At 50.2% G+C, this 286,816-nt stretch overlaps 2 protein-coding genes, 2 long non-coding RNA genes and 1 pseudogene across 10 annotated transcripts; 2 read left to right on the forward strand and 3 right to left on the reverse strand.

Annotated features, from left to right (window-relative positions):
• Positions 1–1,801: 1,801 nt before the first annotated feature.
• Positions 1,802–141,858, reverse strand: Col13a1 (collagen type XIII alpha 1 chain). 2 transcript variants are annotated; one of them, NM_001109172.1, is made up of 41 exons: positions 141,103–141,858; positions 122,383–122,452; positions 82,933–82,940; positions 74,865–74,891; positions 71,911–71,946; positions 68,333–68,359; positions 66,358–66,408; positions 59,526–59,561; positions 58,739–58,765; positions 57,728–57,754; positions 56,447–56,473; positions 56,327–56,353; positions 55,338–55,364; positions 53,556–53,612; positions 52,450–52,515; positions 49,622–49,729; positions 48,418–48,444; positions 47,430–47,465; positions 39,055–39,099; positions 37,372–37,404; positions 36,609–36,635; positions 33,926–33,970; positions 32,845–32,931; positions 32,251–32,304; positions 30,529–30,573; positions 30,163–30,231; positions 28,952–28,975; positions 26,722–26,784; positions 25,818–25,862; positions 25,413–25,556; positions 24,794–24,892; positions 22,660–22,704; positions 19,923–19,964; positions 19,118–19,144; positions 18,671–18,751; positions 13,662–13,715; positions 12,660–12,713; positions 11,714–11,749; positions 6,996–7,082; positions 3,622–3,660; positions 1,802–2,262 (listed from the first exon to the last, which is right to left on the reverse strand). In NM_001109172.1, exons 1-41 carry the CDS (start codon positions 141,388–141,390, stop codon positions 2,260–2,262), a joined length of 2,220 nt encoding a protein of 739 aa, NP_001102642.1. In that variant the 5' UTR covers positions 141,391–141,858; the 3' UTR covers positions 1,802–2,259. The 2 variants fall into 2 exon arrangements, with proteins under 2 accessions (NP_001102642.1, XP_063135539.1); XM_063279469.1 differs by lacking the exons at positions 122,383–122,452; positions 141,103–141,858 and adding an exon at positions 15,830–15,865 and having other exon boundaries at positions 82,933–82,937.
• Positions 141,859–239,305: 97,447 nt separating this feature from the next.
• Positions 239,306–240,556, forward strand: LOC134483939 (uncharacterized). 2 transcript variants are annotated; one of them, XR_010061149.1, is made up of 2 exons: positions 239,306–239,486; positions 240,082–240,556. It is a non-coding gene; the product is annotated as an uncharacterized LOC134483939 (long non-coding RNA). The 2 variants fall into 2 exon arrangements; XR_010061151.1 differs by having other exon boundaries at positions 240,372–240,556.
• Positions 240,557–241,441: 885 nt separating this feature from the next.
• Pin4-ps1 (peptidylprolyl cis/trans isomerase, NIMA-interacting 4, pseudogene 1) lies at positions 241,442–241,684 on the reverse strand (annotated as a pseudogene).
• A 22,662-nt stretch (positions 241,685–264,346) lies between these two features.
• Positions 264,347–266,836, forward strand: LOC134483806 (uncharacterized). Of its 3 annotated transcripts, none has more exons than XR_010060847.1 (3): positions 264,347–264,391; positions 264,625–264,753; positions 264,854–266,836. It is a non-coding gene; the product is annotated as an uncharacterized LOC134483806 (long non-coding RNA). The 3 variants fall into 3 exon arrangements; XR_010060846.1 differs by lacking the exon at positions 264,347–264,391 and adding an exon at positions 264,394–264,519; XR_010060845.1 differs by having other exon boundaries at positions 264,386–264,753.
• Positions 266,837–270,139: 3,303 nt separating this feature from the next.
• Fam241b (family with sequence similarity 241 member B) lies at positions 270,140–273,065 on the reverse strand. 3 transcript variants are annotated; one of them, XM_039098607.2, is made up of 3 exons: positions 272,915–273,065; positions 271,826–271,954; positions 270,140–271,029 (listed from the first exon to the last, which is right to left on the reverse strand). In XM_039098607.2, the coding sequence occupies exons 2-3, from the start codon at positions 271,916–271,918 to the stop codon at positions 270,760–270,762; spliced, it is 363 nt and encodes a 120-aa protein (XP_038954535.1). In that variant the 5' UTR covers positions 271,919–271,954; positions 272,915–273,065; the 3' UTR covers positions 270,140–270,759. The 3 variants fall into 3 exon arrangements, with proteins under 3 accessions (XP_038954535.1, XP_038954537.1, NP_001120924.1); XM_039098609.2 differs by having other exon boundaries at positions 272,725–272,932; NM_001127452.1 differs by lacking the exon at positions 272,915–273,065 and adding an exon at positions 272,667–272,902.
• Positions 273,066–286,816: the final 13,751 nt, after the last annotated feature.

A 286,816-nucleotide genomic window follows, 5' to 3' on the forward strand; every position in this document is an offset into this window, starting at 1 on the left:
TATTTATGTATATATGTCTGTATACATATGTGTGTGTATTTATATATATGTACATGTATATGTTGTATATGTGTATGTATATGTATTTATGTATATCATACATATGTGTATGTCTGTATTTATATTATGTGCACATATATATGTTGTGTATATCTGTGTGTTTGTGTATATGTGTGTACATGTACATATGTATTTATATATGTGTATTTAGGTGTATGTGTGTTTACATCTGTGTATGTATGTTATTTGTGTATATGTCTGTATACATATACATATGTGTATTTATGTACATGTATATGTTGTATGTATGTGTATTTGTGTATATGTTTGCATACATGTGTGTATGTATATATGTATGTATATACATATATGTGTATGTGTGTGTGTTTGGACACATGTGTTGCACTAGCAGACAACCTCAGGCACTGACCCTCAGGACCCATCCACCTTGTGTTTTGAGTCAGGGTCTCTCACCAGCCTAAGGCTTTCTGATTAGGCTAAGCTAGTTGGCTGGCTAGCAAGGCTGGGGGATGTACATCTGAGCATTGGGCATCCAAGCCTGTAGCCCAACACTTAGCTTTTTATTATATTATTATATTTATGTTATTGTTTATTATAGCTGTCTTCAGACCAGAAGAGGGCATCAGATCCCATTACAGACAGTTGTGAGCCACCATGTGGTTGTGGGATTTGAACTCAGGACCTTTGGAAGAGCAGTCAATGCTCTTAACCCCTGAGCCATCTCTCCAGGCTCAACACTTAGCTTTTTAACATGGGTCCTGAGGGCCGAACTCAGGCACGCACTCAGGCTCGTGCAGAAGGCACAGTACCGACGGATCCATCCTTAAGCCCAGCATCGCCACTTCTTTTTAAAAGAAATTTAAAAGCACTCATTTACTTTATGTGTACTAATGTTTTGCCTGCATGTATGCATGGGGACTACATACATGCTCGGCTCCCACAGTGGTCAGAGGAGGCATCAGATCCCTTGGAACGCGAGTTACAGATGGTTGTGCTCCATAGGGGTGCTCTAAGCCACTGAGTCATCTTTCTACCTCTCCACCCCCCATTTCCTACAAAATAAAACAACTCGAGGTTTGTCGAATGTGGCTGAGATCTAGCGTGTGTTTTTTGGGGGGGGGATCGGGGGGGGGGTGATTTTTCCGTAGCTGGAATTGAATGTCAGGCGAGGCAAAGCCCTCTCTGTCAGCTAGCTGTACTTGGATCTGCAGACATCATGGCCAGAAACCTCCAGTTGGTGGCGCCGTTGGAGAGGTTATGGAACCTTTAAGAGGTAGAGCTGACGGAGGGAAGTCCCTCACTGGAGTGGGCTCTGAGGTTTTTATGGCCTGGACCCTTCCTTCCTGTTCTCCTATTTCCTGTGTACAGATGAAATGTGAACAGCTTCCTGCTCCTGCCACTCCCTGACATAATGGACTCTCTCGCCCAAATCAACCCCTTTGCTGCTCTAGGCCACTTTGGGTTACGGTATTTTATCACAGCAACAGAAATAGGACAGAGGGTACCACCAGAAGCCCTACCCAAACCTGAAGCAATGCGTAAGTCCGCTTTGCAGCCGTCCCCCACCCCCCACCTCCCGGGTCCTCGGTAGGGCTGAACTCTCAGTACTCAAGTGAGTTTGGGCTACGACATAAGGAAAATGTCCTAATCAAGTCTCCACTGTCCTTTTGTTGAAGCTAAAATTTCCCAATATTGCTCCATACTTCTGAAAGTTCCCGCTTTTGAGATTTCCTGCTTGCACAAGACCGAATGGATTTAATTTAGAGATTAACCAGGATCGTGAAATTGCCACGTTTTATTTTTTTTATAATAATGAAAGTCAGTTAAAGTTTAAAATATTGTCAGACACATGTCGTCTGGCAAACACCGTGGACCTCCACATTTTTTGGGAATTCACACGTAAGCTCGCAGCACCCCTATGCAGACAAGGCCCCTTTGGCACCATCACACAATAATTTATTAAGCTGTGATATTTAATAAGTGTGCACAAATATCATGCAACATTAGGAGCAGACACACAGACAGAAAGTGTATTAGAAACAGATTTATACAAAAAAAAATGTCTTGTAAACAAAAGGGAAAGGGGTTATTTCCTGTACAAAATATGCAGGCTTTTCTTCTTTCTCTTTTAATGATCTGTAAGATGTATCATAGTTTGGGCATTTTCCAAAGGTGAAACTGTATAAAAATAAATATCCTATATACAAACACACACAGGCCAGTCCGAGGTTAGAGGCATCACTGCAAAACAAAACCGGAACAACGAATAGTTAGTTTCAAAGAGCCCTGAATGCTGACTCCCCTGGAGGAGAGGAGGCGGGCTTGTCTTCAGTTCCCCAGAACCTCTGATAGGAAAGCGTAGAACGCTATTAAACTCACTAGAGGGAAGACCCTTGCCTGGAATGTAAGACACGCCCACCCCCAGGAGGAAACCCCCCCCTTTCACCTTGAAGCTACTCCCTCCTGCGGCCACTAGAGGGCAGTCTTTCTATGCTGTCTTGGAAACCATGCTATTCACTCCATATGCCTAGAAGTTATTTCTGGTGTTAACCAGCAGACCTAGGCTTCTTTAGATGCTCCTCCAACATGCTGTAGCTCTGGACAGCAGCTGTGGCTCCCTTGCTAAGCGCCGCATGTTCCGCTCCCTGCCTACCAGGAGTATCTTTGGGGATAGGGGAGGGTCTTATTTAATGGATTCATGGATGAAGTACTGAGTGAGTGCAGATTCTTGGGGAGGCATCGCCCCTGCAAAGCTGAACTTTTCCTTTCCTTGGCTTGTGAATGCTTTCAGTAGCCAGGTGTTCAGCCTACATCTGACGGCTTGTTTCCCTACTCGCCCCAGTCTTGGACATCAACAAGATTTCAAGTGTTGGGGCACGGGGTGCAAGCCATCTCCTTGGGCAATTCTGAGTTACAGGCGCAGGGCTGGGCTTGCTAAGTACGAAGTCTTGTGAGTGTCGGGTCTTGAACCCTACAGTGAAGACATACTGATAACTTTAGTCGATGGTGGTGGGGGCTGAGAAGACGCTGAGGGAGTGGGGAGGTGCAGGGAGATGGCACAGATGTTCGGCTGCTCTCTGTGTGGTTGCAGACCATGCTGAGGACTAAGGTAGGCTTCTGCCCTTAGGCTGGGGAGTCCTGTGACTTGGGAGCTGTGGCCGAGAGGGATGGCCCTACAGTATTAGGCTGTCTGCTTTAACGAGGACAAATGCCAACAGCATTTTAAACCTGGCTCAGGGATACATCCACCACCTAGGTGAGTGGGTGCTGAGATTGCATACTTGTTACCGACATGCGGGATTTATGCAGCGATGCGGATCAGACCCAAGGCTTTGTGCATGCTAAGCAAACACTCTACCAACTGATCTGCACACCTAGTCCCTTAAAATGTCTGTTCAGCAGGTGGGTGCCTAGAGAAGATGTTTAATGCCCCGCCCCTGTCCACTCGCCAACCGCTGGTGAGGTAGCACCTTTTTTGACCCACCCACATTTTCCTGTCTCATCTGCGGAAAAGCAGGTGGGAAACTGCCAACTTTACGGCACTGCTGGAAAAGAGTTGCACCTTTGACCTGGAGCCGCATGGCCTTCTGGGAATCTTACCTTGTTCCAGCAGCCTTGGACTGGTAAGCCATCTTCTCCCTGCAAGGAGGCAGAGAATGCTTAGGCTCTTGAGATGGTTGGCTGAACAGACAGGTGACAAGGACATAAACATTTCCTTAGCCTCAGTGGGACATGGCCTATCCACTGTTGTCTGTTTCTATTCTTGGCTCTGGGTCAGAATCTTGGACGAGGGAACATTCAGATGCTACTGTTTATCCCCTTTGGCTAAATGCCCAGTGTAGCATTACTAAGGGCAAGGCTGAGAGGGACTACTGTGGCCCGTGGGGTTGGCCAGCACAGATGCCCACGGCTCTGACTCAGTGGAGCGCTAAGAACTCAGCACATGGGCCTCCTGGCCTTCCTCTGCAAGGGGGATGGGACAGTTTCTCCATGCTCCGCAGCCTGCTTGAGCTTGTTTCTCTTCCTGAGCAATGGGAGGTGTCATCCAAACAGCCCCAGATAATGGCCAATAATGGGTGGGAATGGGGTAGTAAGGGACAGACAGCCACAGGGAGATTTTCCAGGGGGAAATGGAGTGTCAGGATGGGAAGCAACTGTGTGCTTTCTGAGGCAAGGCAGCAGCAGCCTTGGGGTACTGCCTGTGTAAGGGAACTTTCACAAGGCTTCTTAGGCCTGACATTCTGGTCTCTCTAGCACATCAGAGGCCAGGCTGGAGGGGAGGGCCAAGCTGGACCAGAAGTAGAGGTCTAGGTATCAGTCCCATCCTATAATTACAGTCTCTAGGGTTTCCTCCCCCACCCAGCAGGACCTCCCAATCACCCAGCATGCCACAGGTATTGCCCCAGCCCAAACCTAGCATGCGTTAAAGTTTTGTCAGTAGCTCCTGCACCCCACTTCCGCCAGTCCAAGACAAAGAACACATCATTATTGGAAAAGATATCATTTTGAAGAGTCAAATGATATATATTCCCTCTGGGCTCGGGAAGGACTTCCTGTAGGGGGCATGCATTTCAGTTTCATGGTGACCTTCTGTCTCCTTCACAGTCCACCAGGCCATGCCAAGTCATCCCATTGCCGCGGTATAGCACACTTCACACTAACTCTGAGGAGAGGGGGCTTTGAGGGCATTTCCCTCGGGACATGGATGGTGGCACAGTGCAGCGGAAAAGTAGGCAGAGGGCAGAGAAAGGCTAGGTGCCTTTGCAGAGCTGAGAGTGCACAGACGGCAGGGGTGTGGAGGAGTGAAAGTTGGGGTGGGGGCAGGGCACAACTAAGGTCCTGGAAAGACCCAGTTTTAATGAGTGGAAGTGCTTTGGAGTCATATGGAGAAAGGCATCCACCATGCATGCTGCACACTAGGAGTGAGAGGGCAGGCCACAGTGTCAGCAGGCTTGCTACCCGGAGCGCGTGACCTGTGCTGGCTCTGTTGTGCTTGTGGCCTAAGACATCCTTTCAAGGGACTGTATCATCCAAAGAGAATTCCAGAATGACAGGGTGGAGATTTGAGGCTGGGAAACTGGGTGGTGACAGCTGCCTCCGGATCCCCTGGGGAAATGGAAAGCAAGGAGGAACGGCTAGACCCGTGCCTGCAGGGTCAGCATTGCCTTTTGTCTCTTGTACAGTTAGCTGAGAGGATCCTGTAGATACTTAGGAAGTCAGTCACCATCCAGAGCAAGACCAGGTGTGGGGGAAACCAGCTCCTGAGTTTCAGCTCCAGACATCTCAGGGGTACTTGGCCACCACTGCCTCTTCCTAACTACACGGGAGGCCTTTCCACTTCTCTCTTCAGAGTAAGCTATCTTAAGATGAAGGACAAGACACTAAACAGGGCCTTCTGGGCCTTTAGCATCTGATACTATAATCCAGTTCTGATGGTGACGCCTGGGCCATGATGCGGGGATCTAGTCAGGAAGAATAGACAGGGCGGCCTCTACTGCTACCTTATAGAACTTCTCTGTCCAGAAGCGCACCCCATGTCCCCTGCCAAACCGTGGGGGAGTCTGGGCAGGGGAGGAAGGGTGACCGTCAGCTCACTTCTGTGTTTTGTTTTGTGTGCGTATTCGAGGCTAAGTGCACCGTGTGGAGACAAAAACCTAAACGGTTCTAAAAACCTGCCCAACTCCTTCACTCCCCTAGCTTCCAGAGGGGTCTAGAAGCAATCCTCAGGCAATGAGGACGAAATGCAGCCAGGATTGGCTTTGGGGTGGGCAGGATGATGGGGTGGTGCTTCAGAAGCAGTTGCAGGAGGATGCCAAGAGAATGCTATTGGGCACATCGCATGCAAAGCACAACACGGCTGGGAGCCACTAATGCTCTAGGCAGGGTGACTCCTGGCCAGGAAGCAGCAGTAAGGAGGAGCCCGGAGAGCAGAACAAGGGAAGCAGGAGGCACACAGGTACACACCACACACGTGGGGTAGCCCAAACTGGCCACACAAGGAGGAAAATGCCATACCAGAGGGCATGGGGCATCCAGTCCGTCCAGCCCTGGCAGCCCCGGTTCCCCTTTCTCTCCTTTAAAACCTCGGTGGCCCTGTTCATAAAACCAACCACGGTGATTACTGAGGTCAGAGTCAGCCACCTCCAGCTGCGGAGTGGGACAGGTCCAGTCCTACCCTGGCCAGGACGCAGACCCCGAGGCTATGACACACGAAAGGGAAGGTGCATCGATGACACACAGCCAGCTTCTCCTGCACTGCAATCCCTTCCAGGCGCAACCACAGACAACCGCAGCTTGACAGCGGCCCGCTCTCCTTTCAGAGCTTCTAGTGCTTTGAGAGGTCTCTGGAGAAGCCAGGCTGATGCGCCACGATCATCAGTTGCTGGCTTGTTGGGAGGCTGCTTGGGGCTATCTGCTGATCTTTGGTCTGCAGCTCCCTGGGTCTTAGCTGGTTGACTGGGCATAAGAGCATGGATATAGTAGTCCATGCTTAGCTGGGCAGTACACGAAAAGCCCCCTGTCTAACCTTATTCTACACAGTATAGAACTCAGGAGACTAACCTGGGGTCTTGCATCCTGACCTAAGTGAGGACATTGAGAGCTGCAGGCCAAAAGAGGTGGCCATGCCACAAAGGTTGCAAATCTGCATGCCATAAACACTATGGTGGGTTTGCAAAGCACGCTGGGGACAGAGCCTGAGACCTTCTACCCAAACCCTGCGGGTTCCCTTCCTTTCCACCCATCCATTGTTCTGAATCTTCAAAGGATGGGGACTCAAAGACCAGGGATTTAGCAGAATGGCTTGCAGCTGTGGCTCTGAGGCCCACCCTCTGCAGGCAGGACTGCCAAGGCACAGACAGGCTTGGTGGCATCTGTGGAGCTCAGCTCCTCAATGCTTTTGGCTTCTTCTGTTTCCAACCTGCAACCCTGTGGAAAAAACTCAGAACAATTCGAGGGAGAAACAGAAGACATACCAGTGGGCAGGGGGCGTCTAGTCCAGGTGCTCCTTGGTCCCCCTTGTCCCCTTTAGGCCCTCTAGAGCCCTTCTTCCCCCTCTCCCCCTGTGAGCAATGGTTTAGTCCGAGGTAAGAGGGGGGGAGAAACAATAACACATCATCAAAATTTTAGAATCGTTCACATGTTAACATCAGAGAGAGAGAAAACATGATACATAGAAGGTCAGACAGGAAAGTAGACTTAAGTAAGTTAGCATTCCGGTAGGATTATGGGGTACATCCACCTCCCAGCTCCAAGGACCTAGGATTTTAGCAGAGGAGGAGGGAGGCAGGAGCAGGGGCATCTCTGAGCCGAAGTGGAAGAGGTCACCCAGGATTGGGGTGGCCAATTTTGCTGATCTTTTTTTTTTTTTTAAAGATTTATTTATTTTATGTATATGAGTACACTGTCGCCTTCTTCAGACACAACAGAAGAGGGCATCAGATATCATTGCAGGTGGTTGTGAGCCACCATGTGGTTGCTGGGATTTGAACTTGGGACCTCTGGAAGAGCAGTCAGTGCTCCTAACCACTGAGCCATCTCTCCAGCCCAATTTTGCTGATCTTAAGCCCAGCAAAGGATGATGATGATGATGGTGTGTGTGTGTGTGTGTGTGTGTGTGTGTGTGTGTGTGTGTACCTGCTACCTTTTCGAGCATTTAATCTTGAACTCTGGGTTGAGAACTCCTGGTGGGGTACCATATTACTCAGTAATGGAGGCTGGTTTTAGCCAACTGTGGTGATGACGGTCTCCTAGTAACTAATATGGGAACAAATGCTCCCCAAGAGGGTCTTGTCCTGTCTGTGGTGTTCCTGCATTTAGAGGTGACTGCAGTTCTGATGTTTCCCCCAGATCTTTGAATATGAACCCAGGTGGGTTTTTTTTTTTTTTGTTGTTGTTGTTGTTGTTGTTGTTGTTGTTGTTTTTTATTCCAGCGGATGGCTATAGTTTGTCCACACATTATTACTTTGAATGGTTTTTCAGAATGATGAGTGCTGACCAGTGTGTGCCCAGGCAGTGAAATCCCCCACCAATGAAAAGGCCTGGGCATGATATTCCCTTAGTGTGGGCAAGCTGGGGCACTAGCTCTTTGGAATGGGAAGACCTAGGTCTGTGTCCTTAGAGGTAGGTGTCCTTAGGAATGTAGTCCCCATCTCTGAGTCGTGTGTAGTTTCCCAATGAAGAATATGGGCAGGATTGCTGAAGGGTTGGTTCTAGGCCTTAGAAGATTTGCCTGAAGGTCAGAAGGTCATCATGTGTTCTGGAAGATTCCAGAGCTACTGCTTTACTTACGTGTCCCCTCCTGCCCATCCCAGAGTAGAACGTACAAGAGATGCCCCCACCCCCAGATCCAGCTGGTAAGAGCGGGGCAGAGAAGACAGTGACCCACATTCCTGATGAATGTGGAGGACTGACTTCAGGAGACATAAGCCAGAAGGTGGAGGAAGGATGAGGGCTGTGGGGTTTTAGTGGGTGCACATGTTGAGGGAAAGGAGGAAGAAATAGAAGAGAGAGACAGGTCGAGGCTAGAGAGGCTGGAGAGGGAGAGAAAGAAGGGGCAGAGGATCCAAGAAGCAAGACATGCACACCCCACACATCCCCCCATCCCCAGACACAGCAGAGGTAGAAGCGGGTTCAGCATGCTCGGACTTTTTCTGCTGGCTTGCAGGCAGCTCGGTGGTAGCACGCAAACAACCCACGTCCTGGTAGTTACATTGCCAGAGTGACAGTACCTTACGCTTTGACCCCTCCCCCCTCACTGTTGTTTCAACTGAGTCTTCTCCTATAACCAGACTAGCCTCTCACTTGATATTTAGTTGGGGACCGTGAATGCCTGATCCTTCTGCCTCTACCTCCCAAATGCTCAGATCGTGGGCCTGAGGTGCCCTGTCTAGCGCTGACCAGAGTTTTTGTTGTAAGTATGACTCCTGGGCCGAGTTCACTGAGCCACTTAGAGACACGGTAGAGCATGTGTGGGAGAAGGGTCCCCCTAGAGATGAGGGCAGAGCCCCCATTCCATGGTCTTGTGTGTCCTTAGTAAGCTTCTGGTTTTGGATTCTGCCTTTGGCCATCGTAACAAAGACTTTCCTCCCTCATTTCATGAACAGGAAAGAGGTGTAGGACCAGTTTGGGGCATGACATGCAGTAGTATAATATGTGTGTGTGTGTGTGTGTGTGTGTGTGTGTGTGTGTGTGTGTGTGTGTGTGTAGCTAATGGGAGTCAGTTCTTTCTATCATGTGGGAATTGAAGTGGTGGCAAGCCTCTCTGTGAGGCCATGTTGGCAACCCAACAGTAAAATCATGAGGTTGTGTCTTGGTTCAGGTGAGGTGGAACAGATTTCTAATGGATTTCCCAGGCCTGACAAAGGCAGAGTTCATTGAGGGCAAATTTTGAGGGCTGCCTATGGCAGCCACTCTCCTAAACTCAGGTGAACGGGGACGGGGTACTGGCTATCTTCAGCGTCACCTCCCAGGTGGTAACAGTGACACTTTGAACCTTGCCTCAGCCTCTGCCTCGTCTCCTGGATCAAAGTGCATCCTATACCTCCCTCTGGGCTGTTAGGGCTGGTGGCTCAGAGCCCGGATGAGGTACCAGTACATCTGGTATCCTGAGAACTGACTGCTGGGTGGGAAAAATCAGTTGGTCCTTGATTTGAAGCCTGCTGTTCGGGGCAGATCATCTGGCCCTTCTCACTGTGCCTCATTGCTTTTCTGAACTTGACCCTCTGTTTTTTGGATCTCTGAGGTAGGGTCGCAGGCTGGCCTCAGATAATACATAGCCAGAGATGAGCGTGACTCCTGCTCCTCCTGCCTCACACCCCACCTGGGGTCCGAGATTGCAGGTGTCTGCCACCTGCCGAGCCTTGTGCAGGATTAAACCGGAACCTGGGGCTCAAAGCAAACAATTCTACCAACTGAGCTACACCCTCAGCTCCTGAATTCGACTCTGGTGGAGACACATAGCTAGGATGCAGGGAAGCGATAAAAGAGCAGGAAGGGGAAGTGGAAAAGGAAGACTTTCCCACAATCCCTGGGGCCTCTAGGGATGGTGGTTTGGCATCGGAAAGAGCAGCCTGGTCCATTTTTTTTCTCATCCTCCCCCTTCTGTAACAAGGGTCCCTCGCTGACCCTGCCTCCTCTCTTCGGACCTTCATTTCAAGTGACCAAGTGCCTCCAGCCAACAGAGAAAGTCTTAAGAAACAGGTTTGAAAAGTGCAAACTGAGTGTAATAGAGTTAGAACTCATTAGGAGTTAGGTGGTTAGGAGTTAGGAAGGTCCGTAGACCGATGAAGAAACGGAACGATCAGGTTTGGTAGACTCCGAGACCAGCCACACAGCTGAAAGTTCATTGTAGTGGATTCTACGCAGGCTCACCATCGACAGTTTGTAGGGGTGGCCCTGCTTCCTCTTACTTCTTCGGAGGTTTTAGGGAACAAGTTGAGACTTGCTTTTGTGTGGCTTTAAGGGTTTAGAAGTGCCCAGTCAATACTTCTTAAATCAAGGAGGATGGATTTAATTGGTGCCAGATAGACACATACAGACTTCTGTTCCTGGAACATGTTCTGACCACTATCAATGGGCAAAGATCAGCCAGGTTCTAAAATCCATGCACTCTGCCTGGGTCTCACGGGGAGACTCCATTCGCCACATCCCATTGTTTCGGACAGTGGCCCTTTGCCTGTTCCTTCTGTTCCCCGACGTGTAAGGCACCCCCCTGAACTTTACTGCCTGTTGGAGGATGCTCTTGGTCCTCTAGGGGAGCGGTTTCTAACCTTCCTAATGCTATGTTCCTTTAATACAGTTCTTCATATTGTGGTGACCCCCCCCAACCATAAAGTTATTTTCGTTGCTACTCCCTTTCATTTGCTACTGTTATGAATTGTGATGTAAATATCTGTGTTTTCTGTTGGGCCTAGGCGACCCCTCTGAAAAGGTCATCTGACCTCCAAATGGTCGAGGCCCACAGGTTGAGAACTATTATGGAGGGTGTGTGCACTGCTCACAGATGGGCCCTGGAGCAGGTGATGGAAAGGGCTATTTCTTGGCCAGATGTAGTTAAGATTATTGCTGCTGCACCCAAATGGCCATGATCATTATATACCTATGGTACTGGGGACACTTAACACATCCTTCTGAGGCTTCTGGGGAATGCAGGAGCCAAGGGGAGGAGGGAGGATTTGGAGGGTGCAGTCCGTTCTCTTCTCTGCCAAGGCTCCAAGAGAAACAGCAGCTGGGGTACTCTTTTGGGGGGTGGGGTTGGGCTGGGCTGTCTGTTCTCAGAGCTGGAATTTATTTTCTCAGTCGCCAGTGGCCTGGAATGCCTGACAAATCTCAGTTTCAGGAGGCAAAGATGAGGTGACGATGGGTCTAAAAATATCACTAAGAGGCCGGTTATCAGGGCAACACAGAGCAGGCTGGCGGGAGGCTCCTGTTACTGGATGCTAATCTGATGGCTGCTGTGGGATCCATTCGGCCCTCTCTGGAAATGAGGAGAAATACTGGCTTCAACCGCAGTACTGGGCCTCAGGCCCACTGCATGTATGGCATGGAGCCCCTCGCTAGAAAGCCTTTCAATTGAGAATGATTTATAGGGGAAGACTATTTGTCCTGTTAGGTCAGGAGTCTCCAACTGATCATCCCATCCCGTCATGAAGACATTAGTAACCAGATCCAGAGTGCGAGGGCTCAGACTTACCCGGTTTCCTTTGTCCCCGGGTGGTCCGTGTAAACCCTGCGTTAAATCAGAGAAAACGAGGACATGTTAATGGGAAAACATGAAAACGGCCATAAGGTCCTTCCTTCGGGCTCAGAAAATGTCGCTTGATGAGTTTCAGTTCAGTGGAGATGGGTTTCATGATTCCCATCGTACAGAAGGGCATGTGTCAAGGAATTGGACCAAGAGGCACATGGATTTATAAGTAAACCCATGGACAAGGTTCTTGGCTTTCTTTCACTGCATGTAGCCCTTGTCCTGCCTGTACTTGTGCTCTTCTGGGAACTATTCATGGGACGAGGGGTGAGGTTTATGCTGCGTTCAGGGATGGGTGTGGACTACTCTGGGCTGAATATCCCCATGGCTCTCTCGCCAGGTCCTTGCTTCCCAGCTTCTTCGAGCATCTTTTAAGGTGCAGAATGCCGTAGAGGAATAAGTGTCAAGTGGTGACCAGCACAGACACACTTGTCTAGTCACATGAACCACGGGTGGACGGGAAACAAAATCCAGGCTCCGTGAGACAGCCACTTGGCTTTTGTAACAAAGCTACAGGCAAATGCATTGCAGATGGAGAGGCAAGCTCAGACTTCAAGGCCAGAACCTCCTTTCTGTGCTGTGGGGAATCTGGATCTGAGGCTGTCCGTCCTGGACGGCAGAAATGGAGCCATAGCCACTCGGGACCCTACTGCACAGCGCAGGGGCTACAGTGGAAGGTTCCAGACATGCTGTCACACGTGTGATGGTCCCTGTGGTGAGCACCTGTCCCCTGCAATGCCCCTCAGGGACTTCTAGCTCATCCCGGTTAATTCTGGGCAGCTTCTCCTTCAGCCACACGTATGGGTTCCAGAATCTGGGATGTGCACTTCGATCCTGCTTCTAGTTGGGAGAAGAGAGGGGAAATGGGGTGCTCTAGTCCCTGTAGACTCACAGGCAGCCCAGCTGCTCCTGTTGGTCCCGTCATCCCTGGGTCTCCCTTGCTGCCCTGAAAGAGAGAAAGATGCCCTGTGAGTCCTCCCCGCCACGCTGACTCACTTCCATGATGACTTTCTATTCCCTGAGGGGAAAATCTCCATGGACTCTTGCAAGAGCCCTAGGGAACTGAAGTGGTGAGAGGCACGGTGTGGTCTAAGAGCCCTTCTTTTGGCTCTCCTGTCCAGCCTGCTCCCTGACAGAACTAGGCAGCACAATGAGGAGACCAGACAGTGGGCCCAGAGATACCGGGAAGAGCTTTGATTTCTTCTCCAAAGCCCGTGTCATCATCCTGGAGCGGCTCTCCTGGTTTTCCCCAGTGATCTCAGAGAGGCTCTTGATCTCTGTAGAATCCACTGCTTCCCCACCACAAGCCTCTCTTGGGACAGCAGAGGGCAGAGGGAGGTGTGGACAGAGAACTGTCACAGATGCTCCATGGGGGCGGCTCGGCACGGAGCCTGCCCACTAGGAAGGACCGATCCTGCTGGGTATGTGCGAACCTGGCTGGCTGAGGGGAATAGAGTCGTCCCACGCTGAGCTGATTCTTGTTACCTCTGTCCTCTTACTCACCCATTCTGTGAGACTGTGCAACTTGGCCGTGGCTACACAACACTAATGGTGAGAACCTTGCCCAGCACCCTGGTTTTCTGACTTATGGGTGTCCTCTGGGGACGTTCTAAATCCCCTTCTGTTCCACACCATTTCTCTAGATGAGTGTGCCAGACCTGCATTCCTGAGTAACAAGGGATCCTGCATCCCTGAGTGACACTGTGGCAGGGCACCAGAGAAGGAGCTTTTCCATCTCGCCCAAGTTTCTGTCTCCTCCTCCAGGCTGCTATGAGGACAACCATGAGTGAAGGAGAAGGGGACCCTGGGGCTGGGTCCCAGGAGCAAGGGATAAAGGAGCTTGGTATAATTCTCCTTCCTGGCTTCCCAAGCTCCCAGGTCACAGAGCACTCACCCTTTCGCCCTTTGGTCCGGCTGGGCCTGGAACCCCGATTGGTCCTGGAGTACCCTGGGGAGGTGAAACAAAAGCTGAGGTAAAGCTTGGGGAAGCCCCGAGAATCCCACCCCAGGACCTGAAGATGTGCAAAGCCTGAGCCCCGGTTTTCAGGCTTGGCAAAGCCAGGCTTGTTCAAGGAGGCCATTTGACTGGACCACTATCTGTTTTGGATTTAGGGGCCTTGAAGGAGAGTTCCTTCCCCCTCCTCAGAGCCAGATTTGTGAAGGAAAACCTCTTACATCACAGCCAAGCTTGCCAAGGCTGAACCAGAAGAACAGTTGCTTTGGTTTGCCACCAATGAGCACTGGAGAGAGAGGTGACCCCAAACCAGGAGTGGGGGGGTTAGGGCTGGCACCCCCTTGCTGTCACAGCTCCACATGCAGCGGGAGAGTCTTCATGCCACAGAGACCGATGCGGAGACACACTTAGAGGCAGGTGTGAGAGGGCCATCCAGCACCCCTCCCCCAACCCACTGCAGACCCCAGATTCCCAGGCCTGAGGGACAGGGTCATGAGTTAGTATCCGCCAGTGTCAGAACCACGCTGGCCTTCAGGGAGTAGGAACAGGCTCTCTCCTAACTGAGGGTCCCAGGGAGCTGGGAGGCAGTGTAGTGCACTGGCATTTACTTAGAGTCAGAGTCGAGCTTGCTACAGAATCAGCAAGGATTTTTCCCAGGCTTCTATCTGCACATCCAAACTAGTCCAAATCTCTATTTCTGTGTCCCTACTCAGTCAGACTGTGGGCTGGGCCTAGGAGGATGCTGTCCGGTACTCTGAGCGTGGTTGGGGAAGGCAGGGGGCAAGCATATGAGAGAATGCAGATTATTGTCTCAGAAAACAGAGTTCTTGGTGTCCTCTGTGCAGTGGAGAGGAAGAGAGAATTCAGACCACAGTGGCGGCTTACTCAGAGCATGACTCAGGGTCCGTGTTCCAGACTCCTCAGCACTGAAAGGCTTCCACAGAGTGACCCAGGCTTCAGTTCCCCTTTGTAAATCTAGATCAACTAAGGAACCTGTCTCAAGGCCTCCACGGATAAACGGGCAAACGCTGGCTCTGACCTCCGGCTGCTGAAGGACAGACAGGGTGCTCCGTGGCTCGCTCTTACAAGGAGACAGAATTGGCACTTGGTAGGATGGTGTTCTGCCGGGTCACGTGGGTGTTCTTCCTACTTCTGAGAGCTCTAGGCTCTGCCCCACAACCTGCCTGAATATCTTCTCCTCCATAAAGGGAACCAACTAGGATTCTTCTCTCCCTGTGGCGCTCCAGCCAGCTAACACTAGCTCTGCCCACTCAGTGATGGGCCCTAGAAACAGTCATCAAGGTGTAGCTGGTTGGCTACAAGTGGCCAGGCATACAACCCTGACATGGCTTTTAACTGCGAAGTAGGAGCAGAACCAATGCTAGCAACTCCACAGGGCAGGCAAAGTGGAAGGGCATTTCCTGCGGCCCTTCAGAGCTTTGTGTCTGCTGATGAAAAGCAAGAACTCTTGTCTGGAATCAGGAGGGATGGGGTAATAGAGAGTCCGGGGTCTTTCACTTGCTCTGTTACAGATCCCTTGTGCTTGCAGGGTGGCTTGGGTGCCACCCACTGTGTGGTTAAATCATACCCGTAGGACACTGAGCTGATACGGGCCCCCAAGCTCCTCCATACTCCTCCCATAAGGCCTCCTCTATGCTCCCATGCAAAACTCTAGGATGGGTGACTACATGTGACCAGGAGGCTCACAGGCAGACAGGAGATGGACAGACGTCACAGTATGACAACAGTACAGTGTAAGGTCACACACAGACACTTGTGTTTGCCAGGGACATATCTTGGCTCAATCCCCAGGGTAGGGTTCCCAGGCTGGTCTCAGCATCACGGTCACTGGTGCTAGAGTAACTTTTACTGCCCATGCTTGGCATGTCCTAGGGTCCCTGAGTGCTCATTCACTGTGACCAAGATGGCTGAAAGGGCATTTCTAATGTGGACATGGGGGGGTACTTTCTGGTGTCTATGGCAGGACAAAACACAATCCCTGTCACTGCAGGGGTTGGGGGTGGGGGGAGCGAACAAGGCCACAGCAGGACAGACAAGAGGGATCACAGGATGGGGCGGGGGTGGGGCGATGGAGTAATGACACTCACCGGTGGCCCAGGCCTGCCGTCCAAACCTGAAGCTCCCTGGACGAAGGGCACAGTGTGACCAAAAGAAAGGGAAGGGGGGTGAGGGGAGGAGAAAAAGGAGACAATGGGGGAGGGGAGGTGAGTAAAGCCATGACTCCAGACAGACACAAATGCTGTAAACAACGAGAGGACAGTGGGTGTGTTTACACGGAGACGGACAGGAACACGCAACACCAAGGGCTGTGGCTGGCTGCTGAGTTGGCGTGAACCATGAGGACAGATACTCTGACTTTCCACAGCTCTCCTTTCACCCCACAGGAACCTCTCTTCCCAGGGTGCTTTAGTGCTCTAGGAAGGGGGCGCAGGAAGGAATTCGTATGTCTGGACTCCTAGAGGTACGTGTGGACCCAGAGCTATGTTCTCTCCCCAGGGCAGACTGCACGAAGGGTATTCCAGAGGGATGCTAGCCCAGTGTCCTTGATACCCCTATAGAGATAGGCCATTCTGCACCTCATAACCCTTAGGAGCAGTTAGAATTGTTTTCCTATTTTTTTAGTGTGCGTGCTTATAATTTACGGGAGTTGGTTCTCTCCTACCATGGGGGTTCCAGAAACTGAACTCAGGTTTGTAGGCTCAGCAGCAACTGGTTTTTACCCACTTAACCCTCTCGCTGGCCCCAGCACTGGCTTTTAAACCCGAGTAGAAGCAGATTAGCTCTGCTCCATGTGGGCAAGCGGAGCTAGCCCTTGAATGGACTGTGCTTGCCGTTTCTCTGACACAAGCTTGCTTGTAAACACTCGCATGCTTGTAAACAGGTGTCCTGCTACAGGCCGAGGCTTAGGAGCTAACAGGATCAGAGTCTACGGCTGCCAATCTGTGGACACACTCAGGGTGGGAACGGGGCCTTTTTCCTAGTGCGGGGGTCTAAAGTGGCCTTGGGGGTTGGGCTTCTTGAAAACTGCTTCCAACTGAGACTCTGAAACAAGCCTTAGGGGTCAGGTAGGTGAGGGGAAGAGACTGGACGACGGAGTGCATCATCCTGGGAAAGGGCATTATTGGGTAGGATGCGACCACACGGCTTTGTACTCAGCACTGAGCCCTCCTATTTGGGGACCGACTTTGACCCCAAGCTAGAGCTGAGGGGCTGAACTCTGGCTGTACCCGTGCTGCCTCCCCTGGGGTTCTGTTCGAAATACATATATACAGGCATATATGCCGGCTCAGTTGCATAACTCTCCAAGAGTGAGGGCTTCAGGCCAAGGCATGTTTGGAAAGCTCCCAGCAGACCGCACAGTGTACTGACTAAGTGAGTCGGGGGAGAGGGACGTCAGCAGGACAGGCCTGGAGATGAAGACACTGCTACCTGCTACCACGCAGGTGCTGACATCCAGGTGCAGCCTGGAGCAGCCACTGTGCAGATACAATGTTGCTCCCAAGTATACTTGGGGGGTTTGAGTCAGGGGGCATGGACCAAAGCACCCTGGCCCTTGGTGAGCCCTGGCATCAATACTCACTCAGGAGATGGGACAGCTACCTATAAAATGCCAGGCATCCAGCTGAAAGATTCAAACATGCTGGGCTCTTCTCCCTCTAAGGCCAAGGTCACCTGAGCTAAGCGACCGCTGCCCGTGGAAAGGACTATTTAATCTCCAGGGCACCACAATCACTGCCGATCCCAACTGCCTCCGGCAAAGTCCTCGTGAACTGCCTTCTAGGAACAAGCTTATGGTTTTTTTGTTTGTTTTGTAGGTTTTGCTGGGTTACTGGCCTGGGTACCCCTAACTGAAGCCTCTCCCGTTTCTTGGGGTTGTTGGGGCCCTGAAGGTCACAACAGGTGACCTGTGGTTGAAGGGGTCGGGAAGGTGCTTCCAGACACGGCTTCTGATGTGGGAAAACATCTGCTAAAGCCTTCACTTTTCCGTGGTCTGTCAAGCGAGTCAGCTCCTCAGACCTTCCTATGCTCGCCTCGCCAGTGAGAGAGAAACTGTCCCTTTGGCCTCAGCTGTGTGTTTGCGGTGACCGTATTAGTTTCCCCTGGTTCCTCTGCTGTTTACAGCTGCCTGGGGTTAGGGACTGGCCTGGAGCTGGAGACAAAGGAAGCCCCCTGTTGCTTCAGTAGGTGAGCAACTTTCAGGCTGTCTGGCCACTAACCATCTGTGACCCCAAGTGACTGCCAGAAAATAACAAGACGGTTTGTTTGCTGACACCTTTTGAGCCAGTGACATGTGAAGAGTCACCAGGCCACTGGGAGAATGGGACAGAGATTCTGTCAGCCCGGGCTATACCTCTAGACAGGCAGAAGCATTGAAGCAGCCCTCAGACGCTGATGAGGGGGCCTCTGGCTCTGGAAGGCTCAGAGCTCAGGGCTGTGGGAACAGCTTCAGCCTGCGGGGACCATAGTGATGACACTGTCCATGCCTGGGTGCTGTGACTAACTAGCATATAAGAGAACAGAGCTAAGGTCTCCTTTGGGGCTATTTGGGGAAGATAGGGGAAAAAGACTAGCCGTTGCCCACCTTCACGGCACCAACAACCTCAAGTGTTCTCTGCTTACCCTCTCAGAGCACACCTTTATGGCTTCCAGTCAGGCCCAGCGGGCCTTGTGGCTGGCCTCAGGCCTTTCTGGTTCTCCAGATTGTTCCTCAGATGCGGACTCTACCTCAGTTAGCACTAAGATGAGACTTGGTGAAGACGCTGAGGGCCTGAACTCCTTCCCACTAGAACAACCCAGCACACTGGAATGGAACGCTCAGAACTTTAGGCACAGAGCAGCGTCCTCCCTGTCTCTGCTCAGCAGCAAAGCCTGGGGAGGGATACCCAGTTCAGCTCCTCCCAGAAGACTCGTGGCTCCAAGGTACTTACAGGCAATCCCAGAGGCCCCCGGTCTCCTTTTTCTCCCTGGGAGCCCTTCTCTCCTTTACTGCCATCTAGGCCTGCTTCTCCCTGCAGGAAAAGGAGTTCAGAGCAGTCAATGAAGGGGTCCGCTGCTGACAGATCAGCTTTTTCCTTGGGGTCTTGGAGGCTGGGGGTGCCAGTCTTGCCGTCCTTAAGGGTGAGGGAAGGTTCTGGAGAGATGGGGCAAGAGTTTGATCATCTGCTAAGCAAGCCACTCCATGGAGTTCAAGAGGCGGGTGGGGAACTTCACGTTCCAAAGCAGGTTGGGTGTCAGCAGTGGATGTCAGAGGGACTACTGGACTTCATTCTGCCCTGAAGGCCTGGCCTATTGGGTGGTGCCATTTAGGGAGACAGATCAGTTAGGTCTCAGAAGTGTATCCCACCCACAGTATCTGTCGCATGACCGTCCCTTACCTTTGGTCCTGGAATACCTTGGAGGCCCTGTGTTTGGGATCAGAACAAGGAACATTAGAACGACTCGTGTAAATGACCATAGATGGGCAAGGGTGGGGGATGCGTAGTCTCAGCTCTTGAGGGGTAGAAGGGAATGTGGACGTGGGTTAAGCTTGGGCTTCCTGGGATGGAGTCAGAACCATCTGCCCAGCCAGGGGCTGGTACAAAATCTCTCTGTGGCTAACTCCAAGTCTCATGAGAGGAAGAGGAGGTATCATCAGTGAAAATGGAAGTGTGCAAAGCACTTAGTATATGGGACACAGAACGTTCATTAAACCGTGTCCACTATCAGTATTGCGTTAGTACAATGGATGACCCAGAGTGTAAGAGCGTCATGGACCAGGAAGAGGGGCAGACCAACACCTGCTCATTTGAGCTGTCCCAGACCTTCTGTTTGCCTCCAATTGGAAAAGTTTAATGGGCCACTTTCTTTAAAAAGAAAAAACAAAACTTCTAGGTAACTGGGAGGAGGAAGGGGCAATGACAGACATCTGATAGAAAGGGTTAAATAAATGTTAGGCAGGGCACCTGACAGAGCAAGCCTGTGGTTTCCTTGCCAGTCAACCAGGCAGTGCCCGGGATCCCTGGTATGTGCCACCTCCCAGCAGACATGTTTATGATGAGAGGGATGAGGAGGAGTTCTAGAAGTGAAAATCTCTCTGGGGAGGGATTATGGGGAGGGGAGGATGTGAGCTCAGTGACTACCACAGGAGGGGACACTGTAGGTCTAACCATAATGGCTGAAAAGCTAGTTCTTGACACTTACCGGCGGTCCTGGAGGACCCTCTGGCCCTGGCGGCCCAGGCACCTAGAAACCAAAGGGAAGCTGTGTTATGCTCTGTTATGGTCCTGGTCCAGCTAAGGCCACGGGATGACAGGATTGCCACTGAAGATCAGGCCAGTACACACCCTAAAAGAGACTTAGCACAGGGACTCAGGGCAAACTGTTGGTCTCCCACAGTGTCAATCCAGAAACATTTTCAGGAAACGTTTTCAGAACACCTACTCCTCCAGGCCAGGCCACCATGGGACACCATTTAGCTAGCACTGGATTTGTGCCATGCTACCTATGGCAAGCACTGCCCAGACTGCCCAGGAAAGGAGTAAGAGCCCCGCTCATCAAGTAAGCCATGATCTCCAGTCTGCCCGGACTCCACCCCCTGCTGTCATCAACTCTGGCCTCTTGGCATTCATCTGTGGCCTGGATCTGGTAGACATGGGAGTTTGAGATTCTTGGCCTAAGGGAGCTGAGACTGGTTATCTGAAGCCAGAGGAGGCTGAGAAGTCCTTGAAGAATATTCTTCAAGACTAGCTCGGCCCCAGGTTTGTAACGGATAGGCCAGTGATGGTTGTATTTCCTTCAAGGGCAGGTGCAGCAAGAGGGATTTAGGCAGGATAAGAAAACACCAATGTCCCTCAGACTGTGGTGGTTCTGCTCATGTGATCTTGGAGAGAACACAGCCTTTGTTCTCAGTGAGGGATTATTCCCTTGGGTTGGCCTGTGATAGGTTAATAGGTTAATTGATGTGGGAAGAGCCAGCTCACTGTGGGCAGCACCATCCCCTAAGCTGGGTACAATACCTGAACTGCCTGGGTGGAGAAATGAAGCTAAGTGAGCGAGCTTGCAAGCATTCATTGCTCTCTGTTCTTGACTGTGGATGTGACGTGACTAGCTGATTCCAGTTTCCTTGACCCTGACTTCCCTGCATCAATGGACAAAGAGCCTGGAATTGGGAGCTAAATGGAACCCTCTTTTTTTTTTTTTAATTGGTCACAGCAACAGAAATAAAACTAGAGTACTAGAGTACTTGGACTGGGGCTGTAGCTTAGTGGTAGAGCACTGGGCTAGCATGCATAAAAGCTCTAGATCTTATCTCCAGCAACACACGCATGCATGCACGCATGCACACACATACACATAAACACACACACATGCACGCGCGCACAGAGGCAGGCATGCATGCACACTGCACACTTTTTATTATAAATAATGTATAGATCTGATCGTAATAGTGCATATAGAAATCCACACGCCACCAAGCGTGGTGATGCCCTCAGGAGGCAGTGGATCTCTGTGAGTTCAAGGCCAGCCTGAGCCACTTAGTGAGACTGTGCCTCGAAACAAAACAAAAACAAAAACAACATAAGTACTTTTGTTTGTTGTTGTTGTCTTTTCTTTTCTTTTCTTTTCTTTTTTTTTTTTTTTTTTGAGACAGGGTTTCTCTGTGTAACAGCCCTGCCTGTCCTGAAACTGGCTTTGTAGACCAGGCTGGCCTCAAAATAACAGAGATCCCCCAGCGTGTGCCATGTCTAGCTTATGAGAACTACTCTTGTTTAATATGTTTTAGACACCTATGTACTCTCCCGTAATCCATTTTACCTGCATGGCAACTTTTAAATGTTTAAGAGCAACACACACTTATTAAATGGTTTATAAGTGAAAGAGAATTAAAGGAGGAAAACCAATATATTTGTTATATTTAATGGAGAGGACTGCTTGTATTTTTTGCCTGGCTTCCTCCCTAGCTTTTGGAACATCTCAGCTACTGCTGAATACATTAACGTACTTCCAAGGATGCGTAAATACAACTTGATTTTCTAGTCTTTTCTAGTTGATGCAAAACTGATTTTTCTATTTTTGGGTTTGTTCTTCTATGAGCCATCTTCCTCGAGGAAACACTGGCCGCTGTGCTGGAGAGCAGCCGTCTGCTTGGATTGGGCTGGAAGCCACTCTTGGCATGAGAAAGGCCCTCAGCCATGGACAAAGCTATTACTAAGAGCTTATTAGCCTAAGGACTTTTATCCCTTCCTTCTTTTTAGGGACACTGTCTGTTTTCAATTTTGACTTGAAATACTTCTGGGGGGGGGACATTTGTGTGTATAATGCTTTTCCAGAATCTAGGATCAGTTCTTCAGGGTGCAACCCATTCTTAATAAGGAACAGTGGTAGCGTACAATTAGGTCCGTTTTGCTTGATTCAGACGGGGCCAGTGACATTAAAGGGTGACGGGCCAGGAGAGCTCGTGGGGGACTATGAAGCTTGGTGGTCTCTTGCTTTGCTGTCGGGTGGCTACTGGACTGCTCAGGCCTTCTTGCCAAACATCTTCTCCCTCCCATCTCCAAGATCTCTGTTGCTTCCTCTGTGCAAATGTACACAACACGACCCATTTTTCTGCACAGCCCATGTCCATAGCAACTGCCTGTTCCTCAATCTTCTTCTCCCCTTCTGAGACGTCTCCTAAGGAACCCTGCCTCTCTAGAAAGCATTCCTCTGAAAGTTCATGACAAAGTCTGTGGCCGGGGCCAGGCAGGTGTATTTATCTTCCTGTGTCTACTGGGGCCCCAGGATGTTCTCTGAATCCTGCAGAAACTGCATGATGGAGGGCAGCTCTGGGGCTCAGACCCTTCCCCAGTCAGATGCTAAGCAACTTGGAGAAACATTGGTATTTCTAGTGATGCCCTTGTTAGACAAACACATAGAAAGAAGAGCCGGGTTGACCTACCTCTGCTCCTGGGTCACCTTTCTCCCCAGCCTCTCCTTTCTCTCCCTATTGGAACAAAACCACTGTGAGAGCAGGTAGCCAGGAGGTTGACCACAGGTCCACCCCTCACATCTGTGACAAGCTACAAGGACTGGGCTTCTCCTGGAGCGGCTACATAGGTAGCCAGCCTGCAGGACAGCAGAGCAAGATGGCCTTGTGACAACCATTTTCACAGATCTCAGGCTGTGGTGTTGGGAGGTGGGGGCTAGCACTGTAGGTCCTGTGCCAGACAGGCTGCAGGATGGTATTGTGACTTGTTTCTCAGTCTCAAAAGAGACTTGTGGCATCATGATGCCTGCCACTCCTGTGACCATGTTACACACCACACATATATGTGTTATATACATACATGTGTATATAACGTGTGTTATACATATAACACATGCTAAGACTTGTAGATATATACACACATAGACAGATGCATGCACATGGCTCTGTCTTGCTAGATCTAGACTCTAGAAAGGCCCTTTAAGAAGGAAGCTAATATGAGGTGAATTGTCCATTACAGGGAGGGCCATGTGTCAGAGAATTATAGGTGGCATGTAGGTGCTGGGGAACTTAGTCCTACTATGACAAGTGGTTTGGGAGAGGATCAGAGGCTCTAGTAAGAACAGAGGTGACCACTAATTTGACTGAGGCCTTAGGAGACTCTGGTTGGGGAACCCGCCTATGCAGGCCTCAACTCCTGAGTCACAGGATATATAGTGATCAAGTTGAGGCATTTAAGCTGCTGTTTGTGATGGTTTGTGGTACACTGCTAGAGAGTGAATATAGCTCAGATCCCAGAGCCTGGGGGTCGGGACAGGGGTGAAGGTTTCTGGACGAGACCACACCAAACCCAGAGGCCCAGCTTTCATTTTGAAAGTGGGCACATTGGAAGGTTATGAGCCACGAGCCACCAACCGGCCTGAGCCAGCTGGGTACATAGTCACTTTCGGGGTCTATTGAGTCACGCATCTGAACTATGAGGTTCTTTCTACTTCTTTTGTGTTTGTGTGTGGGTGTGTTGGTGTGGGGGTGGCTGGTACATTAGCGAGAGGGTATGTTTGTGTGGGTCGGTGGTTGGTATGTTGGTGTATGGGTGTGTTTGTGTGGGGGTATGTTTTTGTGGGTGTATGTTGGTTTAAGGATGTTTGTGTAGGTAGCTAGTATATTGTGAAGGCGTGTTTTATGTGTGTGTGCTTGTGTGGGGGTGTGTTGGTGTATAGGAATGTTGGCATGTGGGAGGTTGGTGTTTCTATGGGGGTGTGCTTGTGTGTGGGTGTGGCTGGTATGTTGATGTGAGGGTGTTTGTGTGTGTGTGTGGGTGTTTGTTGGTGTGTGGGTGTGTTGGTGTGTTTCTGTGTGGGTGTGTTGGTGTGTTTCTGTGTGGGTGTGTTGGTGTGTTTCTGTGTGGGTGTGTTGGTGTGTGCGTGGCTGGTATGTTGGTGTGTAGATGGCTGGTATGTTGATATGAGGGTGTGTTTTGGATGTGGGTGTGTTGGTGTGTAGGCATGTTGGAGTGCGGGAGGTTGGTGTGTTTCTGGGGGTGTGTGTTGGTGTGTTTTTGTGGGGGTGTGTTTGTGTGTGTGGGTGGTTGGTATGTTGGTGTGTAGATGGCTGGTATGTTGATGTGAGGGTGTGTTTGTGTGTTTCTCTGTGGGTGTTTGTGTGGGTATGTGTGGTTAGAGGCAGGGTGTCAACCTCAAGTGTTCCCCAGTGCCTGCCTTGTTTGCTCACTTTCTCCCCCTACCCCTGTTTTTGGGACCCAGGGCTTACTGATGCTGCTAGGCTGGCTGAACTGCGTACCCCCTGAGGAACTGTGTCCCTCTATGGCATGCATACATGCCTGTCTCGTTCTAGTTCTAAGGGGGGATTCCATGTCCAAGTCCAGCACTCCAGCTAAGTAGCCCCTGGAGATAGAAGCCACCACATTGTGTACTGAAGAGGCTAGAGCCCTGGACCCAATCAGGAGCCCAGGGCAGCTGAGAGACCTAGGTTAGTGTAAGCCTGGCATAGTGGTGGGCACTCTTAGGGTGTTGGTCCCAGTGAGGAGCCTGTGTTCTCCTCTGCAGCTGCCCGTGGACACCCTTGACACCCGGTCCTCTCGCCTTACTGTGAATCCCGGGAGCCCGATGGGCCCAGGCAATCCTGTCGCTCCAGGCCTCCCTTCATCACCTGGTTCTCCTTTCTCCCCAGTTGGGCCGTCTAGACCCTATAGATCGACAAAGAGCTCTGTCAGTGAAGCTCCTAGTCATCACACTGAGAAAACGTGCCATCTATGGCATGCACGCATGCGTGACTCCCTTCCTCCAAGGGTGGGTGTCCAAGGGTGGTGCCACTTCACAGATGATACTACTGAGGCTCAGAGGAAGCTCCTCGGCTAAGTCAGCAGCCTAGATGGAATGGGCAAGGGGTTCTTTGCATTCATGCAAACTCTACTGAGGTAGGGCTTCCACATGCTCCTGGAGAGGCAGGCTCATAGCCCCGCCTGTGTCTTTTTCACAGGGCACAAGAAACAGAGGCTCTGCAGGGCTCAGTGACTTTCCCCAGGGCACAGACTCAGGTCTTCTGAGTGGGGACACTATAGGATACCGGCCCTCATAAGGGGAGCGGCATGGCAAGTCGCCACAAGTGACTCTTGGTTCTCTGAACTCTGGAGCAGCTGGCGGCATGCAGAAGCTGTGTCAGGATGACAGCGGCACATGCAAGATGCCAGTTGTCCAGACACTTACCGGGGGGCCTGCTTGTCCTGTCTCCCCTTTCTCCCCTGGATTTCCTGGAGGTCCAACCTCTCCCTTCATTCCTGGAGGCCCGTCCTTTCCTGGGGGTCCTTGAGGACCAGCAGGCCCCATATCTCCTGGTTTTCCTCGAGGCCCCTATAGAAATGTCAATGGTACTTCTTAGGGACATTAATTGGAAAAAGGAGGAGGGAGGGAGATCAGAAAAGGCTTGGTAGTCAAAGGACTGGGCTTGCTGGCCCTGGATAAAAGCTGATAAATTTCCCCACAGGCTGGCTCTGCCAGGGTACAGCTGGACCCCTCTTCCTGGCCCTGCCAGGCCTGCTCCTGAGCCCTCCTGCCCATACTCCCAGGGTGAGAACCACTAATAGAATCCTTGCTGCAGACACTGTTGCTTACCTTGTCCCCATCGTGTCCTGGAGGGCCTGGCAATCCAATCTCCCCCTGCAGCAGTGGCAACAGAAATGTTTAGAGCAGAGACACAATGCCCACTTCCTTGGTAGCCTGCCCACACGGCCTCTGGAAGGCACACCATTGGTTGCCTTGGTCACAGTGAGGATCCCAAAGGGAAATGGTGAGGGGAGCCAAACATCCTGTGATCCATGTTTTAGTCATGGTCTCAACATGGTATCTCTGAGAGCATTACACATCCCATGGCTCCCGGTCACCTTAGCCCAACCATCCTGTCCTCACTGCCTATGCAGGGCTCCTATCCACTTTACAGCATTCTTAGACTTGAGGGTAGGGTGGGCAAGGGTGTAGAAACAGAGGCTTCCAGTTCTGCTGGATGGGTCTGGAATGCTTTTCTAGAGAAGGAAACCTGGAGGAGGGCAAGCTCTCAGAGGCAGAGGACAGAGGGGAAAACACAAGGTTTCTTCTAAGAAAAGCAGATGAAAGGGTGGGTGGAGGATTAGGATAATGGCAAAGGCACAGAGTGAGGCGGTTCAGAGTTGGAAAGGGGTAACCTGGTCTAATGGCTGTGACCAGAGGTCTGTTTCAGATCCCACTGTATCTGAGGGATTTGCTGGAGCGCAAGTCCAAGTCTAACTACTGGGGAAGAATGGGAGAGCTCGAGGCTAGGAGTAAGGGGACTGGAATCAGAGGAAGGGCCTAAGGTACAGAGATTAATGACTGACGGTCCTGGGAAGGGGAGAGCTTCATAGAATATAGGGAGCCCTGGAGTTATGTAATCAGAATGCATCATTCTGTTAGCATCTTAAACACCTTACCCTGTCCATGCCCCCACCCAACAACTCCCTGCACATACTGTCCCACTTCCCACCTTCCCTGGGTCAAGTTTTACCCTTTGGCCTGGAGTCCCTGGAGGTCCGGGTGGGCCTGTTTGTCCAGGAAGACCAGGAGGCCCCTAAAAAAGGAAATAAAGAACTTTCTAGCAAGAGGGGTGTCTGTCATCAAAGGGCTGTATGTGGCGCTGGTTTACAGGGGTCAATCGCTTTTTTTTTTTCGGAGCTGGGGACCAAACTAGGCAAGCGCTCTACCACTGAGCTAAATCCCCAACCCGTCAATCGCTTTCAAACAGAATTTCCTCAGTTGTGATTGTGTGTGTGTGTGTGTGTGTGTGTGTGTGTCTGTGTGTCTGTGTGTCTGTGTGTCTGTGTGTCTGAATGATAGGGTCTCATACAGTCCACACTGGCCTTGAACTCATTATATAGTTGAGGCTGGTTTTGAACTTCTGATTCTACTGCCTATACCTCCTGAGTGCTGGGGTTCCATATGTGCACCAACATGCCTGCTTTTATGTGGTACTGGAAACTAAACCTAGGGCTCTGTGCATAGTAGGTGAGATTTTAACCAACTGAACTACATCCTATAAGCCTCTGGGGTTTTGACAAAGCAAATAACATGGGGAATCCCAAAATGCAGACAAATGAGCACTGGGCTGTGGGGTTGTACCTGGGGGTGCAGAGAGCTATGCCAAACAGTTCTATGTGATTCCATTTGGGAAAATTATAAAAACACAAGTCTGCTCTACACTGACAGAAAGCCATTTATGGTGGTCTAGGGTTGGGGTGGGTTTTAAGATGGCTCTCACGGATCCCAGGGGATTTTCTGTGGCTCCTGCCTGGCATCTGCACATTGAACTTGGTACATTTTCCTATAAGCTATCTCATAAAAATGCTACTCTAGGTAACTTTTCTTTCTAACAGCTGTTGTGTCCATGGTGGTGGGTGTGGGAGTGTCCGGGTGGGTGCATGTGTGTATGGAGGCATAGGGTAAACCTGGGTGTCTTTGTTATCCAGACTGTGGGTTTTGTTGTTGTTTTTGAGTCAGGGTCTCTCACTGGCCTGGAGTTCATCAAGTAGACTAGGTTGGCTGGCCAGGGTTCCACCTGTCTCCTTCTCCCCAGAGCTTGGAGTATGAGGTCATTCATAAATTTATGCCACCATGTTTGGCTTCAAAAACCATTGCGTGTGTGTGTGTGTGTGTGTGTGTGTGTGTGTGTGTGTGTGTGTGTGTATGTGCATGCGTGCGTGCGTTTGTGTGTGTGTGTTTGTGTGTGTATGTGTGTGTGTCTATTTGTGCATGCACACTTAAGTCACAGCTTGAGCACAACTTTATGGAATTGGTTATCTCGCCCCCAGGCCCCCATAATTCCACGATGAAATTCAGGTCTCTGGGATTGAACAGTAAACACCTTTACCTGCTGAGCCATCTCCCTGGCCCAACACTTACTTGGGTTCTGGTGATCAAACTTGGGTCCTCATGTTCACAAGTCCAGCAAGCACATTACTGACAGAGCTGGATGGGCCTCACCCCTGATGGCCCTTTAAAAGTGTTCCTAAATGATGCTTATTGGTTCCAGAACCCCTGGAAATAGACTGTTTTTTGAGACAAGGTTCTATTGAACTCACTACATAGACCAGGCTGGCCTTGAACTTGGGGTGACCCTCCTGCCTCTGCCTTCTGAGTGCTGGGACTATAGACATGGGCCACCTGTATGTCATCCTGCTGTGTACAGGTTCCCAATATTAGATGAAGTGAGACTCCTTCAGAACCAGAACTTTAGAACCTCTTTGCCCTTCGCTGTGGAGGTGAAGTTAGAAACAGTTGTCATAACTACTTTTCCTTCGAGCCTGTCACTGGTCAGCACATGTGCAAAACCCAGCATGGAATTCTAGGGTTTTTCCAGGAAAAGATACTGAGATTGCATAGACAGCTGGTACCAATTTTTTTCAGAAGGAGGGGGAGGGAGGGAGGGAGGAAGAGAGAGGGAGAGAGAGAGAGAGAGAGAGAGAGAGAGAGAGAGAGAGAGAGGCTGAAACTGTGCCACTGGAGATTCTGTAAACACAACCCAGAGTTCACGCTGTGCTTGAGCGAGCCTTGGTGGCTGAGGGGCTGTCACCATGGACAGCCCTGATACAGGGACATGCAGCTCTTGCCCCTGCTCAGGCTTGGAGCCTCCTCTGCCTGGCATGGCCCAGGAGCTCAGCACAGACCTTCCAGAGGTCAGAAGTCTAGAGTGTGTCTCCATGACCAGTGCCTGAGGGAAACAAGGGAGGAGGGTGACTTACCATCAAGGCCAGCGTCCTGATCTCCTGAAAACAACAATACAGTACAATTAGCTGGAGAGGGACAATCTCCAGCTGCCAGGTCCCCTCTGCTGTGATGTCCCTCAGGAGGGGCGGAGTGGAGGAAGATCCTCACAGATGCACTCTGTGGCTTTCAGCTCCGTCACTCCCACAGCACCACCCAAAGGTTTGTTAACTAGATGGGGAACGCCTGGATGAGGCCTCTCCAGAGCCTGATGCTGTTCTAGATTATTCCTGTTGGCCTAGACCTGCTTACTATGGGGTGCAACCTCTTAGCCACAGGCGAAAAGGACACAGCGCCCCTTCCCTTCCTAGTCACTGAGGGGGCTTCACCCTTTTTTCTTCTTCTCCCACATCCTGGAGAAGGCAGCTGGCAAAGCGCTTCCTTTAAGCCCAGCAGGCAGGCGACCCCTTGGCTCTAGCAAAGACTTCCACACCACCACACAGCTTCACACACTTGGATGGTTTGCAGGAACAACTCTCCATTTTTGCCTTCAAAGGGAACTCTGGGACTGCCTGGTCCTCGCTAAGAATGGGGGTGCTGCCAGTCTAGAGGTTTGGGATGTGCTAGGAAAATCCTTCAGAACATGGGGCGGCCTCTCCACGTACCACCACCATGATCCAGCAATGAATTGTGCCCACAATCGAGGCACCTATTTAAAGGTGGGGGCTCCTGGTCTTGAAACAGGAGAAAGTGACAGAAAGTTGACACCTTTCAGGGATCCAGCTCCTACAAGGTGGAGAGAGGTGCCCAGGTATGGTATGTCCTCAGAGCCTTGATGGAAACCAGGGTATTCCAAATGGCTAGAGCCCATGTATTAACCAGATGAGACAAGACATCAAGCCACATGATGCCAAATAGGACCCTTTGCCTGGAGGCTGCACAGAGGCTAACAGAAAGCAAGGGAAGGACTCTTTTTTAAAAATAACAATATTATATATTTATATGAGTACACTGTACACTATAGCTGTCTTCAGATCCCATTACAGATGATTGTGAGACACCACGTGGTTCCTGAGAATTGAACTCAGGATCTCTGGAAGAGCAGTCAATGCTCTTAATCCCTAAGCCATCTCCCCAGCCCAGGGAAGGACTCTTTATCTGGAAGTTTAGTTAGAGACAGCATTGGCAAAGGTTAAGGCTGAGGTCCAGCGGAACCTGCAGATCTCGCCCCCAGAGTAACGCCACTCACCTGAAGAGCCTCGTTGATGCTGCTGTTGTAGTCCACCATCTCTCCCTTGCCGGGTTCACCCTTGGAACCCTAGAAAGCAGAGAAGGTCTCAGGCAGAGTCTGGGACAGGAGGAGCCTGAGAGTCTGCAGCCCATGATGGCGGTACCAGTACCTGCCGGGACACAGAGTGCATAGAGCATCCAGGGCTGTTTGTCAAGATGCCCAAGGCTTTGCAGGACAAACGGGACTAGCCAGATGGCGGAGTTCAATCACCCTGGCTGTGCAGACAGCCCTCCTAGGGCCCAGCTCCCCCTTCCCTTCCCAACCCTCTAAGAGCTCAGGCTCAAGCCCATTCATGCTACAACTCTGGGTGAGAGATGAACATACCTTGGGGCCAGTTGGTCCCGGTTCGCCAGCTGCTCCTGGCTGCCCCTGTTGCATGGTAACAGGGAAATGGGTTGGTAAGGCTGGCTTCAAGAACACCCAATGTCCTTGGGGAGCTACACTGTGAGGGCCACGGAGGGGCCAAGGAGCTCATTTGTCTTGGCACAAGCCACCAGAACACAAGCTTTCCTGTTTATTTCAGCACTGGTCCCTTTCCCTTCCAAAAACATCCCTAACACCTGCCCCACTCTCGTTCCTCTGACTTCAAGAACCTTGCAGTTCTCCTTTTACACTTAATGATGTCCCTTCTTTTCTGTTGTGTTAGTTGTTGGTGACTCCTGTCTGTCCCCTTGGCCACTTTCCCCCAGTTCCCCAGTCCAGTCTCGTCCTTGGTAGCAGGGATCTAGCCCCTGCTTCTTCTGATTTCCCTTCTGTACTGGCAGCAGGGCCCGCTGCCCACTGTTGAGTGATGGCCACAGGGAACCCATACGGTCCTTTCAGGGACCATTCTCCCTGGGGTAGAAGGGAGCACAGGGTGAAACCCAGAGGCCAGGGGTGTCAGGACGGAGCAGCTAGAAGGGATACTGATGTCTTAGAGTGGGCCAGGGCTGGAGGTGGTTCCTATTGGAAACAGGACCAGGTAATATGGAGTAAGTGGGGTAGTAGTATCAAGCGAAGTACAAACCACACACCTTGGTTTTTTTGGGGGGGAGGGGATAATGTGAGCTCTAAAGACAGAACACCCAGTGTGATGGTTAGTCTCAGTACCTCCTTGACTGCATCCGGAATGAACTACAATCCAGAAATGGAGGGCATACCCGTGATCTAGACCTTGACACATAGTGGCCATGAAAAGCTTAGGTCCCAGCAAGGTGGTGTATGTCTTTAATCCCAGGAGACTGAGGCAAACAGACTTCTGAGTTCAAGGCCAGCCTGGGACAGATCAGGTTCCAAGTAAAGAACAGCTTAAGTCCAAGCGTGCAGACCTTTAATCTGGGCCACACCTTCTGCTGGAGGCCTACAGAAGGACATTGGAAGAAGGAAGACTTCCTTCTTCTCTGCCTGCTTGCACTCCCTTGCCAGCACATCTATTGGAGCCTACTTCGTCAGGATTCCAGCTTACGCAGAAGACCAGCTGAAACATCTACCCTCATGGGCCTGAGAAACTACTAGATTCTTGGACTTCCCATTCACAGCTGCCCACTGTTAGTTGGGACTGCAGACTGTCATGTCAATAATTTCCTTTCATATACAGAGACATTCCTTAAGTCCTGGGACTCTAGAGAACCCTGACTCCTATACCAAGTCAAAGATGAAGGGAAACCGAATGCTCTCAACTCGACTCAGATGACCCTGCCACTGTCCCTCTGAGGATCTGCCCCCTGTCCCTCCCACCTCAGGAGTTCATTTATCGTGTGCCTGTGAAGGAGGCAGGGGCAGAAGGGGGTTCTCTGCCTAGATCTGTGGTGCGGGAAGCTACTAGAAGCCAGAGTTCAGACTCCTTCCTCAGCTAACGCGTCCCGGTCTCCAAGCAGCTTTTCAGGATCACTGTCTCGGCGGATGCTTCTCTGAAAAGATGGGACGCAGGCACTGTAGCTAGCTAGCTCGGGGTCAGCACTGTGGCCCAGTCAGGCTAGGGATGACTGGCTCTCCGAGCTGTGTTAGACCCCCAAGATCACCCTCGTCCTGCAGCTCCTGACTGGGTGGGTGGATGGGGGGCCCTACCTTGTCTCCTTGCTGTCCTGGGGGACCAGCCTGTCCATCGACACCAGCTTCTCCCTGGGAGGAAGAAAAGATGAGGTGAGGACACAGCAGCTGACTCAGCAGCTAGAGGGCCAGGAGTTGGTCAGCTAGACAGCTATACCAGCCTGCCCGGCTGGGCAACAGAGGGGGACACAGGCCCTGCGGATTGGGGGACGAGAGTCCTCAGGAGTCTAGGATAGGATGTCTGAGAAGAATGAAGGTTAAGGCCAACCTGACACTTCCTTTTGCAGTCCTGGAAGGCGGACCAGAGTTTGTGAACACAGCCTTCTAACTCTCCTTCCCATGGTGGCCAGGCATCCCCAAGTCTCCCATGAGACCCAAGCTGTGGCAACCTCATGACTTATGACCCAGGCCCAGAAGGGAGCATGGGGTGGTGGTGGTACTGCTGCTGTGGTTGTCTCTGGCAAAGCTACAGGCCCTGCTGGGTTTAGGCTGAAGCTGTTTCTCTAAGATGTTGGGAAGGCAGACACCATACTTAGCCCCTTGTACTCCTGGTGCTGTCTGTGCCTCTCTGGGGTTTTATATCTCTTGATGCAGATGCCAGGAAAAACTCACCTTTGGCCCAGGGGGCCCAGGGAGCCCCGGGGGGCCAGGCTCTCCCCTGCCTCCTCCAATGGCGTTGCCAGCATCTCCCTTTTCTCCCTGGGGATGGAAAGGAGAGTTCTATCACTGGCTGCCCAAACTTGGGGAGCTGGGTGACTGAGCTCATTCCAAGGAAGAAGAACGCAGTCCTGAAGCCAGGCTGACCACAGAGTGGCCACTAAGAGGCTTGGGGTTTCTGGGTCAACCCTGCTATGGGACCAACATAATGGTGTTTGAGACAGGGGTGCGGGGCACAAGTTACACTGGGCTCTCAAGCAGTGAGCACTCCTGGAATGCCCTGTGGCAGCGAGCTTTGCCTGTCCCCTCAGTCCTGAATGCTCACAGCCTCTGGCCTTGGCTGTCCCCAGATATAATTGGATCACAAGCCTTTTTAAAAATGACTTAACTTTTAAAGATAACTCTAAGGAACCTCATCAGATATAACTTAGTTGGTAAGTGATCCCCATAGGCTCAAAGATGAGTGTTTGGACTCCCAGTACCCGATGCCCATCCCCCACTGGGGTTAAAATGCCAGGTGTGGTACCACGAGTTTATAATCCCAGTGCTGGGGAGGCAGAGGCAGGCAGATCCCTGAGGCTCGCTAGCCAATCAGCCTAACTTGTCAACAGGTAGAGGAAACACTGTCTCAAAACAAGGTAAGCATCCCTTGAGAAATGGCAACCAAGGTCATCCTCCAGCCTCCACTTTCATGCACACATGGGTACCAGGCACAGGAGTCCATATTAGTAACACATACACACACTTACAAATGCACAAATTAAGGGGGGAAAAAAGAATTTAAATGGCTTTAAAGGAGGTGACTTTCAGAGCTCCAGATGGCAGGCTTTCAGAACCTGCGTGAAGAAATCCAAGCCAGGTCTTAGCTACTGAATTCTACAAATCAGTGCATTCCTGGGCCCGTCTTGTGGGAAGTACACCTCAATCTTGCTTTACTTCAGCCACTTTCCCCTAGTCTGGGAATGTGCAGGTCTGGGAGGACACCAAGGCTTGCAGAGAGCCCACCGTCCACCACTGAAAATGTGTATCCACCTACCTTCTGCCCCAGGAGGCCAGGGGAGCCTGTAGCACCCTTCTCACCCTGCAAGGAGGGGGAGAACAGGGTTAAGAACAACCTTGTCAGGATGTCTGGGAGGCAGCACCCCTACCCTCTTAGCACATTGCTCCCCTGGATGGAGAGAGAACACACACTAGTCAAAGTCTACTGCTGAGTCCTGGGAGTGGGAGTGGGCTGGAAGCAGGTATGGAAAGAGCACTTAGGAACTCCCCCTTGACCCACTCTTCTTGTCTGCCTCCCCTCCCCCCGCAATGAGCCTGTCTCCTTTGTCCATGTCTTCCTGCCTTTAGACAGAACCCATCCACCAGAACGCCCTTTCTGAGAAGTTCGTGTCATGAGCCAAACTGTGTTCCAGCAAAGTTTGGTGTTGGAGTCCTAACCTCTAGTACATCAGAAAATGACCTCCACCCCTTTTTTGGAAGAGGGTCATTGAAGATCAATTAAGATCAAATCTGAAAGCGATCGTGCTGGAGTAGATAAGACCCAGTGTTTCTAGGACAAGAAGTCTGCCCATCCGTCTCTCAGGAGACTGGCAGCAGACAGACAGAGGCTATGTGAGGCAGATGAGGTGAAGGAGTGTGATGATGGTCATAAACCACTCGAGAAGCAAAAGCCCTCAGACCGCATTCCCCTCCTCCCCCTCCCTTTGGGCTTCTGGCCTTGTGGGCCAAGAGAGAATGCAAGTTTTACTGTTTAATACACTTGGTCTGTGGATCGCTGGTGCAGTGCTCCCTGCCCCAGCCCTGTCCAATATCGAGGAACTCGGCTATTGGACCCCAGGGCTTGAATCACTAAGTTCTGGAAGGGTTAGAGGAACCCAAGCTTCCTTTCACAGGTGGAGCAGGTCGACCCCATGATCTAGCTGGCTGTAGACGGGCGCTTACTCAGCTAATGGCAGAGCCAGTCTCCCATAGTCCTCCAAGTAGGGTACAGTCCTCTCTTGGCCTCCACAGTGTCTGTGTGAGTTGGCACGTGTGTCATAGGGTAGCCGAGAGAGCAGTCTGCCATCTGGGTGCCCGATTGAGCAAGGAGGAAGGGAAGGGCTCTCTCGGTTTATAGATGGCTGCCTTTGTCAGGGCTCACACTTGTCAAAGAGGAGAACTATCTCTCTTCTGCTAATGAAGCCACCAACACCGTCAGATTAGGGTCTCACTGGTGCGACCTCATTTAACCTTTGTTGTCCCCTAAAAGCCCTACTCTCTAATTCTGACCCCTCGGGGCTCAGGGCTTCAGCCTATGAATTTGGGAGGGCACAGTTCAGTCCACAGCAGTGCTCAGTGGCCAGTGCTCCCCACCAGCAGGGAGTCGGATTCGGGCTGCCATTAGAACCCTCGCCTTCCTAGTGCTGAGCATGGGAATGCCATTCCTACATCCAAGAAAATGATCTGGGAGTTCTGGGGGCTACGACGTCAATGATCTTTCCATCTGGAGCCATGAATAATACCATGGTGGCTCTCGGTGTCATGTCCCTGCCGCTTACTCTTGGGTATAGGCTGTCTGGTAACATGGCCATGGATGCAGTAAGGAGGCAGAGAGAGCCAGGCAGGAGCCTGGTAAATAGAGTCAGTGACTGCACTGGAGTGGGCTTTAGCCTGACATCCCCAAGAGCAGCAGCAAAAGATGCAGGTCCTATCTGCAAGGATGCTTGGTAAGGTACCAAAGATGCTGAGATCCCTTTGCCTTTCACTGCGAGCTGAAGACTTCTGAAGGGGTATGTGTCCCCAGGTCTGCTGCTCCAGACCACATTCCTTTCTTCCACAACATTCCTGTCCAGCACAGTAGCTACATGGTAGAGCCCCGAGGCCAGTGTCCCCTGAGGCGTCCTGCCCTCTCCTCTGTCCTTCTTTCCCAGTGCCCCGGTAGCCCCAGCTTCCCTGACTCTCTCTTAGAGAGAAGAGGACAAAGTCACCAATAGGCAGACAGGGCAGGGAAGGGAGGATGAGGTGCAATCAGAGGCCAGGGTTCCCAGACAACTGTTCTCAGGCTCCTTTTAAACAGAGGTGTTCAGGTGAACACACAGATGTTACTTATAGGGTCCTAAGGATTTCCCAGTGCACATGCAGCATATCCCCCTCCCCACCCTCCAAGGCTCGCATCAAAGATACCGATGTACCAGGGATTGAAGTTAAGGCTTCCTGTGTGTCAGGCAAATACACTACCACTGAGCTATATCCTCAGCCCTCTTACATCATTCCCTTGGAGAAAAAGTCTTGCTAAGTCCAACAGGCTTGACTTGATTCGCCACTTTCTTGCCTTGGCCATCTAAAGAAGGCAAGATGCTAGGCCTGTGCCCACCTGGCCTGGCTCCAAATTTTCTCAAGTTTGTCTGACATTTCTGTCACGCTAAATCCTTTGTTGTTGTAGAGAAGAGACACTTGTAAGTGCAGGGGAGGGACTGTGTCATGCCCGCTCCCTCTCACCCCCCGCCCCACAGCTGCCCTGCCTGTGTACAGGCAGCACCAGGGACAAGGCAAGTCTTTGCAGTGTGCTCCTGGTGAAAGGACTTAGCCAGCTCCCCCAACATATACAGATGTATGCACGTGTGCAAGCTCATACGGCTGGCCCCAAGGGGAACAGAAGGAAAATGGTGATCCCTGTCGGCCTCACCCCCAGCCAATCTCATTTCTCTATGCCCCCCACAGGGTTCCCCTTCCACCAGTACCTTGGCTCCTGGCGTCCCTGGCTCACCCTGTGTGGGAAAGAAGATGGCAGAGAAGAAACAGACAAAGCAGGAACAAGAGCCCTCTGCTTTCCAGGAGGGGCACTTCCTCTGCCGAGGGGAAACACCAGGACGGAGGCTCCTGAGCGTCTCATTTCCCCGCTAGACCAGTGGTTCTCAACTTTCCTCATGCCGCAGCCCTTCAGTACAGTTCTGCACGTTGAGTGGCTCCCCAACCGTAAAATTAGTTTTGCTGCTACTTCATACTGTGATTTTGCTAGTGTTATGAATCGTAATGTAAATATCTGTGATTTCTGGGGGGGTTCTCAGGTGACCCCTGTGAAAGGGCTGTTTTACCCCCTCCCCGGCAATGGGGTTACGACTCAGGTTGAGAAACACTGCCCTAGAAGGATGGGAAGGTTTGAAGCATCTCAGGGGTGGTGCTTCAGGTGAGTAGAGCTGCTGTAAAGATCAACATCGGGCATCTGTCCCGCTAGGGTAGCCCTTGTCTAGGTTAGGGGTTCAGGGAAAAGATGTTGGTTCTCCTCTCAGAGTCTTTGGAAGCCCACAACAGCTAGCTCTGGAGTACAGGAAAGGGCAGGCTTCTCTCAGGGGCAGACTGAGAGACCCTGAGTGGAGTCTGGAGACTGAAACATCTGTCCTCCCCTCGATCCAGCTCTGACACTACTAAGCCCGAGCCCCTGTTTTGTGGTCTCCTGACACCATCTGATCCTGCCTCTGACACAGTGACAGGGTTTTTACCTACCTTCATCCCAGCCACGGCAATCCCAGGAGCACCCTGATAGAGAAAAACAGAAAGGCATGAAGGTCTCTGAGGTCAGAGTTAGCTCTGCCTGGCCTTAAGGTCCGCTCACTTCTGCTGACTGATAGATGGTATCTCCCCAGAGTGTGGGAGAATGTGACATGCTGAGGGGCAGTATTAGGAGGTGTGGCCTTATTGGAGGAGTGGCCTTACTGGAGGAAGTGCGTCACTGTGAAGGCGGGGCTTTTGAGATCGTGTGTGTGTGTGTGTGTGTGTGTGTGTGTGTGTGTGTGTGTGTGTGTGTGTGTGTATGTGCTCAGGTTTAGCATGTATGTGCTCAGGTTTAGCCAGTGTGATGCATGTAGAAGACAATCTCCTCCTGGCTGGCTTCAGATCAAGATGTAGGACTTTCAGTTCCTCCTCCAACACCGTCTGCCTGCATGCCACCATGCTTCCCGCCATGATGAAAATAATGAACTGAACCTCTCTCTAAACCTCTGAGCCAGTCCCAATTAAATGTTGTCCTTTATAAGAGCTACCTTGGTCATGTGTCTCTTCATAGCAATAAAACTCTAATTAAGACAATCCCTGAGGTCAAAGGATGAGGACCATCAGGCAACACAGTAGGAGGGGGTTGGTTTCACCAAAGCATAATGCACCCTTGTGTATGGGTGGGGTTACACCCACCACGGCTCTCTAGACCTGCCCATGAACTACCCCTTCCTTTCTTTTTTTTTTTCTTTCTTTTTTCTATTTTTCGGAGCTGGGGACCGAACCCAGGGCCTTGCGCTTGCTAGGCAAGCGCTCTACCACTGAGCTAAATCCCCAGCCCCCCCTTCCTTTCTTGTATGCAGTACTTGTGTTCATGCACACGTGTTGGTAGGAGTATATCCCATGTATACACATGGGGGAAAGGGGGGAGCTGAGGTCAAGGTCAGGCTCAACCTCTGTTGCTTTCTACCTTATTTTTTGAGTCAGGGTCTCTCACTGATTGTCTAGTCTGGCTCGATGGCTAGCCCACAGGAGCTTCCTGTTTCTTCTTCCCAGTGCTGGGATTATAAGCATGAACCATCTCATTTATGTGGATGCTGGGGATTTGAACTCAGGTCCTCATTCTTGTACTGTTGCACAGTAAGCTCTTTGCTGAGCCACCCCTCCCTTTTTTTTAGATGAGATCTTATGTAGCACAGGCTGGCCTTGAACTGATATACATTCCAGGATGGCCCTGAACTCCTGATCCTTCTACCTCCACCTCCCAAGTTCTGGGATTACATGTGTGTACCCTTATATCTGGTGTATGAAGTTCATTTTCACATACCCCCAGCACCACCAAGACCGCATACTTCGAGGTAAAAATGGAGCTCAAAGCTTCACTTAGAAAGTCCCTAAGTCCCTAGTGGGGGCTGTTAGGGTTCTTGCATTTTCTTTGGGTTTCAGGACCACACTAGAGCTGATATGGGCTATTTATGAACCAGAAAGATCCGGAAAGGCCAGGATGTGATGGGGGCCATATCACACTACCCCACCTGCTCATGTCAGGAAGGATGGACAGACACGGGAAGGGAGGGTTGAAGGAGGGAATGTGTGCTCCATGTTCCCATCAGCATTCGAGAAGGAAGGGATTCAGGAAGGAACTAAGATTCCCAGGGTTTGGGAAAGGATCCGGTACGAGGGAGACATGGGTACCTTGGCTCCATGCTTGCCTGGCATTCCTGGCAAGCCCCGCTCTCCCTGAAAAATGAAACGAGAGAAACCATGAGAAAAGGGCCAGACTCAAGAGTTATGGCCTGAGCTTGAGCATCAATCCCCTATGAGTTCTGAGGACCCTGTCACGGCAGTGGCGACATGGGCCACTCCCCTCAGTTCTGTGACACCATCTTGCAGAAAGTCCTAGGTCACAGGTGTAGAGCAGAAAGGGAGAGACAGAGAGAGAGGAGGTTGGGGAGGTTAAAATAACAAGTGTGTGTGTGTGTGTGTGTGTGTGTGTGTGTGTGTGTGCGCGCACGTGTACACACACACACACACACACACACATACACACACACACACACACACGTACGCACACACCAGTGGAGTTAGAACCTAGTGAAGGAGATGGCCCTGAACTATATATGCAGCTAAGGATGACCTTGAACTAACCCTCCTGCCTCCATGCTGGCCAGGCCTTGAGTCAGGCTGTGGCAAGAACAGCCATGCGACTCCCTACCTACTACTACAGACCTCCCCTCCCATCTGTGCCCATTTTTACCCCCACCAGGTTTGCTAGCATGGCACCTAGTGGCTGGGCCAGACAGGAGCTTCTCTCTGCTTTTGTCCAGGAGTCTTTTCCCCCCAAGCTTCCTGGGCCTGTGAGCTGTTCAGTTTTCTTTCTCATCCTGCCTGGCCAGACACAGCGGCACACTGGCTTTTCTGTGGATTTGTGGGCAGGGCTGTGCCCCTCAGCTCTGTCCCTCATAACTTCCAATGTCTCTCTTCCCACCATCCTGGATCTACAGGAGGAAGGGGCACCGGGAAGGCAGTCATACCCTCGTCACAGGGGACAAAGGGGGCAAAGGTAAGTCAAGGCTAGACTCCAATTGTCTCCCCTCATGCACTGAACCCCACATGGCACTCCAGTATGAAGACAAAGCAGTGTCCTGCCAGCCTGCAGTCGCTCGCCCCAGCAATGCTGAAGCTGTCACTGTGGATGGTAAATCCAGGGCCCAGCCACACCGACTCCCACCTGACCTGTATGCTCTGTCTGCCCAGATTCTTCCCTGCTATCTCAGAGGACCACTCTGCCCTCCCTTCTCCAGACAAAGGCTGGAGCGACTCCCACCCTCCTCCTCCATGCTCGGCCCTCCTCACTGGAGTCTCCATGTCTCGTCTCCAGGCACATTGGCTAGATAATGAGGCTCCCAACTTCACAGTCTCCACTGCTCAGAGATAAAAGACACTCGAATCCTGGGCTCTGACGTCTGCCTCCGTCCTAGTTCCTGGTGCAGATAAACCACTGTGTTCTTAAACATGCCAGCCACTTCCATGGTTGCATGCTTCTCTGCTACTTCCTCAGTGCAAAGCCATGATTATACCCCCATGAGATGCTTTACTGTCCCCATGTCCCAGTGCTGGGTCCCCCTCCCAGCAGGGACCACGTCGTATCCCAAACTCCTAGTGATCAAACCCAAGGCTTCATGCATGCTAGGCAAGCGTTTTACTCTTGAGCTCTAGCCTCACGAGATATCTTTACCTTTAATTCTGAGATGGTCTCACCAAGCCATACAGGCTCACTCTGTAGCCCAGAACAGGATTGTGATCCTCCTGCCTCAGCCACTTTGCACTTGGCATCTGTACACACGTTCATCATGCCTATCTGTGACAGACATTACATCACACCCACCCTCCTAGAGCCAAGTGCCTGAGTTCTAGAAAAGGCCCCAGTCATTATGTCCAGATACCAAGTAAAGCCTCTTCTACCCTGGCCTGCTCAGGGTGCCAGAGGGGTCCAGCCAGCACTGGCAGGTCTGCTCTGTGGCCAGCAGAGGGTGCAGGAGGACCTACTCTGAACTTCGACATCTTGGCCACAATGGTCTTAAAGTCCCCTCAGGGTCCTAGGTGGCATTCATCTCTAGAGGAGAAGGTCACCTGATAACAGTGCACTAGACTCCACCACACTGACCCAGCTTGAAGTCCCCACACAGAGTCCCCTGGTGTGTGTAGGGATATCAGAAGGAAGTTACCTTGGGGGGTCCTGGCTTCACTTGTCTCTCTTCCCTTCTGGTTTTTGTTGTTGGTTCCTTAGCTTCTGCAAGGTCTCTGAACTCCCTCCTATCTCCCCTGTGTGGAGCTGAGCTAGGTGTCATTGTGACCGTTTTCCTCTCTGAGTCCATGCTGCACAGTGAGCTCAGCCTAGATCTTGTCTCTTTCATGCCCTCCCCCTCCCCACTCCCATCCCCAGCCTGGCCCTGGCTGCCTGCATGGCTCTTGGGAGGCCGATCAGCCAGAACTGAGGAGACACTCACAGTTTCGAAGAAGGGACCTCTGTAGGGAGTCTTAGCTTTAAAGGGAACACATAAGCCTAGGAGGACTCCTCTGTAGGGTGGCTGATCTCCCCTATTCTTGCCCCCATCCCCCTCGGTTAATCTTGCCCTGGGGGCCTCAGGACTTGCCTTCCTCCTGCCCTTTCCATGGGCAGGAAGCAGGGGCGCCTGGCTGACCCCACACCAGGGCTCTCTCCACTCTCATTAGCCTCACTATTCAGTTCCAGCCTCGGGGCTTGCCCTGTCTTGACCTCTGGATAGGCCAGAGAGCATTGCTTCCTGGTTGGGGGTGAGGCACCCTTCAGGACCCAAGACACTATCTCAGAAGGTGGAGCAGGGGCTGGCATGGCCACGGGTGGAAGAGAACAGCACAGTGAGGCTGTGGCAAGCCTCTGTGAGATCCGGGGCCCCTCTTCTACTGCCCTCTAGGTTTTCCGCTCCTAAGGCACATGCAGGTAGAACTGTGCTCAGCTTGGCCCACTGGCTGGGTACCATTCTTGGCTTTGTGGCTTGGATTTCACAGCTATCTAAGCCTATCAGAATGGTTCTGATTCCTGTCTGCCTCTGCCTCCCCAGTGGGGATCCTAGAGGCTCGGGTGGTGGAGGGGCTCTCCACAACTACTCTGGACCACCTTGTCGCTGGGTAAGTAGGTGCTCCAAATGTTCCAAAGGGTCACAGCCCCTCTGCCCAGCATATGATAGCACAGGATGTGACTCCCAGGCAGTCAGCCACCCTTGGCGGGAGGGGTGGATGCTGGCTCTTTAAGTGACAAGAAACAATGAACAGAAGCCACAGGTGGGGGGGGCACAGGTGGAGGGGGGACATTGCTGTCACTGTGGCTCAGGAGACAAATGGGTAGAAGGGGCTGTACTAAATGACCTTGAAGGAACTGTCCCAGCTCCTAGAGCCCCTTCATGTGTCCCTAACCCCAGTATCAACAGGTCCTGCGTCCTTTGAAGTTTCTTAGTGGGAGGACCCATCCTTCCTAGAAATGACAGGATGGTGCAAGCTTGGCTGGTGGGTGTGGCCTCCTAATTGGTGATTTACTGTTTGTTGAACGAGCTACACAGGGACTTGGCAAGAGGTCTGTCTGGAAGGAGTAGGGGTGGGGCTTCAGTGTCAGCTCCGCAGCCAAGTAAAGGGCCTGACAGGCTGTGGAAATGAATGGGTTTCCCTAACTTGAGGCTGGGCTCTACTACAAGGGAGCAGAAAAACCATCTTTGTTCTCTCTGGGGCATGGGGGACTGCCCGGCTGAGTGGCTGAGAGGGCTGGGAGTTCTAACCCTGGGTTGGGAAAGCTAGAGGGATGAGGGTAAGAGACACAACATTTTGTCCCAGGCAAGAGTTCTTGGTCTGTCCTTCCTGGAAAAAGGTGACTGAGTTCCTGCTTCCCTGCCCGGAAACAAGGACCGGAACCCTGGAAATCCTAGATCCTCCGGTAATTAGGGCCGGCAGGAAGCGATCCAGGGAATTCCTGGGTCGGGTGCCCCATTGAAGGCTTTGGAAGGACGGCTGGCTTGTAATCGAAATTTGAGATCTGTTGATATGTACTCGGTCCCAAAGGAGAAGTCAGTTCTCATTAGTCTGTGGTCTCTGGAGGGCAGAGCAGAGCCCAGAAGTCATCGAGTGGGGGCTGGGGCTGGCTAGTCCCCTAGGCTACAGATCCGGGGCTCATGCCTCCCTGTTCTCATCTGCATCCTTTTTAGGAGTCTGAATGTCCTCACTGGGACTTCCCAACGTTGACAGAAAATGCTGTGTACTCTCTGCTGCTTGGAAATGCCACAGCGAACTGGATCACCTAGACCCTTTGTGAGCCAGGGGGCCACAGGGATCTGACAGTAGTCGTTGAGGTCCAAGATGGGCTGTTCTAGAAGCAAGCACCAGCTCAGCTATCTAGGGCCACCCCACTGGGCAAGGCACGTTCTCAGTTCATCTAAATGAGGTACCCGTGCGCCTACACCCTCCGACCTGCAAGGTCTGAATCTAGCCGAGATCTTTGTTTCCACAAAGAGAACATCTCAACAGCCACCTCATTTCCTTCCGGGGAAGAAGAAAGAGGAAGCCTTTCAGAACACTAAATTTACTTGGAGACACTAACACACAGATAGCAAAGTCATTGAGACTAAGGCTTTGGAGGCAGACAGAGTAGATATCACCACCTCCCAGCTCTAGGCTAGCGGGGGAGGCAAACTTGAGATACGCACTTTAGTAAAGGGGGACTTGAACTGGAGACACTACAATGCTGTACGGGGCAGAGGGTAAGGCTCAGTCGGAAGAATGCTTGCCTGGTATACTCAAAACCCTAGGTTCAACCCCTAGCACTACATGGCCTGGGCGTGAGGGTGCACCGCTATAATCCCAGCGCTCGGGAAGTCGGAAGAAGATGTTCAAAGTCATGCTCAGTAACCAATGGATTAAAGGTAAGCCTGGGCTAAGAAAAGGGGGCGGGGCACAAGGCGATACCTGTGGAGTGTCTGGTACCCTGTCCCAGCATGAGAGGTTTGTAACAATGTTGCTGCTCATTCTACAGAACTCTGCCTCCTTCAGAACCTGTGTCCTAGGTTATGGTCCTTTACAGAGACACCTCAGACACAGTACTAACTCCGTTGCACAAGGAGACACATGCCCCACAGTGGTCTGAAGGTGACCCGAGATTGTGATGCATGGTGTTTGCGACAAGCTCACCACAAATCTGGGTCAAGCTGGTACCTGCCACACACGTGTACACATACATGCAAAGTCTAGGCAGGAGGGTTGGCCCCTGGGCCAGTGTTTGGGATACACAAGGGTGCTAACCACCCCCAGGCTTTGATCTCAAGGGGCCAATAGAGAAGCCAGCCTGGCTGTCCTGGCTAAGTGGGTGCCAGATGCAGCTTAGTGGGGGTGATGGAGGAACTGTCTCCTTCTTGTTAAACTCCATCTCCTGTGCCACACCTGGGAAACAGAGCAAGAGGAGCTCATGTGGCAAGTCCTCCTGCTACACCAAGGATGCCACTCCCCACTTTTGCTGTGACCATGATGGGGTGGCTGCATAGCTGTCTCAGCTCATTGTGACCACTGCTGGTTGTCTCCCCTGCAGGGGAGAAGCATCTTTTTGGTACCCATGTCCGTCCCTCCTCCAAATTAATACAGGCTCCCCTCCGATTCTAGTCTGGGCAACTCTAGGCAAAGTGCTAACACCCGGACAATAACCATCTCTCTGTCCTGGCTGTGGTAAGGACGGAGTGAGATGGGTACCATTGCACGTTGGCTAAGCTAAGACGTGAAACATGTCTGCGTTTGACTTTGGACAAAGCATCTGACGTCAGGACTGTGTAGAAAGCATGTATCTGCATGTGGATGGCTGGGGTCATTGCAGCTGACCCCTCTGCTAGTGAACTAGGGCGCACCGAGGTGTGGTGATAGGACGAGGTCACCAGAAGAAGGGGAGAGACAGAGATGTGGGGTACTGAGGCTACCGGGGAGGTGGCTGGGAGGGGTGAAGGCTCAGAGAGGTAGAAGAGGCAGCTATGGCCGTAGCTATTAGAACTGTGAGAAGAAGGGGTTGGGGATTTGGCTCAGTGGTAGAGCGCTTACCTAGGAAGCGCAAGGTCCTGGGTTTGGTCCCCAGCTGGGGGGGGGGGCGGGGAAGAACTGTGAGAAGAGACTTCTAGAGAGGAACAGAAAGGCGTGGCCTAGCAAAGAGAGGAGGGGTAAGGAGCTCAGCTCGGCAGGGACGGGCTGAGTGGGCTGCCCCTGACTGAGTCCTTCAGTTGAGGAAGCTGTGACTATCTTAGACGGAGGATGAAAAGATAGGGCCCGAGGTGCCAAGGCACCTAAAAGGCTTCCAAGGGATGTGTATGGTCAGGAAGCCATGGCTTCCCTGAGCAAGAAGGGATTGTAACCTCAACTCCGGTACACGTGGCCAGTAGCTCCAGGCCTCTGGCTTTCTCGTACCCTGGCCTTAGGAAGTCGCTGATGGAGCTAGAACTACTCTTTCTGGAGGGCCACCATGGAGAGCAGCACAGTTCTCCTCTGCGCCTGCTGAGTCCACCTCCCTCTTTCTCCCCAGGAGCTGCCCCTCCCTCCGTGATAAGGCACTGGTCCTCTGTAAATGCAGGGTTGCCTGGACTGAATGAACCTTGCTACCCATCACTTGCTCACATGAAGGATAAGCATGCACAGGGATCCAGTATCAGGACACCCTCCCTAGTCCACAGCCGGGCCCTCCTCCAGCCTCAAGACAACAGTTCCCTGGACCGTTTCTGAGGTACTAAGACTTCTGGTTTGCAGCAGAGGCAGACGCCACTTGTCCCAACACAGTCCCAGCCAAGGGCATCACCATGACCCTGGGGACTCCTCTACCAGGGCCTCTGCCCCTTCACGGCATGAAAGCCAATCTGACTACTAATGGGAAAACCGACCCGTGCTGCATCAGGAGGCAATAAATTTTGTGAGTCTGGGTGAGAGAATGGAAGCAACCTCGGGGGCTATAATTCCCACTTCCTGACACAGAGCAAGCTTCTCAGTTTATGCAGAACTAATTAAAGATCTCTCATGCCTCGCCGTTTCCCCCACCAGGCACCCATAAAACACCACAGCAGTGTCAGTCGCCAGAACCCAGAGAGAGTAAGGTGTGCACTCCTGACCCAGTGAGTCTCTTTCCAAGACCCCCGCCCCCGCCTCCGCCCATACCTTTCCTTCCTGCTGAAATTCCCATTCGGGAAGGTTATGGAAGATTCTAGAGGTTCCCAGCCATTGGCTGGGATCCTTGAAACACTAGTACCATGAGAAGGACCCAGGCCTGACTTGAATTCTTGTTCTGACTTCTCCTAGCTGAGACTTGGGTGAGCCTCAGTTTCCCCATCTGCTAAATGAAAGCAAGTTACAGCAGCCCCAGGGGTTATAGGATTGGAAACTGTTCAGGTTGTGTTGCAAGACAATGCTTGGCCCACGGCTGGCATCAAAAGTTCTATACTCTTATGGCTATTGTAGTGACTGCTTCCCAGCCTTGGCTCTAATGGTTTTCTTGTCTAAAATACTATTTCCTCCCGGATTTGCTGAAGGACCACAGAGACTGACTGAAAATGTCCACAAAGCTTTTCTACCCCTTCAATCAAGCAGTCAAAACTAGGTCTCTCCCCATGCAGGTAACTTGGCTGTGTGACCCATGTGAGCAGAAGGTTTGCAGGGATTGCTGTATGCAATGGCACTAGAAGAGTGCTCTTGTATTTGAACCTGCCGGCCTCTAAGGCTGTCCTGGGCCTACCTTGCTGTAGGGAAGTCCATCTAGCCTCCTGGAAGATGAAAGGCACCTAGAGAGCGGAAGCCACCAGCCAGCACCAGCCAGCACCAGCCAGCACCAGCCACAGGACTGAATAGGCTATCTCTGACCTCCTAGCTATCATATGATAAGCCTCTACTCCTGTGACCCCAGGTGGAACTGCAGAACCCCAGGTTACCAATCCACAAGAACATAAAAAGTAAGATTCTAAGCCAGTCACTTTGGGACACACTGTTACACTGTTACACAGCACTAGCTAGCTGATACACATGCCTACTCATGAGCTCTTGGCTGTTTTTTCCCAGGAAGCTCCCGCAACTCTTCTCACTTGGGGTCTTTCTACCCTGTTTTTGGCATGCTTTGTAATGGTAGCACTTAGCAGTTTTCTGCCAGTAAAGCGATCTATACAGGAATGCTTGTCTGTCTGGCCTGAGAACTATCCAAGAGCCAGGCTGGGTCTGTCTATATCCCCTTTCAGGGTTAGCATGGAGTGCAGTAGTGTGGCTCACCTAGTCCAGATACCAGACACAGCCATCCAGATCAATAAGAGAGACACTTTCTTACTTGATGTTGGGTTGGGCCACCAGCTCTGTCCCATCAATTTCTACCCATTCCTGGGCTTTCAGACAGCTTTATAAATACTGAGGCTCACATGGCTGGCACCCGAGTGAATATACACTGTCTCCACTCAGCCCTGGCCTGTGTGCACCCCTGCAGTGAGGCCCCTCTTGGGTTCTCCAAGGAAGAGGTAGTGTCCTCCCTTACCCCTCCTGCTTACCTTGCGGCCATGATAGCCCTGGATCCCTGGGTCTCCCTGGGGAAAAAAAGAAAAGTCAAATGGTTTTCCACGCCAGACCGGCTGGTGCTCTTTGCTGTACAATATCACCTTCTGCCTCCCCATGACACCCTTGTTCTCTGGAGGTCCCCTAGACCCAGCTATTTCTGCAGCAACAGCCTCAGTGCGATCCAAGGTCCCCAGATACTGCTCTGATGGCTGAAGGGTGCGGGGAGGGGTCAGCATGTTAGAGCTCAGGGCATCCAGTTAGGGTTTTGGCAAACAGTCTTCTCTGTGGCCCCTCCCCAGCTCTCTGCCTCCAAGTCTATAAAGTGGTGGCCATCAATGCTTTGAGGCCTTCAGTCCCCAGGGTTTCCAACTTCAAAGCGAGGGCGTCTTTGTCATCATGGGCTTCCGGGGCCAAATTTCACAAGACATCAGATTACGTTGGAGTTTTTTTTTTTTTTTCTTTCTGTATTTGACAGCTTTGGGACACTGTGACCATGTTACAGCATCTGTCTGCCTTGTGTTTTCAGCCAGAACACAAACTCCCAGGCAGGCAAGATTGCGTTTTCTTTCTTTTTCTTTCTTAGGTTTTTTTTTTTTCCCCTCTAAAGACTGTCTTGTGTAGCCCAGGCTGGCCTCTAGCTTGTTATGTGGCTACAAGTAACCTTGAACTTCTCTTCCTCTTGCCTCTACTTTCTGGGTATAGGGTATAAGCCTAAGGTGAAGCCCTGGGGATTCAAACCCAGGGCCTCATACATCCTAGGAAGAACTCGACCACTACATCTCCAACCTGTGAGTGTCCCTCCTGTGCCAACCACAGCGCTTGCCTACCCAGCCTGAACACCTAACGGAACCAAGAAAGAGGTTCCATAGGACCAAAACAGTTTAACCAGTTGCTTTCTTTCAGTCCCTCTGAATTCCCCCCTCAGCTGACACACCGGGAACGCTTCTCCTAAAGCTTCCATCACCTCAGGGGAGCACTTACCTTTGGTCCAGGAGGCCCGGGTAAACCCTGTGGAAGTGAACGGTTGAGGTTAGCCATGTTCACAGTGGAGAAGAGAACCCCAGATAGCTCCAGGATGTCCTGAAGAGGGCACATGGGGACAACGGGCTAACATTCTGACTGGAGCCATGTGGGTACTGTGGGCAACTCTGCTGTGCTCGCCCACTGGAAAGTAGGTCAGTGGCCTAGGGATAAATTGGCAACGTGGCTTTACCCATGCATCTCCTAATTCTCCTAATTGAAGACGCTTGCTGGAAAGCTGACCTTGCCCAGCAAGGCCCTGAACCCCTGAAGAAGAGCCCGCTGGCCCCCTCTCCCTGGGGGTAACCACAGCAGCTGGTCATGGTACGCTGGTGTGGGTACTGGGGCCTGTGGGTGCCAAGGGAGAGGTCAGGGATAGTTGGATACTGTGGTCTTGGGTGGAGGTCTGGGCTATAAATGTGGAGGAAACCATGAAGCTTAAGGTTAGCCTGTTTTAACTGGTGTAAAAGACACTCTGGGTCCATTCTTTTATAAACAGATGGAGAAACAAATGAACATCCGAACGGAAACCATGCAGACAGGAAGAGCCCAGTACCAGGCCTGAGGGTAGTTGTTGGCAAAATGGTAAACTTGGGGCACATTGAAAGCTCGGTATGGCTCGGTTTTCTACACTGGTTTCCTTTCAGCTTTTCTACTTTGTGCACAACTATTTCTGTGTTGTTGTGGCCCGAGTTTGCAAATGAATGGTTTGGGGGTTGCTCTGTCACTGGAAAGGGGTATCTATGGCACCCGTCCCTAGCTGTGACTGTCAATCCTCAAGTCCCAGGATGCAGGATCCCACTGACTTGGGGAAGTGGCCCAGTCGCTTGCCTGGAAGATGGCCCAGTAGCATGGATCCTGCATTTACCTTGATAGACAGTCATCAGAGGCCACACCACCTTGAACCTTTCCAGAATCCACTGCCCTGACTCCAGTTTTCCTAAACCAGGACCAGGGCCAGGGCCAGTTGCCAAAGGCCCTTGAGACTTCTCCCAATTGCAGTGACATAAGGTGGTAGCTTATTAGACTGCCCCCTGGAGGCCGTGACTGAAACAGCCCTGCAGGTGTGCTGGTAGAGTTGGGAGGGCCAACCGTGTGGAGAGTCTCAGGCTTAGAGGGTTCTGGAACTTTCTAAGGAGCAAATCTTAAAGGGAGAGATACTTACAGGTGGCCCTATAGGCCCTGGCAGTCCTGGGTGTCCCAGAGGGCCAATTGGTCCTGGGGGGCCCGGTGGCCCTGGAGGGCCTTGGATGCCAGCCTGGCTTTGTTCCCCCTGAAGTTAGAGAAAACATGTGTTAGAGAGATGATCTGGGAGCAGCGGTCACACTGCCCCCCTGTGCCATGCATCTGCTGAGGCCTCTGTGGAACCTGCTTGGAAGGCGGTGGGGCGGTGATCGGATGCCGATGCTGTGGGGACAGTGATGGTGAATGCATGCAGGGGCCAATGGCAGCAGGAAGAGGACCCAGGCACGGAGTTACTAAGCTGTGGGGGCTTCTAGGGAACATGGTCGCCAGGGCAGGGAGCCTGGCAGCAGTGGCAGAGACAGACAGTGAAAAAGAGACAACCCCTGGCCTGCACATGAGCCCCACGCCTGGCCAGGCCCAATGCCAGAGCTCAGCCCAGGTGGTCCTCAGTCCTCCTCTCCTCTGCTCTGCTCTCCTCTCTCTCTCTCTCTCTCTCTCTCTCTCTCTCTCTCTCTCTCTCTCTCTCTCTCTCAATGTAGCGGGTCCATCATCCACCTCAGCCCCGCGCCTCCCAGCCGCAGGGTGGAAGCACAGGGTCCCTGTTTCCTGTCTCAGCATTTGCTGGTTTTGATTATCTGTTTCAGGGGATCAAATGAGGCCCTAGGTCAGAGGCCATTGAGTTTCATCTGGCTCACTGCTCTCTGGAGCAGGGCTCGCCAGCCACTTCCTTGCACATTGGAAGTGGTCTCCAGCACCATCTGCTAAGCGCATCAGCTCTCACACAAGCTTCCCCTTTCTGCTAACCTGAGATCTTGCATAGCATGTACAATCAATACAGATTTATCAATGGGACATGGCTAAGCCATCTCATCTCCCATGATGGCTGGTGGTATAAAACCATTACTCCCCCAGAGAATCTGCAGCAGCCACGAGGTCAACTCCTGCTGACTCTGCTTTGGGGACCAGGTCAGAGCAGTACAGAATACAGCAACAGGTGCTGGCCAGGTCCACTTCTGGACCCTCTAGGGCAATGGTTTTTCAACCTGTGGGTCATGATCCCTTTGGGGACAAATGACCCTACATAAAGGAAGTCACCTAAGACTATCTGCACATCAGATATTTACATTATGATTCCTAACAGTAGCAAAATTAGTTATGAAATAGTAATGAAAATTTTTTTATGGTTGGGGGTCAGCACTGTGTTATTAAAGTCATTGGAGCACTAGGAACCTTGAGAACCACTGCTCTAAGGTCTTTCTCTACCAACTGAATGAAAGCTATGATCCACAAGGAGCTGGTATGCAGCTTACGTGATTAATCATGCATGGCTTTTATGTGTATGTATGTATGTGCGTGCGTGTGTGCATGTGTGCGTACGTGTGAGACAGACATCAATTTTAAGTGTCCTTCCTCAGGGCTGTTGTCATTTGAGATATGGTCTCTTTCTGGGACCTGGAGATCACCAGTTAGGCCAAGGTGGTGTGGCCGGGATCCCCCGGGGATCTCCTCATCTTCCTAGCCTACCTAGGGCTGCGATTACCAGTGTGCACCTAGGGATCCAAACCTGGGTCTTCCTGCTTGCCCAATAAGCAATTTACCAACTGAGCTACCCCTTACAATCCATCAGGCAGAGTTCTCACAAGCAAGGTCTCACCAGTAAATGTCCAACAAACAGTGGCTAGTGCCAGCAGGGCTATACAGTAGCTGTGCTCGGAGTGTGGGGTGGGCGTGTTTAGAAGCACGCTCTAAAAGCAGGCCCCGTCTGCAGCAGGATGAGCGGCAGTCAGCAGGCCCGGCCAGCTAGCAACCTCCTGAGCAGCCCTCGGAGCCCTTGGAGGCTCTCGAGGATTCTGTGGGTAATGCGATCGGTAGCCCACAGGAATGGGCCAAATACTTAACAGGCTGCACGTGTGCTGTGGGACTCTGTATTTTTAGCTGATTGTTGGCATGAGTTTCAGTCTCATTCAGTCAGGTACTTCACTACCCATGACCCCGAGCTATGGGACTCACCAGGCAAGTAGTTCAACACCCTGCTACTCCCCGCTCCCTGGGCCCTGGGGACCCCTGGGCCGTAGAAGGCAGATGAAAAGTAAGACAGGCAGCCCCTTTTCTCAGGTGACCTTAGACTGTAGGGACAAAGCTGGGTTACCCCAGGGGACCTACTCCTGGTCAACCCTTCTTGGAGGTTGTGGGTTAGGCTGCTCTGCAAACGCCCTCCTTGCACACACCCAGGTTCTGTGTGGGCAGTCAGCAGCAGGCTGTGTGTCTAAGCTCCCACGGGGAGTGTGAGCGCGGGCACCAGAGACCTGGCTCTCAAGTCTACAGCTCTTCTTGCTACTCCTGTAACTTCGGGGGAGTCTGTCTCTGAGCCTCAGTTTTATCCCAGTCACTGTGCCTGTCCTTATTTTGCAGAGCCGAGGCACAGTGGGAACAGACAGAGGACCTGGGTGTAAATCGTTACTCTTCTGTTTATGGGCTGTGACCTCAGGCCACTTGCTGAAACCTTCTGAGACTTTAATTTCTACATCTGTGCAAGAAAGATGGTGGCCCTTGACTCATGACCCACTGAGAGACTTAAAGTCAGCCTGCAAAATTGGATGTCAGAACGCCTGGTGCCTGTCAGGTGCCATGTTGTGATGGGGGCCTGTGTGCTGTGTATTCCCTCATTTATGGCATCACCCGGGCAATGGCTGTCTAATTTGCTGTAACCGTTAGAAGCAGCAGGTTCTGGCATAATGGATAGCCCAGCTGGCCTGTCGGGACCCCCATTCGTGCCAAGCCCCTGGGGAAGCCCCATACGGTATCTACCTGAAAGGTCCGCCTTTTAATGACTGGGGGTGGAGCCAGCCGCACTGAATTGAGGAGAGGCAGCAGCTGAGGAGAGATATGAGTTGGAAGGCCAGAGGGCAAAGGCCAGAGGTCGCAGGTATTCAGAACGATGCAGGAAGTCACCAAGAAGGCCAAGTGGAAAGAAAAGAAGAGGAGAGATCAGTGTAAACACTGCAGTAGGATAGATTGGGGGTAGGGTACCCCTGAGGCTCAGCTCAAGGGACAGACACCACAATGCTAACCTTGGACTCTCCTATAAGCAACCTTCCTCAGCTCTGGATACTGGCTCTCAGCCCCTGTGAGTTCCAGAAGAGGGGCTTCTGCCTGGCTAAGCCCACCTCTGAAGCTGTGCCAGGCTACTCAGGCCAGGTGATAATACCACCCGACACTACACTGCCCCACCCGGGTCTGCTGGGTGGACAGCGGCTACTGGGCTGAGCATCGAGAGCCACAGGATGAGCTAAATTGGTGCGTGGAGCCCGGCTGGCGTGTGGTCCCCTGTGGGTTCCTTTTTGGTGGGACACAAAAAGGCTGATGTCAGCGAATCTGAGGCCCATGGTTAAGGGAGGCTAAGCCTGGCTCCCGGGGCTGAGTTGGCTGAGGGTGTGGCTTGTGTGGCAACACAGTAAGTGCCTTTGAGGCTTCGCTCTGGGGCTGGCACACTCAGTAAAGATGCCTTGGGAATGGTCAGCCACTTCTAGGAGAACAGGCAGCTTGGGGTCCCATTATTTAATATCGTTTTCATTTGGGGTAATTTCTGCCGCTCCTTGTCTCCTTGCTCGGATAGGCGGAACTTGAGGAAATGGCTTCGAGGTTAGAACCCATATGAAGACTAAGACCTTGGGCTCCACCACATGTGTTTAAGGACCCTCGGTTCACCAGAGGCCTCAGAGGCTGGGTGTTAAGAACGACCATCCATCTCCACTGAGAACACACTCAGCCCGTCTGGGGGCCCTCTGCCACACACTGAGCCACGCAGAGCCCCATCCTTCCATGCTGGGGCCCAGAGATAAGCCACGTTGAGCCTCTGCGCCCAGGAAGCATCTCGGCCAAGAGGGCCTGGAGTCCACAGAGAACCGACAAACCTTCAGGGAAATTATCGGGTTGGAGCGCAGAGCTGCTAGCGTGCCGCTCGGATACTCCTGGTTTGGGAGGCAAAGGAAGGCAGCAAAGACGGAGTCACACGGAGCAAGAGGAAGCCTGTAGACCCTCCTAGTAATCTCGCCTGATACCAGGGGACTTCCCACTCATTGCCTAGCCCTTTCCTTTCCTGCTAGACAAGAGGTAGGGACTAGCCCGGCTCTTTGGAGACTGGTCAATGCTCCCCGCCTTGGCCTGACTCTCCCCCCTCTCTACCCCTCCCTCCTGTGCCTACCCCTTGGAAAAGCAAGTAACCTGCTAGGGTCCCTACTCATAGTTTCTTCCAAGTCAACTTGCCTGCCAGTTGGGCATTTAAATCTTCTATCCCTGCCTGAATGCAGTCCTCAGACTATGCTTCTGGAAGCATCTATCACTGTCTCCTCCTCTGTTCTTGTGCAGGGTTCAGGGACAGAGAACCCACTTGCCCTGACCTGAGCATTCCTACAGGCTCACTGGCACACCACAGAAGCTCTAGCAGTGGTATTGTCTCTGTACTGGGTGGGTGGGGGTGGGGGATGCCGTATTTCTTTTGGATAATAAAACCATCTTGCAAGACTATCATTTCAAATAAACACAGCTGGCCTTCTTCTATTGCTGTATCAGGATCTGGCTGGTCCAAACAGCAGGGGCCTGCAGCCCTAAAGCACTCCCCACTGACAAACCAGCTCTGCCAGGGAGGCTGCTGGCCTGAGCCTCTTACACACCAAACCTAGCACAGCCTTCTCTCTGATCCAATGACCCAGATGTCAGGGACTGGCATGGTTTTCTGTGTTCTGAAAGGCTGGGCAGAGGCTTGCCATAGTAGCCACACCTTCCCCGAGACCCTGAAGACTCAAATACATTGTGAGCTTGGTTTGTTTTGGGGTAGGGGCAGAGTGATGGGCTTTCCATGGGCTCCATCCCTAAGTTCTACTTTGCCCAGCTGTAGTAGCAGCCAGGACATCCGATTGTGTTTCTGGTACACTGAGGTCCCTATAGATGGAAGGTCACCTAAGGTGTTCTTCTTCATACTTGCTGCCCAGACCTGAGCATGATACATGTGGTCCATGGGCTTTTTCACCAGGTTCCACTGAGGTTTCAGGGAGCAATCAGGGAAGGGCTCTGTCCCCCTCTGCCCCCAGCAAGAGCTCTGCTGTCAAGTGCACAAATGAACCTTGGGTTCCCTTTGCTTAGATGAAGCCAGAAAAAGTCAGGGTCAGAAGGGGGTCGGGGAGGAGCTGTCTTAGTCCAGAAACCCCCACCCCCACCATGACATTCCTGCTGAGACAGGCTTCCTGTGTTCTTAACAGGCAAGATGCAGGCTGCCCCAAAGGATACAGTGGCCAGATAATCTCCCCTCCTGGAGATGTGGGGCATCTGAAACCAAGACTTACTCAGAAGTCCCTCATATTTGTTTAGTGCCCCCTCCCACACATACACACCACACAGGGCAGAGGCCACACACAGATCCATGTACCCCTCCCAGTGAACAGAGGGCAAAGGGACACACACATTCAAGAGACTCTTGGACACTTGCTCAGCAGACAAGGCCATGGGAGGCCGGCTCCTTGCAAATGGACCTCCAGTCACAGTACTGAAACTAAGTCATGGTTAGCTGTAGGACAGAGAGACTGCACCTTACACACAGGGTTTCAGGTTCCTCCCCCAACTCTCCCACCCTCCAACTCTGGTAGTGGCTGGGCTTCAGGATGGACCATAGAGCACCCTTGGCTTGAAGTATCGCTTACCCGGTGTGGGTATTCTCCACACTGACCCTAGGGAGGAAAGAGAAGAAGAGAGGTGTTAGGAGTTTATTAGGGGGATCTGTAACACACCTTGTATCTCCTCACCAGATGGTATCACTGCTCTGCCTTGGGCTCTCTGAGGCAGATGAAGTGGTCCCCCTTCCCTTGCCCCTAGTAGGCAAAAGGAGGAACCTCTTAGGGCCTGCCCAGAGGAGGTGCCACGGGGTGCAGGATAGGACCCCTACCACTCGCCATGATGGTAGGATTAGGAATTATATCCAGCTCTGTTGTCAGCTCAATCCCTGGTTAGTACCCAACAGCCCTACAGAGGAGCCCTGATGGGGTCAACAGACTCTATCTATGATGGCTTGTGGCTAGCAGGGCTCTGGGAATACTTCCCCTGTGCCAACAGTCCCAGGCTCCTGCACCACTGCCCAGGTGTAAAGCCAATCTTGGCCAGAAAGTGAATGAGAGAACAGGGAGATGGTAGGAAAGAGTCAGGCCAATGGGGTTATAAGTCCAGATCGCAGAGTGAAGGGCCCCTGTGGGACAGCAGGTAGAGAGGTCCAAACTGCATGAGGTTCTTCAGACTCAAGACCGACAGGTGAGGGGTATCATCGTTTTTCTCTTACATACTGGGAACCTCTGGGGTTTCTGTAAAACTCAGGTCTGGGGGTTGGAGAGATGGCTCAGTGGTTAAGAACACTGGCTGCTCTTCCAGAGGTCCTGAGTTCAATTCCCAGCAACCACATAGTGCCTCACAACCATCTATAATGGGATCTGTTGCCCTCTTTTAGCACCCAGGCACCCATGTGCACAGAGAGAGCATTCAAATACATAAAATGAATAAGTACATCTTTTGGAAAAAAAAAAACCTCAGGTCTGCAAGTGACCACTAAGACCCCTTTCTGGCTACTGTGACTCTTTTCTGCCTGACAGAAGAAGGCTTAGTTGGCCCGGGGCGCAGGTCTAGAAGCCTCAACAGCACTTACCTTTTCTCCCTTTTGTCCCTGAGGTCCCTACAAAGAGAAGGAAATCACTGTCAGGGTTCAAATCCCAGGCCACACGGTCCCCAACCTCCCTGCTGGGGACAAGGAAGAGGAGCTACAAACCGGTTGTCCTCGAGGACCCACCAGGCCCTATGGAAGAAAAGAGAGCAGGTGTCAGTGAGTGGGTACATGGTAGACACATGCCTGGTTGGGTTGGGAACAGATTCTGGGCTTCTAGGACCTTCTCAGACTGTCCCAAAGTCCTACAAGTCACGACGGCCTATGTCCAACTCATGAAAGATGGGGCAACCTTCTATGCCAGGCGCTCCCTGTCCCCCTCAATTTTTCCTCCAGTCGTTGACATCCCAAAGACCCTTCTACATGGGAGGCTTGGGTGTTGAGATATTCTGTTCTGAAGGACCTTACACCCTTCACCTGGGGTCCCAGGAAACCCCAGCACAGCCTGCTTCCTGTTCTCCTGGCCACTGAACCAGAAAGACTTGGGGGTGTGGGTGGGGTAGGCCAGTGCTGCAGACACACTGTGTGAGGCCTGTGGTGTGGACAGGAAGCTAGGATGGATACCCTAATCCATGTTTTGAGCTCCCTGGAAGGCACAATAGGACATGGCATTTCTGTCAAGGTTGTCTGAGCCTTTGGCTCTAGGAAGGAGTAGGGTTTGGTGTTTGGTAAGCTTTCAGGAGACTGCACCGAAGCCCTGGTTAAGGAGGCCCATGCTGATGTGTGTGACCTGGCCCCTGTAGGGCAGGCTCTGCAAACCTTGGCTAGGCCGGAGGAGAGAAGGGGCTGGCATCACTTCTGCCTCCCAGTGCCGAGAGAACAGCAGTGTTCACACATAGCTCAGGGTGAAGCCATGGAAGGCTAGTTATTTTCAGTCTAGCACACTGTAAATTTGAATCTTTGCCTGAGCCTCTGAAGTAGCTGTTAGGTCTATGCTGGCCCATGGGGAACCACTTGAGTGCCGGTCTCTGGGTCTCTGGGCATCTGGGTGTGTGGTCTCAATATGGCAAGATGTAGAGAAGGGTCCTTCTCCTGCTTCCAACGCATAAGTGGATCTACCTTGAAACTAGAAAACTCTGAGAGGGCTCACAGAGGCAGGGTTTGAGAGTCCTAGAAGAGCTCAGGGAAGCCACTGTGGGAAGTAAAAAGCCACTGTCTCCTAGGAAACATCTCCCCATCCCCAACCTAGAGAGTGTTGATGTGGGAAAAGGCTTGCCTGGTACCCTGGATGTCTCCTGTGCAGGAAACAAAAGGCTTGCCACTTCTCCCTGTATGACATAAGGATCTAGGACCTGGTGACTGTGACAGGCTGGCTCTGTCCCTTTGTAGGAGTCAGACAAAGCTGGTTCCCTACCTATGGTGTGAAGGAAAGAAAGTAAGGCTTACCGTCTCCCCTTTAGGTCCGGGATGGCCCTGGAAGGCAAAAGGTCTCATGTACATTGTTTAATTGTTTAGGTCCCTCACCCTGCCTGCTCCAGCATGCTCCTGCCTCATCCTTGAGGTTCGCTTCTCTCTTCTCTCATGTGGCCACGCAGTCACTTCTCGCTCAGACCTTAACCTGCAGGTTAGTTGAGCCAGGGGTGGGACCATTTCCCCTTTCATTTTCCCAGCCATACCAGTTGTCACCTGCTCTTCAAAGGCGAGCAGAGGTGACAGTGTCTCCCTGGACTCCAGCTACATCCACTCCATATACCCAGGACAGCTCATGTGTATGTGTGTGGGGTGCAGGTGGGGGGTAGGTACCTGGCCTTGAGGTGAGTAGACATTACCACTGTAGTGTCTGGGCTACATGTGGCTTGCTGGGCAGGTGGCCATGTCCTCACCTCAGATGACATCCCCCTATCTGAGGAAGAGTTGAGAGATGTACATCTCCAGCGCCTCCAAGAGCTTTGAAGAGGCAGCCATCTTTCCAGTGCTATGAATACTTGGTCCAGGACACCAAGGCCAAAGGGTTATAGTGACCAGAGGGGGACCCAGGTATGCATGTGGAGCCTTGGCTGTGGAGGGGACCCAACTCTGAGGAGAATAGGAGATACCTTGGCACTTTGGTGGCCCTGGGACAGCCTGTCCACCTTACTGCTATTCCTGCTGCCTCCTTGTCCTTCCGGACCCCTGACCTCACAGAGCCACTCAGAGCCACCAAAGTCTATGGATGACTTTTGCTCTGGACACTGAGTACCCAGCTTGACCACAGTGATTGCCCACTTGGGGTCAGGGGTGACTTATTCAAATAGCCCTTCCTCCTCTTCCTATTAGAAATGCCATTCTGGACAGTTTTCTATGGGAAATCTTTCAGTAATCTGGGGTGGAGGAAACCAGAAGCTCCATGTGAGTGAGCTGGTCAGAGGCAGGACAGCGTCCATCTCACGTGTTTACTTACCCTAAGAGTCCACTTACCGGTCTGCCGTCAAGACCAATGGGACCCTGAAAATAGAGAGACTAGATGCAAAACCCAAGTTTCCTAGGACCCCCGCCCAGGAGGCAGCCTAGGCACACAATTAATCTGTCCGCCCATCCATCCATCCATCCATCCATCCATCCATCCATCCATCCATCCTTTTGGTGTTGTTGGTTTTGAAAGACAGTTTCTCTGTGTAGCCCTGGCTGTCCTGGAATTTCCTCCGTAGACCAGGCTGGCCTCAAACTCAGAGCTTTACCTGCCTCTGCCTCCCAAGTACTGGGATTAAAGGCACGGGCCACCACCTCCTGGTTCCATAGTGTTTCTTGAATGCTAATGTTGGTCAGCACCGAGGCAGCTGCTCCCCCTGGTCCTACCCCTAAGAACCAGTCTAGGCTCCATTGGTGAGGGTTAAAGGATACTCCAATGGCCACAGTGGCCACTGCCCTACTGCTTCCATGATAGGCTCTCTTCAGAGCCTGACCAGAGGTCAATCAGTTCACTTTCTGGGACTACGATGTCCGCATCCTGGTATCGAATGGTGTGTAACAACTCACTCGCTCAGTTCCTGCCTGGCCCCATTATCTATCTGTATGGATGTCTCTATCCTTCCTGTAGCAGGAACCCAGCCCTGAGCCACTGACCCAGGAAAGGTTATAGAGTGGAGCCTTAGTGGCTAGGAATCAGGAGGGAAGATGTGGCCTTAGATAGCATCTTGGTGATCCACTTTAACCCAACCAGGCTCGGGACCTGCCTACCTCTGCTAACCTAACCATCCGCACTTACCGGGAATCCAGGGAAGCCTCGGGTACCTGGCTGGCCCTGGGGGGGAAAAAAAGAGCACTGAGGGTGAGGGAGGAAGGGCGGAGCCAAGCCCATCCCTGACTCTGTTATCACCTATAAGTTGGCTAGGATGGGGAAGGGAGGAAGGGAGCTCGTAGAAGAGCTTCTGCAGGCACCAGGCTGCAGAGGGGGATGGAAATAACCTGCATCCTTCAAGCCTACTTCTAGAAGTGGTCTTGGGATGCTCCTTAGCGCCTGGGCATGCTGAGCCATGACAACAGACCAATGGGACTGCCAGGAAAACGAACGGCTTACTCTGAACTGCACAGAAGTCCTGGAACAAAACCGGGTCATGGCCACTATTCTAAGTATGGCTTCAAAGTCTGCAGAACTCGACCTTCAACGTGTATGTCTTCACACTAGAATGGGTCAGGTTGCTCCTGCTCCTCGGGCTTCTCCCGGCAGCTGAGCTTTCCCTGGATCCCCTGTCTCTTGGGGGCTGGAGGGAGAGACATTCATGTTTGTTTCCTTAGACTGCAGACTGGAGACAGCTGGAGACCAGAAGTGTGTTTCCTGGTCACGGCCCAGAGGCTAACGGTTAGGATTTCCAAGCAACACTAAACCGTGGCTGCAGGTCTGCGAGGCTAACACAAAGGTCAAGGGTAACAGAGTGAAGAAACCTAATGCCCGGTCACTCCCCTCTCCTCAGGATCCAGCCAGAGTTCCCTGCCACTCATAGCCATTCAAGGCTCCAGTGAGAGGGCTCAGCAGGTGAAAACACCTGCAATCAAGCTGGATGGCCTCAGTTTGATCCCTGAGATCCATACAGTGGGACAGTGGGAGGAGAAAACGGACCCCTGCAAATTGTCATCTGACTTGCATGCAAACACACACACACACACACACACACACACACACACACGGCATGTAATAAAATTTTGTTTCTGATTTTTTTTCCAGACAGGGTCACACTATGTAACTCTGATTGTCCTGGAACTCACTATGTAGTAGACCAGGCTAGCCCCAGACTCCCAGAAATCCACCTGCCTCAGCCTCCTAAGTGCTGGAATTAAAGGTGTGCCCTACTATACACCTTCATAAGATTTTTTAAAAAGACAAAGCTGTACAGACCTGGTTACTTCTCTTCCTGTCTCCTCTGTGTCTGCCATCTGCCCAGGAACAGTGGCTCCCCCGCCTTCCCTGAAAGCCATGCCAGCTCTCAGCTTGAGATAGCCTCGGTTTACATGGCAGAGCCTCTTTGCAAGTACGGGCTGCTAGGTCTGGCAGGCTGAGTTCTAATCCTGCCTTCATCAACAACTTCGTGACAGCAAGCCATACTCCCCACGCCTCAGCTTCCCCATCTCTAGAATGGGAATAACTATGTAACCTTATCAGGTCCTGGAACTGCCATCAAGTACGCCTCTGGAAACAGACGCTCCACCATTGGGAGTGCGTTGAATTAAAACGACCAGAGCGGGTACCAGAAACCAGCCAGATCACTTGTATTTACTGTATGCACATGTGTACATGTTCGTGTGTGTGTGTGTGTGTGTGTGTGTGTGTGTGTGTGTGTGTGTGTGCCCATGTATATGCAGGTATGAGCCTAGGGGCCAGAGGCCAGAGTCCAATTCCAAATGCCTACTCTACTGTTCTTGTAAGTTTAAAGGACAGAGTGTCTCTTTGCTGAGCCCAGACTCACAGGTTTGGCTGGGTTAGTCAGTGAGTTCCAAGGATCTTCCCGGCTCCAACTCTGGTGCTGTGGCCACAGGCACGCGCCACAGGGCCTGGCTTTTCATGTGGGTGCAGGAGACCTGAACTCAGGCACTCACTGTTTGCTTTTTCTCACCAAGCCATTTCCCCAGGGTGTCCTGGGATCTGTGGGTGTCTTAAGTAAGGTCCAGAACAAGGTCCCTGTGCAGGGGACAATTTCTCTTGACTCACATGCTGTGACCCTGAAATATTTCCAGGCTCTATGCATCCCTTCTGGGTCTGTGCACGGAAGTATCCAGAGGCCTCGGCACAGAAACCGTGACACCCTTCTGGAGACATAGACCTTTTGCCATGTCAGGGTAGAGTGCTGGTCCACAGGGAAACTCGCTAAAGTCAGCTGCAGGCACAGGATGGACTTGTGGCGAGTGTCCAAAGGCAAGAGAACGGAGACACCACTCATATGTCAGAGGGCTCTGGCCTCTCTCCTCTCAAGGATAAGTGGTGCTAAGAATAGGCCTAAGAAGAAACCCGGAAACCATTGCAATGTAATCTCCGAAACCTCCCAATGTAAACTTTCTGTAACTGCTCTGGACACGGAGAGGCCCGAGGAAGAGGTCAAGAGAGAGGGATTCCAAGAAGCATCTTCATAACCATCTCAGCTGATATTTACGTGGCTAAGATAATCACATGGTCCACTAATTACAGTGCCTGCTCCGGTAAGCAGGGTGCATGCTTCCAAGCCAGGGCCAGGTCCGGGACTAACCAGGGCTTTTTCAAGACTGGGGGGGATCGGGGAGGGATGCTGTCATTGACCACAAGGAAATGGGATTCTGCTTCCTGGAGAGGTTGGGGAGAAGGCAGTTGGGGAGTCTTGCAACTAGATTGTAATTTACATCTCAATTTATGCTGAGTTTATGGTCTCTCCCAGTGCTCACTGGTCAAGCTGATTCCAGGTTAGGGAGCTGGCTGTTTGAGGCAGCATATTATTATGGTGTATATTCAATACACTATGCTAGTGTTAGGTATTATTTATGTAACAGCACATTATGTAAAGAGTGTAAACAGGCAAATATATTTGAGGCAGGATCTATGTTGTTCAGGCCGGCCTGGAGTTCCTGAGCTCAAATGATCCTCCTGCCTCAGCCTCCTGAGTAGTTAGGATGACTGTCTGGCTTTTCCTAGTCTCTGTTAGGTTATCTTTTCTGATCCGGTCTGGCTAATGCTATCTGCTAAGAACAGCTCCTTGCAGAGGCTGTCCAACTTTCTAACTCATCTTTTGTCTTTGAAGCTGAGTGTATTTTCACTCAGCTAGGATGGTCATGTTTATATAGACAAACATTCCCCATGGCCTTTGGGTTTTTTGCCATGTTCAAAGGGGCCTGCTCCCTGGGAGTCATAAAACCGTTGCTCATATTCTGCTTCTATTGCTTGTGGCTCTGTGTCTGACGTCTTAGTCTTCTGTTGCTATTCTTTGTTTTGTTTTGGTTTTTGGAGACAGGGTCTTGTGTGGCTCAAGTTGCCTGGAACCAACCATATAGGTGGGGCTGTCCTTGAACTCCTGACCCTCCTGCGTCCATCTCCCAAATGCACACCACCACTCCCAGATTACACCTAGTATCTTATTCACTGACAATCTGTCTTGATAGAATGGTTGGATAGATTCACGATCAAGAAAGAATTGAGGGCTGGGGAGGTGGCTCAGCCAGTAAAACTGTCACTGTGTGCAACTGATGGCCAAAATTTGATCCCTGGAACCCTGGTAAAGGTAGAAGGGGGGAGTGGATTCCATGAAGTTGTCCTCTGATCTCCATGTGATATGCATCATGGCAGGTATGCGAGTGCAAACTCGAGAGCTCACACAATCTACTTTCTCTTTCTACTATTTTCTCTTTGTTTTTGTCTTTCCAGACAGGGTTTCTTCATATAGCCTTGGCTATCATAAAACTGGCTATGGAGACCAGGCTGGCCTCAAACCCAAAGATCTGACTGCTTCTGCCTCTTGAGTGCTGGGATTGAAGGCACGCACCACCGCCACCGCCACCGCCACCGCCACCTGGCTTTCTTTCTACTATTATCAAATGAAGCTTTTCTCTCAAACCGTCTTCCCACCAACGTTTGGCTTTATTGCTGGCCCTTCTCTTCTGATCTAGCTGCTTGTCTCAGTTGCCCTGTCTTTTTCTTCCCTAACATAGTCATGAACTTATGTCCTTCCTGAGTGAAACTGAGCAATCCACGAGCACCCATCAGGATGAGACACACATTGCATTTATGGATAAAGGATCTATATATGAAAGGGGAAAACAAACTTCCTCCGCTCATTTCTGAAATTCATCTTGCTCCATATCTAAGGCACCTCCCTCTCCCCGCCAGCAGCGTCTGCTGAGCAGGGCACTGCTATGCACTGTGTGACCCAGAAGTGTGGAGTGTCCAAGACTCCTTCTCTTTTCTAAAACTCATTTTAGAACTCACCTGTGGCCACCCCCAAAGGGCATGCAGGCACAAGAACACACACACACACACACACACACACACACACACACACACACACCCATGCACACTTGCATACTTGCACAGGTACACACGTGTACACGCACAAACACATGTTTGCGTGCATGTGCAGACACGAACACAATAATATATATTTCTTGGCCCTGGGCATTTAAACAGCACTCACCAGCCACTTCCCCTCAATGCGCTCCCACTGAACACAGGGAGCAGCCTCTCTCTAAGCTGCATACAAGTAGCTCCTCATCCACCCAACACAACCCCAGGGCCAGAATGCCTTGGGATACAGTTCTGAATATTGTGTCGAGTCCTTCACGCAAAGCCCTTGCTTTCCGGTCCGATCTTCTCCAGGTGCTTCCCCTGATTAAGGCACCCCTCCTGACCCTCCTTTCTTGGGTGAACTCTGACCTTGAAAGTAGGCCAGTTATCCCTTCCTCCTGCAGCCTCTCTGTCCGGACATGGTCTGAGCCCAGTGGTTCCCTTCCTCCATGTCCTCACTACTCCTCAGCACGACGCCCACTATCTGTACTGTCATGGCCAATGGGATTGCCAGCATGGGCCTGGAGAGCAAGCAGTCAGGCTACTTTCATCTCTCTTGTGCCTGGTAGGCTCTAGGTTTCTGACATACTCAGCAGGCATAGCTACCCATTGTAGGTAAGGGTCAGGTCCCTCCTGACCAGCAGCTACAGGGGAGGGCCCCCTGACATGCAGGTCTCTTAGCTTAGCCATGACCTGCCTAGTGACCCTTGGGGTCTAGCTCTCCACTCTGTTTTATGGGGCTCTCATGAGGACTCCTAGACACTGGGTCCCAAGCCCTTGTGCCACTGGAATGGGAGTCATCCTTCTCCAAGGACCTGCCTGGTCCTTGTTGCTTGGACTATTGATCGGGCTCCAGAAGAGTGGGCAGGTGGCTCTTACCTTCTGGTGAGCCATATTTATTCTCAGCCAGGCCGCACATTCCCATGTGTCCAGCTGCCACAGAGGGCTTGCCTACTTGACCTCAGCTCTTAATGTCAAGCAGACCTTTTGTCTGTCTATCTCCCATTTCCACCAGGCTGGGGCAGCAGGGACAACTGAGGGGTTCCTTGGTGTCACTCGGCTAGGGTGGTTTGACCATCCGGTTGATGATCGGTGGCCAATATCAATGGACTCTGGGCACAGGACACCAAGTGTCATGAGTCATTGGAGATACCAAACAAGGACTATCATCTTTCCCTGAAGAGATAATATATATATATATACATGTATATATGTATATATATTGTATCTATATGTATTTATATATTATACACACACACACACACACACACACACACACACACACATATATATATATATATATATATATATATATATCCTTTATATACAATGATACTTCAGTTGGAAGGGGCTATTAGGGAAAAAATTGCACTTATCACTTAGGAGCCTGGTAATCAAAACGGGCACGAGTTCTTAGGTTCCTCTTGTGATGTGCTGGGAAGCTGGGGGGGTGGGGGGGAGGGGTGTGGGTGGGGAGGCCACTCCCCAGCCTGTGTGGGAGGCCTAGCATATAATTAGTGCTTGTCTCTGTGACTCCCTGGTTCTCTACTCCAACCATTCTCAACCTGTGGATTGTGAACCCCTGGGGTCACATATAGGTATCTTGCGTGTCATGTATGTACATTACAATTCATAACAGCATCAAGATTACAGTTATGAAGTAGCAACAAAAACAATTTTATGGTTGGGGGATAAGCGCACCATGAGGAACTGTATTAAAGGGTTGCAACATTAGGAGGGTTGAGAACCACTGGTGGAGATGATACCTTACTGCACTTTCCCAGCATCCCACTCTCTCACTGTGCTCCCTGCTCCCCTCTCATCACAAGGCAGGTTCCTCAGAGTCCTCATCAGGGAAAGGGAGGTTCACGGCCACACAGGACCCTCTCCAAATCCCTTCTCTGTGGAGAGAGGCCATGTGAGCTAGGCTCTGCTGAATTCCAGCTCCCTCCCTCGCTGACACTGGTTTCATTGAAGTTGTGTGAGCAGGTAGGTACCTTGGGACCCCCACTTCTCCTCCTACACAGAGCTGTACTATCTTGCTGGATCCATCACCCACAGCCCAGGCAGTCCCTAAGGAAGCATGTCAGAGGGAAGTCAGGGGGTGCTAGGGAAGTCAGAGGGCCTGGTACTGACAGTGAGCTCGGGGGCTTGGAGGGCAGGTTAGGGCTTCACCAGAACCAAGAATGGGTGCTGGAGTCAATGAACCTGGACTTTGTCATCTGCTCCTGGTTTCAGGAGGTCAAGATTAGTTCCAAAGAAGGCTGGGGCACTTACTCAAGGCAGGCGGCACTTTTCCCTCATGTAAACAACACCAACCACCTTCCTGCCTCCCAGCTGCTGGAGTTTTGTGGCTAAAGGCTAGGCTCTGGAGCCCTCCGGGGAGGCAGTAATTTAGGTATATTTAGTCAGCCCACTTTCTTTAACATCAACAGCAATGCTGAGAACCGACAGGAATAACCACAGGACATGGGATGGCCACACCCAGAGGCCCTTGCCAAGGCTCACCCTTATGCCCCCAAAGCTCTTTTCATTAACTCTCCCAACCTCTATCCCCTACCCCATAATGGCAGCAACTTACAGGGGGGCCTCGTGGCCCGATGATGGATATCCCCGCATCTCCAGGGGCACCCTGTGGGGAGACAAAGGGTGTGTGGAAGGGTAGGGGAGGGTTGGTGGAGGAAAGGATGCAAAAGGGGGTGGGGCAGCTGGCAGTCAGGAAGGGGGATGCCAACATCCATAGACCAGAGTGGACTGTCACAGGGGAGCTGAGAAGGCTAGCGGGAGCAGCAGACATGAAGAGATGTAGATGGGGTATGTGCTGGGGAAGCAGGAGAGCAGCGGCTATGACTCTGAGGGCAGGAGGGAAAGGCAGGCTTTGGCAGGGACATTCCACCTGATTCACCTGACAGTAAGCTTTACGAAATGAATGGTCAGGACATACAATATCCCGGCTCTACGGGCCCAGCATCCTTGAGGCCAAAAACTCTTGGGTGTCCCAGGGAATGCCCCAGAAGGATGAAGGCTGAGCCCATGCTGAGCCCACATAGCTTGTCCTGGAGCTAGTTGGCTGAAGCCCTGGGGGCTATGACAGGTGGCCGAGCCAGCTAGATAAATGAAGGGCGTGGCTGGGTAGGAATCTGTAGTAGAGGCAGGCAGAAGGGGAATGAAAAAGCCAAGGGCCCCGAGTTAAAGTCATGGCAGTTTTCTGAGCTCATACAACCTGCCTGAGGGTTGGAGCTTGGACTGTTTTGCAGTCCTTGGGGGCAAGGAATTGAAAGGTATTTTGCAAAATGTCCTACCTCATATACAGGTAGCAGTGACCTGGAACTGGTAACTGTAGCACTGTGAGGTAGGCAGGACTTAAGGCAAAATGGATACTTTGAAGGGAAACCCTGCTCCTTAGCGGCTGCGTGAGTTGGGACAAGCTTACTAATTTCTCAGTTCATTTCCTAAACTATGGCTGGGAAAACCTCCTTATCAGATGGGAATTTCATGGGATAAGACTAGAAGGTGCTTAAAATCACAGTGTGGTCTGGGGAAGGAGATAAGTCTCACCCTATAGAATGGGACCAATATCCACTGGGAAGACTGCCCTGTCATATGATCAGTAGCTTCAGCCTGGGTGACCAAGGGCATGCGACTTTCCTTCTCTGGGCCTAATGCACAGAGGAATAGTAAAGCTTCCAGGAAGGGCTGTCAGCCTTACCTGAGCCAATAGAAAAGAGAGCTCACAGCCTGCCCACCTCTGGGAAGCGGCCACAATGGTTAGCATTTGTTACTTTAGAGATGGGATACTCTGATGCAGTATCGGTGCAGTAACTGGGGGTGCATGCCTGCGTGCCTGCATGTGTGTGTGCTGGGCCAGTGTGTGTGTGTGTGTGTGTGTGTGTGTGTGTGTGTGTGTTTTGGGGGGGGAGTCTCCTGCCTGCAATTCTAGCTCTCAGCAGGTAGAGGTGGGAATATCATTGTAAATCTAATCTCAGCGTGGGCTATACAATGACTTGTAGACTAGCCTAGGCTATAAACCAAAACCCTTTCTCACAGAAAAAAAAAAAAGGGCAAAAGAAAAAAATCCACAATATGCCCAGTGTCTATAAGGAGGGAAGAAACGCTGAGGACCAGGAACTTGCTCACGTTACTGCTGGGGACTCCGGACAAACCCTGTACTTTCTCCTCTGATTGGACAAGTTCTGCTCTAAAATCTCTGAAGACCTCACCAGGTTGCTCTTTCAGGATGTCTCCCACTGCCAACCTGGCTTCTGGCTTCCCAGGCAGGGTGGAGAGTCCCCTCTCTGGGGTCCCGCTAGATAATCCCAGCTACATAGCAGTGATAAGCCAGTCTCTTTTTCATGGGGGTGGGTGACAGGAATCAGAGTGATGGGGCCTTTTGCACGTGGTTAAGGTAAGACAGGACAGACTTACTGAGCTGGGACAGTTTGGGCCTTGCCTAGGAATCCCCTGGCTCCACACCAGGGCTCATAGAATGTTAGCTCATAAGTCTCCCAGTGAGAGAGAAGGCTGAGTTAAAGGTGGAGGGGGCAGCAAAGACTCACCTTCTCGCCTGGTTGACCTTTGACACCCTGGGCGGGCGACCCCACGAAACACACAGGGCATAGGAAAAAGAAAGATGGGGAGAGAAAAAAGAGGATGAGAGACAGACACGGACACAAGGCTCCATGTTAATGGCACAGCAACTGAACAAAAGGAACCACTTTGAAGTAAGAAACACGGCACAAGACACAGATGCAGACACACGATAGCCGTCTCAGCCAGCAAGCATGACCAGCTGTTCTACATCACTAGGAGAGAAACAAGGGACCCTGTCCAAGTGGAGCTTGTGCAAGGCTGGGGAGGGGGAGAGAGAGAGAGAGAGAGAGAGCAAGAGAGAGAGAGAGAGAGAGACAGAGAGACAGAGAGAGACAGAGAGAGGGAGAGAGGGAGACAGAGAGACAGAGACAGAGAGACAGGGAGAGAGAGACAGAGAGAGAGAGAGAGACAGAGAAAGAGACAGAGAAAGAGAGAGAGAGAGAGAGAGAGAGAGACAGAGAGAGACAGAGAGACAGAGACAGAGAGAATGAATATGAATCCCTAACCTAGTCAGAAAATCTCCCTGAGTAGCCAAATCTAAACGGGGCATGGGTTGGCTGGGAAGAAGTTAAAGGTCTATGGTCCTGAACCCCAGGAACTTTGAAGTACAGAGCCTTGTGAAATGAGTAAGACTGGAACCATTAGGGACATCCATTCCTGATAGAGAGAAAGCTTGAGGTATGCAAAGGAGCAGGCAGACAAGGGAGGGGACATGGGATGACACAAGACAACCAGAAGGGGGTTACTGGGCATGGGCGGCTCAGGCATGTAATCCCAGCTGCTTGGGAGACTAAAGCAGGAAGAATACAAGTTCAAGGCCAGTCTGAGCTAGAGGCCGAGTTCAAGGGCAGCTAGGGATAACTCAGTGAGATCCTGTCTCAAAGACAAAGTCTAAAGAGGGCTGAGGATGGAAGTCGGGGGTAAGATACTTGCCTCCTATGCTCAAACCCTTAACATCGAGTCACCAGTACTACAAAAAAAGGGCAGAGGTGGTAGGAGGTGGGAGACACAAACTCAGCACGGATGCTGGATGAGTCAGAGTGGGAAGAAAGCAGGATACCCAGCCAGCAGTTCCTTTATCACTGGTGGCCAGTGGAAGGCAGCCTCACTCTCTCCAGCTCCCGACAGGCCAGTGGCGCCACCTCTGGTGACGTATGGGAATGACCCAGGAATTTCACACCTGGTCTTTGGATACCACAATCCTTATCAAGTGGCTATGCCAGGCCCCCTAGTGAGCAGCCAAATGGGCCATCCCACATTTAAAATAGCACCAGCAGTGAGTTCCAAAGTGGCTGGAAAGGAGCTGTGCACAGGAGGTGGGAGGCTTCCGGTGCTGCCCGCCCCCACCACCACCTCTCTCTATTGCCACCACACAGGAAGCTCTGTTGGGGAGTGCAGGAAGGAGGAGCCGGAAGTACATTTTGCACTCAGCAGAACCTCCTGCAGGCCAGCTGCTGCACCCAGCAGGAAAACATTCCTTACGCTTACCTAACAGGAGCAAGGTCGGTAGGTGAGTTGGCTTGGGTACAAAATCAACTCCGCCCACTTCCCCTGGGTAGATTTTTGCCCATTCAATGGGACCATTAAGGTGATAGCAGAGACTTAGGTGCACACAAAATGATCCCTCCAGGAAGGATGGCAGGATAACCTCTGGGAGGGACCCAGTGACAACATATACAGACCCAGTGTCTGATGGGTAGATTGATGGGACAGATACAGAAGGCAAGGTGCCCATTGTATGCAATCAGTGTGAAGACTCCGTGGAGGGGATCAGGACTCCCACCCTGTCAGGTCTGACAACACCAAAGACTGGCACACAACTGTCTGTACACACTGATTGGTTTCCCACTCTCCCTGGGTACCGAGCCTTGCTGAGGTGTGTGCAGGGAGGGGCAGGTGAGGGAGCATTGGGCAAAAGCTTTGAGGTTGCTGAGGTCCCTGTGAGATACCACTTAGAGAAAGCCTAAGGCAAGAATCTGGTAAATGTTGGGCAAAATGACAACAACTAATGTGAATCTCCCACCACACACACACAGTCCAACACCACAGAGGTGGCCTCACAGTTCACAGGTTGCATGAAGCTCTTGGACCATGTTCTAGAATGTTCTGGGCCTCTGAGGGAGCATCCACTTAAGGTCAGCTCCTCCTTTCGGCTCTGATGCTGTGGGTGGATTGTTGGGGTCAAGGACACGAGGTTGTAGCCTGTGCTCAAGTGTCTACTCACTCACTTCCTAGTGCACAGCCCTTGAGAAAGACATTTACCTTCCAAGCCTTGGCTTTCTCGCCTGGAATGCTGGGAGGTGGGATGGAGATTGTACCTCTGCCCATGCAGTTCACTGGAGTGAAGGCTCTTTGGTTCACTGCCAGCAGGGTGCTGGTACTAGAAAGTGTTGGGTACCCAAACTCCATGCTTGTTCCAGCCATGCAAATTCATACACAAATGTCACAGTCGTGCTCAAGGCCAATGCCAGCACAGCAGTGAGGGCCACAGGCAAGGCAAACCAAGATGGCAGTGGCGGAAGCATGCTGGAAGAGGGAAGTTAGGGGTAAGGGGAGGAGGGCGGCCCTATGTCCATGTCCATCCTAATTAAGGAGGCTCTTTACTAACTTGGCTTCTGTCTGTCTAGACCAGTGGTTCTCAACCTTCCTAAGGCTTTGAACTTTTAACACAGTTCATGTTGTGGTGATCCCAACCAAATAATCACTTTCATTGCTACTTCCTAACTCTAATTTTGCTACTGGTATGTAAATATTTGATATGCAGGGTCTTAGGTGACCCCAGTGAAATGGGTCATTCAACCCTTAAGGGGTCGCAACCCACAGGTTGAAAACCACTGGTCCAGACCCTGGAGACCTTCAACCTGAGGCTGACGGGACAACCCGGGTGCCAGGGACTCAAAGCCTGGGGCTAGCCTTCTCATGTCTTCCAACTAACTACTTCAACTCTCTTCACAAAAAGAAACAGTAACTGCATTCGCCCTATGAGGACCTGGAGGAACTTCCAGGAGCCAAGCCTCGCCTTCACGACTTCTGAGTGTAGTGTCCGTCCATAGAAGACAGCCACAGAAGACAGTGGGTGCTCTGCAGACGGTTGCAAGAGTTATTTTTAATTTAATTTTTTTATTTTATTAGGCACAGTAAGAAAATTTTAAAAAGGATAACTTGTAATAAAACAGAACGAGTTTGGAGTTGGGGATTTAGCTCAGCGGTAGAGCGCTTGCCTTGCGAGCGCAAGGCCCTGGGTTCGGTCCCCAGCTCCAGAAAAAAAAGAAAAAAAAAAAAAAACAGAACGAGTTTAACAGTGTTTCCTAAGATGGGGTTGGTCTCTTTTGAAATATCTGACCACTGTAACTGAAGCTGTGTGTGCAGATGAACTGCAAGATGCTGTTCTGTTCACTCTGGAGACTGGAATAAAATGTCTTCCCTTCCCCTTCCTTGGCTCTCCTGAGGTAGCTCTGTGAAGCACTTCACCGTGCATGGAGGGCAAGCCAGCTTGGAGAAGCAAGTGATGGCGCCCCAAGCAGGGACACGTGCGCTAACTCACCACGCGTCCAGGCATCCCGATGGCACCCTTGTCCCCCTGAGGAAGGAGGTGGAAACAGTCAGTATGGCTGCCACCTGTCAAAATGTTCCAGGAGCTTGTGCACACCTAACTTGAGGACATGGCCAGCCAGCTTTGTTGGAGCAGCTAGAGTGGTGCCACATTTAGAATGGCACCAAGTGTCACGTTGTCATCGATGGACCTCCTGGGAGACTTCACTAACTAGGGCCAGGACCTCAATGCTTAGATGGAATCAGACTTTCATCTCTCATCTCTGGTTTCCTGCACTCAAGCATGGGGCTGTGGAGTAAGCATTACAGTAGGTGAAGGTTGCCATTCTGGACCTCAATCTCCTAAGTTGTCTCTGAGGCCATTTCTCCCTTAGGCTTGTGTTGTTGCAGCCCATCAGTGATAGCCAGAATGGGCCTAGGAGTCATTACCCTTCCTTTAAGGCACAGAGCAAGACAGAAGGGTGAATGACTGCCCAAGGTCTATCTGCCAGAGTCAGGGAAGCAATGCCCGTGCTCCCCGGCTCCTCCCTCTCCTGCTCTGGTGTCCCACCCTGCCCCCTCTCTTCCCAGGCTGCTCAAGCATGTGGACTTAGATGCTTTGTTTTGTAGCCAGGGTTACATCCTCTAGCTCTGGAAATCTGCTTACGAAGTTTCACTCATTCCCCCATTCAGTAGAAAATATTTTTTTGTAATCATAGGCATGCAGACATCATAAAAAGCTGGGGGCGGAGCCTCAATGGATGGGGAGCAACAGGGTGTAGAAGGTAAGATGATGCCTCGTCTGCCAAGCAGGAGAAGACTGTACTGAAATCCCCCTGGGATGTGTACAGGGGTCGGGGGGGAGTCCTGGGGTGACTCTGGATCTGCTGATCCCGAAGAGGCAAAAAGCATCCAGGAACAAATGGCATCCCAAGACATATGTGGGACGCATGAAGAATGCTGTCAGTTCCTGTTAGGCTTACACTGTCAAGATGCGGGGCATCTTCGAGCAGAGCACTGTGCCTTTGCTAAGTTAAGAATGGCGCAGTGCTGGTTGTAAGCACCGACGATTTCCCTATCCTCTCTGAGCACCAGACTATTAGAAGATGCAGGAAGAGAGCTTTGGGGCTGCCGACTTCCCTATGGGATGGTACTGTCTCATGGCAAGAACGTGGCATTTGGTAAATGTTAAGCAAAATGGCATTGACTAGAGCTGGAACCCACAACACTGTGGTCTACGTGCATACACTTCTTGTCCTTTAACAAAGGGCCAACACTCGTGCACCTGCTGGTGGCTCACCTCACAACCCTTCACATGGCAGCTCGGACCCTCAGCCAGTGGATCAGCCCCTCCCATCAAGGGTGTGGCAGACCCATGCCTGTTGTCAGCTCGGGCTCCAGCGACCTCACAGTCCTCACTCTGAGTTTCTGAATGATATTCCAGGGTGTGTGTGTGTGTGTGTGTGTGTGTGTGTGTGTGTTGGATTATTTTTCCTTTCCTTTGGAAAGTAATGTTCTTTGCAGCCCTGGCCATAAAATGCTCAGGTTAGGGACAAGCATGGGAAGGCCAGCAGCTGGAAACTCAGTAGCGTCCCCCGCTCTGTGAATTGCACCTAAATGCCTTTTAAAGGTGGATGCTATAAGAAAGAAAAAATAAAACCTGCCCACATTCCTCTCAGTCATCTGACTGTTGCCCTGCTTATGTTTCGCGGACCGAGTCACTGTCCTCCTGAGCACTGGGGAAATCTCTGCTTTCGGCGCTGAGCCTTCTTCCATGTGTATTTTACTAAAAAAAAAGTCACTGGCCATTCGTTCTAGAAACTGTTGGATTGGTCAAAAGGTTACAGTATAATTCATACCCAGACGGTTCTAGAATCCAGTGGAAGTGGCCTTTAGCCAAGGGAAGACAGGTATCAACAGGTGTCCCCATGAAAGCCTTCCCTCAACCCCTGTATCCTTTCCATACTCTACCTAGATGTCTCCTCTGTGCCCTACCTCAAAACCCTATCTGTGACCTTCCTTAACCCCCTGCTTGGCTACAGCATCTTTCCTGAGCCACACCCTGCTCCAAAGCCCACAGGGTTTATAATCAATCCTCACCTCATTGATTGAAGCTGGATCCCGCAGAACAATGTCTTAGAAGGCTTTAAAGATGGCACTCAAATGCCAGGTATGGGCCACAAGAAACTGCTGTGCTCAGTGGTGTGCAGTCTAACGATCCACTACTGGACTCAGATCGGTTGGACGATGCATTTTATCCTTCGGAGGCTGAGCCCTTTTTTCCCCCCTTCACTAAACGAAGCTGAGAATTCTCTCTCATCTGAGCTATTTCTATTTTCCTCTGAGTTATCGAGCAATCAAGGCTGGGGATACCCAGAATGCCTGGCACCTGTGAAAGCTTCAAGTGGCTAGTCATCAGGTAACAAGATGGCTAGTCACACGATCTCTACCCACTTTTGCCCACAGTCCCTACGGTTCCTCAGCACAGCCTTCTTATGGTAACTGAGGAGAAACAAAGTTTTTTGAGTCCACCATTCCCTAGAAGGCATAGGAAGACTAGAACAATGCAATCTGCTATTAAGAAGGCTGGGAATGACCCAAGGACTGGCCAGTTGCTCCAGTCCCCCATTCCAGAACTATCTATCTGGACAAGAGCTCCTATGTTTAGAGGGTCTGCTGCTGGGTCTGCATGCATAAGAACAATACCAAGGAAGAATACCAAGAGCTAGAGCTACAGACCCCAGATACCCTCCAGTGTTCTGATGTGGAGGGTGGGAGTGGCTTCACCCTCAACCATGGATTAGAGACTCCAGAGAATTGTGTGAACTAGCCACCCAACTTAGATCTGAGAAAGTAGGTAATGGGAACTGGGGTATGGTCGACAGGAGAGCACTTGAAATGCCCATGGGTCCTGAGCTCAACACCCACACGAAAAGGAGGCAGAGAGACAAGAAATGAGTTACTTACTGGGAGTCCAGGTCTTCCAGTGGGGCCCTGAAACAAAGAGATGGGAGTGAAGTTAACAGAGGTCAGAGTTATAAAAAGTTAATGGCATAACATTCCCCTGTTAGCTGTGACCTCAGGGAAGTCCCCGGCACTGTGGGAGCTTGTTATTTTAATAACTAAGCAGGGATGGGGGCTTCCTCTCTGTCAGCCATCTAGCTGTAAAACCAGGGAAGCAGGACCTCCTATATGCCAGGCTCTGGAATAGGAAAAGGAGACAGAAAGATGATATGTCCCCTCCCATGACTCAAGGGTCATTAGGGCTTGGGCTCTCATTAGCTCAGCTCCCTCCTCCACCCCACTCCATTTCTGAGCCCTTCAGAACATCTCTTCGGCTGACTGTACCGGACTGAGAGAGGGCAGGGATGAGAGACAGCCAGCCCCTGTGTAACCTGTTCCATCCTAGAAGAGAAGCCAGGGACAGGGCAGAGCCCGCCATTGACTAGGATGCTCTGGATGCACAGACCCTGTCTATACTGATGGCATGGGAACAGCGAAGGGGAAAACCCACAGAGGATTGGGAGGGAGACAGTGGGACTTACTTTGGTGCAGGAAATAGAAGAATCACCCAGTCTGTGATAGGTCAGCACCGGGGTGAGGGGTGGGGGATGGGGGCAGGGGGTGGGGGTGGGAGTGGAGGGTGCGCCAGCCTGGAGTCATCCTGGCACTTGGGAGGCTGAGGCATGAGGTTAATGAAGTCTAGGCTAACATGGGCTGCAGAGTGAGACTATCTCAAAATAAGTAAATGCATCAATAAATAGAAATTACCCAGTGACTATCCTATCAATTACGTTTTCCATCATAGCAATACATCCTGGAAATCCCTGAGGAACCTGCAAAATCCTGAGAGAGTGGTGTCTTTCTTGAGCTGGACCCTGGCCTCAGACAGGTCTGACCCAAGAGGGATGCTGAGCTTCTGCTCTGACAGCTGCCAAGAGGGGAGAGACTCTTGGGATCCTCTTAGGAGCGGAAACTGCAGGGATCAGTAGGACTAATATTGTAAAAATGGCCATTCGACTAAAAGCAATCTATAGATTTAATGCAATCCATAGCAGAGTACCAATATAATACAGACATTGAAAAAAACATCCACTTCACACGAAACATATATACATGTGGGTGCAAGCATGTGCTCACACACGTGGGTGCACACACACATACCACCACCACCATCACCACCAATTACTACCACCAAAAACCCCGGTCAGCTAAAACAATTCCAAATGATAAAAGAATTGCTGGCGGTATCATCATCCTAGACTTCAAGCTATGTCACAGAGCTATATAAATAAAACCAGCATGGTACTGGCATAAAAACAGGAATTGAGTTGACCAATGGAACTGAACTGAATATCCAGACACAATTTCACATACCCGTGGACACCTGATTTTTCACCAAAAACTCAAAAATAGACATTGAAGAAGATGCTATCCTCAACAAGTAAGTGGTGCTGGCCAACCTGGATGTGTGTGGGTAGAAGAATACAACAGTTCCACGACTATCGCCCTGCACAAAACTCAACTCCAAATGCATCTAGGACCTTAATATATGACCAGACACCCCGAGTCTGCGAGAGGAGGAAGACCAGCAGTTAATGAACAGGACCTTATAAGGCCGATACATTTTTATATGGCAAAGGGCACTGTCATTTGAGCAAAGCGGCAGCTTAAAACAGGAAAAAGGCCATTATCAACTGTACATCTAACTGAGGGCTAGTATCTAAAATATATAAATAACTAAAACCAAACAAACAAAACAATCCAAACATCAGGAAGCAAATAAGCCAATTTAAAAAAATGATCTAAAAGATGAAACACAGATGTCTAAGAAAATTTAAATGTCCAATACCCCTAGTCATCAGGGAAACGTAAGTTAAAATTACTTTGAGATTTCTACCCCAGTCAAAACGGCTAAGATCCATAAAAAGAATGACAGCTCATGTGGGGTGAGGCAAAGGGAACATTCACCCATCGTGAGTAGGACTACAAACCTGTCCAGTCACCACGGAAATCAGCATGGCAGTTCCTGGGGAAGCTGGGAACTGATCTACTCTAAGATCTAGCTGGACCACTCCTGGGCATCCACCCGAAGGGCTCTGCACCCTACTACAGAGACGCTTGCTCATACAGATTCACTGGTGCTCTACTCACAATAGCCAGAGACTGGGTCAGCCTAGAGCTAATGGATGCTAATGAAGCTATGGTGCATTCACACACGCACACACACACACACACACACACACACACACACAAGGTATATTTATACAATGGACTATTTCTCAGCTGTTAAGAAAAATAAAATTATCAACTTCACAGATAAATGGATAAAGCAGTCATCCTGAGTGAGGTAACCCAGACGCCCAGAGACAAATGTTGTATGTTAGGTACCTTGTAAGGAACCAGCAGGGAGGAGAGGATTTCTCAAGAGAGGGGAAATAGAATATAGTGACACAGGGGTGGGGGGGGCTAGAATAGGAGGATTAAATGGGGGAGGGAATGGGGGATCCTAAAGGCCATTTGAAAAATGACATGGAAGCCTGCTAGTATGTGACAGGTTATTTCTCTGCTGGTGAATGAGCCAATTCAAACCAGATTGGATTATATTATAGGCAGGTTTATTGGGGACTTGCTCTCAGTGAGTTCACTGGTCCCAAGGACTGAGGCTGGGGAGTCACCTTGCTGAGAGAGGGGAGGAGGAAGAGAAAGAGACAAGGGGTGCACACACAGAGAGAGTGAGCAAAATGTCTGGATTATATAAGGAAGAGCCACTGGGGGAGGGACAGCCCAGCCCCTGGGTTGGAAGGTTCAGGTTGGGGGCAGGGTGTGCCAGGTAGGGACTGAGGGATGCTGGGAGGATCTGGAGGCCAGGCCTGCTTTGAGATGTAAAAATATGCACGTAGGTCCCTTGTCCGAAACCAAACACAGTATGCAGAAGCATCTTAAAATATAAACATCTAGGAAAGGAATCTAATGGAGTCACCCAAGAGGGGAGAGAATGCTTCCACTAGACATCTTATGCCACCAAATAAAACCTCCAGCACCAGGAATAAGTTATACATTATTGAGTTGTGGCCCGAGGAACACCCAAACATCTCAGGCTATCGCCAAGACTACCAGTTGCTCTCCACAGCAACAGCAAGGACCTGTTGATGGAGGCAACACTCATGACATTAGAAACAGAGAAGTCAAGCTGGTCCCTAACTAGAATCCTCACCCTACTGACAAGTGTTCATGGTACAGGAAGGCACCCTGCACATTGCTAGAGGAGAAAGGTAAACAGCAACCCGGCTGTAAACCCTGAGGCCCACAACAACAACCTGCCCGCAAGATATACTTGGGCAATAACGGCATAAATGCTGTAGGTGTAACCAACCACGTTTTTACTGGATTTAAGATCCACTCCACCAGATGGGACACCTCACCCTGCTCAGGTGACCCAGAACCTGAGCATAGATCATAGGCCTAAGACCAAAACCTACTATTATTCTGACAAAGGGATATAGCAACAAAACAACATATGCTATAGCCACAGATCAGCTCAACCCATGTTAGAAGAGCTTCCGCTTGTAGTAGTGGGTAGCTAACACAGAGACCCACAACTGGACAATATGCGTAGATTGAGAGACTCTGGAACATCCTTCAAACACTTCCCCTCAAGGCTTGGGAATCTATACAGAAAGACTCTTAAGAGCCAAGGTTGACTCCAAGGAAGCAATGTCTCCTAGACAAAACAGGACCAATGTATATGAACTTACAGAGACTGCGGCAACATTCACAAAATCTGTGTAGGCTCAAGCCAATGAGACGGGGTCTTAGAACTGGGAGGGGAAGTAGACACAGTGTCCCACACCCTAACCCAGGAGCTGTCTGCAACTGACACCCAATTGCAGCGGCTTGGCTTAGTGCTGCTTGTCCTCTAATGCTAATTTGGGTCCTCCAGAAACTGCACACAGGTCAGACAGCGAGGGACCCCGCCCCCAGCTAATTGTGGTTGGTAAATAAAGATGCCAACAGCTTATAGCTCCACATAGGTGGAGTTTAGATTTCTCAGGTTTGGAGAGCCAGGAGGATGAGGAGCTGGGAAGAGGAAGAAGCCCCATGAAGAACATGCAGGAGGGAGGAGGAGATCAACCATGGGCTAAGGGCCAAGAGAATGCTGCCCAGTTGGAGTTACGAGCAGCCCAGACGGAACCTAGTCAATAGTGATAACTGGGGGTTACCGATGGGAAAGCAGAGTCTAACAGCATGGAGGGTAGGCAGCTGCCCGGCTACTGGGCTGCTTAAGGCTTATTAACATAGAAAGGCCGTGTGTCTTTCATCTGGGAGCATAAATGGTGTAAGGCAGGGAAGCCCTGAAACGTTTGCTACACCCAGTGGCACAGGGGAAAGCAGTGTTTCTCCAATGGAGCATCGTTGGTTGTATTAAGCACACTTCCGCACAGGTCTCATGCCCAGGAGTAGTTGGCCCACACGAAACAAACTCAGTGGCGTTTCTTGTGGATCTTTTGTTTCGTTTTGCTTTTTTTTTTGTGGCTTTTTTTTTTTTTTTTTTTTTGTCTCGTGGGTCTTCTGCTTGTTTGTTTTGATTTTCATTTTTGTGGGGCTTTTGTGTGTGTTGTTTCTCGATTGTTTTTATTTTTGTTTCTTGTTTGTTTTTGAAAGCAAGCGAGAGAGAAAGAACATAAAGTTAGATGGTGGTGGTAGTGGGGTGGATCTGGGAGGAATTATGGGAAACACGATCAAGATATAGTCTAAGAAAACAATTTTTTTTTTAAATTACAAAAAAGAAGCCGAGCCTGAGCTGTGGCACTTGGGGAGGCGTTTCAGTAGCAGAGAGAGAATCTTCTGGATTAGGACCAAGCACTGTGCAGCCAGCCTATCTGTGCACAATCTTGACTCTGCACCTACTATGTGAGTAGTGAGGGTGACCGTAAGTGGCTTGGTGCCCTTGTGCCTCTGTTTCCTCATCTTGAAAATGGGAGAACAGTAACTGAGTAACGCCTGTCTTTTATGATGAAATAAACTAGCGTATCACAAGCACCCAGCTCAGGGACCCCTGTACAGCAAGTGCCAAGCACATGCCAGCATGAGCCGTTATTAGGAGGGTACATTTGCCCCTGGGGTGGGAGGTACAGAGCCAGGAAGAGCCAGGCTTCACTGAGTGGCCAATGCTTGCCTACCTAACTGTAGGCCGAGTTTTGCAAAGGCAGCTTTCTTTACTGCTCTGACCAATAGGGCGCTTGAATCTTTTTCTACCTCTTTTGTTCCACTCCTCACTCCTATGTCTTTCCCTGGCTTGTGGAGTTTGCTTTCGGTTGCTGTAGTAAATACCACGACCAAGTGAGGAGGGTTTATTTGGCTTATACATTGAGATCTCAGTCCGCCATGAAGTCAGGGCAGGAACTCGGGGCAGGAGCTGAGGCAGAGGCCACAGGAGGGCACTGCCGACTGGCCTGCTTCCTATGGCTTACTCGCTTTGTTTTCTTGTATAGCCCAGGACCACCTATCCACGCTTTGCTCACAGTGGGCGGGTTCTCTCCCATGCCAATCACTAACCAAGGCGATAACTTGCCTACAGGTCAAGCTGATGAAGCTATTTTTTTATTTCAACAGGGAAGTTTCTTCCCATAGGACCTAGCTTGTGCCAAATTGACAAAAACTTAACTAGGACATAGTTTTAAATTCCTTTCCTCCAAAATGAGGTAGGGTAGACATAAATGAATAAATTAATCAATGGGAATTACAGAGTTAAAAAAAAACAAACCAGAGGGTGCTGTGTGGTCCTATAATTCAAGTGCTGGGAGTGGGTGGGAGCTGGGGGCTTCTGTCCTGGACACTAGGGTGGGGACAGTGAGAAAGGACAATTTGCTCCTCTTTGCTAATTGCTGCTACAATATCAATGTATCCTCCACGGTGAGTGCCAACCTTGTGCCCACAGGAACCTGGATCTCTTCACTGGAGTACAGAGCCAGCCCCTGAGAGACTGCCCACAGGGTGGCAGATGGCCATCTGTCCAACCCTCACCTCTGGCCACCAACATCCTTACTTTGCAGAAAGCAAAGAGAACAAGGGCTAAGGACGCTTCAAGCCTGGGAGTTCAAGGGAGGACACAGCTTAGGCAGGTAGAGAGTGTAAGAGCAGGGACTTGTACCCCACTTCTCTTGCCAGTCCCCAGAATCCAGGAGTGACAACACCCACTCTGACTGGGAACAATCTGCCAGACAAACTGGTCCAACTCTCAGGATGCTGCTCTGGCTGGAGTCATTAGAGAGGGAGAAGCCTCAGGTGCTGAAATGCCTTCATGAGACCCAGCTATAAGGCATCTTCTCAATTAGTGATCAAAGTGGGAGGGTCCAGGACATTGTGGGTGGAGCCATCCCTGGGCTGGTGGTCCTGGGTTCTATAAGAAAGCAAGCTGAGCAAGCCACGGGGAGCAAACCAGTGAGCAGCACTGCTCCACGGTCTCTGCATCAGCTCCTGCCTCCAGGTTCCTGCTCTGTTTGTGTCCCTGTCCTGGCTTCCTCCATTGATGGGCTGTGATCTGTAAGCCCTTTCCTCCCTTGCTGCTTTCTGGCCGCAGCAATAAAATCCTGACAAAGATAGATGCTGAAGTTCTGTTGAGGGACACAGGGTTAATGCCACCTATGGAGGGTCCTCAGGATGGGGCAGGTATGAACTGTTGCCTTCAAAAACGGGGGAGGATACATGGCCCCATTCCAGCAGGTGGCCTTTCATAGTTCCTTAAAGAAAAAAAAGACCAAGTCTTAGGTAGCTCAGGCTGGCCTTGAACTCCCTATGTTGAATTTTGGATCTTCCTGTCTCCACCTCCCAAGTGTGGGGATTTACTCAGGGATTGAACCCAGAGCTCCACGCATGCTAGGCAAGCATGCTACCAACTCAGCCACGTCCCCAGGCAACGCCACTTATCTTGAAAGATGGGTGACAGAAATGGCCATTTGATGTCCCCAAACCAACCCTAATAAGGATCTTCCTCCCTGGCCGCCCTGCTATCCAAGCCCTACCAGAGGAGGTGGTAGCAGGATTCTTGGGGTAGGGGTGGTGGCAGGGGCTGGGACTTCAGCGTAACCACAGAGTATTAAGCGACTGTCTCTTTGAAGAGTCAGGTGCACTGCTTTGACAAGCAGGGGACTCTCTTCCTCTGGCCTCCACTGGGTCCTCACAGGCCCAAAGCCACCTCCCAGCCACTCAGGAGGGAGGGTCAAAAGGGGGAGGTGGGTAGATTTCAGTAACCTTGAGAAAGATCTGATGTGAAGAGGCTGGCTCTTTCAGAGCCAGTCCCCGGGTGTCCCCCTACCCCACCCCACCCCGTTACCCTTGGGTCTTTTGTAGAACTATCCAATGCTGTTCCTCAAAGAGCATGTGATTCTGGGTTTGGGTCCTTTATCTTAGGGAGGTGTTTCCTTGGGTTCTTCTCCAGGATTGGACGAGCTCCAGCTCCCTGCCCACCCCGGGACTAAGACCCAGAAACAAGGGACATGTCGCCTCTAATGCCTTTGCCACCAGTAGCCTCAGCTGCCCCCTCGGGGCCTGGTTAGAATGGAGCTGCCCACGCAGGGGTGTGGATGGCACTGCTGGGTCTCCCCAGCTTGGAGCTGTGCCCTGCCCTGCTTTCTGTATGGGACAAAGACACTGGGGGAGGAAGGTAGAACCTAGCAGGGTAATCTTTCCTCTCTGATCTCTGCCATGTCTTTGTTGTTGTGATGGTGGTGATGGTGATGGTGCTGGGGTGTGTGTGTGTGTGTGTGTGTGTGTGTGTGTGTGTGTGTGTGTGTGTATGTATGTATGTGTGTTTGGCGGGGGTGGGGGGAGACAAAATAGCTAGGCCAATACGGGGTAAGCCAGGCTTCTAGAATGAAATGACAGACAGGCAGACATCCCTCGGGGATCGTTGATTGGGCACAGAGGTACTCTCCTGGAGGACGTCAGCTCTCCACCCAGGGCCCTGTTACCAGAGACGACACAGGCCTTTGAGGCACAGCACACACGGGGAGCAGCTGAGGTCTGTACTTACAGGCGGTCCTGAAAGAGAGAAAAAAGGGCTGGTCAGTGTCACTGCTGCCAGAGGGAGGGAGTGGGGAGGTCACCTTAGAAACAACATCCAAGAAATTTTTTTTATTTTGGCAAAGAGGTTTCCATCTGGTCTTCAAAGTTTGTCTTTTCCTGGCTCGCTCTTGCCGGCGTAATTCATTTCCTCTTTATTTTTCTCTCCATATTTTTATTATTGGATGAGAAACGCAGGGGTCTGGACCCCAGGCCCCGCCCTGAGAGGGGTCTACTGGTCTCCACCCCGTACCTTCCTGCCTGTCAAATTGCATTCTTGGGGACCTGCCAGCATTTCAGAGAGGCCAGAGGAGGTGCTGGAGAGACAGACTGACAGACAGTGTTGCCCGCTCACTGCTCCTGCAGGCTTTCCTAGGACACGCAGTGGAAAACTGGCAAAAGGAGCAAACAGGGTGGGGGGCAGGGTGTGCACACTCCGTCCCTCCCAGCCTGATGTCTATCAGCCTGGCCTGGTTTCTGTTAGACATTGAGTCAGATGTCTTCTTACCCTCCTGGGTCGGCCGCCCACTGGTGCTTTCCTGACCCCCACTTCTCAGTCTTGCCCAGTCCCTCTCTCTCCACCAGATTCCCCTCCCTTCCCTGTCCACTTTCCCTCCTCCTGCACTGGACTTCAACAGCCCTGTCTGATTACTAACAAGTTCAGGCATTGTGAGGGTGGGAGCCAAGAGGGCAAGAAAGGAAGGCAGCTGAAAGGACATTTCAGTAGAAGGGAGCTATGGAACCCCATGGCCCCTAGGGGAGGGGTCCCACCTGTGTGTTCCCTCAGCCCCTGCTGATCTGACCATATCAGCTTAGAAGCTACTTCTGTTGTCTTTCATGCTCTGTCAGCATGATTGTCTGATGTCCCCCACCCCCACCCCCTGGCTCCTTACGACCCCAAAGTCCATGTTCTTTTCTCTCCTCTGCCAGTATCATTTTGTGTTCTGGTCCCCATCCAGGAAGAAACAGATTGTCTCATGCTGGCCTCTGGCTGGGTAGTCCTGTGCTAGACCAGGCTAGGGGCAGCATGGGTCAGGGAGGGAGAGCATCTGGGACCTATCAGGCTGAGGGACAGGAGAATGCCATCCAGAACCTGCCACTATCTCAAATAACATAGGCTGCCTGTGTGTGTAGTCTGCATCTCCTGGTTGGTTCAACAATGACAAAATTGACTCTGGGAATTTTCGGATGTTTTGGCCATAGGAAGGGCAGATAGGCCCAGCCTAGATCTGACAGGACCCTGACTCCCAGTTCGAAAGTTTGGGGGATGATCCTCGTGATACAGAGTGAAGCTCTGGTGGGGGACCTGCCTGGTATTAGTAAACCAGGAATGTGTCTGACCCATGTCTACAATGTGCCCCTCACTCAGAATGTGCTCCCAGGGAACTCTGCTTTACCAAGCTCTCACTACCCCCAACATGTCACTCACAGGGACCTGAGTGAGGGGGACGCCCCTCTGGTACGATGATGGGAGGGCGTGGGGAGTGGTTAGTACTGACAGAATCTAGAATCACCTAGGAGACCAACCTCTCTGGGCTTGTCTAGGAGGAAGTTTCAGGATTCATCCTCTGCTTCCTTGACCTAAGCACAGACACTGTGTTACCACTGACAGGAAGCTCTTGCTATTATGCCCCCTCCGCCCCCCATGAATGATGACCGCAAACTGCGAATCAAAATCAAGTTTCCTTCCTGAGGTTGCTAGCTCAGGGATCTTGTCACAGCACCAAGCAAAGCCCACGAGACCGTGGGAGGATGGGGTGGCTCAGTGAGTGGCTAGTGGGTAAATTCCGATAACCTGAGTTTGATTTCCAGGATGCATACAGTGACTGGAGAGAATTGGTGTGAAATAGATTCAGAAAGTTGACAGATGAGGCTTTGTCCTCGACAAACACTTTTCTATCAGTGGGGGAGACTGCCATCATTCTGATGGATCCTTCTGGAAGGTCAAGAGAGAATCCAACATGGTTGCCCTCCTACCTCCTACCACTGCACAGACCTGCAGTGGGGGACCCCTGGATTTCACAGCAGAGCCCCTGCCCAGTGCTGTGTTCAGCAAACAGTGGATGGGCAGCTGACCCTTTTGCAAAGTGTGCTAGGGCTATCATGTCACATGTCTGTGCTCAGTCAGTCACGTGACTCACGAGTGTGGTCACGTGACCCGTGACTGGCTCATCTCTCTGTCAGGACACTCAGAGGACAGCCACTTCAAAGCATCATCAACTCCACTTTAGACAGACTAGGGACAGAGGGGCCTAGGAGGTTGGGCAAGGACGCGAACAGCCTTTGGACTCCTCATCTGGGACCCTCCTAACAGATACACCGACGCTCATGACATGGGGACTCTGAGTGACTGTCCACATCACCCCATCTGAAGAAGGAAGAAGGCAGCCATGTCTGCTTCAGGCCATGGGGACAGTAGATTGATGGGAGAGCGATGTAGATTGTTCCAGGTCACCCAGGAAGGATGGAGTAGGCTGTAACAGGATGTCCAGGGATGGTCCACAATAGACGTCCAGAGTAGAAACCTGTCTAAGACTGTGCTCCTCATACCTGTCACCTGTCACCTTGGCCTCTGAACAAGGCAGTCTTACCTCTTCTAAACAGACAAGCAGAACCAGACCCTGTGAAGAAACCTGGGGCAGCCAGAATTCTGAGTGGCCTTTCTTCAATAGCTTCTTACCAGGTTATGGCTATATGAAGATGAAGAACACACAGGCAGGCCCTTTGAGGAAGGAAAAACTGCAATAAACAGAAACAGCAACAAGACCCAAACCTATGTGTTATCTAGAAGCCTGATGCCGATCTCTGGTGACTTAGAGAGGAATAGCTCATTTCCTCCTGCTGAGAAGTTAGAGCCTCCTCTGTGACAGAGCTGGGGAAGATCCAAAGAGCCTTAGTGGATCATGAGGACCCTGGGAAAACGCCTATCGTTCATTCATTTACTCGATCAACATCTGCCAAGTGCTCAACGTCTTTCATTCATTCACCAAATCCCTAATTATCAACATTACACCACGTACACAAAGCACAATGCTAATTAGGTTTCTGGGATATCACATCAGCTCTTGGGACTAGCCTGGGGTGGGAGTGGCAGACTCAGCCCTATTCATTGAGGTGGAGTCTGAGCTTTCAAACCTTTTGTTTACTCTCCTGACAATGTATCACAATGTTGCTGTCTTCAGAGGGGAGCGCCTGGCAATCAAGTTACAAACAAATGAAGCTGAAATAAAGAGGTCGTGAGGTTTGAAGAAAAGTTGGCTGCACTCATAACTATCCACTGTAGGCAATGGTGACTTGTCACCTTAGACACTTTAGACAGCACCTGGGCTCTTTTTGTTTCTATCCTTGTTTTAAGACAGGATCTTTCCATGTAGTCCTGGCTGGCCTGGAGCTCTCTCTGTAGAGCAGGCTAGCCTCTAACTTGGAGATCTACCTGTCTCTGTCTCCAGAGTGCTGGGTATAAAGCCATACCCTGGCCTGGCTTGCAAGTCTTAGCCAGCCTTCCCTTTTAAGCTTTAAACTCTACACTGCTTAGCCTGGCTTTGAACCTGGCTTCTATGAATCTTGTGTTTTCCATGCTGGAATCAGGAGGTCGTTAAGGGTGGAAGGTTCTGCTCTCTCCAGATCTGGTCCTGGTCCTAGGCAGAGCTAGTACAGAGTCCCAGTGTGCTCTGAGTTCAAGGTCACTCAAGCCATTTTCTGAGCCTGTTTGATTCATTTTCTGAATCCGGTTTCCTTCTCCCACTGCCTGCCCATCTCTACCAGAACAGACACTGGGTACCCGAGACTCTCCAAAGACTTTGAGTTCTTTATAATACATCCTACTTTGTCTGCAGAGCTGAACCATCTCAACTGGGGGTGTCTTTACTTTCCAGGGACAGTTGGCCATGTCTAGAGATGGCATGGGGACCTCGAAAGGAAGGACTGAGGCCAATTTCTGGTTAAAGCATCTGGATCAGTTGTCCCAGGAACACACTGGGCAAACCAGGCTTTGTATCTGACATAGTAAACCTATGGATGAAGAAACCTCTGGCCATAGCCAGATGTTCACAGATGGTAAAAGAGCCTGAATCCCAGTTTGGAAGAGCTCAGAACAGGTCGAGCTCTAGGCGAGTGGCAGAAGGCTGTAGAAAATCCAACAACTGTTCAAAATCAGCACGTCACATCTCCTGTGAGCCTGCACGCACAGTTCTCCTGAGCTTGGTTGGCGCTTTGTAACCACATGCGTTGACAGCTGAAAACTGGGCTCAAAACGAGTTTACACTATAGAAACCAGTAAACACAACAAAGTGTCTTTCTATCCTACAAACCAGTTGTGAAACTTCTTAGGGCACTGCAGCTCACATCTGTTGTGCTCTCTTCAGTCACAAACATTTCCAGGCATTTCAAAGGGAACACCAGGGGCCGGGGGGGGGGGGGATAAGGGCAGCAGGAGCAGTGTCTGTCTGTCTGTCTGTCTGTCTCTCCTGGCCTCCCTCTCCCTTCTATTGCAGAACAGGAATGAAGTCCCCTGAGCAAAATGGTCAGCCACCATCTTCCTCAGATTGGCTATGGCTAAAGCTCCTCACAGCCCGTGCCCTGACTGCCAATGTCCCCTCCTAGGAAGGGATGAGGATGTCAGTCACTGCTTGTCACCTCAGCTGCTAGATGCTCCAGTTAGTCATTGGTATGCAGTTCTGCCCTAATTGCCCACAGCCTTGGGTGCTGATATACAGGCTGGAGAAAGTTAAGGGAAGGGACCTCCCATCTATGTGGCCAGGAGAAAGCTGCCATTCATGCTGGGTAAAAGACTTTTCCATGTGGCCGTTTTGGCCATCATTTCAAGTTCCTGCCAGTAACCCCTTACCATGCTCTGTATGTAAGACCAATAAACACCCTAGGATCAGAAAGCTCGTTCATGGAATCATACTTGTCTCTGGGACCTTATGGGGACATATTGCTTATGTCTCCCCAGGGGAGGATTTCTTGAAACACACATTCTTGTACTCACAGTAGGCATTTCTAATCAGCTGTGCTGGGATGAATAAGAATGGCCCCCACAGGTTCATCTATTTGAATGCTTGGTCACCAGTGGCACTATTGAGAAGGATTAGGAGGTGTGGCCTTTGGGGGTGGGTGTGGCCTTGTTGGAGGAGATGTATCACTTGGGGTTGGGCTTTGAGATTTCAAGGGCTTAAGCCAGGCCCCAATACTCTCTCTCCCTGCTGCCAGAGATGGAAATGAACTCTCAGCTACCTTGTCTGCCTGCGTGCCGCCATGCTCCCTGCCATGAAGATAACGGACTAAACCTCTGAAACTGTGAGCCAGCCCCTATTAAGTGCATTTCCTTCATAAGAGTTGCTGTGGGGGCTGGGGATTTAGCTCAGTGGTAGAGCGCTTGCCTAGGAAGCACAAGGCCCTGGGTTCGGTCCCCAGCTCCAAAAAAAAGAACCAAAAAAAAAAAAAAGAGTTGCTGTGGTCACGGTGTTTCTTCACAGCAATAGAACACAGACTAAGACATCGGTCGTTGTGACTTTCTGCTGATGAGCCTAAATGAGGCTCTTTCTACTGCCAGTCATCAGGGACTGGCATGGGAGACAAGAACTAGCACTTGAGTCACCTGGGGGTTAGAGAGAGGGATGGCGGCTCTTTCTTGACTTCCCAAGGAGGCCTGGCTCTAGCTTTGTTAGACAGCAGAAAGGCTCCCCAGCATGCCTTGCACCAGATGCAGGGTAATTTTGTATTAGCTTTTTCTCCTTTCCCTGCCCACCTGTGCAGATCGGCAGAGAGATGGCTGGGGATAAATCTCAGTTGGTGCACAGCTTGCCCTGCATGCAGAAGGCCCTAGGTTTTATCCTTTACATTGCAGGAACTGATCACCGTGCTCCCAGACCTGTGCTCTCAGAACCAGGCGTGTCAAAAACCTCAAGGTCCTTTTCAGCTACACAGGAAGTTGGAAACCAACTTGGAATGGATGAGATCCCATCTGTGTCGGTTTGCATATGCTTGGCCTAGGGAGTGGCACTATTAGAAGGTGTGGCCTTGTTGGAGGACCTGTGTCACTGTGGGGGTGGGGCTTGGAAACCCTCCTCCTAGCTGCCTGAGGATGCTCAGTCTGTTCCTGGCTTCCTTTGGGTAAAGATGTAGAACTCTCAGTTCCTCCTGCACCAGGCCTGCCTGGATGCTGCCATGCTCCTGCCTTGATGATAATGGACCGAACCTCTGAACCTGTAAGCCAGCCCCAATTAAATGTTGTCCTTTATAAAACTTGCATTGGCCATAGTGTCTGTTCACAGCAATAAAACTCTAACTAAGACACCATCTTTAAAAGAAAAAAACCAACCAACCAACCAACCAAACAAACAAACAAACAAACAAAAAAAGGCAGACTGGGCATATGAGCGGTGAAAGTATGAGGGCCAGAGAGAAGCCTGTAAAGCCCATGGAGGTGAACTCCCTGTCTGGCAGGATGCTGACTGCTTAGCAATGGGCCACCCTGCCCTTCGGTGCAGAAACTGCCCCATCTCTGTCCACAGCTGCTCCCCGGCTTATGCTTGGAGGTGGGCTGGGGTAGGTAGCTGGGAGCAAAAATAAGGTGTGCAGGACTCCCACCTGTGCCTCCCCTACCTCCCCTGCATCTACCCCCCATCAGCTCCGTCCCAGCCAGCTGTTCCTCCACTGCCCACACAGCTCTGCATCCCCTAGGGACAACTCCAGAGCCAGCTAGAAAACAGCTAGGGTGATCGCCTGGGGCCACAGACCCTTGTCAAGACAGCGCTGGAGGGAGATCTGCTTGAGCCCACAGCAGAAGTAGGGGACCTTACTGCCACCTGTGCAGGTTTTTCTACCCCAGGAAAAGCAGGCTCTGGGGAGTCTATTGCCCCGTTTGCTGATGGGTCTTTTTCAGGACAGAGAAGTAATTCGTTCAAAGTCACGCAGCTGGCAAGTGGCAGAGCCAACATCTGTTATCCTCTGTGAAGTCTGCCCTCCTGACCCCTATATGTGTTTCTTCAGCTGTCAAAGCAAACGAAGAACCAGTCTGAGATGGCAAGGAGAGTTTGAGATGGCTACAGGGGGAACCCGCAGTACATTTCCTTCAATTCCCTTTGAGGACCCCAAGGCATCATTTCTGGGCCGTCTTCTAGTCACTGCCATCTTTGTCCTAACACTGGCTCCCCCACTGAGGTGGGGATGCTAACCCCACCCAAATTAGGCCCACAGGAAGAGCGGCAGCCACCCCAAGAGCACGTGGGGTCTCCCATTGTTCTGCTGGCAGAGAGAGGTCTAGACAGTTCCACCTGCCACCCTCAGAGGCGGGAGGAGTTTCCAAAATTTTCTCAAGAGGTCAGGGGCCAGACCAGAGTTCCTGGCTTTGTTGCTGAAAAGACTTTCAGGACTAACCCATATATTAAAGGACAGTTGGGGATTTGCCCCCCCCCCCCCCCAGCTGAGGACTGAACCCAGGGCCTTGCGCTTGCTAGGCAAGCGCTCTACCACTGAGCTAAATCTCCAACCCTGGGGATTTGCTTTTTTAACTTATCACGATTGTGGGTGTCCATGTGAGTATGTGGCAGTCAGAGCATCCTCTCTGTAATGAGTTCTCACACCCTTCTGTGGGCTCTGGGGGGGGGGTCAAACTGAGGTCTCTGGTCCTTGGCGGCAAACACCTTTACCACTGGAAATTCTGTTGGAGAGGTTTTAATATAGGTTTGGAACATAGAGAAAAGGATATCGAGGTTCTAAGGAAGACACGCTGAGATCATGAGTGTCAGTTACTCACAAGGAGTCACAAGCAAAAGTGTTCAGAATAAATGAAAATTCTGACCTTGTTACTGTGTGACCTCGGGCAAATGTCTTAACCTCTCTGAGTTTGAGTGTTGGATTTGGAGGAGCATATGAGAGAGAGTCTGTAAGCAAAGTGCCTTCACGGGTGTCAGGTTTACAGTGAAGTAAGTGGTAAATGGGTTCACAGCAGCTGCGAGCGATGGTTCTAGGAGGCATGACAAAGTGACATCCAATTTCAGAAGCAAGTGGCACACTTAGAAGGCTCTTCTCACATACAGGTCACCGTATGTGGTGTTTTTACAAACGTTGTCATAGGCAGATCAGCGGTACACACAGATCGTTTTACACACAGGGGCTCTGCAGCACAGAGACGTTTCCTGCTGGGGCCCCAAGCTAGGGAGGGGCAGGCTGGTCGGGCTGCTGACCACCCTGTGAACTGCCTCTCTGAGGAGATGCTCAAGCCCTGATCTGCAGACACAGCAGGCAGGGAGATCAGCAGGCAGGATGGGCCAGGCTGGGTGAGCCCGGTTAAAACAGAAAGGACTGATGGGTGTCTCCAGCTCCAGACAGAGGGACACGCTGTGTATGGTCTTGCTTCCTTGGGCCCCAGGACACTTCCAGGCTGGGGTCAAGAGCGCAAAATCCCAAGTGACTGAATCTCACGGAGGTCTCTCGGGTTGTAGAGATTAGGGCTTGATTCTGCAGACTCAGTCCAAGGGCAGGCATTGTTCTCAGGCTGAACAGTTTCCGGGCATAACCCCACCCTACCCCACCCCACAGGGCAGAAGAGCTGATGGCCACACACAGATGGGGACATCATGTTGGACAGGGGGATGGGCTGCGGGACGAAGATGAAAATTAATCAGGACGGGCTTTGCAGGGTGGACACAGTCAGCTCAACCCAGCTTTATTTTGATAAGAATCTGGAATTCCAGGGTCTCTGAACTTGAACCAGTCACTCTTCACTGAATCTCCCAGGAGCGGTGGTATCCTCCCATCTGACCTACAGAGGTCTTCCCAAGGAGAGTGGCTTCCTGCCCCATCCCCCACCTCACCTCGGGTCCTTCCCAGGAAGTCAGCAGTTATGCAAGCCAGGGTCCCCTTCCCGTGACCCACAGGGACAGCCGGTTCTCTGGCAAACACGGCAGACCACACCTCCTCCTCCTCACAGTGGATTCCTATCTACCGCAATCCCATGATATTAAAAAAAATAATAAAAAAACTTTTTTTTGTTATTCTCTTATCTCCGTGCAGATGTTGAGTCCATTTTTAATTTTTTTTTCTATATAAAACTCTCACAGGCTGTGAGATCTGTGGTGGCCAAAGGCTTTGCTCATCACTCCAGGAAGAGTTGAAGATTAAAGATTGAAGGCTTTGGAGCTGTGAGGAAATGCAAAGGACTTGGGCTGTTGAGCAGAGAAGCCTAGGGCAAAGTGACAGGGGGCTTCTCTGCATGCCCAAGATAGACTGGGCCTGACAACCCCTTAGCAGTGGCTGTTAGCCCCTGATCTTGAAAACACCCAAGACAGTGAGAAGTTAGATCTTAACGTACAAAGTTCTGGTTTCTAGATTTTGGCACTGAGTCAGCAAATCTGAAAACCTTTCTGCAAGCCCAGTGGAGCCTGGAGACCCATGAGGCCTGTGGGGTGCTAATTCCTCACACGTTCTCTGGCCCTCTCACAGCCACTAGCTTTAATTGCATGGACCAGAGCTGCTGGCCTGGAGTGCATTCGGCCAGTGCTACACTGAGTATGTGAATGGCTATCTGAGGGAAGGGTAGATGCAGGGTTCTCAGCTCCCACCTCAACTCCGCCTCTGTGAAGAATGGTATGTTGGTGTGTATGCATGAGCAGGAGCGTGTGCATGTGTGTGAGTTACATGCACCTGAAAGCAATGGTTGGTGATTTCCTTGGGTGCCATAGCACCAGGGTAACTTCCTTCCACCTTGTGCAGAGGTCCACAGCAGAAGAGGACACTGTTAAGCAAGGCTCTGGCTTGAAGGACAGCAGGACCGTGCAGAGCGGTGACAGGGAGCAGTGAGAAATCAGTTCTTAGTGAGGACTTTAGCTACCTGTGGGCTGTACCTTGTTCCCAAGCTCAGGATTGGGACTTGCACTCATGCTGGGCAAGTGCTCTACCCCTGAGCTCTACCCCTCGTTCCCTCCTCTCCTGCCTTTTCTTTTCTTTCTACTTTTTTAGGTTGGAATAGGGTCTCACTAAGTCGCCCAAGCTGGCTTTGAACTTGGGCTGGCCTTGAACTTGTAGATTTTCTTAATATTTTACTTCATTTCTTTTCTTTCCTCTTCTTCCTTGACCTCGCTCATGTCCTACACTGGCTTTGAACTCTCGATGTAGCTGAGGATGACCTCGAACTTCTGACCCTCTTGTCTCCACCTCCTGAATGCTGAATCACAGGTATGCGCCACCTTGCCCGTTATTTGTGGTGCTGAGGTTCAAACCCAGGGCTTTGCTCATGGTAGGCGAGCATCTACCAACTGAGCTACTACTCAAGAGAAAATAGTCTTGACTTTGTCTCTCAGTTAACTACAGTTCAAGCAGCTGTGTGATGTGCCCACAAGGCCCTAGTTAAGGTATGTACATAGAGAGTGGTGCTATTTGGAAGTGTGGCCTTGTTGGAGTAGATGTGGCCTTGTTGGAGGAAGTATGTCACTGTGGGGCAGGCTTTGAGGTCTCCTATGCGCAGGCTCAGCCCAGTATTAAATCTTGTCTTCTGGTAGCCTGCGGAAGAGAGTCTGCTGCTGCCTTCAGATCAAGATGGAGAACCCTTAGCTCCTCCACTACCATGTCTGCCTGCATGCTGCCATGCTTCCTGCCATGATGATAACAGACTAAGCCTCTGAAACAGTAAGCCAGCCTCAATTAAATGTTGTCTTTTATAACAGTCGCTGTGGTCATTATGTCTCTTCTCAGCAATAAAACCCTAACTAGGACAAAAACTGCAGCCCCACTTCACCCCCACCCCACACGCCACCACTGCAATGGCCCCAGCAAACCTTCTGAGCCTCACGGGTAGCTAGGATGCTAGTTTTGTGTACCACAGGTGGCAAGACTCTTTCCATTATCCATTTCTGATCTTAGGGGATACAACTTAGCAAGTATTTTCACCTACAAATGAAACATTGAGACGCCATAAGAGAAATAGCTCATCCAGAGTCAAAGAAGAAATGGACCATGGGGCTGAGATTTATGCCTGAGCCCAGGTAACCACAAAGATCATCCTTATCCTGTGCCAGCACATTGCTCAGAAAAACAGAAGCCTTTCCTTTCTCACAGCCAGGACAGGGTGCAGTAGCCACTGAGAGGCATGAGCCACTTTTCATGCCAGACTATTTGGGAATAGCAAATCCTAAGTGCAATTCACTAGAACCTAAGATAGGTCCCATGCAGACATAATTAATTGACTGCACTTTGGGTAGTCATAACTAATCAACCAGAGCTGCCATACTTGACTAAAGCCATCACAAATGTTCACATCTGAAGATGCAAAAGTCCTGCCCAGGGTCTAGTGGCCAGTACAAATGATTGTCTTTGAACTGTGAGGGGCTTATGCCAGAGAAGAGACAGGGAAATGAATGGATGAGGCAGCAGGCCAAGCAAGGTGGGCAAGGGTTGAACTTCGGTGGCCTGGCTAGCTCTGTGACCTCTCCATAGCATGTTTCTGAGCTTCATAGCGGATTTCTGGAGTGAACGAAGAGCCAAGTAACTGGGTCCATCCAAGCTGAAAAGAGCAGAAACTACATCTTCCATTGGAGCCTGCCAGTCTGCCTGTCTGCTGTCCAGTTGTTTGTTTTCTGACATTTATTCATTGTTAAAATGACTCTTTAAAGACATTAAAGGCATTCGGTGAAATAGTATCACTCCTAGTCCCACACTCAGCTGCCACTATGTTTCTGATTTTTCCTGACCCTTGGATGTTCAGGGATATTGTGGAATCGGTTCACTTTTCCTTTTTCCAAGGCAAACACATCTTCCCGAGCGACCCTCTCTCATGACTACCTAGGAGGCCTGGATGACAAAGACCTGGATTATACACAAGATATGAGGAACATGGCATCATAACATCCAGGAGAACAAAGCCACTCTGGTGGCTTCTCCTCCTGTCACACTAACTATGATTACGGGAAGATGTTGCTCAGAGGGAATGGGTACCAGAGGATAGGGTGTGGTATGTGTTAATTTCCATGAAGGGGCTTCCACACCTGACCCTCTGCTCTGCTCAGGCACCCCGACCTTTGCAGCTGGACAGCTCTGGAGCACGGAAGTATGAGAGCTGTGTGCACAGGAAGAGGCTGGGTGGTCTCTGTGAGCTGTCTGCCCTGGGGGCTGGGAAACCACAATAAACAGGGGAAACCACACCAGATCTAACATAGTCCCAGCCCTGACACAGCACCAGGTTGGCAATGGTGACAGCTGTCCATATTCCCCTTGGGCCGAGCAGCTCTCATTGACCAGGAGCTAAGTCTGACAGGTTTGGGCAGCCAGTTCAGTTTCCCTCCCTATCCTGATGTTTCTAAAATGGGGTAGATCAGAGGAGGCTACAGTCTAAGTCAGAGCAGTCTGGGCCAGCTACTGTGTTAACAGTTTCCTCTGAGATTGAAACATTCTATTCTACAGGGTAGTCCTTAGCAAGAAGATAAACAACTCAAATGTGCTTCAGGAAGTCCCTGAAACTGACCAGATTCACTAGGCCCCTCCTTGGCAGAGTAAAAAAAATAAAAGCTGAGTCTCTCTCAAGCTAAAGGAAGCTGAGTTGTAAAGACGACTCCCAATCAAAACTGCAAAGACTCTTAAGATTAGACCAGCTGCCTGGTAGAGGTTTAGACCACCCAAGGCACCTAGAAAGAACTTTTTCCAACCCACAGAGCTACCTACAGGCTGTGCAGGGTACTCCAGGTTTCCCAGCTGTCTTTGAGTCATTTCTGCTCCTATAAATAACACCTGACCCATAGTCTTGCAAATAAAACTCACTGGTTCACCAAGTTGGACCCTGCTGGTATTCATACTTTGGTCTGTCATTGATTCCCTATCTTAGGTTCGATCTCCCCAGGGAAAAGATTTTGTCACATGATACCAGCTGAAGTCAGCCTCTCTAATTGCCTAGGCCTAACTACTTTCCTCCCTCCCTTCAGAAAGGCATTGCAGACAACAGACAACCAGGCTCCCAGCATCAAGAGGATCAGAGCCTAGTCCTCTTAACAGTTGGTGACAGTTCAGGAGTCAGCAGACATGAGTTACATCAAGTCAAGTCCTGCTCTGGTTTGGCAGGTTGAGTTTTCCAAAGGCAGCGTCCTCCAAATGGACGCCACTAGAGAGACTCCAAAGGGCCCATGTTTGACCTGCTCCTTGGAGTAAAGAATGCATTCATAGGGTGGCACGCCAATGCTGGGCAGTTTGCACATGCATTCCCAAGTCTCTCGTGAGGTCCTTAGGAGACGTAGCCATATTCCCTCTTGTCCCTGTAGAGACAGAGCAAGACTTCCTGAAACTCTTATATGGCACAACTGGGATTTGAACTCAGGGCTTATTGACTCAGATGCTGCTGTTTGCAGGAACAACATTAGATTGCATAGTCAGAGCTCCATAGAGCTCCCATAGAGGCTCAGAGTTCATGGATTACTGTGGATCTGCTTTAGGAAAGGTTGGTATCTCAGTGTCCTTGAGCTGGGGTATCACGTACCCTTGGCTGACCTTCAACTTGCTTTGTGAATAAGGATGACCTTGAACCTCTTATTGTTCATCCTCTGCCTCCTGAGTGTTGGGATTAATGGCATATATCATGATGCCCAGTTTATGTATGCTAGGGATCAAATCCCTACTGTATGTGGGCAAACACTCTGGGGAAAGTAGGTAAGATAGCTTAGGTTCAATGGAACAGCCTTCCTCCACCTCATTCCACTGAGCCATCCCAGTTGTCACCCAGCTACTGGCTACCAGGGGATGCTACTGGGTGCCATAATTACCATCTCTCCAGCAGATGGGGAGAATGATTAGTAAATCATCAAGGAGAGCCAGCCCACCCACTTTCCTGACCTCTGACCTCACCCAGGGGCTGGTTGTGGGAGCACTGCTGTCCCAGCGGGCACTGGGGTAAGACTCATGTTGAAAGGAAGTTAAAATCAGCCAGGCAGTTCACCAAGAGCAAGGAGCCTGGAAGTCTGCTTGGGGTACTGACATTCCAGCAGATGGGGTCCCTCAGGGATTGCTGCAGCCAGCCTCCCTGGTGACATGTTGAGGCATTGTGGGAAGGCTGCAGGTGACATCATCCTTGTCACAACAGAAGTTGGCTTCTGAAGAAAGAGGGCTTCTTCGCTATTAGGGTCAGAGTGCTGAGTAGATTGGGGGTGGGGGCGGGGTGAGGACTGTGCCGCCATGATCAAGATAGAGAGAGAGAGAGAGAGAGAGAGAGAGAGAGAGAATATCCTTTTCATGTCATAAAAATAATCTGGCTATTAAGAGAGAAGAAAACCACCACAGCCTTCTCCAAAGACAGGGCAGGAGAGTACTTAGGGCAGGGGAGTACTTAGGGCAGGGGAGTACTTAGGGCAGGGGAGTACTTAGGGCAGGAGAGTACTTAGGGCAGGAGAGTACTTAGGGCAGGGGAGTACTTAGGGCAGGGGAGTACTTAGGGCAGGAGAGTACTTAGGGCAGGAGAGTACTTAGGGCAGGGGAGTACTTAGGGCAGGGGAGTACTTAGGGCAGGGGAGTACTTAGGGCAGGAGTACTTAGCTGAACCCTAAACACAGGCATCCACGATGGAGAAGGGGATAGGGTGACATGGAGTGACAGGTGGCATCCTGGGGCTTCCTAAAACCAGGCTGGTGACTAGGGCATCTTGGGAGAGGTGAGCAGGGGACTCCAGAGGGACTCTGTCCATCTCCATTGGGTCAAGAGAAGAGCTAGGCCTGGGCGTGACTTCCATTGGCTTGGGGTCAGGAATCCATCCCTGCGAGCGGCCATAGTGTATACACTGTTGAGAGTTCAAACCATTCATTTTCAAAGTTCACTGACTTATTTGTGTATGTGTGTGTACGTGTGAGGGCATGGATGTGGGGGGGTCAGAGGACAACTTTTGGGGGCCCAGGCTGTCTGAAGCAGAGTGAGTGTGACTTGTTTCAAGCCTCCAGCTTTATTTACCCATCAGCAACCTCGGCTGCACTGCAACCATGATGCCCCTGCTTCTAGGAAATCTCTGGCTGTACCCCACTTTCTCTCCCGGAACCTTCCAGTGTCTGCTTTGCTTCACTGACTCGCTCCTTGAGCTGACGACCAAGAGACCCTGTGGTCAGACATAGGTGCCCAGGCACTGCTGAGGAGAGAATTGAAGGTAGAGCTGGGGGCAAAGGGTTACTTCCTGCCCAAATCCTAAGCACACAGGGTCCCAAGCTCCTCTGGGCTAGGGTCCAGCTCTCTTAAGAAAGAGTGACCCTGGTCAGGAACACTTTACTTCCTCCCTGAAGTCAGTCCCAACCCCCCTTAGAGACCTTGGTGTTGAGAAGCTCTTGAACTCTCTTTAGGTTTCTTGCCTGCCATGTTTTTATCAGTCACAGATGGAGAGAGGAAATGGGCAGTGAGTAAAGCTTCCTTTTCTGCTACCCAGGAGGGGCAGGATCTCCACCGCCCAGGGCTCCTGATGCTTAAGCCAGCAAGTGCCTGGCTCCCAAGCTGAGATCCTGCAGAGCCCAGCCCTCCACAGAGACCGGTTATTTATTGGGAGGCTTAGGGCCAGGGCAAGGGCTGGGGGCCACAGAGCATCCTTGCCTGGAGAAGAGAAAGGACAGAGTGATGGAGGAGGGTGGTGGGGAGAAAGGGACAGAGTGAGAAGGAGAGGGGGAGGGAGACAGAGAGGAGGAGGGAGAGGTGGAAGGAAGGCAGAAGGAAAGAAACACAACCGTGTGGGGCTGCCATGTATCTGTACCCCAACAAGATGCTTTCAAGGAGGTGTCACTTAACAGGCCACAGCTACTGACAGAACTGTGACTGTGAGTTGTGTTTTGGAGAAAGGATAGACAGTGCACACCAGCAAGTTGGGGCCTGGCTCTTAGGCTGAACTTAAATACACAGACAAGACTCCCGCCTTCGGGCCCTTAGTTTTCTCCTTAGTGCAACAGGGCCAAGAATCCCTTTCTCTAAGGGTTTTGGGGGGGGGGACTGGGGTCCTGTCTAAGCCTACGCATGTACCTTGAATACTGTAGGGTGTTCAGTAGAGGAAGGAAGAGGAGAGGCAGGGGGAGGAGAAGGAGGAGGGAGAAGAGGATGGGGATGAGTGACAGAGCGGATAGGAGGAGGGAGAAGAGAAGGGAGGAGGTGGAGGAAGAGGAGGAAGTGGATGGGGATGACAGGGGATAGAAGTGAGGAAGGATGTCGGGTTGGGGATTTAGCTCAGTGGTAGAGCGCTTGCCTAGGAAGCGCAAGGCCCTGGGTTCGGTCCCCAGCTCCGAAAAAAAACAAAAACAAAAAACAAACAAACAAAAAAAAAGAAGTGAGGAAGGAGGAGAGGAGGGCACAGAGAAACTGGGGGAATGGCAGAGGTTAGAAGGATCATCAGAGCAGGAGAATTTCTTTGCATGGTCTCCCTGGTTTAGGCCGGCTTCAGCATTCTCCACGCACCCTGGGGTGGCCCCACTTAAGGATAACTGAGGGTAAAGCGGGGAGCTCTGTACAGCCAAGCTACTTCTGCAGTCTCTACCCCAAATGCCTTCACACTGGGGTCCGCCAGGACAGCGCGGAGGAACCTCCTAAGGAAAACTTCTGTACTCTGCTCCCTCATTGTGGGAGTGGGGGTGGGGTCCCTCTCTGGGGACTGCTGCTGAGAATTCAAAAAGGACCCTGTGTCTTTAAGGAGGCGCCAGTTGGGAACACTGAAGGGAGGAAGGTTAAGACGATTAGCGGGTGCTAACAAATTTAGGATGTGGAAGAAGTCTTTTCTTGGCTATCCATCAAAGGAGGGATTGAATGTCCCCGAGTGTGGAGAGAGCAGAAGGGGAGAGAGAGCTGGGGGAGGGGCACAGGAGGATGCCATCAGACCAGCCAAGCGCACTCCCAGAGCAAGCTTTCCCGGGCATTGGGCGGGCCACAAGCAAGGTGTGTAAGTGTGGCTGGCTGGCAGCTGTAGGTCCCAGCACTGGCCGCCCCATCGGCCTGTGTCACCACTCCTCCCCCATGCCCTGTCCCCAGCTCAGGTTCTGTCCAAGCAGCTGGCTGAAAAGTGATCCTGGAGGAAGAGGCCCTTCCTGTTGATTAGGAACCGGGATTCTGTCCCCGACACCCCCACTCCAGGCCCACCGGACCCCTCCTCATTCAGGCTCCAGTGCTGGAACCATTGGGCTCCTTGTCCTCCGGACTGGGCAGCTCTTCATCTAAGTCTCTCTCTGATCCTGCGAGACCTACACAGCTACCTAGAGAGACCACATGCGGTGCCAAGAGACTTCCTGCAAGGTTATTTCCGGCAAGGGCTGAAAGGAGGGGGCATATGGGGGCTGAATCAGGTCCAGGGATGGTTCATTCATCCTACCCTGGGGCTTGGGGAAAATGGCAGCACGGGGTCCCTGTGATACGGAGTCCTTGTCCTCAAATCCCTGCCTAGTGGGAGAAAGAGAGATGAGACCAGAGTCACACTCAAATGCGTACACACTGCAGCAGCAGCATTTGGAACACAATGAATGAGCCATGAGTTGAATGCTCTCAGTGACTGGCTGGATGCAGGGTGCAAGGCCCAGGCTTAGGGTGTGTGGGGCCATCCTGGGAGCTATGCACCTATAGTTTTAAGGACAGCGGGAGATGAAGCTGATTGCCGCTTCCTTGGGAGGAGGCAGGAGGTGGGTGGCAGGCTGGGCAAGGAGGCTTGGGAGTGCTTAATAGTTTTTCAGAGTCCAACACTGGGAGAAGGATGGCTTGCAGACTGGCTTTGCAGTATGGGAAACTTGTCGATTTGGCCAGTGGGGACGCTGGAGCAGCAGCGACAAGGTGGAGGGGACGTGGCAGGCAGAGCCTGGCAGGGTTGGAGGCAGAGAAAGAGGAAGGAGGATTTTAGGATGTTCCTGGCGATCCCATGCTAGATAGCAAGTAATGTCTGACTGGCCTGAGACTGGGGACATACAAGAGGATGGTTCAAGAGGAACGCAATGTATTTTCTCTGCAACCTCCGCATTCTAGCCTCTTGGGGCCATCCTAATGGGGTCGGGCAGTGGGGGTGGACAACTCGACCCCTAGGTCCAGAATGCAAGGAAGAAAGGTGAGCCCCAGACACAGACCCAGGCGACTGTGACTCTTCAGTCTATGATTTCCGGAGCTCAATGATCAGCATGAGAACATCCAGCTGGGACACACCCCCAGGGACGAGCGGCGTGGCCTGGGACGAGCTGTGCAGCTTTCCTACACACAATGCATCCAAGATTTGAGACATCTCTATTCTTCATCCTAGTAATTTTTTCTTTTAAAAAAAATGATGATCACAAGTCATCAAATTGATTTCACAAGCTGCAGGTTGTAACCCAAACCTAAAAAACACTGATCTCCATGGAGCTCTCCTCAAGTGGTGTGGAGTCCCTAATTGGAGAAGGGGCAATGGGTTAACTAGGGAAAGGGGGTAAGAGTTCTGGAAACCCTAAGATGTAAGGCCCTGGTGAGAGATACCAAAGCCTCGAAGGCACTTGAAAAGGGAGACACGATGAGAAAGCCCCACAGCGCTGATCTCCAGGGAGTAGATGGTTTAAAAAGAAATATGGACAGTTGTGGGTGTCCTGCAGAGGACTTGGAAGCCAGTGGAGTGTGGCTTGGCTGTCACAGACACCCAGAACTCTCAACTCAGGAAAATCAGCATAAGCAGAGGCTTTGGGGGGTCCCCTGGAAAATGCAACATAAAGGGAACTAAGTCCCACAGAAGAATGTGGTCTTATCCAAGGAGACACAGGACCCTCTCTTTCACCCCATGTCCCCTTCTCCCCGGCCCGTGAGGTCCTGCCATCTTGCCCCGTCTCACAGTTCAGATCTCTGATGTCTATGGGGATTGACTGAGTGGGCCTGGGGAAGTGGTGGAAATCAGGGGTGATATATTGGGCTCCAAATGCTGGGGGGTGGTGTGAGAACCTAGAGACAGGGGGTGTGTGATAGCTCCGAGGGACCCAAAGTTTCTTCTGCAAACAGCACATCCTTCCAACCTGGAGCTGACTGTCATTCATGATTTCTCCTGTGAACTACAAGCTACAGATGTCAGCCAGGGGCAGGCAGAGCCTGAAGTCTGGCCTACATGACATTCTCTAAGAGAGGAGCCCTGGGAATCTGGGGCACCCCTGAGGGAAACCTTGAGTATCCCTCACTGGATCCCCCATGCTGCACAGAGAGACTGAGGGTCGAGCCTCACCACACTTGGCTCTGGACACATGTGGTGGGCTGGCAAGCCTTTGTGGTAAGCCTGAAGTGAGAGGGCGGGCATGCTTCTCCACACCCTTCTAGTGTGACTCTGGATGGTTACATTAGCAGGTGGCACACACCCATAATTCCAGAGTTAGGGAGACTGAGGCAGGAGGATCTTGAGTTCAAGGTCAGCCTGGGCTACATAATGAGACTGTCTCAAAATCAATAAATAGCCACGTGTGGAAATAGTTCTTGGCAATCACAGGTAGCGGATATTTCAGTGCAGATGAAGACTCAATGGATCAGGAAACTATTAAGTCACAAGTCTAAGCTTGTCTGGTTTTGATCTACCCTTCAAGGCCAGCTCCTTTTCCCACTTAGAGACGTTATATGGAACAGGTAGGGAATGGATTCTCATAACCATCTTTATATAATGAGAGCAGGCAGGCAAACACTCTAACCACGTGATTGGGGGAAAGATACTGGTTCTTTGGACCCCATAGACTCCCATTCTGCTGTGACAGTGGGGGCTGAAGGAGACAACACCTTCCAACGGGAGCCACTGTTTCTCCCCAAGAGCCTTTGATCCTAGGCCTAGCTGCATGAGAGCGTCAACAGTTGGCTACAAGGATTTAATTTGGCTGGGTCCTGGCACCAGGTTCCACTCACATGGATCTGAGGCACATTTTTCTGCCATCACTTCTGCCATGGAGTCCCAGCAAGACCCATCTGAACTCTGTACCACCCCATGTGGCAGGGCCCGGCAAGCATGTTGGAGAGCCTAGCTCTCTGCTTCCAGAGGAGTGGCCCCTGAATGCTGGGGCCTTATGTAATGAGTTCTGGGGTTTGTTTGTGCACCCACAGCCTGCCCTGAGTAGAGAGAGGTTGTCAACCGTGCCGTGCAGAGCAGAACAGCATTTAAATTCTGTCACTAGCTTCCAGTGCACGTGCGTGTGTGTGTGTGTGTGTGTGTGTGTGTGTGTGTGTGTGTGTGGTGTGTACTCTTGTGTGGGATGTTCAGTTCAGAATGCCCCAAGATCAGCACTTGGGAATGGATAGGTCCCCGAGGGGCAGAGATCCAGTGTTACAGATATGGGACGTCAGCACCCTACAGGGGCAAAGCATCGGATGGCTTGGGGTCTGGTCCCTAGAGAACACAAACTAGTCAACTTTTACACCAATGTAGTCAGGTCATGGCCCTGATCAGTATCCCTCAGTGGCTCCCCATTATTCTTAGAACAAAGTCCCACGCGTTCCAGCTGTTGCCAACTTTCCAAGTTTTATCGAATGTCACTCTGATGCTAAGTTCCCGGCTCCACCCACTAAGCCTCTTTCTGATCTTCATTTTCACTACCCTCCTTCCAGCCTCAGGACTTTTTTTTTTTTTTTTTTTTTTTTTTGATTCTTTTTTTTCGGAGCTGGGGACCGAACCCAGGGCCTTGCGCTTCCTAGGTAAGCGCTCTACCACTGAGCTAAATCCCCAGCCCCCAGCCTCAGGACTTTTGAACATTCCGTTTCCTACTCCTTTTGCCTGGTCAACTCCTATTTCTATCTCAGAGGGCCACTTCCTCAGAGAAGCCTTCCTGGATCTCACTTCGAGGTTTTAATTTGTTTGGTGTGTGTGTTGTGTGTGTGTGTGTGTGTGTGTGTGTGTGTGTGTGTGTATGTGGTGTGTGTGTGTGTGGTGTGTGTGGTATGTGTGTGTGTGTGTGGTGCGTGTGTGTGGTGTTTGTGTGGTGTTTGTGTATGTGGTATGTGCGTGTGTGTGTATGTGTGTGTGTGCAAGCATGCATTGTTTGTTTGTTTTTCCCTCTTAGCTTCTTGTGACAGCACACATGTTCCCTCATGGTGCTTGTTACCACAGTGACATTACATCTGCTGGTGCCATGGATGGAGGATCCCCCCCTTACAAAGCTAAGTCCTAAGAGGGAAAAGATTGTGTCCTAGTCCCCTAGAAGTCCCAAGCACCAAGTCAAAGGTGTCAGTGATGAATCGTTGAATGCCGGCATGAATGAATGAAAGACAAGGTGCCACTGAGATTGGGTGAAAGGGAAGCCATTCTCTCGGCCTGATAACCTTGAACTCAGCATACACCAGGCCAGGTGCTAGAGAAGTCTCAGTACTGTCACTGTCCAGCAGGAAGCATGCTACCTCAGCACAGCCAGGTAAGGATGTGCTCAGGGACACTCTGGGAGCTTTGAACAGTGGTGGCGTGTGACCTAAAGCTGGGGTAGTGGGTCTGGACTGAGAGGTAGGGGCCACCGCCTAAGATATTCCAACCAAGGCCCGATTACAGGCAAAGGTGAGGAAAAGACGTTGTACCTGGAGAATCTGAGAGTGAGTGTAAACACCTCGAGGGTAGAGGCCAGTTGTCTTAGTCCTCCAATGGTTGAGCTGTAGCCAGGTCAGCAAGATAGAGCCTGAAGGGGCTGCCATGGCCTGGATTAAAAAGTCGGGGTGCCACTGTGGGGTTTGAGCAGAGGGTTGATGGAAGAGAATGCTTCCTGGGGCAGTCTGGGTCCCTTCCAGCTCTGGCGCCTGGGGTCTGAGAGCCCAAGCTGGGTTCGGATATAAAGGATCCCTCCTCGCTGCCAACAGAGGCCCCAGGAGACTGATTTTCCTCCTTGACGTCAACGGAAAGGTCACAGAAATCCCAGCTTTCCTCTCGGAGCCACTCTAGGGCCCCTCAATCTGTTCCCTCATCCAGGTCTTGTAGGCATTGCATGATGCGCCTAGCCATGATCACCTCGGGAGTCTCTTGAGGTCCAGAGACACCCGTGAGAAGCAAAGCTTCCTCCAGTTTGTCCTAAACTCACCTCGCTCAAGTTTCAAAGGGGGCGTCATCCCAGTATCTAGGGGTTGGCTGAGGAGGAAGGGCAGCCTGCACTCTGCCAGGATGGGAAGGGGATCTCAGGCCAGCCGGCTGCGGCAGCCCCTCCTGCCCTCCACATAAATCCCCCTGGGACGCAAACAAGCAGCCGGCCCTTTCTCCCTAGCCTGATTTTATACGCCTAAGCCAGCATGTGCTGATGACCTGGAAGTGAACTAAAGTGTTCAGCCACTGACTTCTTCCTCTAGCAAAGGATTCCACAGCGGGGGATGCAGCCTGTCAGACCTGGAAGTCACCAGTCACTCCTACGCTGTAGGCTGGTTCTCCCTCCACCTCCATATACAAACAAGGTTCAGGTTCATCCCCGCCTGGAAACCTGCTCCTACAGGTGAGATAGTTTCTAAGCCACGCCCACTCATACTCCACCCCCTTGTGGTCCAGCTCCACTTAAACCCCGCCCACTCGAGGCTCCAAGTCTGAAAGCTCCTATCTATTTTCCTGTTTTATTGCACAGATAGCGATTCACCAGGCTTGCCAATGCCATCCGAAACCACCCCAAGTTGTTCACCATACTTCTCCAGTGTTCCTCATCTCCCACCCACCAAACTTTTCTCTCCACTCCGCTTGGTGTCCACTCTGCCCATGTTATAAAGGAACAAGAATCAGAATCAGAGTCCATGGGTGTCTCTTTTGTCCCCTTCTTAAAAACTTACAGGGCTTTCCTAGTTTGCAGAAGGAGAAATTTCCAAACTCCACACAACCGGAGTCCCATTGACCATGGCAGGGATGGTCCTATCACCTCTGGGGGCCCCTGGAACCCCTCATCCCCATCATTCATCTCCCCAAACCTTTCTTTTCTTCTTTGGACACACAAAGCTAATTCCTACCTCCGGGTTTCTATGTGAGCCGTTTCTGCTGACCCAAGGCTGCCAGATCTCATGCTTGGATTTGGTTATCTGACATATTCGACCTGCACAGTGGCTGACTGTTGGTCACACTTCCCCCGGGCACTTCTCCCAGGCTAAGAACATCTGTTAATTCTTGGCTTACTTGTCAGTTCAAATGCCCCTAAACACTGCCCACCTATGCTCCAAGCCACCCTGCTGGAGTGGCCACTTTGATCCAGTTGCAAACTTAAATATATACAATGCTTATTAGCCAACTGCAGTCCAGCAAAGCTAGGAAGAAGCGATGAACACTTTAAAAGGAATCCCCTTGGCTGATATTTTCCCCAAATAATCCAGTGATATTTTCTCTGCCCTCCCATCCCCTCCCTCTCCCTTCCATTTAATTTTTCCTCCCAGGGAGAAAAAAATCTCATATAGCCTAGGCTGACCTCAGAGTGCTATGCAGCTGAGGAGGACCTTGAATTTCCGACCCTCTTGCCTCCCTCTCCCATGTGCTGGAATTATAAGCATGTAGCACCACAGTCAGTCAGTCTAGTGCTGGGACTCAAACCCAGGACTCCATGTATGGACAGCCAGCATTCTGTCTGCGGAGGTCTGTTCCCAACCCTTTCTTCTTCCCTGCTTATTTAATGTCTGTCTGTCCTGCTAGATTTTGGCAGCCCTGACAGAGAAAGATGTGCCCATCAAGTTGGTGCCCAGGACCCTGGTGCCTGAAGTCTCCTAGTGGCAGGCGTCGACAGATTTTTGCCCAGTGACTAACCGAAGTGTCACCTGCTCCAGGGATGCTGCTGTGGCCAGAGCTCTCAAAACACCACAGCTGCCACCCACAGACTGCAGGATATAATTGTCGAGACATTTCCGGTGGACAGTGCTCAGAGGCCCAGTTGGGACGGGTTCCTATTAGGCACGGGTCAGGTCTTGTCCATCACCCTGTAAATAACAGCTGGCCCATTTGCCGAAATCCATTTTAGATCTTTCAAAGGTGCTTAACCCTTGGGAACTCACTGGCCTCTCAGAGCTACTGGCTGAGGCCGACTATACAAATATGCGATCTAGCCACGGGGAACCAGAGGTCACAGAGGGCTGATGAGAGCCAGACTTAGCTATGTCTCATGGTGTAAACCTGAACCCTTTACCAAGGCCCCATCCACATGAACACCCTGTTCTGTGGTCAGCAGGCCCTGCACACAGCTGTCTTTACTATAACCAACTGGCCACTAAGAGGCTCTCCTGCCCAAATAGAATGTTCTGGAAGGCCAATACCCAGAGCCAAGGTATTGTCAGAGGCACAGAAAGAAAGGTAGGAGTGAGGCAGAAGAGTGAGCTGGGGTTCAGAAGAGCTCAGTGCCATTTACCAGGTACTGCCCATGTTCCAGGCTGACTTCCTACCCCCATTTTACAGATGAGAAAACTGAGATTAACTTACTTATCTATAGTAGGACAACCCTGATAAAGCCCCTTATTTCTTGGCCGGATTTAGTTCTTACCGGATCCTATCCAGCTCTGACAGGGTGTGATGGGAAAGGCAGCAAAATGTAGATCCTATTGGTCCCAGAGGACCCTGAGACATAAAGGAGGGGCCTCTTGGATGGCTGGGAAGGGGGCAGGGGCCTCCTGCCCAGGACACTCTGGGTGAAGGGGAAAACTCCCAGGGCTTCAGCTCTCTGCACTGTCTGGATAGAGAGGAACCAGGAGAACCTAAGTTTTCCAAGACCTAGAAAGTGACTCATCAATTCCCAGGAATGTTTCAAGGCCAGCAAATGCTCTCAAGTAGCCCCGCCCCTGGAAGATGAACAGTGAAAAGTGGCCCCAGCCTGAACTGCATTAGAATACTCTGATTCCCAGGGCTCAGTTGCGTGCTACTTGCCATGCAAGCACAAGGACCCGAGTTTGATCACCGGAACCCATGTAAAAAGCTGGGTGTTGTCACTCCTCAGCCCACTAGCATATAGAGTCTCAAGCCTATGAGAAACTCTGTCTCTGGAGGAAAAAAGAAAAGAAAAGAAAAGAAAAGAAAGGAAAAGAAAAGAAAAGAAAACATGGGGATAATACCTGTGAAATGATACCTTCGTCCTCTCTCTCTCTCTCTCTCTCTCTCTCTCTCTCTCTCTCTCTCTCTCGTTCACACTCTTGGGTCCCTCCCCAGATGTCTAATGACTTCGTTTGCTCTCGGGTCTTTCTGTAGACACATGTTCCTAGCACCTCAGGCCCACCCACAGAGTTAGGATTGGAGGGAGGAAGGGATCAGAGTCAAGGCCAAATGGTGTCTATCCAAGGACCTGCTTTGCTCCCTGGACCCCAGCAGATGGGACAGAGGACTGGAGGACAATAGCAAGAGAGATGGCCGGCTAGGACTTCACGCCTAGAAATAGCTGGTGGGTAGGTGGTAACTTCTGAGGCCAACTGGCTTCAGGGATGAGGTAGTGTCTTTACCCAAGGTGTCACCCGTCAGGATCAACAGATGTGCAAAGGATAGAGGGGCCTGGAACCAAGAGCCTTGCTTGGCCCTAGGAACCATCCAGGGCTTATGGTGCTGGCTGACCCCAGCGACGGAACTGTCCTCATCTTTTCCATCCAATCCCTGTTTCGATGAGACTCTCACAGTGTGTCTGGCCATTTATGGGACAAGACTTTGTAGAAAGCCTTGTCAGATTAACACACACTTCTCTCCCTGTCTTGACACTGGGTGGGAGTCCCTTCCCCTACTTGGCCACCACTTCCTGTCAAATACAAACTTGGATGACATCTATGAACTCTGTATTGTATTCCCAGCACTCTGGAGCCACCCACGGATATGTGCGGGGAGCTACTGGTCCCATCCTAACCACGGGTCTCTGCTCTTACCTGCTCCTGCCATAAATTTGGGGCTTCCTGCAAGATGCCTTCTGAAGAACGGACTTTTTATGGCCCTGTCCTGCCTGAGATGACCTCTGATGCCCACCTGGTGTTCACAGTCAGAAGTCCACATCTGTGAGAGGCTTAGGCTCTGTGGACCCCTGTAAGACTTGGGGGGTTCTCTCCTCCGTACTGGACAGAGGGGCTATTTGGAGCCAGAATGAAGGTGGCATGATCCTGTCATTCCCCCTCTCCTAATGTGCAGTTTGGGGAGCCCTTGATCCTTCCAAGCTGGAGGAGGAACTGGCAAGTTATATTGAGCAAGACAAGACTGGGAGCTGGGGGGTTGGGGATTTAGCTCAGTGGTAGAGCGCTTGCTTAGCAAGCGCAAGGCCCTGGGTTCGGTCCCCAGCTCCGGAAAAAAAAGAAAAGAAAAGAAAAAAAAAAGACTGGGAGCTGGACTCTCCTAGAACAGTGATTCTCACCTGTGGGTTATAACCCTCTCAGAGGGGTCGCCTAAGACCATCAGAAAACACAGATGTTTCCATGATTCACAACAGTAGCAAAATTAGTTATGAAGGAGCAACAAAAATATATGGTTGGGGGGTCACCACGCCACGAGAGACCATATGAAAGGGTCCCAGCATATGAGAGCAACACTGCTCTAGCGATGGACCTCCTGAAGTCAGTTCTTTGGCTCTCATTCCAGTTTGTTGAAAGAGAAACAAACGGTTGGGGTGGGAAATGAGATAAGAAAGGAGATGTTGCTGGGTACCAGCAGTGGAACCTCAGTTAACCAGAAAGGATACAGTTCCCTGGACCACCATCAGGATGTGCAGCTACGACGCCCTCTTCCACATCAGGTGCAACTCTGGGGTACACACAGCCGATCTGCTCACACACGCTGCCTCCAGGACATCCAGGCCCTGCTCTCCCTTCCCCGCCCTGATGCCATCTTGTGATAAAATGCATATTATACAGGGAGCTGGCATCTGCTTATACCCACCGGGCATGCTATAGTCTGTGCCAGACTAGACTTCCTCCCTCCCTACTGAGGTTTAAGGTGGGGACAAAGATTCTAGTGTGAGTCAGGACCTTAAGAAGATAGGAGGGTGCAATGAGCTGGCCAAACACACACTGGCCACCAGCAGAGGCTATGAGGATGCCGGGATGGTTGAAGGGGGTGGGGGCAGCTGAGGTGAGAGGTCAGTGGGGGCTATGACTGGAAGTGGGGACGATGAGGGAGGCTCCTGGGAAGAGCTGGGTGCTATGCCAACGTGACAGAAGTACCCTGCCTTCTGGTCCCTTGTAAATCGCTGAGCATGGGAGGCCCCTGGACCCAGAGAGAATTCCTTTAGTGTCACTGTGGGAACCTTCTTTGGGGACCTTTTAGGGTAGAGCTGGCTATGCCAGCAAGGTGCTCTCCATCTCGGCTGAGTCATAGTGGGGAACTGCTTGCTTCTGTAACCTGGTGCGAGTGCCATAACTCCTGAGGACAGATGTGTCCCTGGAGCCCTGTGGGTCCTCAGCTGACAGGAACCTCAGCTTCGGACATTTTCTCTCTCCTGGGACAGAAGGTCTCTAGCCTCAGTATCTCCAGCCAGTTCCCCACAAGATGTACTCTGTCTCCTCAATTGAGCAGTGAAGCTGGGAGCCAGCCAGCTGGTGGCTTGTGGGAGGGAGGCCATGGGATCAGGGCTGACCTCTCACCCCTGCCCAAGACTAGCCTTTCTAGGCCCCCCAGCATCTCTACCTGTGCTTGCTGCATCCCCTGGCCCCCACCTCAAATCCAGCCCCATAACCTCCCTCTCTGGGCAAAGGTACTGCCATACTGCGTTGTGGCTCTCAGCCTGGTTCTACTTTTAGCCATGCATTTTGGTCATCTTATAACATGTTACGCGGGGCCTCCGTGTTTTCGACTTTGCCGTGGGGTTAAACATAGCCTACATCACAGGGTGACGAACTGGAGTAGAATCAATGCCGTGTTTAAAGCAAGAGGCCGGAAGTGGTATCATAGTTAAAGATATATACCACAAGAATCCTGGCTACCTGGGCTTCCTTGCCCACACCAAACAGGTGATCAACACCTGCCAGTTCTCTCTCTGAAGTAGCTCCTCACCATCTTCTTCATCTCTCCCATGTGCCAGATCTTCTAGTGGGACCCTTGAAGTCCTTTTGTTTTTCCTTTGAGACAGTCCTATGTAGCTGAGGCTGGGCCCCAAGTGCCCTATGCAACCAAGATGACTCCTGATCCCTTGCCTCCTTCTCCCAAGGACTGCACGCACATACCACCAGGCCCGTCTTCTTTCGTAGCCTCTCACTGGCTACTCTTACTGCTTCTCATTCTTGCTCTGTTCTATACTTACAACTGGACCATGTCTCATCCCTTCTCAGAGACCTCACCATATGATGGCCATTTCCCCCGATGGTGTCCAATTCCCGCCACAGCCTGTCTCTTCCAGCCTCCAATGTATCTGTGTGGTCCTGGGCCAAATACCCTACCACTATGCTGCACCCCCAGCCCTACAGTACTGTGGTCTTTCTTGTTTTTCAAGGCCTGCCTCAACTGCTATCTCTTCCTCAAAGCTTCTACTGATCCCCTTGCAAGAGTAATCACTCTTGGGGCTGGAGAAATGGCTCAGCAGTTAAGGGCAGTCATTGGTTGTTCTTCCATCAAAGCTGGGTTTGATTCCCGGCACCGTATGGCACTTCACAGACAGTTTTAACTCCAGTTCCAGGGGATTCAGTGCCACCTTTGCCCCTCTGTGGGCAGCAGGCAGGCATACACACAGTATGCAGATATACAGGCAAAACGCCTATACGCACGTAACAGGGCATACCTCTGCCTTTGATTAGTACACTACGAACCCTGTTGAGCACAAGACAGACTGTCTGCTACTCTGACTGTTTTCTGGACCCACAGGTGGGCCTAGGAAATTTGCCAGTGTCGCTCACAGGCAGCTTAGAGCTCCAAGTGCAGTAGCCAGGGCGAGTCCAACTATGCCCTCCTGAAGCGTCCCTGAGGGGTTTGGGTGAGTAGGTAGCAGGTGGGAACTCACACTGTGGTGGCTATGATTTCTGCCCTCACACTGCAGGGTATAAGAAGGCAGGTAAACGTGTGACACACACCTGTGGAATAGTCACATGTGCAGGCTCATCCTCGGTTGTGGGGCAAAATGGCTTTTCTGTTCTCCAGGTCTTCCCCCACTGACCTCTCCAGGTAGGAGCTCAAGGAACAAGGAGACTCACCTGTGAGCTCGCCCACAGCCAGCTGTCCAACTGCCCTCTGTGACTCTCAGAAGTTCCAAGACAAGGGAGCTTCTACAAAACTACTGTCACACCCTTGCTGACAAACTGCTGTCAGGAACTTGGCCCCGTGGCCTCTGCATGCACCATGGGGGTTCAGGAAGAAGGGCAGGGAGATGGCCTCTAAGGAAACCCTGCCATCCAGAGGCCGCCAGGTCATGTCGTAGCTGGAGGGTAAAAGAAGAGGGGTTCTTTCTTCATAAGCCAGGACCCGGAAGCCCTGAGCCTAGCTAGTTAGTATCAATGAACTCCAATGGAGGGGCCAACCGGCACCCTTACTCATTAGCATAGGATCCTTTCTTCATCCCCCATAGCAACCCACAGCCTGCCTTCTACTGATAGCTGGGATCTAGCCGAGCCTCCTCTCCCTGATACTGCTCGTGTGCACAGCATGGCTGGTCAGAAACTGTCAGAGCATACTAATAAGTCAAAGATGAGTAAGCTCAGACAGGAAATTGATTTTCCAGGATTGGAGAGCTGGACCCATGGGACTGAGACTCCAACCAACAAGGTCTCATCACGCCCCGGCAAATGCCACCATCCCATCCCAGACAGCAGTAGGCACCTCGCATGCCTTAGCTCTCTGATAGTGTCTTCTAAGTGATCTGGCCTCTGAATGTGCAGAGAGGGAGAAAGGCGCGAGCTGGTAGCCGTGTGGGCAGCCCAGGCCCTATTTTCCCACTTAATTCTGTGATAAAGGTAACCTTGCCTCACAGGACCCCGTGTGGATGGATGCAATTGGATAAAGGCTGCGTCCTCTCCTTGTGGGTCTGTGTCAGCAGAAACTTCTTTGCACTCCTATCCCCATCATCCTCATCTTCTTCATCATCATCATCAACACTGCCACCATTGTTGAAACCAACCATCATTTAGAGTCCAGTATGTGTCAGGCTCCGTGTTGACTTCAGCACTGACTTGAGTACTGTCGGGATCTCCCGTTTTCATGAGGTCTGGAGATGGACTCACAGCCCCAGGACTAAGACTGGGGTTCTGAGATTGGAATGTGGGGTGTTGGAGGTTCAAGCCTATACTCTCATTGCTACCCATTGCCACTGTCAGGCAAGTGACATTCTACCAATGGTACAGCCCTTGCTGGGCCATCCTCTCGTATGATGGGCCAGCCAGAGATATTCAAGCAGGCCTTTGCACTCACTAACTACTGCATCCTGGGCTACAGGTAGGTCTCAGCGTGTTCGTCTCATGACGACGGAGACTGATGCCCACAGACATCAAGGACCACGCTGTGCTGGGAGACTGGCCGGCTGGCTGTTTCCTCGTGGGCTCAAAGCATTGGTAAAAGACACTATAAGCAAGTCAGGAGGCAGAGGCACCAGCCAGACCTGGAGGACAGTATAGAATATGGAAGGTATCTCAGAGGTAGTGATTCTGAGTAGAAGATGGGCGAGGTAGAGGGAAGTCCATGTTACCGGTCTGCTGAACCCAGGCCGGATTTGTTCCCTGGCGTTAATTGTTACCAGCCCAAAGTGGAACAGAACTCAAGCCCCAAGATGGATACACGTCATGTTTGTTAGAGGATCCCAGAGGAGCGTAATATTAATAATATCCACTAAGCTAGTGATATTCTTTAGTCAAGCCCGTGGTTAATAATTGTTTTATCTTGAAATATTTCAGCTAGCCAAAGAGGCTGAAAAATCATGTCAGGGAAGTGCTGACGACACTGGCTATAACATGGCTGAACCGTGAAAATGGTACATTGAATCCACAGTGGTGAGAAGGAGGCTTGGGTGATGAGGGCTGAGGGAGGGGAGGGGAATGATGACAGCGGAGAGGGGGAGAGAACGGGGTGAACAAAAGGTTTCTTTTGGGGGTAAAAATAATGTCCTAAAACTGGTTGCAAGGATAAAGACACAATTCTGCAACCATACTAAAAACCTGTCGAGTTTAAATAGAGAAAATACTTACGTGGGTTACATTTCAGTCAGTAACAGCTCCGGCATATTTAGAACCCAGCTAAACGGTTACCTAAACACTGAGCATACCTGGGGTCTTCGTTCTCTGTGTACCCCCTCCCCTGAGTCTGAGGCTTACCATGACACACATTTAATTATTTATTATTTTGTTTTTGAGAATGGGTCTCCCCAAACTGTATAGGCCATCTTTAAAAAAAAAAATCACTCTGTGAGCCAGGAGGTCCTAATTTGTAATTCTCCTGCTTCAGCCTCCCACTCGTGAGGATTCCAGGCGTTAAGTCACAACACTGGGTTACGTGAAATATTTACACATTTATGACATACACCTAAGCACACTGTGCAGTTTCTGACTTTATATAAATACCTAGCATTGTAAATCCCCTCCCACCATTAGCTTTCTATAGTATCGTAAGATCCAGATCCATCCCTGGAACAGATCGGAGCAGATCTGACTCAGGTTCCCGGCAGATCGCATCGCTTCGAAGCCAGTGTTACACCGTGATGCTCTATGACATCTCTGGACGCTCTCTTGTCCGATCATAGCCGCCCTCCCCTATCCTTTACATTGCAGCGGGCACAGTGCTGCCCACCCAGCCTTTCCTCTCCCACACATATACACTTTTCTCTGCAGTGACTTGGAAGAGAGCAGTTGTCACGCACATGCGTAATTCTCCAGAACCGCACACTCACATGCGTACACATGCCAAGGTCCAGAGACAAAAAGCCACCTGAGTCCTTCAGGGTCTGGAGCAAGCTTTCTGGGCTTTTGTTCCTCAGAACTTTCTATTTCCTTATTTTTTATTTCCTTACAAATCTCTGCGACCACCGGAGTGGACATTATCAGAACTGATCTGAGAGAAACCCAATATCAGCATCGTTTAGGGAGTCTGGAAATGCTTTCAGGAGGAAATGGTGAAGAAATGAGTCTCAGAGGATCCCCTCAGGCCAAGAGCAAGGGGGAACGGGGGAGAGCAGACACTGCACTCTTGCGCTAGGCAGCACCTGGCCACTCAACAGCTATGGGCTGCTGGGGCTCTCCCATGCTGACCTTGCTTGCTCTGAGTGGAGCAGGGATGCTGCTCAAAGGCTCCTGTAACACAGAGCCCTTTCCACACTAAAAGACAACCTCCTCAGGGCCCAAAGGGCTGGGACTAACAAGAAACATCTTAACTTCACACCTGCTTTCTGGGCTGGTCATCTCTGAGGCCCAGCATCCCTGTTCCGGTGGCCAGGGCTCCACACCCTTGCCACTATCAGAGAGGTCAGGTGACCAGCAATGTTCCCGGCTGCCTGCTGGGAATGCATGAAAGACAAGGGTAAAGGGTACTGCAGAATTTTGTCTCTATCCTAGGGGTCATGTGGGATGCTGAACTGCTGGATTAGCAAGAGCTGTGCGTTAACTTAAGCTGTGTGTGGATACTGTGGGAAGTGTTGGTAGCAGTAGGTAGTAGGTTCCTGCAGTATGGGAGGTGACATATGGTGGCAGTCCGGACAAAGTGGTACTTGTGAAAGATCGACGATGGAACCAATGATTCTTTTTTTTCCTTTGTGGTTACCATCTCACTCAGTAGCTTAGGCTAGCTTAGAACTCACCATCAGCCTGGGATGGTATCCAACTTGGCAGCAATCCTCTCTGGGTACCAGGGCTACAGAGCTATAGCCATGGGTCACCAGGCTCATCCTCGGTGGCACTTGTGACTGATGGGATGTGAGGGGAAAGAGGGACTCAAAGAGCCCTCCTAAGCCCACCAGCAAGATGGCGCAGCAGGTGAAGGCCCTGATTCAAGCCTGGTGACCCAAGTTTGGCTTTCCAAGAGCCACGTGGTGAAAGGAGAGAACTGACCTCTGCAAACTGTCCCATGACTTCCACATCATGGCACGTACATTCATGTGACACATGTGTGCACATGTGCACACACGCATTATTAAAACCTGCTTAGGTACTGAGTAACTTGCAGAATTTTGGGGAGACCTGATGTGGGGGAACACGCTGGCTGAAGCTGTGCATCCCCTCTGGGAGAAAGGCCTACGAGATGTGGTTGTGGAGTGCTGAGGAGTTTGCCAGCATGGTTGGCTGTTAGAGCATCTCCCTGGCTAGGAACCCATCAAAGGGGCTCCCATTTTATCATCCCCATGATGATACGGTTCTCAAGCATCTATAGCACCCACACCAGGCAGTTAATGAGCTATAGCAGAGGAGAAAGCTCAGCAGGCATGGGCCCCTGGGTCTTTTTGCGATTCATGTTAGAGGCACATAACTGGGAGGTTTCCCATGGATTACACACTGAGCATGGGCCAGGTACTCAACAGGCTTGCAGAGCAGAAGTAAGGGACATGGCTGAGGTGCAGGGGTGGTACAACAGGATGAGAGGACTGAAGAGGGCAGCAGGGAGAAGGTGAGAACTGAAGCAGAAGTGGGCAGACAGGGCAGGGTGATGCAGGGGAGATGCGGGGTCCAGCAGGTCTGGTCCAGGTTTACTAATAGAAAAGAGGGACAGCGAGAGGTTGGCAGAACTCAGGCTCCAGAGAAAAGTAGGCTTGACATTGGGTTGTGAGCGCAGGGGAGCCACAAGCTTCAGGCTGCCTCAGAATCGGGGCAAGTTTGAAAATCATGATGTCAGTAAGTGAGTAATGGAACACTCCTTATTAGCTGAGTACAGGAATCGCTTCGCAGCCTCAGATGACTCAGAAGTAACCTGGCAATCATCTGCAGGTTCAGCAGAGTTTTGGAGCTGCCAGAAGATAGCATCTCTAGTTTGAATGATCTTCCTGGTATAACCATTGACTCTACAGTCCTCTTTTGCAATCATGCCAAGGGATCCTCTGGTCTCTGGTCTCCCATTTCTTGGTTACACTACAACTGAAATAAGGGCCTCAAACACAGGGCCCTTGGCTGTGGATTTGCTGTGCTGCCTCTCAAGAGGGGGTGACAGGAACCTAGTTGAGACCAAAGCCCTGGCCCTAGGCTCTACCCATGTTGGCTGTTGCGGGCAACAATCTTGAGCCAGGAAAAACAGGGAAGGGCTGGCCAAAGAAAAGGTTTAGGGTGTGTGGCAGCAGTTGTCACCACCCATGGAAAATAACCAAAGTTGGGGGATTGGGGCGGGGGCGCTGTTCCGAGCCAGACACAAATAAGGGGTCATGAGAAAACAAAGTCCTATTCCTAAGATCACAAGTTTTGGTGCTGGAAGGGGCTGTTCCTGCCTTGGAGGCATCATCCACAGCACAACAACTTATTGTTCTGAAGTACACATTGGACTGGACCACATCCTTCCTCCCCAAACCTTCCCTGATGCTACATTCATGGTCTGTGGGGAAGCACAGACAGAGTGAGAGATGCAGCTGCTCACTATTTCTGCACCCATAGCAGACATTATTAAGCGATTACCACACCTTCTGCTAAGCAGACATTATTAAGCGACTACCACACATTCTGCTACTCTGGTTGCAAGATGACCCAGTACTGGCCTCCAGGCAGTCATTACCAATTTGGATGTGTCACATCCCCAGTGTTTAAATGTTTGGGCCCCAGCAAATGATGACGTCTGTGGAATCTTTAGGAGGTGGACCTATCTAAAGGAAGTGATTTGGTAGGGAGTAGGCCTTGGGAATTACAGCCCATTTTCATACTTCTGACCTCTCTGTTTTTGGCCAATGCCATGTGAACAGGCAGCCACTCCCATTCCCGCTGCCACCAAACCTCTTCAGCTGCCATGCTTTCTTCATCCTGAGGGACTGTGTAATCTTGAGCTGTGAGCCAAACCAAACTCTCCATTGTAAAGCTGCTTCTGTCTCATCAGAGGAGGAAAGTAAGTAACAAGCTGTCAATCACCCCCAACATTAACAGTATCCAGATAAACCCTGGGCTCTCTGCAGTTCTGATCTCTCTCTACCCTAATCCCTGCTCATCTGTTTCCTGTCACCACTCAGGGCTCCAAGTTCCTTAAACTGCTGGTCAACTCCAGATGTACCCATCTCCTCTCTCCTCGAAGCTTTTGTTCTGGGTGGTTTCTCAACATCCTGTGATCAGTTGGTGGATTTTCAATGTTGTTTCTCCCACCTTTGTGGAAACACAGCCTCACTTATTGCCTTTTTGAGGCAGGGCTGGCCATTTAGCTGAGTCCTATTTTGAACCCCTTGTATGGTGATGTTTAAAAGGTTTGTCTGTACGTAAACCACCCAGCACAAGTCTGTCTGGCTTTCTGCACCATCCTGTTACTAAGGTCTTGCCAGAGGTAGATGAACAGGACTGGAGTTTGGCTCTTCCTCAAGTTCCAATCATCAACTGCCTGCTCATCCCCACCCAAGAACCTGCCAGACTTCAGAGAAGAAATTACAGGACACAGACAGCAGAGCCACCTCCCTGCCTGGCACCATGCTCCTGTGACACACTCAGTAAAAGATATTTATCCTTGAAGTCCCTTTACTTAGACTTTGGTCGTGGTGGCAGATGAGTCTGTAGCCTCACTGTGTGTACCCTCCGGCTTGCTTCCTTCGTCTGTATGATAAACCTCCAAGGTCACCTCCTTGGTGACATTTGCGTTGTCTCTTCGGTACTTCATAGTACTCCTCACAGAATGTCTGAACCGTGGCGGTGGTGGCTGTGGCACCACCCACTGACCTGGCCAAAGCACCTTTTCCTCTCCCCTTCTATCCCTCTTCTAAGCACATGCCCGTACTGGGGCTGACATGGACTACATCACCCAGCATTCCCACTGTTGCTGCCTAAACCTTCCAGACTTGATATTCACCGCTCCAGCTGCCCAGTCCCCACATAGGAACCAGTCTTAGGCAGAAGGGCTGGGTCCCACTGAGGCACTCCTGTCTGAAGCCCCACCCAGCCCCAGTTCGAGACGCTCCTAAAGGAGCCGTTTCCTTGCCAACTGGAGCCTATATTGTCCTGTTCGCCATTTGTTAGTAAGAAGAGGGACAGAGAATGGGTGAATTTCCCTGATCTTTGTACTGGCTTCAAGTGGTCTAGGAAATCCCACGGTGTGTCTATCTGTTCTCAGGACCCTCCCAACTACCCAGTGTGCTTTACAAAAGGCCCACACCCATTTCTCAGCTTCTGGCTCTTGTCCCTGAGGCTTGACCTCTGGCATCCTGCCCTGAGCCTGCAAGCCCATCACTGCGGTGGCAAACAGTGTTTGTGGCAGGATGCTTGGGAGAGCTATTTTGGGGCAGGGAGGAACTCAGGAGGATGTTGGCAGGGTCAGTGTAGGAAGGGAAGAAGGCAGGTTTTCTGCCCTCGATTGTGACTCCTGAGTCTTCTGGATGCTGCCCAGGGCCCCAAGGTTGCCACAGAGAAGAGCACACCCACCACAGGACTCCAGCTTTGGATTCTCTCAACCAAAAAAACCAAAGGGGACAGGCGTGGGTTTGGAGATGTAGGATCTGATCCATCAGCCACCATAGGCAGAAAGAAAGTGTTTATTTGCTGTGACCAACAGAGGGGATTTCAGGGCCAGCAAGACTCGAGGTCTAGTTCAGGGTAACACATGTGAAGTATATTGACGGGGTGGGTGGACAATAAGGAAACATCCATTGAGTACCTACTGTATACAGGGAGGGAGATTATTAAGTGCTAGTAGGAGAAAGGAGTGTAGTACTTTGTGTTCGTGTATTTTACAATCACAATATACAATCAGGAGCTAGGCAGAGATCTGTAAACTCTGACCCCAAGACCATATCTAAAATGAGGGGCTCAGGTGCAGGCATGGGTCGGAGAGGGCTTTCCTGACCCCTCTGAGGACTCGTAAGGATCTGGAGTGCTCAATTTGCCCTCCTCTTTTGACCATAAGTTTTGTTCTTCACAGGAGTCTCAGGTTAGCCTCTCTGACTTACTGTGAGGCATGGGATAGCCTTGAACTCCTGATCCTCCTTCCTCCACCTCCTAAGTGCTAGAACTATTTGAACAAGCCATCACACACACACACACACACACACACACACACACAAATATATATATTATCAGGTAGGAATATATGCATATATATGTCAAGAATACACATACACACGTATATATACACATACATATACACATACAAATATGGTAGGAATGGAACCCAGGGCTTCATGCATGCTAGGCAAGCACTCTACGTTCCCAGCCATTTTCCCCAGCATATCCCCAATATGAAGTGCATACTGCCTGCACACAGTAGGTGCTCGCCCAGGGACAGTGACAAGAATGGCTGTTAGGTAGAGTAGGTGTGAAATTCCGATCTAGGACTTTTTTTCACTATGGGGTGAGATGCCTCTGCTTTCCCTAGTCAGCAGGGACAGGTGACTACCGTGGCCTTGAACATGCAGCCGACGCTGCCACCGATGCCAGGATGTGGCAGTTTAGAAAAGAATTTTGGTGTGCCATTGACAGACAAGAGAGGGCTGGGGAAATTTGATGATGATGATGATGATGATGATGATGATGATGACGACGCCGCCGCCGCCGCCGCCGCCGCCGCCGCCGCCGCCGCCGATGATGCCTCATGTCAGGCAAGGCACTAACAAGTCAGATAACAAGCCCATTGGTCTCTCCCACATATCTGCCAGGTGGCCTTTCTCCTTGTTTCTAACAAAGCAACTGAGGAGCAGCGAAGAGCAGAAACTCTGAAGGGGACTACACAGCTGCTAAATGTCAGAGACGGACTTCAAACCTGTCGTCCATGGAGAATAGCCCTCCTGTCTAAGACAACAGACACAATCAATCACACACAACGCGGGTAGTCCCAGAAACCTGTCCAGCCTATCACCCCAGTGTCTTAGGTTAACGAGTGTCTTAGCTCGTTAAACCTTGCCAGCTCATGGGTCTAGCAGGAAGCTTTCTGGGACTCCAGGGCCCCATCGAGAAGAGCTGGCTCCCGAGGGCTCTGGACACCTTTTTAATTAATTCAGATAAGCAGCTTGTGGTGGAACCAGTGACCCTTACCACAGCCTCACATCTGGATAGCACACTAGCCCATCATACCTGGCCACCACAAACTTCCACTGCTTGTTATGTCTAGCAGGCTGGCTAGTCATCACTGTCAGGTTCAGTGGGTTTAGAATCACCAAGGTGTGTGTGTGTGTGTGTGTGTGTGTGTGTGTGTGTGTGTGTGTGTGTGTCTGTGTGTCTGTGTGTCTGTGTGTCTGTGTGTCTGTGAAGGCATTGCTAGAGAGGCACAGGTGATGAGGGTAAACACACCCTGGGCTTTATCCCACAGCTAGAATGATCAAAAGAAGGAAAAGGGGAAAAAAAAGCAAGCTGAGAACTAATCTTTCTCCCTCTCCTCTCTGCTCAGACATAACCAAGCAGTCACTGCTGCCACAGGTGGGGAATGAGTCTGTGATCAGGCCTTGTCCATCCCAATAGACTGTACTCCCTCCTACTGCAAGCCAAAACAAACCCGTGCACCCCTAAGGTGCTTCTTGCCAGGTATTTGGTCACAACAAGGGAAAAGTCGAATAACACACTTAAGATCTGCCAGTCTCTCTTCCCTGGCTCACGGAACCTGTAGAGGGTTTCTAGAGAATTCTGAGCCAGGGGAGGCCCTTCCCAGGAGCTTAGAGGCAGCCTTTCCAAGGGCCATTTGCCCTGTACTGTTACCTAAGAAGATTCAGTGTGCACTAGGAGATCCGGAGCAGAGCAAGGCCTCTAGCAATCATTTAAGCATGTCTCTCTGTCCTTCTAAATCTTTTTCTGTCTCTTCCTTCAAAGGGTTTTATAGCCCAGTCCAGTTACTCAAGCAAACAGCGACAATTCATTCATCATCTGTCGTTAGCTTAATGAAGATGGTCAGAAGCCTGAGGGGTCCTCACACACACACTCACCAACCAATGGTCTTCACCGGTGACAGTGCGCTTGAAGAACCCAACACTAAAGATGTCTGCACTGAGCAGGAGCTCCGTGCACAGCTTTGAACACAGAGACAGTTGAGGAATAGACTGTGTTAGCCGCGGCTCTGTGGCATCCAAGACCAACACATGCAATGGCGGAAACCAGCAAAAGCAAAGTCTGAGTCCAATCTACCCTCGCAGCACCACAGGGCTGTCCATCCATCCAGGCGACGGATATTCTTGTAGACTTATGGTGCCTTCAGAAACGGAAGGTGCCCCAGGGGTGAGCTGGGAGGGGGCTCCACATTTGCTGGGCTGATCTTCCCTCAGCCTCTGTCACAAATTTCAGAACATGGCCACATCTGCTAAGCAATATACCTTCACTTAATCTACTGCAGTGACTGCCAGGTGTGGAGAGGAATTAATGAATGGATGCAGGCTTAGATTAATGAATGACCGATGGTGCACGCACGGGGGGAGGGGGAGAGGGATGGGAGAAAGGAGGGAAGGATGGACAATACGCAGATGCATCCACAGGAAGACGGAAAGAAACCGAGTGAGAAGTAGTAGCCGAGTTGGACAGGAATACAAGGAGGACTTCTGAGAGGTGGTGCCTGGCCAAGGTTGCCCATCTGACCTCACTCATTTGCAGGCCTCTTTACCTGGTGGGCAGTTACATCCTGGAGACATCTTCGGGGCCTCCCTGCGCCTGCGCGAGTAGAACTTCCATTTCTGCACAAAAAGACAAGAAAAATCATCAGAGCTCATAAAGCTACAGCCTTGGAAAGCCAGCATGGGAGATGAAAGGAACTGTATATGGGGGAAGGGGCCAATCAAGGGATGTGGGGGTTGGGGGAGAGGTCAGGGGTCAGGGGGAGAAAGCCTGGCAGTTCATGGCCCTCTACTGCCCACATGAATGGTCCTGATAGCCTTTGAAGAGCTCTCAAACAATCCTCGTGTAGAAGACAAGATACAGGATAGGGTTTCTCATGGCCATTGCAGTGTCTGACATCTACAGCAGGCTCTGCCCAGGGCCCTATAAACTAGTCACCCATAGTGACTTGATGACACATGTTTCTTAGCTCTTGGCTATTGTTTTCCTTCTCCAGCTGGGTACCTGGGTAGGGACAAAGCCTTCTGTTCTACTCGCCCCCACAAGGCTAGCCTAGGCAAAAGGACAAAGTTGGGTGATGGTGGACTGGAGGCGCTGAGCAGGTTTTAGACACCCCTCTCTATCAAATCTCTTTCACCACACTTTGAAATCACGGAGACAATCTGGAAGGCCTCAAGAGGTGGAGTACCTCAAATCCTAAGAAGTTGCATATGCAGGACAATAGTCAAACACGTTTGTGCAAAACGGCCACACATGGTAGACTGTTTATGGAGGCCAGTATCTGTGTGCCCTCTCTGTAGAGGGCAGGGTGCTATGTGCTTTACATGGGACTCTTAAGTGAGCCTTGTGTCTTAAGGTTTCCATTGCTGTGAAAAGAAACCACAATGAAGGTAGCTCTCAAAAAGGCAAACATTTAATTGGAATTGGCTTACAGTTTGTTGAGGGCTGGTCTTTTGCTAGCTTTTGTAATGCTCAGTACAGGTCCCCAAGACCTGGAGTCTGCAAGCAGCCCCTATGACCCTGCTCCCAAGTTATTTCTGATTGATAAATAAAGATGCCAACAGCCAATAGCTGGGCAGAAGAGACATAAGTGGGGTTGAGGTTTCGCAGGCTTGGGGTTGGAGAAGAACCATGAGGAGAGAAGAAGGCAGGAGGAGAGAAGAGAAGGCACCATGGGTTAGGAATCAAGAGGACATGTCCCTGAGGGCTACCCAATTGGAGTTAAGAGCAGCCCAGATAAAATAGTAAATAATAACTCAGGGTTATCAATAGGAAAGTAGATTCTAACATCATAGAGGGTAGACATCTGTCCAGCTCTTGTGTTGTTTAAATAAAAAGGTTGTGTGTGTGTCTTTCATCTGGGAACTTAATTAGCTAAGGCGGGGTAGAAAACTTGGGTTGGGATTAAATAATTTTTACAACACAGAGGTTTAGTCCATTATCATCATAGTGGGAAACATGGTGGCATACAGGCTGACATGGTGCTAGAGAGACAGAGCTGGGAGTTCAACATCTTAGTCTGGAACTGGAAGCAGCAGAAGGAGTCTGTGTGCCCCACTGAGAATAGTTTGAGCATGCACACACACACACACACACACACACACAAACACACACAAACACACACCACACACCACACACACACCACTCATCACACACACACATCACACACACCACACACACACATACCACACCACACACATCACACACACACATCACACACACACACCACACACACATCACACCACACCACACACACACCACTCATCACACACACACATCACACACACACATCACACACACACACCACACATACCATTCATCACACACACACACCACACACACCATTCATCACACACACACACACACCACACAGACCACACACACACACACACAAACACACACCACACACCACACACACACCACTCATCACACACACACATCACACACACCACACACACACATACCACACCACACACATCACACACACACCACACACACATCACACCACACACACACCACACACCACACACACATCACACACACACACATCACACACACACCACACACACTATTCATCACACACACACACCACACACCATTCATCACACACACACACATACACACCACACACACACCACTCATCACACACACACATCACACACACACACACCACACACACACCACACACACACACCACACACACACCACTCATCACACACACACACATCACACACACACACCACACACACACCACACACCATTCATCACACACACACACATACCACACCACACACACATCACACACACACACACACCACACACACACCACACACACACCACACACACATCACACACACACACATCATTCATCACACACACATCACACACACACCACACACACATCACACACACCACACACACACCACATGCACACCACACACACACACACACCATTCATCACACACACATCACACACATACCACACACACACACATACACACCATTCATCACACACACACACACCACACACACACCACTCATCACACACACACACCACACACACACCACACACACACACCACTCATCACACACATTCACACACACCACACACACATCATACACACCACACACACACACACCACACACACATCATACCCACACATCATACACACACACACATCACACACACACACCACACACACTATTCATCACACACACACACACCACACACACCATTCATCACACACACACATACACACCACACACACACACCACTCATCACACACACACATCACACACACATCACACACATACCACACACACACATACCACACCACACACACATCACACACACCACACACACATCATACACACCACACACACACACATCATTCATCACACACACACCACACACATCACACACACACCACACACACACCACACGCACACCACACACACACACACCATTCATCACACACACATCACACACATACCACACACACACATACACACCATTCATCACACACACACACACCACACACACACCACTCATCACACACACACACCACACACACACCACACACACACACACCACTCATCACACACATTCACACACACCACACACACATCATACCCACCACACACACACACACACCACACACACATCATACCCACACATCATACACACACACACACCACACACACATCATACCCACACATCATACACACACACATACCACACACACACACACACACACACCACACCATACATACACACACCACACACATATCACACACATATCACACACACACATACATCACACACACACACACACACACACACACACACACACACACACACACACACAGGACCTCAAAGCTTGTCTACACAGTGACATACTTTCTCCAACAAGGCCACATCTCCTAAAGTGCCATTCAATAATGGGCCAGGATTCAAATACATGAGTCTACGAGACCATTCCTATTCAAACCATCAGACCTTACGAGGAAGTTGGTCTGGGTAGCACAAGGAATGACTGAGGACCTCGGACCTCTGGAGACTCCATTTCTCCAGCTCTGTCATTCACAGAACACACACAGTGTATTTCATAGACTTACACCAGCTCCGCTCTACAGCGGCTTCTGTCCTTGATGGACAGCCATGGCATCTCCACACGCTACACCTTTACCAATGGCCTGGGTTCCCCCATGACCCCTTCAATCCTAGGGTCTCTACTATAACTGAGGCTGTGCCTTCCCCAATGGTCTCTTTTGATGTCTGCTAGTAGCAAGCCTTAGCTGCAACACTTGACTCTGTGAATCCAGAAGCTCCCATGTTGCCAAGACCAGCAAGATGTGGGTGGCTATAAAGCAGTCACCAGGTTTGGCTGCCAGCATAAAGTGCAGCCGTGGCCTCCTCTGGAGAGCTCTGGGAGACATCACCTAGACAATGCCGGCTCTTCTTAATTCCTGATACTTTCTCAGCTCTGGCTGAAGAGCTTCCTCATTCCTGGCAAAATGAAGCTTCCACTTTAGTTGTGCCAGGCCTCTTGTTAATCATAGCTGATCAGAGATACCAGAGATGCTCAGTTCAAAACATCACAGGGACAGCACTGAGAGGGTCTTTGAAGAACTCACACACTTCCCGCTGAAACATCCCAAGCTGGCCTCCAAACTGCCATCATCCTCTTCAGTGCCCCTCCCCCCACCAGAACCTCCCCTCCAGAACAGCTGGTTGAGCTCAAGTATTCAATAGCTTTTCCAGCTCCAAGTTTCAAACTCCTTCCATAGCCCTCCTGCAAACAGCAGGCCCCCATGAACCTGGTAATAATGTCTGTCCTGGTAACAATGTCTGTCCTAGTAGCAATGTCTGGTAACAGTGTCTGTCCTGGTAACAATGTCTGTCCTGGTTTGCTTTCTATTGTGGTTAACATCTTGTTGGAAGGCAATTTGTAGAAGGAAGTGTTTACTTTACAGGTCATCCTGAAGGGAAGTCAGGGCAGAAACCCAAAGTGGAACTCAGGAGCAGGAATGGAAGCCGAGACCCAGAGGCAAGAGCTGATGCAGAGACCATGGAGGGATGCTGCTTACTGGCTTGCTCCTCCTAGCTTGCTCAGCCTGCTCTCTTATGGAACCCAGGACCACCAGCCTGGGGATGGCTCCACCTACCATGGGCTGGGCCTCCCCCATTGATCACTAATTGAGAAAATGCCTTACAACTGGGAGGCATTTCCTCATCTGAGGCTCCTCCCTCTTTGATGACTCTCTATCTTATGTCAACTTGACACAGGAAACAAACCAGTATAGCTGGCTATCATTCACTCCTCCTTGCCTGACAGAGGATTTCCTTCCAGTGGCTGATCAGCCCTCTGAGATGCTGAGTCTAGTGGTCAATCCTTGTCCTCCTTACCTGGGGCAGTATTTACACACTTCTCTGTGCATTTTCTGCACTTGGCTTCCAGGAAGCCATGCTTTCTACATTCCCATTCTTTCACTCTGGCTGGTCCCTCTCTTTTTCCTTTGCCAGTCCCATCTTATCTATTTATTAACTAAATGTCACAGGCCATAGGGCCATGGTATAGGGTCTGACCTCTGTTCTCTACACACTGGCTCTCCAAGACCTCGCCTGGTCTATATTGTCTATGACAATATTCAATATTGTCTATGAATGCCTTAGCCAGTATTCTATTGCTTTGAAGAGACATTATGGACAGAGCAATGCTAATAAAATAAAGAATTTCATTGGGGGGTTGCTTAGAGTTTCAGAAGTCCAATCTATTATCATCATGGCATGAAGTCAAGCAGACATGGGGCTGGAGAAGTAGCTGAGAGTTTCATCCTGATAAGAAAGCAGTGGGGAGGGGAGGGGAGAGTGGAAGAAGAAGAGAGAAGGGGGAGGGAGGGGAGAGACAAGGAGAGAGAGGAAGGGAGAATGAGAGAGAAAGCACTTGGGCTTGACTGGGGCTTTTGAAACCTCAAAGCCCACCCCCAGAGACATACTTCCTCCGACAAGGCCACGCCTCCTAATCCTTCTAATCCTTTCAAACAGTTCTACTCTTTGAAGGCTAAGCATTCAGAGATGAGCCTATGGGGTCTATTCTCATTTGAACAACTATACTGATCATAGACAGCCCCATATCCCCATCTCTAGCCTGGACCTTCCTCTGGGGCATATGACCAGCTGCTTTTCTGACAGGTGACTCTTGGCCATCCTTAGAAGAGGTCTCAAGACCAAGCTTCTAGCCTACTGCCTATCCCTCTCATATGTGTCCTATTAGAGCCAGCTCAGTTTCTCCCACTCTCTGCCTTACTCAGTCAACAAACACCTCCATCCTCTGCCTTGTAGACACCAAACATCAGTGCCCTTTCCCCAACCCCAGCGCCACCACCTGCTCCAGACACAACTGGATCCCAGTGACCTTGAAAACCTACTGTCAGCACCCTACATCCAACCTGGGCCCAGCAGCCCATTGCTGGAGCCACCACCTCTCCAGGCTTTCCCCTACCCCAGGGCCTTTGCACTAGTGATTACTCCCTTTCTAGAATGTTCTTTTTCTAGCTGTCCACCTGGCATACTCCTAATAGAGACCCTCCTTACTTCCTGCTCCAGACCTACATACTTCTGTCTCCTTCTCTCCTTCATTTTCTCCTTTACATTTTCATCCCTCTCATTTATCGCTTCCTCTTTGCCAACTGAAGGCAAATTCCACGCAAAGATGAACGAAATGTTCTGTGTTCCTCGTCACCGTGTGCCCAGTGCACACAACAGAGCCTGACATCCAGTAACCTAACCCCCCCCATCCCACCCCACCCCGGGCTATTTACAAATCGGACGTCACAGCTTGACTCAGGCCCTGTCTGTCGTGGTGGGCTGTGACTCACTCAGTTAGGTGCTGTGTGCCGGCCAACCCCTCTCAGATGGGAATGAGTGACCCAGGTCACCCAGGCACACCCTCCAAGGGGCCAGCATTGGTTGTTTAACCTACTAGCTCTGGCCTCTTAGGTATCAGAGTTAGAGGCCCTAGTGAGACTAAAGCTGGAGGTGGGTGGGGCACCCTGCAGTCCTGGTTGGAGGGTGGACTCCAGCACTCTACACTGAGGGGGCCCTTCTGCTCTCTTGGCTGGTGATCAGGGCCTCCTGGAATGCCCTGTGTGGCCAGCACTGAAACACCACCGGCCTGACGGGTCGCAGCTATTAAAACACCGGTGTCAGTATCAAAGGGAAGATGCCAGGCAGCCACTCGCTTCCCCAGAGAACACAGTTCCAACCCGGCTTGGGCTTAGGGGCCAGTCACTCCATATGTCCTAGCTCAGGACCCTTAAAGGGACCAGGCACCTGCCCAACCCAGGAGTCCGTTACACAGGAATCCAGATGGCAGCAGAGGGGAGCAAGGCCAGAGGCCCAGTGTGACTGTCACTCCAGGGTCTGTCCTCAAGCTGAGGCTGCAAAATAAGTTGTCATCTCCTGTCAACTGCCCAGGTGCTGAGACAGACAGTGCAGCAAAACAGCAAGAACCAGCTATAACCACCAGTAGTCTAGAGCGGCACTTTCATGGGGTCAGGCTGTAGCTCGGAGGCATAAAGTGTTTGTTTGGGGTGTGAATAGGGTGTGGCTTAAATCCTCTGCACCAGAAAGGAAAGTTAAAAAGCCAGGTATAGTAGGGGTATGTCTATAATTCTAGTACACAGGAGGTAGAGGCAGGAGGATCATTGCAACTTGGAGGTTAGCCTGGGAGGTGAGACTGTCCCCCACAAGATGCCAACCTAACCACAAAACAAAGTGGGTGGGGTATAGCTTTGTTAGCAGATCGCTAACGTGTACACTGTTACACGCAACATGTGCACACAGCAGGCACGGGCAGAACCCTAGATTTAACCCAGGGTTCTGAGTACGATAAACTGAGTACAGTGCTCCACGCCTCTAACCCAAATACTCAGACGGCCATGGGCTTGGAAGTTCATGATCATTCTCAGCTACGTACCAAGTTTGAAGATAACCTGAGCTACAGGAAACCCCGCCTCCAAAATATTTTAGGTCAGGCTTGGTGACACATGCTTTTAATTCCAGCACGCTGAAGGCAGAGCCTGTGATTTCAAGGCTAACCTGGACTACAAAGCAAGTTCCAGGTCATCCCTCGAAAAGATTTCATTCATTCATTCATTCATTCATTCATTCATTCATTTGCTTGTTTATTTATACATTTGTTTATTTAGACTTTTTGAGACAGGGTTTCTCTGTGTAGCCTTGACTATCCTGGAACTTACTCTAAACCAGGCTAGCCTCAAACTAATAGAGATCCACCTGCCTCTGCCACCCGAGTGTTGGGATTAAAAGCATTCACCCCAACACTACCACTGGCTGATTCTTTTTTTTTTTTTAAATAACCCATATTAAACAATCTACACTATCCATAGTAATAAGTGTTTTAGAAAAGAAAGTCACATAATTAATTTTGATAAATATTCGTATGGCTCCTACCTGCCCTTGGGGCTACCAGAAGTGGGCACAGACCCCAGTTAATCTTCTAGTTATTCTCCGTGGGGCTTTGCAGCATGGATAGGAGGACCCACAAGCCGGGCCCCACCCCAACATCCACATTAACAGTTCTCAGCGACAAATAGAACATCTGGGATTCAATACACTGATTAAGTGAGGGTGGCCTTAATTACCTGCTGCATTAACAGGATGACAGGAAGGACGTCGGACAAGAGGAGACACCAGCTTTGAGAGAAGTCTAGTTACTTCTCAGTTGGGGTGGTGTGGGCACGTGTCCTGAGCTGATATGGGTCTGCCTCTCCTGCCTGTCATGTAGGGGCTAGTGTACCCACGCCACCCACGGGTACCAACGGGGTGAGTACTGACTGTCCTGGGCTTACCATGCTCCTCCCCTCCTGGGAAAAAAGAGGAAGATGAAGCCCTGCCTGTGGTCCTCCTTTAACTCTGGGTGTCAGAAGACAACACAGTTAAGCATCTCTCTGGTCTTCCTTTGGGACCTGCTCCTTGTGGCTTTGGGCTGGGCCTGGGCTAGACCCGGGAAGTACCCACAGTGTTCAGCAGCCTGAAGCTAGCTGTGTGGCCCAAACCCCGGAACAACACGAGGTGGAGGGTGGGGTTGGGAGTTAGGGGTTGGGGGCAACAGAAGAGGGATTGGGAGGGAAAGACACAAAGATGGTGGGGGAGGAGGCGGAAGAGGGTCTAGGAAGGGACAGGCCCACCAACTGCCGCAAGCCCTGGGGCTATAGCCGATCTGCTGGCTGGGTAAAATCAAAGCAGAGGAAACTCAGACATCTACACACCCATCCACACCCACTCAACCCCAAACAGACTCGCTCAGACCACTCCAGGGCTGAGGGCCACAAGGAGCCCAAGAAATTGCCTTCCTCCCTCTAGTCTATGTCAGAGCTTGGCACCAGATCACAGATCACGGGCTGGGAGCGAGGGTCTCTGGTGGCTGTGACTTGCTCTTCCTAAGCTCAGCAAAGGGAGTTGCCTATACCTGTGTGGGAGCATTCCAGACTGGATGGGGAAGTTCTTCCGTCCACCTAACCCAAGGTCTGCCTGCTGCCTCTGGGAAGTCAAGGAACTATGTAGGTCCCTCAACTGGCTGTGAGTTGTCTGTAGAATGTCTTGACATGGGTGCATAGCACCTCAGGGATCCAGAGAGATGAAGCCAGGCCACTGAGGGGGCAGATCCAGGGACAAGAGTCCTGCACAGGGGGAGCTGAGACTGCTTTTCATGCCCCCCTTCCTCCCTTCCCCACCCAGGAAGGGGCTGAGGTGCATGTATGTTCTCTGGAGAATAATCAGGACCAAGTGGACCCAAAGCAGGCCCTGGGAAGCCAATACAGAGTGACACAAGACAGTCCACAACCCCACTGTTAGCATAGTAGTAGCGGAAAGGAGTGGGTGGTCAAGAGCTGGTCACAGCACACACACACACACACACACACACACACACACACACACACACACACACCTGCTCATTGCGGGGAGGTGACAACTGAGCTGAGGCAGACAACCTCGTGAGGGTGCTGGGAATGACTGGAAGCCAGCACAATGCCACACTTCTGAGAAACCACGCAAACTTCTTGCCTAGTCATTCTCTCCGCAGACCTCACAACCTGTTTCACAAGCAGGAAACTGAGGCACAGAGGGAGTAAGAAGGCCAGACTAGAACCCAGGAAGCTTGCCTTGGAGCCCATGGCCTTCATGCTATGTGTGTGTTGGAGATAAAAATATCTCTTAGCCAAATAGCAGGAGGGTCCCAAAACACACTCACTCTGTGTGAATGATTGTGTATGTTATGTATATGTATGCATGTATGTTTGTACATGAGGTTATATACGTATATATATGTAGGTTTGTACATATGAGTGTGTATGTATATATGTATACGTAGGTTTGTATATGAGTGTGTAAGTATGTATATATGCATGTTTGTACAAATGAGTGTGTATATGTATGCATGTATGTTTATACATGAGTATGCATATGTATAAATATATATACATATGTATGTATGTGAGTGATTGTGTGTGTGTATATATATGTATATGTATGTGTGAGTGTGTATCTATGTGTGTGTGTTTGTGTGTGTGTAGGCATGGATGCATGTGCATGAGTATGAAAGACCACAGCCTAACACATGTGGGGTCTGCAATTGTTTTCTAACTCATATTTTAATGCGAATCTCTCATTAGAACTGGGGCTCGATGACTGGGCTAGGCCGGTCAGCTAGAGGCTCTTTGGGATCTACCCATTTCCACTCACCCAGGGCTGGTGTTACAGACACATGCCATCGTGTTTGGCTTTAACAAAACAAAACAAGACAATAGACAAAACCAGGCTGAGTAGCCAGGCTTTCTTGGCAAGCACTTCATTGACTTTGCCGTCTCTCCAGCTCCCAATTTTTTAAGTCTAGAAAGAACCCTCATGGATGATATTCTTAGGATCACCACTCCCATTTTAGAGAGGTGCATCTCAAGGCACAGCGAAGTCTAGCCACTTCCTTGAGCTCACACAGCCCGGCTGGACTTGAACCCAAGCATTTGTGAGTCATGCCTGGGCTGAGGGCAATGGGACTAAACTGTATCAGCTGTGACACGATGTCACTGTAAGGTCTGTGTGTGGAGTAAGCAAATGAGTTAGGAACAGAGCTGGGCAGAGCGGTGATGGGGGTGGGGAGGAGAAAGCAAACAGGCCCGAAGAGGCTGGAGGTCAAGTGATCACAGAGGAGCACCCCATACAGACGAGCAAGGCCCTTCTCCTCCGTTTAACTTTAGATTCCTGTCAGCCATGCTGGGAATAGGTGGTGGCAGGGGGCAGAAGCATCTGGAGCTCTCACAAGATTCCAAGTAAGATTTGACCAACCCTGGAATAGTCATAAGTCCTAATAATATAAGGTAGTGAACCTCCTATCATAGTAGGAATGTAAGCACAAGGACCAAGATTGCTGGGAGGATTCTGATTAATAGCCCAAGGCTTCTTTCCTTTTCTGAGTGAAGCTTGGGTTGGGGTGGCCTGGAGGCAGCAGACTCTCAGCCTCCCCGGCCACCATTCCTTCTGTAAGGCCAAAGAATCTTATCACTGGTCCAGAGGGCAAGGGAAAAGGGGTCCCAGTGAGTGTCTGTACACCCCATTCTCTTCAGCATCCTTGTCTCTACGAGCTACCCAATCAGAGCCTGACTCTCTGCAGCCGCCCTGGGAGAACACCCAGAGTGCAGCTGATAACCATGATTGGACTCTCAGGGGTGTCAGAGGCCCAGGACAGCAGCTGGGGCATCCGGGCCTCTCTGTGGTAGCTTATACACCAGGTCAAAATGAGGCTGCCTGGGAGAGGCAGGGAGAGTCTGAGAAAGGAGAGATGGGAGGAGGGAGAAGACATGGAGGAGAAGGAAGAAAGACCAGACTGCCTTCCTCATTGAGGCTGGGGTTGGGTCAGACAAGGAAGGAGCTAAAAAGACTCATCCGGAGTGGACTCCAGCCACATAGGGTTTCCCAGAACCCCACAATAGCCTCCAGAAGAGAGACAGGAGTCCACTGTTCCCCAAAAGGCTAAACCTGCTTCTCCCAGGCAGTTCTGTCCCTTTTGTGCCCAGCTGCAGGGCCAGGGGAGCCCAGCTGCCAGCAGCAGCTCACTCCTGAGTGTTCCCAGCCTAGCTCAGCCCTCCCCAGCCCTGGGCCTCAGTTTCCCCTGAAACTGGCTGAGGAAAGGCCTTGGCATGCTCAGGGTACATGCGGAGGGGGGGTGGGGAGGGAGGGAGGAGGGAGAGAGACAGAGAGAGAGACAGAGACAGAGAGATAGAGGGAGAGACAGAGAGAGACAGAGACAGAGAGATAGAGGGAGAGACAGAGAGACAGGGATGAGAGAGAGAGAGAGAGAGAGAGAGAGAGAGAGAGAGAGAGAGAGAGAGAGAGAGAGAGAGAGAATATGAACAGGGAATGTGGCTCTGGCTATCCATCGGGGGAGCCCAGACTTGTAATGAAGCAGCTCCTGGTGTGAGCAGTAGGAGCCCAGCATTGCTGAGGTCGGGACAGGATGAAGACTCTCCTTAGGGTCTTCCTTACCAAGGCGAGAAGGAAGAAACAGCCACTCTTACAATGGGCAGTAACACAAGGCAGGCGCCAAGCCAGTTCAGTCCAGCCTCTCCTCTGTAGGGGCGCAGCCAGCTGAGCACCTCCTTAGTCTTCTCTGTGCAGGCAAGCACATGCTAGTGACTGTGCTGACTTGTCACTACTATTCGCTAGCCATGTGACCCTGGGCAAGTCACCTGACCTCTGTGGGCTTCAACTTCGATGTCCGAAAAGGAATGGCAGATACAGAAAGCACACACAGGATTGCTGCACCGCTTCCGGGGATGAATAGATCCGGAGCTCTGAACAGTGAGTGCCAGGTCCACAGTAAGTCCCCAGTAAACGTAGCTATTCATGCCGAGATTGCTGTGCTGTCTGTCCGGTCACACTTGATGGGGGTAGGGAGTGTCAGTGGTTACGGCAGCACACTTGGATGATTTCACCCGATCAGCCGTCATCTCCACGCAGAGGGCTCTGCCACCTCTATTTTTCTAATCAGGATCCCGAGTTTCACCCAACTAATGGCTGAGAGCCCTGTGACGCCATGATATTGGGGCATGCCGGTGATATTATTCCGCACCTCTCCCCCAGGCCCCTGCAAAATGTTGCCAAGCAAGCTGGGAAGGAGTAGATGGAACATTCGACCTTGGGGGTTGGAGGTTAAAGGGGAAGATGTCCAGCTGCTGTGGGCAGGCAGAAGTGATAAGGAGTCATCCCCAACCTCCAGCCAGGGCCAGGCATGCTGCCTGAATACTGTACCCTCCGCTGCCGGCTGCTATGAAGCCCCTTTTCCTGGGATGCTGTGGGAGCAAATGCTAAGCCACAGCTGGGGCTGGAAGCGTGTGTGTCTCAGTTGGCTTGAATACTTTCCCCAGCCCCCAGCAAGATGCCGAATCAGAGTGGGGAGAGTGAGCTCAGTTGCTAAAGTGTTGTCGCAAGCATGAGGACCTGAAATCAGAAACGGGGGCCAGGTGTGGGGGTGTGTGCTTGTAATACTGGCATGGGCAGAGGCAGAGGCAGAGGCAGAGGCAGGGGGCAGGAAGGCAGGGGGCAGGAGGGCAGAGAGGCAGAGAGGCAGAGAGGCAGAGAGGCAGAGAGGCAGAGAGGCAGAGGCAGAGAGGTAGAGGCAGAGGCAGGAAGATCACTGGGGATCACTGACCAGTCAGCCTAGCCTACTTGGCAAGTTCCAAGCTAGTGAGAGATCCTGTGACACACCCAAAACACACACACACACACACACACACACCCCTCAGGCTGCCCTCTTGTCTCCACACATCTGTAAACCTGCATGCACATGTACACACATAGGTAAAATCTACCCTCCACTTCCCAGACTATGGTTAATAATCAGCCTCTGGCCCTCTCACTAGGCTGTGTTTAAATGGAGAGATAGGACATTTAACGGTTATGCAGAGGAGGACACCTGGTCCATGTGCCTGGGGCTGTCACAGATGGCCAGTAGACCTTGTGTATGGGCTCTGATGGGCTGGGAGTATAGCCCAGTGTCCTGGATGGAGAAGGACTGAGAGGTCTGACCAAGCTCAGGGAGAATGCTCACTGAGTGTTTAGTAATGTCTGCCACCATTGGGCAGGGAAGCCAGCGCCGTGTGCTATGTCCACTTTTTCTTTCTCTGCTCTAAATGTCATTTTAGGCCTATCCAGGAAATGCCCCCGGGCAAGTCAGAGAGGGAAGGGAGTTCTCATGGCGCCAGAGGACACTGAGAAGAATCTAGAAGGATTTGGAGTAAGGCAGAAAGACATCTTTCTGGGAGGGACCAACAGGACATCGTTCTGACACTTTCACTTCCCGACACCTCCTGCCAGCCTCCTGAGAAGCCTCTCACAGAGACTTTGACAGCTCTCCCTGACTTCCTCCACCCTATTTAAAACAAAACAAAACTTCAGGTCATGAAACAGCTCTCTTCACTTTGGGCGTCAACTCTTGCTCTCCAAAGCTTCTTGCTCTCCGAAGCTTCCTGAATCATGGCTGCAAGACTCAAGGCCCCGCAAAACTTGACGGGAAAGCGTCCTGCAATCAATGGGCCATGTCTGCTGAGAACCCTGGAACCGGAGCTAGGCACTCATGTAACAAGTACTAACCACCACTAACCCACCAATGAGCTAGCAGTTAACTAGCAGTTAACTAGGGTGCCGCGGAAGAGACAAAACTCCTATGTCTTTCCAGTAGGCTCCTGTCCTGGTCCTTTGATGCCAGTGAAAGAGAATCTTCTGGCCCTGTTTTCCCATTGCAGAGTGAGGGCCCAGGCGTCCCTCCTCACACAAAAGGAGGTGTGATCTTGGATGGACTCAGTGGCACACTGGGCTGTTTGAGGATCTCGAAGGCCTGTCTACTTCCCAGGCTCAGACGGCTGTCAGGTACCCAGGACACGACTGCACGGGCAACCCACCCTGTGCCCACCTCTCGGTCCACAGCCTAGTGTTGTAATCTTTTTGCCATTGCTTTGATCTCTCCTCTCAATAGCCCAATAAAAAGTCCCTGTACACATACCCTACAGACGTGACACATTCTCATAAACAGGTCTTTTTAGGGGTGTGTCGGGGGAGGGGTCTGCCTGCACTCTGTCAACATCTCGGCCTGGAAGTTTCTACGACTTCCTTTCCCAGCGATTTCCCCAAGGTGGAAGAAATGAGTCACAAGGAACTGGAGGGAGGTTCAGCGACACCGGTCTTTATCTATAAAGTGGGGTAGGATAGAGCCAGCCATTGCAGAGTGAGGAGGTCAGGAGGTGCCATCCTGGCCACATACATGACCTTGGAACTTCCTATGAGCCACTCCGAGGGACAATTCAAGGGTACTAGAAACAGCATTGTAATTGGGGTGGCAGTCTATCTGGCCTCCCTCAGAGTCCGTAGGCCAGGGGCTGCAAGACACTGCCCCATCCCCAGTCCTGGGCCTCCAAAATGAATTCGGCTGTTTTTAATCTCAATCCTGCCCCTCCCTCCCCCGCCACCCCGCTCTCTTCCCATCTCCTGCCCAGTCTAGCCTAGGTGTCATCTGATTTTCTCCATTTGGGACATTCCAGCGTCTTTCTTCACAGCAAGGAAATCAACTGTCAGGCAGCTGGAGGACTCATTAAGGGTCCCACACTACAGAGAGGCGCTGGCAGGGAATCAACCCAACCTCCCAATCCTAGGTCTTCTCCCAGTGGTGACCCATCCACCAGCGGCCCAGGGTTGGGGGTGCGGGGGTGGCCTTGCCCACTGCTTCCCAAATGTTCTTTCCTACTGGCCCTTCTGCTTGACCTGCCCTGCCAGCACCCTCCTTCTCAGACCTACAAACCCAGTCTCCACCTTCTGCACACTTCATTTCTCTCCGGATTTCAGGGGACCAACAGACCACCGCACAGGCCCCTTCTGAAGTCCCTCTCTCCTCCCTTAAGGAGGGGATCAGGTCCATCTGCTCCAGGAATTGCTACCCCGGGGGACCCCTTCCCTGGGGCATCATCCCCTCCTGCTGGTGGGGCCATTCCTTCCTGCATTTTGTTGTCTACCACCTCCTGAGGGTCTCACAGCAGTCCCAGGGTGGATTTGGAGCCTGGATTTAGCAGCCAAGAAACCTAACAGCAGGGGGTGGTACAGTCCACTCTAGGCCCAGAGCAGCAGAGAATTTAATCTTAGCCCCTAAGCCCTCTAGCCCCCTGTGTCAGCAGGGACTCCCTTCCCAACCCTTTCACAAATCTGTTTCGAAACCAAACTACATGGCCCTCCCTCTCTCATCCTGGTCTAGCCTTATCCACTTTTTTTTTTTTTAGTTAAAATTATTTATCATCATTGTGTGTGCATACGGGTGCTCTTGCTTGAGTCTGCATGCACGTGCACTCCTGTGGAAGCTAGGATATAAGTCTGTGGGTTCTTGAGGCTTATTCAGCAAGTCCTTCCACCCGCTGAGCCCTCTTGTCAGGGCTCACCCCTTCCTCTCTCCTGTTCTTTGCTTATATGTGGGAGAATAACCCTGGGGAAGTTTCTCTGGAGACAGTTTCACAGGCCCCGCAGCTGCCTATTGTGGTGTTTAACCTTATCAACCTGATCGAATCAAGAAGAGTCTAGAGGGTTGAAGCACATCCCCCGGGGGGGGGGGGTCTGTGAGAGCGATTCCAGAGAGGGCTAAGTCAGTACAGAGGAACCTGACAGAGCAGCGCCTGCAGCTGGAGGTCTGCTGGGAGCTGGAGGGAGAGAGACAGTTGTTCTGCCCCCTCCTACCTGAGACACTGAAACCTCCGAACTGTGAGCCAACCTAAGCCCTTCTCCCTTGTGTTGTTCTGGGCAGGCTATTTTTGTCGCAGCAACAAGAAACTCAGCCAGCCACCAGCTCTCCTGTCTGCTGAGCACTTTCTGTGACACTAGAGTGCATGATGGACTCCAGTGTGATTTTTATTTAATTTCAATAGAATAAGTCAAATATGCTAGTGATTACTGTATGAGACTAGGTGGCCTTTGAGTGTCTCAGACCGAAGACCCCAGACTTCCGGGTTCTGTGACAGGAACCTACCTCCAACATCCCCAGACTACTGTTTCCTGGTGCCATCACCCCTGAAGCTACCACATCCACTTAGCCCTGTCCCCAGTATCACCCCTGGCCACTGCCACAGGCCCTAAACTGCCTCCTGTCAGCCTTAATTCCCATTTGAGGGACATAAACATTTTCCATTAAATACTTTGTTAGCCCCCCATTTTCCCATTTTCCCATTTTCCTGTCTAGCAATCCCTGAGGCCCTTTTTGACCTGGGTTGCCCAGCCTCACTTTGAACTATTCCACTCTCCCCGGTTCCCATGGTTTAGCCACCATTCACAGCCCCCAAGCAGCCCTGCCCCCACCTCTAGCTCCATCCTCCAGAGTCTGTTCCCCGGGTGGTGGTGGGGTTGTCTCAGCATAAAGTCTGATGCTTACCTCCTGTGCAAGGCAAACTCCTAATCACGCTTGGTCTTGCCCTAAAACTCATTTCCTCAGGAAGCCTCCTTATGTTGTATATAAGACATTTCCTGGCTAGTTTTCCTTCACGATTGTAATGTTTCCCTCCAGACATGATGTCTACTCATTTTCTTTCTATGTCCCATTCAAGTTCGGGAAGACTGAAGTGTTCCCCGGGGCAGTTGCCCCCCCCCCCAAACTGCAGCTACCCCTCAGCAAGGGGTGTACGGTAGGGAGGCTTAGCTCGAACACCGGATGTCACCATATGGCCCTGAACAACCTACTGCCCACCTCAAGAACTCATTTCATTGTCTACTCTGTAAAATGGGGTCACTTCTGATCATCTTTGGGGTGCTTCTCAATTCTAGAGGCTAGGGTCAAAGAGTCAGCAGGGTAAACACAAGCTTCTTCTTGAAACTGGGGACACTACAGGAGAGATAAATGGGAGACCGGGAGAGATGGCACAGGGAGGGGTAGATGCACACGAGGAGGTGTTTGCCACCCTCTATACAGTCCACACGGCGCCCCTCCCCCACTCAGCCAATCAGCCAGAGCCCAGAGGTTGCCCCGAAGCCCAGGGAACTGTGGGTGGCCTGACTGAGCCTTCTTAGTTCTGGCCAGTCGTGGCAATGGGCTGTAGTAGCAGGCGTGGGACACCCGTTATGCTGTGGCCTGTGACTTCCCCCATGGGGCCATCTACGGAATTACTAGAAAAGAAGCAACCCAGAGAAATCTAACTGCAGGAGACCCAACCCTGTTGGATCTGGCTAATGCTTACCATCATCCTGTATGCTCAGAGACGTTACAGTATTTGTCCCAGTTTGCACAGCATCCCAATAAATCCCAAAGTGGGTACAAAAGCCCAGCGCTGCTTGCTGACTTTTTTTAGCAGAACCTTTTTGGTTACTGTCCCACACACCTCCCACTGTGATTTTCAAATTCTCTTAGGCCAACAGCCCACTCCATCTTGTGTTGTTCAACGTTCCCTCCTTATCGCCCACACTCCGTCCCACTTGAGTCTGCTTTTCCCGCCGTCCCAAGGAGGATGCCACTGTCACGCGCACTCTCAGGATTCCCCCAGCGAAGACACGCATTAGTAACTTTTGAACTACCTGGGAAGGAGGACATTCAGGGACAAGGAGAAAGAGTTGAATCCTTTTCCCAGTTGCAGGGATGGAGTTAGGACCATCCCAGAGGCCACAGCCAGAGAGTCATAGGTTAACGGGGCCCTGAGGAGGACAGAGCCAGGCAACTCACACTTGGGCCTTAGGGGCCAGAAAACGCAAACGGGGGCGAGCAAAGAGCAATTCGCTTTAGAAACCGTCACTTTAGGTCCTTAAATGGCTCACACTCTTGCCCTGCTTCCAAATGTGACCATAAAAACCAGGCAGCACCCACCCTCGTGGAGCAGGCAGGACCACCAGAACCCTCGCAACCATACCCCCACCAGCCTATTTCCCCGCAACTAGCCCAGGCGGCCTCTGCGCACCTTTTGCGCGCCCTGCCTTTCTCCACCTGACCGCCGCACGTCGGGCACCTCCAGCTCAAGACCCGGGGTCTCCCGGAGCTGGGAGGTCCGGCACATGCCGGCCTGGTGTGCACTGGATCTCTGGAAGCTCAGCGGTGATGCCTGCCCACAGTTCTAGTACAGGCAACCTGGGCGAACGTGCAAAAGAGCACCGGCCCGCACCGGCTCCTGGAGTCCCGGGACTGCGCGAGGGGGCGCCTCGGGGTGGGGATAAAAGGCAGCAACAAAGGGCACAAACCTCGTCCAGCAGTTGGTTGACTCGTCCCAAAATAGCTTTCTCCATCTGCTGTTCCCCGCGCTCCGATTCCAGGCGCAGCACCCGGGCCTGCAGCTCGGCCGTCCGAAAGTGGGCGAGCAGGCTGAGCGCCAGCGAGCACAACGCCAGAGCCAGCAGTCCGCAGCACCCGGGGCTCGGCAGCCTAGCGCACTGCTCAGCCAGCGCCACTGTCCCGGGCCCTGGCGCGCCCAGATCCCCAGGGCCGCGGTTGCTGGAGGCTGCCGCTTTGCGGGCGCGCTCCGCCACCATCCCCTCGCGTCTTGAGAGCCAATAAATAAATAAATAGAATAAATAAAAATGAGATCAAAGAGGTGCGATCCAAACTAAGAAGCAGGGTGAAAGGGAGCTAGCGTGGCTAGAGGACGTCCCTTTCCTTTGCTCGCCAAAAAGGACCAAAAATGAGCAGTCGGAGTTGAGGGCAGCCAAGAGCAACAGACGCGATCGGGGTACACCAAAGTAAGAAAAAAGTTATTTCGAAGAATGTTCCAAGTTCAGGGATCTGGCTCCACTGCCCGCTCTTTCCCTTCCCGCTTCTGCAGAGTCCTCGGGCTCGTGCGACGCTCGGGGTCCTTCTGGGTGTTTTGTGTCTCCGGGGAGAGCGGGTGTCAGTCCCCGGGCGAAGGGGCGCGCATGCAGGGCCCCATGGGCAGAGGTGGGTCGTGGCTGCAGTGAGCCGCGCTGGGGCCGATTCCGGCGCCTCTGTAACTTGACACAGCCGGCGCGGCCGCGCGGATCGGATGAGCGCCGGGCGCTACTTCCCAAACTAATCTCCCGCGCCCCTCCCTCGCCCTCCTCCCGCTCCTCCTCCGCCTCCTGCGGGGCCGCGGCTGGGGTTTGTTTATTTATGCAAAGTCGCCTGGGGTGGGGGGCGTGGTGTGCGGGGCCCCGCCGACCTCGGTAGCCCCTGTCCGGGGCTCCTGGTGCCCTTTGAAGTGACACTTGGGGTTATTTATAGGCGGGGAGGGGGTGTGGGGTGGAGGGGGGGCTGCGCGCCTCTTCCTTTCCATAGATTCACACTCAAGATCTCAAAGATTTGGACCGAGCATCACAGCACCCCGCACCATCGGGACATCGGGAACCCTCCTGGCACCCAACACACCGCACCATAGCACTCCCCTTTCCCGGGGCCTCGGGGACCCTCCTGGCAACCGGTTGAACCACTGTCAGGGCGCCTGCATGTATGTCCTGAGTAGCCATGACCACAGCAGATACTCTTTCCCTTACCCATTTCCACCCAGGGGCCCCGCTCTTTGCAGGTGTCTCTGGTGGGACCTTGTCACCATTTCCACTCAGAGTGGAAAAACCAGCGCTTCGGGGCAGCGGTATTGACGTCTCTTTTCTTTCAGGACTAGACTTAAATAACTACAGAACAGAGATTTATCAGGGGTCACGCCCACCGCCCGGGTTTATCCTAGGATGTCTAACAGACTCGGGGTGGGGTTACTCTTATTTATGTTGATCTGAGACCCACAGCAGACTAGACAACCTAGAAGTGCAAGCCACCAAAGCTTTGCAATTGTCATACATTCGCACTCCATCTCCTCTTATCCCCCTCAAAGCTAACAGTATCCCGCCTGCGGGGCTTCCTTGCGTGTAGAAGGGCATTCTGCATTTGATATTTTCTTTTCTTTTTTCACCCCACCCCCCACTACGAGTGACGTCTGTCAGTAGAGTTCTCATTTCTTTGTGCCTCTGGACATACCTGCAACTGAGGTAGTGGGGCTGAAGCATTGGGCAGGGGAGGGTAGGCTGGCCCTTGAACTGCGAATCGGAAGTGGGGTTTGTGTGACAGGGGTGTGGGAGTGGATTTCTTTCTTAATAACAAGGCAAACTTTATATTTTGCATGTTGACCAGTGAGAAGAGGTTTTGTATGAAATGCAAACAAACATTAGTGCACATCTACAGAATGGGAGCTTGTAATTCAGTACTTATATAGGCTTAATGTAAGAATAACTGCTAGGCACTCAGCTACCACGGAGAACTAGAGGGCTAGAAAGCGATGCAGCGGACACAGGAAGTCCAGTGTCAATATTTCCTTGATATGTCTCATTAGCAAACAGGCCTCTGAGTCTGAGCCTGGTCAAGAGAATCTCCTCTCAGTACGAATGCCTGAGAACACAGTGGCATCCAGGACCACTAGGGGGCGCTGGAGAGTTTCTCAGCCGCAATGTTCATTGCAGGAAATTGAGCGAGTTGAGGAGGCTTCTCCATGCCCTGCCCTGGTCAGTCCGAAAGGTGGCTTGAACGGAGGGGTTCATATCACTGAGCTGACACAGCAAACTGAAAACGTTTGGGGCTGCAGTATTTTTGAGATTGAGGTTTCAAGGCTCAGGAAAAAAATGTCCAAACCCAAGGCTCTGAGAGACCCCATGCAGTAAGTAAAACCACCACCACCACCACCACCAACAGAAAGCGCTTTTCTGACAGTGGGTTTAAAATAAACCAGATGTAGTGGTACTAGTCTGTAATCCCAGCACTTGGGAGACAGAGGCAGGAGGACCATAAGTTCAAGGTTATTCCTGGCCACACGGTGAGTTTGAGGGCGGCGTGGGCTACATGAGATCCTATTTCAAAGAAAAACTAAATAACTAAATGAAATGGGCTTATGATAAAGGATCTAGATCTTTCGGGAGGACTCAAGGAAGAGATAAAGGTAGAGCAAACAGTAGGCACTCAGTAAGTAGCTCATGGCTGCTGCTGACACACACACCCCTGCTCCCTCCCAGTCTATAGAATGGGAACAAATTGGACCCAGGAGGACAAGGTGATGATAGATAGTCTGCACCTCTCCATATCTGGAGGGAGTTTTGCAACAAGCAAACCTTTGCTTTACTTTTCTTCCGCATTGTTTCAATGTCTTCGTCTGGAACAATTTGGGGGGTAGTTTGGTTTGGTTTTGGTTTTTAATGTTAGGCACCACCCCCTTGGGTCAATGTTGCAAACAAATTAGACTTGATTTAAACCTAGCATTTAAGGATACAGAGAGAAGCAGCTAAGCCGTGCCCATACACAGCTGATACATAAGGCGGGAGTGGAAAGCCATGAATGAGAAGACACTGAAGAAGGATGTTTGGGGATGTCCAGGCAACAGAGCAGGGATGTGATAGTCCAGAAAAGTCTCCTAGGAATTTCTGCTTTGCAGCAAAACAGGGGGCCCCCCCAATCCTAACCAAAGAACCTGACTTTGATCTGCAGTCACAGCTTGTTAGGTAACAGTTTCCTTCCAGACTGAAACATTTCATCCTACAGGGAAGCTCTTTAATCAGGAAAGTAAACAAAACGAGCTTCAGGAAGTCCCTGAAACTGACCAGATTCACTAGGCCCCTCCCTGCTAGAGTAAGCAATAAAAGCAAAGAGAGTGAGAAGTTGAGCTACAAAGAAGACTCTAAGAACAAAGCTGCAAAGAACGAACTGCCTGGAAGAGGATTAGACCAGAGTCACTTGGAAAGGATGCTCTCCAGCTTGTTGAGCTGCAAACAGTCTGGGCAGTGCGTTCCAGAATCCCAGCTTTGTGAGCTATCACCCATGCTGGGGACAGCTTTGATGATATAACTGGCTGAGTCACTGCTGCTCCTATAAGTCACTCTTTACCTATTCTCCTGTAAGTAACTCCAATAAAGCACATTGGTTCACCGTAGTTGCACTTTGGTGGTATATGCACTTGGGTTGTCATGGATTCCCTATGTGGAGTGAATAAACATGTGTTGTATCTCCCCAGGTTGTGTTACACAGCACAGCTACAGACATAAGAAAACCTGGATTCTGGAGTGGAGAGTTCAGGAAAACCATGCCGCTAGGCATGCAGTCTGGGCTGTTCTTCAGGAATGTTCTGTGGTTTTCTGCATTGTGCATTTGCCTGGCTCTCTGCAACTTTGGACCTTGCCTTTTGCACCCGGCCCACACCTCACTCAGGGTGGATATATGTAAGGGGACAGCCAGTTTTATGAATAAATGACATTTTTCTTCTTCCTGTGTCCTCTACAGCACCTTTCTTCTCCCTGATACCACAGTCCTGACCACCACCTGTCACCACCCTGTCTCTTTTACTGCTGCTTGGTTCCCCAGAACCCTGATGTCTCTTGTTAAAGGTGACAGTCAGGGCCCTTGGGAATTACCATGGTGCATTTGCTGAGTGGTTCTGAGAATGACACTCATCAGGGTCACGTGCGGAGGCCACAGGGGATCAGAACCTGTCGATTCGTCCAACTCCAGCCTGTTCCCCGTTCTTCCAGCAGCCATGACTCCTTCCTCTCGGTCCTTACAAACCTGGTAGGATGAACCCCATGCCAGACCCTATAGGACTTACGACAGAATCTAGGATGAGCTAGGAGACAAACCTGTGGGTATGACTATGAAGACGTTTTTAGATTGGGTTGAGGAGGGAAGTCCCACCCTAAATGTAGACAGCGCTAGCTCAAGGCCTGGAGTCCTGGGATGACAAGGGGAAAAGCAAGCTAAGCCCCAGCCCCTCTCTGTTTTGGCTTCTTCACTGGACAGCATGACTGAATGCAGCATGCTCTTGCTAGCATGCTTTCCCTGACATGATGGGCTGTACTCTCAAAACTCTGGGCCCAAACCAACCCTTTCCTTCCTTAAGTAGTTGTTGTCAGAGAGTTTGTCTGCAGCCACAAAAAAAGAGTAATGAATACAGGAAGTAACCGTTTTCCTTGGTTACAGGCCTGGAATCCAAGATGGAGTCAAAGATTGGCTAATTCAGGTCCATGAAAAAAGAGGTGGGTGGGATGGGTGGGGCGGAGTTTCTTTGGGAAGAACCTGAAGAGACGCCCTCAGTATTTCAGGGCATTGTAGCGCCATTGCTAGGTAAGAGGAAGCTGGAGTTGAGGACTCTAGTCTTGAGATACTCTTTGAATCTTTGGCCTCTGCTTAACTGGAGGCGTGTCCATGCCTGAACTCTTCCAACTGTGGGTCAGGTCTGTTCTAGCCGGTGTGAATTGGATCACACATGTCCACCCACCTCTGCCTAGGAAACCCTTGGAGGTTAGTGGCAGACCAGAAAGGCCCACATTCCCATCATGCTCCTGGAAGGCACCACTTGTCCAGGAGTTGGAGGGGCCTCCAGGGCAGGACCACTGCCCTACCCATCCCTCACTGTGGTGGGGTGGGGGTTATGTCATCCTGGGCTGGTTTCTGTCCCACAGAACCCCCAGCTCACCTGCCTCTGTTCCTCTCACCCAGCTGCCTTCCTGGGTCTCTGAGAGCTCCCCTTCCTCTCCTCCACTGAGCCTCTTCTTCAGTCCTTTCTGCTTTTCTTCCCTCAGCTGGAGCCAGCACCAGTGCTCTGCAGCTCCTGCTGGATGCTTGATCTCTCTCACAATGATCTTGGCCCATGTGGCCTTGGTCAGAGGCTGACATTGCCTGATTTGGCCCAGGCCCAACATCTCCCTATAATACCCATGTCAAGCTAAGCTAAGCTAAACTAAGCAAGTCCAGACTGAGGACTTGCCCAACCTCCTGATCCATGTTTCTTTCCAGGTCTCATGGTTCCCAGCAGGGAAGCCTAGCTTTGTGGTCCTGCTTCTCAGTCCTGTGTAGGGTGAAAAGCAAAGGAGAAAGTGTCTGGCCCCTGTTGGCTTTGTGAAGTCCAGTTACCAAACAAGATACCAAACTTTTACCTAGCATGTGGGAGCCACTGTCTGTGGCCTAAATCCCATCCGTCTTAGTTAGGGTTTTACTGCTGTGAACAGACACCATGACTCTTACACAAACAACATTTAATGGGGGCTGGCTTATAGGTTCAGAGGTTCAGTCCATTATCATGAAGGCAGGAGCATGGCAGTGCCCAGGCAGGCATGGTGCAGGACGAGCTGAGTTCTACATCTTGTTCTGAAGACAGCTAGGAGAAGACTGGCTTCCAGGCAGCTACGAATAGGGTTCTAAAATCCCATGCCCACAGTGACGCACATACTCCAATGAAGCCACACCTCCTAATAGTGCCCCTCCCTGGGCCAAGCATATACAAATAATCACACTATCTTAACTTTCCTAAACTCCATCCATGTCTGGCTTCTCAGAAGTTGGGAGTTTCCAAGTCAGGCAGGTGGGGCCTGAAGGCTCACCCTAGAAAGGGTGGTGGGCTTGAACAAGAAAGCAAGTGGTGCATGGTTGGGTGGATTTGAGTCCCAGCTCTCTCCTGGTGCCTCTTAGCTGGTGCCTCTGTCCTCTTATGGGACACACTGGTTGAGGGCGGAAGGGGAAGGACAGTGGAGTGGATAGGAGCCAAAAATACACTCATCTACTAAACTTGCATGGAGTCTGTTCTAGGGCAGGGCCATGATAGGGTTGGAGACACAGCTGTGGACGAGAGGGGTTAATAATGTCTGGGTGACACCATTGGATATGACAATGCAGGACGCAGTGGTCTTGGGAGGAGCTGAGAAAGAGGGGTCCTTATAAGACTTGTATAGTAAGCTGAGAAGTAAGCAGAATAGCCCCGATGGGCTCAGGGAGAACATGCCAAGCAGAGAGGCCTACCTTGCAAAGGTCGTGGGATAGGGGAAGTGCATGGAGCTTTGGGGAAGCTAGGTGACTCTTTGAGGCTGAAACTAGCATGCAAAAGTGAAGGGACTGAGAACCAGGCCTCTGGAAACATCTTCTTCCCCACACAGCCATGTACACCACCAGCCATGACCCTGCAGAACAGGCTTGCATTGAGGGCCAGGAGCTCAGGTACTTAGGGAAAGGGGCCCAGCAACTTTATTGAATGAAGCCATACTGAACTCTGAAAGTTAAGAACAGAGTCCCATTTAGAGGTTCCATGGATGAAAACACTTGGGGCAGTTGGGCGTTTATGCCTTCAGGGAGTGTGGGTACATGTGTGGGTGACCCCTAGATGTCATTTATTTAGGTTCTAGTTACATGTTTTTGTCAGCTGTGCTGTTTGGGGACTGTGGTGATTTGAATGAGACTTGCCCCATCGGCTCAAATATGTGAATGCTTGGTAGAACTGTTTGGGAAGGATTAGGAGGTGTGGCCTTGTCAGTGGAAGCGGGGTTTCAAAAGCTCATATCATTTCCTGTTCGCTATCTCTCTGCCTCATCCCCATGATCAGATGGAGCTCTTGGCTACTGCTCCACCATCATGCTTGACTGCTGCCATGGTTCTTACCATGTCCTGGACTACACATGGAGCAAATTAAATGCTTTCTTTTATTAGTTTCCTTGGTCATGGTGTCATTTCACAGCAATAGAAAAGTAACCAGAATAGGGACACAGGAGATCATGAGCATTTCTGGGTGTACATATAAGCAGACATGTGCAGGATGAGCAGTCTTACGTCAACAGGTACACAAACTTTTTCTCTTTCCGTGTGTGTGTGTGTGTGTGTGTGTGTGTGTGTGTGTGTGTGTGCATGTGTGTGTGTTGGGAGTACACTCATACACATTCCTAGAAAAGGCCTTTGTGCATATGAGCTTTGAATATGGAGTCTGCTTTGGGTCTCCGGCTGCTCTGTGCTGACCTCTGTGCATATCTTGTGGTGGTGACCATACATAAGCAAGAACATGTGCCTGCCTCTGAGCGGTCGGGACTCCGCTGTGTAACTGCCTCTGAGCGGTCGGGACTCCGCTGTGTAAGGAATGAACGAGAGCAGCAGGAGAGAGGGCCAGTGTCTCAGGCTTCTGTAAATGCGCTGCAGACAGCTCTAAGTCTGCAGGGCTTCAACAGTGGTTCATGATGTCTTTGAATTCTGTTAGTCAGCCTGGCTCTTCTGCTCTCAGTTGTGTACCTGGGGTTCCTTGTGTTCTGCATTGTGGAAGCTTGGTGGGTGCTTCTCATTGTCTGGATACACATGCAGAGGCCTCTGAATATTCCGCAGTTCCTCCACTAGAGTGTGAGAACTGACTTTCTTTTCTTTTTCTTTTTTAAAGAATTATTTATTTATTATATATGAGTACACTGTAGCTGTCTTCAGACACACAAGAAGAGGGCATCGGATCCCATTACAGATGGTTGTGAGCCATCATGTGGTTGCTGGGAATTGAACTCAGGACCTCTGGAAGAGCAGTCAGTGCTCTTAACCACTGAGCCATCTCTCCAGCCCGAGAACAGATTTTCAAAGGTAGGCCTCCACATGGGAGACACTTGCTGTGTTGGTTTGAATAGGTACAGCCTGCATAGACTCATGTGTTTGAATGGTTGGCCGTAGGGAATGCCACTATTAGGAAGTGTGGCCTTGGAGTAGGGGTGACCTTGTTGAAGGAAATGTGTCGCTGTGAGCATGGGTTTTGAGGTCTCCCATACTCAAGCTACTCCCAGTGTGGGAAACAGTCTCTTTCTGCTGCCTTTGGATCAAGATGTAGAGCTCTCAGCTACCTCACCAGAAACATGTCTGCCTGGATACCATTGTGAGTCTCACCATGAGGATAATGGATTAAACCTTGGAACTGTAAGCCAGCTCAAGTGACACGTTTTCCAAGATTTGCAATGGTCATAGTGTCTCTTCACAGAAATAAAACCATAAAACACTTGCTAATGGCCTAAACAAGCCACAATTAAAATAAGAAGTAGCCCAGGCTATCAATGCCAGAATATGTGGTCCATTGGAGGCCATAGTTGTGTATACCCAGAATGGGCTAGTGGGCCTCATAGGAGGATCACATGACCCCGAAATATAGGATTTGGGGATTAGCAAAGGCTACACTCACCTGTCAGAGCTATGGCCTCCCCATACAAAGTCTTCTTGAGCCAGATCTTGATTTCTGGCTTCTTCTAGGAGCAGCTGGAGACCCAAAGCAGACTCCATTCCTCTGATCTCAGAGAACTTGGGAATTCAACCAACAAGGCCGTTCCCACTTGGCCTTCTCCTAGTCAGACCCAGAGAGTTCTAGACTCCTTTCCTTCTCTTTTTCTCTCCCCACCCCCACCTTCTCTGTATGCATGCAGGTGTGTCCAGGTGTGTGCTTGCACACACGTGTGCACTGTGTGGAGGAAGAGAACAACCTCCTGTGTTGTTCCTCAGGAAACATCCACCATTTTTTTTTTTGAGGCAGAGTCTCTCACTGGGACTTGTAGGGACCAATCTGATTCTTCCTCCCCAGAACTCAGATTACAATCATGTCCCCCACCCCCCCACCCCATGTGTGCAGCAGCATTTGCCCTTAAAGCCTGAGCTCTGGGGAGAACAGAGTCACAGAAGAATCGGCGGATGCAATGTCTCACACACACAGTGTGGAATCAGCACAGAGGACTCAAAGCGACCTAGCCCTGCTGTGAGAGTAACAGAGACTGGCACTGACAAAGCTCCCACAAGACAGTGATCCAACGAAGGCCCATGCCTCCTCATGACCTGGATTCCCGAGCTGAGAGGAGGGCCACTGTGCACCTTGTTGTAGGTCCAGCGCTCTGACCATCCACCAGGCCGCACCTGTTACTAAATTCCCAGTGAGGCAAACCCCAGAGCCAAGTTCCCACAGGGAACTAACTACGTGAGCAGGTGCCAGCCACACACGCAGAAAGCCAAACAAACAGACAGATGGTGAATGCCTTGGGACTTGAGGAAGTGGACAAGCAGAGTGTTGGGGGGTTGGTCTGGTGCTGCTGTGTATACAAATGCTAAATTCTGAAGCCCAAGATCTGGCTGTCCCCAGACAAGTGAATTCTCACATACACAAACTAGCATTTGTTGTGTAAACCTTGCTCCCCAATTTAAAGCTATTGGTTAAATAAAAGTGGCTACAGCCAATTTCTGGAGAAGAGAGGTAGGTGGAGCTTTAGTCTTTTAGGTAGGGACAGAGAGAGAGAGAGAGAGAGAGAGAGAGAGAGAGAGAGAGAATGGGAGAAGCAGGTGCTCTCCATTAGAGGGGATGGATCGAGTAGGAGCATGCAGCCGAGGAAAGTGAGGACTGACTCAACCAGAAAAGTATCCGTGGAGTGCAGTGGGAACCAGCTAGTCTAGCATGGAGAATAGATTAGGGACAATCGCCCAATAATTGTGCTAAAATCTGATTAAATAAATCAACAGGACACAGCCTCCATTAGTTGGGGGAGATGGCAAGCTCATATTAAGAACTAATAGAATTAATAGTATTTACAACAACTGTGGAGATGTGGGCTTGGGGGTGAAAGTTCAGAAAGTTCTTCTAGAGGAGAAGAACTCAGAACCTACCAGGGTACATCACATGGCTTCCGATACCAGGGCCCTCAGCCATTAGTGTCTTCCATCAGCCCTTCCTCAGGAGGGATGGCCTGAATAGGTTTAGCACAAACACTAACACTCATATCCTTATGCAATTGGCAGACATCACTAATCAACTACAGAGTAGCACTCTCAGCATGCATGTGAACACACACACACACACACACACACACACACACACACAGGCACACACACAGTTGGGCTTTTCCAAATAAGAGAATCTTACTGATCTGTTGAGGTTGATATTGGGGATAAAAACATTAGGCTGCTTCAGGTTTTATTTGAGACATGGCCCCAGGTCTCCAGGTGCTGGCTTCTATCTCTTCTGTCCATGTTTCTCTCTTCCAAGTCTGGCCTGAGAATACAGCCTCCTGGCTGGCAGGGGCAGGGAGGATATAATTGCTTCTTGGGGGATGATAACATGCGTGTGAGGCCCTGACAAAGCAGAAAACCCAGGAGAGAGGGTAGTAAGTCTGCAGACATTGGGACCCATGAGCGAAAGTGCATCCCTTGTTCTGCTCGCTGCTTTTTGGAGGCAGAATAACCATCATGGAGTTCAAGAGCCCAGACCTTCAGAGCTGTCTGTCAGCTTTTGGGAAGGGCTCAGAATCTAGGCACCCCAATCATGAGCTCTGAAAAGCAGCCGAGAACTGAGTGCTCCCTGACAGGCAGGAGGCCTGTGGGAGGGACAGGCAACTGGTGTTCAAGACACAGATGTTTCTGGCTGAGGACGGACAGCTCACGAGTGTGCTGCAGCACATGTGTGCCTACGAGCATTGGGGATGTCTTGTGCTTTACCCACCCTGCATTACCAGAACCTTTTGTCCTGACCGTGAAGCCAGCCTTCGAATCTCACCTCAGGGAGGTGCTCCTTTAAAGTGCCCAAGAGCACCTGTCCAGAGGCCATTTCTTGTGGAGGTCATTTCTGAAGTGAGGAGGGAGACCGGGTTTATTTTTCTTGGGCCCCACCCCCACCCTCATCAGGGTCTTCCTTTCCGAAGCCTAGCCCGTTTCAGAGGCTCACTGTCAACAGGCGGGTCTGCTGGAGACAGATTAGCCACAGCTCAGCCTCTACTTTAGAAGGTTCTGGGACAACATCTGGAAACAGATGTTTGCTCAGAGATGGAGCAAGAATAGGAGGCACAAAGCCAAAAAGATAAAGCCACAGTCTCCTGGGAGAGGGGCCGGCATGGTGAGGGCTCTGCTGAGGCCCAGGGAGTTGGAATGGGCTGAGGGGGGGGTGGGTAGAACATATGGCAGACCAACTCTCACTCTGGGCTCTGGCATAGTGGCTGTTTGCCGAATGGTCTGTCCCATCAGAACACAACCTGATGGTTTCTCAGGATGCCAACTTTCCCAGGGCAGAGGTATAGACCTCGCGCCCACAGATTCACTTCTTGCTCCTATCTGGCAGCCATGGTCGAGAGTTCATATCTTTGACTCAGTTGCTCTGGCTTCCTGGAGGCAGGAAACTCCTACAGCACTAGGAGGCTCGTCAATGTCAAATTGGCTGAGGCTCCAAGTTTGATGCTCAGGGTGGGGCATGTTGTAGAGCTCAGAAGAGTGGTAAAGGTGGTAGTCGTGATGATGGTGATGATGGTGGTGGTGGTGATGATGATGATGGTGGTGGGGATGATGGTGCAGATGGTGGTAAAGGTTGTGGTGGAAGATGCTATGGATGTAGACAAAGACTGGTGTGGGATGACATCATCACGCAGGTGTAGGCAGGTACAAGATAGAATGAGGCCAGTCATTGGATGAGAAGGAAGGATGAGCGGGAGAAAAGTTTGAGGGAAGGGGAGGAGATGGGAATGGGAAGCGAGAGGGGAGAGGAAGGCGGAGAAGCCGCCGCAGAGAGAGAACATGGAGGCTGGCATTAAGATTCCACACTGTACCTTTACAGGCTGTTAAGAATGTTCTTAAGGGATGGATGTGTACAGGGCTTTGTATGTTTAGGTGGGCAAATATATCTTATCAATTGGATCAGAGGTTACTGGGTTGTGTGTTCTTTCTTCTGGCAATTTGACTATGGGAGACTGTGTGGCAGCAGACACACTGGGCCTCCACGGAGTTGGGATGTGTATTTCTGGCAAGATATCTAGCAGACATCTTGGGGCATTGTGGTGCCGGACCTAACTGGGGAAAAGACTGCCTTTTAATAATTTTGCAACAACAAACTGGGGCGTGCGATCACTTATTCAACAACGTTTCCCAGTTGCTCTGTGCTTGCTAGGCACATGGCCAGGTCAGATCAGTCACAATCCCACACATTCTGGCCACTGTGATAGAGCAAACATCAGCAGTGACTACTTTTGGAGGTTTTTACCTTGGAGCCTGGGAGGGAAAAATTAATCTGCTTTGAGTCACTATGCAGCCAGCATGGGAACTCATGAAGCCCAGGTGGACAAGTTCTGTGTGCAGAACAGGATGGCATGAACAGTCATGGGGTTGAGGTTTGGTCTGTTGTATTAGGTATCGTAATGCTAAGTGTGGACCCCAAGCCCTGGTTACCCCAGAGACGAGAGAATCTACACGTAGACCCAAGTGACACTATGTGACCTTGCCCCCAAGTTATTTCTGATTGGTGAATAAACTTTGTCAACAGCCAATAGCTGGCCGGAATTGAGCTAGCTCAGGCTTCGTGTTCCAGCCTTGGGGTTGGAAGAAACCACAAGGGAGGAGAAGAATAAGATAGAGAGGAGAAAGACACCATGGGTTAGGAGTCAAGAAAGCATGGCCCTGAGGGCTGGCCAATTGGAGTTAAGAGCAGCCTAGACAAAACAATAATAACTTGGGGTTATCAATAGGAAATAGATTCTAATAGCACAGAGGGTAAATATCTGCCCAGCTCCCATGCTGATTAAGGTTTACTGTAAATAATAAAAGTTCTATGTCTTTTATCATGACCAAAGGCGAGGTAGAAACACCAGATTGAGATTAAACATTTCTACAGTCAGTGGAGAGGAGAGGTGGGAGACAAAGCGGAGTAAGCATCCTCTCAGGTTTGGATATTCATCCCCTGGGCACTCATCCTAGGATGCCTTCCCTGTCCATTTGGGGCGGTGATCCATAAACCTCCATGACATTTTTCTTGGGTTAGTTGACCTGAGTTTCTGTCTCTCGCTAGGAAAAGGTTCTGACTGGTCCCAGCAACAGCCATTCACAAGACTATCCAGATGTTCTTGAGAGATTCACAAGACTGTCCAGATGTTCTTGAGAGAGTAAAGATAGCAGAGAGGAAGGAGAAAGCGATGAAGACCACATCAGTGATGGAGGGATAGCGCTGTGGCTCACAGAGGTGATGTGGATGATGGTTCACTTTAGATGGTGGCACTGATCAGGATGCTGATGGTGGCAATGACCATGTGATAGACCAACCATCCAATCAGGGTAGGTCTCTTAGAAGCATAACCTCCATACACAGACCCAAGCAATGATCCTTAGAAAAGGGTCTAGAATAATGGTCATCTAAGGGGCTCTACCCAGCAGTCAATGGAAACAGATGCAGAGACCGGCAGCCCAACCATTACACAGAGCTTGAGCAGTTTTGTAGAAAAGTTAGGGGAAGGATTGAGACACCCAAGGAGGACAGGGTCTCCACAGGAAGACCAACAGGGTCAACTAACCTGGACCTTTGGTGACTCCCAGAGACTGAACCATCAACCAAAGTGTAGCATAGGGTGGACCTAACCCCCACCTGCTGTCCCCTGCACATATGTAGCAGATGTGCAGCTTGGTCTTCATGTGAGTCCCACAAGAGCTGGGGCAGGGGCTGTCCCTGAATCTGTTGCCTGCCTAGCAGTGACTTGATGAGCCGTGTGTGTGTGTGTGTGTGTGTGTGTGTGTGTGTGTGTGTGTGTGTGTGTGTGTGAGATACCCAGGGGGGATCCCCCTTCTCTGAGAAGAGAAGGGAAGAGTGAGGGGAGTATCTGTGTGAGGTATACTGGGAGGATGAGGGGCTGATATTGGGATCTATAGCAAATAAATAAATTAATTTTAATAAAAAAGAAAGAAAGGGGTCCTTGGCAGAGGCAGGGACTTTTCCAGAAGGTCTGTTGGCTGTCCCATTTCAAAGCTTGACAACTTCTATTTGAACCTGACCTGGGGAGAGAGGTCACTAATGGCACTTACTGCATACAAAGTTTCTAGAATGGAGATGTGCGGTTATCAGCCCTACTGGGTCCTTTGGAGGATCCCAAGGGCCTCTAGTCAAGAGGAGCAGACTGGGTTCGAACATCAGGCAAGATGAATGGAGCTGGGGCTGAAGTGAAAGCCCACATCTTGTGTCTGAGCACAGATCTGTGAAGTTTGGCTCACTGCTTTCTTTTTTTTTTTTTTTTTTTTTTAAAGAATTATTTTATGTATATGAGTACACTGTCGCTATCTTCAGACACACCAGAAGAGGGCATCAGATCTCATTACAGATGGTTGTGAGCCACCATGTGGTTGCTGGGATTTGAACTCAGGACCTTTGGAAGAGCAGTCAGTGCTCATAACCACTGAGCCATCTCTCCAGCCCCAGCTCACTGCTTTCAAAATGGTGGAAATGAGTCGCCCTGGATAAAAACAATATCCCACTTCTGTGAGATACTGACTACACACGGGCACTGTTCTGGGAACATGAAACTGTACGTGGAACATAGTGAAATCCTAACAGTAGGTGTTTCTACTCTCCCATTTGACAGATGAGAAAACCCACCAGGGTCACACCGCTAGGAAGAGGGGCTGGGAAGGCCTGCGGTAATGGGCTCAGGATCCCAGCTCCACACTTACGAACAATTCTCCCAGACCCTCAGAGCAATGTTCCTGACCCTGCCTTTTCCTCATGGGCCTCCCTTGTCATCCCCTGCTACTAGGAAGAGAGTTTTCCAGGAGACTGAGGGTAAGTGGGAACCGGAGGAAGAAGCTGTCTGCTTTGGGGAACTGACTGGCCCTGGAATCCTGGCTCTCTCACATGGATGAACAATGCTGAGGAGGGCTGGGTGGTAGGAGGGGCCCAGCGCCCTTGGAGTTCAGTCTATCCTGCCATATAAGGCTTCAGGCCACAGCAGTAAGCACAAAGCTCCAAAACTTTACCTGTGACAGAGTTAAGTCTCTGGGGTCACTCAAACCGGTGTAGGGCTCCATTTATCTCCCTGGGTTAGTAACTATTCTCTTTGACTGCTTCTTGCATGTGTGGAGATAATAACAACAAATTTTACACACACACACACACACACACACACACACACACACACACACACACACCACACATTCCTAGGGTTAACTAGAACTATGTGCTAGAACATCTAGCCTGGTGTGTAGTATACAGTAAACACTCAATACATGTCAGCCATAGTCGTTGTAGTTCTGACTCTCTGTACCTCAGGTACTTCCTGCTCCATCCTTCTGTATGAACAGGTTTCTCTCTCTGCCTAGGAGAGGGGCCCAGTGAGGAAGCATCAAAGGCTACTGCAGCACCGACCCCACTTTAAAGGAAAGTAGGAGGGTCACCGCGGCCCGGAGACTGCCATTTGCTCAGACACACCCAACCCTGCCACTGCCTGTTGGAGATTTCCTGTGGCCCCAGGAGCCCTTCCTCTCCCACCCCCAAGAACTAGGGTTTCTGTAGGGTTACAGTCCTTTGCTGGGGGAGGGGTATCTCACTTTCCTACTTCGAGGGTTTTTTTTTTGTTTGTTTTTGTTTTTAAATATATAAAATGTCTTTGTAGTGCCCTCTTCAGGCAGCGACAGGTACTGCACCCAATCCTTGGATTTTTGTCGGTTCCATTGATGTTGGTTGGCAGGGACTCCACCAGGTGAACGCACTGGTCTAAAGTCAGTCAGTAAGTGAATAGCAGAGTCGAGCCGTGAGAGGGGTTTGGTTTCCTGGCCCAGGCCTCTTGCTTTATACCCACACCGTCTGCACATCAAAGCGTGTGCTCGGAAAGTCTGACATCAACCTGCTGGCTGGGGATAGGGGGAAGACTCAGAAGCTGGAGCCAGAAGACACAGGCTCTGGCTGCCCTGCCCGCTCTGTAGCCCCACTCCTCCCCCCAAGCCCCCATCCCTAACCCCCCACAGCCTGAGCGGAGGGGAAGACCTCATTAAGATGTAGGGAGTGTGAAGAACCTAATACATATGAGGGAATTCACACAAACTCTTCCCTATTCTCGCGGGAAGATGTGTGAGTCTTTGGGCAATCCATTCGTTGATTTGACTATTTGGAGTTTTCAGTGTTTTCCTCCCTAGCGAGTATACATTGCATTTTTACTAAAAAGGGAGGGGGGCTGCTGTTGGTGGTGGGGTTTGTTTCTTTGTTTTACAATTTTACATAAAACCCAAACAAGCTATGTGTTTGCTCTGAACTACATTTCTTTTCTTAGTGCTGTTTTCTGCAACCCAAAAGTGTCCTGAAAACTGGGGTTTCAATTCGCATATATGAAAGGGTGCCCTGGATCTGTTTCATCTCAGTGTTCTGGCCCCCTTTGTCTATAGAATCCTCTGGGACACTCGCAGAATGGGTGTGTCGTCCAACGACACAGTACCCAGGACATTCTCACCATTTAGCAAGGTGACTAAACTGAGAATCTGGCCTGTAATATTGTATCAAGGAGATAGGCTGAGACATGCTGTGCATGCAGCAGGGTGTGCTGGGAAACGGGCAGGGCAGAAGCGTGCATGCACACATGCGTGTGTGTGTGTGTGTGTGTGTGTGTGTGCATGCGTGTCCTTTTTTAAAAATTGTTTTATGTATATGAGTACACTGTAGTCATCCACAGATACACCAGAAGAGGGCATCGGGTCCCATTACAGATGGTTGTGAGCCACCATGTGGATGCTGGGAATTAAACTCAGGACCTCTGGAAGAGCAGTCAGTGGTCTTAACTTCTGAGCCATCTCTCCAGCCTGTGTGTGCGCGTGTGTATGAGTGTGTGTGTGCATGTGTGTCCTTGTAATACAGTAACCAGAAAGATTCCAGCCAGTCTCTGGTGCACCTGGGAGCTCTGAAGCCCACCAGACCAAGATAAGGGGCTGGCTTCTAAACCTTCACCTTCCTTCAGTCATGGGGACTATGAACTTGGGTGAGCCCTAGGTGAGCCCTTGGTGGCTGACACGTTTCCCCAGAGGGAAGTCCAGGGGTGTGTTCTAGTCATCCACTACACTAAAGTAAGAGCTTGCCTCCTAGGAAGAGGTGGTGGGGCAGAAGCAGGCTCTGTTGGTTTGGTTGTGTGTACCTGTGTGTGATGTACGCATGATGTACGCATCACATCTTCAGAGTGTGCCTCCCTAATGCTGGGATCATGTGTGTGTCCCACCAGACCCTGCTCTGGCCCTAGCATTGTCAGATCTAGCTGCACCTACCTGGCTTCTTGCAGCCACCTGTGTGGCCACTCAGCCATGCAATTCAGGGATAAGATATCCCACCAGTTGTATCACAGGACTCCCTTTCCTCGACTTCCCCCTCTGTGTCATTCAAAGGACACAGGAAGTGGAGGTACAAGGCTGCCTAGGGGAGCAGTTCTAACCCTCCCCCGCCCCCCAACCAGGCCAAAGAACCCTAAAGGAGAACTTTTTGCTGGACATCCCTCCGGTGCTCAAATGCCTGCAGTCCCTAAAGGAAGCTCTGCTTCTCTCACACCCGGAGCCCCTCCCCAGTGCTCAGGGGCTACCCTCCACGCTTGGTCTGCTGGGATATATGAACTAGACGTCCCTCTATGGAGCAGTTCGTCAGGCTGTCCAGATGAAAATTTGGGAACAGCCCAAATGTGTTTGTGTGAACTAGTCATCGGTCCAATGGTGTAGGTTATTGGTTATAGAAAGCCTAAAGCCATCTGGTTGGAAGAACAATGTGAGACATTTAGTCAATTTAAAAAAAAATCGATTGAATCTGGAGTTTATTGATCAGGTGTGGGTGACTAGCCAGTAGTTCTAGAAGTTCACTGCCCCTCCCACACAGTATTGGGGTCCCACACAGTATGGGGCCAGCATCCAGCCTTTATGAGGATGTTGGGGATCCAAACTCAGAACCTCACGCTCGCTTGCATGGTAATTTATCAACTGAGTCACGTCTGCACTCCCCAGAACCACACTTCATTTTGGTTGGATTTGAACCTGGGTTTTGGAGTGGCCTGAATACTTGGAACGCATGTGTAGAGAGAATGAGGCTGAGACATAGGCTGCAACGGTTTCCTAGCAACCATGACACCCGGCGCAAGCTGCATCTGAAAGCAGAGCTATCCTGGACAGTTTGGAAATATGTTCTCTTTTGCTCGGTCCTGAGAGTTGACTCAGCTCCTAGCAACTCCAAGTCCCAGCTAAGACACTGAGCAGCCAAGCTTGCCCTCCCTGGATGTGATGGTTTGTATATGCTCAGCTCAGGGAGTGGCACTATTAGGAGGTGTGACCTTGTTGGAGTAGGTGTGTCACTGTGGGTGTGGGCTTTAAGACCTCATTCTAGCTTCCTGGAAGTCAATATTCTGCTAGCAGCCTTCAGATGAAGCTGTAGAACTCTCAGCTCCTCCTTGCCATGCCTACCTGGTTGCTGCCATGCTCCCACCTTGATGGTGATGGACTGAACCTCTGAACCTGTAAGCCAGCCCCAATGAAATGTTGTCCTTATAGGAGTTGCCTTGGTCATGGTGTCTGCTCACAGCAGTAAGACCCTAACTAAGACTGGAATAAACCGGACCTAAAACTTATGATTGGTCTTGTACAGGACTCCAGGACCCAGAGAAAAAGCCGTTCTCTAGGTCCATAGGAGTCAGTGACAGAGAGCAGTTGTCATGTGAGTGAATGAGTCAGGTAGTCCCCCGAGGCGCCCATCTAGGGAGGAACAGGTTTCTTCCAGAGTGTGCAGGGTCAGGAGATATGTAAAGGAGGCAGAAGAGAAAGGCTGAGCCGCCTCCTTATGTGGGCATCACAGTGGGGGCGCAGTGCTGTGTGGGCCTCTCCCTGGGGAGATGAAGCCTGAATTCTGGGAGTGTTTCCCAAGAGAATGGCAGACGAAGTCTGTCTGCTCATTCCCACCCGAGCCCTTCCTCAAATGGCCAAATCATCTGAAGGGCCTCCATCCATAGTTCTCCTTCCACATGCCATTGCCCAGCCTGCTTGTCCCAGACGGCCAAGTTCAACACTCCCGAGACATTCCTCTGCTGGAATTCAAGTGAACAGAATTCCATCATCACTCAAGGGAGGTGGCAGCTGCAATTGTGGGAGCGCCAACGATATTGGCTCAGCAGGTGTCTCCCAGGTTGTTGTTGTTGTTGTTGTCGTCGTCGTATTAGAGTCCCTGAGCCCCATCCAATGTTAGGCCGTGAATTTCTGCACGTTGTCTGGCCTCAGTGGGAGAGGATACACCTAGCCTCTCAGAAACTTGATGCACCAGGGTGGGACGATACCCGGGTTGGGGGAGGATCCACCCTCTCAGAGGAGAAGGGGAGGGAGCTATTGTGTGAGGTGGTACAGGAAGGGGGCAGCAATCAGGATGTAAACTGAATAAATAAAAAATGGAAAAATCATTATTACATTGTTTTATGATCTAGTTAGTGGGGGAGGGGGGCAGGGTGCAAAACACTGCGGCTCACATTTAGAGGCCAGAGGACAATTGCAGGAGGAGCTCGTTCTCTCCTTCCACCATGTGGCATCCAGGGATGGAAGGAACTCAAGCTATGTGTTAGTGGCAAGCATCATTGCCTGCAGAATCCTCTATCTGGACTTGTCTCTCAGCTTCTTCTCCAGTTGGGCCTGGGCCTGTCAGGACACTCTGTGACTACTGATGGCCCATTAGGCAGAGGTGAGGCAGACAAACAGCTATTGAGAGAAGGAATTGACATCTTGTGTGTGAGGCTCTTGAGGTGGAGACAGCTTTGGCAGGATCCGGGGGAGGTCCCTCTTGAGACTCACTTCCAATGGTGAGAGGTTTGCTGCTGGAAGAGCCTGGAAGGTTCACTGAGCCAAAGGAACCAGGAAGGTTTGGGGTTGGAGAAGTAGAGACCAGATGGTACAAGGCTCTAAGTTTGTTCTTCCTGATCTCTCTCCTTGGACTGTGTTTCTGTGGCTGTTTCTGTCTCTGAAACTCAAGAGGGGCTTGAGAGCATTGGACTCCAGGATTAGCCATGGAAATGGCATCTGTGTGCAGGTTACAGCCCTTAGCTCAATTATGTTCCTGTTTTTTATGGCCAGAGTTCTTTGTTTGATCCAATCTGACAAGGTCACAGCAAAGCCAAGAACAGTGTGTCCACAACATTGTGGTTTCTAGAAAACCCTACTGCACAAGCTTCTGCTGGTAGACATTGCAGTGATGACGGACCTCATCCGTTTCCATTGGCCAATCCAGACTTTTCACTTGGAGTTAAGTAAGCATGAGGGATTTGAGAAGGAAGGATAAACCTGTTTGCAAGAGATGGTGTTGGGACAGGATTGGTGAGTAAAATCCTAGCTATGCAGGCATGAAGACTTGAGTGCTGAACCTCAGAACCCACTGGCTGGGTGGCTTGCATCTGTAGCTCCAGCATTGGAAAGTGAAGCCCAGCACTGGGGAGGAAGAGACAGGAAGATCCCTGAGATGCTCGGGCCAACCAGTTTATCTAAATCAATGAACTCAAGATTGGAGAGAGATTCTACCTTAAAAATATAAGGTCGAGGGTGATCAAGGATGACACTAGTGTTAACTTCTGCCCTACACATGTACATGAGCCCAGACTGACATGCACATAGGTGCACACACACACAGAAATGTATGCATATCACACATGCATAAAGAGATGATGCTGAGGCCTGAGAGGATGAGGCAGGAGCTAAATGAAGGTGTGCCCCAGGATGGAGAGAGGCTTCTGGGATGATGACACAGATGATGTACTAGCGCTTGGTAGCTCCACTGTGCAACTTGGGGCTGCCCCTCAAACATTCTGAGCGTCCTGAAGGTGGGATCCAAGCATTGAAAACTTCGAGAACAGGGAGGGACTGACCTCATCTTAACATTTGGTGGACTGCTTCAAAGATTCATTTCCAAGGCAGCTCAGTGGCCTCAGTGGCAGGACCCAACACCACTCCTCTTAGGTCTCTCTGTGTGGCCACTTAAGCACCCTTAGGACATGGCTTTCTGAAGTGGCAACTTAAGGGTTCTTTGGAAAGTCAGTCGGATGGTGTTTTGCTGGGGCAGACACATGAAGGAACGTTTAGCTGAAGCAGACACAGGGAAGAGGATGTTCTCCTAGAGCAAGCACGTGAAAGGACATGTGATGAAGGATTCTTTGCTAACAACATGCATGTATTGGTCCGCCTTACATTGTGTAGGTGAGCTGCATTGGTTGGGACTCCATAGAGTGGTGTGCTGCATTTTCTTGCTGCTTCCGAGGACTAGGGCTGATTGGCAGAGTGATATCAGCTGAGACAGATGTATGTGTTAAGGCAAGACACGACTTGAGGAAAGACTTGAGGAGGACATGTGATGTTTGGAGGGTATAAATAGGACTGGACAGACAGCGATGGAGGATGAGCTTGGCTTGCTGGTACAGCTCACCGCGCAATGCTTGTTAGTCTCAAGTCTTCACTGATCTTTGCTTCCCTGAGAGAGGGACAGCCAAGAATATCTCCTGACATTCCTCCTGGTCCCTCCTGTTGATTCAAGTTAAGCCTGAGGCCTGGCTGTTTCTGTTAGGTAGTGCCACCATTGCTGATTCGAGTTTGCTATCCAGACTCTACCGAACTGGACTGCTGGTGCATCTGTGAAGTATTTGCAAATGGATGGAGCTCCCAGTGCTAAACTGTGAGCTGAACTGCTGATTTCCTGACAACGCAGATGGGAGTTGCTCCAAAGAACCTTTCCACTTCCCCCATATCCTTTCTTTCCCACCATCTCTGGTAGGTGGTGGGCTAAAAGGGAGGTTAAAGGATTTAAGAACCATCACGAAAAATAGGTTTTGAAAAAAATTAAAGTTGCAGCCTTTAGCTTCCCCTGATAGGACGGCTCCAAGTATACCATGGTGGAAGACTCTGAAACTTTCCAGACTCTGCCTTTGGCAAGTGCATTCCATTCTCTGCTGTGTTCCACTGATGACGGGTCAGTCTTGATTTCACGTGGGAGGTCCCACCAAAGGCACGTATATCAGGCTGTGAGGCCATAGGCACCATCTTGGATGCTAACTCTCCAGTGCTTCCGAGCTCTGGCTACATCCCAAATCTTTCCACAGCATGGTGTCAGCACTGTATAAAGAGTCTTATCTTTCACTGGGAATGTGTGTGGATGTGTGGACAAGGCTCTGAGGTGTGCCTATGAGAACTGTGTAGAAGATGCTCTAGGGTGAGGAGCCAGGGCAAGGTGGGGCAGAGGACGAGCAATGCTCATTTTGTGAATGGTAGTTGGTAGAAGGCACACATTTTATGTCTGACTATAGAGGGAAGTGAGCAATGCCAGAAAGCCAAGCATCCCTTGAGCCCATTGACCTGGTGATCACCAAACACAGAAGACACACCGTGTCTCCAAATATATCCTTCCCCTTCTCTTCTCCTCCTCTTCCCTTCCCCTGCCCTCCCCTCTCCCCTGTTATTTGAGGCACCCCGGGCTGACCTGAAATTCACTCTGTGCTAAGGCCTTGAATTCCTGATGCTCCTGCCTTTGTCTCTTGAGTGCCAGGAACACCGCTGTACAGCACCACACTGAGGCATCTTGGACTTTGTTGCCCGATAGAGAGTCTAAAAGAGGAGCTGAGGGGTCCGAAACCTTTCTATATTAGGAGATGGAAGAAACAGAAGGTCCTTTCTAGGGGAGACTCATGGAGGAAGGGCTTGTGTGGGGGTCTTGTTCTGGGACTTCCTGTAGGACAGAAGGGACACGGGAAGCCAGATTTCAGCCCTCCTGAAGGAAAGTCTTCTGTTTGAAGGGCTCCTTAGGGCTCCTGAGTTCCCCATCAGAGGTGTAGTGGGGTGTGGATGAAGTCTTGGTGACACAGACCTTGGAGGTCTCTGCATCGTGCCTCTTCACATCCGCCGAGTTCTGGTCGTCTCCACCTCGTTCATTTCAATCTCACTAACTCTTACCTCATGGCGACTCAGACAGGTGCTGTCTGGAGATACCACCGACGATGAAGAATGAGCCCGCTGAGCTATAAGAGCATATGAGATCACAGGGCGGAGGTGGGGCTCGCCCGGCTCAGGAGAACAGGCTGCTCCTGCACCTCCCTTCACCTGTGAGCAATCACCTCGATAATAACATCACGGCGCGCACAGCTCCCTGTGACCCTGCCTCCCCGACTTCCCGAGACAATTGAAGCCATCGGTTGTGAGCTCCCAGATCCCAGGCATCCTCACCCTTGGGCCTCTCCCCAGCCAGACTCACCCTGTCTCCCCCACAGCAGCCTCAGAGGATGAAGCGTCTCCCTGCTGAGCCAAGCAGCCCACCTGTGTCCTTCACCTTCGGTCTTCCTGTCTCCTCCAAGAGATGAACTCATCCATCATCCCTCTCTTCTGCGTCTTCATCCTTTCCAGCCCCACTGGCTGACTCTCTTCCATCTAAAAATATCTCCAGCCCTCCTCTGTCCAGAACCCAGAGCTCCTCTAGTTTCTGTGCAGATCTCCCTTCTCCCTGCCAAGCTACTCGAAAGTGGTCCACACTGGTTCTGGTCCCCTGGCTCCAAAGCTACTCACATCTTTCTTCTCTGTAAACTGGTCAATGGGAGTCTGTCTTGACAATCCCGACGACCCCAGTGGACACATAAGCAAGCATCTTACTCTTCTCATGGCTGTACCGAAAACAAAGGACTGAATGCTTCTCCTCCTTCTGTCCCCTGATACCAGGCTCTCCAGGCTCATATCAGACTTCATCTTCCTTTCTGTCTCTATGATTTCCTGTTTCCCCAATGGCCCTCAAAGATGCCCACCTCCTGGGGATCAACTTATATGGTCTCCTTCCATTGTGCCAGGGTTGGAAAATGCGAATGACAAGTATGAATGCTATAGTGAATCTTTAATCTCAATTTGGGCTTTCTACCCTGCCTTTGATCTTTCAGTTCCCAGGCAAAAGACACACAATTTACAATAGCCTTAATCAGCACTAGCTGGGCAGGTATCTGTCCTCCATGCTATTAGAATCTATTACCCTGAATTATAATTTGTCATGTCCCATCTGGGCTGCTCTTAACTTGCTGGCCAGACCTCATAGTCATGTTTTCATGACTCACCCACCCCATGGCATCGTTCTTCTCTCCACCTTCTCTCTCCCTCTCCTCATGGCTCTCTGACCCCAGGCCTGGGAACCCCAAACTTCATCTATCTCAATTCTGCCCAGCTATTGTCTGTAGGCATCTTTATTCAACCATCAGGGATAACTTGGGGGGCAATGTCACATAGCATCGCCTGTGTCTACATGCAGATTCTCTTGTTGGGGGCAACCAGGCCTTGGGGGCCAGTGTTTAGCATTACAATGCATAGCAAAGACCAAACCTCAACGTATGGGGGTGTGATGACAAGCCACCTCCAAGGTCAGGAGGTAGAAGATGGAAAAGTTTTATCTCGGTCTTTCATTCTGCCTCCCATTGGCTCACTCTAGAGGAAACCTACAGCTCTTCACCATGCGTGGTCCACCATGTGAGAAGTCCTCAGGGTCATTAGCCACCAGAGTATGAGGATGAAGAGAACAGAGTGAAAGAACAGGTTTTTGCACAGCCTGTGTACGATGGAAATACCTACTGGGGTCAGCTTCAGAGGCAGCTCAACTTTAACTGGGGTGAATCAAGATCTATATAGTTTTGGGGGAAAGGGAAGGGATTTCTAGGGTGTGTATGGATCATTGGTTACAGCTTATGATACTGAATAACACCTCGTTTGCATGAAGAGGCACTCCAGAAATTCTAGGTGCTTGCTGGACAGGTTCTTATCAGGAACAGGTATGGTGGTTTTGAGCTCCCCAGACAGGTCTGAGAAGGAGAAGCCCTGATGGTAAAGGGAGTCCCACATTTTGTGCTGAGCTCAAGAGAGCTCTCTGGACAAGGGTAGACTTTGACCTTCATTAGCCAGGGCCCAACAACTATGGACATTCAGGCTGTTTGTAAAGAGTCTCATTTGCCAAGAATGGTCTACTGCCCACTATATAGTGAGGACCTGTGAACACTAGCCAATGGCCAGTGAGTAAATGAAGACCTGAGGGCCCCATCCAGTAACCAGTGAGGAACTGAGGCTCTTAGCCAGTAAAGAATCGAGTACTAACCATCAGTCACTGAAGAACTAAAGACCCCAGTCAATATCCATATTTTTGAGCTTTCCTGAGATGACACCTTATAAGATACCTTGAAATAAAATCATTTGGCCAATCTGTTCCCAGCAACCTGACCCTCAGAAGTTATGAGAGAAGAAATGTTTGTTTCCTGAAACTGCTAGGTTGTATAGCTTAGAAACAAATTAGACTCCCTTTCCTTGGTCCCATACATAGAGTTCCATGAAATGACACCCTGTGGTGTTTCTAGGGCAAATCAAGCACTATGGGGGTACCTATCCAAAAGTCACCAACCCAATCCCCTCTTTTTCTTTCATTGGGAAAATCTAACTCCCATAACTGAGGGTAAAAATACCACGTACCCGATTCCCTTCCAGCTTCCCTTGCAGCTAGATTCTCAGCCAATAGTGTCAAAAGGAGAACTGATAGATGGTAGGAGAAAGGGTTTTCTCCCTAATTAAAGAAAAAGGAACCAAGGATAAAGTCTCCTTTTTCCTTCTTGTTCTTAAATGTCACCATGAAAGGCATGATGCTCAGAGAAATGGTTAGCTTCTATTGTCAATTTGAGAGCCACCTAGGAAGAGGGAATTTCCTTGATCAGATTGGCCTGTGGCCATATCTGTGAGAGATTATCTTAATTGGTCATTGATACGGGAAAGCTTGGTCACTGTAGGTGGCCCTGTCACTAAGCAGGTGGTTCTGGGCTGTATAAGAATAAGAGCAGAGAGCAAGGCAGGAAGCAGAGGTCCTCTGTGCTTTCTCTTTCAGCTCCTACCTTGACTTCCTCCCATGATGGACTGTGACTCTTTCCTCCCCAGGTTTTTGGTTGTGATGTTCACCACAGCAACAGAAAACAAGCTAGAACACACAACACTGGCCATTTTACATAGCTCAATCTTCCTCCTCCATGGTCACCTTCATCCCCACAACAAGGGAGCACGGGAAAGCACGCCCCCCTCGAACACTGTACTAGTTACTCTTCTCATGGTCGTGACAAAATGCCGGATAAAGGCTTCCTAATGGAGTATGGGGGCTTATTCTCGCTCACAGCTGGAGGCGACAGTCCATCAAGGCAACCAGAGTGTAAGGCAGCAGGCCACATTGTAACCCAGTCAGGAAGCAGAGTGATGACTGCTGATGCTCTTTCTCTTTCTCACTCAGTCTGAGCCTCAACTCACAGCATGGTGCAGCCACACGTGTGGGCTGGGTTTTCCTTTGATAAACTCCCACCTATACCCACCCACATAAGTGAACTCACAGGCGACTGACAATCTCAACCATCAGAGATGATGAGTGTTTGTATCAGCCTGTAGACTTTGGAAAGGCCCAGGTGTGGAGAGGAGTCCCAGCAGTTAAAGCATGTACCCAGCAAGTGAAAGGACCAGAGTTTAAAACCCACCTTGTGTGTAACTCCAGTCTCAGAAGACAGAGACAAAGGATTCCCAGAGCAAGCTGGCTAGTAAGATCAAACTCTCAGTTTCCTTGAAAGAGCCTGACTCACTTAACAAGGTGGAAGACGACCTTAGTCTGGGTTTCTATCGATGTGATTAAACACCATGACCAAAAGTAACTTGGGGAGGGAGGAGTTTACTTCAGCTTACAGTCTCATATCACAGTCCACCGTGGAAGGAAATCAGGACAGGAACTCAAGATAGGAACCTGGTGGCAGAAACCACTGGAGAAGCCATGGAGGATGCTACCTGCTCAGCCTGTTTTCTTATACATTCCAGGACTAGCAGCTGAGGGGGGTGGCACTGCCCACAGTGGGCTGGGCCCTCCTACATCAACCATTAATTGGGAAAATGCCTCACAAGCATGAACAGCTGGCCCCGGAAGCCTGAACAGGGCAGTGAGGGAACAAAGAAAGGACCAGACAGGTAGACACACGTACAGGAAGTCAGTTGGGTAAATGCTGTCCGATGGAGTGGCACTGACTATAAAACAATCCAGAACCTCAGTCTATTTATCATGTACAGCATGTGAGTGGGGCAGGAACTATCTAACCTCTATAGGAGGTCTAAGTAGGTAAATAAGCTAAGGCTGTCAACACCGAGGAGGAGGAAGGGGCAGTTGCTCGTTTTTGAACACACTGCCAACATTCATTCTTGGACCAAAGGAAAGCTTCACCATCTGTTGAGGGTTAGGAGTGGGTGGGGAAAGGTTTTGCCAATGTCCCATGGATCTGAGGTATTGGTTCTTGATATGCCCAAGACAGCAATACACATTCACGTCGGATTTTATCTGTTCCTTACACAGTCACGCCAGGTGGGTCTCGCTTGGGCCAAGTTGACCCTAAACTAGTTTGCACATAGAGCAATTGAGGATGATTCCCTACGTCAACCCTGGGCCTCCACACACACAGGCATGGTCATGTGTGTATAGGTATATGGACATGGGAATATGTCATGTGTGCATGTGTGCAGAGGCGTGTGTGCATGGGCATGTGTTTAGGGATATGTCTGCAGAGGTATGTGTGCAAAGGCGCACACACACACACACACACAAATGGAAAAAGAGAATATACAGTCTAATTTTTAAAGCTTAAACAAATACTTTCCATTTTTTAGAGCCGTGACACTTTTTTCTCCCTTTTCCCAAAGCAGTCACAGACACAGCAATCTTATCTACCGGCTCCTGGACACCATCGATGGTTTTTCTTTTAGACATACCTTTTAAAGTTTCTGAATTTCTCTTTTGCTGCCTGTAGTTCCCTTTAAGATGCTACAGGAGATAACGCAGGTGGGTTACTACCCAGGTCAGATTGGCTTGTGAGGGCCACTGGCTCACATGCTAACTGGAAACATAGTATCTAAAAAGACTGGAAAAGAGATCCACCTTCCGCCAAATGTGCCGACAAGTATTTGTAAAGTGAGCGCTTGGGAGGCAGAGGCAGGGAGATCCCTGTTAAGTTGAAAGTCAGCCTGGGATAGAGAGCAAGATCCTATTTCAAAAAGCAAAGACCGGAGAGAGAGAAAGAGTGAGAGGGAGCAGGAGAGAGATGGGGGTGTGTGCATGTCTCAGTTCATTTAGAATTTCTAGCAACATACTTGACAGCCACACCATCAACTTGATCCTGACCACAAGGCTCAGATCTTTTTCTCATTGCATTTAATTAACAGAAATTTTCCCCATCATCACTGGCCTTTTGCAACTTGATTGCAATGTGCCCTCCAGTGGTTTTCTTTGTATTTTTCCTGATTGAAATTCGTTTGAGGTTGTTTATGAAAAGTCTTTGAGTTTCTGTTTTTTATCAAGTTTCGAAAATGACTGGCCATTAATTTTAAATATTCTCCCCTGGACTCTCTATGTATTGAAGGCGGTTGGTCCAGTGATCACTGAGTCTTGGTTAGTTCTTCTCAGGCGCACTTTTCTGCCTGTCAATTTGCCTGAACACTCACCAGTCTTCTCTGTAGAACTAGATATTTAGCCCGCAGATGAAATCTTCATTTTAGCTACTGTATTTTTTACTCTTCCATGATTCTGATCATTTTTAGTACATTTTGGAGACAGGGTCTTGCTGTGTATCCCTGGCCTGGGCCTTGAACTATTGGCTATCCTCCTGCCTTAGTCTCTCCAGTGCCGAGGTTATAGATGTGTCCCACCATGCCCAGCTTGTGTTTTTCTTTAAATACTTGAATCTATTTTCTGTTTACTTACAAATTCCATTTCTGTTGCTGTGATAAAATACCCTGACAAAAAAACAAGTTAAAAGAGAAAGGGTGTTTTTCGGATTCACCGTCCATTTGCAAGGAGGTCACAGCTGCAGAAACCTGGGGGACCTGGTTATATCCCAGCTATAATGAGGAATGGAGAGGAAATAATTCATGCGTGTAAGGGCTGTTTGATTTTTCCTGGTTACATAGTCCAGAGTCCAGCCTACCAAATGGAACTGTCCACATTCAAGGTGGGCCTTTCTACCTTAGATAAGAGAATTCCTCTCGGTCAGGCTCATAGGCCAGCCCAAACCAGGTGTTGACTCTACATTGTATCAAGTTGACAGTTAAAACTATTGCATCATCCATCTGTCCAGGGTCTATTTCTAGCTGATGACTTTTCTCTTGGGTTATGGTTACTGGGTACAGTTTCTTTGTTTTAAATTAATTTATTTTATGTGTCTGGATGTTTTGTCTGCATGTATGACTGTGTGAGGGTGTCAGATCTTGGAGTCATAGACAGTTGTGAGCTGCCATGTGGGTGCTGGGAATCAAACTCTGGTCCTCTGGAAGAGCAGCCAGTGCTCTCAACCACTGAGCCATCCTTTTAACCCCTGGCTACAGTTTCTTATAGCCAGAATGTTATGCTGTTGAGTGTTGAGTTTTTTAAAATTCTCTCTTGAAAGAGCATTGACTTTTATTCCAGCAGTTTTCTTGAAGGCCAGCTTGATCCTTTTAAGGCTAGTCTTGAAACCTTGTTAGGATGGGCCTAGAATAGCCTCATTCTGGGGAATCTAGGATTAACTCTGCTAAGGTCTGGCCTGTCTAAAGCTCCTACTCAGTGCAGATTATGATGGCACATGCCTTTAATCCCAGCTCTGGGGAGGCAGAGGAAGGCAGATATCTGTGAGTTCAAGGCCAGCGTAGTCTACATAGTAGTTCCAGAACAGCCAGGGTTAGTAAAGAGATCTTGTGACAAAAAAGTAATACACAAATGAAGTTTCCACTGAACGTCTTCCATGCTCCCCAAGACCTCTCTGCTCTGACTGTCCCACACTTGAACCTATCCAAACATGGTTCAGCTAACAACTCCTTAATCAGGAATTGTTCTTTGATCTTTCTGGGCACGAACCCATCCACACATCTCAATCTTACTAATAGTTACTCAGTGACTCAGAACGAGTCCTAGGCTGTCATCGGAGCTCTGTCCCTGCGTCAGATCCCAGCCACATCGATTCTCTGAGCTCTGATCTTGGCCTCCTAGCACCTTGAAAGAAATGCTTCGTGGCTTTCTATCCCACAACCGGAGAGTCCTCATGGTCACAGAGTTTATCTTACTGTTTTCATTTTCTCTGGGATTACTGCCTTAGTCCGGTCACTCGGCGTCTGGAAACAGATGTTTTTGATGTTCGATCCTGCTTTCTAGTTGTGTGTGGTGGTTGGAGGTTGGTCCAGTATCTATGACTCCATCAAGGCCTGAAGCAGAAGGTCCACCCTGGGCAGATGTCAACCAGTCTTCCTCCCTGCAGACTTTTCTCCATGTTGCCTTGTTCCATTTAGGGTTAAGAATTCCCTACCCCCTCAACCCCACAAGTACTAATTAGTGGATATTTAATTTCCTCCTACGCCCCCTTGTTAACCAGCCAATTCTTTTATGAGACTAATCCCTTTCTGTGTGTCTTGCCAAACATAGCCAAAGGCAGGCATTACATCTATTAAGGAATTGTTTTCCAACTTCCTCCCCCGGAGTTCACATCCTCCAGGTACTTAGCCTGCCTTCCACAGTCCTGCAGAACAGATGCATGCAGATGAACGGAGGTGGTGGAGTAGAAGATATATGTTGGGCTGTGGCTGCAGCTCAGCAGTAGGGCTCTGCCTAGCGTGTGCAAGCATGGCTTAGTTCTCCACCCAGGACAGTCCCAAACAAAGAAAAAACAGCCCAGATCCGGGTCTTGGACAACATTGCAATGATGGCAAAGCTTAATGACCACCTCTAATGTAAGAAGTGAAAAAGGTCAATGTCATTCTCGTGAGAACAACTTTTGTTTTTTTGAAATGGGGTCTCAGGTAGCCCAGGCTGGCCCCAGGTAGCCCAGGCTGGCCCCAAACTAAAAACACAGCCAAGGATGACTTTTAACTCCTCATCCTCCTGCCTCTATCTCCTGAAGACTGGGGTTACAAGTATGTGCCACCACACCCAGTTGTATGGCATGTTGGTGATCTAGTACAGAGCTTCGTGTACACTAGGCAAGAAAGGGCTCTCTACTAACTGAGCTATGTTCCCTATGCCTAGAGTCACTACTATGAGTGTTGTTTCCTGTAGCTTAAAATGTCTTGAAGGGTACATGGCTGCTCCCACTTCTGTGGCTTCTAAAGCTCCTACTACTCTTTGACCTAGAGCAGTAGTTTTCAACCTTCCTAATGCAGTACCTCATATGATGGTGAACCCCCAACCATTAAATTATTTTTGCCGCTACTTTATAACTGTAACTTTGCTGTTATGAATTGTAATATAAATATTGTGGTTTTGAGGGTCTTAGGTGACACTTGTGAAGGGTAGTTGGACCCTCCAAGGGGTCATAACACACAGGTTGAAAAACCCTGCCCTAGCTTGTGTTCCAGGCCACCTGCTTGGTGGTTCCGAGTCCCCATGCCTATACATTCCTCCAACTCAAGCATTCCCTTCCAGAGTTGCTGTCTCCAAAATTCTCCATTTTAGTTGGGAACACTGACATGTCCATATAATATAAACTGTAGTTCGGGTGGCCATTCTAGGTTGCCCTCTTTACTGGCCACCGTGTTCTGTTTTTAGCCTCTAAACATCTATTGGGTGAACGTGGTCATTCCCGTTCCTAATCTTGGCCTCGTGGCAGATCTCATATGCCCTTCTCCCAATTCTGCCCCCAATCCCAGAGCCTCCAGGCAGCCGCCACATGTCTAGTGATGATGTCATCGAAGCCCACACGGCTGCATAGAACCTTCCAGCACGTCTATCATTTATGTAAGAGGCTCAAACCCTCATCAGTGTTCTCAGGTCACCTGGGCTCGCCCTCGCTGCCTGATCCCACCCACTCTTGTTGTTTCCCATCTTCTACCCAAGCCTCACGGACAGACTCCAGTTCTCTGTCCTTCCTGCTGTCTCTACCAAGCTCCTTAAAGGCCCCGCCTCTCTTCAGTTATCTTCCTCTGTGCCTCATGAACGCTACCTGCTTCTCTGTCATGTCCCATTGTCCCCTCTGCTTTCGCACCACACGCCTGTGTCTGTCCCCAGCTCTTTCCAGGCAGACATGGAGACCAACCTATCTTGTTCCCCTCAGCCATCCATGGTGAACTACTATATGAATAGGCAAATAAGCTGCAGGCAGCAGGTCCCCTGCAGATTGTCCTTGTCTTCTGGCTCAGTGCTAGCCCTTCCTGGTAAATGGATTAATGCAAAAATAATAAAACTTCATTTCCTCAAAGCCATTTTTCCCCCTAGCAGCCGTGGCTTTAATTAGCAGGATGGGGGAAGGCTGAGTGTTGTGGGAAGGTTTCCATAGCGTTCTCGGAAGGCCTATCGTGTTTCCAGAATCAAGGAGTTATGCTTGGGAAGACAGACTGTGACAAGAACACAAAACTTGCATCCAAGAAGCTGCTTGTAGACCCCAAGAATCAGGCTGGATCATGGCAGCCATGAAAGGGTGATCGTGGAGAAGGGTAACTTGGGATCTGATGGTCCCCTGTCCAGGTGCCAGTGTTAGCCGAATTCCACCTTTAATTATCCCTCCCTTTTCATGTGAACTTTTCAATTGTATTATCGTACGATCACACACGTGTGTGTGGTGTGGATATTCGTGTTGCATGAGTATGTCAATGGAGTCCAGAAGTTGACATCAGCTGTCTTCCTCGGGGGCTTCCCGAAACTTGGAGATCTCTGATTGGCTAGGCTGCTTAGCCGGCAAGCCCTGGGAATCCTGTTTCTACTTCCGAGTGCTGGAATTATGTGTGTTCCCCAGAGACCCAAACTCAGCTCCTCACTTTTACACACCCAGCCCATTACCACCTCTCCAGCCCTCTGTGCAAAGAAGTTCCTCTCTGACTCTTGCTCTTCTCCAAACTGTCCTGCCATGGCCCCCATTGAAGTGTGGCATTTCTCTGCCTGCCTGTGCGATCTGCTTGGTCAGAACTTCGTGCCACAGTCTATGCCATGAGAGGAGTATGTACCAGTTAGCCCTTGTCCTGGTGTTGGTATTCTGTCTAAGCTCCACCCCCACAGCTACCTGGCAATAGCCAGGTATGCTCTGCCCTACGGTTGCCTGGCAACAGCCAGGTATGCCTGACTATAGAAGGGGCTGCTTGCCCCCCTCTTCTTTCTCTTCCTCTCTCTTGCTCTCTTCTCTTCTCTTCTCTTCTCTTCTCTTCTCTTCTCTTCTCTTCTCTTCTCTTCTCTTCTCTCATGACTTATTTATCCTTGTCCCTTCTTTCCCCATCCCAACCCCTTCCCTCCACGTGCTCATGGCTGTCCTTTGTCCCTCCCCTCTTCTACTCTTCTTCTCTCATTAAACCTCTCCATGTGGAGCCATGTTGGCTTGGTGTGCTTTGTCTGGGCACGGGCAGAGATTGAAACCCCAGCACCCGGGATAGTGAATGGCATGGTGGTGGCTCTAGGGGCAGTGCCTCTGGTGTAGTGAGCAGGCTAGAGCAGAGCCACACGGTCCAGCCCAGAGCAGTGAGCTGCAGCAATCCCCTTGCTTGTGATAGGCCAGGGAAGTAAGGGTTATTTATGCAGCAGGTATGGTGTCAGCTAGCTGACGCCTCTCTTTTGCCTGAGAAGCAGAGTGAAGGACTGAGCAGAGAAGCATGGTGCCTGCTGGGAACTTAGTTATCAGTTGAGTCTTGTTGGTAGGCACGGTAAATGAATTCTAGGCTGTCAGGAGAGGGAGAGCCCTAGAGAAACAAGTGTAGTCCCATGCCAGAATGGGACTACAACTTATCCAGAGCCACACAGTGACAAGGCTGGGATGTGGCTCAGCAAAGTGCTTACCTAACACGAACCTGCATAAGCACCGTGTAAGCCAGGACTGGTTGTGCGTGACAACAATCCCAGCACTTAGGAGGCAGAGACTGGAGGTTCAGAAGTTCCAGGTCATCTTGAACATAAAGGGTTCAAAGCTAGCAGAAGAGATGGCTCAGTGGCTCAGAGCACTGACTGCTCTTCCAGAGGATCCTGGTTCAATCCCCAGCACTCACAAGACAGCTCACAACTCTCGAGGCCTGACCCCTTCACCCCAACAAACATGGCAAAACAATGCACATTAAAAAAAAGAAGAAGAAAAATGTTCACCTTCAGCCCAGACTAGAGAGACATTGGCAAAGCAAAGAGTCTGTGGCCGAGTTTACTTCTGTGATCGGAGATGGCCGCTTCTCACCTCACTCGCAGACTTCCCCACTCTACACCAAACCAAGGCTAACTTTATCCTCTGCTTCCTCTGTAACCAAGAGTGTTGCTTCTGTGTCATCTGGGGATGAAGCCGTAGCAGGGGAAAGGCTGTAATCAGACAAGGCAGGAGGAAGGGTCAGGCAGACAGACACAAGACTCCAGACACGACGGGATGTTCTGTCTGTTCCAGTGTGCCCTCTGTGTCATAAATCAGTGATGGAACCCCCAGCCTTGACCCCAAACTGCAGCACCTGGCTGTCTTAGTGGTCTATTGCTGTGACGAAACACCGTGACCAAAAGGCAAGTTGGGGAGGAAAGGGTTTGTTTGACTTACACTTCCAGATCACAGTTCATCACTGGAAGAGGTCAGGACAGGAACTCAAGCAGGGCTGGATACAAAGGCCATGGAGGGATGCTGCTTACTGGCTTGCTTCCCCTGGCCTGCTCAGCTTGCTTTCTTATAGAACCCAGAGTCACCAGCCCAGGGATGGCTCCACCCACAATGGGCTGGGCCCTCCCCCTCTTCATCACTAGTTGAGAAATTGCCTCACAGCTACATCTCATGGAGGCATTTCCTCACCTGAGGCTTCTTCCTCTCTGATGACCCTGGCTTGTGTCAAATTGACACACAAAACCAGCCAGTACAATGGCCTGGGGAAAGGAGCTTGCTGTCAGGTGCTGGGGACTTGTGGCTGCCTCATTATATTGATGTGAATTACAGGCTATCTCTGGAACCTCAGATGTGACATGTGGACATCACTGAGACAGGGGTCCAGGGACGCAGCAACTTAACACCAGTACCTTCTAGAAGGCTGGAGAGACATAGCCAAGCCCTAACTTCCCTAGACTACCAGCGGAAGCAGCTGCCACACTTGCTAGGAATGACCCCTTAATCTCCTAGCTGTGTCAGGAGCTAAAGGAGAGACGCATGAGGATGAAAATGCTTCTCTGAAGCCGCCACACCAGAAAACCTGGTAGAACGAGGAGAGGAAACCGCTGGGGACTTTGACCCTGTAGCTCACTAGCAACCCATGTGACCTTCCCATCTCTGGGGTTCTTTCCTCTGTTTTGACAAATGGCTCCATTGGAAGACTAGTTTTAGATCTAATATTGGGGTTAGGGCTGGGGTGGTCACCTCCTTCCAATGGGAAGATGATCTCAGCTGTTATCAGCCCAGCCCTTGGCGTAGGCCGAGCTCTAAGTCCTTGTACATATCAGCTTGGCTCAGCCTTGAAGTAATATAAGGGGTAGGTGCTCGCCCTGTCTCTGGGGCCCAGCAAGGCTCAGTAACCTGCCTCCAGACACACATAGCTTGTCAGTGTGCAGCTGTGGTTTAAGCAGGACCTAGGACTAGCTCTCATAACCTGTGTGCCCCAAGGAGAAATGGAAGTTGTCCTCTGGTCCCCACCCTGACCCCTAAGCTTGGTTTCCTGTGAGTTTCCACGGTTAGGCATCTTCAGGCTGCTGGCTGGAGCTGCCTGGAAGGAATCCTGTCTATCACAATGATGGTGTAGTCTAACCCACCCTTGGAGGGGAGGCCTCCACTGGGACGGATGGAGGAGGGCCACCGCCACCAGAAAACATTTGGACAGCCTGTCTAGGGACCTTGAATAGGCACCTCCCATCTTCCTCAAGAGGCTAGTCCCTTACTTGTTACCTTGGCAGTCACTGGCCAGGAGACGGAGGAGCAATCACAGCAGCCGCGGGCCAGTCCTTCAGCTCGGGAACCTCAGCTGCACTCTGGTTACTCAGGGGCAAGGGAAGGTGCCAAGTCCCCTGGGAGGAATAGCACAGACGTGCAACTCCACAAAATGGTTCTCTTACCTGCATATTGATGGTGATGAGTGGGTCCTTCAGGCATCATCAATATGGAGACGAAAGATGAGTATCATAGAAAACATTTAATCTCAAACCGAGGGGTTTCTACCCCTCCTTTGATCATTCGGTCCCCAGATAAAAGGCACAAAACCTTTATATTTGTAATAAGCCTTTGATGCACTATTGCTGGGCAGATAAACCCTCTATTCCATTATGTCTATTTCCCTGCCAATAACCCTGAGTTGTAACTTGCCATTTTTCATCTGAGCCTCTCTCAACTCCAATTGGCCAACCCTCATGGCCACCTTTTCATGACTCACTTACTCCATGGTGTCTCTCCTTTCTCCACCTTCTCTCTCTCCTTCCACATGGTCTCCTCTCTCCAACCCCAAGCCTGGGAACTCCAAGATCCTGCCTATGTCTCTTCTGCCCAGCTATTGGCTATAGGAATCGTTATTCACCAATCAGGGATAACTTGGGGGTCAAGATCACATAGCATCACTTGGGTCTTCGAGCTGATTCTCTCCTTCCTGGGGGCAACGAGACCTTGAGGGCCAGTATTTAGCATTAAATAACACAGCAACCGACCAACGGTCAACAGACTTGCCTGGAGGGACCTGGGCACTGGCTCCTAGGCTCCTGCAGCTTTTGTTTATTGATGCTTTTACATATTTGTTTGTTTTTGTGTATGTGTGCTTTGTACATGTCTGGGTGAGAACGTGTGTGTGCCTCCTTCAGACACAGAGGTTAGAGGATGACCTTGACATGTTTTTCCCCTTCAGCCTCATTTGAGGCAGAGTCTCTCTTACTCATTTGCCTCTGTGGTAAGTATTATAGGCCAGCTGACCTGCCGATTCTCCTGTCTCCTGCTCCTATCTTGCCAGAAGAATTCTGTGATTATAGACATTGGGCTTTTATGTGAGTTCTGGAGACCCTGACTCAGGTCCTAAGGTGTTGCTGTAAAATTATAAAAAAAAAAAAAATGCTGTCTTTTCTCCCGCACTAACTCCGGCACCATGGTGCCCCAAGATAGCTGGTAGATATCTTCATTTCAGTTAGCAAAGCGTCTCACCCGCTCTGCTCCATCCCTTATCACACTGCTGATGGCTTCTCTCTGAGCCTGGCAGCAATCTCTCTCCCCATCTAGTTCCCAAGGCAGGTTGCCACCATGCCAGAAATATACATCCCAATTCTGTGGAGGCTTAGTGTCTCTGGCCGCCATAAACTCTCTTAAACTTAAATCGCCACATGAAAGAACACACAACACATTAACCTCTGATCCAATTGATGAGATATAATTGCCCACCTAAACATACAGAGCCCTATACACATCCATCCCTTAAGAACATTCATAACAACCTGTAAATGTGCAGAGAGGAATCTTAACCCCAGACTTCATGTTCTCTTCACTGCTTCTCCCTCCTCCAGTCTCCTCCTCTCTCTAAAACTTTTCTCCTGCCCATCCTTCCTTCTTGTCCAATGACAGGCCTCGTTCTATCCTGTACCTGCCTTCACCTGTATGATCATCCTACAGTAAGGCTTGCGTAGCAAACACCTTTACCCACTGAGCCATCTCTTGGTACCATTATTTATTTTTTGTGATAAGGTTTCATGAAGCCTAGGCTGTCCTTGAACCAGTTATGTAACCCAGCATGACCCTTAAACTCCTGATCCTCCCTGTCACCATCTCTTGAGGGTGATGATTCCCAAACACACACCCAGCCCCGAGATTCACTGTTCCCTAATGCCTGTCTAAAAGCTGAGCAACTGCCCAGAGCACTCCAGCCCTGTGACTCTCTCTGGCAGGAAAGCAGACAGCCCACAGGTTCAGTCTTCCATTCTGCTCTCCTGGCCATTCCTTCTGATAGCCTCTGGATCCCAGAAGACAGCTATTCTAGAAGCTCCTGAACCCCCACTCCTCCACTTCCCCATCCCCTACACCCCCTCCCCCAGCCAACCTGATCAGCCTGAGCCCAATTCAGCTCCTGCCTTGCAGCTTCCATAGCAACCTCTGTGGAAACCCTGGGAGGGGCACCTCCATCCCGGGTCTGGAACAAGTTGAGAAATTCATTCTAGACACTCCCCTTTTTCTTCCTGGGTCGTTCTACTTTTTAAAAAAGAAAATGAAGAGGCAGGCAGTAGTGGTGCATGCCTTTAATCTCAGCACTTAGGAGGCAGAGGCAGGTGCATTTCTGTAAGTTTGAGGACAGCCTGGTCTACAGAGCGAGTTCCAGGACTGCCAGGGCTATACAGAGAAACTCTGTCTGGAAAAAAAAAAGTAAAGAAAGAAAGTAAGAGGAAGGAAAAAAAGAGGGAAGGGAAAGGAGAGGGAGGGGGAAAGAAGGGGAGGGAAGAGGAGGGAGGGAGAGAGGAAGAAAAGGGAAGGGGAGGGGAAGGAAAGGAAGAGAAGGAAGAGAAGGGAAGGAAGGAGAGGAAAAATGATAGAAAAGGAAACATGTGCATTGGCCAAGATTGAAATGGGATTCTTCCCTCCTTTCTTCTCTTCTCTCCTCTCTGCAAACGTAGAAAGCCAAACCCCCTTGGACTTTGCAGTGGAGGGATGAGGACCACTTGCCCATCAGAAGCTTTGCTTGGGAGGGCAGGGATGACAGGCTTCAGAGATCAAGACCTGGGCTTTCCTGGGACACCATCCATGCTGCTGCGTGTTTGCACAGCACTCTGATGTCACCTTTACTCCTCAACGTGCTGCCTCTACACATCCCAGAGAAGGAAAGAGACAGACACTCGATACCTGTCTTGGTCTTTTGCCACCTCTCTTGGTGTACTGGTGTATTCCAACTGCCATCACCAGGATGTGACCCCATGAGGCCATTTCAAAGCCTAGTTAGGGTTCTATCACTGTGAAGAGACACCATGACCAAGGCAACTCTTATAAAGGCAAACATTTATTTGGGGCTGGCTTCCAGTTCCAGAGGTTTAGTCCATTATCAGCATGGTGAGAAACATGGCGGCATGCAGGCAGACATAGTGCTGGAAGGAGCTGAGTGTTCTACATCTTGATCCATAGGCAGCAGCAGGAGGCTGAGTCAGCTGGGCATGGTTTGAACATATGAGAACTCCAAGCTCACCTCCACGTTTCCTCCAACAAGGCCACACCTACTCAACAAAGCCACACTTCCTAATAGTGCCACTCCCTGTGGGCCTATGGAGGTTGTTTTATTCAAACCATCACAGAGGTCTTTCTGATACCGCTGTCTCTGTGGTACCTTCGATGGTGTCTGGTTCTAGGACTGAGTGGATAGAAGACAGAGGTGGAAGATTCCAGGCACAGTCACCAAGCCTCTGAAGGCTGGTGTCTAGACTCTTCCTTACATATAACACACAGGGGCATATGGAATGCATGCATGTTCACACATACTCACAAGCCATTACATACAATATACATATATGCAGTCATGTTCCTTTATACACACCCAAGAAGAGAGGCACTTGCCTTCTCAGCCCTAGCTAGAGAGATCTGAAGATGGGAGTTAGGGCAAAACTGGCCCAGTATCCTGGGCATGGTGCAGGGGCTAGAGCCCTCTGCCCAGGGTCTTTGCATGAGGAACAGGAGAGAGACTCAGTCTCACTAGGGTCCCTCAGCTCAAGAAAGTACAGAGTAGCTGTGTCTGGTCTGTCTGTCCCCCAGACCCTCAAGATCCTATTTAAACAGAGCTGAGGAGGTGGAGGTGGCATAAAGTACCTACAGCCCAACAGAGAGAGACCCAAGCACAGAGGGCAGCCAAGATGTTTCTCCACTCACTCAGCTCCCTGGCCATTTCTTGCCAGCTTTGGTTGGGAGAAAGGCATTGTTTAGAGGAACAAGTCGAGTTTCTGCCAAAGCCTGTCTGGCTGAACTGCACCAAGTCAGGGCCCCCAGGAACTTTTCCAGCCAAGAAGTGTTGAGTGGTGGCCAGCTCTGCCAAGGGCTGGGGATAGGGGAGACTACAGATGCCCCTGCTACCTGCTGCCTGCCCCTTCCAGCTGGCTCCGCCCAGTTATTTCCTTTAGTCGGGCTGAGCTGGCCACACAATATATATACAAATAAACAGGGGCTTTCACACACACACACACACACACACACACACACACACACACACACACACACACACATACACACATACACACACATGCACGCACGCACGTGCACACATGCACACACATGCACATGCAGACACATGCATGCATGCATGCACGCACGTGCACGCACGTCTGAGTTCACTGGATCAAGAGCATCCTATGAACTATTTTAAGTCCTGCCGATGGAGTCATTTTAACAGGTGTTGATCTACGAAAAGCAAAGCTTAGGGATGCTGTATCATGTAAAATCCAGTGGAAATGCAAAGAATGTCCCAGCTGGCACTCAAACTCAAGGTGGCCAGTCCTTTGGCCCATACTCCTTCCTGTGCGGGCATGCCTCCTACTGGCGAGGTTCACACCTGGCACAGAGACCTCACTGCTGGATCCAGTGCCTTCCCAGCAAGGCTAAGAAGGGACAACATGGGGAAGTAGCCCCCTGGCTGGTCCCTTTTTCCAGCCCTACTTGTTCACACAGCCAAGAGGCTCAAAAGACAGCCTTCTCTGGACTGTCCTGCAGCCTCATTGCACGGGACTCTGCTGGAATCTGAGGTACCCCACAGGCTGTTTTACACCTCTGCTCCCCAGTTTGTGGTTCCCTTTTGAAGGCTGTGGGGCTTTAAGAAGTAGGGCCTGGATGGTGGAACAGACCTAACTGGGCAGGCTTTTGAAGGCTAGACCTGTTTTCTGGTTCTGCTCTCTTAAGCCACTGTGGGAGAAGCCTCCTTCTCCATACACTTCTGAAGCTCCACGTCGCTCCACAGTGAACTGAAATCTCTCTGAAACTGTGAGCCGAGATTAAAACCCCTGGCCTTGTTTCTTTCAGGAATGACAAAAGCTCCCAATATCATCTTATTTCTTTTATGTCTTCAAGGCATAGATCGTCTCTTACCTCTTTCTGCTATTACAGCAGGCGACTCTGCTATCTACCACCACTGTAACTAACTCACTGTAGCCTGTAGGCTACAAGACTCCCCTCCCAAGGATGCAGGAACCAGTTTAAACCAGTGCTTCTGTGACTAGAATCAATGGGCAACTTGGGACCAGAGGAAGACCAGCTTCTATCCACAGCTTCCTTGGTTCTTCGCAGGCCTCAGTTTCCTCACCTGCTCCAGCATCCTCCAGGCTGACCCCAGGGCTGCCCATGCCCCATCACATGCAGGCCAGCCTCGCTGAGCATCTGTGTTCCCACGTTGATGTTTCTCGGCCACACTTTGTTCAATGTGTGCTCAGAGCAAAGGGCAGGTGGGGCGCAGGAGTCCCCGCTGACAAGCAAAACAGAGAGGTTATGTGACTCGTCTGAAGTCACCCAGCAGCTGCAACACCAGAGTCCTGCTCCCCTTTCATTGTGTTCCAAGTGACTAGTTTCAAATTGTGGATGTGAAGGCACCATGCCAGGGGCTAAAGGACATCCATTCCTGTCCCTTTCACAGGGCTGGGGAACTCGCCAGCTAACTAGGGAGGGGATGAGAGAAGGTTAGGCAGGGGAAGAGCCCCTGGGTCTGAAACTCAGCTGTCACCACAAGCTGTCAGTGTAGAGCGTCTAATGACTCCAAGCTGTTCTGGAACGTTCTCTCTACCCCGGGGAGCCTCCGGGCAGTCTGACTGCAATTCACAGCAGCTGTGTGGGCTGCCTATAGGCAGCAAGCCCAGCCTCCAGGGACCCCAGTGACTACAGCCCCAGGCTACAGTGGGCCAGGGGATGGCGGCATCCTTTTCCCTCTGCCAGAGGAGTAGAGGGCAGGGCTATGTGACCAGAGGGGCCAGAAGTCAGCTCTGTCTTTCCCTCTCTCTCTTCCTTTCTTCCTCCTTCCCTCTCTTCTTTCCTCCATCTCTTTCTCTTTCTCTCCCTTCATCCCTCCCTCCCTCCAGGCTGGTAGAAGGTGTTAGCATTCTATCTAAGCTCCGCTCCCAGTTACCTGGCAACAGTCAGGTATGCCTGACACTATAAAGGGCTGCCCCCTTCTCACTCTCTTGCTCTGGTTCCCTCCTGCTTTTATCCTCTTCCCCCTTTGTCCCTTCTCTTCTCACTCCCCTCCTCCCTTCTCTCCATGTGCTCATGGCTGGCCTCTACTCTTCTATTTCTCTGCTTCTTGCTCTCTGTGCCCTACTACCCCCTTAACTCCCCTCCCCATGCCCTGAATAGACTCTATTCTATACTATACTGTCGTGTGGCTCTTCCCTCAGGGGGAAAGGGATGTCTCAGCATGGGCCCACTGAGGCACCCCCTCTCCCCAGACCCCCATAGAACATATCCCCCTCTCTCCTTATCTTTTTATAACACAACATTGGTGCTAAAACCCAGGATTGACCAAGGACCTGGGACATATCCTCTCTTTATCTTTTTATAAACACATCAGAAGGTACTCAAGGTAGGGCAGAGGGTGCCACGGACCGTTGAGGCAACCCAGGGGGACTGGTTTCAGGTGGGCAAGGAGTCGGAGAAGGACAAACAGACACAGAGGCAAAGTGGCCTTGGATCTGAGTGCGATTTTACTATTCAAGCATCAGACTTTTATAATCATAAAGCGAAGAGAAAAGCAATGTTGCATATACACAGGAACAGAAAGGACAAAGGTTCCCAGGAACAGTTTTACAATGTTCTTATTAGATTGGACCCAACTCCAAGAAATCAGTAAAGCATTCATTTGCAAGGAACATGTGAAGTTGATGTTATCTCTAACGTTTGAGACAGTAGCCAAGTTGGCAAGTCACTCAGTGGTAGCTGTGGTCAGCAGTCAATTACCTGAGATTTTACAGTAACCTTCTTCTTGTTTTGTGAGCTGCCAAGTTAGATTCGTCAGATATGGGCTTCTAATGTATAATATATCTGGGGTCTTCTCGTTTATTAATGTAATCTTTTATGTTAACATCTTTTATTCCCTAGGCTTCCTAATTTCCTCTAATATATTTAATTCTAACACTAACTCTACTTAGGGGCTGTTATAACTGTGTAATGATACCATCTCTATTCTCTTCAAATAAGAAGCACCATGGGGGTCGTGATTGTGCCAATTTCTTCATAAATGGGAGTGAATAATATGATACCTTTGCTCCATTGTGATTGATCTATTGTTTTCCAGATTCATCATAAACTCCTGTATATGGCAAGGGATCAGGGGGAGCTGTGGCCCCATCCTGCTTACAGGGGGAAACCACCATCTCCCTGCTATAAGCCGTTGACATCTGCCATCCACGAATCTCTTAGGAATGCGATAAGAGATTCCTTTCCTTGTAGAGATTTCAGGGTTGTTTAAAGAAAACTCACAAGAGTGAGTGACTGGAATAATTTCCTGTCTAACCATTCCCACTCTTAAGGGCTATGTCTTTACAGAGGGCTCTGGTAAAGCAATTCTTAGTGCTGTAGTTCAGTCAAAAGTCCCAATTCCATAAGATAAATGGTGACATTTTCCCACAGAAAGGTCAAATGCAAAATAGGGTCAGCGGTTACCTCTATTGCACTTTCTGTGATCTTTCTTTGTCCGTGGGTGGATAGTAGGACAGAACATGCCCTGAGCAAAAGTACACAGGGTAGAAATGAGATAGCAAGAAAAGATGTTCAAGCATGGTAGCCAGGACGCGTGAAGCACGTATCCTTCTGAGAGCGCAGCCAACCCCTCCAGGAGACTGACTTCCTGAAGTCATCACCTCGGATGAGTGTGCCAGGCTTTCGCCCAGTCACACAGACTCTCCTGGAGGGGGTGTGGCACGAGGGATTCTCAGAACACCCTCCCACACAGTGGGACAGCTAAAGACCCAAGACAGACCAGCTCAGGCTACGAGGAGCTGAACCGCTCCACATCTTTCCTTCCCTCAGCAGTTCAGATGTTAATATAAACACTGCCATTTGTGAGCTGTGTGACCTCCAGTAAGTTACTGAGATCTCTGTGCAAGTCACTGAAGCATCTGGTGCAAACATCTAGCTCCCTAGGTCACTGTGAGGATTCATGAAGAAAGACCATGTAGCAGAGGGACTGCCGTCAGCCCCTGCTTCCTTCTGGAGCACCCTTCCCCGGTCTCACAGCCAAACCAGGCTTTCCCCATGTCAAGGAAGGTTTGGGTTGGCTTAGACCTCACCGATGCAGCCAGTGAGGCGACAATGGGTCATGGTGTGGAGCAGATGTATTGACTCACACAGAAACTGAGAGCAGGAATGACTAAAGGTACCCAGGGTCCTTCTCTCATATGCCCTCAACCCCCAACAAAAAGATGTCAGAATAAAGGGAAGTTGGCCAGCCAGGCAGGCAGGCAGGCAGGCAGGCAGGCAGGCAGGCAGGCAGGCAGGCAGGCAGGCAGGCAGGCAGGCAGGCAGGGTAGACAGGGCAGGAGTACTAGACACTGGCTGCCTTGAGGTTCCTTGGGTGCTTTCTGTTCTCAGGGTTCAGGGAGAGTCTCAAGTGTTCTGCCTTCACCAATGGGTTAATCTGTGGCCCCAAAATATGACAGAATGATTGAGATCAGGAGGAAAGGGAAGCGAGGCCTTGTGGGAGGAAGCAGGTCCCTGGGGGAGTGTTCTGGGAGGGTCTCCCTCCTCTCTAACCCGTCTCTGTCTCTCTAAGCGGTCTCTTGTCTCTCTCCTCTCTGCCTTCTGGCAGTCATGAGGTGAACAACTTTGCTCAACCACATGGCCACACCTCCATGATGGGGTGGGAATCTCTGAAGCCATGGGCCCAACTCCTACTTCAAAACTCTCTTCAGCTTTTTGCTACTGTGACAAAAAGTCCGATTAACATAGAAGGTGTCAGGCTATAGAGTATAGAGCCCATATATGATATTGTATAACACACACACACACACACACACACATACACACACACACACACACACAAGTATGAACATACATACACACATACTATATCAACTCCGGTGCTCCCCAATTACAATGGGGAAAACCTCACAATGCTCACCTACAGGAAACACACTTTTCCCACCAACCTTTTGCTTCCCCTCCCTCATCTACCAATAAGTATTCCCCAAGAGACCTCACACATGAGGCTCAGGGATGTGACTCAGGGATGGTAGAGAGCTTGGGTAGTGTGCATGGGGACCTGAGTTTGGTCTTCAGTATTACATATGCCAGGCCTGGCTCAGGCCTGTCATTAGTGCTCAGGAGGTAGGGGCAAGCAAGGTGGGGAGTTCAAGGCCATCTTTGGCTAGCTGAGGTCTAGCCTGGGCTACACAAAACACTGTCTCAAAAAACAAGGCAAACAGAAAAAGAAACCCTATGGGGAAATGATCTGGGCACATTTAGGAAAAGGCAATGGTAAGACAAGGACCAAAGAAGAAACACTTATCCATCTCCCTTTTCCCAAGTGTAACAATGAACCCCAGCATCCCCAGAGGGGCAGATCCTAGCATTGAGAGTGAAGAGAAGCAGAACTGCCCAGGAGAGGCAGCAGCAGCCAGAGGGAGCTTTTTGAAGGGGGTGACCAGGGAACAGGCCTCAAGGACGGGTTGGAAAAGATGGACGGTAGGTAAAGCTCATGGGTATCAGTGGACCTGAAGTTCTCTATCCAGGCAGGAGCAAAGGAGGAGAGGAGGGATGCTTGCAGGATCCTGGGAGGCCCAACTGCGCTGCTCAAGGGCTTGCGGCACTGGCCAATAGCACAGGATTTCTAAGTTTTGCCTCCCTCACGTGCCTGCCTATGAGGGCAAAAGAAGACCATATGGGGGGTGGGGGGAAAGGGCTGACCTGGGGGCTGCAGGCGGGGCCCAACAGCTGCTGTCTGGTGAGTGTGCAGATCCTCAGTGAGCCAGTCTGAGTCACATGACAGGAGGACGGCCATCAGCTACGAGCCACTCCTGTCAGTCCAGAGTCTGGGAAACTGAGTGGAACACCTCTATAAGCCTCAGGATCCTCGTAAAGTGGGATTCAAATCTGGGCCCCACCAGTCCCCAAGGCTCTAGGGCAGAAATGGATGAGGAAGCCAATAGGAAAGATAGTTTATAAACTTAAGGGTCAGCACTTTGGAGAGGTTAAGGATGGTGGCTATAGAGCCTCAGGTTCAAGATGAGAAGCCAGCAGAGATTTTAGTGTCCAGCAGGCGCTCCCTGGGAGTAGACCTGGGAGGTATTGTGCATAGAACTCTCTGGTCCAATCCCCATGTAAGATGTAAGACCTGTTTAATAGACGCTCAAACCAAGGCCTGGAAAAAGAGGAAGATTCCAGCCACCAACCCCCATAGTCAACAACTGTCAAGAGACAGTCATGACTGCGGCTCCTGTGGTCAGCCTGTCCAGGGTCCCTCCGAAACTGTACAAGGAGTTCCTTCTAAGTACTCTCTACTTGCTTCTGTTCCTCAGCTCTGCCTGGTTTTGTCGACTCCATCCCACCCACCCTGTACAGCCTCCAAGCCCCTCTCTCCAGCCTGGTCCCTGAGGCTCTGCTGTGTTTGCTTTAGGGAAGCTGTGTCAGCAGGACCCCTGTCAGCCAGACTCCTCACCTCTGTTTACTGGTGTGTATCCCTTTATGTCCCTTCTATCCTAAGAGCCAGAAATGCAGGTCCTGACTTGCAGCTCCATCGCCCACCCTCTGGGGGGGCACCGACCTCTGCGACCTGTGACCAGTGTGAGGCCCTAGCCAGCGGACTCGATGTCTGGGCCCGCCTTGCTGCTGCTGCTGGCTGGTAGGGGAAGGGCTGTAGGAAAAGGGGGTTGTCCTCTGGAGACAGGATCGAAGCATGATAACTCAGTTCCAGGGCAGAGAGATGGCTTTTCAGTTAGAGCATTCCCTCAACAAGCCTGGCTCAGTTTGATCCCCAGAACTGAGGTAGAAGGAGAGAACCAGCTCCATACAGTTGTCTTCTGACCCCCTACTTGTACGTCATAGCAGAACTATCAATTATTGTTATTGTGGACCCCTGGGCGAGGGACTAAAGTGCGCATTTCACAGATGCAGACCTGGCTTCCAGGTTCTCCCAGCATCCCTCAGTTCCTACCTGGCTCAGGGGCTGGGCTGCCCTTCCCACAGAGGCTCCTCCATTTTGGTCTCTCTCTTTTTCCCCTTCTCCTTCTCTTCTCTCTCTGGGTACATGCCCCCTTCTCCCCCACACCCTCCCCACTGATGACTCCCCTGGTCTCAATCCTTATGGCCAGTGAACCCTCCAGAGAGCAACTTCCAATAAACCTGCCTTTAATATAATCTAATCTGGTTTGAATCAGCTCATTTCACCAGGGGAGAAATAACCTACCTTTTTGTCATCATCGTTATCATCATCATCATCATCACCACCACCACCACCACCATCATCATCAACACCATAACTATTACTATTATTGTTTGGGTTTTTTGTTTTGTTTTGCTTTTGTTTTTAGTCAGGATATAGCCTTGGCTATCCAGGAACTTGCTCTGTAGACCAGGCTGGCCTCGAACTCAAGGATCTGCCTCCCAAGTGCTGAGATTAAAGGCATGTGCCACGACTCCCAGCTTAAAACAATTATTGTTTTAAAAGGAGTTTCCACATCCCTCTCATTCACTGCAGAGACCAGAAGAAAGGCTTGAGCCATGGAATACCTCTGTGTTTGAACAATCACAGTCATGTGCATTTCCCCAGGTTAAAAAACATGGGCACACTTACGTGGAAAAAGCTCACATACTTCAAACTCACACTCCGTTTGAGCCACCGAGGTCACTCTGCCGCCTCTGACCTATACACACCCAGTTCATCCATCCCCACATGGCTCATTCCCACAGCAGAGCAAACCTCTCTGGTAGGATGGGTCCCCATCAGCTTGGGACCTTCTCTAGGAGACTCCCGGGGCCCCCCAATTGTTAAGCGGACTCTGCTCTTCTGAGGTTTCAGACACTTCAGAGATCAATTTGACCAAAGACAGCAAACATTTTAAAATCTCATGGCCCTCGACAAGGCCGCACTCCTTCCTGGTACCCCACAGGGAATCTATGACTTACGACTGTACAGATGTTCACAACAGCAATGGACAGGCATGACAGCTCACACATATGTTCCCAGGGGCGTGGCTCCGTAAGCCCCCATGTAAGTGCGGGTGGCTAGGGGTGCAGTGGGAGTGAATGAGGCAGGCTTCCGAGAACCGACGTGGGAAGGGCTCCAGGACATATGGTAAGCAGGAAAAAGCAAACTGCAAAACGCTCTGTGAGGTATGTCCACAGGCTGCCTCAAACAGAGCCGATGACACACGTGTGTAAATAAACAGCAAGGAGAACAGGCCCCTAAGATGCGTGCCCCGGTGTAAACATGATTACCCCAAGGAGAGGCGAGGGATCTGAGTGTGTGATTTGGGGTGGACTCTTTCCTGGTCGTTGTATATTGGGGTTTTGAGAGGGGTTGTATGTCTGTATTTAGTGGAGGTGAGGACATAGATGGGTCAGAGGACAGCTTTCAGTGGTCAGTTTTCGGATCCAGGAATTGAAACCAGGTCATCAGGCTAAGCTGCAAGCATCCTTAACCCTTGAGCAGCCTGGCCTGTGTGAGCCGTAGTCTTTTGTTTCCTCTGAGATGCGTTCTCCAGCCTAGCTAGCTTCAGCATGATCCTTCTGCTTCTGCCCCCTTTCAGGTCTTCCGCCATCAGCTGTGCCATCTTGCTATTGCTTGCCCCTTTCTCTTCTGTGAGAATGCGGCTGTGGATCAGTCAGGCAGGAGAAGAGAGCTTGCGTCTTTCAGGTTTCGAGGGCAGCGGGTGGGCAGGATCTGAAGAGATGATCCAATCACCAGCCAGAGAGCCCTTTCCAGACCTGACTCTGCAACCCAGAGTGTCTCCGGGCCTGACAGCTGTGGATCTCCCCCACCTCAGCTTGGCTTGTCTAAAAGAGCCCAGGCCACCTGACAGATGAGGCCACCCAGAGTCACAAAGAACAAGAGGGCAGGGCTGGGCAAATCAGAGGGCAGAACCTCAGAGAGGAGGGAAGGAAGCAGGTCCTGGTCAGCTAGATGGAGAAAGGGGCAGACAGTTACTCATGCAAAGACTCCTGGGAGAAGAGCTATCCACTTCTGCTTCGAGCTGAGGAGGGTCCTGTGGTGAGGTCAGCCCTTCCCATGCTCCATGGTCTCATGAAGGCATTGGGCAACACACCTGACAGCCAAGGGGTGGTTGGGTCATAACCAACAGCGAGGTGAGGAGGCTTTAGACAATGGAAGCTCTGAGAGGTATGATGCCTTGCCTGAAGTCACACAGCTGGCCCCAAGTCTCACAACATCTTTCTGAACATCTTCCAGACATCTTCTAAAACAATACCTTCATCTCTCTAGGTCAGATCCCGAGCCCCCTCTCTGGCCCCCTTGCAGAGTCTTTCTGAACTGAAAGCTTGGGTTGAGACATATTCAGAAATACACCCATCCCCGAGAGGGGGTAGTCCTACTGAGTGCTGAGATATCATACACCCATCCCCTAAAGGAGTAGTCCTATTGAGTGCTGAGATATCATACACCCATCCCCTAGAGGGGTGGTCCTACTGAGTGCTGAGATATCATACACCCATCCCCTAGAGGGGTGGTCCTATTGAGTGCTGAGATATCATACACCCATCCCCGAGAAGGGTAGTCCTACTGAGTGCTGAGATATCATACACCCATCCCCTAGAGGGGTGGTCCTACTGAGTGCTGAGATATCATACACCCATCCCCTAGAGGAGTAGTCCTACTGAATGCTGAGATATCATACCCCCATCCCCTAGAGGAGTAGTCCTACTGAGTGCTGAGATATCATACCCCCATCCCCTAGAGGGGTGGTCCTATTGAGTGCTGAGATATCATACACCCATCCCCGAGAAGGGTAGTCCTACTGAGTGCTGAGATATCATACACCCATCCCCTAGAGGAGTAGTCCTACTGAATGCTGAGATATCATACCCCCATCCCCTAGAGGAGTAGTCCTACTGAGTGCTGAGATATCATACCCCCATCCCCTAGAGGAGTAGTCCTACTGAGTGCTGAGATATCATACCCCCATCCCCTAGAGGGGTGGTCCTACTGAGTGCTGAGTTACCTTTGGGAAGCACAGGAATAGTCACATCAATAGGGATAAATCAGTATCATGGCAAGCGACACAATTTCCCTTTTCCGGTCTTGGGGGTGGGGTGTTGTAGAAATGTAAATTTGAGGTTGTGGGTCTGCTTTGTAAATCCCTCAGATACTCAGATTACCCTCTATACCTTCCCCCCAAATTACCCTCAGCTGCATTGAAGCTCTGAAAAGAAGGTGTTTCATTTCTGGGGGCAGAAACGAAAGCTCAGAGAGGTCGTGTGCCTTGCCTGACGTCACACAGCTGGCAGTATCCTGGTCTAGACTGGGGCCTGGGATCCAAAGTTTATCTTGAAGAAAGCAAAGCTGGACAAGCAGAGAAACTTCTGTCTTTCAGCCACATCAAGATTCCCCCTACCCACCCCCACAGCAGCCAGCGTAAACTCCTTGGCCCCAGCCCAGGGATCATCAAGCACGTGTGTGCTGCTTATGGTTGTTCCCTACACACGTAGCCCTAGACGCCCAGCCCCCAAGTCTCCCTGTCTGCTTGCCAATTTCTGAAGGTGACAGTAATGAGGCTGTAATGGGTGAGTTTTCACTATGCCCAAGTGTTCTCACTTCGACCATTCAAGCCAGATAGTTTCTGGCATCTGGGTCCAATTGGCAGGCTGGTGGGGGTGCTGGCGGTGGTGGAGGGGAGAAAGACGACAGAAAGCGAAGGCTGGGCTTCCCAGTCCCTCCACGGACGTGCCCGGAGCTCTGACATGCCCTATCCCTTTTCCGGTCATTGCAGCCAAGACCAGGAGGAAGCTGGTTGGGCACCAGGCCAGCCAGACGAAGTGGGTAACTGGAGTGGCAGCCCTGTTCACAGACATGGAGGAAGCTGGGCAGGCCCTGGTGGTCTATGTGGGGCCACGTCCTGGAGTAAGGTTGGCGGAGGCAGCTGAGTGCTAGCCTGGAGTCTTCTAGATTGGTGGAATGCTTTCTGGAATAAATGAGTTCAGTAGGGAGCTACTGGCTTACAGCTGAGTTGGTCTTCTGTGAGGTCTGAGTGAGCTGAGCTAATTTACACTTCCTCTAGGGAATCCCAAGAAAGTGAGAGTTTGTGCTAAAAGCCCTAGACTTGTCCTGAAGGGCAGATGAGCCTGTGTTGTGTCTCTTCCCTGCATAGGGTACTACAACAGGTACTCAGTTCTCTCTCTAATCCTGGCTCTGTCTTGCTTTGTAGTACCTGATGGGTAAACCTGGACCGAGGTCCTCAAGAGTCTGTGTGCAACTTGTTCTCTACACCTCAGAGTATATTCTCTCAGGAGCACCAACATGCACTCTGATAGCAACAGATAGAAAGGTGACCATCTGTTGATATGAATGACTTTTGAAATCACTCAAGTCCCTGGACCAGAGATTCAGACAAGTGGCAGCAGTCACCTCTCATAAACCTGTGTCGAATGGCTGTTTGACAGTCAGCTCTTTCCAAGCCAAAGCTACCGCTATAGTAGCCCAAGCTGGGAAAGGCCCTGAGATCAATCAGAACACCTCCCACCTCCTACCCACACCCCACTGATGTCTCCAGAGACCAGACATGGGAGGGAGCCCCTCAGGCATACTGCAGACACCAGTCATATCTCTTCTCCACCAGTCTTCCCTTGTTCCCTTTGCTTATGCCCTGGCTCCAGTCCATCCATCACAGGCTTGGTTTCCCCAGAGGACCTTCAGTGTTCATGTGACCCACCCACTACTAAATAAAAGCAAGGGAACAAGCCAGTCACTCTGAAAAGGTGGTGCTACCCTTGGAAAGAACGTAGATGTGGGTAGAGAGGGATTCAATCAGTCTGTTCTTATAAAGTGAAGATTCACCGGCTGGGGATGTGGCTTTGTCTAGCACGCATGAAGCCCTGGAACTCCATGAACCAGGTGTGGTTGCGCATGCCAGTAAGTCTAGCACTTGGGAGATAGAGGGAAGCATCAGGAGTCTAAGATCATCCTCGGCTACATAGGGAGTTTGGGATGGGCCTGGGCTACACAGAACTCCATCTCAAAAAGAGAAAAGAAAGAGTGAAAATCCCAGAACAAAGGGGACCAATTCCACAGAAAATGAAGATTTGAGGTTCACTTTATGCTTGTTTGCTAGGGAAAAGTCTTTCATCCTTCCTGTGTCAGCTTTGTAAGACAGATGAGAGGATGGCGAGGTAGATAGATGGCAGATGGATATGGATAGATGATGATAGATAGATGATGGATGGATGGATGGGTGAATGGGTGGATGATGGGCAGGTATTTGCTAGACACATGGAAGAATGGATGGATGGATGGATGGATGGATGGATGGATGGATGATGGGCAGGTAGCTGTGGGATGATGTCATTACGCAGGTGAAAGTAGGTACAAGCTAGAAAGAGGCCTGTCATTGGACGAGAAGGAAGGATGTGTGAGAGAAAAGTTTGAGGGAAGAGGAGGAGAAGCAGCGGAGAGAACATGGAGTCTGGTGTTAAGATTCCTCTCTGTACATTTACAGGTTGTTATGAATGTGTACAGGGCTTTGTGTACAGGGTTTTGTGTGTCTAGGTGGGCAATTGTATTTTATCGATTGGATCAGAGGTTATTGTGTTGTGTGTTCTTCCATGTGGAGATTTAAGTTTAAGAGAGTGTGTGGTGGCTGGAGACACTGGGTTGCCACAGAATTGGGATGTGTATGTCTGGCATGGTGGCAACCTGCCTTGGAAACTAGATGGGTAGAAAGAATGTTGCCAGGCTCAGAGAGAAGCCATCGGCTGTGTGATATGGGACGGAACAGAGTGGGTAAGACACTTTGCTGACTGAGATGAAGATGACTAACCGATGTCTTGGGGCACTGTGGTGTTGGATCTAGTGTGGGTTAAAAGACAGCATCATTTTTAAAAATTTTACAGCCATGTGGATGGATGGATGGATGGATGGATGGATGGATGGATGGATGGATGGGTGGGTGGATGGAAGGATGGATGGATGGATGGATAGGTGGGTGGATGGATGGATGGGTGGATGGATGGGTGGATGGATGGATAGATGGATGGGTGGGTGGATGGATGGATGGGTGGATGGATGGATGATAGATGGATGGGTGGGTGGATGGGTGGATGGATGGATGGATGGATGGGTGGATGGATGGGGGATGGATGGATAGGTGGGTGGGTGGATGGATGGATGGGGGATGGATGGATGGATGGATGGGTGGGTGGATGGATGGATGGGGGATGGATGGATGGATAGGTGGGTGGGTGGATGGATGGATGGATGGATGGGTGGATGGATGGATGGGGGATGGATGGATAGGTGGGTGGGTGGATGGATGGATGGATGGGTGGATGGATGGATGGATGGGTGGATGGATGGATGGATGGATGGATAGATGGATGGATGGATGGATAGGTGGGTGGATGGGTGGATGGATGGATGGATGGATAGGTGGGTGGATGGATGGATGGATAGGTGGGTGGATGGGTGGATGGGTGGATGGATGGATGGATGGATGGATGGATAGATGGATGGATGGATGGATGGATAGGTGGGTGGATGGGTGGATGGATGGATAGATGGATGGATGGATGGATAGATGGGTGGATGGATGGATGGATGGATAGGTGGGTGGATGGGTGGATGGATGGATGGATGGATGGATAGGTGGGTGGATGGATGGATGGATAGGTGGGTGGATGGGTGGATGGATGGATAGATGGATGGATGGATGGATGGATGGATAGATGGGTGGATGGATGGATGGATAGATGGATGGATGGAAGGATGGATGGATGGATAGGTGGGTGGATGGGTGGATGGATGGATAGATGGATGGATAGGTGGGTGGATGGGTGGATGGATGGATAGATGGATGGATGGATGGATAGATGGGTGGATGGATGGATGGATGGATGGGTGGATGGGTGGGTGGATGGATGGATGGATGGATAGATGGATGATGGGTGGGTGGGTGGATGGATGGGTGGATGGATGGGAGAGTGGATGGATGGGTGGAGGGATGGGAGAGTGGATGGATGGGTGGAGGGATGGGTGGATGATGGGCAGGTAACTGCTAGATACATGGGTGGATAGATGGATTGATAATTAAGAATAGATTGGTAGCTAAATGGCAGAAGCAGGTAGATGAATGATAATACATCAATAGCTAAATAGATGGCTGCACCAGTGAGTGAATAGGGAGACAGCCTATAGATAGGTGGGTGGGGTCAGTTAATTCTCTGTCACTCTAGCACATACATGGAGGTGATCGACCTAAGAGAAAAGGTTCTTTGGCTTCTGTCTGTGGAGAGCAGATGGCCTTTTTGCTTTTAGGCCTGTGCTAAGGCAGCACACCATGGAAAGAGCATCAAACCACTCATCCCATGGTAGGAAAGAGGTAGCCCAAGCTAGCTCATTTGTGCCCAGGAGAGGTCCACAGGTCAGCTGAACCTGCTCAGCTCTCTAAGAGTCCTGCCTTGATGGTGTTATATAGGCTGCCTTTCTCTGCGCTGTGGGAGGACCCTCCAACCTAGTGTATCCAGAGAGCAGGAGGACATCAAACATAAAGCACACAGCAAATGTCAGAAGTCGGTGTAGGCACAAATGACAGAGAATGTTCAGTGTCCACAGGGGACAGGCATTCAGCTGAGGTTCCAGCTCTAGGCAGGTTTCCATCTTCGCCTTAACTCCCACCAGTGGTTCACAATCTTCCTAACGCTGTGACTCTTTAACCCAGCTCCTCATGTTGTAGTGAGTCCCCCACCACCACCACATAAAATCATTTCATTGCTCTTTCATAACTGTATATCTACTACTATTGCGACTCTTAATGTACATATCTGCTAGGCAGGAGGTCTGATATGTGACCCCAAAGGGATCGCGACCCACAGGTTCAGAACCACTGCTTTAGTGCCAGGTATGGTGTGCATGTGTGATCCCAGTGCTGTGGAGACAGAGGCCAGAGGACCAGCAGTTTAAGGTCATCTTCAGCTACTCCAAGATCCTCTGGGTCACTTTCCAGATGTTGTGGGTTCCTCAAGCCTGGGTATCCATCCCCACTTGGTAACTTCCTCCTGGCATCCTTTTCCTCTCTCTCCATCTCGAGACTAGTCTTGCCGTTTCATTTCCCCAGTCCCCAGAGTCTCAGATTCAGTTCTTTCTCTAGAAGCTTCGGTTCTGCTGGAGTTTCCCAAAGAATTCCTCAGAGTTGACTCATGTATTAGTTACTTCTGTGTTTAGTTGCCCCCCCAACTCAGGATTTCTCCTCTTTCTTTTGGGGTGTCATGTAATCCCACACCAGGAGGAAAGACAGGCCTATCCATCTCCCCCAGTGCCTCATCTGAGTCCTGCTCTTGCATTAAGTGGAGACACCAGAGTTCCTCAGAATACATCATTTGGTGGTGGTGGTGGGGGGGGGATCTTAGCAGCCTGCACTGGAGGCCAATATTCTACAGCGTAGAAAAAGAAAACATTTTCATTTTTACTATCCCTCCGTATCCTGCTACCCCAAGCCAGAGCACCCACCAGAGCGCAGAAACCAGAGCCAAGGGGACAGCCTGGTCCGGATACATCCATGCCTTGGCTGACTGGAAGCAGGGGAGAGAGACAGAGAGATGAGAGAAATTGAGGGTGACAGAGCCAGGTAGGATGAGGCAGGGTGAGGCTCAAGAGAAACAGACAGATACATAGCGGTGAGAGTTCCCATCTCTCTCTCTTGAGCCTTTTGCTCTTCTAGGTAGGTGATTCTGGTAGGCAGGTTCCCCCACACTGTAAGGGACTTCCTCTTCTTCATACCATGAGGCTCTGTTGGGTGTCAGAAGATTCCTTTCCAACAACCCCAACTTCCTGATCCAGTCTTCTTGTTTATAGACGTGTACGCACACACCCGCACTGCCAAAATAGAAACACAATGAACCGTGTTTGAATTTTATTGTTCTCCTAGATTCTGATCCTAAATAAAACCATCTAGTGATATGCCTTCTAGAATATTCCATTGGATTCTTCTCTCGGCTTCCTCCCAGCAAAAGCAGCTTCCACAAATGTTCATTTTCAGTGTGTACCTCCCCTACCCAGGTTCCTGTATGTCCAACTTCCACCCTGTGCCCCCTTCCTGACCACAGCCCCCCAACACAGTCTACTTGTTAAGCCTTCATGTCTAACCGATTATGCTTAGAGGTCAGGCACTCCGCCTTGTCACAGAGCTACCAGCATGCCCTCAAATGTCACTCATGAGGCAGGGAGCCACATCTGCTGTTGTAGACAGTTGAAGAAAGCGGTTTATGGCCTCCGTGTTCTGCTCAATTAAGCAAGCAGTCTCCGGGTGTTTTGAAACCATGGCCCAAAGTCGGGAACCCACTTGTCTTAACTGTTTACGGCTGCAGACTTATTTTGACTATTGCCATTAAGATGCTGGAAAATATCTTCCCTTTAAATATACAATTCAGCCCTTGGGGGAGGGAAGAAGAATCATTTCATGACATCTTGGAATGGCAAGTTTCCTTCCAGAGGCATCCATCGCTAATAGGACAATTAAAGTCAATGTGAAATTTGAATTCAATATGTGCAAACTACGGAGGTTGACTTCCCTTCCTCCCAGCTCACATCTGTTGTAACCTCCCCCCAACTCATCCATTCTCCAGACCCTTTGGCACTGGGGGCCACTGCCAGTTGCTTTCTGGAACTCTAACAGACAACCGTGAAATCCCGTGTTTACCTCCGGAAAGAAAAATGGCCTGGGAGGCCTTGAGGATTCAAGGCACTTTATTCTCTTATTTATATATTAATAATTTATTTATCTATTTTTGCAATTCTAGGGACTGAAGAGAGTCTTGTGAGTTCCAGACAGGCACTCGACCTGTCCACCTTATCGTTTTTAGCTTTATCTTGACCATGAGATCTCATCAAGGTTAGCCCTGAACTTTCAATCCTCCTGCCTCAGCCTCTCAAGTAGATGGGAGTAAAGGCACAGGTCACCACACTAACTTCATTAAAGTTTGAACATAGCCAGACTCTCACAGCACAGACTCAGTGGGGAGCTGGGGATGTCAACCAAAAGCTGGAAGTAAGCTGCCACCTCTTGTGTGTGTGTGCGGGCATGTGTGTGTGTGTGTGTGGGGGGGGGTCAGAGGACAACTTTCAGGAGTTAGTTCTGTTTCTCCTGAGGAACTCCAAGATGACTCAGGATGATTCCAGGTGACTCAGGTCACCAGGCTTGTGCAGCCTTATTCACTAAGCCGCCTTGCCAGCTCCAAAACAGAGGTTCTTTATAAAACTCTACGGTGGGGAAAATATCATGAGCACCTCTTTGAGGGTTTTCTAGCTTCTTCTATGACTTATTTTACCAACTTTATCCTCGGGTCTCCAGATTCCATTAAAAAACAACAACAATAACAGAAACAGAAACAAAATAGACACCCAGGGCTGGAGAGATGGCTCAGTGGTTAAGAGCGCTCTCCCACAGGTTCTGGTTTTAGTTCTACCACCCAAATAGAGACTCACAACTGTCTGTAACTGTAGTTCCAGGGTATCCAATATCTTCTTCTGGCCTCTAAAGGCACCAGGCACACATGCAGTGCATGGATATACATGCAGGGCAAATGCCTACACACATAAAAAATAAAATAAGATAAATAAATGAAACAAAATAAAGACAATAGACAAAGTTCCTCCAACAAGGTCACACCTCCTAATCCTTCTAATCCTTTCAAACAGCTCCACTCTCTAGTGACTAAGCATTCTGATATTTGAGCCTGTGGGGGGCCTTTCTCATTCAAACCACCAAAGTCTTCGAAACATGACCTTTGATTATACAAGTGCCACATGGACACACTCTTTGTTTTAAAATATGAAGGAATTACACTGAGGGTGTGGCTCAGTAGATACAGTGCTTACATAGCACACACTCAGGAGATGAAGGCAGGGAGATTAAAAGTTCCAGTTCATCTGTTGTTGTGGGGGCGGGGTTTAAAGCTCCACCCAGTGAAGAAGAGTCAGTCTCCTCCTGGCTACAGTCAGATCAAGATGCAGAATTTTCAGCTCCTTCTGCCTGACTGCATGCACCATGCTTCCTGCCTTGATGCTAATGGGCTGAACCTCTGAACCTATAAGCTAGCCCCAATTAAATGGTGTCCTTTGTAAGAGTTGCTTTGGTCATGGTGTCTCTTCTTTGCAATGGAAACCCTAACTAAGACAGGGTAGGCTGATTGACCCCTTGAATTCCAAGACCTCTGCTCTGGAAAGAGAAGTTTCAGGCCTCATTATCTAGGAGGCCTTGTTTCTGGTGTGACCGGTTGCCTCCCTCTTCCACTGTCCCCTTACTTCAATTCTCTGGGGACAGTGTCAGTGTTCTAGGTTGAACTGAGACCCCTCGTTCTAGAGATCTGCTCCTGCTCTCACTCCCAGCCGCAGCCTGGTTCTTTGTCTCTCTTCTGTGTCTTCCTCTCTCTGTTGTTTCCAAGATGCTGCAGCCACAATCCTGAGCCTTGGCCCTAGAGCAGTGGTTCTCAACTTATGGGTCATGACCCCGTTAGGGGTACAATGACCTTTCACAGGGTCATATATCAGATAACCTACATATCAGATGTTTACATTACGATTCATCCCAGGTTACAGTTATGAAGTAGTAATGAAGTAATTTTATGGTTGAGAGGGTCATCACAACATGAGAAACTGTATTAAATGGGTCACAGTGTTAGGAAGGTTGAGAACCATTGCCCTAGAGGGAACAGCCTCTGTCAAAGGTCCCAAGTGTGTATGTGTGCACACACACACACACACCTGCAGGGAGTCACACCAAGGCTGTTCCCTTCCAGATGGTCTTATAGTGCACTGTCTCTCCCCAGCAAATTCTTCCTCCTCCTTCAAATCCTTAGTTTGCAACCCTACCCCAGAGTTAGTTTCCTCTTCTATAACTACATTTCATTTTATTATTCATTCACCAGAATGTGGGAGTAAGCTCACCACAGAAGTGGCAAGGGATTTATTCTTGTGCCTCAGTGACATAGAATGAATGGCAACGTATTACAGAAAGAGGTTCACAAGAGGGCATAGGATTCCCCCCACTCTCAGATGAGCAGAAGCTCAGGAAGGTGAAGCCAGGTGCCTAAAATCAGCATTTAAAAGGCAGTGGGATAGCTCAATCCCAAGGCCCAGAGTGCTCTGTGGCTTGCCAGGGGCAGCCGCCTAGGGACTTCAGACTCCTGCTATTCTCTTGGACCTTCTTGATAGAAAACAATGGGTGTCCAAAGACTTGAAAAGCTATGCGACCCAAGATGAGTCACTTACCCTCTCTGGGACAGCCTTGTCCCTCTGAGTCACACGTGGTGTCTATCAGCCTCAGGGTGGAAGAGGGTGATGACAGCTCTGCTCACCCAGACTCCCAAGAGGGAGTCTAGTCCAGAAACACACGGAGCGGGTCTGCCAAGCCCAGACTCTGTTTCCCCTCCGGGGAAGTCTCTCTCTGATCCTCACCTGCTTGCCTTGGAAGCGGAAACATTCGGTCCCAGGAATCCAGCCAGATAGAGCTGGCCGGTGGCCCCCTCTCTGGCCTTTTTCCTCTTGTCACCGATAGGTGTTGTCACATTCTGGGGGCGGCCTCAGGTCCCTCCTGTCCTACTTCTCACTGTCGGTCAGTTGCCTGAATCTTCAGTAAGTGGAGTGGAAAGAAAGCATCAGTCAGGCTCAGCCCGCTTGCACTTATGAACTTGACCCCAGGAGGCTGTGGCCTGAGAAAGGAAGCAGCTTGGACAAGGGTGGGGGTGAGGCTGACAATGGCCCACCAGCACATCTGCTACCTGAAGAGCTTGGTGTCTGCCTGAGTACAGCCTCCCAGGGCTGCATGCCTGCACTGACATACTCCTGGCCTCCTGCCCCAGTTGATGGCTGTGTAGCAAGCAGAGATTGAAAGACTGAGAACATTTGTTTACTGATCCAGCAATGGTTCACAGCTCATGGAACAGGTGACAAGTGCCAAGCTGTGTGTTCTACCCGGAGGGACAGGCCCAGGCTCTGCACATAACTTTCTTCTGGCTTTGTGATTGCTCCCACCCTACCCGCCCCACCCATCCACTCTGCTCTTAGCTAGCTTAGGAAGAAGACAACCCTCTTCAACATGTTCACCCCTGGGAGGAACAGGACATAGTTCCTACATGTAGCAGTTGACTGGAAACACTGGAGTGCGTGGCTTCTGAGAGATCCTGAATTGGCTATGCTGAGTGTTAAAAGTGTGGTGATTGATTGGTGATGTCTGCAGTGGGTATGGGAGTAGGGACAGAGAATACAGATGCCATGAAGGGCTTATCCCAGTTCAGAAGTGTGTTTTCCTCAAGGGCACAGGGCACGTCTTCTTCCCTACTGCTCTTGTAGTACCTGGAATGACACCTGGTACTTGGAAACTATTCATGAGATAGGCGAGAGCAAAGAACAGTAGACATGTTGAGTGATACAGGCTCAGGGTGATATTCAGATGTCTCTATCTCTGCGTCCTATGCTCTACCTCAGGACTCAAGGTTTGTCCAAGGACTCAGTCAGTCTTCTCCCCCGCCTGCCCCATGGCTACCCACCCTCTGTGGTCCTGTTGAGTCCCATGCTTTCTCCACCGATACAGTGAGTGTGACCTTAAATCTACCAATGCAGTGGTTTAGAACCTCTACTCTCATTCTTTGGTGGTGGTGGTGGTGGTGGTGGTGGTGGTGGTGGTGGTGGGTGGTGTGTGTGTTGGGAGGGGTAGTTCATGACTTTTATTCCTAGAACTTGGGAAGCTAAGATAGGAGGGATTGCTTTGAGTTCAAGGCCAGACTGGGGTACACAGTGAATTTCAGGCTAGCTGAGTTTCAGAGTGTAACCCTGTCTCAAAATAAAATAAAATAAAATAAAAAAAGAGAGAAAATGGGGGAGGGAGGGAGGGAGGGAGGGAGGAAGGAAGGAAGGACAACTTTTCTTGCACACATTATTGATTGTGGGTTGAATTTCCTGATGAGAACCCACTAGTAAATACTAGCTAATCTCCACAGCAGAATGGGCAGACCTGCCATTGTCGATTATTCCCTTGACTTTTTTATCTGTCTGTGAAGATTTGAGCCTTTTCTTTCCTTAGCATACAACATGATGGGTTTCATTACATTGTTTTCGTTATGTCTCAGATCTGGGTCAAATGGCTGAGGTGCGTATTTAACATACCAAAGCAGACAATGCTACCAGGTTCTCCCAGCATCCCACAGTCCCTACCTGTTACATGGTCCTTCTAGTGGCATGTCCCGGGCCCTACCCTGAACTCTCCAGCCCAGGGGCTGGGCTGCCCTTCTCCCAGCTGCTCTTCCGGTATAATCCAGACACCTTTTACCCTTTGGTGTCTTGGTTAACCATCCTGATCCCTGGCTCTCCCTTTCCCCCTCTGGCATCCCCTCACATGGTCAGGCTCAGGGTGATATTCAGATGTCTCTGTCTCTGCGTCCTATCTATGCTCTACCTCATATCTACAATAATCCTTCTTCTCCACTGTACCTAGGTGCACTAGTCTCCTTTTTATTTCACATTTTCATTCAATCTGTATATACATGTACACATACACATTCATATACATATATACACATACACATATACACACATATATATACACATACACATTAATACACACATTCATACGCATATATACATTCATATTCACACCACATTCATACACATATACATATACACATACACACATACATATACACATACACATATACACACATACATGTACACATACACATTCATACACATATTCATACATATATACATATACATTCATACACATATACATACATATACACATATACGTATACACACATGCATATACACATTCACATTTACGTACCTATACACATATTGTGCCTTGTTCATATGTATTACCCCAGTACCTCAACCTCTCCTCCCCCAATCTCACTGGCCCAAGCTCTATCTATCTATCTATCTATCTATCTATCTATCTATCTATCTATCTATCTACTATCTATCTGAGACAGCCAAGCTGACCTCAAACTTGCTATGTAGCCAAGAGTGACCTTGAACTTCTGACCTTCCAGCCTCCACTTCCTGAGTGCTGGGATTATTATGCACATTTTATGTTGTATTTGTCAACCTTCTCCCCCATTCAAAACATGATTCTGAAGACTGGGCTTGGGGAGCAGCTGGTCACCATATCCTCTACCTTCAAAATGGGGAGGATGGATTACACACTGGACTCCTTCACAGAAATGCTTGCCCAGCATTTGGTTTCTGACCACTGAAAAAGGAACTGAGGTGCCTATTTTATACATCAAAGCAGATCTGACCTCCTGGTTCTCCCAGCATCCCTCAGTCCCTATCTGACACACCTGTCCCCAACCCTGTACTTTCCAGCCCAGGGGCTGGGCTGCCCTTCCCTAAGAGGCTCTTCCCTATATAATGCAGACATTTTGGTCTCTCTGTCTCCCTCTCCCTCTCTTTCTCCCCTTCGCCTTCTGCACACATGCCTCTCTTTCTCTTTGCCCATATCTCCCACTTCCCTCTGTGGTACCTTCCCTGGCCTCCTTTACTGGGGCCAGTGAACTTGCCCTGCCCATGAGCAGTTTCCTAATAAACCTGCATTTAATATAATCTAATCTGGCTTGAATTGACACATTTCACCAGTGGAGAAATAACATCACTCAGGCCTTCAGGCCTTCAGGCCCGCAGCCAGAGAGACTACAAGATGGCAGGCCATTCTCCTAATGTGTACCCTTTCCTCTTTACACAGATTACTACTCATTCCCTCACCCCACCCCATCCCCACAAAAAAAAAAAAAAAAAAAAAGAAAAACCAACTTGAGGGCCCATTATGGCCCAAACAATCCCAAAACAGAAAGTTCAAGATGTTTTTAGGGAACATTTCCCAGCAGCCAAAGGGGAGGAACCAGCCCCATTCCCATCACACTGAGTTCAAGGGCATCTCTCCACAGGACTTCTATTCTTCCTAGCAACTGGTACCACTCTCCAAGCAAGAAAACAGATAGAATGGGGCTTAAGCTGAGCCTAGAGATGGAAAGTGCTGTGATTGATTAGTGATGTCTGTCGTGGGTAAGGGCAAAGAAAGATAAACAGAACTGAGCTGATTCCTGCACAGGACCTTAGTTTTCCTCACAACAGTTGCCTGTTACAGCAACTGGTCGAAGATTCAGCCCTGGAACAACTGAGAACTATAACAAGAAGTAAGGGGAGAGTTGAAAGGAACCTTGGGGCCACGCCCTAGCCCCTCCCTTAAGCTTTTCATCCCTGGGGTCAGGCCCACAGCTGTCCATGTGCACCAGGACACATCCATACCACCCACAACTGTGTCTCCCCTCATTCATTTATTTTTAAATATTTTGGGATTTGTTTTTCGTCCTTTGTGTTTACAAGGGAATCCACATAAACAATCTGGGAAAGAGGCTGACAGCTCCAGCCAGCTGCTTAAGTTCAAGGACTAAGGTCTGTACTTTTTGGGAAATGGGTCTTTGCTCCTCCCCTTCCCCTCCCCCCTCTCTATCTGACCCCCTTATTTAATGGAGCAGAATGGGACAAACAGGTGGCACTGAACAGTCTGCTTTCTCTCCCCACCCCTTTCCCAGAAGTGGTAAGGGGCTCCATTTTATGCACAAGGAAATTATCTTATGGTAGGACACTTAGCCAAAAACAGAAGAGTCAGGATTTTAATCCAGCAGTTAAATCTCTTAGTTCTTTGTTTAAGGGGGGCTTCACAGTGGGGATGGGTTGCAGGGGTTGGGGGTCAAAGGTAGATTTGGGGAGCAAAGTGGCAAGTCATTTCTAACAAAGGGAGTGTAAGCTCGAGAGCCACCTCCTGTCTACACTGCAAATTACTGCCATGCGTGTAATGCACACCTCTGGGGACACACGCAGTCTCTTCAGGAGCCCCTTTATCCCCATTCCCACACAGATCCACCTCACACAGTGATGCAGGTGGGGCCCACCCCAGACTAACATCAGCACATATGGGAGTCCTTTCGTTGTAAGTAGCCGTGTTTGGTCTCCAGTGCTCGGAGTACCGAGTCACATGCCAGTTTTCCCTGCCCCGTCCTTGGATGGCCAACCAATCCTACACTCTGAAGCTCCCACCGACCGACGAATCTCTGACTGCGAGTGTGGTGTCAACCTGGGACAGGACAGTAGCTATTCAGAGTACGGCCACTGGGGCTGACACAAGCCAGCCCAGAGTGACCTCTGGCAAGCGCCCTCCCCTCTCACATTGCACAGACTCAGCTGTTTGGGGAGGATGGGAAACTCTGGAGGCAGCAGCAGGCAGCTTTCATTGGAAGCTGTGGCTCCCAAAGCCACACTGGCTTTAGGTGCTATAACCTAAGGTAGACCTAAAGGATCTAAAGAGAACGTCCATTGTTGGTCTGTTTCAAACAGCCTGGGGCTTGGGGAGATGGCGAATAAACTCGCAGTCTGAGTTTATTCCCTAGAACCTAAGTAGAAATAAACAGAATCAGAGGATCTCTGTGGGTCACTGGTCCCTCATGCAGGACTCCCCAAGCTGTCCTGTGACTTCCATGCACATGTACTTGAGCACACAAATGCAGGAGTCTGGTGCCAACTTGGCTTGGCAGAGGAGCATCTAGGACTCAGTGGGTCCCGAGGTAGAGAGCAAAGCCTCCTTAAGCACACACAGACCAGTTTGCAGAAAGGCTTCCTAGCAAGGCTGAAGAACCCCACAGGACCCTTGTGTGATATCAGGCACGATCCTTGAAGTCTCTGGGCCTTGTTTACCTCCCCCACGAAGCAGAGCTAATAAGCATCACTGTCACGTACGGCTCTGAGGATTACCATACCGAGCGGCTGGCAGATGGTCAGTGGTCTAGGAATTAGCTGGGATTGTTGTAAGGCCTGAGTTAGTAGAGAGATGGGCTTGCCAACTCGTCCCACATGCCAGCCGCCTACCTGCTCTTGTCCCTGGACTTAGTCACATTCTCACTGACGGGGTCCCCAAGGGTGGCCCGATTAGCCTTACTGGGGTTGGATCTTTGCTCCCAGAGATCTTAGATAGTCCTGGCAGAGGTGGGCCCTTCCCTGTACCAGGGAGAGTCCCTCCATCACCAGTAGCCACCCTGTCAAGTTGTTCTGTGGAAGATTGAAGGCTTTCACTAGTCTCTGCCCCAAGGTGTGCCTGGACAGGTGTGAGCATTGCAGATGCAGTAGGATGAGCGCAGAGATAGCCGAGGGGCAGTTGGCTGGCCTCCAGACCAGCCCTTTTACCCTCAAGGCCTGGCATCAGCTGTCCTACCAAGAGTGGCGTTCATGGCAGGCAGGGGCTGGCTGCCAGAGAGGAAGCCCAAAGCATGCCAGTATGCCTGAGGTCCAGGGCAGGGGTTCAGCCTGGCTCTAATGCTACAGCTGTTCCGCTGGCCTGTCCCCAAGGACTGCTGAGTGCACGGTCACTCCAGCTAGAGCCAGGCTGTTCACTTGGAAGGCCCTGCTGAGTCCAGACACCTCCTCTTCAGCCCTTTGCTTGTCCCCAGCTTGGTCTCAGGAAGCAGAGGCAGGTGGCTGTCTGTAAGTTTGAGCCCAATGAGACCTTGTAACAAACAAACAAACAAACAAACAAACAGAACTTGCAGCTGAGCACAGCAGTATGCACCTGTAACCCCAGAATTAGGGAAGTGGGGGCAGGAAGAGCAGACATTTGACGAGACCACCAGGGCTCGACAAGACTCTGTCTCCACATCCAAACAACAATGAAAATTACTTAGGATTTTATAAATGGTACGCGCGCGTACCATGTGCATGCAGTACCTAAGGAGGACAGAAGGTGGCGTTTGGGCACCTGGAAATGGAGTTAACAGGTGGTTAAGAGCTGCCATGTGGGTGCTCAGAACAGAACTCATGTCCTCCACAAAAGCAACCTGTGCTCTAACCACTGAGCCATCTCTCCAGCCCCAAGGACTATAACTTTTATCGTATCTGAGTTATCATGAACTTAGCCTTCTGGTACAACAGAGCCCCTCCCTCCTGATGGTTGCCTAGCACATTGTGGCACATGATAGCTACCTCATTTTGGATCTCAAAAGTTAGAATTTCTGACCGAGTTCGTGGCACTGAATGAGTGTGAGCAGAAGGCAGGCAGTGTGTCTGCATCCAAGAGTACCTGTGTGCGTCTCTGTGGCCATGTTAATCTGAAATGCATGCACCGTGTGTGATTGGGGTTGGGACTCTGGGTTCTCCTGTGACACACAACTACTTCATCCTGACAGGTTAGGGATCAGGGAGGGAGGCCTGCTGTCTTACTCCCCCTCTCCCATTTGAAGTAGGACAAGAAAGAAAGACAAAGCCAAGAATGTTTCTGGCATGCTAGCATGGTGGTGCATACCTGCAATCTCAGCATTCAAGAGGCTGAGGCAGGAGGATTGTGAGTTGAATGTGAGCTTTGACTACATAATAAAACTTGGTTTAAAAAATTTTTTTTAAAGTTTTCCCAAGAAGAAACTAAAATGCAAAGAGAACATCTTTGGCCTGGAGTCACCGAGTAGAATAGAACCAGGTCTTGGCCCAGAAGCCGAATGTCTGGGGCGGTTTCCTAGGAAATTCTCAGCAGGGGGCTGTTCAAGGCTGCCCCTGAGCTGCCTTTACACAATTCCCTCCATGATCTAGGGCCATCTAGGGGCTGGTCTCCCCACTTGATCCTTGGGGCATCAGCCAAATGGGCATTAGCCAGCAGCTCTGTAGCAGGACTGATCTCCAAGCTGGACCAAGCCTGACCAGTGAGGACCCAGTCTCTGGTGGCAGGGCTATGGGGAGAAGACACAACACATAGCTCTTATCCCTAGAAATTAAGCATGGGTGTGTGCACACACACATATACACACATACTCTTACATACACGCATAATTCATATACACACATATACATACACATATACATATACACAGCATACACACATGCATACACACACTTATATACACATGCATGCACCTACACACACATACATATACACATACATGCAAACCCTCATAAACACAGATACACACACATATATAGATAAATACATGCATATATACATATACACATGCATACACACATACCACAGACATGTATATGCACATATATACATACAGATACACGCATGCACATACACGCTCATATCCTCATACATATATGCATGCACACTCATACACATGCATACACACATACACACATACACACATACACACACACACACACACACACACACACACACACACGGATGCCCAGTATATTTTGGAGGACAGAACCTGGATCCTGATGGTTAAGGCTCCTCTAGGCTCCAGGAATGCAGATACACACTGACCCTCCATCATGGCTGGGGCAGCAAAGACAGGGTAAAAAGACTCCTCTGAGATGTCCAAGATGAAGGTCTAGAAGCACTGCTCAAGGAGATATTTGCCATCCTTTGCCACCAGAAATGTGCAAACAACTGTGACATATTACTGCTCCGAGGAACAACCCAGGGACCAGGGGAGGACAGAGGAGGCCCCATTCTTAAACAAGACCACTGTGTGAACGGAGCCTTGCCAAAAGCCCTCCATGGGGTCAGTTCTCCCTCACTTGATCTAGAACAACCCAGAGGTGAGATAGGGCATTTCAGAGGACACCAGGGCATAGACGAGGCTGCGAGACTCACCATCAACCCTCAGTCAGGAGCCCTTTCTGATATCCCACCAAGAAACACGGTACTCACAGCAAGGAGAGGGGACTCCAGGCCTGGAGGGGAACATTTCCCAATGGTGCTTCATCCAGTGCTGAGTTGGCTCCACAGGCTCATAGATTTGAATGCTTAGGGTGTGGCACTATTTGTAAGGATTAGGAGGTGTGGCCTTGTCAGAGGAAGAGCCTTTTTCTTCCTGCTACCAGAGGATCCGGATGTAGAACTCTCAGCTCCTTCTCCAGCACTGTGTCTGCCTGCATGCGGCCATGCTTCCCGCCATGATGCCAATGGACTAAGTCTCTGAAACTGTAAGCCAGCCCCAGTTAAATGCCTCCTTTATAAGAGTTGCCATGGCCACGGTGTCTCTTCACAGCAATAGGACACTGGCTAAGACAGTACCTCAGTTTTCTGATGGAAACAGGGTCACTTTTTCTTGGCCTGTTCCTGGCTAGAAAGCTGTGGGCTCTGGAAAGCGCTCAGTGCACAGCCTGTTCCAACTACAGAGCAGTCAGTGCTCTGCGGTCCTTTGGCCTGAGCTGAGTAAACTCCTGCCCACCTTTGGCCTGGCACAGATGTTTGGAGCTGAGCCAATCAATGGAGGGTGTACCCTGTCATGCACAGAAGCCAGGGAGCACCCCCTACTCCCATTACTGACTCTGAGGACCCCCCACCTCACCTTCCCTTTGTACTCTTTGAGAAAGGACTGGGCCTCTCTCTGGGCAGGGGTGCATCCCGGCAGTGGAGGATTTGCCTTGTGCTGTCAATGGTTGTCATCTTAATGGTGGTGGTAGAGGGGGGCTGTCCTTTAGTTGGGATGAGGACAGAGAGAGAAGACACCATAGGAACACACTGGGAAAGGAGGCCATAGAATGAAAAGCTGGGAGCTGTGTGCAGTTGTGGGCATGGCCTCATTTCACCCAGCTCTGCAGGTCCGAAGACTCCCCTGAAGCAGGAGAGTGGGCCAGACAAGCCAGCATCCCCTCCTCTGTGATTCCAGATCCCAGGGCCCTTCCCTGTTTCCTGCCAATGGTTGTCGGGGGTCTGTGGCTCTGCCTGTGAGGCCTGGGGGTGAGGTGGGGTGGGGTGAGGGCTGGGCAGGGACAGCCGGCCCAGCTCCTTGTCTTCTCTGTGTCAACAAATGACTTAAAGGCTTAGGGACAGAAAAATAAATAGCCCTGCTGGCCACAGCCAGCCGGCCACAGGGAGCTCACTTTTCCTTTGGGAAAAGGTCTATGTTCCGAAAGCCTTTGGAGGAGTGGCATCTGGCTGGCCACCAGCCTGGATGGGATCTGGCTTGGCTCCCCACTGTGTCCCCTCCTCAAACCCAACCAAGGAAATAACCTTTTCCAGGAAGCTACTCTCCCTATGCAAGGGCCACCAGAGGTAGATGATGTTGGGTGAAGTGATTCTGGGATTCCCCAGAGACCCGTGTGTGTGTGTGTGTGTGTGTGTGTGTGTGTGTGTGTGTGTGTGTGTGTGTGTGTATGCAGTGGGAATGGGACTTATGGAATGAGGCAGAGCTGTACAAGGGTGACCTGTATGAGCTCCCATCCATCTAAGCCTGCTACTGCCCCTCTTTGGGTGAGCCTAAGCCAAGGACATGACCTCCCTAAGCCTCAGATTGAGAACTGTCATAGAACCTACACCTCCCCTACGTACCCAATGGAGTTATCGTCAGGGTTAAATAAGATACTATGTGGAAAACAGAGAGGGGTATGTAGGGACTTGGAAATAAGGCAGTCCAGCCGGGCGGGTGCTCGGTTTCGAGCCAGAGCCAGCCTCACTCACTCTTTACCAAGAGTGCTATCGCCTCACGCAGGTGTCTGATCTCTGCCAACACCCGGCACTGAGCTTTAAAAACATCTGCCTGTGCGTTTTGGCTTTCTTCCCTGCCCAGATGTTTGTGCAGTTTGTGAAATACCCCTTTCCGGCCTCCCCAGGAGCAGGGCAGGGGCTCAGATGTTGCTGTGAACATCTGTGATTGCCTCAAGCCTGGCCCAGCCTTCTCTGAGGCAGGCCTCCTGATGGGGTGGGCCCCCTACATGAGAAAGAGGAGGAGACCTTGGCCGCCCTTGAGGGTACTGTCTTCTGTGGGCTGGCCCTTGGGTCATGCAAAATGGAGAATCGGCTAGCTACCTCAGGATCAGTCAGGGATGAGGAAGCCTTTATGAATAACCTTGTTGGGGTAACCAAATGCATGGGGTCTCGGTGGACCTGAGGCCTGGGGTCAGCGTGTGAGGAGACCTGAGCTCTAGTCCTGGCTTGTCCCTGCGTGTTCTTGGGAAGGTCACTTTCCCTGTCTCAGTCCTGGCTCCTGCATTTGGGCAGCTGTGGAACAGGCTAGCAGGAATCCCTAAACTGTCTGGTGACAGGTTAAGGCCCAACAGCTCTACCTGCTCTCCACCAGCAGACGTCCTTTCCCCAGGTCTGCACTGGGAATGGGTCTGTTTGGTCGGTCGATTGCTTATGCTAGAGTAGGGTGCACCTGGGTTAAATCAGGGCCTCTTTCCCACCAGGCAAGCACTCTATCACTGAGTTACATACTCAGGCTCCATCTTCTCTCTCTCTCTCTCTCTCTCTCTCTCTCTCTCTCTCTCTCTCTCTTTCTCTCTCTCTCTTTCTCTCTCTCTCTCTTTCTCTCTCTCTCCCTTCCTTCCTTCCTTCCTTCCTTCCTTCCTTCCCCCTCCCTCCCCCCCCACTCTTTCTTTCTTTCTTTCTTGAGCAGGTCTTGATAAATAGCTAAGGCTGGCCTCAAACTCAAAATCTTCCTGTCTCAGCCTCCAGAGTAGCTGGGATCACAGGTGTGTAGTACCATAATACTACACACCACCATACAGAGCTGCTTCTTCTATGAGAGGATCAGGAGTTCAAAGTCACCCTTGGCTACACGGCAAGTTGGAGCTAGCCTGGGTTATGAGCTACCCTATCTATTCCTCCATCCCCCCTCTCCCAAAAAGGCAGGCGAAATGGCTCCAGAATCAGGTATGGAGCCTGAGTTTGACCCACACCACAGAGAGTACTGACTCCTGCAAATGGTCTCTGACACCCATGTGCACTGCTCTCACACACAAATACACTTTTACGTAATGCAAACAGGTGAATCGGGCTGGCAAGATGGCTCAGCAGGCAAAGGTTGCCCAGAAAGCCTGGTGACCTGAAGTTAATCTCTGGAATCCAAGGGAAGGCGAAAAGAAGCAACTGCCGTTGTCTTCTGACGGCCACACGCAGTGCCCATGTGACACTCATACCCATAAACACACATCACTCCGTCACACACTATCCGTAACAGCTAAATAATAACCAAATCAATCACAACTAAATAAGCCGAAATCAAACAGCCAACGGTCCTTTCAGACGAGGCGGCCAGGGCCAGGGTGAGCACTTGCCTGGTGTGAGCAAGGTCCTGGGTTCCATCTTCAATACTCTGTAAAAGAAGAAGATAGAGAGGGAGGAGGGGAGGGAGGGGGAAGGGAAGGGAAGAAGGGAGGAGGGGAGGAAAAGAGGAGCTGTGGTAACTGTATTGAGAGAGAAGGCAATAGGAAGAGAGAGAGAGTTCAGCCTTTGGACTGGGTATTATTGGTATTGACATAAGTATGCATGAGGGAAGTGTATGTATGTGGCATATGTGTGTGAGACGCACGCACACGCAGAGGCCAAAGGAGGACACTGGGTATCCTGGACTCTCCCTCTTCATTGTATTCTTTTGAGACAGGGTCTCTCACTGAACCTGGAGCTAGGCTCTTGCTGAGCATGCCCCAGTGGCTTCCTGCCTCCCCCTGCCCCCTATAGTGATGAGGTTACAGGTGTGTGTGTGTGGCCATGCCAAGCTATTTTTTATGTAAGTGGTGAGTTCTGAACTTAGGACCTTGTGCTTGTGCTGCAAGCACTCTCGCCTGCTGCTGAATTGTCTCTGCAGCCCCTCCCCCAAGCTTCTTAATTGCAGCAAAATCTCACAAAGCAGCCCACCAGCCCCGCCATCCCTTAAGTGTGGGGACTGTCTATTCGCAGTGTGTGTGTGTGTGTGTTCTAGTTTCATGTTCTGTTGCTGGATAAAATAATCCTGACAATAAAACAACTCAGAGGAGAAGGGAGTTTATTTCGGCTTATGATTCCAAGGTGCACTTCACCGCGCTGGAGAAATCAGGGCTAGAACTTCAGCTAGCCACGTCATATGCATGAGTCAAGAGCAGAGAAAATGCACACATGCTTGCCGTCTTAGTTATGGTTTCCATTGCCGTGAAGAGACACTATGACCTAGGCATGCCCAAGCAGGCATGGTGCAGGAGGAGCTGAGAGTTCTAAGGCAAACAGAAGAAGACTGGCTTCCCGGCTAGATGAGGGTATTAAAGCCCACACGCACAGGGACACACCTACTCCAACAAGGCCAGACCTCCTAACAGTGCCACTTCCGGGGCCAAGAGTATTCAAACCACCACAAGGTCCTTTCTTACTATTAGGTATGGTATTTTCTTTATAGAGTATTCAACAGGAACAAGGTGCCACACAAGCCAGCCATTCTGCTTGTGACTCAGCTTCATGTATGTCAGCCCTGGTGGGCAGGGGCTGAGATGGTGAAAGAGATGGGCACAGCCATCCTGTCTGCAGCCTGCTCACTCGGAGACCTGCATTGTCCCTTCTTGAGAGGTGTCAGCTCTCCACTTGTGGCTTTGGACCGAGCCAGGCTTCTCTGTTCTGCAGGGCTGAAGAATCTCCTTTACCCATGGAAAGGGGATAACATGAGCTACTTTTTGCATAGCTGTGGCCAAAATACTGGCAAGAACGGGTAAAGTGGAGGAAGTGTTGGCTTATAGTTTTGGAGCCGTCACTTTGTCAGGCTGGGGAGGGCATGGTGGAACATAGAGGCTCACCACGTGGTCACACCATGATGGACAGGAAACAGGACACAGGAAGGGATTGTGACAGAATATAGCCCTCAGTAATCAATTTCTTCCACTTGGGCCCTACCTCCTATTCTTCAACACCTCCCAATGAGATAACAATCCATCAAGTGATGACTCCACTGATCAGGTCATAACCTTCAAGATTGGACGCTCTCTAAAACACTATCACAGACACAAGCAGAGGTACACCAACCCTTGGGCAATTCTGTTTGTTTTGAGACAGGCTTTCTTTATTATGTAACTCTGGCTGTCCAGAGACTTGCTCTGTAGATCAGGGTGGCCTTGAACTCACAGAAATCCATTCATTCTCCCCACCCCCCGACCCTCTCCATCCCTGCTTCTCCAGACAAGTCTTACCAGCATCAGTCTGACAATGGAAATTAACTGTTGTAGCCATGATATGAGTAACCAGAGACCGGGGATCATTGATGTCATGGGTTCTTTATAGGCCTCTGGCTGCCTTGGTTTCTTCTTTGTAAAGTGACTTCACTCCTCAGGGTCTTGTTTTCCTAATTTGTGAAATGAGAGGAAGGCTGCATGTAATGAAATAGTATCCTGCCTTGGAAAGACATCCCGACCTATGTTACCACATGGAGTAACCTCAGGCATATTGTGTTAACTGAAAAAAAAAATGGTGACAGAAAGAGCAGAGTCATACAGGTTGCTTCACAGTTCCACTTACGGTAGACAGCTAAAAATGAGAGAGAAAATGAATGCAGTGAGGGGCCAGGGAAGTTATTTAACCACTACAGAACAGAGAGGTGCTTTTGCACAGTGGTGGTAAGAGATACTATGAGGGTTAGTGTTAACTGTCAACCTGACATAAGAATGGGTTATTATCTACAGTGAGTTGGCCTGTGGGGATGTCTATGTGGAACTGTCTTAATTAAGTTAGCTGATGTGGGAAGACACAGTCCACTGTGGGTGGCACCATTCCCTAGGGTACTGAACTAGATAAGAGTGGAGAAATCAAGCTAAGCTTAAGCATGTGAGCAAGTGTGGTGGTTTGAATACACTTGCCCAGGAAATGGCACCATTAGGAGGTGTGGCCTTGTTGGAGTGGGTGTGGCCTTGTTGGAGTGGGCATGGCCTTGTTGGTGGAAGTGTGCTACTGCCAGGGTGGGGTTTGAAGCACCTGGCTTCCTTTGGATGAAGATGTAGAACTCTAACTCTCATTCCTGCCTGTGTGCTGCCATGCTCCTGCCTTGATGGTAATGGACTGAACCTCTGAACCTGTAAACCAGCCCCAATGAAATGTTGTCCTTTATAAGAGTTACCATGGTAATGGTATCTCTTCAGAGCAGTAAAACCCTAAGACGGACTATATCTACAGAAAATCACGGAACCCTCCCAACCCATTCAGGGAGCAGGTGCCAGTATCATGATACCGTTTTCATCAGGGTCTAGGGAATGCTGAGACACAGAGGGGCTAAATATTTCCTGCACAACACACAGCTCAGGAGTGAACAAACTGGTTTGTTGGGTTCACACTGAATCCTGAAGTATCCCTCTGGGTGAGACAGCCGGTCCTACACATATCTGCTGACCTGTTTAGCAGGGACATCAACAAGTCAGTCCAAGGGAGCCAGGGGCTCCTCTCCTTGCAGAGCCATCGAGTTGACAGCTTGGGGAAGAAGCAGAGAAGTGTCCCAAGATGAGATAGGCCTGACAGGGTGCATTCAGTCGGGGCAGGGAAGTGGAGCAGGCACAGAGGAAGTATGTGTTGTTTGTTATTCTGGAGGTGCTAAATGGGAGGTGACAGGAGCCTGCACACACACACACACACACACACACACACACACACACACACACACACACACACACGGTGTCTCAGTTGACAGGAAGAGGAAATGCCTCACATTTTCCAGCCCCTTGTCCCCAAGCCAAGCCTAAATACCAGCTCTAAAAATACCGGCCTGGAAGCAGGGCAGTACCGACAGCTCCCTCCTGTCTCTGTCACCCCTCTCCTTATCCCCTCAGGGTTATTTTTGAATGAGGACACTGTGGGGAAGTAACCCGAGCTCTGGCAACCTGAGCCCTCTCCTTTCAAGTCTCCTCCATTCAGGTTTCAGCAGGAGAACAGAAAGGAGGGAAGAAAGCTGCCTCTGGTGGCAGAGAGAAGCAGAGAGAAGACACCCTGAACCCTGGGAGTTGACCACTGTCCCAGAGCAATATCACATCCTTCAGCCACGCCCACAGGTGAGACTCCCTCACTCTTTCCCTCTCTGTCCAGCTCATCAAGGTGACTAGAAGTCAAAAGACAGGGAGATCAACAACCTGCCTGCTTCAAGAGACTGGGGAGGAAACAAGAAAGCCCCTCCCCCGCCTTCCTATTCCAGTTTGGCGTGCTGTGGCATTGAAGCTAGAGCAATAAGACAAGAAAATGAAATTGAAAGTGTCTGGAGTGGAGCGGGAGAGACAACACGTTATTTGTGGATAATCCTGTAGAATCACCAGTAAGTCTCTAGAATTCCTGAGGCAGGAGATTATAGAATTCAACGTAAGGCTACACAAATAAGCTGTACCTTCATCCAGGCAGTCATTTCAGAAACTGATGTCAAAGCATCATTTGCAGAAGTGTAAAAACACAGCAAACATTTGGGATAAGTCTGACAAAGCATGCGTGAGTGAGGCTTCTCCATGGAAAAACTACAGAATAATTGACCCAAGAGGTTAAAGGACAACAGAGAGGGTCACTGTGCTTGTGGATTGGAGACCATAATGTCATAAGAATGTCATTTTCCCTAACATGGATTCAACAATCATTACGTCACCTGGACGCGCCTGGTCTCACCTGAAGTAGAGACTCAGTGAAATCCCAAGCAAAAGCATGTCAGGTTTTTCCGTAGAAAATTATGAATGGGACCAGAGAGGTGGCTCAGTGGGTCTTGGTGCTCCAGTCTGCTGGCCATGTAATATAGAAGGAGAGGCCTGACTCCCCAAAGGTGACCTCCACATGTCCACTGGGCATGCACATAATAGTAATTAAATGTATAATAATAATCAAGTTATTAATAATATAATAATCAAAATTTTAATTAAAATGCATTTTAAAATTTTATAGAGCCACAAAAGACTAGATTAGCCAAGATAATTTGTGCAATGGAAGAACACTGGGAGACCTGATTTCGTGACTCATTATAAAGTAATGACAAACCAGTATGGTATTGTAATCAAGGCATTTGTTCAGGAGAAAGTAATAAGAAGTCCAAACACAAGTCCAAAGGTTCACGCTCAATTGATTCTCAACAGGTACACCAGACAATGGGCCGGGTTGATCTTTTCAAGAGACAGTGGATGTGGTAATTAGATGCCCAAATCCAAGCAAGGGGCAAGGAAGTGGGTGAGAAGGGGAGGGAGGGGCGAGGAGAAAAGAAAGGAAAAGAAGACAGCATGACTTCTTAACCTAGATCGGATACAGAAATTCACTCTAAGGACCTTGTGCTTAGAGATAAAAGTATTCAGTTTACAAAACTGACAAGAGAGATGGCTCAGTGGTTGAGAGTGCTGGCTGCTCTTCCAGAGGTCCTTGGTTTGATTTCCTGTAAGCACATGGTGGCTCACAACTGTCGATAACTCCTGTTCCAGGGGATCCAACACCCTCACACAGACATACATGCAGTCAAAACTCCAATGTACATAAAATAAAAATAAGTAAATTATATTAAAAAAGAAATCACAAATTATAAATTAAAAAAAATCAGACTGCATCAAAAATTTTAAAGTTTGCACACTTGGGGGAGGCAGAGGAAAGTGGATCTCGTGAGTTGGAGGCCAGACTGGTCTAAAGAGTGATTTCCAGGACAGCTAGGGCTACACAGAGAAACCCTGACTCGAAAAAAAAGACCAAAAATAAATAAGTAAATAAGAGTGTAGAGTTTGCTCTTTTCCAACAGTGTCACAGAATGAAAACAGAAACACAAGCCAGATACTAGGAAAGAGTATTTGCATTGTGCATTCATCCATCAAAGGCCTTGGGTCAAGTCTACATAAGGGATCTCAGGCTGGTGGGATGGCTCAGTGGGTAGAGCATTTGCTGTCCGTGCATAAGGACCTGAGTCTGAATCCCCAGAATCCGGGTAAAGTTGACCATTGTTCCATGCATCTGTAATCCCAGGCTCCTCCACCACCGGAGGCAGATGGAGGAGAATCCCACAGAAGCTCAAGGCCCAGCTAGCCTGTTCCCTACACAGCAGTAAACAGGAGACTAAGTTTCAGGGCTGGAGAGATGGCTCCGTGGTTCAGAGCCGACACCGGCTCTGCAGAGGATCTGAGTTCTCCGCCCGGAACCCGAGTCACGTGACTCACACGTGCCTGCAACACCCGCTCTGGAGGGACGGAGCTCCCTCTTCTCTTCCGACTTGTGTGGACATCGCATTCATGTGCATAAATCCCCACACATACACACGCAATTAAAAATAAAAATACAATCAGAGAGAGAGAGAGAGAGAGAGAGAGAGACTCTTATAACACATAAGAGGAAGAAAATGGCCCTTGTTTCCAAATGGGTAAACGTAAAACTGAGCAGCCATTCACCAAGGCTAAACACAGGATCAAGCCCAGGAGAAGATGCTTAGCATCACTTGCCATCACGAGCATGCGTGTCAGGGCACAGCACAAGCTTACATTCAGGTGCCGTGTCGGCTAAAACTGGCTCAGGTTGGCGAGCTACAGCCATTGGACCTCTGGTGAGAGGCTACGCTGTAAGGTCACTTCTGAGACCAGTGTAAGGGGCTCACTTTACACCTAGGCATTTACTCAGGCGACGCGAGAGCACGTGTCCCTACGAGTAGGCTCCCTGAGTGGTCATAGCAGCAGATGCTGTGGGTGTGCAGATGGCGGGACTTCCGCTTGTTGACTGATTAACTATGGGTGTGAACAATGGCCGGAGACTATTGGGGTCATTAGGCTAGGCCTGGGGAGGCAGCTCTGTGGGTAAAGCGCTAACGTTGCAAGCTTTCGTGAGAGCACCACGTGGTGGCTCCAGCGTTGGAAATGGGCAGAGCCCAGAGACTCAGGGATCCAGCCAATCAGGGAGCCCAGAGTTCAGTAGGAGACTAACATTCTAAGTCAGAAAGTGACTGAGGAGGACTCTTGACCTCGGCCTTTGGCTTCCACAAGCACACATGTGGGCGTGCCCATGTTCACACAAATGAGCACACGCACATTTTATAAAAGGGATAATTCGGCTGAATGAAAGAAATCAGACCCTCCCCACCTCCGCAAGTTGAAAGTTCCATTCATAGAACATTCTAGAAAATGTAAACATAGCCTATACTGGCAGAAAGGAAATCAGCATTTGAGGGTGACAGAGAGGTCCTTTGCCTAGTAGTCAACATTTCACACTATTGGCGCCAAATCGTGTTTGGCAGGGACATTTTAGACATGTGAGATTCATATTCACAGTCTTGGGGTGACTTGTGTTTACTTGGTTGACTGGGTTTGGCTCTGGCCCTCTAAGCCGAGGGGAAATACAGAAAATCAGACTTGCGCCAACCCCACACAATTCCAGCTGGGTTTGCCAGCCACCTGTGGAACCTGCCTCAGACCTCTGGTGTCTTTCACACCCCTGTCTGCAGTATTGTTAGCTGCTTACATGCTAACCCCCTCCCCACCCAAGGAACGGCTGAGATACCTTAACATGAGATACCTCCTCTTGGATACCTTAACATGGTCATCTTCCTCCTCCTCCCCTCCCCCTCCTCTCCCTCCTCCTCCCCCTCCCCTCCCCCTCCTCTTCCCCTCCCCTCCTCTTCCTCTTCTTCTCCCTCTTCCTCCTCCATCCCTCATCTCCTCTTTTCATGCAAAGTCTTATGTAGCCCAGGCTGACCTCAAACTCTTGATTTTCCTCTGTCTATCTCCCGAGTGCTGGGAATACACACATACAGGTCTTACCACCCCTGGCTGGGGTCAAACCCAGAATCCCGTGCATAGTCTCCAAATACTCTGCCAACCTTGACCTGACCTCTTTTTTTTTTTTTACTAAGAAGTCAATATTCATACCTTAGGGTTCTGTACCCTAGAATGAATGGCCTTAACAAAGCAAGCCCAAGGTACTTTTTGAATGCCTTGACAACTGACCTGCTAGCTTGTAAGAATCCTAAAGACTCAGAGAAGTCGTCTTGCTGACTTGGATGGATGGATGGATTCGTGATGGATGGATGGATATGGGACAGGCTATTCTTGTCCTGTCTTCCTTTCCTACCACAGGCTCCCTGTACCTGCTGAATTGCATAGCTATGGTCTTGACTGAGCAGGTACTTGCCCCTGCTACTCACCTGTGACAGACCCTAGACGTAAGCTGGCCCCTGCCTCTGTAAGAATGGCCCTGGCCCTAGCCCCAGACTGCATTCTAAGTCTCACCTACCACAGATGCTAAACTAGACCCACGGAGACCCAGAGTCATTATGCACAACAAGGGCGTCCAGAGCATGCGCTGTACTGCTCAAAGCCGGAGCCTCCTGGGGACACAGCAAAAGCCAGGCTTCCGGCTTGTAAGCGTGAGACACCGCGGGTCAAAGCTGGTGCTGATGGAAAAGATGGATGTGGTGGAGGAGAAAGGAGGGAAGGAGCTCAGTTCTCTGTAAAACCATAACCTGTGACCCCCTTGTCCAACCTGGATTTCACATCTACAGATTGTGAAGTCTGGAAACAGAAAAGAGACGTGGGTTGGGCTTCTTTGACTTAACCTCCGTCAGCATCCTCCACTCTGTTTCCTGGACATTTAGAAACAAAAGGTACATATGTCCTATCTGCACCCTCCGGACTCCTAATCCCTTCCCTCCTGGGACTCAAGGGTGAAATAGCTCCAGTGTCCAGCAGAGGGAGCCCTGGGCCTTCTAGCCACACCATTTCCTGGGTGCCCGGATCGGATCGGAGTGTCTGTTAGCACGCAGCTGGGCTGGTGGTTAGAGGCAGCGGCTGATGGCAGATTCCCTCCTGGACCACCCTCCTGGTCCTTCCTGAGCGGCGAGCTGTCTATGGCTTAGGGTGGGTGATGGTGAGCTTCCAGAGGTCTTGGGCTGGGGGCTTCACAGCCTGGCACCCTTCCTTGATATCCTCGAAGTGCCTGGTAGAGGGTGGACATCCACTCAGAAAAACCATAATGCTTTGGTATTCTGATCTAACTCTATTCTTGCATCTGGGATTGGGAGCCTGTCTTATGAGGACTTTGCTAAGTATCTTCAGTCATATAAAAACATACCTGCACCGGTAAAGGAAGTCTGCCTGCACTTTCTATCCTGACTGCCCATCAGTTCTGGGTGAGTTCTGTAAGCACATGCCCAACTCCAGTGAAATGAGATGCTGTGGCCCCGAGCCTGCTGTTTGATTCAGGTCCTGGGGTCTGGAAGCTCTCCAAGTGATCAGCTTTGGCCACCTACCCCAAGCCCTGTGAGGTCACAGGAGGTCACGTAAGAGAAGTACCAGAATCACCTGAGACCTGGCCATAAATGTGGCCTCAGTTCCACTCCAAGCCACCAGAATCTGGAGTTACATTCTAACAAGGTATCTATGAGATTCATAGCCCACTGACTTCTGGGAAATGCTGGCCCTGAACATTGATAGGTGTGTATCATGGCCTCTTGGCTTATCTGCTAAGATCAAGCGAGGAGTTTGGTTTTTAATCTGGCTGCTGGGAGGTGGGCCCAAACCAGCCATTACACAGTAGTCTTGGCACGACAGCTGTGGATGAAGCAGTGGGATCAGGGTGGTTAAGGGGTGGTGGGCTCTGCAGGCCTCCAGGAGGAAGTGGGATCTAAAGGGGATGAAGAAGTATTTTGGGAAGGCCCAAGGCAGGGAGGCAGGTGGATGCTGAGAACATCAAGAGGAAGCCATTTGGAAAGGTCCCATAAGCAGAAGACCCTCTTGCAGGGAGAGTTGGGGACATCAGACCACCCGGTTACAGGCTTGCTTTCTAGATTGTTTGTTTTGTTTGTTTTGCTTCCTTATTTTTAAAAATTATTTTTAATTATGTGTGTGTGTGTGTGTGTGTGTATGTGTGTGTGCAGATTCCCTCAGAAGTCAGAGACATTGGACCTGTGGGTCAAGACCCCCTTGGAGTTCCAATGACCCTTTCACATTCACAAGGGTCGCCTAAGGCCATCAGGAAACACTGACTTTTATATTATGCTTCGCAACAATAGCAAAATTACAGCTATGAAGTAGCAATGATGGGGTTGGGGTGTCACCACACCATGAGGAACTGTCATAGCACTGGGAAGGTTTTAAGAATTTAAGTTATAGGCAGTTTATAAACTGCCCGGTGTTGGGGAATTGAACTTGAGCCCTCAGGAAGAACAACAAAAGAACAGGTTTTACTCATTAGCTAGCTCCGCTGTTTTCTAGGGAGGGTCTCATCTAGCCCAGACTGGCTTCCAACTGCTGTGTAGGCAAAGATGATATTTTAAATTTATTTACTTTTAGTGTACTGGTGTTTTACCTGCTTGTAAAATGTGGGTGTCAGACCCCCCTAGAATCGGACTTACAGACACTGCCATGTGGGTGCTGGGAATTGAACCCCAGTCCTTTGGAAGAGCTGCTAGTGCTCTTAACCACTGAGCCATCTCTCCAGCACTGCCAAGGGTAATCTTAAACTTCTGATCATCCTGTCTCCAGCTGCCAAGTGCTGACATTACGGCTGCGAGCTATCCCATCTGGCTTAGGCTGTGCTGGTTTATTCTCGAACCCGAGGCCTTCTACCTGCTAAGCAAGTACTTAATTACACCTCCAGCCCTGAGCTGAGGGTTTGCAGAAGTCAGGGGGAGCCATTGAAGATTCTTGGGCAACAAAGTGCCCTAAACACAAGCTTTGGAACAATACACAAAGAGAAAATTATGTGTGGGGTAGTGCGAGCAGAGGGAAGACAGATGAGTAGATAGATGTTCCATCCCAGAGCATCTGGTATACCTTCCATAGCTGATATAATGTCCCCAGAGTCTCTGTGACTGGGAGAAGAGCTATAACCTGGTGACTGAGAGCCGTCAGGCAGCCTCCGTTCGAGTCCTAGGTCTTCCACTTGCTAGCTAGGTGACTCGGACAAACAGCCCAACCTCTCTGGAGTTTTCCTTTCCTGGTCTGCAAAAAAATGGGTTGACTGGAATGTGAGCAGTAGGTTAAATTAATGAGACATACATTAATTAATTAATGGCATAAGACACTCAGGAAACGGCAGCCACGTAGCAACCTCTCAATAAACAGTGGCTACAGTCAATGCTTTAATGAGCATGAATTCCTATCCTTGAGCGTGCCAAGCCAGCATGGACTGCAGAACATGGAGTATGGAGAACAGATGGAAGCTTTTAGGACACACAACAAGCCTGTCTGCACAATGGAAAGGTTGACTGGGCTTGGGGGCAGGTCCCTCCAGCAGCCACCTCCCCAAAGTCCTTTAGCCCGGGGAGCGGGTCATGCATGATACATGGTAACTTCCCTGCCTGTGGTCCTGTCTCTTGGAAAAACGCCTGACTCTACTCTGTCACCCCATTCCTAGAAAGGTCAGACCAGATAGTGCCCTCCCCCCACCTTTTGCCACCAGTCATGGTTCAACCCCACCCCCTAGTATGCTAATACACTTTTTGAGGCTCATGTCCTAAGCCGTGATCCCTGGCTCATCCTAACTTGCACCCCAGGGCTTCCTCAACACTGTAGCTACTAATAGCCCTGACAGGTCCTCCATCAGAGAAGCATAGCTGCTCTCTGAGTTGCCCTTCCGGGACTTCAAGAACAAATAAGCTCACTTGCTGAGGCGTGGAGCAAGCTGAAGGGCTGAACTCAGGGTGCAGCCGAACTGGGCTGCCACTAAAGTCCTTGGGGAGCAGCCCTTGTGTGAACAAGTCAGCCTGCCCCCAGCCCTAGTATCCCGCTACCCTGTGTGTCTTCTCTTGTCTTCGACTTGTCTTTGGAGTTGGGGGGCCCTCCCTAAATTCAGGATGACCTCGCTTCGAGATCCCTAACTCATTTTATATGCTAAGACCCTTATCCTTAATGAGGTCACAGGCACAGCTCTGGGAGTCAAGATGTGGGACGGCCATTCAATGCGCCACGCCTCTTTCCCCTCTGTTCTATCTGAAATGTCCCATGCTTTGGCCGTGGAGCTGTGCGCTGCCTTTCTTAGGAGCACCCATTACTTTATAAAGAAGCTAGTTTGATGGGAGAATTGCGCAGTGGGTAAAACGCTAGCTTCTCAAACATGAGGACTGCCGTTTAGAGCCCGGAACTCATGAACCCCCGAACCCACGTAAAAGCCTGGTAGGCGTGGCGTGTACCTGTAATCCCACTGGTGGGAAAGCAGAGACAGGGGGAGCCCTGGAGGGCTCTGGGCACACAGTCTAGCTGAACTGCTGGGCTCCAGGTAAAAGTGAGATACCTTACCTTAAAAATCAAGGTGTAGGAAGCCTGAAGAACTTCCACGTGCACACGTGGGTGCACTCATACACATATATTCTCTCTTTCTCTCTCTGTCTCTCTGTCTATGTCTCTCTCTCTCTCACAGAGAGAGAGAGAGAGAGAGAGAGACAGAGACAGAGACAGAGACAGAGACAAAGGGACAGAGAGACAGAGATAGGAAAACTAACTGGGAAAACACTTGCTAAACTCTCAGGAGTCCTAGAAGTAACTGTGAACCGCTGTGCCTTGTCTCACAGGTAAAGAGACTGGAGCAATGAGACCAGGGTCACTGGCCCAGTCCAGAACAGGACTGTAAAGTCCTGACAGTCTGCTGCCTCCTGTCACCCAACGAATTCCTGAAGGGTCACCTTCATCCTGGTCCCCAGACAATCTGCCCATGGCCTCTCTGACCCGATCATCCCACATCCACCTCACAATAGTCTTGTCTGAAGAGAATGTCCTCCAGGCTGGCCACGCACAGGGACAGCTGCACTGGGCCCCTGGAGACCCAGAGAATAAGTAATGACGGCCGGGTGGGGGCTCAGTCCCCCAGGGCCAGAGATAGATGTGGACACAGCCATAGCTACATAATGGTCCCTGTGGGCCCACCAGGCAGGAGATAAAAGGCAAGGGACATAAATAAAGCAGGAAATAAAGCTGGTGGAGAGGAATAAATCCAGGTCCTGACAGGCTCATGTGGGAGCTGGAAGGGGAGGTGGAAGGGAAGGGGGAGGGGAGTGGGGAAATAGGAGTTGGGGGGAGGGAGAGAAAGGGCTGTCAGTAGCCCTCAACAACCCTGGTCAGACCAAAGGTCACACCCATGGAGGCTGAGGGGAAGGGCCTAGACTTCATTATGCCAAAGGCCATAGAACTGAGGAAGCCGCTCTTTCAGCCTCAGGTTTCTCTGCAATGAGATGCTCAGAGAATGTTTCTGGAGAAGGGTCTAGGGATCACCTGAGCTGCAGGTTCTGTGCCCTACTCAGAGTCCATGAATCAGGAAGGCTGAGGGTCAGCCCAGGGCCGGTGTGACTGACAAGCTTCCGGTCTATGAGAGCCGCTGAGCCAGCTGGACCATTCTGTGATCCCTCCAGCACCGAGGCTGGAGGGGAGGAAATGTGGATGGATATGAGGAAGGAGGAGAGAGAGGGAGAAAGAGAGGGAGAAGGAGAGGGAGAGAGAGAGAGGGAGAAGGAGAGGAAGAGGTAGAAGGAGAGGGAGAGAGGGAGAGGGAGAAGGAGAGGGAGAGAGAGGGGGAGAAGGAGAAGAAGAGGTAGAAGAGAGGGAGAGAGAGAGGGAGAGGTAGAAGGAGAGGGAGAGGGAGAGGTAGAAGGAGAGGGAGAGGGAGAGGGAGAGAGAGAGGGAGAGGGAGAGAGAGAGGGAGAGAGAGAGGGAGAGAGAGAGGGAGAGAGAGAGGGACGGATTGAAAATGGAGGGAGAGACAATAAACAGATGCAAGGAAGGATAGACTGAAAGAAGGACAGACAGATAAAAGAAAGGATTGAAGAAAAGAATGGAGGGATAGAAAGAGGGAAGGGGATAAAGGGAAGGAGAGAAGGAAGGTGGATGGATAGAAGGATGGATTAATGAAAAGACAGGAAGAGAGGTAGAAAGACGACGAACAGACAGGAGACTGAAGAGGAGAAAGAAGAAAAGGAAGGGTGGGTGAATGAGTAGATGACACAAAGATGAGCGGAAGTGGGGGTGGAGGGGCTCGTGCACAGATAACAGCTGCCTGTGGCTTCCTACGGGCCAGGCTGGAGGTTTATCCAGTTCTATAGTCTTTTCCCACCGCCACACGGCATGATAAACTGGCTCACAGCAGTTCCGTGACGCACGGTTACCGAGGACCCTCACTGAGCCCAGGCCTGTGAGACCCCAGAGCCCGTGTTCTGACCCACCATAGTGTGCTGCCCCTAGGAGGAGGGCCTAGGGGACCCCCCAATCAATGAGTGCAAGTTTGTCTCTTAAGGTAGCCTGGTACCCCAGAAGTCTGACTTCCAACAGGACTCTTACTCTCTCATTGCCAAAGGGTCAGGGTGCCAGTAAGAAAACAGGAACTGGCAAGATGCTTCCACTCTTGCCCTCCCTGGAGATGAAGGTGACCCTGTGACCTCTGAACACCTCTTCCTGAGGCCTCTCAGCATCCTCACAGCCCAGGAAGGCTCTCCTGATTCCCTGATGCTGTCTGACTCCATTTCTACAGGGGGTCAACTCCTGAGGCCCCCGTCCTTCCCTAGCTGACCCTATGTTTGCTTGCGCTCTGATGTAAGACTCACCTGCCTGCTAGAGACTCGCCTGGGAAAGGGTGGGTGAGGGTCTTAGGAGAAAGCCCCGGGTTGGTCCAGAACCAAGAGGAGCCTGAACTTGGCCTTTGGATTGTTTGCTCACAGCCGTAGAGAAAGGCTTCACTCAGCCACGCCTGCCTCAGAGGGAAATAGAGACCAGATGTGCTAGACTTGAGGGGAAAATCTAGTCAAGGCCCAGCCTTAGCGCCTCATCCCCACCGTCCTCTACCCTGGCTCAGGGTCCCAAAGAGGCTGAAATAGGGACTCCCAACTGCCTCTTTCACTCAGATGAGATGAGATAAAGAAAACCTTCCAGAGCAGTGGAAACTCCAAGCCCTCTGGGAAATCTGGGCTGAGCAGACAAGCCCAACACAGGAGTTCTACAGCTCCTGGCCAATACACAGAGGCCCGAGGCACGAAATTGCTGGAACAAGATCACATAGTCTTGCTGTGGGGAAGAAGTACTACCCTCACTTCCCAGCTTGGCTCTTGGCCGCTGTGGCTCCTTTGCGGCAAAACACAACCTGAAACGCACGGTCCCCGCGTCCCCCCACTCCCACCCCTCCACCCCCATCCCACCCCGTGGAAAGAGGGAGCTTGGGAAGTGTGATACTAAAGCCACACACAAGCAGTTCCCCAGAGCGCAAATTAGTGGGTCCCAGACTCCTCATGAGAAGGCGGGAATAATCTTCCAGCATCTTTGACTGTACCCCCAAGCCATGGCGGGAGACAGGGACAGGAAAGCTAGCTGCCCTTCCCCAATACTGTTCATCTGCCTGTCTGTGAAGGAAAGAGAATGGGATGATGTCCACCAGGCAGCCCTTTGCCTGACATCCGACCTCTTTCGCCTTCCACTCGAGTGATTTACTGCATCAGACGCAGGGGACAGGGGGCTATGTCAGACAGGCACAGGCTGGCAAGCAGCCTGACCAAACACACGAGAGTGTCAGTGGCCGCCTGGACCCCCCTGGAGTTGTGCGGTTTCAAAGATGCATTAACTGAGCCTCGAGAGAGATGGGTTGTTTTGTTTTTATACAAGTGAGGCTTGTTCTGGGGACTGGGAGCATATGTTGTCAGGGTGGCTGGCCCTGGCTGCACCTGCTCATTCATTGCCAAGGGTCCCCACCCTGTCTTTGCTGTCCTTTCCCACAGTCCCATCTGTGTCAGCACCCCCTCCCCGTGTCATCGTGCAAACTGGTGGAACTGGTGTGTTTCTTTCTCCGCCTTCAGCAATGTCATGTTTCCCTGGGCTGACCTCAAACTTGCCACACAGCTGACAATAACCTGGAACTTCCGATCCTCCTGCCTCTGCCTCCCGGGTGTTGGGGTTACAGGCCTGTAACCTGTGCGCACACTCTAGAGTTAAAAGCAGTCTTGCTAACGTACTTCTGAGTTTGGCAAACGCACTCTGGCCCAAGGGGAGCACCTGCACTGACACCACCAATGGCACCCACAGGTGATTTCGGGGAACTGAGATTAAAGACGGATTTGATCGGGGCAGGGGTTTGCCTGAAGCACCCTGACTCCCAAGTCAGTTCAACTCATCCCTGGAGGCTCCTGGGATGCCTGAACAAAATGAGGCTCACAACAAAAATTACCCAACACACTGGGGCCGGTGAGATGGCTCGGCAGGTAAAGGGGCTTGCTGCCAAGCCTAGTGATCTGAGTTCTGTCCCTGGATGGCACATGGAGGAGAGAACTGATTCCTGCGAGTTATCCTCTGACCTCTCCATGTGCACCACGGCACAAAAGCACCTCCCCCTATCACGCCCCAAATGCACACAATAAACAATAAATTAAATTAAATTAAAAATAAATTAAATGTGAAGACTTCTTTTGAACACTCAATATATAAAGATGCAAGTCCTGGATTGGTCCCTAAGAATCACTCTTTCTGATTCTTTCCTCCTAGCTGAAACTCTGAAAGGGAGATGTCCCAGACCAGGATACCCAGAAAGTTATAAGATCAAGGGCCCCACCCTTAGCTGATGCCTAAACTCCTCCCCTGCAAGAGAGCAAATGCAACATCTACCTCTCCTCCTAAGATCCCCATGGTAAACTGAGGCACGATTCCACCAAAATTTACCCCGGAGAACCAGTAAGTTCATTGGGCTTCTGTACAGAGCATAGGTGAGGGGTTACTTACAGGGGTGTGGGTGCTTATCCTTCAACAGGCCACACATGGAGAGCCTTTAGACCATGGGGTGAAGGCTCCCCATAGCAGCATAGATGGGGCCCTTCTGTGGCCTGTAATCCCAGCCCTTCCCAGGGCCACATGCAATTAAGGCAGAGTTCCGTGTAACAGATGGTGGGGAGCAGCTACATTCTCAGGGGAGAGTCTTATGCTCCTCTGGACCCAGCTGTGACAGACTGTAAACAGTCAACAAGCCCATCTGGTTCAACCCCCCCCCCCACAAGATGGCAACTGCTAGGCTGGGAGGAGAGTCATTCACAATACAAGGTTATATATGAAATCAGCAATTCTGGGCTGGAGGGCACTCCTAGCTGCCTACACATCGGGCAAGGAGGTCCAGGGATGGGGATTAAAAGTTGTCATCCACGCTGGGGTGAATTGGTTAACCGTGTACCTGCCCCAGAGTCACCCATGTTCCTGTCTACAACGTCTTACCCACATTTCTATAAATAACATCATAAGCCAGACTCAGTGCAGATGTTCATGGATATGCTGTGTGGCCCCGTCATCACAGCGATCGCAAAGGTTGGAAATCTCAAATATTTGTTTATTTCTGTGTTCCGTGATTATGTGCACTTGTGCCTATATGCATGCAATGGCAGTGGAGGCCACTAGAGGGCGCTGGATTCCCCTGGAACTGGAGTTGTGAGCCACCGTGTGGGTTCTAGGATACTAGGAACCAAACCTGGGTCCATTGCAAGAGCGGCTCTTAGCCACTGAGTGATCTCTCTAGCACCCACCAGAGGAAATTTTATGGGGCTTTGGATACTGTTAGATCCCAGGGAACTTCCGGCTCTAGGCAGAAGTTTCCTCGAGCACAGGCTGTGCTATATTCTTTCCTCTGTTGTCACAGGCGTTATGGTGCTTGAGTTTGGACGGTAACAAAAAGCAATTCCACGTGCAAGCCATTGCGGTACAAGAGATGAGGTGATGGTGCCAGATATGAGTCCAAGGTTTTCAAAGCCCTGTGGTACCCAACACACACCCCATTAGTAAATAACTGTGGTTGTGTAAAAATCAGATAGAAATAGTTTCCCTTCAATTTGTGTGTATTTGCCTTTTGTGGAGGGCTGCAAAATTAGAACAGACACGCACACCAAGTTAACCAAGGTATCTTTCTGGTGTTTCTCTTGGCCCTAGGGGCATGTAGCTGAAAACATCCCTGGGACAGAAAGGTGTCACAAACAGAGGGAGTCTTAGGGAGGCAGGGGGCACTAAGACATTTGTACCCAGCCTTTTGGTGTCAGCACAGATACATGCATTTCCTCCATCAATAGGATTTAGTGGATTTCACAGCCAATCAGTGAAAGTTAGCAAGACCAGAGGGGAGGAATCACACGGCCAGCCAAGTTCAGTTGGCCACACCCCATCACTTCTTGGTTTAAGAATCCTAGCATAGTGGAAGTCTATGGCTCTCACGAACACTGGCCTCACCCGCTAATAGTCGTGGGCTGGACAATATTCTGCCTTCCTTGAGCTATAGGGATGACATGGTTTGTGATGCATGGATTAAACCAGAAATCCTCAAACCTTACCCTATTAACCCCTCCGCTGACCCCTGAATTTTAACCCCTCCCACACACATTTGATAAAATTATCCCCCAGATAGTGGACCACTTTAGAAAGGGACTACAGAGCTATCAATAACCGCAGATATCTATCTCATGTGGGTTCTCTCTCTCTCTCTCTCTCTCTCTCTCTCTCTCTCTCTCTGTGTGTGTGTGTATGTGTGTGTGTGCATGTGTGTGTGTGCATGTGTGTCTGTCTGTCTGCCTGTCTCTGTCTCTGTCTCTGTCTGTCTCTATCTCTCTGTCTCTCTGTCTCTCTCTCTTTGTGTGTGTGTCTGTGTGTCTCTGTCTCTGTGTGTGTGTGTGTGAGAGAGAGAGAGAGAGAGAGAGAGAGAGAGAGAGAAGAGTGTTTGTGTTTCCATGTGTACATGTATATGCAGATGTTTGCAGAAACAAGTATGTCTGGAGATGCACACATGTACACGTGTGCATGTAGAGGCCAGAGGACAGCCTCGGATGTTGTTCCTCAAGCACCATCCACTTTGTTGTGAAAGAAGGTCTCTCACAGGCCCAAGGATCTCCCAGTAGGGTAGGCTGGCTCCCTGGTGAGCACCAGAGACATGCCTGCCTTCACCTCCCCAGAGCTGGGGTTACAAATGAGTGCCGCCCTACTTTCTAGTCTTTACATGGATTCTGGGAGCTGAACTCAGGCCATCACGCATGCAAGACAAGTACCTTTAAATTGACTGAGCTGTCTCCCCAGACCCCAAGACAGCTCATTAAAACAAACAAACAAACAAACAAACAAACAAACAAACAAAAACACTACCAACAACAAAAATCCCGGGATGTCAGAGGGAGTGGCTGAGGGGAAGTGGGGCCTAGGGAGGATTCCTTGAAATCAGACAGACTCAGAGCTGCTACAAAGAAGCTTAGGTTAGAACCTTGGTAGGAGACACACCTATGGGAACCTTTAGGAGAAGGAAATCGCAAGGATTGGCTGACCCAGATGTGGCTGTAGGTAGGACCTTGACTGTTCTGGAAGATGCATGGATGGCCCTTAGCTGACTCTACTGAAGGCAGAGGGGTGAGCCTCTGATTCTGGCATCTGAGAATTGATGCTGACACAGTGGAGAAGATTCCCCATTACACAGCTGCCTCTGTGAATACAGCTGTGAGCTCCTGGCAGCTGTAAGTGCCCCCTAATGGGAGATAAATGCACGTGCCACTGGCAGACCCCCATGCCCTTGCCGGAAGGGGTGTATGGGATTCTCCAAGGAGACCTGGACAGAGGACTCTGGACAGAATAGAGGGCGTCTGAATCTTAGATAGCAGGGCACAGGTAGAACCTGAGAAGGAAAGGCAGGCTGGGAGAGCCTTGAGATGAGGGGAAATTATTCCCTGCAACCCCAGAATCTTAGAACCAGGTGGTGAACTGCAGCTCGGGTGTGGTTCTTATATTGATTACATCTGACATTAGATTTCATATGATTCCCACATTTCCAGCCGCTCCGAAAGATGAAAAGATGAAGATGGGGTGGGGCTCACTTGGCCTCAGCTTCATTCCTCCAGGGACAGGAGGAGGCCCTCTGCTCCTAGGAACAACTGATTCATTTAGTCCTTTTAGTCCTGAACTAATTCTGCTAGAAAAGACTTCCTCACATGAAGCTTCACCACTGTCCACACATCATTGTCCGAATATCTGGGAATACCTGCTATAACCTGATGTTGGGCTGGGAAGCACAGTGAGTCAGGTAGACGGGGCTAATGTCATCTTCAAAAAGGGATGAAGGACACGGAAGAAATACTGGTTGTAACTGTGCTGAGGTCCCTGAAGGAGAACCCTAGTGCACCCACGTGCATGTGTACACGATGTGCCTGATGTGCCTCTGTGTGTGTGTGTGTGTGTGTGTGTGTGTGTGTGTGTGTGTGTGTGTAAAGGGACCCAGGCACATATCCCAACCTAGTCTAAAGTAGGGAGGAGAGGCCCAGGAAGCAGACTGAGGTTAAGGGCAGGGCAGAGCCACAGAGGGATTGGAGACCTCATCTCAGGCAGAAGAAGCAGGAAGTCAATTAGTAACATATCTAGGTCATCCACTCCCTCTCTGTGTCTTCCTTCCCTTCTGGCAGTCAACTTAACTAGTTTCACCTGGATGCAGACATGGTTACCCTGAAGTCCCCTCTCTGCCACTCTGGAACCTTCCTGGCTCCAGGCAACCCCAGGGCATGGCAACTAGGGAGCAGCCCAACTCTGGATGACCCCACAAACCTTTGGGTCCTCTCAGAAGACAGAAGAGCCTGCAGAGAAATGTCTTCTGTCCTTCGTTCCCCCATCAGCCTGCCCAGTATAGACAAAGCTGCCCCTACGACAAGACGCAGAGGGGAAGAGGATGACTCCGTGGCTGAGCCCTGGCAGGAAGTGTCTGCCCTGCCACTGTGAGTCAGCAGAACACAGGGGACCAATCTGGAAAATGAATCAGCATTTACAGGAACTAACCCTTGAGTGGATCCCCGAGGGTGTGAGAAATCAAGGAAATGCCAGCGACACACCCTCCTGTGACGTCTCCTGCTACTGTAGGAGGCCTCTTAGAAGCCTGGCTGTGGGGTAGCCTGGGTTTCTAACAGACCTGCTCACACCCTAGCCTGAAGTAGACAACCTGCACGAAATACCAGCACCAACATGCATGCCTGCACTCGTGCTTGGGTGTGGGTGTGCATGTGTGCGTGCATGTTCATGTGCGTGTTTGTGTGCACACATGAGGAGGGATGTCAGAGGATAACTTTCTGGTACCCATTCTCTCTTTCTCCTGTGTGGGTTCTGGGGTTCACACTTGCTGGCAGGGACCTTTACCTGCCAATCCATCTCCCCAACCGAACCTTGCTTCCTGATAGCCTTGAAACTACAACTTCTCGACGTGAGTGTGTGTGCGTGTGCACGTGCATGTGTGTGCTCGTGCACGTGCGCGCACGTGTGTGCGTGTGTGCATGCGTGTGTGCGTGTGTGTGTGTGTGTGTGTGTGTGTGTTTCTGAAGTTCTGGCTACACATCCATAAAAACCAAAGTACTGTGAGCCATCAGTCCTTTATCTTGGGAAGAGAACAGAGGCTGGTGTGTCTCTACCGCCCATGGGGATGCCGCAGATGGAATTCTGGGGGCCGTGGAGAGAGATCTGGATTCCATTCTCCATGAGGAAAAGAAGACGACCAGAGAGATCCCTGACGGCTGTCCAGGGCTGAGAGTCTAAACCGCCACCTGCTGCGACCAGATATCATTACTGAAAACAAAGCGGGGCTCTGCTTTGATCTTCCCAGGCAAGAGCACAGGTCCCCAAATCCGGGCCAACGATGTGGCAGCATAGGCAGGAGGAGGGGTGGGGAGGCCATTCAGATGCCCAGAGCCCCAGACCTGGAGGCCCAGCTTCTGGGCTAGGGTGAATGACAGGATGAAGGGAGGATGAGGGTTAAGACCAGGACGTGGCTCAGCCAAGAGCTCAGGAGGGGATCAGCTGCCCCTGGACCAGTCTGTGGACTGAAGGGCTGGGAGGGCACATAGAGGGTTTCCCAGGTACCCAGGGCAGATTCTGCGCCTGGTTTATAGGCAAAGAAGAAGCTAAGGGGGCCAGGGCTCCCCTCAGGATGAAAAGAGCTGGAACGGAATCCAAAGAGTCTCTTTACCTCCCTAGCTTCCCTTGGATGGTTGTCATCTGATGTGTTTTTACAGCACTGATCAGGTCACAGTCAGGCCTCTAAGTCAGAACCTCAGAGGAGAGAGGCAAGTCCAGAAAGAGCAGGTTCCAGCCATGGCTAAAAGTCCAGCTATGGCCGCTGCAACGTCCACAATGCTCATCCTAGCTAATACCCCAGCGCTAGACCTCAGGCTCAGCAGGGTGATTACCTTAGGGCCCTTACTCTAGTGCCCCACTGATCAATTGAGACTGCTCTTTCCCAGTGTGATGCATGTGCTGTGGCCTTCCTGTCCCCTCCCTGTCTTATGCCAGCTGCTCCTTCCCTCCCTCCATCCCTCCACCTTCCCTCCCTTTTTTTTCTGTCATCACACCTGTCTTAGCTACAGAAGCAATTCTGGGTTCCAGAGAGAATCAGGGAGCCCCCAACTCACAGTCCTTTCCCATCTGGAGTCTCAGGGCCTGATGCTCACACTAGGCTGCTTCGTGATGGTGCCGGAGGAGCGGGTAACATGGCTCCTATGTCGAGGCCATGTGTCTCCTTCATGTCCCCTCTCTCAACTACCCAGGAATTGGGTCTCTCTTTGGCCAGCCTAGTGATGAGAATTCCATACAACTCCAGCCTCAAGGCAGTCAGCAACCCCTCCCTATGGCTGTTTGCTGACAATCAGGAAAAGAAGTTAATCTCAGAAACAGCCCAGGTGGGAAAGGGAGTGGGGGGCAGCTGGGAGGGCCATATGGAACCTGTTTGAGGCACTGGGTCAGAGCCCAGCTACGCCTCCATGGGCTGGGGCGCCAGCCAGCTCTTGGCTTTACCTACTCGGCTCTGGCCAAAGAGGGGAAGGAGCGTGGGAGAACAGACAGGCAGGCCGTGTGGGGACAAGTGCGTGCTTACGTGGAAGAGCCCAGCCGTTGTTCTTTAGGTGAGGACATATTAGCTCGCTGCCCACTGGTTGGAATGGGGCGTGGGGGTGTTTTTACAAGGTCTAATGTAATGGTCCAGCCATGTCTGGGGCCATAGGGCATTTGGGGTCTCATCAAGCAATGGCAGGGTCTTGTCTAGGAATGACACTGGCTTTGCCATTTCCCTCTTGATAAAAATTCTACCAAAGCTCTTGGGCAGTATTTTGCTCCCCACCCCCAGGACACAGCACACAGCCAGCCAATCCTCTGCCTCTGTCTGCCTGTCACACACCTGGATGTTGGTCCTAATTATGCCAACTGGTCAGGATATTGTGATGATAAATCCCACCAAATATTTGACTCTACTGCTTGGACTCACCTCGCTGAACTCTTAGATCAAAATCCTGCCGGAGTTTGGATAGACCAAATTTCCACCTATCCACCTCAGTCCATGTGAAGCTTTAACTTCTGTCTAGACTCCTGGGACTTTGAAATGAACTGACTGAATCTCTGATTGATTTTGCAGAAGTTTTCATGAAATCTGACTGAAAGCAATAGGGTCTGACTTTCCCAGCCCTCTCCACCCTCCTCACTTAACTGGGAAGTTCTACCCTATTTTTTTTTCTGGGTGTTATTTTAAAAACCAAACATCGTTACTACTTGACTGAACTTTCTGGATCCTTCTGCCCTGAACTGGCCAAGAGATGACTAAACGCAAACTCAGTAACAGGAAGCCATCCTGTGAGGAAGCTTGGGCGCAGGCACAGGATGCGGTCCCCACATACGCACTAGAGTTTCATCTGAAGCATAAGAGGCGCCAGTGATGCCTCATATCCTTCTAGAAACTTCTCGGACCCTAGCACATTTTTATTAATCGCTGCCCCAAACTGCCCTAGTTCTTGTATCTGCGTGTCAGGAACACTAGGAACCCACCCTTGAGTCATTTCCTTTGAGAAATGATTAGGAAGTCATAGGGGACAGAGCTGCATTTAAACAGTTATCAGACTAAGCCCACCAAGGCTCAGAGCTCAGCTCAGCGCACCCTAGCTCTCTGATGCTGGGATGAGCTTACAGACTTTTTAGGAATCTCAACTTTCTTACCTCCAACCTGGGCTTCATTCTGCCACTTGCCTCTTGGATCAGTCTTCTGGCTTTTGACACAAATGCAAAAGGTTCCTAGGGCTAGTTGAGGAATTACCCTAAGCCAGGAATGTCCTGGAGTCTCTTGCCATTTCAGTTCCTCATTGGACCCCGAAAATACTCAGAAGGCTGGCGGGTGTCAGGATGGGAAATGCCAACATGGCTGAGCGCTTGTAGTCCTGCCCCGGGCACCTGCAGTAGGCCTCCCACTGATGGTCTGGTGTGGTTAATGTTGTCACCCAGGCTGTCCAGGGTGCTTCATGGGAGCAGGAAGCTGCTTTGGGGGTCATGCCTTGGTGTTGTCAGTGTTACTGTATATTGCTTTAGAAACACACAATGTCTCTACCCAACCCCTGAGAGTTGGGGAGGGGAGGACTGGGGGAATCTTTATTTTTTTTAACCATATTTGCTTCATTATGATTTAACCCATCTCTGTGTGACTAAGAGTGACTAGGTCTTCCAGCATTTGGAAGTTGAAACTTCCGAATGAAAGTTAGAGGCCTTGTTCCTTCTTCACGGCTGGATAGGTACCAACAGGCCCTAACTGTCAAATATCTAAACATAGACCCAAGGCTCTCCTTAAGGCTGGAGAAGGTTGGGCAGGTCTCAGGAAGTGGGTGGGTCATTCCCTTGTCCAGGGTCCTATCTTCCAGGTCAGTCTCAGGGATGCCACCTCTTCTTGGGATAGCATAAGAGACACCCCGGTGGAAGTTTGGAGACTTTATTAGGAAGAGCAGTTGCAATAAGAAAAGTGGAGGGGTTGGGGATTTAGCTCAGTGGTAGAGCGCTTGCCTAGCAAGCGCAAGGCCTGGGTTCGGTCCCCAGCTCTGAAAAAAAGAAAAGAAAAAAAAGAAAAAGAAAAGAAAAGTGGAGTTTGAGCCCAGTTCTGGCCACTCACTGGTGTGGCACTGGGTCTCTCTTTGCCTGCACCTTTCTATGAAAGAGCTGAGCTTTGTCCTTGGAATGGGCACAACCGTCTAGGGAAAGACGTTCTGAGGAAGGCACTGATGAAGTTCCCGTCTTGAAGGCATTGACCTCTCTGTCATTCTATCTCCCCTTCCTGATCTCTGCTGGCACGTGTTAGAAATAAGTCCTTAGAATAATAAGACAAAGGAGTCCAGGTTCTATCCCCGGCACAGAATAAACCTGTCTGTAATCCCAGCACCGAGAAGGTGGAGGCAAAAGGATCAGAAGATCAAAGTCATCTTCGGCTAATAAGTTTGAGTCCAGCTTGGAATCCACAAGACCTGTCTTTAAAAGAATTTTTTAAAAAGGAGCAGGAGAAGCAGAAGCAACAGCAGGAGCAGCAGCAGGAGGGCTGCTCTTCCATTTACAGATACCTCACGTCTGCCTGCTGCCCTTCTAGGTGTTGCCTGGGTGTTACCTCTTCTTGTCCTCTGAGGATCCTACTCACTCTCCCCGTCACTTTATGGATGGGCTCCGAGAGCTAATGCGATGGGCCAAGTCGGAAAGGATTAGAAAGCAGCCGGGCGCAGGTCCTGAAGCCAGGCAGGGCTGGCCTCGGAGCACGCGTGTTTAATGGCCATCCACACAGTCCACAGCAAGATGAAAGACCCAGAGTCAGAATTTACAGCTGAGAGGGCGGACATGCTTGTTTATGAGGTACCCTGATACAGGCTGGGGGAGCTGCCAGTGACCCACAGAGAAATATAACATCCTCCAAGGGCCCAGGTTGGGAGAACCCTGTGTCCAGCTGGAAAGAGAAGCAGAGGGCTTTATGCAGGAGGTGGGGGGGGGCACATGACTGGGGAGAGGGAACAACAGAGGTAGTTTTCTGAGAGAGGAGAGAAGGAAGTAAAAAAAAAAAAATCTAAGGAAAGCCAGCAAGAGCTGAAATGCCCCTATGCTGGCTAGGTTTATGTCAACTTGACACAAGCCAGTGTCATTTGCAAAGAGGGACTCTCCATTGGGAAAATAACCCTGGAAGATCTACCTTCAGGCACATTTGTAATGTGTTTTATTGATTAATGATTGATGGGGAGAGCCCAGCTCACTGAGGGTGGTGCCCCCTGGGTAGTGCTGGGTTCTGTAAGAAAGCAAGCTGAGCAAGCCATGAGGAGTTAGTAAGCAGCACCCCTCCATGGCCTCTGCATCAGTTCCTGCCTCCGGGTTCCTGCTCTGACTTCCTTCAGCGACAGATCGTCGGGTCACGATATGGAAGTGTAAACTAAACAAACCCTTCCTTCCCCAAGTTGCTTTTGGCCTGGGTATTTCATCACAGCAACAGAAACCCTAAGTAAGACAGCCCCCATCTTTCTGAGATGGGGAGGTATTCACGCCTGTGGCTGAGCACTTGGAAAGGCTGTGGTAGGAGATTTGACACAAGTCTGAGGCCAGCCTGGGCTACATGGTGAGTGCCACCTTAACCTGAGGTACAGAGTGAGGCCCTGTCTCCAAAATCCGAGAGACAGTGGGAGGCCCAGGTCACTGAAGAAGCACAGTTGAGATGAGCTTTGGAGAGTCATGCATAGAGGTTCCAGCAGGAGAGAGCCTGACGAGGCTCAGTTGATGGGCAAAGAAACCTGGTGGTTAGGGAGAGGGTAGATGGCCCATCAGTGAGGGGCACTCCCATCCTAAGAGACCCACAGCAATAAATAAAGGCCAGAAGCCTCATTAGTGTAGCCAGTGAGAGAGGAGGGCACCCCCACAGGCACTGAAGACTTCTGGAGAGGGGAGGCTACAATTGCTGCCATAAATGTGACCCAGAAGAGGGATGGTGTACGATCCAACACTTGACTCCCTTTCCCAGCCATCGTGATGCCAGACCTGACTGGAATCATGCAGAGTTAAGGGTCGGGAGTCTGAGGTCACAGCATGGTGCAGAGAAAGAACAGGAAGGGAGCAGCAGACCCAGCAGACCGAGCAGACCGAGCAGAGGTCGGCAGCACAGACTAGAAAGGTAGTGGCGGTACATCAAGCAAGCTTGAACCAAAGCAGTGGCCGAGGAAAGCGGGGAGCTGAGGACAACGGGGGTGGGGCTTAGAGGGGAAAGATTGACAAATTGTGGTGAGCCATCATGTGCAAGGACAAGGGGAGGGGGACCTTTGAAACCTGCTAAGTGCTAGGTGTGCACGTAGCAGATCTTGCAAGTTGATCTAAAAAGGAACCGGTCTGGGAGCTGACTTCACATTTCTAATCGGAAGGCTTGCCACGAGGAGTGGCTGAGTGACGAGCAGAGCAGGTGGGGAAATGAATGATCCCGCTTGAGCTCAGAGCCCCCGGCGTCAAGCCCTTACAAAAGAATAAAGCCTCGAGGCTGTTGGGAGGGTATCACATGTACAGGCGCGTGGTGACACGATATGTCCCCCCAAGACAGCCAGAACCACAGCCACGAACAAAGGCCACCGAAAGCGGCCGCTGCAACTTCTGCCAGCCCATCCTTCGATCAGTGACTGTCTGTCCAAGCTTGGCAGTAAGTCCACCTGTCTTATGAACCCTTGTAGCCAAGGATGACTGATTGAGATAGCCCGGGTCACCTTCCTCGTGTCACTCTGAAAGGCTTCTCCTTGCCTTGACCGTTACGAAATGTACGTAGCTTACTACGCATGCGTCTTTCTGTTGCAGCTCTCCGCCTTTCCTAGGTGAATATATTTGTTTTAGAGATTTTTTCCCCATTTGTGGTGTGTGTGTGTGTGCGCGCGCGCGCATGCTCTAGTGTGCTTGTACACCCACACAAGCACACATTCTTACCAATGATTATGGTGGATGTCGGTGGTCAATGTGAGGAGTCTTCCTTGCTCGGCTACGGCCACCATCTTATTTTTTGAGACAGGGTCTCTCGCTGAACCTGGAGCTCACTGATTGGCTGGACCAACTGGCCAGTGATCTCCAAGCATTCAGCCATCTCCTGACCCCTAGGGATGAGATTACAGACCTGTGTACCATGCCAGGCTTTTACACAGGTGCGGGGAATCCAAACTCAGATCTTTGTGCTTACACAGCAGGTGCTCTGCCTACCATGCCATCTCTCCATTCCACTTTCCCTACACGGTTCCCGTTTGTCACAGGCCCATCCTGGAAGGACCGGACAGCGTCATCTCTTTATCAGAGTCACCATTTACCCCGTCTAGACTTCCTGTGTGTGTCTTTCTCATTCTGCACAGTGGGCACGGGAGGCACAGAGCGTTCCACTAGTCTGGGAAGATCTCAAAGCAAGATGGTCACCTGTGGAAGCCATTGCTCTCCGTCTGGAAGGATAGGAAGGACAAGTCCAGCGGGGAGGCTGGGGGATGGGCTGATGTTCTCTCCATGCCTAGAGAGACATCGGCCCACCATATTCTAGTCATCTCCTTTGCAGCCGGAGCCTCGGGGTGAATCTTTCTTTACCTTGGAAAAGCCACAGGAACTAATCAAAGATGATGCCTGGCCAGCCATCTCCGAAGGAGCTTCCAACTCTATGTTTACACGGCATGTTCTTGTTCAGCAGGTGACCGGGGCAAGCCACTGCAATGATAGATTGTAAAATAAACGGTACCACTCAAAGCATTGTCATTATCATGTCGTAGGCTCTTGGCAGTTTCTCCAGTCTGGCTTGTTTTATATCTAATTACATTTCGCTGTGCATGTCCCCCATATGTTATCTTTCACATAATAAATACATGGAAAATCCCCCTGTTTTTCCGTCAGCCGCTGCCCAAAAACAGACGGATTTCTGGTGTATGCTTACGCAATAAAGAAGCAATTGTTTGAGATATGGTGACACCTCGTAGCTGGACTTTAGAGGCCCCATCTCTCGGATCAGAGGGCTTTCTGCATGCTCTCCCTGTCAGGAAACCGAGGGCCTGGTCAGGGCCTGAGTCTTGGGATGAGTGGAAATGCAGCCAGTTCCTGAGTCTGGAGGCTGAAGAGTCTGGAGGCTGACAGAGCCAGCTCCTGGAGAGGAGATGGGGCTACAAAGGTTTCCCGGTACACTTGCAGGTTCCCAGAAAAGCAAGGCACCAATCAATCACCTAGTGTGTGTGTGTGTGTGTGTGTGTGTGTGTGTGTGTGTGTGTTGGGGGAGTTGCTTAAGTGTGTTTATTCAGCATCTCTATATGCAGGCCTACTCTCAATGCTAGTCAGGTAAGGGAGTGGACAACCGGAGACCACAGAGGGGCAGACATGTTGAAGAAATTCTTGAAAAGGTTCTGAGAGTTAGGGAACAGTCTGCCTGTTCAAGGTTGAGAGTCACAGTGTACAGCCTGTGAGGTGTCAGCAAAAAGGACTTTAAGCCTCAGTTTACACATCTATAAAGTGGGGATGAGACAGAATATATGGTGATGAGATGACTCAGCAGGTAAATGTGCTGGCCTGATGACCTGAGTTTGACCCCAAGTCCAAACTGATGCTTCCTACCCAGAGTCCCCCACTTTGTCTATCTTGTGATTTTTATACTCTCCCTTCAACTATACTAGTAACATGATGGCCATATTCTGATGTAACTGGTGGATCTGTAAACACAGGCTCATCCATCCAGTCACAGACAAGGTAACTGCTACTTCTAATGGCCGCACCGTAGACCCTCTAGTCATCCAACCCATGCTGTCCCCTATCCTGCCTTTCTTCACTGTATCGAGTGGCCACCTTCACTGAATTCATTCCAGACCTTAATTTTCCCATGGCTTCCACCATTCAGCCATTGTTTTCACACAGGATGTGTCTGGCCACCACCTCTGGGGTCCTGAGCCTTCATGTCAGCATAGACACTCCGGGAAACTGCACCTCTTTTCTCCTTCCCCCTCTTTTCCAGAATTCAATTGGAGAACCACTGCCCCCTCAGTGGCATCTCCTGAACTCACTGCTGCAGAGTCGCATGTAGCCCAGGCTGCCTCAGACTCTGTGTGTAACCAAGGATGACCTTGAACTCCTCACCCTCGTGTCTCTAACTCCCAAGGTCTGGGATCACAGGTGAGAACCATCATACCAATCCATTTTTTAAAAAAATATATAATGTTTTTATTGATTCTTTAAAATTCCATACAGGTTCAATGAAAGCTTCAGAGAAGCCTTGCTGATAGGAGGGATCATGTTGGAAGCAGGGAGACAAGAGTAGAAGGCAAGCTAGAGAGACTGGATCACTCAATAATGTCAGTGAGGAATTTTTGAAAAACATATGAGTAGACATTTGAACAATGGTCATAAAAGAAGAAAAATATCATGGTGAAGACATAAAGGGTATCTTCAATAAAGTCATAAAAGGAGAATTTCTAAACCTAGAGAAAATAACGCCCATCCAGGTATAAGAAATCTATGGAACATCAAATGTACAGGACCAGAAAATAGCTCCCCATGTCATAATATAGTTAAAATACCAAGAAGACAGAAGGAAGTAAGAGAGGATATAGCCACAGCGTACTAACATAAAGTAAATAAATAAATATTTAAAAAAAGAAAAAAACACTTCAAAAGAGAAAGGTCAAGTCACTTATAAATATAGGCACACTAGAGTAACATCTGAATATTCAATAGAAATATTTAAAGCCTAGAAATGGTCTAGGAAAATGTATTTCTGCTTCTGAGAGATTATGAGTGCCCTGCCCCCAAATCAGACTACTATACCCAGCAAAACTATCTATTAAAAATGAAGGTGGTGGGCTAGGGAGTGGGCTTAGTGATTAAGAGTACTTGCAACTCTTTCAGAGGACCCAGGTTTGGTTCCTAGCACTTACATACTGACTCACAACAGTCTACCACTCCAGATATACCCTCTTCTAATCTCCTTGGGCACCAGGCATTCACACAGTGCACAAATGTACACACAAACAAAATATTTGTACACATAAAATAAATAAATAAATAAAACTTTTAATTGGAGAAAGTAAGACTTTCTGTAGTGAAAAACAGATGAATGGAACTTAGGAATATTAAGTCAACTCCACAAAGGATATTGGAAGAAGGAAAAGCGACTTCGAGAGAGGTCAGTGACATACCCATGCACCACCCAGAGTGGGCAGGGCCCTACCATGACAATCATCAGTCAGGAAAATACATCAGAGGCTTACTCACAAGGCAATCCGGAAGGGGCATTTTCTCAGTCAAAGTTCTTTCTTCTAAAATGACTATAAATTGACATTATCTTAGGTAGCATTTCTACTGCTTTGATGAAACACTGTGGCCAAAATCAACTCGGGGAGGAAAACATTTATTTGGATATTACACTTACCACATTTCATCATGGAAGAAGTCAGGGAGGAATTCAAGACAAGAACCTGAAGGCAGAAGCCGTAAAGGCATGCTGCCTACTGACTTGCTCCCCACCTACACATGGGCAGCACCCCTATACAGAGTGAGCTGGACCCTACCAAACCAATCATCAATCAAGGAAATGCACCACTGGCTAGCCCACAGGCCAATCTGTCAGGGGTAAAACCTGGTACTATTAACGGATCCAAAGCCCCATGCTGCCTAAGTCATAGAGGAGAACCTAATATGTTTATTCCCCAATGGACATAACAATAAATTACCACTTATGTTCTTATCCTTTGACCAGTAGACTGGCGCATCTTTCAACCACCGTCACGGACATTTCTTTTTGCAGTAAAAAGTGATTGATAACAGATAGAATGATCTCTGCTCAGTATCCAGAAAGTAAGAGCTCTAGACATCTCTGTCGCACCCCGCCTTACCGACTTGGAAAGTAAGGGTTTATTTGGCTTACATATCGCAGGCCACAGCCCATTGAGGGAAGTCAAGGCAGGAACTCTAAGCAGGAACCTGGAGGCAGGAACCTGGAAGCAGGAACCCTAAGCAGGAACCTGGAGGCAGGAACCCTAAGCAGGAACCTGAAGACAGGAACTCTAAGCAGGAACCTGGAGGCAGGAACCTGGAAGCAGGAACCCTAAGCAGGAACCTGGAGGCAGGAACCCTAAGCAGGAACCTGAAGCCAGGAACTCTAAGCAGGAACCTGGAGGCAGGAACCTGGAAGCAGGAACCCTAAGCAGGAAGCTGAAGACAGGAACCCTAAGCAGGAACCTGGAGGCAGGAACCCTAAGCAGGAACCTGGAGGCAGGAACCCTAAGCAGGAACCTGGAGGCAGGAACTCTAAGCAGGAACCTGGAGGCAGGACCGAAGCAGAGCCATGGAGTGCTTCCCATCAGCTTGCTCAGTTTGATTCCTTATAGTTCCCACAACTGCTTAACCATGGATGGCACTGCCCATGTGAGCTTGACTCCTCCTCCTTAGCCATAACTTGAGAACATGGGCTACAGACTTGTCTGCAGGCCAATTTTAGAAAGATATTTTCTAAATTAAGGTTCTCTCTTCCCAGATACGTCTAGGTTTGTGTCAAGCTGACAAAACCCAACTAGCACACACCTACTTCAAGAGAGGCCACCTACATACAGTTGGTGGCTACTTAGCTGCAGGTAGAGGTTCTTGAGCTCCTCCCGCATAGCAATCCATTTTTACACAAAGACAAAGTTGATATAGAGGTCTAAATATCAATTATCTGTGTTAACCAACTCTTAGAGTTGAGTTGGGTTGGGTTGTTTTTTGAGACAGCTAACCTAGAACTCATTATGTAGACCAGGCTGGCCACAGACAGTAGTTAATCTACCCACTCCTGCCTCAGGAGCCCTGAAGCCACAGGTATGAACCTCCAAAATGGAGATCCTCTCATTCTTCTGAAAAAATCAGACCAAGTTTGGTACATTCCCATGTTGACGGTCCCACTTCCAAATGCCAGCTTTATTTTTCGTGAAACTTGGCTTGTTTGTTTGTTTGCTGACTGGTCACAAGTATTAACTCGTGAGAATTTTCTCTGAGCTCAAGAGTAAGCTGTGAAACTTGCCCTTGAGTTCCCACCCAGCATGGTGACCATCATCTCCTCACAGGGGAATTGTGTCTGGCCCTGTGTGCAACTGGAGTGGATCTGAACAATAGCACGGGCTTTCGGCCATAGCTTTCAAAGGTCCATCACTTTGTCTGGCTCTGTCCTTGTTTTTTGGGCAAAGAAGCTGAGATGGGAAGGTGCAGGGTCAGTGTAAGGAAGAGTGTAATTTTGCCATTGTTATACGTGGTAATGTAAATATTTAGTGTGGCCCCCTCAGTGGGGATCTCGACCCACACATTGAGAACCACTGACATAGAGCAAACCCACAAGAACAAGCAACGACCACGATGACGTTAGCTGGCTTGTGCCATTTGTTCTCCAGGCTAAGGTCTCTTCTTCATGACACTGACTAATGGTCTTCTGGCTGCCCTGAACCAGACAACAATCTGTGACCTACCACTCACTCTGCTGAACCAGGCTCAGTCCAGCCCCTCCAGGTCCTGTGTGTCAGCTGAGGTAACGCAGAAGGCCCTTCTCCCTTTCTTTCCTCAACTAGAGGGCTTTCTAGTTGACTGGCGGATGAGCTCCCCTGACTGAGGATGGTTTTGTGTTTTCGTTTTGTTTTGATTGATTGCTTTTTCTTCCTCTCAATCTAGCTCTCCTTACAGTAAAGTAAGTGTCAGGAGTAGGCTCCTTCTGGGTCCTCACTCAGCCATATTCTCTCAATGGGGCAGATGCACCAAGGAGGTTGGTTGTCTAAGGGGAGAAGGATGGGGAAGGAAGGGACCACACAGCGAGACAATGCCAGATGCTTCTCCAAATTACGAGGAGCAGATGGCATCTCCTGGAATTGTGCGGCAACATAAATATTCCCATGATGCCTTGCCTAGAAGCACCCTGACTAGATACTTTCCATTTTTTCTGCCTCTTTCAGGCTCCAGCCAGGTAGTGTGGGGTCAGCAGGGACAGGACAGTCCATTGGGGCTGCGGGGCTCTCTAATGCCTGAGGACCCGTTCAGATGCTCAGGTACTCCTGGCTCAGAGTTCAGCCCACCGGCACCAGCACGCCATTTTTCTTAAGGAGCAGATGTTGGACTGAGAGAAACTTCCTGCCTGGTTCTGGGCCAGTAATCAATAAAGCAAATACTCTCTTCCATAGGTTGTATTCTCCTCAGAAACTCAACACACAGCCCAGGAGAGACTATTCTGGAGGTTGCATTAACTTGCCTGAGCTCATGCACTGGGATGGACAGCATCAGGGAATCCTCGCTCAGCAGCTCCCAGCATGGCGCCTGTCCCAAGCGTCCTCCTGACTCAAGGCCACAGAGCTGTTCCCAACTTATGGGACAATGCAAGGTCTCCTCGCACACCAAGCAAGAGCTTCTCTGCAGCTCTCAGAAACCATGGGATGATTGATCTCTGGTCAGAGGAGGGGTCCCTGTCAGCTTTAGGGGAGCCTCTCCTTTTCCATGGCCAACTTCACTCAGCACCTTGGACTTCCTGTGACTGCAGGAAACACAGGTGGCCCTGGCTTTGCCAGGAGGCAACACTTAGCAACAAGGGGACCAGAGTGGGAAGCTGGGATCACCATCTGGTCTTCTCAGGGTGTCTCAGGAAACTTCCCTTTGCTCCTGACAGGGTCCCCCTTACCTTGGACCTGGAGCCCGAGCTGCCTTCTGCCAGTGGACACCCGAGAAAGACCTGCCCTCCTTTTCTTGGCTATAACTATTTACTTAGAGCTTTGGGGACAGTTGTCACTCCGATAAAAAGGCTTTGTCCTTGCTATTCCCAAGCCACACCACTACTAATCTAAGGGCAGGGGTCTCATTCTCTTCAGGTGAGGTCCCCAGGGCTCACAGAAATGCTGCTATCCCTGCCCACCCCTGGTCATCTCTCTGTCTCCGCCTCTGTCTTGGGCATGCGCACACACACCCTTACTCCTTCACCCTGGCAAGTTCATGTTCCTCAGGAGACATTCCTCCCCATGCAGAGCCACCCATAAAGCAGGTGATAGGGCCAATGAGATAAAAGGGACTCTGAAGGACACCGGAGTTCAGAGTGGCATCTGAGATTCTGAGACTGAGCACTTGGGGCAGAGGGGAGGGGACAAGAAATCTACATTTGTATGTGTAAGATCTCTCAAATTGAAACACTAATTGCTAACTCTAAATTAGTGATTAAAAAAACAATAAGGGGGGCTGGGGATTTAGCTCAGTGGTAGAGAGCTTACCTAGGAAGCACAAGGCCCTGGGTTCGGTCCCCAGCTCCGAAAAAAAGAACAACAACAACAACAACAAAAACAAAAACAATAGGGGGTGTTGGAAAGAAGGCTTAGTGCTTAAGAGCACTGACTGCTCTTCCAGAGGTCCTGAGTTCATTCCCAGCAACCACATGGTGGTTCACAACCATCTGTAATGGGATCTGATGCCCTCTTCTGGTGTGTCTGAGGACAGTGACAATGTACTTATATACATAAATAAACAAATCATTAGGAGGGGGAGGAGGAGGGGAGGAAGAGGAGGAAAAAGAAGAAGAGGAGGATGAAGAAGAGGAGGAAGAGGAATAGAAGAGGAAGAGGAGGAAGAGGAAGAGAAGGAAGAAGAGGATGAAGAGGAAGAGAAGAGGAGGAAGAAGAGGAGGAAGAGGAAGAGAACAGAAGGAAGAGGAAGAGGAAGAAGAAGAGGAGGAGGAGGAAGAGGAGGAACAGGAAGAGGAGGAAGAGGAAGAAGAGGAAGAGAGGAAGAAGAAGAGGAGGAGGAGGAAGAGGAGGAGGAAGAGGAATAGAAGAGGAAGAGGAGGAAAAGGAAGAGAAGGAAGAAGAGGATGAAGAGGAAGAGAAGAGGAGGAAGAAGAGGAGGAAGAGGAAGAGAACAGAAGGAAGAGGAAGAGGAAGAAGAAGAGGAGGAAGAGGAGGAGGAACAGGAAGAGGAGGAAGAGGAAGAAGAGGAAGAGAGGAAGAAGAGGAGGAGGAGGAGGAAGAGGAGGAAGAGGAGAGGAAGAAGAGGAGGAGGAGGAAGAGGAGGAAGAGGAGAGGAAGAAGAGAGAAGAAGAAGAGAGAAGAAGAGGAGGAGGAGAAAACTCCTGGGGTTGGGCCTAAGCTCAGTTGGTAGAAAGTTTGCCTGGTGTACAAAGTACAAGGCCTGAGCTCAATCCCTGCACAGCATAAACTAGGTGTGATGGTGCATGATTGTAATTCCAGCAGGTAGAGGCAGGAAGATCAGGAGTTCAAAGTCATCCTCAGCTATATATAGAGTTTAAAACTAGTCTGAAATCCATAAGATTGTATATAAAACAAAAGCAAAACAAAAATTCAAGCAGACTCAAGGCCAAAAGTCTGCTCAAAGAGGCAAAGACTGACTTCAACCACCCCGGCTACCAGAAGAGGTTCAGTTCACCTCTGGGCCACTTTAGAGATGCTAATGACAGTCACATATCCTAGGACAGGTTCTTGAGGGACTTCTTGTGTGTTCTGAAACTTGCCAGTCAAGGATTCTTCTCTCTGAGCTCCTTCCTTGGGTTCTGTCTGCCTCCGTCATGCTAGGAGTTGGCCAGTGTTTGTGGGGACCTACAGCTGGTTAAGTGAGCCTTGTCTGCTTGGCCATCTCCCCAAGACCTCTGGGGTCTACCTATCTGCGGCTGGTCTCTGGAGGTTCCAGAATCTCCATCCTTCAGCCAGATGAGTAAGTGGAAAGACCAGAAGTACCTCCTTCCTGGAGCCTAACGGGCTGTGTGGCCAACACCCCTGAGTATACACATTTGAAGTAGCAACACAGCTCTGCTTGGTCCTAGATGAGGCCCAGGTTGTCCCTTCTACCCACTTTTACTTTGACCAGCTCTGCAACATGGCCTTTGACTTGCCTATCATGTTTTATATCCCTGGGGCCTTTTTTCCATGTAAGCCTAAAATCTAGGACGGTGTCCCTGTCCCTCATATTAAGAGCACTGATGTTGGTCTGAAACGTCTCTTCTCAGGCCTGCCTGGCCTCCAGACCACTTCAGGCATCTGGAACGGTTGCCTCCAGGAAGGGCCCACAGAATCCAGGGATCATCCTTGGACTCAGAGGCCAAGGTAGAGTAAAATCATTCATGTCATCCAATCCCCCAGGCTCATGCATGCGGTGGGTTTTGGCAAGACAAGGGGGGGGGGGCACGTGGTGCTGGAGTGGAGGGGGGCTCTAAGATGTTCACTGGGCCCCCGCAGTATCTCAGGATCTCTCTGAGCCTCAGATGTGAGAAGTTCAGAACAATGTGTCAGACCCATATAGAGGGCCAGATGGACCTGCTCTGCAACCTTAGGTGAGTTCCTTAACTTCTCTGAGGCGCCAGCATGATGGCAGATAAGAAAGGATACCAGAACTTACCCTCTATGACTGTTGGCAGGGCCGTGAGAGAAGTGAGCCGGGTAGCTGACAGAGCCGTGAGAGAAGCACACTGGGTAGCTGGCACCGAACAGGGCTCGGCAATCGGACCAGTCACTATTACTTCATCGTATTAAATGGAACGAGACAATGTGTGCACAGCAGCCTGGTAGAAACAGCGCACTGCTGGTAGCAATTACCACTTAGCCAAGTGTCCGCTCCCTGAGCCTCATCACCGTCCTCTGCCTCTTCGTTTATTTTTTCTGGCTTAACCTCCTTTTGGCCTCTTTTTTTCCTCTAGCCTCTTTCCTTCCCCCGAATCCTCGTTGCTTGGACCAATATCCAACACCGCTTTCATCTGCCCTCACTCCAGAACTCATGATAGCTATCCATCAACCCTCCTGTGTGAACCTTCTGTACCAATCACCAGCCTGACGCCCCTCCCCCACGCTCCCCTGATAATCTCTCATGACTGCCTGCCTCTCTCCCTTGTACCATCTTCCCAGTCTGATGGTCCTGCGTTGTTATTTGCCCACCCACCCTTCAAGACCAGGTTATGTTGAATTTCCAAGTTTACAGGATTGGAACTCACTGCTCAACGGGTTCTCTCTTTGGCAGAAGCACCTTAAAGTGAGCTGTATTTTCTAGCTGTGACCCTGGTGGACTCATCTATCCTTTCTGGATCTCCCTTCTCGTAGCCATAAAGGCTAAATGAGGTGAGTGGATTGGGAAGCTGCCAGCAGACGGTCAATGCACACAAAGTAGGTAAGAAATAGTCACTACTTCCTACTCTGGGTCTTTGCTGAAGCTATGAAGACCAGCCAGAAACAGTCCTCTGTGTGCACTTAGTGACCCTTTTGGTTTTGTTTGGGGTGGGTGGAGAATTTTGTTTGGTTTGTTTTGGTTAATAGGTTGGTTGGTTAGTTGATTGGTTGGCTGGTTGGTTGGTTGGTTGGTTGGTAGGTTGTTTGGTAGGTTGGTTGGTTGGTTGGTTGGTTGGTTGGTAGGTTGGTAGGTTGATAGGTTGATAGGTTGGTTGGTTGGTTGGTAGGTTGGTTGGTTGGTTGGTAGGTTGGTTGGTTAGTAGGTTGGTTGATTGGTTAGTAGGTTGGTTGGCTGACTGGTTGGTTGGTAGGTTGGTTGGTTGGGGGTTGGGGATTTAGCTCAGTGGTAGAGCGCTTGCCTAGCAAGCACAAGGCCCTGGGTTCGGTCCCCAGCTCTGGAAAAAAAAAAGAAAGGTTGGTTGGTTGGTTGGTTGGTTGGTTGGTTGGTTGGTAGGTTGGTTGGTTGGTTTGTTGGTTGGTTGATTGGTTGATTGGCTGGCTGGCTGGTTGGTTGGTTGGTTGGTTGGTTGGTTGGTAGATTGGTTGGCTGGCTGGCTGGTTGGTTGGTTGGTAGGTTGGTTTGTTGGTTGGTTGGTTGGTTGGTTGGTTGGTTGGTAGATTGGTTGGCTGGCTGGTTGGTTGGTTGGTAGGTTGGTAGGTTGATTGGTTGGTTGTTTGGTTGTTTGGTTAGTAGGCTGGTTGGTTTGGTTAGTAGGTTGGTTGGTTGGTAGGTAGGTTGGTTGGTTTGTTGGTTGGTTGGTTGATTGGTTGGTTGGTTGAGACAGATTCTCATGTAACCCAGGTTAGCCTCAAACTCAACATGTAGGAGAGGATGACTTTAAACTGATTTGATCCCCTGCCTCCACTTCAGAGTTCTAGGACTTCAGGCATGCAGCACCACACTTAGCTTATGCACTGCTGAAGATGGAGCCCAGGGCTTCCTGCACACTAGGCAAGCATTCTAGGAGACCTAGCTATGTGCTGGGCCCCAGTAACCCTTTGTTTAACACCTAGTATCTTCTCTTCCCAGGCTGGTCCAATCCTCTCCTGTCTTTTGACATCTTATGAGAAGAGTGCTGGCTTAGTCTAAAGCCTGTCCTCACAGTTTCCAATGATCTGAAGCAGACATAAGCTCCTCCTGGCTCCCCTGCCCTGTGGTGGAGCTCGGGAAGAGTCATCTGCTACCTCAGGCACGCTCACAGAAGGACAATGGAAACCAGAAAAGACACCTCCTGTGGAAGCTGGAAGTGTACATGGAAGAGAAACAGCTTAAGTACCAGACACATGGGCAGCCTGAGCAGAGTAAGGGCGACAGTCACATTGGAGTCACCAGGGTGTGGACTATAAGGACTGCTGAGTCAGGGCAATCAGAACCCAAGTACAGGCTCCTGAGGCAGGCTGGGCATGCCAAGGCCCTGGTGAGCTTCTCCATGAGAAGCTTGGTTCTGGGCTCCCAGTGGGTCATATGACTAGGTCTTCTCTAAGTTTCTAGCCCTCCCTGTTACCTTTCTGGTAAAAGAAGAAGAAGAAGAAGAAGAAGAAGAAGAAGAAGAAGAAGAAGAAGAAGAAGAAGAAGAAGAAGAAGAAGAAGAAGAAGAAGAAGAAGAAGAAGATTCTTCCCACCAGGAAACCCATTCTTTGCTCTCCTGGGTTATGTCTGCAAAGGACCATGATCCAAGGATACCCAGAAGACCCAGGCAGCACTGTTAGACCAGGGAGCCCTCAGAAGATTGGCACCAGCAGGTACTCTTGCTGTGCAGATGGTGTTATACCAGTGTGGAGGTTCTGCTCCTCCATGGAATCAGGAATAACCAGGAATCATGGCAGTGGCCAAGGTTGGGCTTTTTGAAGCTTTGAATGGTGTTCCTGGTGTTTTTTCTTGGAGCCATCCCAGGGCACATTTACTGAGCTTTTAATTTTGATTGTTTTTTTTTTTTAAACAGAGTCTCCCTATGTAGCACAGGCTGATCTAGAACTTGCTGTCCGGGCTCGCCTTGACTTGTGATCCTTCTGCCCCAGCTTCCCAAGTTCTAGGATTACAGGTGAGCCACAGAGATCTGTTTACCATTTCCTTTACAGTTCATGAGAACTGAAGGGCTCGGGGAGTCTCCTGGCTCTCAGGGATACAGAGCTCAGTCCACTGAATCCAGAGCTCTAGGCTGAGCTGCTGGTGTTTTCTGTGTGCTCTCCACGAGTCCCCTTCCTCCCTTAGAGTCTGTTCCCCAGCCCTCTCCTGTTAGCTCTGGCTTTTTCCTCTCCTTCATCTGTTTCCTGCCCTGGGATTCAAAGCACAGAGGATCAGAACGGTGGCTTAGTAATCATTCTTCCCTGAACTTCAGGGGAGCACCAGGCTGAGATCCCATCTGAAGATCCTAGATTAACCTGGTGGACCTGAGCAGTGGATTCTTGCTCTAGCCGATTTCACAGAGGCAGCCACCACCCACAGCCCAGCACTTCCAATTCTGGTGACTCCCACCGGGGCATCTTAAACTTTTTCCATTCATGATTCCCTCCCTGGATCCCTGGATGGGGTGGGTTTGGAAGCCCTGTAAGTTCATACAGTAATGACTATACCAGGACCAGCTGCCAGGAGACAGATCAACTTTATCTGAAGCAATTCATGGTTTATATAGCTTGGGGGACAGAAGTGGTGGTATCCAGGTTGGGCTAAAGGCTTAAGGTTCTGAGATGCTTCATTAGCATGGGGAAACATTTCAGGAAGCTCAGGGACTAGCTGAATGGGTTCTCATGGGGAAAAGGAAGTTAAACTTGTACTCTTAACCAAGATTATGTGATGTTCTGCAGGTAGAGGCATGTGGGGGTTAAGATGAGAGACGGGGAAGCCCTGTTAGTAAAAACTTAAATATGCACCAAACCCAGAAGGCTACCTGGACAGTGGTAGACTTCAACTTTAATTAGCAGGGCTTTCCTACACCGGGCATCCAGTATATAATACAAATAAAAATATAGGTATATACTATATAATACAAACCATTCAAACATCTGCTGGTAATAAGTTATAAAAATTCTTAAAACAATCTTAAGATACATGTCGTTTTAATATTGATTAAAGATTAAAGAAAATGTACACACAGATGTGTCCGTTTGTTTTACATGAAGGATCAAATCCTGACATTGCAGGAAAACAGCAGATTCCAGTTCTCTGGAAAGTCGGTTTCGCTGGGGCACACAGTTGAAAGGATGATTTGCTACAGCAGACACAGGGAGAAAGACTGCTTTCCTGCAGCAGACACAGGTGAAAGGATGGTTTGCTGAAGCTGACACATGAAAGGACTCTTGGTGAAGGAGTATATGACCCCCAGGCAGTGGGAGACGGGCACTGAGCTGTGGTTTGGATTGTTCCGCCTGACTCTTCTTTGCTAAAAACACACATGTATTGGTTCGCCTCACACAGCATTGCTGAGTTCAACTTGTGGTAATGCCACTATTGAGAGAAACTCACCCAAGAACCACTCATGAGATTCCCGAGGCAACTGCTTCTGCAGCCTCGCCTCAGGGTGGTTGTTGAGCCTTTCTGTTTCTTCAGGATTGAACTACAGCTGCCTGGTGTCTGTTTGCTGAAAGGACTGCACTGTAGCTGCTGGTTCGTGCCTGGTGTCTGCCTGCCTAGAGGACTGGGCTGCAGCCGCTGAGTTGTATTTGGTGTTTGCTATGGGACTGAACTGCTGCCCAAGAAGATCCAGCTCGCCCCCAAAGAGCTATTGCTAAACAGATCTACTTCCCCCACATCCTAGTAACTTTTCTCTTCTACTGCCTCTGCTGTGTGGTGGGCTAGAGGAGAGGTTGAATCCTTATTAAAAGTGGGTTGCAGAAACTTTATGCCTACAGGAGATCCTCGGTGTTTTTCAAAGTTGGTTGATATTTTGACTTTAACCGCCGAAACTGGTCATGACGCATGGGTTCAGTGCACAAAATGGCAGAAGTGTTGTTAGAGTAACTTCAGAAATGATTGGAAAATCTGCCTTAATCTCAAGCCAAAATTTATTTAATTCATTATAGCATTTTAATGTTAATATGTGTTTTGTTTACATGTATCCACGTGCATCACATGTGTGCCTGGTACCTGAGAGGTCAGAAGACGGTATTAGATCCCCTGGGAATGGAGTTACAGATGGATGTGAGCTGCCACGTGGGTGCTAGGAATTGGTCTTCTGCAAGAGCAGCAAGGGCTCTTAACCGCTTTATGAGTCAACTCTCAACACCATAATGATTTTTTTTTAATGAAACCAGTCAGCGACTCAAACTGCAATTTATAAAACCAAACATTTTAGCACAACACAATCCAAAGATACACTGTCTTGAGACACGCTGAGGAATGACAACAGGGAAAACATTAAGTCTTTGTTTCCATATTTAATTTTTGATGATGATGATGATGATGATGATGATGATGATGATATCATCATGGGGGGTCATGTTCACTTCACAGCGCAGTGTGTTTGTGGAGTTTAGAAGACAACTCTCTGGAGTTGGTTCTTCTCCAACTTCTCATGGGCTCCAGGGCTGGAACCCAGGTCATCAGTCTTGCCAGCAAACATTCATCACTGATCCATGTCTCCTCAGCCATATTTCCCATGATTAACCATTGTTTCTATAGGTGCAGAAAAGTTCTATGCATGATAAGAAACACCATTGCTTATAACTGAATAGGTTTGGCTCCCCCACCCCCACAGACTCATGTGTTTCAGTGCTTGGCCATAGGGAGTGGCACTATTAGGAGGAGTAGCCTTATTGAAGTAGGTGTGGCCTTGTTGGAGGAAGTGAGTCAGTGTAGGTAAGCTTTGAGGTCTCCTATGCTCAAGCACCACGGCTCGCCCACTATGGAATCAGAGCCGCCTCCTGGCTGCTTGGAGGTCAAGATGTAGAACTCTCGGCTCCTCCAGCACCATGTCTGCCTGCACACTGCCATGCTTCAGGCCACGATAATAACAGACTGAACCTCTGAACCTGTAAGCCAGCCCCAATTAAATGTTCTTATAAGAGTCGCCTTGGTCACGGTGTCTCTTCACAGCAGTGGAAACCCTAACAATCACCCAGAATCAGAACTGGGGTGTTTCAAGGCAGTGGTCATTACTGTCGTGTAGTAAACTCCATGTGCAGTGCAAAGAAATGTACAGAGCCAAGAATGCATTGAAGCTACAGGACGCAACATGGGTGAGCCCTGCCAGAAGTACCATGCATTCACTTCACATTGGTTTTAAATTAATTATTTGTGGTATTAAGTATTTGTGGTGTTCATAAAATGTTCACTATTACCAATTTTTTCACCCCTCCCCAACCTTCAGTGACATAACCAGAAATAGAGTCCAGACCCACAATCTGAAACTGTGTCCCTGAACCCCTACCCTTAAATAAAACTCTAAGATACAAAGGAGCCCCTTTCAGCTGGGTGTGGCAGCACTCACTTGTAACCTCGGCACTCAGAAGGTGGAGAAGGAAAGGCTGTGAGTTCAATGCCAGCCTGGGCTACATAGTGAGACCCTATCTCCGAAGCAAAAACAAACAAAAAGAACCCGTTGTCCAACAATCTGTATGAGAGCCATTAAAACCAGGATTGCAGTCTGGCATGATGGTGCACAGAGTACGAGGGAGGCCTTTGACGCCAGCCTGAGTTCCAAGCCAGCAGAATAGCACAAGCCCTGACTCAAACAACCAACCAAAACCCTCAGTCAAGAAGGCAAGATGGCAGCCTTAGAGCAGAAGGCTCCCAAGAACTTAAAGGCTATGCACGAGGTCCTAGCGCCCAGAGGAATGGCCAAAGACCAGCATGGTTCATCAAAGATATCACCCCAGTGTTTCCAGATCCCCAGTGGCCTCTTGTCTTCCAAAAGAAAACACCATGAGATGTCTCATGGTGTCTGCACAAAGATGTCACTCCTTTCTCCAAGGCTCACAGAATCCTGGAAAAGAACATAAAGTTGAGCCTGAAACAAGGGCAACATAGGACATAACAGTCGTTCTGTGACACGGCAGAGAAGGAGGCTTCTGTCACCCCTGGGCATCCCCAGGGCTTTTCTGAGGACACGTTTTGGGCCACTGGCCAGAAGCCTCCTCTTTTCTGTCCCCACATATGGCTGTCTCTACGTCAAACCTCACAACAGAAAGGTCCTCAGTCTCCTATGTTGGTGCCCAAGAACTCTGCCCTAGCTAATCGCTAGGAAGCTCAACCACACAGGACTGTGGCTGATGCTGGGGAGGTAACAGCACAGGAGGAGGAGGTCTGAAAGCCTCTGGCAGCAGATAGGGGTAGCAATGGCTTTCCTTCAGGCACTTCTACTCCAGAGACACTGGTCCCATTAAGTGACTCTGTCTTTCCATCTCTCACTCAAAAATACGTGACTCACAGGGTTCAGCAGATGCTCAGCAGACCTAAGGAGGGCGGAGAAGGGGATTTGTTTCTAGCTTAGAAGGAGTTTGTCTGGCTTCCTGGGGTTCATGATGCTGCCAACAGCTGGAGACAGCGAGGTCCTGCTAAGGGCCTGGCATCTGGATGACCCAGGAGCCCCAGATCCAGAGACAGGAAGGTGAGGCCTCAGAAGGGAGGGGAAGGGGCACACGGGTCTTAAATATAATGCTGGGCCATTGTTTCCTGGAGTAATTGTGTTTTGCCTCTTGAAAGGCAGTTAGAACTAGGAACTAGCCAAGACGGGCCCGCCTGGAAGTCCTAGGAACACAATTGTTTCCATGATGAAAATTCAAATTGTATATTTTTATGTTTAAAAAAAGCAAGCGCTCCAAGGTCATACATTGGCGGGGAGCCTCCTGGAAACTGGCTTGTTTGCTGCTCTTCAATATGACTGAGAACAGCAGCTGAGAGGAAAGAACCAGCTCCAGACAGTCCCCAGGAAGAAGGCTGAGACGGACACCCAGTAAGGCATTCAGCCACGTTTGAGAGGGAGACTTCACAGGCTAATGTATGTGTCCCCAGGATGTGTGCAGCCGCAAGCCAGTGTGAGAGAGATGGGTCTGTAGGTAAGAGACTTGCAAGCACGAGAACCTCAGTTGACATCCCCAGAGCCCTTGTAAAAAGCTGGGCATGGTGTTTGTGATCGCCACACCCTGCAGGCAGAGACTAGATGGTCGTGAGAATGTGCTAGCTGCCAGCCTAGTTCCCGGTTCAATGAAGGACCCTGACTTAAAAGGAGTGATTTGAATATCGATACAGCAGGACTCCTGATATCCTTCTTGGGCCTCCATGTACACACGGGTGCCTGCACCCACACACACCCACAGACACACATACACATACATGCATGCACTCGTGAACACAAAATAACTGCCACATATCTGTGTACCTGCTGCCAACTCTCCTGCCCTTGTCTTCTCTCCTCTGCCTTCCTTCCTCTTTAGATTCTGCCCCCCAACCCACCCCCATTAAAATGGCATCTTTGCCCAGCGTGATTCCTGAGGCAAAATGAAGCTTGGCTCTCTCTCGATCCACCTCTCTACTGCAGAGAGATGTCTGAAGAAGCTGAGGGACCACACACTGGGCCCTCCCCTACCATTTTCCTCTCCCCCAGCTCTTCTTGACTCTGCCTGGGGAGATATTGGGGGAGCAATGGCCTGTTCTCACCCCCCAGTCTCACTCTAGGATGTCTGTCCCCTGGTTCCTCTCACCACGCTGTACTCCTTCCTGCCAACACTCCAGGGAGTGTGACCTCCTGGTTAGAGCATCGGTGCTGACAAGGCTGAGCCTTTGGCCACCAACGCCGTGTGCTCTTGAAGCCTGTTGTCAATTTGACTGTTCCAGCTGTGTATCAGCATGGTCTGCTCTTGAGAGGGTAGGGTGAGGATGCTGGATGTGGGAGAGTACCCACGAGCCAGCCTGCTTTCCCAACAGCTCCTTCTCTTGGTGGCACTTGGGCAGCTGGGCCTTGGAGGGACAACATGGAGAGACTCCTGTTTCCCCCAGCAGGCCCAGCACTGTCCTAAACCACTTACATTAAGATGATGTCTTGGCTGGAGAGATGGCTCAGTGGTTAAGCTTCCAGAGGTCCTGAGTTCAAATCCCAGCAACCACATGGTGGCCCACAACCATCTGTAATGGGATCTGATGCCTTCTTCTGGTGTGTCTGAAAACAGCTACAGTGTGTACTCATATACAATAAGTAGATAAAAATTTTTTTTAAAGATGATAAGTCTTCGTGGTCAACTTGATGGGATTGCCATGTAAACACACCCCTGGTTGTGTCTATGAGGATTTTTCCAGAAGGGCTTTCCTGAGGTGGGAAGACCTCTGAACATCGATGGTGCCCTCTTGTGAGCTGGGGTCCCAGACTCAATCAAAAGAAACTAGGCGAGGGTTGGGGATTTAGCTCAGTGGTAAAGCACTTGCCTAGCAATCGCAAGGCCCTGGGTTCGATCCCCAGCTCCGAAAAATAGAAAAGGAAAAAAAAAAGAAAGAAAAAAAAAGAAACTAGGCGAACTGGACATGCGGAGCCCCTTTATTCTCAGCACTGGGAAGGCAGAGTGGATGATCTCTGTGATTCCATGGCCTGGTCTACAGAGTGAGTTCCAGGATGACCAGAGCTGTTCTAGAAGAAACCCTGTCTTGAACCGTGCCCCCCAAAAGAAAAAGAAAGAAGAAGAGAGCTGAGATAGTATTGATCACTCTGCTTTGATACAATGTGACCAGTATCACATTCCTTCTGCTATAGCCAGAGCGCTCTTGCCATCCAACCGTGAGCCAAACCACCCTTTCCTTCCATAAGTCTATTCTGTTGGGTGTTTTGTCAGCAGCAAGAAAGTAGCTAGCACTTGCCCCATCTTACAAAGGAGCCCGAGATCTCAGGACCCGAAGGTTCTACTCTTGGGCTTTGGTCCATTTAAGCTTCTGCATGGTTTCGGTTGTGCCTTCATGGGTGTGCCTGTGGTCACTCTGGCAGCTCTGAATAATCAAGAGACTTTGGAGTTTTGTGGGGCCCTGTCCCCCTCACAATCCATCAGAAGTCATGTACACGTGACTGCTGTCATCTTCCCTCTGCCGACTTCCACTTCTTGTCCACCGGCTTGTGAAGTCCTCTACCTGGGTGTCCACTGGACCACCTGAGCTCTGAGTGTGTGTGTGTGTGTGTGTGTGTGTGTGTGTGTGTGTGTGTGTGTGTGTTGGATGTTCATGTGTGGGAATGTTGAGTATCAGTGCACCTAAGCGCTGAGTGTGTGTGTGTGTGTGTGCGTGTGTGTGCGTGTGTGTTGGATGCTCATGTGTGGGAATGTTGAGTATCAGTGCACCTGTGTGTGAAATCAGCACCCTGATCCTCACCTTCCAATCTTTTTGTTGCTTTTTGGCTTCCTCTGCATCTCTGCTCCCTGCAGGTGCACACGCTGTGAACCTAGCTCTTAGGAGGGTCCCCCCCCAGAACTAGTGCCAGTCCTTACACTTGGGTGGCAAGCACTTTTACCCACACAGCCACCTCCCAGCCCTCAGTTTGTGTCTTTCTCAGGGCATTGTCATCATGAGAGACAGTAAGCCCCCAGGAGGGTGCAGAAGAAGCACTTGCCTAGCAGGCAGGAACTCCTGGGCTGGGACTCCAGCACTGCATAAACCCAGAATGGTGGCTCAAGCCTGCAATTAGACACCCGAGAGGTGGCGGCAGCAGGATCAGAAGTTCAAGGTCACCCCCAGTAACCTAGCAAACTCAAGGTCAGCCTTCATTAAGTGAGACCCTGGCCTACCTCACCCAATTTTTTTCTCTTTTAAATCTATCTCAAATGTGGACTTGTGAACCAGCTCAGGGAGAGAGAACCTGCTTAGGTTAGGGCTGTGTGTTAGAAATAACAACAATAAAAACAAGCAGAATGCCGAGGAAGAAAGAAACAAGATGGAGGAACAGAAAGGACTGTGGGATTCATTACTGAGGTTGGACATTCAGAAGGGCAATGGGTTTTAGGATTAGTCTGACCCTGGGCAAAATGTCACCAAGTCTTCCGTTGTCTGTGGCTGACTTCCTTCCCTTGAAGCCAAGGTTTCAAGAATCTCCCCTCGTGTGTGTGTGTGTGTGTGTGTGTGTGTGTGTGTGTGTGTATGTGTGTGTGTGTGTGTGTGTGTGTGAGAGAGAGAGAGAGAGAGAGAGAGAGAGAGAGAGAGAGAGAGAGCAGGGGAATGGAGAGGGGAGAAGAGGACTCCCCCAACCAAAGCTGAGAAGTCTCAATTCACTCCACCTTGACAGCATGTCCACTAGCTGTGGACAAGGGACACACTATGCTGGGGACTTATGTGGAACAGGGTCCATGGCCACCTGAAGCTGGGGGCCAAGGCCACTCCATCATCAGCAAGAAAGCTGGACAGTAGAAAATGGGTTTCTATAAAGCCTTGTGCTCCCTGACTCTCTACCCCAGGGTGGACTGGAATTCCCAAGAGACCTGTCCCCTGTAACATCTGAACTGTGGTCACTGGATTGTGATGTGGGTGTTGACACATTTGTCTGCCAACTAGAGGGTGAATTGATAGGAGCATGGTTCACATCTTAGGTCCCCAGTGTCTCCTAGGTTCTCAGAGTCTTAAGGTTTTCCTCAGGACCTGCTCTTAACCAGTTCTCAGATTATATCTACTGAGTGAGAGAACCTGGACAGAGATCATAAAACAAATGACCTTCTACCCAAAGAGGCCTTAACGACTTCCGGCTGGTTCTGAAATATACTTGTAGTCTTTTCCTCCCATGATTTCTAATTCGGGAAGCTTGGCACATTAAGTCCTCACAGACCAGGGACAAGAGACAGGACTCCGGGAAACAGGTTCTGGGCGCCTTGCTGTTTCACTTCCTGCAGGAGCCAAGGAGAACAGAGGTAGACAACATCCTGCAGATGCCCGGCTCCCCTCCGGCCAGGGAGACATAAATGGCACCACTCTTGATTCAGTCACCGCACCCATGACACCAAGATAGGGACCAACCACAGGAAACCTAGCACCTCGTAGAGTTGTTATTGTCACCCTACAGCATTCAACTCTGGCACTAGAAGTGGCCTTGGTGTGTGTGTACGCATGTGCACACATGTGCATATGTGAAAGGTTTCTCCTGTTGGAAGAGTCCCAAGGAAGCAGGGCTCATCACATTCTGTTCCAGGAGGCCTCGGGGACTCCAGACACCAGAGGCAGCTAGCTATTTAACCAAACCACATGAATTCCTGTTTCCATCTTTGTCTAAGTCTTTGGTCTCTGGAGTTCCAAGGACACCTATGAGCCCCTTCCCTCGGCTGTACCACCTCGCTATGCCTGTCCCAGGACTCCTGATTATACAAAGTGTCTAAGCATCTACCTACCCATTGAGCAGGACCAGGACCTAAAAATACCCACAAGGGAGGGCTTAGCCACATGTGATGGGACCCATAATGAGACCATGTCCCAGATCAGCTTTGTAAACCTGCCCCACCTGGGGTGGCTGTTAAAACAGGGTCAGAACACACGAAACCTCAGGGCGTGTGCAGAATCGCTCCTTTGAGGCTGCCCTGGGCTCCAGCTACTGTCCAGCCAGTCCATTCACTGAGAAGAACAGAGGGAAGTCTGCAAGAGCCGTGCCATTAGAGTTTGAAAACAGCTTCAGGAGGTCCTAATGATGGCCTTGCTTTTTCTGAGGGAAAGTGGGTGAGAGAAGTGGAAAAGAAGAAGTGGGAAGAAGTGGGTGTTTCATATTCCATCCAAAGTTGGGGTCTGCAGTGTGCCCCAAAGGCCCAGGTGGCTAAAAGATTAGTCCCCAGTCTACAAAACCTACTAGAAGGAACGTGGGTCAGCGGGGACACACCCTTGAAGGGGACATTGAGACTCCCTCCCTGTCTCTCTTCCTACTTACCAGTCACCGTCAGGTGGACAGCTCCTCCGACCTGGCCTCCTGACCCCACCATGTTCTTTTCCTACCTCGCACCCAAATCAACAAGCCAAGGCAGCCATGGTTGAAACCATGAGCCACAGTTGACGTCCCCTCCTTGGGAAGTGATTTTTCTCAGTCAAACACAGAGAGTGACCCACCCACCAAAGTGGTGTGGATGCCTGCTTTCCTGAAGCCATCGAGGCCACTGCCTAGAGGGTGTAGGAGAGAGAGAGAGACCTGGGAAATGTTACTCGAGAAACATGACATATTATATAAATGATTCTTACAAATACAAAAGGAAGTTGAAAAGCCAATTGGCCACAGGAATGAAAAGGAAATAAAGCCAGAGGGAAGGAGAGAGGGAGAGAGGGAGGGAGGGAGGGAGGGAGGGAGGGAGGGAGGGAGGAGGGAGGGAAGAATCTACAACTAAGATGAAAGGCAAGGCAAGATGAAAGTTGCCTTCTCTAAGCCCTCAGCCATGTGGCTCATCTGATAGCCTGCCTCTCCGCCTGGTCCTCAAAGCTGCTCCTCAGGATGGAGCTGTCTCTGTGTGAACTGGTTTTGGACTGGAATCCTGGAGCGGACAGCTACCAGTCCCCACCCCACGCTCACCTCCGATAGACTTTAGGTGGTCTATATGGACCTGGCTCACCTGGAAATCTAAGGTCAGTGGGACAGGGTCCCAGGGGGTCTAGTGTGTCGCTTGCTCACCAAGAACTCAAGAGCCAGCATGAATATCCCTTCCTGGACTGCAGACCTGTTTCCATGGTTACGGAGACCCTCATGCTGTGTAAAGCAGGAAGGGAAATGGACCACAGGCCCCCGGGAGCCCAGCAGGCTCTCCTGGTCCTCCCTACCAGCCCCTCCCACTAGGGTCCTTTGTGTTTCACTGTTCCACAAAAGCCTCTTGGGGGGGCTCAGCCCCCCAGTCCCCTCCTGCTGTCTGCAGTGGCACATGTTCCCGCTCCCCTTGACTGATCTATCTGGCAGAGAGGAAAAGAGGAATCTTTAATGAGTCTCCTGCCTTCATTCATTACTGTAATGGCTTCAACTTGGGGACAGGGGCTGCCATGCACTTAATACGTTTTCATGTCCACAAACACATTCCCTGCTTGGCAGGGAGAGAGGAGGTCTGGTTTAGGTTTGCATCGTGGGGGTGATTTATAAAAGACACTAGCACTTGGGGCTCCCCTGCCAGGACTCAGCCTTCTCATATCCCTGCCTCTCCTTTTGGGCTCCCCTCGTCCCTCCACCTCAAATGCTCCCCCGTTTTAGCACCTCTCCTTGGGCTGGCTTGCTGCCTTCTCTTCCCTATGCCTACCTCCTCTCCAAAGCCACCCAGGCTCCGCAAGAAAATGGCTGCTGACAGACACCCTCCGGCTGCATTTGAAGGCTTTGTGCATTGACTCACATGGCCTCCAAGGGCATTCTGGATAAAAGGTCCACTTCGACCGTTTCTCTGTGGCCACCCACCTGGGCGGCTGTCGAAGGTGCTTTGTGTATAATGCTGCACAAACCCTTGGCAGAACAAAGATTCTGGGAAGAGAGATGGTGTCCCTCCCTTGGCTATCAGACTGTTCAAACCACTGACCCAAGGTGTAAGAGTTCTCCCTGGAGGGCTGGAGAGATGGCTCAGCGGTTAAGAACACGGACTGCTCTTCCAGAGGTCCTGAGTTCAAATCCCAGCAACCACATGGTGGCTCACAACCATCTGTAATGGGATCCGGTGCCCTCTCCCGGTGTCTGAAGACAGTGACAGTGTACTCACATACATAAAATAAATAAATCTTGAAAGAAAAAAAGAGTTCCCTGAGAATTTGATGCCAGTAGAAGGAAAAGGTTTAAGTGTGGTGTGGCCAGGAGGCCACCACTAGCCATTGCACACAGCTCTAACCACTTGTCTGCCTAACCCTGCAGAAGAGATGGGAGCCGAAATAAGGGTGGGCCAGTGATGGGCAGGGCCACTCAGCTATGCATGCCTCTAGTGCTTTATTTAAACCATTAAACTACATGTTATTTGTTTAGATGTAGATTTGAGGGTCATAGGACCTCTTTGTTTCCTTTCAGGTAGCCATATTGTGAACATCTCTCCTCTCCACTCCCCTTGGTACTTGTCTCTGAAATAGATCTGTGGAGGATGGGTAGTAAGTCTATCTTGTTAGGACTGCCAGTGTGCAGGATCTGATCCTAAAACTACTACAGTAACACTGTAAGGGTGCGGGGGGGGGGGTGTTTCAGGGAAACCTTGTGTTAACAAAACACGTTGAGGACAACATGGCTGGGGAATTGCTCTGGGAGAGGCATGATGGAGAAAGAACCATTTGGGTTCCATTGTCCCTACAAAGAAGCTGCTGAAATATAGAAAAACAGCCACAAATCACTCCTCAATGAGGTGAGAGTCTCCACGGCAACCTGCCCAGGGCCGAACACCAGGAGGCAGGAGCCGTATGGTTGCCATGGAAACCACAATTTAGAAACCCATTGGTATTGGTTTGCCACATTTGCGGATGAGGTAATGGGGGTGGAGCTAGACCTGCAGGGTCCCTGGAGACTAAAGAAAGGTGTGGGAGGAAGAGAAAAGGGAAGAGGGTGAGGGAGAGGGGTGAGGAGAGAGACAGACAGAAGGTCCAAGCCCTAGGCCATCTCTCTGAAGCTGTGTAAGGAGTGAGAGAATGGGCCAGGAGCTGGGGTGAGACAGATAAAGAGGCTGGCCTAAAGCCCAGAAGAAAGATGAGCAGTTGTAGCAAGGTGCCACCATACTGACAGTCTTTATTGCTGTATTCCATTTCTCTAGGTCACCCACTCAGCGTGAGTAATTGTCTAGTGCTGTTCCATCGACTATAAATTCAGAAGGATTTGGAATCAGAACAACCCTATTTGGGTCCCTCAGGTCCTCTGTTAACCCTGGGTGCTCAAGCACAAGGTAAGAGCTCATCCCCAAAGCCTGCCTCTGGCTCCAATTACTCTCAGACACGTTGGCTGATCTGGTCCTTTTCTCTCTTTTTTTTTTTTTTTTCCCTAAGTAAACTAAGTAGCAGCTGGGTACTTAGCGCCACCTGCTGGTGGTCCCTGGAAGCAAGGCAGCAGCGACTGTCCCGACTGTGCCTCTGACAAATCTACCTCTTCAAGCAGGTTGGAGACTAGGACCCATCTCTAGTCAACCTCTGGTGTCCTGGACACCAAATGACTTCTGTAATAGAACGAACCACGGACCACAGCCTGCCCAGATCTTCAGTGGGCCTTGTGACCTCAGCCAGACATTGGCATCTCTGGGCTACGATGCACGCCCATGACATGGAGTTTGTGTGAAATTCCCCACTGGCATGCTTGACAGCTTGCACAGCAAGCATTAGCCCTGTCCTGGAAATCTGAGGAAGGAGAACACCCCAGAAACACAGAGCCATGTGTCTCTCAGTATCTATGTGATTTAAGGCAACCTGGGGCAGGAGGGCCCCCCACCTCCACCAGCCAAGAAGCAGGAGCCGGGCCCAGCACTACTACTCTACAGCCAAGCCCGAGGCAGTCCACTGCAGCCAGCCTGCCCTCCGCTGATGCCGAGAAGAGCCCAGGGCTCCTAGACATACGTCAGAGAAGGTAGCTGGGAACCAGAGCACTGTGGGAACTGGCCTCTTCACCCTTCACCTTCGATGCGGGGAAGTCTCCAGAGTGGACAGCCGCTCAGAATGCAGAGATACCCGGAGAAGCTGGCTATCTGGCTGCCAGACACAGAAGGGCTTGGTGGGTGGGGATGGTAGACCTTAGTCTGGACAGCCAAGCTCACAATCTAGCTTTCCCATTTGGTGTGACAACCTCCTTGCTCCGTCTTCCCGCCGGCTAGGCACAGCCAGGTCTACCTCTCAGGGTCTGCAGGAAATTAAACAGGCTTCCCCCCAGGATGAAGCTTGGTCCACAGCAACACATTCATCATCACGGACTTAATCTAGAAGATACTCCAACTTCTCGCCCTATCAGGAGCGTGTATACAGCACAGCCCCTGGCGTTCCCTTCCACGTGTACTGAGCACCTACTGTATGCAAAGCCTCATACCAGACAGCAGGGCTGGGATGATGGGAACGGTAGTTTGGGGGCTATACTCCATGGAGCTTCTGGTCTAAAAGGGAGGCAGGAGGTGGACAGACATCAAACTGACAGACTCACAGCAAAGCTTCGAAGGACCATATGACCAGGAAGGCGTGGACCTGAGTGGTCCGAGAATTATCGTTGGCTTTCTTCCTCCCTGCAGGTAATAAGGGTGTGATGGCTGGTGTTTTGCAGCTATTGTGGACTCTGAGGCAAAGCCGATGGCACAGACTGGGGTATGGGGGGTGGGGCAGCTGTCATTCTTGTCCATTCTTAGCTTTTATGAAGACGGAGAGGACATTTATCCTGTTTTAAAAACTTTAGTTTTCTAGTTGCTTCTCTGTCCCCCAAACCCTCTGAACCACGTGCCTAGAATTCTTAAGGAGCCATCCCCATCATCCAGTAGGAACCTGGGTGAGAGGAGTTTTGGTTGAATTCACTCGAGTGGAAGGAATTAGCAGGAGACAGAGACGTGCACAATAAACCAAGTTAGAGATGAACCTGGGTGGGGTGGGGACAAGCTAGGAACGACCTTCAGGGCCGTCTGCAGACACAGCTCTAGAAAGGCAACAGTTGAAGTCAGCAGTTAAAGACAGGCCTGAGAGAAGGAGCTCAAAGCCAGGAGACCCAGCCTCCACACTGGAGACTCGTCAAGTCCAGCCCTCAGCTAAGCCAGACTCTATCACTCGAAGACATCAGAGTCAGCGACCCCAGGCAAGCTCTCGGACCTTCGCATCTTAGTGTACTAAAGGGACAATGACAATTGTCCATGCTCCTGGCACCTGTGTTCTATCGGGTCCCTTAATGACAGTGTCCAGATTTTATCTACTTTCTCCCCAGAACCAACTGACCTCCAAAGTGCAGTTTTCTTTTGGTGAGGAACAGCAAAGTGGAAGTGTAAGCTGAATAAACCCTTTCCTCCACAACTTGCTTCTTGGTCATGATGTTTTGTGCAGGAATAGAAACCCTGACTAAGACAGGTTGAGAGGAGACCAAACACCTGTCACCTCCCTGAAGACAGCTTCTTAGTTTCTGGCTTTATTTCCTATCCTAGGCCTGCATCCCACTTGTAAAAAAGGAAAGGTCCACTTTTCTTTGGTAGAATGACAGGAAGCATGTATCTTTCCCTGACACTAGACTCAGAGCAGGATGAAGCCACAGTAAGTGTGGATTAGAATAAAATTGTGGGTGCTCCACTCGCCTCCCAAGAATCTCCTTGGAAGGAGATTCTGCTCCTGCCCAGACTTACCACCAGATGGCGCTATGAGACAACTTTCAAAACACAGGTCTACAAGCCAGCAGATAGGTTCAGACCTAAAAGGGTTTTTGTTTTGTTTTGTTTTGTTTTGTTTTGTTTTGTTTTGTTTTGTTTTGTTTTGTTTTGTTATATCTCATTACTTCACCTTAACCCTGATGCTCATCAAGCAAGATGGCAGAGGAAGAAGGCAGACACTGGCTGTGCCCAACCAGGTAACAACCACCTACTAAGCTCTGACATGGGCAAGAACAGGCCAAAGCAGCTGAGATGGGGTTTTGCAAGAATCTAGCAGAACTCTCCCTGGCATGTTAATTAGTGGTGGAGGGGCCCATGGGGGTAACAGACAGCCTTGGGGTGAGGCCCTCTACTGAAGGGAAGACTGCAGCCTCTCAGCTGCTAAGGCAGTGGTTCTCAACCTTCCTAATGCTGACCCTTTAATACAGTTCCTCGTGCTGTGGTGACTTCCCCAAAACATCAAATTATTTTCAATGCTACTTTGTAACTGTAATTTTGCTACTGTTATGAACGTGTAAATATCTGATTGCAGGATACCCAATATGTGAGTACTGTGAAAGGGGTCGTGACCCATAGGTTGAGAACCAATCACTGAGGCTGTCTCCCTCAGCTTTTGGTGACACCCCAGTGTTTCTAGAATGTTTGTGGGGCTTAGAGCCAAGGGCCAAGTTTAAACCCTGCTGAGTTATACGCCCGGAAGCAGGTATTTCCATTGTGACCTATACCCAGTTCCAGGTTATGGCTCCTTTTGGGGATCTATGTGATAATAGCCCACATAACTGAGACCAAAAAAGGACCAACTCACCCCATGCTACAATCCTATGGAAAGCAGTTCTTGACCATAAAATGTGCCCAGGACAGACAGCCAAGAGAAGAACCAGAGACGGAAAATGTGTTTAATTACTGTGATAATATGATCTGGTGCCCTCTTCTGGCCTGCAGGTACATGCAGACAGATCACTCATCTACATAAAATAAATTAGTATATATAATCAAATTAAAAAAAAAATAAACCTGAAGACTCATATTTGTTCACAACTGTGTAAATTCTAAGAAACTGGGCCAGGTGGTATAACTTGTATTCCTGGTTCCTTGAGAGGTTGAGGTAGCTGGCTCACAAGTTCGAGTCCTGTCTCTGCTACGGCGTGAGTTCAAAGCCAGAATGGACAACTTTAAACAAACAAAGGAAAGCCCTGGGCTCAATCTCCAGTATCCCTAAACAACAACAACAACAACAACAACAACAATAATAATAATAATATAGCAGCAGCACCGTTATAGCCTCACATGCCTATAATCCCTGATACTGGGGAGGATGAAGCAAGAGATCACAAATCAAGGCCAACCTGAGCTCTATATAAGCCCAGACCACACAACCCACCCTTCCAGGGGCAGAACGGGGCGCCTCTGCCTGGATTGGGTCAGGTTGTCTTGGTAATTTCAGACCCATGGCTGGAGAAGCAAGCAGAACAGTATCAGTGAGCCCAGAGGCCAAGGACACAGAGCCGGGACACCTTGAACCCCAATACCCTTCGCCCTGTGTTCTAACTGCATTCAGTCGGCTGCCGCTCCCAGCTCCTCCGGCTTCCAGCATCCCACCCGGAAATGGGAGTCTTGCTCACTTCCGGGTGAGACCCAGCTACCTCTGGGTCCCTCTTCTGGATCTGAAAGCCTGCTCGATTGTCTTCAATGAAGCATGGATTCTCTTCACGGGATGTGGACTCTTTGATTTTAAGGAGACTGCATTCCACAAAGGCTCCTTCCAACTGTAAAGCTCCAGTGTGTTACATGAGGACCCCAATTCACATCCCTTAAGGCATGGGGACCGAAGACCCAGAGAGACAAGGTGGCTCAGGGGAGCAGGAAGGGGGCGGGGAGTCTGTTGAGGCTGGGGAGGGGAGTGGGGAGCAGGCCGACCTGCAAGGCCTGAGATGGCACTATGAACAGCTGAGATTCCAAGCAGCTGCAGCTACACTCCTCTTCCACCGAGAATGCTACTGTGTCCCCTCCCCCACTGCCCAAAAATGAAGATTCAGGAAACCTTTGCTAAAGGCGTTTCCCCTGACTGAGACTCCCAGCCCCAGGGAGCAGTGGACACATGGCCCAAGGGAGGTTGTTCTAAGGAGAAGAGCAAAGCCGAGAGAAGAGAAAACATCTTCGCAGTCAGTCATCTACCACACCTGGCCACATACTGCCACCCTCAGGGACCTTAGAGGGGGACCAAGGCAGGCAAGGTCTTCAGGTTTCACTCTCCTGGAACCATCACCTGAACCCACCAGTCCTGAACGGCCACCTATTGCCTCTCTCAGGCAGTCTCCCTGAAGACTTAAGAATTCAAGAGCTGCTGCGTGGTGGTGGCACATGCCTTTAATCCAAACAGAGGCAGAGGTAAACGGATCTCTAGGCCAGCCTGGTCTACAGAGTGATTCCAGGACAACCAGGGCTGCACAGAGAAACCCTGCCCCAAACAGCCCTCCCCCACTAAAACCAAACCAAACCAAAAACCAAAGAGAGTTTGAGAGCCAAACCCATGCCTCCTGTCAGGAAATCAGGGCTACCTGGTCCTGAGACCCACTAAGGGCAGTCCACTAGGGCCAGGGGTTCTGAGGCTGCTGATGGCTGGACAAACCTAAGTAGCCCCTGGGTCGAGCCCCTGAGCAGGAAGATCCTGGACACACAGTCCGTTCTTTCACTCCTAACGCCTCCCCAGTCATTCTGGCCCCCCTCCCCAAAAGCTGGTCTTGGAGTTCAGAGTGTTGGGGTGCCTAGAGCTTCCCATGGCACTAGGCAAGGGGTCCAGGCTTGCACCGCACCTCCCAGCCCCCATCCTACTGAGAAAAATCCCAGAATCACCAAGGCCAAAGGTTCTACCACTTCTTCTCCAAAACCAACCATCCTCACCAGAGTCTGCCGTCTGTCTTCCAGGCTGTGCAGCTATGAGTCATTCACCAGCTTCTTAAAACGGACTCCAATTTATTTATTGAAAATATCACAATGGCTGGGCATGTATCACACGCCTTTGGTCCCATCACTTGGGCGGAAGAGGCAGGAGGATCTCTGTGAGTTCAAGGCCAACCTGGTGTACATGGTGAGTTCCAGGCCAGCCAAGGCTACACAGTGAGACTCTGTCTTGGAAAACCAAAAGAAAAGGAAAGATCATAACACACAGAATGCCAATATCCCTCCTCATAAATAAAGGTAGTGGATAAAAAGACAAAATGAAGGAATGCTATAAAACTGGACAGTTCCCAGCTGCTTTAAGCTCTGGGTTTGGGCCTGGAGGAGGACTTGTGCTCTGGGAGAATACAACATACTAAGCCTTTCTTACTCTGGCTTGTGCTTTGTAATGGAGACCCTATGTCCCCTAAAAACATTCCAGAAAAACACGGGATTCTATTTTTTTCAGCAATGCTGGCCCAGAGAGTCCCTCTGCCTCCTGCGGTGGGGGAAGATCTACACTCACAGTCTCACGTCCATCATACCTGAGCACACCCAAGCTCCCTCCCCCTGTACGTGATCTCATTCGAAGCCCAGTCGATCCTACTGAACACTGCCTGCCTCATGAGGCCCTGGAGGTCACCGCTGGCTCAGGTGAGACACCAGGTAGACCAGGCCCACAAGCAGGAGGCCACGAACCCCTAGCATCATGAGCAGGAAGAGCAGGAGGATGGAGGTCACAGGCTCTACCACGTGGTTCCCAAGATGCCATTGTGGGAAGCCCATGTTCACCAGCTGCCGGTTCAGGTCACTGAAAGGAGATTGGGCAGCACCCAGTCGGGCACCTGCCTGCTGCTGGTGGGGTCCAGGGCCCCCTGGAGGTGCACTGTGGCCTCTGTTGAAAAAGCCCTGGAAGATGAAGACAAGACAAATGAGTCTAGAGGAAGCTTCCTCGGAACTGAGGCACCAACCAGGAGACTCCAGGCTGGGCCCCGCCCTCCCCCATAACCATCCTACAACCGTGCTTCCTTCCTGGGAACAACCAAGGCACAAAATCTCAGAGCCTATGTTCCCCTGGAAAAAGGCGGCCAGGATGGATGGGAAAGGAGGGGGGAGGGGAGGGAGGGGGAGAGGAGAGGAGAGGAGAGAAGAGGGATGAGGCACACACAGTAGTAGGTACCCTTGGGTCGGCACTCTCTCCATAATGAACCAGCATCTCATCTCCATCCCATCTTCTAGAGATGTTGGCTCCAGTAGCATTTGCAAATCCCACCAAAAGAGAGTGAGTCCCTAGGTTTGAGGTCTAAGGGGGGCTCCCTCCCCAGAAGGCAGGAGTCAGACAGTAAGTCCATTCTTACTCAGCTAGACACTGTGGAGAGAGCTTCAGACTACATAGAGTAGTGGGCTTCAACCTGTGAGTCGTGACCACCTTTGGGGGTCAAACGACCCTTTCACAGAGGTCACCTGAGACCACTGGAAAACACGCGTATTTACGTTACGGTTCATAACAGTAGCAAAACTGTAGTTACGCAGGAGTGATGAAAATAATTCTAAGATCGGGGGGTCAGCACAAGATGAGGAACTGTATTACAGGGTCACAGCATTAGGAAGGTAGAGAGACACTGCTACAGAAGGTAAGAAGGCAGTTTGAGACTTCTGGGAGTTGGGACCAGCCGCTACCCTTCTCTTCAGGATGGATACCTACCTGCCGGGGGCTGCTATTCCTCTGTTGGGTGGTAGTCCTCACTCGGGGGTCATCATCCTGAACGATCTCCCCATTGGCCAAGATCCTCACCATTCTCCCTAGACGCTGTGAATTTCTGCTGGGCTGGACCTGCAATAAAAGCTGATTGTTGTCTAGAGACTGCAAACAGATCTTTCCCCTGACCTCAAAGGGCCTGCTACAGATAATGGGTTAATCGAGAGAGGATGTTTTTCAGTAGCGGTCATATGGTAACCCACCCTTGGCAGGTGCTTGTCCTATTAATGAAAACAGGTAAAAATAATGCAAGCAAGGAAGGGGGAGGGGGAGGGGAGGTCGGTCCCAGGGCCCTGGCCAAGTTGTGCACACCCATAATCAGCCACTAGGACTCCAGGAAGTACAGACTGGAAGGTCAGGGGTTAAAGGTCAGCTTCAGCTAAGTGAAACCCTGCCCCAAAAAAGAAACAAGAGGGAAGGCAGTATTTTGTATGCTAACTTAAAAGAAAAGAAAAGAAAAGAAAAGAAAAGAAAAGAAAAGAAAAGAAAAGAAAAGAAAAGAAAAGAAAAACAAGAAACGGGGTTAGGGCGCGGTTTCAAAGCATTGCCAAAAGCCAAAAGAGCAAGGGCTAAGGATCTGTCTGAATCCCCTAAGGTCACCACCCGGTGGCAGAACCCGGGGCTGGGGAGGGCGGACCTCCGCTGCAGAGAGCACCCCCCCCCCCCCCCCGTCCCATGGCTGCAGGGAGCACCCATGCTAAAGGACGAGGTTCATCCCTCCCACCTCACGGGGTGTGAGCTGCAACTGCAGCTCCAGCTCTGGGGGACCCCAGCTTTGCAGCTCTACCTGCCAGGCCAGGCCCTGTCACCCAAGGAGCTCCTCCGTGCTCCTCTCAACGCTCTACCTGCCGGGGCACCTAGGCAGGCTGGGCCAGGGGAGGAGCGCAGCGTGGAGCGCCAGGGTCGCGGTTCCGCGCGGCGTCATCCCGCAGGCTGGGCCACCCGTGCCCCTGCAGCACCTCGGTCAGGCGTGGCTCCAGGGCCCGCAGCGGTGGGGAGGGGCGCGGACCCGGACCCGGCGCCAGTACCACCCACCTGCGCGCACCGCTCTCCGGGCTCGACGTCCAAGGGCGGCCGCTTCCTCCCACCTGACTTTACAGGAAGCGCGCACCGCGGGGCGAGGCCCGGCAGGATCCCTCTGCCGGCTGCCGGGGGAACTGCAGCTGCGCAATGGGAGAGGGAGGAGAAGGAGGGAGAAGGGAGGGCGAGGAGTTAGTTGCTAGACTAGGGAAAGGAGAAAGGAGGAGGGAGAAGGATTGGGATGGGGAAGAGGACAAGGGAAGAAGAAATCACATAAAAGCCCAGGACCGGGATGTCTCGGTTGGGACAAGAGAAGTAGACCGGGATGTCCCGTTTGGTGGAAGAGAAGTAGGCACAAACTGAGCCTACAGGTTTACAAATCTGCTCAGATCTACCCAGGTAACTCTGCCAGTGTCACTTGAGAAGGACCCAGCCCCGTCCTTCAGGAGCTCTAAGCACCCAAGAGGCCACGAATCATAGGACAAGTTCAACCAATTTGCAGCAAGCTTCTCTAAGACGGTTTTTGAAGCGAGATCATCAGATTAATTGTTGACCTCCTAGTGAGTGGATGTAGTGGGGAGGAGAAAAGAGGGATAGACAGTCTAAGGAAGGCAGAGACAGGGAAGAGAGAGGGGACTGGGGGGAAGGAGAGAGAGGGGACAGGGAGAAGACTGAGCTTCACAGCCTGATGACTTGAGTAGGATAACTGGAACCTGTGTGGAGGAAGCAGGGGGCCTCACTCCCTTACAACCCTCCGACACTATGCTGGTAGGAATGCCGAGACAGTGTTGCTACCTCACAGGGTGGAAATCTAGGTCAGGCATCTGGGGTGCGGGCTCTTCGCACCGTACTTGCCCTGAACAAGGTACCTATCATCTAAGTCTTGCTAAGTAGCTTTCCTAGCTTTCTGACTGAGAGGAGCAGTCTTAATCGCCTGTTTCGAGGCTGCTGATATTCTTGCATAAAGAGAAACCAGAGGGTCCCTCCAGTTAAGGGTTGTCATCCCCCAGGTCCCAGGGGCCCAGTGTGCCTGCTCCACTCTGATTTCAAAGTCTTGTTTTTGTTTCACACTTGATGTCCAGGGATGGTTGCTGTGTTTAATAGAAGAACAGGGGAGAGTGCATCTACCCCATCTGGCTGATGCAGATTTTCAAGCTTAAGAGTTACAGTAACAAAGACGCTGTGATGGAGACACAAGGACTCACAAAACAGCAAGCAGCACCAGAACGAACCTAACCACTGGGATTTATAATGAGGTGAAAGTATAGAAAATTAAGAGCAACCCCTCTCCTTTCTTCTTTTAAACAAGATAGCACTGGTTGGCCTGGTCTGGCTCCAGTCCCCACAGTGGTGGGAACATGCACCTGCACTGGTGGCTGGCTTAGAACTCACGGAGATCCGTTTGTTTCTGCCTCCCTGAGCTTAAAAGTCTGTGCTATCGTGCTCAGCTGGAATCACCTTTAGTAGTGACAACTAGGTCTCTATTTATGAAAGTCTTATTCCCCATTGTTATTGACCTAATTATGTAAGATAGAACAAAGGCTTGTCTGTAATCTCTGTGACCTCAGAGTTTTTGTAACACATTATTCATGTCAATTGTAAAGAAAATGGTCGATAACTTTAATCTTGAATAAAGCCCAATGGTAGAGATTTTTGCCTAGTATATGCAAGACCCTGGAGCAGCACGAAGAAGGTAGGGGACATATTAAAATTAAGAATTCCTTTGACCTACTAATAAGGATACTTTTTTTAAAAAAAGATACCATCTTTCTATGAAGCACACACTGACCCTGAATTCAAGATCCTCCTGACTCAGTCTGGGAATACTGGGATTACAGTTGGGCATCACCCCCAGCATAAGAAACTTTTTTTCTTTTTCTTTTTCTTTTTTTTTTCTTTTTTCTTTTTTCTTTTTTCTTTTTTCTTTTTTTCGGAGCTGGGGACCGAACCCAGGGCCTTGCGCTTGCTAGCCAAGTGCTCTACCGCTGAGCTAAATCCCCAACCCCAACTTTTTTTCTTTCAAAGTAAAATGGCAAACATCATTCAAAGAAAGTCTTTTGCAATATATAGTGTAGTGGTTAGTTTTAACTACTACTACAACCTAGAATCACCCAAGAAGAAAGTTTTATTAAAGAGTTATTTAGGGGGCTGGAGAGATGGCTCAGTGGTTAAGAGCACTGAGTGCTCTTCCAGAGGTCCTGAGTTCAATTCCCAGCAACCACATGGTGGCTCACAACCATCTGTAATGGAATCTGATGCCCTCTTCTGGTGTGTCTGAAGAGAGAGAGACAGTGTACTCATACTCATACACATACAATAAATAATAATAATAAGAAAATGTTTACAAGCAAATAAAACTAATTGACATTTTTTAAAAAAGAATTATTTAGATCCAGTTGGCTTTGGTGCTTATTTGTAGCGAACTGTGTCCTATTAATTGACCGAGCCCACTGTGGGTGGCACCACTCCGTTGGCTGGACCCCGAGCTGTATAAAAGTAAAGAAAACTAGTGTGGGGAGGGGCAGGGGGGATATGAGCAGCCAGCATGGGTGCCTTGGTTTCTCTCTGCTCTTGACTAGATGTGATGTGACTACCACAGACCATTCGGGAAAACCAATAGGAACCTTGAGGGAATTGTACGTGGATTTGTTCCTCTTTGCATCCCTGTAATAATACGACTGAAGGAGGGAAATTCAGAGAGAAAGGATTTATTTGGGCTCAGGGTGGGGAAGGCTTGATAGCTGGGATTCCATCTTTTGTGACCAGAGTATGGGACTCTTTTTAGATGGCTCTAACCAGGAGACAGGGGCAGGAAGTGGGGCTGGATTAAAACCCTCAAGTCCCACCCCCAATTTACCCACTTCCTCCAACTAGGCCCCATGTCTTTTTTTTTTTTCTTTTTTTTCCGGGGCTGGGGACCGAACCCAGGACCTTGCGCTTCCTAGGCAAGCGCTCTACCACTGAGCCAAATCCCCAACCCCTAGGCCCCATGTCTTAAAGCATCCCCACCAGCTAGGGACCAAGCATTCAAATTCTTATCCTATGGTGGGCATTTCACATTCAAACCATGACAGTGAGCATCTGTGTTCCTTATGATGCACGCAGGACGCAGGAGTGAATGGTCATGTATGGCAGGTCATGTATACGGGTGTGGTTTTGTAATGGAAACTGGAAAGCAATTTAAATGTCTCTCAAAGGAAAGCTGGTAAGGAAAGCGTGCCGGCGTAGCACGGTGTAATACAATGCAGGGCGGGAGCTGTGTTATATAAATTCAAATCTGTATGTTTATTCCACACAAATGTCTCTCAAGAGCTCTGTTATGCCAAACTTCCAGGAACTTTCCTAGGCTGTGATTCTCAGAGCTGGGGCTACACCCTGCAGTCAGCCCAGCCTCTTATTTCATACTTTACCATCGAAGTCCAGGTGACATTAGGGACAAACCCTCACTCTCCAACCTTACCAGAGTTCTAGAACCATTGTGATGGAGGGCCAGGAAGCCCCCAGACCCTCTTTGACTGTGGTTTCTGGAGTTAGGCCTAGGTCTGATTGACCCCAGGAACTAAGGGGGTCCCCTTTCCTACTCCAGAACTCAAAAGAATGGACAGAAATGGGAACTGAAGTCAAAACAAAACAAGTCACGTCTATGTTAAAGACTCCACAAGTTTGAGTCATTAGAACTTGGTGATTGTAGGGGGTTGGAATGTTACATATCCAGAGCCAAAGTATCTTGGGCAGTCTTTAGTCATTCATCGTGTCTGACCTAACATCTTGTGGATATCAGGTAAAAACCTTTAGGAATGTATTAACAAGCTACGAGCTCCCACCCAGCCAAAAGCTAAGCCCGTCAAAAGGCAGCATCGAATCCTATAACAGAGATCACCTCACTTTACTGTAACCCCTGATGTCTCCACCAATGTATCTGGAAAATCCCTTGATTTATGACTCTGTTTTTTTTTTTTTTCCTATAACTGTGAAAGCGTGGAACATGTCCCTTGGGGTAGCCTGAATCCACATCCCCAAGCTGTTTTCACTCATAAGTGACTCCAGGATGATGTCTCATATTCCCCTAGAGTGAGAGCTGTGTTTTGAGTCCACAGTTATCAGGATGTGAGGAAAGAAGGGCCAGGGGGTGGCCGAGCCAGCCTTTCATCCAGTCCTCCCTCAGACAACGAGGCAGAGACAGAAGGATGGGGGTGGGGCGAGCGAGAAAGCATCTGATAGCAAAGAATGAGGCTTGCCCGGCCAATGGCTTTTTGTGGGGTCTTAATTAAGCTCAGTGGCTCCATTGTTCCTTTCGGGATGAAACATATGTTCAGGGCCTGGCTGAGGTTTGGGACCGGAATTTCAATGGTGCTTGGCCCTATGGCCTACCAGGGGAGGGGGGGAGTGGGAAGGAATACACTGTCATAAGCCATACAAGGCTCACAAACTTTCCTAGCCCCAGGTCTCACCTCCTCCTGGGGCAGGTTATAAACAGCCCAGTGTGGGACATACCTGTGCCCACAGCCCGCAATGGGCTCAGTTGCCAACAGTGTGCCATTCAGATGAGGTTGAGAAAATCGGTTCCAAGATAGCCACCACTATGAGCAGAAGCCATCTTAGATGGCTGTTTGAAGGGATTTGGAGAAACCACGCAGGGAGTTAGGCACAGGATCCTTGAAGTGTGAAGAATGTTACTGCTCTATCTCCCTGAGAACCACTCCTTCTACTTCAGAAACAAGACTTCTCAGTCAGCAGAGCAAGAAAGTAACCAAATGGTGCTATCAGTAACAAGGGGCGGTGTGCTCTCTGCGTTCCTGGTTCTACCTCTTAACCCTCGGCTGTGGGAGAGACTATACCATATTTTTTTTCTTTTTTCTTTTGTTTTCCGGAGCTGGGGACTGAACCCAGGGCTTTGCGCTTGCTAGGCAAGTGCTCTACCACTGAGCTACATCCCCAACCCCCTATGCCATATTTTGGACTCTGATTAGGAGCATAATTGCTTTCTGGAGGACCCTACCCCAGGCCTTCCAGACTGTTACTACCTAATTGGTGTTGTATCTGTGTCTTTTAAAGTCCATTCCATTGTTCTACCAAGCCAGATGCCTCAGGCTCACAGGAAACTTGCTCAGACCAAAGGACTGTGAGAAAGGGGTGACCGTTACACTTGCCTGTCTGTGCCGTGAGTTCCCTGGTTGGAAGCAATGGTAGGTGGACTATCTGGACTGTAGATGAGGCGTTTCGTTAGTCCATAGATGGAACTTTAGGGGTAACATTACATGCACAAAATGCAAATCCATAACCAGAGGTGTCAACTCCGGTAAGGTCACAGTGTTGCCCCTTCTGTAAAGAAGGTCCCAGTGCAGTCACCCTGTCACCTGGCCACTGGTTGGTCAACCCAGAAAAATGGTGCAACTTAGTATTGATCGCTGTGGCTGGCACTCAACAGTCTACTGTGGCCTTGGTGAGTGGAGGTCATGTTACTGAGCAAGTGTCTCCCCTCCCTTCATTGTTCACAGGACCACTGAGAAGTGAAAGCCGAGAGGAAGACTGTCCACTTGCCCGGCAATCCTACCTACTCGGTTACAAAGTAACTAACTCAGTAACCTACTCAGTTACAAATGTTTCTCTCTGTCATCTCTTGCCCTGCCTCTAGTCACACATACATTAAACAGGTTTTTGTTGCTGCTGTTACAAGGTTTCTTACATACATTTGACAAGTTGAAGATTTTGCCCTTTAAGTTCCTACACGATCATCTGCAATTCTTTCTCAAATCCTTTTGAGAGATGAGTCCAGAAGTCAAGAAAGAACAAAGTAATCCAAAGTGAGAGGAACTGACCTACTCTGTTCTGGTAGGCTTGAGATGGAGCAAGTCACCCTTGGGCCACCTCTGTCTTTACATGAGACACAAATATCTGTGTTCTTGTTCATTGGGAGAATTCTAGCCACACTCTTTTCCAATTGTGTTTCTCCCAAGTCCCTGATCATTGAGAAACACACACACAGACACACCACACACACACACACACACACACACACACACACACACACACACACACACACACACCAGTCCATGAGTCAGTATATTGTCACCCACCTGGACATTTTCCCCTTCCAAAAAGAATGTTCAACCAAGTGTTGCCTCGAGTTCTTCCCACTGTAAACCTTCACCAAGATCTTTCAAGGTGTCCCCAAAGGGGGTTATAATGTTACAAATGTCCATTTTCCAGCTGAGTTTGCACAACACACAGAACCATCTTTAAGACAGACATAGGGGTTGGGGATTTGGCTCAGTGGTAGAGCACTTGCCTAGCAAGCGCAAGGCAAAAGAGAGAAAAAAAAAGACAGACATAGTCTTCTCTTTCTGTCAACTGGTCACCATGAGGCCATAGGTGCATGCTGGTGGAGGGAAGGCATTGATTGGAGCTGGACCAGGCACCATGGATATTTGGGCTATTTCTTCATGTAAGTTTCTCGTGCCCTCCAAATCTGCTCAGGCCTGATTAGGTTCATAGTGCTTGCATTTCTTCAGGGATTGCTGATCCATATACCCCACTTACTGGATTGGTGGGTCAGATAACACCTAGCAAACGGTGGGCCATTGAGCTCATATAATATTCTAGTTTACTTCCTATTTCCATGATTGAAAAACAATTCTGACCAAAAGCAACTTGGGTGAAAAGGGACTCATTTGGCTTATATTTCCGTGCCATGATCCGCCATTGAGAAGAGTCAGGGTAGGGACTCAAAACAGGAACCTAAAGGCAGGAACTGATGCACAAACTATGAAGGGATGCTGCTTACTGGCTTGCTCCTCCCCGGCTTACTTATTCTTCTGGACTACCCAACGCTGAACCACTTACCCAGGGGTGGTACCACCCAAAGATGGTGACCCTTCTACATCAATCCTTAATCAAGAAAGTAGCCCATAAACTTGCCTACCAGTCAATCTTACTTAAAAATTTTCAGTTAAATTTTCTTCCGAGATGACTAGTTTGTGTCAAGTTGGCAAAAAACTAACCAGCATCCATGGTAACTTGGTAGCTAATGGGCAAGTGTTGAGTTTCCACTAAGGACCAGCAGCAGGCCAAGAGCTCTCTCCTGAAGGGAGAATTGTCATCTGTAGACACTCCAATATCCATGGGGCCTCTGCTATGATTCTTCACCTATAGGTGCCTGCTGAAGACTCGAAACAGCATCCCTACCTATCACTGAGAACCTGCATACTCTCAGGTTTCCTTATAACCCAAGAAGCCGGCCAGTGTGCATAGCATCCTGGACCTGTTTTAGGCCTCACTCAAAACTAGCAGCTTTCCAAGTCATTGGGAACATGGCCTGGAATATCAGAGCCTCCATAGTCCACAGGCCGATGAAGCATTGTGCTTCTTTCTTGGTAGCCGAAGGGAGCAGGCTTAACCTCAGAAGGGCTATCTCTGCTTGTCTTGCACCACGGACTCTTAGAATATCTAACAGGGCATCTTTCATCCCAATGCTTTACCAAGTCGAAAGTGGCTGCTACCTCCAGTTCATGGTCCAATGGACATAATGCCATGAATGAGATGGACCGATGTGATGGATACCTTGTGGAAGAGTCAGGCCATCAACATCCCTAGGAACTAAGTTATGGCTCAAGTTTGGAGAGTTAATACAGCCCTGAGATGGAGCTGTAAAGGTGTGTTGCTGGAGTTTCCAGATAAAAGCAAATTGCACCCACTGGTCTTTATGAACACACTTGCAGGGAAAAGCCATTCGCCAGGTGAAGAGCTGTAGGTCAAGTGTCAGGGATGTGTTAACCTTCTCAAGCGGAGAACTCTCAGCAGGTAAAGCAGATACAATTGGAGTTGCTATGTGGTTGCATTTGCAAGAACCAACTGTCTGCCTTCTACACAGGCCAAATTCCAGAGTTAAAGGGAGATGTGATGCATCTTTCAAGTCCTTCGTGGTACACCGATCTCTGTGGTCTCTCCAAGGAATGAGCTGTTGTTCTTGGTTCACTATTTCCCTGGTGTGAGTAGCTGGTACAAATGGCTTAGTGTAGCCTATACTCACTCCAGAACCTTCACTCCACAGTTCGGGGAACCAGTATGGGATTGATGCTAACTCTTTTTTTTTTTTTTTTTTTTGGTTCTTTTTTTCGGAGCTGGGGACCGAACCCAGGGCCTTGCGCTTCCTAGGTAAGCGCTCTACCACTGAGCTAAATCCCCAGCCCCATGATGCTAACTCTTGGGTACATCTTTGCCAATTATGCATTCTGAACTGGACGAACAAGCACAGGACAAATCTGGGGACCCACCAGAGTCAGACCTTAGCTAATACACCGTGCCTCACCCCTCCATAAGCCTCTATTTATGGAGCCACAATACTGTTAAGGTTCATGCAGAACCAACATCACTGGAAAAGCATCCAGTGTCCAGGAGGGCCCCAAAGGTCTGATTCTTTGCTGGGGTTCCCCCCATCGATGTGCAAGGCTGAGGTCCCCTTGGGGGAAGGAGGGCAAAAGATTAACAGGAACTTGTTGGCAGTATACCATCTTGGTCCTTCCTCAGCAGGGCTTGGCCTTCTTTTCATTCAAAGATCTCTGGGTCTAGAAACCAAGCCAAGTCCCGGGATTGCTGAGAAGCCATGAGTCTCGCTGCCCTGAGTCAAGGGGGCCCCTATTCATTAGCACTGGGGTGTTTCTGTCCATATAGATGGAATGAGAATTGAGTTGACTTCCTATTCCCTTCTGGGGACACCATGATTAATTAGCCAGTGTCATCTGAGTCAGGTCATGACTGATCATTGCTCTGCCCTTTGCTCCACTGAGTGATTGGGTGCTGCCACTTCACTCCCTGCCACTCCGGAATTTAATTATACCATTTATATTCCCCACATGACTGACAGCGGTTCCCATGGTGGAGGTCCGGTGCACAGAGAAGAGTAATCACCACTCTTCAAGGATATGGGTGCTTCCTTAGGAAGCTTGTCCTGTAGCTACACAGGACACAGACACTACCTCTGCGTCCAACATGACGTTGCAGAAGATCAGCGGGGAAGGATTGTAGGCACTGACAAGTCAAGGCTGCTAAGAAATGCTGCCTTCAGGGCATGGCTATTGTAGCCATTCATATACGGCAGCTATGACTAGTGTACAAGACACACACACACACACACACACACACACACACACACACACCATATAGGAAGGGAGTGGTAGTGTGAGTTGAATATGATCATGCTGCATTCTATACCTGTATGAATCTGTCAAAAATGGAGGTAAACGGCCCCAGAACTATTTCCACCCAAAAAAAGTGTGCGACAATGTGTCATACCATACTTGACATGTTGTTGTTGTTGTTGTTGTTGTTGTTGTTGTTGTTGTTGTTGTTGTTGTTTTTGAGACAGGGTCTCACTATGTAGCCCTGGCTCTCCTGGAACTCACTATGTAGACAAGGCTGGCCTTGAACTCACAGAGCATCTCTTGCCTCTGCCTCCCAAGTGCTGGGATTCAAAGTATGCACCACTTCACCTGGCTGTGTGTGAGGTACTAAAGTATCTCTAAATCCGGCTGCAGGATGGCCAAGCGGGTCAAGGTGCCTGCTCCAATCAGGATAACCAGAGTTCTATGGCAGAAGTAGAGAGCCACCTCTGAACCTGCCCTCTGACCTGTACGTGCCCCCATGGCATAGTGAATGCCCATACATACACTAAACAAATAAATATAAAAATGTTAAAATAAAATGTAAACTGTTTAAAATCAAATCAAATGAACCAATCCACTAACCCAAAGTATATCAGTAGTAAGTATTGGCGTGTCTTTTAGGTACCTCTGTCATGGCAGAGGGCATTTAAAAGGTAAATCCACACCAGCATCCCCATCTCTTTGAGCCCCTCTTTTTTGAGAGAGAGAGAGAGAGAGAGAGAGAGAGAGAGAGAGAGAGAGAGAGAGAGATTGATTCACTATGCAACCCTGGCTGTCCTGGAACTCAACATGTAGATCAGGCTAGCCTTGAGCTCATAGAGATCTACCTGCCTCTGCTTCCTGAGTGCTGGAATTAAAGGTGTGTGTACCACACCAGGCCCACAGTTGGCCACTTTTTGGCAAATATGGCTGTTAACTACATAAACTGTTGGTTCCTCTTTCTTTTCCTCTCCTCCTCTTCCTCTTCTTCCTTCTCTTCTTCCTCCTCCTTCTCCTGCTTCACTCTGTGAACTACTACATTAAATCCCAGTTTCCTGCCTAATGCCCCATTCATCCATAAACACGACATGGACTAATTTAATTTTATATTCCTTCCACCATTATCCCACACTCTTAAAATCTATTTCCACACAAGCCCTCCCATTGCATAATGAGAAAACTCAAGGTTCTCTTTGGGATGACAGTGAGGCTCACCTCCAGAGGCCTGTGGAAATTTGACTCAGGTTCTAGATCTAGAGGCAAGATGAATGGTGAGTGTGGGTTCCCAGGAAGCCAGCCTTACCTCACCTAAAACCTATGTTGGGGAGGTCACGACTGTTTCTTTAAGCAATACCAATCTATTCTCTGCACAGCCCAGGAGACTATCGCCTCAGGGGGTGGGTTGGGGATAAAGCCATAGCTAAGGGTATGAAGGCTACTTTAGCAGAATAAACCCACTAGAAGTGAGGAATTCAGGGGGCCAGCGAGATGGTTCAACAGGTAAGAGGGCTTGCTACCCAAGCCTGGCGACCCGAGTTTGATCCCTGGAACTCACACAAAGGTGAAGGTACAGGGTTAACTCTACGGAGCTGCCCTCTGCCCTCCGCATAGTCTTCTTGGCATGTACCCCTACACACAAATAAGTAAATAAATAAAATTGAAGGGTTCACTTTCCTCTGCCTCACCAGCATCTTCCCATACATTTCTACTCCAAATTAGTAGATCCCATTCTTTGAATCAGTGTCCTTACTTTAGTAGCCGTCACACTTTCGGCTGAGACTTAAGCTGTCGCCATTTGATCATTCGGCAACGTCAGCCCCGTGACTACGTGAACCCTACTTCGGATCTTCTAGTGATGAAATATCACAATATTACATATGGCTACTGCTCCATTTCTGCCTTCCAAGTCTCATCCATGCAAAACACATCCTATGGCATATGCCAATGAGTTTGGCGGTGACCGTGGTGCTTAGCATTGTGATGACGTCGACAGAGTCCCTGGGAAATGGGCCTCTGGGTGTCCCTGTGGGTCATTATCATCGTTGACTATGTCAACGTGTGTGGGAAGACCCATATTCACTGTGGACAGTACCAACACCAGGGCAGAGCATCTCAGACTGTATACGGAGAAGGTGAGGGGAGCTTTAATCCTTCGTTGGTCTCTCTCTGCTTCCTGCTTGTGGGTGTGCTGGGACAACTGCTTCAGGCTCCTGCTGCTTGGACTCCCTCACAATGATGGACTGCACCAACCATGATGGAGAATAAACCCTTTCTCCTTTAAATTGTTTTTCTCAGAATACACACATATATACGTATTCACATATACATATGCATAATTAGATATATTATCACAGCAACAGGAAAGGTAACTAAGATAGCCGGCGGATCAGAGCTTTCTGCCAGTCAAGAGGAGAAAAGGTTCATTTTCCATTTGCTGTAAGAATACTCTGACCAGAAAAGTAACTGAGGCAGGAAGGAATTATGGAAAACATCATCCACTTCACCTTAACCTGAGACTCCCCACACTGGGCTGGAACTCTCAGAGATTCTGTGAAGGGATGAGTCAAGCCCTTCTCCTGCCTGCTCTAGGTGTGTTTTGTTTAAAGAATCACATTTCCATTAACTACAACAGGCAATGCTTTTGGCCGTCTTGCACATGAACCCTCCAGTGGCCTGGTTCAGTCCTGACCATACACCATGATCTCAGAGCTCTATATGCTGAGAGAATACAAGTCTGATGTGGAAATGCCTTTAAGTGACTGTTTTTTTCATGGGAGAAAGAAAATGAGCAGAAGGTATACACTCCCTAGCCCAACACGAGCAGATGTTCTGTGGTTCAGATTGAACTGTGTATTTCAGGACAGACGTGGGCGTGTGTGCCACTTTAAGAAATAGGATGAGAGGTTTTTTTGGATCACTTTATTGGGTTCTTATATCTACCATCCTTCCAGCCCTTCTTCCACCCTATCCCTTCCAACCCCACAACACAAGGTGGGAGAGAAAGAAGCTGAGAGGGAAAGGGGTTATAGACCTAGGGTGTTGAGTTTCTTAGGACAATGTTGTTCTTTGTCATCAGGATATCTGATTTCTTCTTCTAGTCTCTTTGCTCAAGACCATGTGACAGCACCAGGAAACAGCCACAGCAATAGTAGCCACCACCACCACTGTCCCCTCCTTGAAGTATGCCCTGGCCCCTCCAGGGTCTCTGGCATTTATACCCTCTGAAAAGTTCCCAGAATTCCCAACATCTCATAGTCACAGAAACTATCTGCAGTTGGCAAAACCTCACCCCTGCTAGAGCACAGAGCAAATCACAATCACCTGCTATGAAGCAGCCTCTGAACCCACACCTGGGATTAAAACAAAAACCATATCCACATAACATAACTGAGTTTTTAAGGAAATCAAAATTCTCACTACAGAGATCCTGTGTAACCTTCCCCTACTCGCTTCTAGCAGAGGCATTGCTCCAAGCTATTGTACAGTTTCACACCAGGTACCTGACATGGGTACACTCAAGATTCAGAACACTTCAGAACACACAAGGACTGCTCACAAGGATTGCTCACAAGGACTGCTCACAAGGATTGTTCAGGAATGCTCACAAGGACTGCTCATAAGGATTGATCACATGGACTGCTCACAAGGACTGCTCACAAGGATTGCTCACATGGACTGCTCACAAGGACTATTCACAAGGATTGCTCACAAGGACTGCTCACAAGGATTGCTCACATGGACTGCTCACAAGGACTATTCACAAGGACTGCTCACAAGGACTGCTCACAAGGATTGCTCACATGGACTGCTCACAAGGACTGCTCACATGGACTGCTCACAAGGACTGCTCACATGGACTGCTCACAAGGACTGCTCACATGGACTGCTCACAAGGACTGCTCACAAGGACTGCTCACAAGGATTGTTCACAAGGACTGCTCACAAGGACTGCTCACAAGGACTGCTCACATGGACTGCTCACAAGGACTGCTCACAAGGACTGCTCACAAGGATTGCTCACATGGACTGCTCACATGGACTGCTCACATGGACTGCTCACAAGGACTATTCACAAGGATTGTTCAGGAATGCTCACAAGGACTGCTCATAAGGATTGATCACATGGACTGCTCACACTAACCTATTTTGTACGTCTACATTTTTTTTAGTTCAGGAATATTGTAGAGCTGTCCAGGTGACTCAGGAGGTAAAAGCACTTGCCACATACACCTGGCAACCTGAGTTCAATCCCTAGAACCCACCTTTTTAAAAGTCAGATGCAGTTTCAAGACAGATGCAGTTTTTCAAAACCCAGATATATCACTCCTGGGCCTATACCCAAAGAACTCTCTACCCTACCACAAGGACACTTGATTAACTATGTTCATAGCAGCTTTACTCATAAGAGCCAGGAACTGGAAACAACCTAGACATTCCTCAACCAAAGACTAGACAAAGAAAATGTACCACATTTTCATTGAGTGGAGTATTACTACTCATTTGTTTAAAGAGCAATGACATCATGACATTTTCAGGCAAATGGCTGGAACTGGAAAAGACTATCCTGGGTGAGGTACCCCAGCCCCAGGAAGACAAACATGGTATTACTCACTTACAAGTGGACATTAGCTGTAAAGGACAGCCATGCTGCAATCCACAGACCCAGAGAGGCTCAGTAACAAGGAGGACGCCAGGAAGGACACGTGGGTCTCCCTGGGAGCAGGCCAAAGAGTTGGAGACAGGCCCCACTCCTACTGTTAGGAGTCCCACAAGAGGT

The sequence above is a fragment of the Rattus norvegicus genome, chromosome 20 (genome assembly GCF_036323735.1).
Source record: "Rattus norvegicus strain BN/NHsdMcwi chromosome 20, GRCr8, whole genome shotgun sequence".
In the NCBI taxonomy this organism is placed as follows: Eukaryota; Metazoa; Chordata; class Mammalia; order Rodentia; family Muridae; genus Rattus; species Rattus norvegicus.

Bases quoted from the DNA above. Each gene is read 5' to 3' on its own strand.
- Fam241b (XM_039098607.2), bottom strand. From the start codon at position 271,918: ATGGTGAGGATCTTGGCCAATGGGGAGATCGTTCAGGATGATGACCCC. The intron at 271,030-271,825 runs GTAGGTATCCAT...TTCATCTTCCAG, and splicing joins GGAATAGCAGCCCCCGGCAG to GGCTTTTTCAACAGAGGCCA.
- Col13a1 (NM_001109172.1), bottom strand. From the start codon at position 141,390: ATGGTGGCGGAGCGCGCCCGCAAAGCGGCAGCCTCCAGCAACCGCGGC. The intron at 58,766-59,525 runs GTAAGTGCGGAT...CTCTATTTTCAG, and splicing joins GAGGCTTCCCTGGATTCCCG to GGTCCCATTGGTCTTGACGG. The intron at 56,474-57,727 runs GTAAGCCTTACT...TTTCTTCCATAG, and splicing joins CCGGACCTAAAGGGGAGACG to GGCCTGGTGGGTCCTCGAGG.